The following is a 243,793-nucleotide window of genomic DNA, read 5'->3' as shown; positions in this document are numbered from 1 at the left end:
TAGATGTAGATGTAGATGGCATGTTGTATCCGAGTTCACCATTTCCTACGAATGAGTCGAAGTACTTGCTGCATGAGATGCCTGTTAATAACATTTTCCTGTTACCAGGTTTTTTCTGGCGTCTACTTTTGCGATAATATAACATGGCATACACGTACTGTCATAATACACACAGAATTTGTTGCATATCGAACACTTTTCCTCGTTATTTTTTGACTTTTGTACGGGACTAACATACTCCCGATCTACACTGGGCGCCATCTTTTCTCTGAACCTGATTTCGAAAACATCGGTCTCCCAAAACACAACTCGTGCTTTTCTCAATTGACATACCGAAAGCCATGGATGAAAGCATTCAGTTAGGTGCATTACTTGTTGACTTCTGAAAAGTATTTTTCACTCGGTACTGCAGCTACGCTCACTATCCAAAATACCAATGTATGTGGCATCAAATTACTGGATTGTGAATTTCTTTGTAGAAAGAACATACAATGATATCTTAGATGGAAGTAATGGACACATTTAGAAGTAACTTCAGGTATGCACCAAGGATAGATACGTTTCCACTGAGGCAACAAGCAACATGTAGCATGCTACGTGTGTTATTTCGTTGCTAGTTGTTAGCATGATTTTGCATATTGTATCACAAGAAAATGTCACCCAAGAGTCTGCTGGCAATTCTCAGTATGGCTTCTTGTTGCTGCTCCTTATAGCATGAGGCAAAAGCATTTCACGTTCTTCAGTACAGTTTGCCAATAATGAGCGTCATGTCATTGGAAGCAGTGGCAGTTTCTGCTTATTTGATCCTCGCAAATGGCATTAAAAGAAGAAATCGGAAGAAGCCCTATTAGTGGATCAGAGATTTATTTGTTAAAAGTACTGAAACTCATAAGGAATTTTTCGAAAAACTGATTTCAAATGATGGTTGTTCAAAAATTTGAATCGTATGATTAGGCAGGATTTTGACTACTTAGTCGAAAAGCTCATTCCTTTGGTGGCAAAAGCTGACACCAACTGTCGTAATCTGTGCTCATGATGCGATATTAGTTCAAGTGTGAATATCATTGACTTTGAGATACCTGGCTACTGGAGACAGTTAAGTATCGTTTATGCATCTCTTCAGAATTTTAATCCCAAACATTTTCACATAAAAGTAGTTGTTATTTATGTATTCAAGAAAAGTACATGTTAAACATACATTGAGCAATACATAGTGACATGGTAAACTTTTGATTTGTTTATTAAAGTGTCAAATATTTTGTTAAGTTTTGTAAACTCATAACCACTTGGTTGTTCTTCGTCATCACTTATAGCTCGTAGTCCCATGATGTGAAGTGTATGGCTCATGATCGTCGTACCTTCCTACACCTGCTTCGAACAGTATGTTGTTGACAAGATGTTTCACAGCGGTCCTTGCTCTAGGCTGAGGATCACGCAGTTCGTTACCGACAAGTTGGGCATTCATCTCTTTCCATTGCTCATAATAATACAGCATATGATTGTTCTTCACGTTTATAATCTGGACATTATATCTCTTAGCTCTATTCTTGGGAGAAAGAAACTGTTTTACACTTCCTTCATTACTTAAAATCGTCAGATCGTATCTGCTGGCTGCGATTTGGTAAGGTAATAAGCTGACTCTCAGGTGTATCAGCCACCAAATTGTCTTTTCCTAAAAAGGGAAGAAATACTAACTAGAGCTAATTCGTTTCCATAAAATAAGAATGTGCTGTCTTTATTTATGTAGCAGATTCCACTAGGCTAATAATTTTGAGAAAACCTGGTACTACCCACAGTATTGGAGGCGTGGATGGAAAGCAGAAGCCCAAAGAACAGTGGCAGCTTGTTCTATTATTCCAAACAATCCTGCAGCATTGTTTTTAGGGGGATTGCATATACTGCTATTGTTCCTTTTATGGGAATATTGGTTGTCAAGGGAGAATATCCGACAAAGGAGTGTTTTGCCAAACTTCATTTTACCAAAAAGAACTGATATTACCAACTCCTCAATCTCTCCCTGGGAGTGAAGTTACATTTTAGCGGCTGATGGCACATTTCTCTTACAGGTACACATTGTGAAGCCTCGTCCAGAATATAAAAAAGAGGTTGTAAGGATAGAATATGGAGGACAGTAGTCAAAGATGACACAGGTTGCCAAATTTATGGCGCATACCACGAAAATGATGCAGAAGGTGCCTGATATGAATTCGTTAGGTATTCTGTGTAAAGAGAAGCAAAAGTATTTTGAGAAGATAAATACTAACAGACATAGCTCTACGAATGTAAAATAAATGTGTTTTTCTGTGTTACTATTTTATGACTTAATTTCTTTCAATCACACACAAGTATCGAAAGTGGAAGGTCAATTCAAGCAAAGTTTTTTTAAATTTTTGTTTACTAGAATGTATGTTGGGAAATTAAGTTTTATTTCCTAGCATACTTTTGTATGCAAGCTGTAAATAAAGCCTATATTAATTTCACATAGGCTAAGCTGTAAATGTGGCTTGTACATTTATTTTATCATACTGCTGCAAAAACATATAAAGAAAGTTCTACTGTTTGTATGTGTGTGTGTGTGTGTGTGTGTGTGAGAGAGAGAGAGAGAGAGAGAGAGAGAGAGAGAGAGAGAGAATGACCTATCTCTGGATCCATCACTATTTAAATTATTCTGTTAAAAATAATAAGTTAAAACTGCTGATTCACCTACCTCATATTTTTCTGCAAATGTAAAAGTTTTTCTTGGAATGTCAACTGTAACAAAAATGTGGGGAGATTATAAGCAAATCATTTGTCTTTTTTTAGATGAACCACTCTTCAGTTTAGTAAACCTTTTCTGTTTCCAATGAAAATCTTAGTTTTGTTTTTATTTCGTCTACTGAACATTCACACTTATTAGCAAGTACTGTTAATTTGTTATTTTTCACATTTGTGTATTCATATGAAGCACTTTTATTGTTCCTGAACTCCAGTGAAATATGGTAGACTTCAATAAGTGAGGTTGCTTTCTGTATATTCCACTCCATGATAACCATTTTCTGCCACACTCATTCACTACCATTTGGATAATGGCGACATCATATGACACGCTGTATCTTTGTTGTAAAATGGGCCACTGGCGACATGGCTGAATGTGTGGCATGTGTCATTGTTACTTGCACGTGTCACAGAATGTTTCTCCGCTTGAAATACTTCTTGCCAGATGCCACATATTGCCTAGAAGTTGCCTCACTGGAACTCGCCTTAGGCTTTGTATATTAAGTAGCAAACCCTTCACTGTTTCACAGTTGCTAAATATGTATGGGAACTGAACATATGTCCCACACTCCATCTGCTTCCTCTCTCTATCCATCATCTCCTCTGCTCTTTTGTACATCTCCTCCTCCTCTTCCCACCATCTCTTTACTTCTCATCTCCCTATCCATCTCCTCATTCCCCCTCTCTACATCCATCCCCCCCCCCCCTTAATCTCCTCTTCCTCCTCTCTGACCTTGAGTCTTCTTTAAAAATTGTAAATTCAAATTCAGTAGTAGTATTACAGTACAGTCAAATGTCAATAAAGCAGAAAAACAACTTTCTGGTTTTTGTGAAAACCAACTGTGAGGAAGAAAACAAAACAGCAAATTGTTGTGCGCTTGTACTCTTCAAAAACTACTCAAAATTATTAAGAAAGGTTAATAAAAATCAAGAGACCTACACATAATGCCAAAATTCAGTGCTTCTAACAACAGACTTGAGGCTATATGGAATGTAGGGAAAAGAGAGACAGGACAACCGCCACAGACAAGATATCACTTTGGAACTGAATGGAAAAGGCTATAAATGATGAGTCACATGTAGCAAATTCATTTAAAATCTTTTCTTAAATATAGTAGAAAGTATAGGGACAAATAGTTGAAGAGCAAAATCACAGTAGTGTGTTGAAAATGTGACTCTCATAAATTTCAATCATACGAATGTATCACCAACTTAATCATCTGAAATTAAGAAAATTGTTCGTTCTCTTAATAATAAAATCTCATCTGTTCGTGATGGCATTTCCAATAGAGTTCTAAAAATATGTTACCATGTAATAATCCCAGCCTTAGCTGAAATATATAATGCATGACTAATGCAAAGCATTTTTCCTGAGAGACTGAAATATGCCACCGTTAAATGCCTGTAATAAAGGTGATAAGATATTTATCAATAACTACTGACCTGTTACACTGTTGACATCATTCTCCAAAATTTTTTACAAGATGGTGTCTTCTAGAATAGTATCTCACCTTAGCTACAATAATATTCTTAGCAAATCACAGTTTGACTTTCAGAATGGTTACTCTACTGTGAATGTGATTTATATGTTTCGAGCATTAAATAATAAAATAGTGTCAGTTGGTATTTTCTGCAACCTCTTGAGGCATTTCATTTTGTGACTCCCAGTATTCTTGTAGGAAATGTCATACATAACCAAAAGAACACAGTAAGTTGTATTTTGTAATTGCTCTGCTGAGAATGTCATTTACATGATCACACACCAAATTTTAAAAGCATTAAATAATAAAATAGCGCCAACTAGTATTTCCTGACCTCTCTAAGGCATTCGACTGAGTGAATCACAGTATTCTACTAGGTAAATTGAGGTCAATGGCTAATATCATACCTAACCAAAATATTACAGTCAGTTGTTCTTAGTAATTCCATAGGTATAGTCCAGGGACATAATACTGACTGGTGAGAAAGCATGTATAGTGCTCCCTAAGGCTCAGTCTTAGGTCCGCATATGAGTAAACAACCTTCTTTCTAATACACAACAAGCAGAATTAGCTTCTTTTGCATATGACAATAGTATTGTAATCAGTCCAAACGTATGTACAGAAACAGAAGTGATAAACAAAGTTGTTGAAAGTGTCATTGACTGGTTTTATGTGAATGGTCTCACCCTCTATTTAAAAAGACGTAACATATTTAGTTCTGGACATCTGCCATTTGAGAAAAATTATTTATCGACACTGTCCACTGAGATCACCATAAAGCGAATATTCATGCATGAAACCATTAGTGGGGACAACCAACACAAACTAGCATAATACATGGTGTCAGGACATAAATCCTGGACAGCTGATCAATGGAAACATGTCATGTGGTCCGATGAGTCAACATTTTCGTTATTTCCTACATCAGGGTGGCCTTATGTCCAGAGAACACCAAAAGAAGCCTACAAGCCTGATTGCTTTATTCCATCGATTAAGCATGCATGATGATGGATGCTTTTGTATTGTGTTCAGCAATGAACCACAGTTCTGAACTACCACAGATGACCACCATTGATGGGTAGGGGAGTGACCAGGTGAGGCACACTGGTGTTACTCCTAGCACCACGGTGTGGGAGACATTCGAGTGAGACTTCAGGTGACATCTGGTTGTGACTCGGAGAATTCTGATGCACAGTGATATGTCACGGACATCCTGTGGCCTCATATGCTACTTCTCATGTGACAGTACTGTTTAGTCATTTTTTAACACAACAATGTTCAGCCACATGCGGCACGTGCCTCTTTGAACAGTCTGCATGATGTTGAGGTAATGTTGAGGTCTGGAAGATGCACTGACTTGTTCCCAATAGAACATGGGTGGGACTAGCTCAGATGTCAACTCTGTCCCAGTGACAGTATCCAGACTATCAAGAACCAGCTGCAACAGACAATAGTTTTGGGCTAGCTTGCCTCAGGAGAGGATGCAACAGCTATATGACATACTTACCAACCAAATCAGTGCATTCTTCCAGGCCAGAGGGGGGGGGGGGGCACCATCATAATGCTACATGGGCTCATCCTTCCCAAGTTCTTTGTAAATTTGACTGAATTTTGTAATCACTGAAAAAACACACCTTCTCAACTCATTAAGATTTATTTTGTTTTATATTCCCTTCTGAGTGCTTCACTTTGTTTGTCAGGCAGTGTACAAAAGCATGAAAATTATTTATTCATCTTCCATAACTGTTAGTTTCTTCCTTGTAGAGAAAAGAAAAGAGCAAGTTGTCACACAGGCAATAGGATGACAGGGAGCCAGGACAGGGGGAGAGGCCTTTTTTAGTAAATTTTGTAGACTTCTTTGGGTTTAGTTATAGGAACAAGCAGTGTGTCTTGTGAAATACCATGCAAACAGGTAATGGTTTTGTTTTCAAACACTCTGTGGTATTATTTTTTACAAAATATGCACAATTGTCAGAGCAAACAACAAATATTCTGTTAAATGAAACGTTAACCACTGTTGTATCAAAATACTGTGTGCGTTTAGTCTTTCTGTTGAATAATTACATTCTATTTTTTTTAATTTTTTAATTTTTTTTTATTTTCAGGAATATTTCAGGAAACTCTCTGGTGTATGGAGCCGTAGGAAAAGTGACTCAGACTCCGTTCGTAAGTAGACTGTTTTGTTTCATTGACTAAACTAAGTGAGCAGTATATTTATCATTTTTTCTTTTTTACTTCCCTGAAAATGGAAATGTCATGTGGCTAGGGCTGAAAAATGGAAATGCCATGTGACTAGGGCCTCCCTTAGGGTAGACCATTCGCCTGGTGCAAGTCTTTCGAGTTGACGCCACTTCGGCGACTTCTGTGTCGATGGGGATGAAAAGATGATGATAAGGACAACACAACACCTAGTCCCCGAGTGGAGAAAACTCCTACCCAGCCAGGAATCGAACCTGGGCTGTTAGGTATGACATTCCATTGTGCTGACCAGTCAGCTACCAGGGGTGGACACTTCCCTGAGAAAGACTACTTACAAAGTTTCAACAGCCATGTTGAAATGATTATTCTAGGAATATACCACAACCCCCTACTTATTGCTCATATATGCATCACAAGGACAAGATTAGATTAATTACAACTCACACAGAGGCATTTAAATAATTTTTCTTACCAATCTCAGTATGTGAATGGAACAGGAAGTGTACAAATCTTCCATAATGACTGTTGTGTAGTTCTGGTTTTCAGTCCAAAAACTGGTTTGATGCAGCTCTGAGTTGACCTGTGGAGCAGAAGGCGAATCAGTGTATAAATCTCTGTCATCATCAAGAGCCTGAAAACTATTTTTGTGGTCAGTCAGAATGCGATGAAGAACATACTGATTATAATCTCCAGTCTAAAAGTCCACATTATTCTTGTGCTCACTGAAAGAAAATGTTCATACTTACTATTTACCCAGTGGGTTGAGGAACTATGAGTATAATTCAGCAACAGTTCACACGCACAATATAAAATAATATTTTGTCATAATGATAATGTTGCTATCTGAAACTGCACTACTAAGAATCCAGAGCTGATCTCTATGGGAAGTTTCCAATAAAATGATCTATCACCCTGACTTCTGATCATCAAAGTTAATTACTCTCTCGCCTCTGTATGTCTCACAGAGATACAACACTTGTTTCACCACAAACTAACTCCTTCTTTTAGTCCAGTTGTGCCATAAATTTCTTTTTTGTCCAATTTTTTTGAGTATTGCATCACTAGTTATTCAATCTATCCATGTAATCTTCAACATTCTTCTGTAGCACAATATTTCAAAAGATTCTGTTCTCTTCTTCTCTGAACTGCTTATTGTCCATGTTTTACTTCCATTTGTGTCACACAAATACGTTCAGTTAAGACTTCCTACCATATAAACAGATATTAAATGGTAACAAATTCCTTCTTTTCAGAAATGCTTTTTTCTTATTATTTCTAATCTGCATTCTATATCCTCTCTACTTTGGCTCACAACAGTTTTTTGCTGCCCAAATTCATGTGTTACATTTAGTGTTGCATTTGCTGATCAGTTCCCTCTTTGTCATCTGATTTAACTTAGCTACATTCCATTAACCTTGTTTATTTCATTAGAAATTCACCTTAAAATATCTTTTCAGGATTCTATCCATTCTGTTCATTCACTTTTACAAATTCTTGAACTACATATTCATTGGAAAACCTTGAAGATTTTATTTTTTCTTCTTGAACTTTAATTCTCTTACAAAATTTCTCCATGGTCAGTGCACAGACTGAATAAGATTGGAGAGACATGATTCACTCCCTTCTCGACCATAGCTTCCCTTTCATGCTCTTCAACTCTTAGCCCTGTCTTTTATCCCTGATACCTTCAAAATTTCAAAGAGTATAGTGCAGTCAACTTTGTCAAAAACTTTCTCAGAGTCTACAAATTCTACAAATGTAGGTTTTTCCTCCTTAAGTCCATCCTCCAGGTTAAGAAACAGGGTTAGGACTGCCTTGTGTATTTTTGCATTTCCCTAGAACCCAAGGTTATCTTCTGTGAGGTCAGCTTCCATCAGTTTCCCCATCTTTCTGTAAATAATTCATGTCCATGTTTTGCAACCATGACATATTAAACTGATGGTTCAACAGCATTCACATCTACTTTCCTTAGCATTGGAATTATTAGTCTTCCTGGAGTCGGATGATATTTCACCAGTCTTATATATCTTGCACACCAGACTGAAAAAATTTGTCATTGCTCCAAAGGATCACATTAATTCTGAGGGAAAGTCATCTATTGAAGGGTCCTTGTATCCACTTAGATCTTCAAGTGTTCTGTCAGATTACTATTGGCCTGCCATCTGAGCTCTCAATATTCATAGAGCTACTTCTCTTTTCTCCAAAAGTTTCTTTAATTGTTCTACATGCAGCACCTATCTTTCCTCTAGTTATACATGCTTGTACAATCTCATATTTGTGTTCTAGCCATTTTTGCCCAGTCTTTTGTATTTGCTGTCAGTCTCATTGTTTAAATATCTGTAGTCTGTTTCAGTTGCTTTATTTTTATATGTTCTCATTTTGTTAGTTAAATTCAGCACCTTCTGTGTTATATGAGAGTTTTTCAAGGGCTTTTGTTCTTACTTATACAATCCTTTGCTGTCTTACCTGTCTTCTCAATCTCTTCCTCTTCTGAGGAGCTTGTCAGCATATAAACTTGTATTACTGTGGTGGGTGTGTGGCTTCATGTTTATTTTGGCTGCTTTCATGTCTATGTGGGTTATAATAATAATCATATTATTAAAAGGATGGATTTCTAATCACCATATAGTGGAGATGTTGAGTCACTGACAGGCACAACAAAAAGACCACTAAACAAGTAAACTTTTAGCCACTGTGGCCTCATCAGCCAGAGACAGTGAGTTGTGTGTGAGTTGTGTTTGCTTGAATATGTGTATGTGTGTGTGGGGGGGGGGGGGGGGGGTCGGGGTTGAGGAGGGGGGGAGGGGGGGGGTCTACTTCAGAAGAAGGCGTTTGGCTGAAAGTGTACTAATTTGAGAGTCTTTCTGTTGGGCCTGTCTGTGACTCTACATCTCCACTATATGGTGAGTAGCAGTTTATCCTTTTCACAATATTGTCATTATTCCATCCTGGATTTTCCATTCTTTGGCTATGTTCATTATTTTCTTCATAGTAGCTTACCCACATTCCTATTTTCTTATTAATTATTGGGCATACTCCTGTGTTATTCTATCTGATTTTATGTTTATGATGTTGTACTGACTTGACCAGAAGTCCTGTTCATCCTGCTACTGTACTCTACTGTTCTCTTTTTCTCTTTTAAATCCTCTAACCTGCCTACCTGATTAAGGGAGCTAACATTCCATGGTTTGATATGTAGAATGCCAGGTTTGTTTTTTTCTGCTGACAACATTTCCTGAGTAATCACCATCCAGAGATCCAAACTCAGGACTACATTACCTAATGAATATCTTACCCAAATGTATGTCATCTGTACAGTAGACCTACATGCACTTTGGAAAAAATAAAATAGCTAACACACCCTTCCCATAAGTATTCTTCGTGAGATTAATCAGTTCTTGATTGATACAACTTCAAGTCAACAATGTTACGGTACCTGACAACTTGCCATAATCTTGAAAATTTAAATAGTAATCTTTAGTGTGAGGTGTATTCACAATCTTAAATGGTCCATTATAAATGAATTTAAATTTTGAAATCTCATTATCAGTCTCTCTCGATTTCTCTTTCGCTTGAACTAGCTTTTTTTTTTATTCAACAAGTCATATTTTCAAAGACATGCAGTCCTCTTGCATGCTTAATGAAATGACATCACCTCGAGTAAAATATTCTGGAAGAAAAATGGTCGTTCATTCAGGGCTCTGGGTGAGATTACTCAAGAGGACATTGTTATAAGAAAACAACAGATTTGACATTCTATAGGTTGTAGCGTTGAATGTTAGATCCCTTTCTTGGTTATGTGAATTAGGAAATTTGTCAAGTGAAACTGACTGATTGAAGTTAGACGTAATAGATATTAGGGATATGACACAGGTGAACTATTATGAGCAGTAGAATGAATGCACTGTTATAGCCAAGAGAAACATAAAGCCAAGACCCATCACAAGAGGACAAGTATATATGCCTAGTATTCTGCATATGATGGATAAATTAAAAATGTAAATGAGGTAAAAGAAAAATATATAACTTGTGATGGTGTACTGGAATTCAATATTACGTAAAGAAAGGGTAGGAAAAATAAGAGGATAACATGGGCTGGGGTAATGGAATGAAAGGGGAAGTCCTCTAGTATTATTTTGCGCTGATCACAATTTAATCAATACTTGTTTTTTAGTGTCATGAAAGTAGTTTGTAGACATGGGAAGATGTGGAGACAGTGAAGGTGTCTGGTGAGAATCACAGAAGGTTGGCTACATGAAAGAGAGGTGAAAACACAAAAAGGATTACAATAGTGTGGATGATTCACTGGTATGGCCTTATAAATAGCTAACATGGCCATCTCATGTTGGTACTGTTGAACAGCCAAATGCAAGAGGAAACTCCAGCCATTATATTTTACAGAGATGTAATGTTGTGACAGTTATTTCAAAACTGTATTTTAAGGTGCAAAATATTTATGGGGCAGTATGGACTCTTGAGTATAATTTATTGATTATGAACTGCAGAATAAAACTATGTAAATTGCAGAAAGGTAGAAGATGAGGATAAATTGAAAACATAATAGGTTGCTGAGAGTTTCAAAGGGAGCATCAGGCATCTTTGAGAGATGGAATATTGAAGGTAGCTGTAGACTGAACTGATAGAAAGACAAATGTCTAGAAATCCTTGGCTAATGCATGTGACACTGAAATTAATTGATGAAATGGTAGAATATAAAAATGCAGCATAGGAAGCAGACAAAAGGAAATAAATATGTTAAAAAATTAAATTTACAGGAAGTGTAAAATGGCAAAGTAAGAAAGGTTAGAGGAAAAATGCAACACTGAAGAAGTATTCATGACTATGGGAAAGGTAGGAGTACCATATAGGAATGATAGAAAAACTTTTGGAGAAATAAAGGAAAAACTGTGTGAGTAGCAAGAGCTCTGGACACAAGCCAATACTAAGCAAAGAAGGAAAATCTGAAAGATGGAAAGAATGTACAGAAAGGCCATGCAAAGGAAAGTAACCTGAGGATAGTATTATGGAAAGAGAAGTGGTAGTAGATGGAGAGGTGATGGGAGAGGTGATATTACAAAAAGCATTTCACAGAGCATCTAATTCAAAACTAGGTGAATGGAGCAGATTATGTTCCCTTAGAATTAGAATGACTGCTGGGAAAACCAAGTGTGAAAAAATTATTTTATCTGATGTATCATACAGACTAAATACCCAGAGTCTTCATGAAGAATGTAATAATCCCATACTCATATAAGATAGGCATGAACAGATGTTAATATTAGGGGTCCATCATTTTTAATAAGTTATGACTGCAAAATATTAACGTGAGTTATTTAAAGAATTATGGAAAGACTGGAAGAAGCTAAGCAAATGGAAAATCACTCTGGCTTCTGGAGAAATATAGGAGGACCCGAGGCAGTGCTGACCTTTGGACTTACCTTGGCAGGTGTATTGTAAAAAGGCCATCACTAAACTTATGGTCTTTGTAGATCTAATGAATGTAGAGCAAAATAATTGGTGTTGGCAGAAGTAAGGAGGATGTAAAATGCATACTTAGAATAGTAAGAATTCTAGAACAGGAAAAATATTGCAATGTTCAATACTATAAATTTAAATGTTAGAACATCTTCCCAAAAAAGGAATTACGTGAAGTGTAGAAATGTAACATGGACATTATGGGTGTACATCACTATGGTGATGTCCTCTTGTGGAGCTAGGTCTTTTGCATTCACAGTCCCAACTGTTTATTAATGCTTCCCTGAACTGGATTATTAATATGTGTTTCCAATCCTATCATCACTGCCTGTGGTAATAGGTTTTCCCCTAACTTGCCAGTCATTTCATTTTCATGGATTTTTACCTTATATTATCTTGAACAAAAGGGAGGGGGCGCTTTTCAAAGATTGTTTGTAGTGGTATTTAGTCACTGGTAGTGCTGTTTGAGTGTGTGACAGTACAATAGCCTTCAAATCTTTTTTTTAAGTATATGTAAGTGGTGTTAAAATTACTGTTAGTTCTGTTATAACTGAGGTCTCTAGATACAATTCATATTATCCTGAAGCTCCTGAAGTGAAATTTTGTGTGTCCACACCCATTATATAAAATAGGACTTTTTGTATGAAACACAGAGTGGATGAGCTAATGCTGAAACTGTGTTTGACACGTTCTTCGGCAAATATATTGAAGTTTGGTGTACTTGTTCACCCCTTAGAAAAACTAAGTTTAAATGCAAGCCTGAAACAAAGTTAACAAATCGGTATACTAAAGAGCTTGAAAAAATTAGGGAACAAATGTTGTTATTGCGAAATGCATATAAAAACTAAGTGAGTAAGACTAAACAAGCTGATATAGATTATAGGAAGTATCTGAAGAATATATTTTTTCATAAAACTAAGCTGCTTAATGAGAAAAAATTAGCGTAGGAAAGGTTTACAGGAACTGCACCAAACAAGTGCAAAGCTGCATGGCAGATTATCACACAACAACACTGTCTGCCCCTGGCAGATGAGTCGTCAGCGTGACAGAATGTCAATCCTAAGGGCCCGGGTTTGATTCCTGGATGGGTCAGAGATTTTCTCTGCTCAGGGACTGGGTGTTGTGTTGTCCTAATCATCATAATTTCATCCCCATCGCTGCACAAGTTGCCGAAGTGGCGTCAAATCAGAAGACTTGCACCCTAGTCACACGACATTTACATTTTACCCAAGAACACTCCCCCCAATCACACATGGAAGTATTACTTGAACCTGAGCAACTGAATGAGTTCTTTGTGATTTCAGTGAAAGAAATTGGAAACAGAATAAACTTGACCAACACATCTGAAAGAGAACGACTTGGTAAGCAGCTGCCAGTGAAACTGTCTTTTCAGTAGAAATTATCACAGCCACAGATATAATAAAAGGTGTACAAAAATTCATCATCTATAAAACTATGGATAATTACTGGCTGTCCAACTACATGATGAAGAAAACTACTCATTTTATCTGTGAACCTTTAACCTTCATTTTTAGCAAATGCCTTCAGTTCAGAATTTTCCCAACATCATTAAAAATTTCAAAAGTTATACCAATTTTTTAAAAAAGGAGACAAAAATGTACCCCAAAATTATCATGTAGTTTCAATAGCTCCAGCAAATTCCAAAATATTTGAAAAACTTGTATATAATCAACTAAGTGATTATTTTGAAGAAAATAATCTCCTTTCAAACAAACAGTTTGGTTACAGACAAGAAAATAATAGAACCTCAGCAGTTCCTGACATTGTAAATCAGATAATCACTGCTTTTAAAGTAGGGATAAAGCCTCACTGGTGTTATGTGACCTAAGTAAGGCTTTGACTGTATCCCTTACAAAATATTGATTGAGGAACTTGAATATTATGGAGTACAAACTATAGCACTAAAAATAATTCTTTCATACTTAAGGCACAGAAAACAATGTGTTTAAGTGAGAAACAGACATTATCTTATGAAAATTTTAGAGACATGGGTATCACAGGGCTCAGTGCTTGAACCATTCTGTTTCATAATTGCCATCAATGGTTTGCCACATCATGTCTCTCAATCTGTGGTTTGCTATGCAAATGACACAAGAATAATTGCAACTCACCAGGACACATCAGGATTACAACAAATGTCACTGGAATCAGTAAATGCTGCTGTAAAATGGTTCTCCTCTAACATTCTAGAGTGTAATCCTGAAAATACCTAGAATTTACTGTCAGGACTATCTAATGATATGGAAACTAGAACAATTAAACTTTTAGGATTCCATATTGACTACAAATTGAGTTGCAGAGAATACATCAGTCGGATTATCAAAAGAATATCAAGGGTAAAATACCTAATGTGGAAACGAGATATTTAGTTACTCATGACTATTTAAGACTGACGTATTTTGGCCTGCTCCAGTCCTTCATTTCTTATGAACTGCTAGTATGGGGCTACTCCCCAGATATAGCTGATATACTGAAGATACAAAAGAAAGTTGTAAGAGAAATGTGTAGGACTGGACCGAGAGTTCACCACTGACTTCTGTTTAGAAAACTCAATATACTTTCAATTGTAAATTAAATCAAACAATGGAAAATCCAGGATGGAATGTAACAATATGAGAGTAGGAAATTTGCGATTGTGTCTATCACGACTCAGCATCTCCGCTGTACGGTGAGTAGTAACTTTCATTTTCTCGTATTGTTGCAATTGTAAATTTGTATACATATATGTCTTATCACCATATATTAGAGCAATTATGAAAGAATTTCAGATAAGAGAAGATTTACACTAACACAACACCAGAGGAAAAATGAAAATGGATACTCCGGGACACAGACTAGTAAAAACAGCCCATTCACCCACAGTCATCTCCCTTCAGCACCCTCAGCATTGCCCATGCTTTCTAAACCACTTCAAAGAAAACTGTATAGATGGCTGGCTGAAAATCCATTTTATAACGTATCAGAATTTTTTGATGAAAAAAATGTGAACATATGTTAAAATTTAAAATATGTGGCTACATGTCTTTAGTTGTGTAGGTAATTCAGTATAAACGCTTGTAATTGTGTATATAATTCAGTATAAATACCTGTGATTGAGCATGTAATAAAATATAAGGAATGTGTTAAAACTTAGAGTGTATAGAACTAAACATATCAGTATTATGTAGGTATAAGACCTAAAGTCTATTCCGTTATAATAATGGTGAATGGAAAATAGAGATGACTACCTCTAGTTGCTTTTGCTACTACTTCATTGCTCATTGAGTTATGTGCTGCTGCTGCCCAGTACTGTAATAGGCGATTAAGATGGTTCCATTTGTTAGATGTGCATCTACATCTGTACTCTGAAAAGTACTGTAAAGTGCATAGCAATAGTGTGTTTCCCTTTGTACCAGCTTATCATGTACCAGTTTAACATCCACATATAGCTCACTTTTGGTACAGAGATCCATTCACTCTAAAGCCCCTTATCATCTACAAAAGTTACCCTTTGGAAACTGCCACTTATTCCACACCACAAACAGTTTGCTCAGTTTGAGGTGGTCTTGAAAGTCTTCTAAAGGCATATGTATATTGATGAATTATCTCTCTCTTATATGCCTTTCATATTGGCAAGGCAGTCACAAAGCTGCATCAAATCCATCACTATAACTAACTTAAAAATACATTTGTATGCCTAAGTTCTTAACTCAATTTGAAGTTATGAGAGGAGAAGTATTTATTGTAATAATTATGATAAGTGAAAAAACGCAGAAGGTATTCTCTGTGAACAGTTGCATAGTATGTGTATAGTAGAGGAAAATCTACCTTAATACTCATGTATCTGATAATAACATACAAAACACTAACACAATATTTTCTTTTCTAACTGTTTTAGGTGAAAATAAAGAGGATGAATCTAAAAGGAAGAACAGTAGTGGTGATCTGACTCAGCAAGAATGCCAAATATCACTTGAGAAGTAAGTAGTAACATTACTTTTAACAGTGTTAAATTTATAGTGAATTCAATGAAGAATCTTAATTCCATAACTGTGTTCTGTGTTTAAGTCTGCTGCTTCATGTCACTTACATTTTTACTTTGGTTTTTCTCTCTCTCTCTCACTTTTTGTCCAGTGCTAGACACATTGAAGATTAGTCCAGACTATATGAACTATAGGAAACTTACTTCATGATTAAAATTACTTCTTTGGTTGGATGTGAGTGAGGGAAAGGTTACACAATGGCATGTCACCTGCTTCTAGGTTGTGATCTTCCATGCTCTCTTTAAGGAAAGCAAGAATTCTTTTTCCTATTTTGCTTTCCTATCATCATTCTCATTTATTGTGGTGAGGAGAGGGGAGGAATGGACGTACCCCATGCTATCATAAACACATGCCTACTCTAAATGCACTGCTGGACATTAAAACTGCAAAAACAGGAAGAATTGCAAATAACAAAATTTTACTTATTGTGTATATACAGTGTAGTGGGGAGAACACAATTAAATTGTTGGATGATGTAGAGGCATACAGGTTCCAAAATTTAATACACAGAGCTGCCAGCTGTGGCAGCAATAGTGGCCCTAATCTGACTGAGCATCAAGTTGAATAGTAGATAGGGGCATGTAATTCCATGTTGTTCCAACTTTGTGTTCATCAAACATAATGGCTGGGAGTGGTGGCTTAACAGCCTCTCAGCAACCCACAACTAGATGTTTTCAGTGGGTGAGAGATCTGGAGGACCAGGCAATAGTCGAATACAATTTGTAATGATGGTGGTCACAACAGCACATTCTTACATTATCTTGTTCAAAGGTAACATCTCAGAGACCTCGCAGATAAGGTACAGCTGCTGGCCTTAAAATGGTAGAAATATGATGACTGGTGCCCAAATTACCAGCTTTGTGAACCGGATGTGATCATGTTGTTAACTCAATGGCATCCCATACCATTGCACTAGGTGGTGGACCTGTATGAGCATAACAATATAAATCACACATGGATATGTCCATTATGATGCTGCACGCAGGCTCTGGGACTTCTCTAAAAAGACAACATGGTGGTGCTCAGATGTCTGGTGATGTCACTGAGCTCACCATTGCATACATACCTACCTCTGCTGCAAATATCTCTGCCCCCTAATAGCCTGTAGTGATCCACACCCCACTGCACTGCCTATGTGGATACTTGTCTTGATGTAAATAAGCCTATTCCCTGACTCATACATGATAATGCTGTATGATGCTGCACAATCAAGCACACAATATATATGTCTTCTCAGACATTAATCAAACAATGGAAAATCCAGGATGGAATGTAACAATATTAGAGAAGGAAAGTTGTTACCATATAGCAGAGATGCTGAGTCGCAGATAGGCACAACAAAAAGATACTCACAATTATAGTTTTTGGCCATTAAGGCCTTTGCCAACAATAGACACACACACACACACACACACACACACACACACACACACACACACACACACACAAATGCAACTCGCAAACACGACTGCAGTCTCAGGCAACTAAAACTACACTGCGAGCAGCAGCACCAGTGCAAGATGGGAGTGGCGACTGGGTGAGGTAAGGAGGAGGCTGGGGTGGGGAGGAGAAGTGATAGCGGGGATGGCAGACACAGTGAAGTGCAGCAGTTTAGACGGTGGGCTGGGAAGAGGTGTGGAGGGGGTGGGGGGAGTGGTAGAAGAGGAGACAAATAAAAAGAAACAAAAAGACTGGGTGTGGTGGTGAAATGATAACTGTGTAGTCCTGCAATGGGAATAGGGAGGGGGCTGGATGGGTGAGGACAGTGACCAAAGAAGGTTGAGGTCAGGAGAGTTATGAGAACATAGGACGTATTGCAGGGCAAGTTCACACCTGTGCAATTCAGAAAGGCTGGTGTTGGTGGAAGTATCCATATAGCACAGGCTGTGAAGCAGTCATTGAAATCAAGTGTATCATGTTTGGCAGCATGTTCGGCAACAGGGTGATCCACTTATTTCTTGGCCACAGTTTGTCAGTAGCTATACATGTGGACAGACAGCTTGTTTGTGTCATGCCTACACAGACTGCAGGACAGTGGTTGCAGTGTAGCTTGTAAATCAGACGACTGGTTTCACTGCCTGATTGTATTACATGACTGTCTTTAATGGGATAGGTGATGTTAGTGACCGAATTGGAGTAGGTGGTGGTAGGAGGATGTATGGGACAGGTCTAGCATCTAGGTCTATTACAGGAGTTTGAGCCATGAGGTAAGGGGTTGGGAGCAGGAATTGTATATGGACGGACAAGTATATTGTGTAGGTTTGGTGGATGGTGGAATACAATTGTGGGGAGGATAGTGGGCAGGACATTTCTCATTTCAGGCCATGTCAAGAGGTAATCAAAACCCTGGTAGAGTATGTAATTCAGTTGTTCAAGTGAAAATATCAGCGACAAACTGTGGCCAAGAAAGAAGCAGACCAGCCAGTTGCTGAACACGTTGCCAAACATGATATTCTTCATTTCAATGACTGCTTCACAGCCTGTGCCATATGGATCCTTCCCACCATCACCAGCTTTTCTAAACTGTGGAGGTGGGAACTTTCTCAGGCATTAGCCACATGGTGTTGTTGAAATCCTGCATAGCATGGATGGATTATGTCCCTTTTGAACCTGTTAATTATATTCATTTGACAGTTGTGAAATCCTGATCAATAGAATGATAAACTGCAGTCTTGATAGATCATGACATGGCCTGGTAGATGTTTCTTCCTCTTACACAAGGCATTACACACTGCTGTTGAACCAGCCGATGTTCGAATGTGATTTTTGGACTAAAAACTCACTGCATAATTTTTCTTTATATACAGAATGTAGACAGTGTTACTCCTATCTACTTTGTGTGGTTGTGCTGAAATGCTAATGTATTCCATCTCCAAGCATGCAGTATATTTCATGCCAATTTGACATCTATTGCATGCTACCTTGATGTTGTTGCAATTTTAATGGACAGCAATCTGTTATATACACTAAGTTGACAAAAGTCATTGGATAGTGATACCCACATAAAAGATAGCCAGATAGTTGTAGTATCATTTACAGAAGGTATAAAAGGGCAGTACATTGGCAGAGCTCTCACTTGTACTCAGGTGATGCATGTGATAAGGTTTCTCATGTGACTATGGCCACAGAGCAGGAATTTACAGACTTTGAACATGGTATGGTAGTTGGAGCTAGACATGTGAGACACTCCATTTTGGAAATCATTAAGGAATTCAATATTCTGAGATCCACTGTGTCAAGAGTGTGCCACAAATACCAAATTTCAGGCATTACCTCTCACTCTGGACAATGCAGTGGCCAAAGGCCTTCACTTGATGACTGAGAGCAGTGGCGTTTACATTAGAGTTGTCAGTGTTAAGAGATAAGCAACAGTATGTGAAATAACCACAGAAATCAATATGGGGCATATCCATTAGACCAGTTGGACTATGGCAGCAGACGATTGACAAGAGTGCCTCTGCTAACAGCATATCACCAGCAGTGCCTCTCCTGGGCCTGTGACCATTTCAGTTGGACCATAGATGGCTGGAAAACTCTGACCTGGTCAGACAAGCCCTGATTTCGGTTGCTAAGAGTGGATGGTAGAGTTTGAGTGTGGTGCAGACTCCAAGAAACTGTGAACCCACAAAACTCTGTGCAATCTAGTGGTGGCCTTGTAATGGTGTGAGTTGTATTTATATGGAATGGACTGAGTCCTCTGATCCAACTGAACGGATCATTTACTGGAAACGATTATGTTCAGCTACTATGAGACTATTTGCATCCATTCATGTATGAAGGTCATCCACAAAGTAAGTTCTGTTTGGTTGTATAAAACAAACATGTAAAGATATAGAAAAAATATTTATTGTTCAGAAATCTGCAACTGTTAAACTACTTTTCTACACAGTTTTCAAGATATTTTGTAGGCACTTGTCATAGCGTAGCACAAGCTTTGTATGCCTTCTTCATAGAAGGTTGCCGCCTCTGTATTCAACTATGTGGTAACATGTTCTTTCAGCTCATCATCATCATCATCATTGAAGTGTTGACCACCAAGAACAGATTTTAGGAGTAAGAAGAGATGACAGTTGCTAGGAGCGAGGTCTGGGTTGTAAGGAGGATGATCAAATGCATCCCAGTGAAATTCTCATAAGAGCTGTTTGGTCACATTCGCCGTGTGAGGTCAGGCATTATCGTGGAAAAAAACAACACCTTTTGACGGTAAACCTCGGTGCTTGTTCTGTATTGTGCAGTGCAATTTCTTAATGGTCTCGCAGTAACCATGTGCATTGATTGTTTGGCCTCACGATAAGAAATCAATCAGCAAAACACCCTTTCTGTCCCAAAAAATGGTGCCCACGGCTTTTTGAGGAGCCAAGATTTGCTTAGGTTTAACCTTCATTGGGGATGAAGTGTGCCTCCATTCCGTTGATTGCCGTTTTGTTTCAGGGGTGTTGTACGATACTCAAGTTTCATCCCCTATGACTATCTGAGAAAGAAAACCATAGATTCTTCATTGTAACATGTCAAAAACTGAAGTGCACTGCCCATCCATTGTTTTTTGTGTTGCTCAGTAAGAATTATGGGTACCCAATGTGAGCAAAGTTTTCGAAATTTCAGTTTTTCAGTAACTATTTCGTGAATCAGTCATCATGAGATTTGCAGAACTTCCATAGCAAGTGCACTAAGTGTTAACTTATGGTTGTGCTTAATCTTCTCTTCAATTGTGTGAACCAGTTAATCAATAACGACAGACGGGTGTCCACTTCATTCTTCATCATGCACTTGATCATGTCCTTCATTGAACAGTCTTGATGCATCTTCTAACCATTGAATCTCTCATAGCACTTTGTCTGTAAACCTTGCAGGTTTGCCAATGAATTTCCTTTGGTTTAACTTTCTTTCCATTTAGAAAACGAATCGCAGATCTGATTTTACACATTGCGGCAATTTCAATTACTGCTGACATTCTAAAGAAGCACTGCAGAGCACATGTCGGCAGCAGCAATCTGAAAATGGCGTACAGGTCTCCTTCTTGACTCAGAGTAACTGTTTGTGCATGCTTGGAACTGTGATCATAGTGCTACCATCAATATAAATAGAAATGGAACTAACTATCTGGATAACCCTCGTATTTCATGTTCCCAAATGATGGAATTTTTAGGATTACAATGCACCATGTCACCAGGTCATATCACACTAGTGTAACATTATCATTGCTCATATGTTGACAATTATTCGTGATTGGTTTGAAGAACATTATGGAACAATTTGAGCAAATGATGTTGTTTGTTGTTGTGGTCTTCAGTCCTGAGACTGGTTTGATGCAGCTCTCCATGCTACTCTATCCTGTGCAAGCTTCTTCATCTCCCAGTACCTACTGCAACCTACATCCTTCTGAATCTGCTTAGTGTATTCATCTCTTGGTCTCCCTCTATGATTTTTACTCTCCACACTGCCCTCCAATGCTAAATTGGTGATCCCTTGACACCTCAGAACATGTCCTACCAACCAATCCCTTCTTCTGGTCAAGTTGTGTCACAAACTTCTCTTCTCCCCAATCCTATTCTATACTTCCTCATTAGTTACGTGACATACCCATCTAATTTTCAACACTCTTCTGTAGCACCACATTTGCAAAACTTTTTTTCTCTTCTTGTCCAAACTATTTATCGTCCATGTTTCACTTCCATACATGGCTACATTCCATACAAATACTTTCAGAAATGACTTCCTGACACTTAAATCTATACTCGATGTTAACAAATTTCTCTTCTTCAGAAACACTTTCCTTGCCATTGCCAGTTTACATTTTATATCTTCTCTACTTCGACCATCATCACTTATTTTGCTCCCCAAATAGCAAAACTCCTTTACTATTTTAAGTGTCTCATTTCCTAATCTAATTCCCTCACAATCACCTGAATTAATTCGACTACATTCCATTATCCTTGTTTTGCTTTTGTTGATGTTCATCTTATATCCTCCTTTCAAGACACTGTCCATTCCATTCAACTGCTCTTCCAAGTCCTTTGCTGTCTCTGACAGAATTACAATGTCATCGGTGAACCTCAAAGTTTTTATTTCTTCTCCATGGATTTTAATACCTACTCCAAATTTTTCTTTTGTTTCCTTTGCTGCTTGCTCAATATACAGATTGAATAACATCGGGGAGAGGCTACAACCCTGTCTTACTCCCTTCCCAACCACTGCTTCCCTTTAATGCCCCTCGACTCTTATAACTGCCATCTGGTTTCTGTACAAATTGTAAATAGCCTTTCGCTCCCTGTATTTTACCCATGCCACCTTTAGAATTTGAAAGAGAGTATTCCAGTCAACATTGTCAAAAGCTTTCTCTAAGTCTACAAATGCTAGAAATGTGGGTTTGCCTTCCCTTAATCTTTCTTCTAAGATAAGTCGTAAGGTCAGTATCGCCTCACATGTTCCAGTGTTTCTACAGAATCAAAACTGATCTTCCCCGAGGTCGGCTTCTACTGGTTTTTCCATTCATCTGTAAAGAATTCGTGTTAGTATTTTGCAGCTGTGGCTTATTAAACTGATTGTTCGGTAATTTTCACATCTGTCAACACCTGCTTTCTTTGGGATTGTAATTATTATATTCTTCTTGAAGTCTGGGGGTATTTCACCTGTTTCATACATCTTGCTCACCAGATGGTAGGGTTTTGTCAGGACTGGCTCTCCCAAGGCCGTCAGTAGTTCCAATGGAATGTTGTCTACTCCAGGGGCCTTGTTTCAACTCAGGTCTTTCAGTGCTCTGTCAAACTCTTCATGCAATATCATATCTTCCATTTCATCTTCATCTACATCCTCTTCCATTTTCATAATATTGTCCTCAAGTACATCGCCCTTGTATAGACCCTCTATATACTCCTTCCACCTTTCTGCTTTTCCTTCTTTGCTTAGAACTGGGTTTCCATCTGAGCTCTTGATGTTCATACAAGTGGTTCTCTTTTCTCCAAAGGTCTCTTTAATTTTCCTGTAGGCAGTATCTATCGTACCCCTAGTGAGATAGGCCTCTACATCCTTACCTTTGTCCTCTAGCCATCCCTGATTAGCCATTTTGCACTTCCTGTCGATCTCATTTTTGAGACGTTTGTATTAGTTTTTGCCTGCTTTATTTACTGCATTTTTATATTTTCTCCTTTTGTCAATTAAATTCAATATTTCTTCTGGTACCCAAGGATTTCTACTAACCCTCGTCTTTTTACCTACTTGATCCTCTGCTGCCTTCACTACTTCATCCCTCAAAGCTACCCATTCTTCTTCTACTGTATTTCTTTCCCCCATTCCTGTCAATTGTTCCCTTATGCTCTCCCTGAAACTCTGTACAACCTCTGGTTCTTTCAGTTTATCCAGGTCCCATCTCCTTAATTTCCCACCTTTTTGCAGTTTCTTCAGTTTTAATCTACAGTTCATAACCAACAGATTGTGGTCAGAGTCCACATCTTCCCCTGGAAATGTCTTACAATTTAAAACCTGGTTCCTAAATCTCTCTCTTACCATTATATAATCTATCTGATACCTTTTAGTATCTCCAGGGTTCTTCCATGTATACAATCTTCTTTCATGATTCGTGAACCAGGTGTTAGCTATGATTAAGTTACGCTCTGTGCAAAATTCTACCAGATGGCTTCCTCTTTCATTTCTTAGCCCCAATCCATATTCACCTACTATGTTTCCTTCTCACCCTTTTCCTACACTCGAATTCCAGTCACCCATGACTATTAAATTTTCATCTCCCTTCACTATCTGAATAATTTCTTTTATCTCATCATGCCTTTCTTCAATTACTTCGTCATCATCAAATGATGTGGCCACCCTTATTGTCCATCATCAATCCAAGTGAACATTTATGGGACATAATCAAGCGGCCAACTCATGCACAAAGTCCAGCATCAGCAACACTTTTGCATTTATGGATGGCTATAGAGGCAGCTTGACTCAGTATGTCTGTAGGGTGCTCTACTGACTTGTTGAGTCCTTGCCATACTGAGTTGCTGCAACTACACCAGGCAAAAAGGAAGTCTGGCATGATATTTGTTGGTATACTATGACTTCTGTCACCTCAGTGTACAAGGGGTTCACAGTGACTCTATGCCACAAGGAATGCAAAGTGGGGAACTTAAGCAGATTACAGCAATAGAAAATAAATGAGGGTCACTGACATATTAAACACAATGCTGACAATGAAACTGACAAGTCTGTTATCTAAAAACAGTTAGATATCGAAGTAATATTACAGTTACATCAACAGATGTCATAAACCACAATGTCAGTTCACACTATGTGTGACATCATCATTGTACATATGGTGACAGAGAGGCTTAATTGATCTTCTTAAAGTTTTATTGTATGCAGATTAGAATTCCATTTAAATATCTACTGGCCTGTACCTCTATGTAAGTTACTTGTAGATACCTACAGAGGATATCATTAAAACGTCAGACTAGGTTGCACTCTGTTAGTGGAGAACATACTTTATTTTATCATTCTGTTGATCAGTCATTCACTTTCAGATATTGTGTGTATGACAGAAACATTAAGTGGGAACAGGGGCCTTCTTTACTTCATACTGATTTTTCTGCACAACACTACACAACTCTTACAAATTGGACAAATCAGTCAGTTCATGGAGCTTCTGAAAGAAGGTTCTCTCATTCAGTTGTCTCATTGATGGTAATTTCATTGTTATTTTAATCTTTGTATACCTGTTACACTTTTGTATGTGCTCTGCAATAATGTGTCAAAATCTTTATTGACACAGACTTGATTATCAGCAGGTCACAAGAGTACAAGAAGGAAGCTATCTGTTCACTAGCTTCTTATGTAAAGAGTGCAGCACTTAAATTACAGCAAGAAAAGTCTCAGCTTAGGAGGGTACATTATGAACTTCAAAATATCGAGGAAATTTGTAAACAGGTGTGTACAATATTCATAGTCTCTTTGTCAGTAAGTTAATTCCATGGTCGAATGAATTGTATAAATTTTATGTAATTTAATAAGCTCATGGCGACAGCAGGAATGCTGTTTTCCAATTTTTTCAGATAGCTCCTCAAGATTCCTCATTGTTGTCACTCATATCACTTGAACAATGCAAGCATCTTTATTACTGAAGTAGTTTGAAACATGAGTACACTGTCTGTGTATTATTATTTTCTTTCCATACTGAAACCATAACATTTTAGGCAGATAATAACTTTATCAGCTCTCATGATGAAACGGTATTGTAGTGCTGTAGCAATCCTTTGTTTTGTGTGTTTAATGAAAAAAATAGTGTAAGATATTCAGATCCTTAATGGGAATGAATGTCAACATCTCTTCAGAGAAAGAATAAATTTTTATTGCCCATCATTATCAATTTTAACTCAGTAGATATACAAAGTTGAAAATTCAGGACTAATTACCTATTTACTATCACTACAGGATGGAACTGAATGAATTCATTCTGCTTTCCATTGTCCTGTAATTTCAGACAGTGATTGATTTCTGCACTTCTTGCATCAATCCAGAGTGAATGGATAATACTAATATAAAAAACAAAATATACATGCATCAAAAAATGTTTTACATCACCCCAGTTCCCAGGACTCCTGAAGAGAGATATTGACTGTGGATATTTTATCACAGGCACAGTCCCTTTGACTGTTCACAGATGTCACTAAACCTGCCCAAAGATGTAAACAAGCATACATGAGCAGCACCAATTAGACAGAGGGGTCCGACAGCCTATCAGTTCCAGTCGTTTCACCAGGAAGTAGGTACACAGCTCATGTTGTCTATAGTTCAGCCATGTCTAGACAGTCAATACCATGGTTTGGTCACGTATACATTGTTACTTTGTGCCAGGAAGCTCTCAACAAGGGAAGTGTCCAGTGTCTCGAAGTGAGCCAAAGCGATTTTGTGCAGACATGGAGGAGATACAGTGATAAAGGAACTGTCGATGATAGGCCTCACTCAGGCCACCCAAGGGGTACTACCGCAGTGGATGACCGCTATCTACTGGTTATGGCTCAGATTAACCATGACAGCAACACCACCTTGTAGAAAAATGCTTTTTGTGTAGCCACAGGATGTTGTGTTATGACTCAATCTGTGCTACCTCGGTCCTGATGTCCATGGCAAGGTCCATCTTTGCAACCATCACACCATGCAGCATGGTACAGATGGGCCCAACAACATGCTGAATGGACCACTCAGGATTGGCATCACATTGTCTTCATCGAAGAGTGTCACATATGACTTCAACTAGACAATCATTGGAGATGTTTTCGGAGGCAACCCGGTCAGGCTGAATGCCTTAGACACACTGTCCAGGGAGTGCAGCAAGGTGGAGGTTCCCTGCTGTTTTGGGGTGGCATTATGTGGGGCTGACATATGCCGCTGGTGATTATGAAAGGCACTGTAACTGAAGTATGATACATGAATGCCATCCTCCAGCAAATAGGGTAACCATATTGGCAGCATATTGGCGAGGTATTCATCTTCAGGGATGACAATTCGCACCCCCATTGTGCACATCTTGTGAATGACTTCCTTCAGGATAATGACATCACTCAATTAAAGCAGTCAGCATGTTCTCCAGACATGAACCCTTTCAAACATGCATGGGATAGATTGGAAAGGGCTATTTATGAACAACATGACCCACCAACCACTCTGACGGATCTACGTCGAATCGCCTTTGAGGAGTGGGACAATCTGGACCAACAGTGCCTTGATGAACTTGTGGATAGTATGCCACAACGAATACAGGCATGCATCAATGCAAGAGGAAGTGCTACAGGATATTAGAGGCACAAGTGTGTACAGCAATATGGACCAGCACCTCTGAAGGTCTCAGTGTATGGTGGTACAACATGCAATGTGTGGTTTTCATGAACAATAAAAGGGTGCAGAAATGATGTTTATGTTGATCTCTATTCCAATTTTCTGTACAGGTTCAAACTCTTGGAACTGAGATGATGCAAAACTTTTTTTGATGTATGTATATTGTGCATATCCTTAAATTTGAGATTGTTAAAAAACTTTAAAATTTACATTTGTGCTTAACTGTCATTAACCTGCTCACCTGTACACCTCATTTTATTATTCATTCTATGATTGTGTTCTCTAGATGGTGAAAAAAAATGGTGGTTTCTCTAAGATATTTTCTGAGTATTTTGGTAGAAGGGGCACATGGCAACCAATGAGTCATTATAGACTAATAACGTAATTGTTGAATGGCAATTCTGAGCAGCATAGTCAAAACTAAAAAGATGAGTATTCATTCTCAATAAGTCACTTCTCCTTTCTGAATTTATAAAAGCAACAATAAAGTAATATCCATCAAAGTCTTCACACAACATTATTTAGCACATCACACTGGAATTGGTGCACCCCTTGGTAGGTTGCAAAGGGTCAGCAGATAAGAACACATTTATATCTTTCCAGCTTTCCTGCTCTTCACACTGCAATTACAACACATTTTTCTTCTCTAACAATGCACCATAGTTAATAGATAGAACAAATGGGATTATTTGTGAAATTTTTGTGAAAATATCATCTCAAATGATTACATTGTAAAACATTTATTCCCATCAAGTGTCCAATCAGGGTTTGAAGATTATGAGGATACTTCAGTGCCCAAAATTTTGAGACTGTTTCTCTAGTCTTTATACTTTTGTCTATCTGAATCTGAATCTACTGATCCAAAAACAACTGTATATCATATGCTAAACAAAAAATGGTTCAGTTGGCTCTAAGCACTATTTGACTTAGCATCTGAGGTCATCAGTCACTTAGACTTAGAACTACTTAAACCTAACTAACCTAAGGACATCGCACACATCCATGCCCAAGGCAGGATTCGAACCTGTGACCAGAGTATGCTAAACATTCCCTTGCTATTTCCAGTAGTGAGACTGGCTAGCACCATTGCCTTCAGGTGTGGCTTTCTGGTAACTGCAAAATGTCCTTCATATATTGGATGGAATATTTCTATTACTTTCTCATTTTCGATACTATTCCTGTGACTTTAAACAAGAACTAAGTCTCCCACTTTGCACTACACAGAGGTCCCATGTTTCCATGTTTCTTTCTGTTTCTCTCCCTCCCCAACTAAATAATCTTTAATATTTGTTGTCTTATTTCTGTTCCAAGTTCCTCTAGATGTCAGTCTATGTATTTTGGTAGTGGGTGTCCTTCATTCTATCATCCTACTACCTGCATAGGGGCCAATTTTGTAACTGATTGGTGCAATTCACTTAGCAGCCTCTCACAGTCTTCAGTCATTTCTACCCACCTACTACCTGCATAGGGGCCAATTTCGTAACTGAATGGCGCAATTCACTTGGTAACCTCTCACAGTCTTCAGTCATTTGTATCCACCTAGAATGCTTATTTGGGCAACAGGTTTTACAGAGGTTACTTAGTTCACACCTGATTCCAACAACTGGGTTTGCTTGTGGGTGGTACCTGGAAAACAATACTGATATTATGAGATATAAACTAGAATGAATACTTGAAGTAATTACTTTCACTTTCTAATATGTGTCCCACTTCTTACTATTTTCCTTACTGTTTGAAATATTTCTTAAAGTAATAATATTTTTGCATATGCTGTACACACTTCTCTGCAGCAAAATGAGCACTTCAGTACTATTTGTAAGTATGTAAAATAAACATCTGTTTGTCCTTGATTTATTGATCCATTTCATCTACAGTTGCACAATGTCTAAGAGGTATTTGGATTTGTATATTAATATTATGTTATTCTTTTGGAAAAGAACTCATTGTATAATTTCTGATGTTCATTTTTCCTAGCATGATTTGTTGTTGTTGTTATGTATAGACTTTGAATGAATCATCTTCACATTGGAGACAAGATAAATGGTTGGTTGGTTGGTTGGGGAAGGAGACCAGACAGCGTGGTCATCGGTCCAAGATAAATGATTCAAAACATTTGATGTATTTCCTGAATTTATTAATTTTTGGGAAAAAAACCCAGCAAAGGGTCCTCTTAACTTTACATCCTGTTCAGCTGGTAACCCTAATAAGAAATGAGATAATATATCTGGTACCACATTGTCTTAAACTTTCACATAAACAACAGAAAAATTCTTGTAATAAGAGCCAACTGAGTAAGTCTGCTGTGTGATTATATACTAAACAATAGAAATAATTATCCACTGTGATTGATCTATACTAACATTTTACATATTTACAGCTAATATGTATTTAAATTTCTCAAAAGTGGCTGGGGACTGCTAAAGGCTTATGGAGTGAATGCTGTTAGAAGCAATGAGGAGGTGAGGAAGACAGCTGGAATGAAACACACCTTTTACACAAAATCAGCAAATGCATAATACATAATAATAATGAGGTTTGAGAGCGCAAAAACAGCCCTAATAAATTTGAAAGTGAAATGGAAGGAAAATGCCCCATAGGAAGACCCATAAGCCTGTTGGCTGGGCATTATCAAGGAAGATTCACTACCAAATCAAGTACAATGGATTATGTTCTCTGTAACAGGTTATACATGGACAGAAAAAAGTGAAAGGTGCTTGTAAACAGTATCCAGGATATTGCAATGATAATGAATATGGTGATAAAATGACTATACTATTCTATATCAGTTATTTCACAGTTTTTTATGATGAGGTAACAGGCAGCTTCCATTGCTAATGGGGCAATGTCCTGTGGTATTGTTGTTATCTATGGCTTGAAAAATCTGACAACACAGACCACAGTGAGAAGCATTTGGTGATAAATTAAATGAGTAGCAGAAGTCTGTATGGAAGAGTAAGGGAGTATTCGCAAAACTTTTTCATCTTCAAATGTTGTTCTCCATTACAAAGTCCACTTACACTCTGTCCCTGCCGCATCCCCCCTACTCCCCTTAAGTGTTAGCTGGTGGGAGTATGCTTAACACTGATTTCACTAAGTACTTCCTGGAAACGCTTATCATACCTAAGTAATGTTTTAATTATTTTTACATGTTGTTTCTGGTCATAAGTTGATCACATCTAATCAATATGGAGTATTAACAATCTGCCCTAAACATTTTAGTTCTTCCAGACTCTGATTTATAATAGTTTTGTAATGATTGCTTGAGAATGCAAAATGAGTTAATAACTGATCTAGTGTGTCACAATGCTTTCTTCCTGTATTTTAGGCATTACTACTATACCATCTAAATAGATTAATCCTAGCATTATCAAGGTAATTTTTGTTACATGTGATACTAATTTTGGGGGTGGGGGCACAGAGGCCCAGAAAGAAAGTGCCAATTTAATTTGTATAGTGCAAGTTTATCTACCTCTGATGCCACTGGGAACAATTAGAACTCCATAGACATTACTTTTGTGTACCGGATAGCAAAAAATAAAATTATAATAGGAACAAAATCAGCAAATCATTAAATTCACTTTGTATAATTTTTTCCAGTAACATTCATAATCGTGTTCTCTTACAAATAACTAATTAATTTCAGTCCACTACATGAATTAAATAGATTTTACTGTCTCATTGTGAAACACATTTTTCACACAACGCTTTCTTCTTGCTGTGTTTTCCACAGCCATGTTAGCAGCACTGAGAACAGGTAACAGTTGATTTTCCAATCATGTTGTACTTGATCTTTTTAGATGTGGCTTTTTGGCAGGACAGGTGGCACCATCCATGTGTTTCTGGCTCTGCTGTTGATGGTGAAGGTTCCAGAGTGTAGCTAGGCTTCTGTTGAGTGATGCTTTCCATTATCATTATTACTGGCTTTTGAAGCCCATACAAATTTTTGGTCCATTTATCTACATGAGACCTTGTTAGTTCAAGACCTAAAATAATGAGATAATCTCTTCCATGATTTAGCAAATTCTTTGTACAATTTGGAAAATTGAGATGGGAAATGAAATATTCATTTATTGCTACTATATCAATGAGTATGTAGAAGAGGGATATAAGCCATCTTCTTGTTCCCCTCTTCACACTGTAATGTCTTGCCATCTGGTCTATGATGTCCATCCACACCTCCCTTTGTAGAATTATATGAAAGATTTATGCTAGTCTTTTTATGAATCTTTATTAATCAACCTTCTGTACGATAACTTGAAAACATCAACAACAGTCAGTTTAGTTTCTCAAGGACTATAGTTGACGCAAGAGTAACTGGTGGCCTCTTTGTCTGAGGGTCAGTATATATGCAAAGATTGATGAGCATACATTATAGCCAGTTGTAGTCTTCAGCTCTTCAACTGTTCATCCACAGATTGTGTACAAGTGTGAGGAGATAATCATTCCATAGAGTGTCAAGCTCCACTGAAATGTAGTACTGATCTGTGGCAACATTGCAGCCTGATTTCTCAATGGGTTTTATTACTCTTTACACTATCCATTGGTCCATTTAGATGCTGTGCATTTCCAGACTTTCCTCTACAGACACTCATGCTGATGACATATCTAGTCTCAGAATCAGACAGAATTCTAATTAGAATTCTGTATTTTCCAGATTTTTCTTTTAGAAATGCCTTGAATGGGCAGTGATCATGGAACAAAGACAACAGCTCATCCACTGAGGTGTGTAGTCTGGGAATGAAATGCAATGAAAATGGAAGAATTTGAGCTTCCAAAAATTTCCCTCATGGGATCAAACTCTTTAGACTGGCAATGAATTTCTCTTGTGTTCTTATCATCAAATCTCAGTATTTTAGTCAGTTCGAAAAATTAGGTCTGACTCATTGGTCCATAGTACACCTGTCAGCCTTGTCAGTATTTGAACCCATGATTAGTAAGAGTGTTACATAACAAAATAACTCATATTTGAGTATAGTTTTATTAGATTCATAACATGGGGTGTAAAAAAGAGCAATATAGTCTCTTCTGAAGACTCAGTTTTTCCTTGTTGTCTTAGCTCCATTCTTTCCCACACTATGTTTCGAACAGAATGCAGATATTCTCGGAATGGCTTCATAACATACTCATGTCCATTTCTGGCAATTAATTTATCATTGCTTGTATTATCAGCAGCTGGTGGGTTGGACTGTCCTCATTCTCAGACAGGAATCAGTTCCAGTTCTTCCTTATTATCATCCATGTCACGTTTATCTAAATCTGGTTCATTCAGAATTTCTTCAACTACTCTTTCAATAGAAGTACACATTGTCTATTCATGTTACTTATTAATTAACAGCAGAAACAATGAAAATAAAAAGGGTCTACTTCAAAAAAATATGTTGGAGGACAACAATGCAAAAGTTTGTTTCGTTTTAAATATTTAAAATCAAAGTCCTTCAGTAACTTCTATAATAACTCAATTGTTAATGCATTAATGAACAATTAGCTTTGATTTCAGGTTCATATATCAAAGGACATCGATAAAACAGATCAATATTGTGTCATTTTGGGCCTACAAAGACACCCCTTCCCCCCACCCCTTCCCCCCGCACCATTGCAACCACTCGTACCCCAAGCACTGAGCATGTCACGGGGCCAACAAGGCCTGAACTCTGGACCAGAAGATATAGATACCACTAGCATGCACCTGACACTTCATTCCATGAGCATCGCGTGATAACAGGGGATGTTCACGAAAATATTGTGGATCTTCAACAGTTGGATCCAGCAATGCACCTGAGAACCTTGGAAGCATAATTCGTATTACTTGAATATACAGTGTTAATCAATTTATAAATTTGACACATAGATTACATAATTTTTGTTGAGCTATAATAAATAATTTTATTGTTATAGCTTGTTATTGTACCTTACCATATACCTCTTCAACATTTTTTTATTTCTATGAACATAACATGACCTGTCTTTTGCATAGTGTATAATGTAAGATTCTGGGACCAAAATAAACAAATACATTGTTTCCTCAGTAGAGAAGCCTTTCTAAAAACATAAACTGACTGTTGTTAAGAGGTTATTCCCAGGAAGATGTTTCAATACTCTGCTGTAAAATATTTTCTAAAAGATTTTTGACTACACACAAAAAGGAATGAGATGTGTCTATAATTAGATATAAGTTGCTTATCTTCACTTTTATAAATGGTTATCAGTATCCCATATTTCTGTCTTCCAGGAAATACAGATTGACTGTTTATAAAGGTAACTCAAAGGGGCACTACCAAGTCAGAAAAAGATTTTAATACACTAATTGAAATACCATCACAATTAGAAGAATTGCTGGTTTTCAATGACTTAATTGTTTTTGTGACCTCTCATACTGTTGATTTTGTAAAACCAAAGTCGTGTGTGTGTGTGTGTGTGTGTGTGTGTGTGTGCGTGCGTGTGCGTGTACACGTGCGCGCGTGCATTAATGTGTGCACATGTGCATTTGGAACACGCCACTGAATTTAGTGGCTTATGATTTGAATTGAATATTATCTGCCTCAGTGCTACTGTCATCAGGGACTTGAATATAATTCTTCTTACTGATATATTTGTTTCATGCCTATTAATATTCCAGATTGACCTTCCCTTGGATTTTGAGTTTGTGAATTTATTGTGCACAGTACATGGTTTTTGTCTTTTTGATGAGATGCTGAAGAATTTTGCAATATCAACTGTAGTCAGTTTTTAACCCCTGATTATAGTTATTTCTCTACATTAAATAGGAAATTCTATCTTACGTACTTTCATCTCAGATGTTAGCCATACATTGTCACAGCTGCCTCTTAATTGTTCCTGACTCATTGTAAAGAAAAACTTTTTAAACACGCTCTTCATAAATGCACATTGTAACATATACCATATTACAGAGCAAAAATATGTTGTTTAATTAAAGCTTCAGTTTCATACTGTTTCTCTACTGTTGCATTCTTGAATAGAACATAGGAAAAATGAATGCTTCTGAGTTCCTTATTTTATTATGATGATCATTTCTCACTGCGTAGGTGAGTATCAAGAAAATATTTTGGCATTTGGATGAGAAAGTATGCAATTGTAATTTCACGAAAGGATCTCACCACAGTGAAAAACACCTTTGTTTTAATGATTGGCTCCCCAACTACTTTATCATATCTGTGACACTCTTCCCCTATTCTGTGATAGTACAAAATGAGCTGCCTTTCTTTGAACTATTTTGGTGTCCTCCTTGAATCTTATCTAATAAGGAGCCCACACCATACAGCTGTACTCCAGAAAAGAACAAACAAGCATAGTGTAGGCATTCAAGTAGATTTGTTACATCTCCTAAGTGTACTGCCATAAAATGCAGCCTTTGATTTTCCTAGCCCACAACATTTTCTATGTGATGATTCCAATTTAAGTTGCTTGTAATTGCAATCTCTTGGTATTTATTTGAATCAACAACCTTTAAATTTAGTGTGGTTTATTATGCAGCCAAAATGTAACAGATTTTTTGGTACTCATGTGGAAGACAACAGACTTTATTGTAGGGGGTCAATTGACACTTTCTGCACTATGTAGCTATCTTGTCCAACTCATTTTGTAATTTTTTTATCTTCTGGTGCTTTATTAGACAGTAGATGGCAAACTACATAAGAGGGTTACTTAAATTGTCTCCAAAATCATATTTATTAAGAGCAGCAGAGGGTTATTAAGAACAGCAGAGGGCCTATAGTGTTTCCTTGGGTAACCCCAGATATTACTTCATTTTCATTAGATGACTTCTTGTCAATTACTATAAACTGTGACCTTTTCACACTCACTTCCCTGTAGTGTGGAGCATCCATAATGTCTTCATCTACCTGGCAACTGGCTCGTGCGTGGGTTGGATGTTATGACAGCATCAAATCTGCCAGCTGTGGTATAGAGGCAGCCACAGGCTGTGACTTGGTACTGATCAGCATCATGGAATTGTGATCTGGTGCAGCTCTGCATGCGTTTAGTGAAACAAGTTATGTGAATGAGGTGAGAATGTCTTTCTCAGAGGCATACGCATTGGCGATTCTGTGTAATGCACCACAAACAAGGTAATCTGTGGTCCCTTGTATTGCACACTTGTTGACTGTGTTTAGTAATCATGTGTTGTGCAGGTCAACTGCTAGCACAAAGTGTGCAAGGAAGTGAGCACCCAAAATAAGTTCATTGACATCAGCAACTATAAATGACCAATTGAAAGATGAACACTTTATGGCTGTAAGTGTTGATCGTGGAGTTGTTACCCACTTTCAACCATGACTGAACATTCTATTCATTTTGTGGTGTATAGCTGGCAGGCAATGTGCTCATGTTAAAGCCAGTGTCTGTCAAGAATGTTGTGCCTGTCTGCTTTGTAAAGGTTTTCTGATGCAGTGGAATATGTGTTTAGAAATGTCTGTTGAGGATACTGTGTAGATACTGCACTGCTGCCATGGATGCACTGGCTGTTTGAGTAACCATTGTGAAGTACACTGTGCGGGAGGTTGGATGAAATGTTTGTGATACAAGCATACTCCATTGGTGTTGTTCCACTGACATTGTCATTTCCATGATGATGACTCCTGCTTGAACTGGTCCTGAGTTCCACTATAGGTACTCTGTAGCTGCTGCTTCATGCACATCTATGCTACCAGGGCCTCACTGTACTTCACAAGGTTCAGATTTCCAAAGAAATTCTCAGCAGACATCAAATCACAATGGTTGTACAGTCAAACAGCTGTTTTTGCATTTCACACAGTGAGGAATCAACCTGTTTTTCAGATTTTTGTAAGCTATGTCTGGTGTGAGTGCACAAACTGCTTGTCACCAAAGTAAATTTCTTGTGGTCATTAATTACTTTTCTTGTCAAAATATGTCCCCTCTCCCTCCTCCCATTACTATGAACGAGGTTTGCAGTTGGGTGGGTATAAATTGCAAAAGCCGAATTACAGGCACAGTGTGGATGAACTGCTGGATCTAGCGGATAAATAGCGTATCGCTTTGAACTGTGGAAATGGCTTTACTAAAGAACTTGTTGTTATATATAGTTTCAGACCAATCTGAAGTGGTAGATTGTTTAAGTCTGGCTTAACTTCCTCTTCTGTGTCAAACAAAAATCTTTACTGTGCTGTGAAGTGTGTGTGTTGCAGAATTAATGATGTGTTAACTGTACTGCATATAGTTCATGTCCAGAATTGCCAAGGGAGCAAGCTCCAAAATCTGTATATCATCACATAGTTCATTAATCTTGTGAATGATGGTTTGGAATAACCTGTTGCATTTGTTTGCTGAATCTGTGTGTATTTCTGCAATTTGTTGAAAATGGCATTTTTGCAAGGGCTCAAATTTCTTAGGTTCACCAATTACATGGCCTCTTGGTTTGTCCACATAAATTATGGCACATAGCTTATGAGCAAACAGAATTAACTTTTATTTTAGAACATCAAATTACAAGAGCATTCAGTAAAGGCAGATAACTGAAAGCATAGACCTAACAAATTATGGAAAGGATAAAAACGTATATCAGGGTGGTCACTGTAAGGACCGCTAACTCATGTCACATGAGCACAAAAATATATCACTGCCACACTTCATAAGCCTGCAGATTGATTAGAGGCATGTGTGAGAAGTGGCGTCAAAAGCCTTTTGCAAGTCTAATAATATGGAATCATCTGTTGAAGGTGTAATGGAAAAGTTAATGTGAATGTGTCTCTTGCATAATATTTTGGAACTGTAATATCAACACTGGCAGAATAACAGTAATTCCATTAATGGATATGGATGGAAGAATTGTGTATAAAATACAGTTTAATTATTTCAGACATAAATTCTTTATAAAGATATTACTTGTGTTCGATTGTGTTAGTAATACATTTGTACTTCCTCAGCTGGTCCAGTTCATTGTCGAAGACAGAGGGGCTCATTGGAGAGATTATGAGGCATTATTCTTGCTATTCATGGTAATGGTTAAACCACTGTTCCACCGAGTTTTGCAATATGAAGAATGCTCAGTTATGATCAAAGCAATTAAAAAATTGAAAGAATATATCGATGAAATAATGCTGCATGCCAAGCGCATTATAGGATTTTTTTCAAAGGGAGAACATGAAACATTGGAATTTTTTATGAAGACTAGCAAGGTAAATGGTACAATTTTTATCTGTGTCATAATTATTTTATTACAATCATTTTTAATATTTTATTCTGCAATGTCTTTTCAGCATGAGGTTCCTACCTACCTTGTGACTGCAACTGGTACTGTTACCATCCTTATTTATCATCATGTAAATAACTTACATTTCTGTTTTTATTTATTTTTCCCACTTTCATTAAATTATGAAAATGAACATTTAATTTACGATTCTTAGTTACATAAAAGTATATCTTAAAGCTTCCTGGCATATTAAATTAAGTACTAGACTAGTATTCAAACCAGGGTTCTTTACTCTTTGTGAGCAATGGTTCAACTGACTAAGCTACCCAAGCACGGTTCATGACTCACCACCAGTACCTCACTTCTACTTTCCAAATTTCATGGACATTCTACTACATACCTTCTGGGACTAGCACTCCTAGAAGAAAGGATATAGCAGAGAACTGGATTAGCTGCAGCCTGGAGGGTCGTTTATAGAATGAATTTTCACTCTGCAGTGTAGTGTGCACTGATATGAAGAAAATTTCAGGTAGATTAAAACTCTTTTAATCTGTTAGGAAAATCCACATCAGCATAAATTCTGCTGTAGAGTGAAAACTCATTCTGAAAACTATATCCTGATTAAAGTATGAAAACTGTTGGTGTGGTGGAAATAAAAATATTAGGCTGTGAAACAATTTTTTGTCATGGAAAATACACACATTAACTGATATTGAACTATAAGGAATCAAATAGTGCTTCCAATATATTGAGGAATCTGAGATGCAGTTTACATGTGCCAAGTTAAGTGTTTCCCTGTGGGGTGTGCTAGGTTACACTTGCTACAGACATGCATGCATATGTTTTGTTTTATGCAGGCCAATCACCTATCTACAAATATTTTTATACTTTACCTATATGTGTTTAAATATCATTCTTGTAACCAATTGAAACATAAGGAATTTGTGCTTGAGTTTCAAGCAGCTAGTTTTTGTGACATTTTCTGTTTTCAAAATGTATTAGGTGACTACAAATGATAGCTACACACATAATTCTTGAAGTTTTCCCAATACACAGAATACTCTGCCATCTTTTGGGCATACATCCTGCTGTATTTTATAAGTTTGAAATCAATAAAAAATTAATTTATGAGCCCCTATTAAGTGACACATCAAATGCTACTTTGGGATTTCATTAATAACAAATGATGAATGAAACTGGCTGCAGTCATTCCAGGAGCCTGGCCCCAGAGTTCACTTATGCTATATAAATATTACTATTACAAACCATTCTTACATACCACAATATTTATTTTGTAAACAACATGATCAAAAGTGTCTCAGTAACAACAGGCATTGGCCATGTTTTCTAACTATTAGCAACCTACTTTTGGATGGGATTCATTTACCTTAACATCAACCCACTCTGAACTGCCTTTTGTAATCTCTCTAAAATCTGTTTACAGTCATGTCTCTCCCCACCAGTTTAAGGAATGTGAGGTCACAAGAACAAAGTACTTTGTAGTAGTATTAAACTACCTAAAGGCTATTACTATTTTAATTTATGTCAGTTTTAACTCTAAAGTGTTTTTACATTGTGTATTAAATTAGTTGGAATGTATGTTAATCCAGTAGCAACTATATTTGATTGCATTACTCTTCCACAGCTTGGTCTGACATATTAGAAAAACAAAATAAGTGGAATTTTTACAAATTTTAAAACAACTGTGAATTTATGTGTGAATATCTCATCTTAAGGGAATTTTTGTGCTTATTTAAAACTGATATTTGATTTTGCATGTCTACAACATTTCTGAAGTTATGGAGAATGTAATATTATGATTAATTTTTAACAATAATGGAAATTCCTTTGTGGAGCAGTATGTAAAATAAGGGAAAGGCAACCACTCACATATAGTGGATCAATGCATGGAGCACAACCAAGACACATAACTGGAGACAGCATTCACAGTAGCTTTTGAGAACTAATCTTTTCTAACAAAATATACACATTCACAAATACAGCCACACAGACATCCAAATGCACGCCCCCAAGACCTCAGCAAGGCTGCTTATTGATATTTGATTATTGAAAGCAGCTGCCTGAGGCCTGAACTGATGAAGGTGGGGAGTGGTAGCGAAGGATGGAAGGAGGAGGTAGCGTTAAAGAGGCAAGTCGTTGGACAGATGACTCCACGATCATGCAACAAGATGAAAAGGAGAATGAAGTAGGGAAGAGAGGGGATGAGGGGCTAGAGAGGAAGAGAGAAAGAGAGAGAACACCTGCATGAGGCATGGGGGGGGGGGGGGGGGGGGGGAGGAAGAGTGGCAGGGGAGAAGGCAGTCTATGATCAGTACAGAAAAGGAGTAGTGTAGGTAGAAGAGAGAAGGTGGAAGGTTAGGTGAAGCAGTGGGCACAGGTTATCAGAGTTTCAGGCCAGGGGTAATTGCAATAGGAGAGGCAATTCCCACCTTTGTAGCTCAGAGAAACTTGTGCTGGAAAGGAGTATCCAAATGGCTCACATAGTGAAGTAGTTGTTAAAAGTCATTTGTGTTGTGGTGCACACATGTTCAGCAACTGTTTGTATTTTGCAGTTTCCCACAGGTTGTCAATGGCCATTCATGTGAGCAGACAGTTGGTTACTTGTCATACCCACAGAGAATAATGCGCTGTAATTGTACCATCACTGATATAAAACATGACTATCACATGTGGCCATGACTTTTACTGCATAGGACGCGCCTGTGAGTGGACTTTGGTAGCAGATGGTGTATGGAAAAGATTTTGCACCTCGAACAACCACAAGGGAATGACCCATGGGGTGCAGGATTGGGAATAAAATTGGAATAGAGTTTGACAATGATATTCTGTAGGTTTTGTGGGTGTCTGAACACTACTTTGTGGAATGTGGGTAGGATTTTGGGTAAGTTATGCTTCAGCTCAGGGCTCAGTGACAGGTAATCGAAGCACTGGTGGAGGATGTGGTTGAGCTTTTCAAGGCCAGGGTGATACTGGGTGAACAGAGGAGTGCTGGATGGTGACTGATTAATAGGTTTACTGGTGTTGGATCAGCAGATGGCACAGGAGATTTGTTTATGGGCGAGCTGGATGGAGAATTGTCCGTCACTAAAGGCTCTGGTAAGGTTATCAGTATAGTTCAACAACTCCTGCTTTCCACTATGGATGTGGCATTCATGGATGGTGAGGCTGTAAGGAAGAGACTTGCTGCCATGGAACAGGTGACAGCAGTCAAAGTTGAGGTACTGTACATAGTTGGTGCACTTGATATTGACAGACAAATTTATGGAACTATCAGTGAGGTCAAGGTCAACATCTAGTGGATTTAGGAGTAGGTGTTGAGGTTAGGGAGGGAAGAGCAAAAGTTGTCTTTGTCATGAGCCCAGATCATGAAAATGAAATCAATGAACCTGAACCAGACAAGGGATTATAAGTGTTGACTAGATAGGAAGGATTCCTCCAGATAAGTCGCAAAGGATGGTGCCATGTGACTACCTATGGCAGTACCATGGATTTGTTTGCAGATTTGGTCTTAAAAAACAAAATAATTGTGGGTCAGGATGTGGTTGGCTAGGAGGATTTGGAAGGAGGTGGTGGGTTTGGCATTAGGAGAATGTTGGGAAAGGTAGTGTTCAATGGCCACAAGGCCATGGACATGAAGGCTGTTGATTTACAAGAATGTCACATCCACAGTGACCAGCAAGACATCCGGTGGTAATGGGACAGGAACTGTGGTGAGGTGGTTAAGGAAGAGAGCAGTCTCTTGAATGCAGTATAGAATACTGCTGACAATAATTTGGCAGTGTTGGTCATCAAAGCCAGAGGTTCATTCCGTGTGTGGCAGGATTGTATCCAGCCACAATGGAACAAACATTAGGGTGACTTGGCGGGTGGGTCTGTGGAGTTTGGAGAGTAGGTAAAAGGTAGGAGTGTGAGGGGTTGTGGGTGTGAGGAGGGATATGGAATCACATGTCAGATTTTGGGGTGGACATAAGGCCTTGAGGAGCTGCTTGAGGTCATTTTGGGAATCATGGTTGTAAGGTGAGTATGCAGAAGTATTAGAAAGTTGGTGGAGACCCTCCACCACATAGTCAGTATGATTCACAACCACTGTAGTGAAGCCTTTGCCTCCAGGAATGATGTTGGGATCTGGACTGTTTTTCAGGTTGTTGATAGCAGTGTGTTCCATAGCAGTGATGTTGCACTCATTGGGAAGTGGTTTATGAAATGAAAGTGAGGCCAAGTTAGAAGAGAGGAATTTCTGAAAAGTTGCCAAGGGATGTCTGGGTGTAAGGTTACGAGAATTAGATTTGGAGGGAAGTCAAAACTGTTTTAAACAAGGTTCTGTGTGGGGTTTTGGTTGGCTGTTGCTAGTAGCATGCATGGTGAAGAAATGTTTCACTGGAAAGAATAAGTAAAGGAAAGACAGTGCTTTACAAGTACAGAATGGTTGAAATGAGGTTTGGTGCTAAGGGGGGAGGGGGGAATTAAGATAGTAGTGAAAATTTTGCGGAGGTTAGAGCTTTGGTTGAAAGATTGACAGCAGTTTTATAGGATGGGTGTTCAAGAGTATTGTGTTTTATGGAGGGTGGGGAAAGTTTTTGAAGATTTGGAAGGCAGAGTAAGTCAGCAAGTCATTGTATGAGAGCTATGAGGGGTAGACATGAGTGTTCGATCAGAGGGGTAAGCTTTTCTTTGGCTGTAGATAGTCCTATGTGGGCATATGACAGGAGTATCTGGGATAGCTTCCTCAGGTGGTGCTGGGAATGCTGTTCCAACTGTTGAAGTGCAAGAGTTTCTATTGCAGTGATGGTATTAAGGAAGATGGAGTTACAGCATAAATAATTCATCACAAGGAGTAAAAGCTGTCAAGCATAGTAGGAGTTTGTATTGTATGGTTATGAAGTGCCATACTCATGAGCGTAAGAGACTGATGGAAATAAAAAAAGGTGAAGATTCTTGCAGCAGGATGTGTGACAGCTTGAGATGCCAATTTTTATGGTAAACCCATTAGGTGGCATACAATGTGCCAGATGGAATTTTAGAAAGAGGCTGTGTGTGTTATTTGAGTTTTGCAAGAGCAAATGAGAGTTTTTGGAGTTGGCAAAGGTAGACTGAGCAGAGATTCTTGGCTTGATGGTCCAGGGACGAAATGACCACAGATTTTTTTTTTTTTTTTTTTTTTTTTTTTTTTTTTTTTTTTTTTTTTTTTTTTAGGGATCCGAAATAAGAAAGTGTTAATCTATGGTCAAAGTGTACAGTGGTATCTAGGAATTTCAGAAAATGTTTTAAAGAAGCAGGAAATAGTGGACACACCCATAAATAAATAAATTCAATCTCAAATTGATGTGCACAACAGTAAGAAACACACATGACCATAAATAAACATATGCAGTTGTATAATGAGATCATAAATACACATTCATCTTCAGTTAAGAGTGTACTCAGGCAGTATGAGTTGGTAGAGGAGAATACATTAAAAATTGCACTGGAATTAAATGTTCAAAAAGGGATTGCTGACATGAAAATTGGGAGTTGTAATATGGCACTGTTTAGCGTGATGGGCCATTAAAACAGAAGGTGTTCTAACTGTGCAACATATGGTGGCTGTTATTTGTTTTGAAATTAGGTACTGCAGAGGAGAATGAGTATGAAAAATATTAATGAATAAAAAATAGACAGTGAGTTGTAAGTAAGTAGAGAGTGACAGTAACATAGGTAAAAGAGGATGGGAATGCTGCAATTACTGTAGTGAATGGCTACTGCCAAACTGTGGCAACCATCCAGCTGCCAAATATGGTGCACATCACAATACAGATGACTTCATCAGCTAATACTCTTCCCAGGTATGCAGCCAGATAATGTAGTCATCTTGACACACTATATCAGTGGATCAACTGGCGATCATCTTCAGGTAAGTATGCTGATGCACAATATACCTGAACTGGGTTTCCAACAGAATTGGTAGCTCCTTTATTCACTGTGATTGGCCCATCACACATGCAGTAATAGCAGCACTGCTACCTTCAAGTGCAAGTGAACTAGTAGCGCACAAGTGGAAGAAATAAGCAAAAGTATTTATTGCTAGCAGAACACTAACTAAAAGAATCTTCCTGTCACACTGAAGACCATAGTTCTTTATCAAATTTCAATAGATTATTTTAAAACATATTTCCAGTAGTGGGTAGCAGGAGTGATCATTTGCATCTCATTATACCATATCTTATGTCCCGCATTAAGACAGTGTTCTGCCACCTCAGATTTCTCTGGCTGGAAAAATGGTTGTGATAATGGTGTTCTACACATCAGGCATGACTAGTAAGTATATTTTGGAAAATATAAACCATCCCACAGTGACAAGGAATTTTGTATAATCCATGTTTCCTTAGTCCTAAAACATCCTTTACTGATACAAGAAGGGATCTAATCTTAGCTGGTGGCATAAATACATTTTTGATGTCACATCTTCTTAAAATTCTAGAATTTTTTGAGAATATACTCCCAACAAAAGGTAAAAATACAACAGATTTACAAGTATTGTCTGATAGTTTCCCTGGTGGTCAAAACTGCAGAGCATGAGATATTTGCTGGTCGGTATAACCAAAATGGTTCAAATGGCTCTGAGCACTATGGGACTTAACATCTGAGGTCATCAGTCCCCTATAACTTAGAACTACTTAATCCTAACTAACCTAAGGACATCACACACATCCATGCCCGAGGCAGGATTCGAACCTGCGACTGTAACGGTCGCACGATTCCAGACTGAAGCACCTAGAACCGCTCGGCCACTCCGGCCGACTCAGTATAACCCTTCTGCTAAAAAACAACTTTAAAATGGTCCAGTTCCTGTATCAAATTTTCTGTGTCAGAAATGGCATAGGTTCTCTTCACCAACATCTGCAAGGTCCCCTGGCATTGATGTCATGGATGACAGCTGGTTGCATAAAGATAATGATCGGTATGCATATGTTTATCATATACAGTACACCACAAAGCCTCATCATCATTTCTGTGAACCAAAACATCAATAAAAGGAAGTTTCCCGTCTTTTTCAACTTCTATTGCATACTGGTCATTTCTTCATAATGTTGTGGTATGAAAAGGAATATAATTTTTGTTTTGCTGAACTACATGGACATAAATATAATGAGTATACATTGCAATTAAGTAGTAATAATAAGCCATAACATAAAAGAATTTTCAAAGAAAACAAAAATGATGATGTTTACATAGAACTTCTATGTTGCAGGAAGTATTATGACATCCCCATAATTTAAATATCACTTGTGCATTTGTTTAATAGAAATTAATTTGACATTTTGTAAATTTGTGGCATGACAACAAACATCATTAATAATAAGGAAACTGTACCATAAAATAATTTGTAATCAAAAAGCTGAATATATTTGCATCAGAGATCCAAGAACATATCTCATCTGTGTTGATGTACAGTAGAAATTAGTGTTGCATTTTGTGACTTAGTGACACAACAAAAATATGTTTAATATACAAACAAACAAGGCAACCCACAAATTTAGCAAATTTTCTTTTTTACATAATTATTTTTTAATTTGGTATCAAGGTAGGATGTAGTTGTATGACATTTCACTTCTTGTGTGCAATACTTGCTGAAATCCTTCCATGTGTTAGTACTGTCCCATCTTGTCCCAAGGCTCAGTGTGCAGCACATCAATTCCTTACTTCAAATACTTTTCCTACAGAACAAAATCAGGTATAACTACCACGTCAGATGATAGTACCAACAGAGAGATTTGGTTTTAATCCCATGACTTTTAAAAGCATCACAGAATGAATGATACATGATATTGGCTTTAAGAATATACTGCCAGCTTAAGACCTTAATGGAATGCAGTGACTGTGCTGCAGAGTAGTTCTAACATTTTTTTGTGAGCAACATAAATATCATGAACATATAAAATAAAACATATAACCCCGTATAACTTTGAAGTGTACTTACGGATGTAACAGAAGTTAATGAATGAACACATTCAGCTTATACTTCTTCATTATTCTGGCAATTTGTGAAGAAACACTTACCACATATGGGAGAAAAGCCGAATACTCTTTCTTCTTGCTCTTTCATAGGCTTTTCTGTCACCACAATGTTCATACCAAAAAGTAGATAAAATTGTAAAAGATATGTTAGGGGCAATTTGAGGAATCATTTGTTACCTAACATAATCACAAATAATATGTGAGTAGTACTGAATGGTTAAAATTTCAGTGTTCAAACTATATTCTCTCTTGTGTCAGTTATCACTGATTAACTGAAACTATGCCCTACCCCTTATTATATAACCAAACAGACAAAAAAATCTTTAATGTTGAGTGTTCTGTAGGTAGCATATACTTAATAAAAGTCTTATTGTTGGTATGTTTTAAGCTGTATTAATGATCACTTACTTCATTTACCATGTGACTGTTGGGCATGTCCAATAATCACCTGTGAAGATATTCCATACCAAATTTCAGTTTGATAAATAAAATATAATCTTTAATGCACTTTAAGAAGTATAAACTACATGCATTTTAAGCAAAATATACTCCTGGAAATTGAAATAAGAACACCGTGAATTCATTGTCCCACGAAGGGGAAACTTTTTTGACACATTCCTGGGGTCAGATACATCACATGATCACACTGACAGAACCACAGGCACATAGACACAGGCAACAGAGCATGCACAATGTCGGCACTAGTACAGTGTATATCCACCTTTCGCAGCAATGCAGGCTGCTATTCTCCCATGGAGACGATCATAGAGATGCTGGATGTAGTCCTGTGGAACGGCTTGCCATGCCATTTCCACCTGGCGCCTCAGTTGGACCAGCGTTCGTGCTGGATGTGCAGACCGCGTGAGACGACGCTTCATCCAGTCCCAAACATGCTCAATGGGGGACAGATCCGGAGATCTTGCTGGCCAGGGTAGTTGACTTACACCTTCTAGAGCACGTTGGGTGGCACGGGATACATGCGGACGTGCATTGTCCTGTTGGAACAGCAAGTTCCCTTGCTGGTCTAGGAATGGTAGAACGATGGGTTCGATGATGGTTTGGATGTACCGTGCACTATTCAGTGTCCCCTCGACGATCACCAGAGGTGTACGGCCAGTGTAGGAGATCGCTCCCCACACCATGATGCCAGGTGTTGGCCCTGTGTGCCTCGGTCGTATGCAGTCCTGATTGTGGCGCTCACCTGCACGGTGCCAAACATGCATACGACCATCATTGGCACCAAGGCAGAAGCGACTCTCATCACTGAAGACGACACGTCTCCATTCGTCCCTCCATTCATGCCTGTCGCGACACTACTGGAGGCGGGCTGCACAATGTTGGGGCGTGAGCAGAAGACGGCCTAACGGTGTATGGGACCGTACGGCACTGCGTAGGATCCTACGGTCTTGGCGTGCATCTGTGCGTCGCTGCGGTCCGGTCCCAGGTCAACGGGCACGTGCACCTTCCGCCGACCACTGGCGACAACATCGATGTACTGTGGAGACCTCACGCCCCACGTGTTGAGCAATTCGGCAGTACGTCCACCCGGCCTCCCGCATGCCCACTATACGCCCTCGCTCAAAGTCCGTCAACTGCACATACGGTTCACGTCCACGCTGTCGCGGCATGCTACCAGTGTTAAAGACTGCAATGGAGCTCCGTATGCCACGGCAAACTGGCTGACACTGACGGCGGCGGTGCACAAATGCTGCGCAGCTAGCGCCATTCGACGGCCAACACCGCGGTTCCTGGTGTGTCCGCTGTGCCGTGCGTGTGATCATTGCTTGTACAGCCCTCTCGCAGTGTCCAGAGCAAGTATGGTGGGTCTGACACACCGGTTCAATGTGTTCTTTTTTCCATTTCCAGGAGTGTAGATACATGCCAACCAGTGTGCTACAGAGAAAACATGCTAAATCTGTCACTGCTCCTGTTCTAAATTTTGGCAAGTTCTTCTGTAGGGTTTGATAAGCAATCAAGCAAATAAGATTTTAATTTGCTTCTAAGATAATTTTTAGTATTAATGTCACTAATGTAAACAAAGAAATGCACAAATAAATGAAAAATGGACTTGGCAGTTTGATTCACAATTTCCTTTTAGTTTGTGCAGTAATTTTTGTAAGTGTCTTTGGCGTTAGCTGTAGTAATAAGCAAGAAACATATCTGGTGTGCCAAGAATACATTCATGCTCCCAATTTGAAATTTGTTGTGTTCTGGTGTGTACAATGATTGTTTGATCGCAGGAATGGCTGTGCTACTTTGATGGTGAAGATAAGTCATCAAAAACATGTGACCAGTACCTCCCAGATGATGAGGTTGGTGCAAACATGTTTCTGAAGTAAGAAGTCAGCCACTTGTATATTGTAACACTACAAGAGCTTAGTATTCCTCTGGAGTAATTCTGTGGTAATATTTCATTTTCAGGATATACATTTGAAATATAGTTACTTAAATCGAAGACGCGGAAAAGATCAAACAGATGATACTAAAGAAAAATGTAAGTAGTCTCTGGTGTTTGTTTGGTACAGCTAATACCTCATGGGCTGTGTTTCTATATTTAAGTAGATTAAGATTAACATTTATGTGAGGAGGTATATTGATGTAATGATCACTAGCCCATTAATTCATGAATGTCAAGTTATGATATTGGGAATGGTTAAGATCTGGATGATCAGCAAAATATGAATAAATCATCAGACCACTGCAAGCTTTCCATCAAGTGGATTAACACAGTAAAGTCTCAATTAAAAGGAGCTGGATTCAAAATTGCATCCCCCATTGTAATTTAGATTTACTGCAAATTATCTAAATCACTTCATGTGAATATGAGGATCACTCCTAGCATGGATCATGACACTTTTGTTCACCACCCTCTTCAAATTACCATAAGATGAATTCCTTCCCTAACCATTTTAGTGTTTGTGTGTGTTGAAATAAATTTATTCGTCTTATGTATCTGTTTTCAGAATGTGATTTTAGCAGATATGGATTCATGATGACAAAACTGTTTGTAAGTTGAACCCTAAATAATGGTTTTATTTGGGAAGTATACTCTGGAAACAAAGCCTTTCAGAAATTTTGAGCACCATGTGAAGGAATATGAATTAAACTGTCTCATTAAATGAGGCAAATTTTTTAAGGAAATTAATGTTATTAGTGCTTCACTTCTTTTGTATAGAACTACATTTATAGTCACAGACTGTAACTGACAAATCCTCTTTTCATATGGATATAGAGTGGTTATTAATTTCATTGTAAATGAACAGTTATCATCTCTACTGGCTTGGGAAATATCCAAGAAAGATCTTTTTAGGAGCTACATATTACAGTCAAAATGAAATTATAGGAAGGAATATTCCTCCAGAAGTGAATGATAAAATATATCTCTACCACACAAGTTCCTGTCTCTTTAATATATTTCACTGAGATTGAAAGGGCTTTCATTGCTCATGACACATCTAAGTGATTATCATGGCCAAGCTGATATCTGAAGGCTGAAGCACCAACTGAAGACTGAAGCAAGCACCAGCTTACCAGAAAAAGTGTTATTTGAAAGTGGAATAAAAGGTGCTGGCTGCCAAAAATGTGTTATCATATACTAGCAGAGCACCCTACAAAAGTCAGAATATTTTCAGCAAGTGCTGTTTTGTTATTGAGCATTGCCTTCTTATTGGTGATTAAACTCTTCCCTATGAGTCTCTTACAATTATTTATCATTTCAAATTAAAGATCATCTCTTTATTAGATATTAAAATGGAAGTAGTTAATCACTACAAATAACTTCCTTACAGTTGCAGCACATTTTGTTTTGGGGGCTGGTGGCATTGACTCACAGTACTGTCTACAGTGTTGTGTATTTATTAGCAGTCTATTTTATTTGCCCCCATAAAAAATCCAACAACATAATTAGATTATCATCATCTTCTTCTTCTGGCAGGTTTTCACATAGTAGTTCTCCAGGCTGTCTGGTCTTCTGCCATCCTCTTCAGGTCTGTGTAATTTCTTCTTCCCTTTATGTCATTTATCATCTTGTATTTCCTTCTTCCTCTCAGTCTTCTCCCACAAACCATCCTTCAAAACCATCTGCTAGCAAGCACTCCCTTCTAAATGAATGTCACAAACAGTTCTTTTTCCTTTGTCTTACAACCTTCAGCAGACATCTCTCACCAACCCTTTCCAATACTCTTTCATTAGCCGCTCTTTCCATCCAGCTTATTCTCTCCATTCTCCTCCACATCCACATCTCAAATGCTTCTAACCTGATTTCATCCTCGACTCAGCATCCATGTTTCTGCCCCATATAGTGCGACACACCAGACAAAACATTTTCCAAGCCTTTTCCTTTGACCTTTACCTAATTTTACACACAAGAGTCTCCTCTTTCTGTTGACTGCCTCCTTCGCTATGGCAATTCGAGTTTTCACCTCCTGGTGACATCTCAAGTCTTCAGTTTTTGTGCTTCCCAGATTTTTAAATGCACCTACGTGGCTAATGGTAGATTGTCATATTTTAATACTGGACAGTCTTTGTCTTGTACTGATGACCAAACTCTTTGTTTTTGGTGTGTATTTGCATCCCATATTCCACACAAGCTTCATTCAGATCTTTCAGCATGTTATTCACTGTCTGATCACTTTCTGCCACTAATACCATGTCATCAGCAAATCTTATACTTATGTTCTCTTTCCACCAATACATATTCCTCTTTTCCCATCTAAGCCTTTTGCAATAACGTCTTCAAGGTAAGCGTTAAGCAACAGTGAGGAAAGGCAACAACCTTGCCTAACACCTTGTCCAATGCTGCTTCCTTCTGACATTTCATTTCCATTCCTTATCCTTACTTTCTGTTGTAAATATAGATTCATCTATCTTTCCAGTCTACTGTTTTCCTCTTCATCAAAATATCCATCAGCTTGGTCCACTGAACTCTGTCAAAAGCCTTTTCTAAATCTATAAAAACAGCAAAGATTTCTCAAACTTTTTCCATATATCTTTCCCTTACAGTTCTTAACATGCCAATAGCATCTCTTATTCCTTTTCCTCTTCTAAATCTGAACTACTCCTCTCCAATCCCTCTATGCATCTTGCTATCTAGCTTCTATTCAACTCTCTCAGCAAGACTTAAGCTCCATGAGAAATTAGACTGATGGTACTACACTCGTCACATTTTTTAGCGTTTCTCTTTTTCTCTACTCGTATAACTGCTGAAAGGAAGTTTTCAGGCCATTCCTCTTTATCACACATCTCATTACGGAGGTAGACTATTTCTTTTCTTGCCTTGTTTCCCACACTCTTCAACAGTTCTGCTGGCAAATCATCAATTCCACGTGCATTCCTATTCTTCTTCTGCTTCCAAGATGGTGAATCCCTTTCCATCTTCCGGCACATATTGCTCCTCTCCAGTGTTAATTTCGCTTTGTATTTCATCCCCCTTATACAGACATTCAATGTATTCTTGGCATCTGCTCAAAACCTCCTGTGGCTCTTCTGCTAGAGTACCATATGCTCTTTCTATTTCCATGTTATTCCTCTTTCTTTTACCTTCAGAAACTATCTCACTAGCCAATCTATCCATCATTTCATACTTTCCCTCTTTCTCCATTTTCTCTATTTCATCACGTTTCTGTTTCATCCATTTTTCCATTGCTTCTTCAGTTTCCCTTCTTAATTCGTTATTCAGTTTCCTGTACCTCTTTCTGCCTTCTTCAGTTTCTACATTTTTCCACTTTATTTTCTATTCCATTTTTTTCTGTTATCCATTCTTTCCAGGTGCTTTTTGATTAATTCCTAGTACTTGTTTGGCAGAGTCCATGAGTCCCTCCCTCATTTTTATCCATTTGTCATTAACACTTTCATCAACACTACCTCTTTTCCATTTTTCCATAAATCTGTTTTCCAAATCTGATGCCTTTTCTACCTCTTTGAGTCTTTCTATGTTTAGTCTTTCTTTTGCTTTACCTCTCCAGACTTTTTCAACCTCACTTGTATTTCTCTCACTTCTAGGTTGTGGTCTGCATTTATATCCGCTCCTGGGTAAGATTTGGCATTCTTCAAACAGTTCCTAAACCTCTTTTGTATCATGATGTTGTCCAGTATTCAAATTTGATATCCATGTGTACAAATAATGTGTTACCAACTGCTAATGAATTTCCTTTACAAAACCTAATTAGTCATTCACCTCTCTCATTTCTTATTCCTAATCCAAATTTTCTTACTGTATCTTCAGCTCTTCCTTCCCCCACCACTGCATTCCAGTCCCCCATGATAATAATGTAGGCAGTTCTGTTTTCTTTCTCGATGAGTTCTTGTATTTTCTCATAATATTCTTCCACTTCCTCATCTCTATGCTGGCTGGTTGACATATATACGTGTATTAACACCAAATCTTTTGTACTACCCTTAAGTCTCATGCATTGACAACATTATAACTAACATGTCCCACTTTACATGCAGTGCATCAGTTCTGAAGCTTGCCATTTCTGACCACCATGCAGTACAGGTATTGACAGAAGCTGAAAATCTTCATGTCAATAGAAAAGAGAAACAATATGTGACAAAAAGAATGACCAATGATGACAATGTTAAAGATTTCAACAGTTTGCTAAAAAGCTTACAATGGGGTGAAAAAAAACAGCATTACTTTCAGTGAATTTTCATCAGATTTTTATTATTGCTTCAATGTCTCATGTCCAGAAATGACCTTTACAGTAAATGACTGCAAAAAGATACAAAAAATAACTGGAAAAATCATGAAGTTAAAACAGCAAGAGAGAAACTTAGACTTTTCCAATATGCAGTGATAAGTAATAAGAATAATAATAGATTAAAGGTAGAATTTAAGAACTATCAGGATTACTATAAAGATCTTCTGCTAGAAACTAAAAGTAAATATGTAGCCACAATGTTAAGAAACTCTACTAACACAGGTTTAGCTGATGGAAAGTAATAAATAGCTTTAGGGATTGTAAGGACAGATCAACAAGTGATTTTACTATAAACCATAAAGAGAATATCATGAAATGTCAATGCCAGATTGCAAAAGTTTTTAATGAGTACTTTTCTTCTGTTGGAAAATCTGCCAATGACGATTTTAAGAATCTTCAGCATAGATATAGGGGCATTCCAATCAAACAAAGCATATACTTGGCCCCAACCAATAACAAGGAAGTCAAAAACATAGTAATGTCATTAAAAAATACAAAATCAGCAGGCTATGATGGATTGTCTATCTGTACACTGAAAAGATGCATAGACAACATATCTGATGCCATGACCACAACAGTAAATGATGTAATTGCATCAAGTTGTTTCCCAGATAGTCTAAAGATAGCACAAGTAACCCTGATTCACAAGAAAGGCGATAAATCTAAAATTGAAAACTACCGCCCCATCTCAATCTTACCTGCATTTTCGAAGGTAGTTGAGAAAGTTATTTATACTAGACTAATGACATTCCTGAGTCAACACAATTTAATATTTGAAAATCAGAATGGCTTTATGAAAAACAAGTCAACATCAGTAGCAGCAGCACAATTAATAGACAAAATAAAAATGGCCATAGAGAACAAGGAGTATGTAACTGGAGTGTTCCTTGATCTAGAAAAAGCTTTTGATTGTGTCAACATCAACTTGACAAGCTGTGGAACCTGGGTATCAGAGGAACTGGCTATGAGCTAATAAAATTGTATATGAGCAATAGAAAACAATTTGTATTGCTTAAAACAAACAGTGGGTCTTACAAATCTAAAATTACAGACATCAAATATGGATTGCCTCAAGGTTCTGTCTTGGGACTCCTTCTTTTCTTGATATATGTTAATGATATACAGTATTGTTCTCCTAACTGTACAAAAACATTGTATGCAGATGACACATAAATAGTGTGTAAACACAAAGACTATGAGAGTCTGGAGGTACAGTGCAACAGTGTAACTAATGAAATAGTAAAGTATTTTAATGAAAGCCATCTAAATGTAAGTGCTTCAAAGACTGTAATGATGGAATTTAAGACAAGGAAACAAATAGAATTTGACATGAAATTATCCATAGGAAATGCCATTGTAAAAAAAAGGAAAAATGGACCAAGTTCTTGGGAATTACAGTCCAGGACAGCCTCAAATGGGACATGCATATTGATTCCTTAGCATGTAAGCTCTCGAAGAATGTGTTTGCTATAAATATGATTAGCAAATATTGTAAGGACATGGGTGTATTAAAAACTGCTTATCATGCCCTACTCTCATCAAACTTAAACTATGCTGTAGAAATATGGGGTGCAACAACTCAAGCCAACCTAAGTATATTACTAATACTACAGAAAAAAGTTATCACCATCATTTGTGGTGCCAAACCTCGAGAATCATGTCGGAATCTGTTCCCAAAATTAGGTGTGCTTACCATTGTAGGGGCGTACATATTGAAACTTATATTGCTTGTGAAAACAATAAATCCAAATTTCAACTGTGACCTGCACCAATATGATACAAGGCAAAAGTTCAGATACCATGTAAATAGCCACAGAACAGCTTTATGTGAAAAAAATGCACTTCATGCTGGGCTGAAGCTAGCTAATGCCCTACCAAAAAGTCTCACAACCCTTCCTACTAACAAATTAAAAGATCAGCTAAAAAGAATTCTAATTGAAAACCCTTTTTATTCCCTAGATGAGTATTATATCTGTATGAAAAATGTTTCATAAGTATGTCAAGCTCATAGTTTTAAGTAAGCTACAACTAATATAATGTTGATAAAAAAATATTTGTAATATCATGATTGTATACTACCAGACGCAAAATCCATCAAAATGTAAAATTTATTAATACAAACAAATCTTTAGTTTGTAATTTATAAACTGATGTATTCAGAAGAATAATCTGTATGATGTCCTGAAACTGTATTATTTCTATGGACTGTATTTGATTATTCGATGTTGAATAAATATCATTAATATTATTATTATTAAGTCGTATCATCATCAGTCTTCCATCAATATATTGTACCTTCATTACTTTAATCTTCAACTTTTACCCTATCAATATGCCTACCCCGTTTCCACCACTCTTGGTTTCCCTGAGTAAAAGAGCTTATAATCTCCATTTTCTATCTTGCTATCCTCTCCTCATCTCATTTCATACAAACTGAGGGCATCTAACCTGTTCCTTCCCATCTCCTGTTTTTCATCCTCTAGCTTCCTGCTTGCAGTAGTGTTCTCACATTCCATGTTACAATCCTTAACTTTCCTTCCTTCACTGTCCCTTTCTTCCTTTTAAATATGTCTACTCTCAGTGTGTTCCCCTCCTGGAGATCCAAATGAGTGGAAGTTTTAACTCCAGAATCTTTCACATGGAGAGACATACCGTGTACTACTTGGGAATGTAATGTGGTAGTTCCACATTACTTTCCACATAGGTAGTAGGATGACCAGCCTAAAATCAGCCACTCACTATGAGTCAGACACTGCCTGTAGTTGCCCCTCTGGTGTACAGTCACTACTTGTACTCTTTTTGTGCCCAAAGAAAAAAAGTGCCTGTTCCACCAGCTTCACCATTCTGAAAGACTCTTTCTCTGCTGTCGCTGCCATTGAGGTCTTATACATACAACAGGAAATGACAGGAAAAGGACATGGTGAGGACAGGTTTGGGATAGGAAAGGGGGAGCAATAGGCCATTGTGGGACACACTTTGTCTGGCTCCTCCCCTTTGGCCTGTCCAGCTTGGGTGACCCTTCTGGTAGCTAAGCTACTTCCGGCACAGCACTCCGGATACAGAGAATGCAAACCTCCTCGCCCACTCGCCCACACGCACACAGTGCTATGTTAAGGCGGTGTCCCCTGAGGAAGAGTTACATTATGGGTACCAACAAATGTGAAGATCCAGATTGAAAATTCGAATCTACGTAGTTGATTCCTCTAACCCACCCCTAGACAGAATTTAAGGGTCTCACCTCCCTTATCAGCAGGTTTGAAGTACTCTCAAATGATTTTTCACAAAACCCAAAGAAATTCTGGTCATTTATAAAGGCTGTTAATGGCACAAATGTTAGTGTCCAGTTCTTAGTGAACATGGCAGGAATGAAGGTGAGGATAACAAAGAAAAACCTGAAATGCTCAACTATGGTTTCAAATGGTCCTTAATAAAGGAAAACTCAGGAGAATTGCCCTAATTTAATCCTCATATCATTGAAAAGATGAGAGGAATTAGTATTAGTATCAGTGATGCTGAGACACAGATGAAGTTGTTAAACTGAACAAAGTTCCAGGGCTTGATGGAATCAGTATCAGATTATGTATTAAATTTGCAGCTGAGATAGCCTCTTTTCTAACTATAGACTATCATAGATCCCTCAAACAAAAAAACTGTGGCCAGTAGTTGGAAAAAAGCACAGTGAACACCCATCTACAAGAAGAGTAGTAGAAATGATCCACAAAACCGCTGTCCGAGATCTTTGACATCAATTTGTTGCAGAATGTTAGAACATATTTTGAGTTCAAACATAATGAGATATCTTGAACAGAATGACCTTCTACATGCCGTCCAGCATGGAGTCTGAAAACATCGATCGTGTGAAACCAAACTCACATTTTTCTCACATGTCAGACTTAAAAGTTTTGGATCAATGTAGCTAGGTAGATGCAGTATTCCTTGGTTTCCAAAAAGCATTTGACTCAATAACACACCTATGATTATTGTCAAAAGTTCAGTCACATGGTATGCAAAGTGAAATTTGTGACTGGATTGAGGACTTTTTGGTAGGGAAGACACAGTATGTTATCTCAAATGGAAAATCACCATAAGATGCAGAAGTAACTTCAGGTATTCCCTAAGGGAAGTGCATCGGGGCTCTCACTTTTCATGTAGTATATTAATGATCTTGCAGACAATATTAAAAATAACCTCCAACATTTTACAGATGATGTAGTTATCTATTTTGAAGTACTGTCTGCAAGAAGCTGCATAAATATTTATTCAGATCTTGATAATATATCAGAGTTATCCAGTGACTGGCAACTTATTTTAAATGTTCAGAAATGTAAAATTGAGTATGCCATAAAACAAAAAAAACGTACTGTCCTATGACTATAATATCAATGAGTCACAGTTGTGATTGGCCAGCTGATAGAAATACCTTCTCGTGACACTTTGCAGGGATATGAAATTGAATGATTATATTGGCTCTGTTATGGGCAATGCAGGTAGTAGATTTCACGTTATGGGTAGAATGCTGTGGAAGTGCAATCAGTCTGCAAAGGAGATTGCTTACAATCACTTATGCGACCCATTCTAGAATATTGCTCAAGTGTGTGGGACCCTTACCAAGTAGGACTAACAGGGGATACAAACATATACAGAGAAGGGCAGCACGAATGTTCACAGGTTTCTTTGACCCATGGGAGAGTGTTACAATGCCACTGAAGAAACTGAACTGGCAGTCTCTTGAAAATGGACATAAACTACCCTAAAAAAGCCAACTAACAAAATTTCAAGAACCAGCTTTAAATGGCAAATGTAGGAATACACAGCAACTCACTACATATCACTGACTTAGAGATCATGAGGACAAGATTACAATAATTAAGCACACACTGAGGCATTCAAACAGTCACTCTTCCCCCCACACCATACATGAACGGAACAGAAAGAAACCCCAATAACTGGTACAATGCAACGTACCCTCTCATATGGCTTCACAGTAATTTGCAGACTATGGACGTAGATGTAGATGTAGACAAGGGAGAACTCTAAGTATCCTTATCAATAGGTTTGAAGTGCTGTCTCCAGCTGAAATTGAAACTGCCAGCTTGACTAACTTCACCTGTAAGAAAGCTTGCGATAACCTGTGTTAGGGGCAAGAAGATTCAAAAAGGGTAGGGTTCTATTAATCATTAGCAGTTCAAATATACAGTGCATAATTTTGCTTCTTAGGCAAATGGTAGGAAGTGAGACAAAAAGTCACCTTGTGGTCTCAGTGTGTATTTTTCGGGCCATTATTAAACATACTGGAGACGCTCTTCTGAGAGTCATTAGAGGACGGGGTACAAATATCTGCTGATTGTGGTGCAGGGCCTCAAAGCAATGGCTCTGAATGGCCAGAGTGGCCTAGTGGTTCTAGGCGCTACAAGTTTGAATCCTGCCTTGGGCATGGGTGTGTGTGATGTCCTTTGGTTAGTTAGGTTTAAGTAGTTCTAAGTTCTAGGGGACTGATGACCTCAGCAGTTAAGTCCCATAGTGCTCAGAGCCATTTGAACCATTTTGTGGTGCAGGTTGGAATGCCTATTGTCTGAGCTCTGATTTCAAAGGAAGAAAGGACGATTAGGGTTTAATGTCTCATTGACAGTGATGGCTCTGATGTTACATTTAGATCACTTCAGCAACTGGCAGAGAATATTGAATCTACCAGCCTTGGTCACAGAATTTCAGTGAATTTCACAATCTGCAGCATTGTCTCCAGAACTGATTATCCACCCCTGACTCTGGGTCATGCGAAAGGCTTCAACCAGGGACTTCAGAAGTTTTTACAAGCTAGGCTTTGATTCTCGTGACTTGTGACACAGGTTGGAGAACTATGGGTTTCTTTAAATGTGTCAGGGATGCATTACACATCAAAGGCTACTACCTAGATAGCTGATGGAGTGTGGGTTGCACATAAAGGCTGCTTAGATTAAATGATACTCTATCCAGTCCAGATAATGATAGCTGTAGATGAATTTGGAGTATCAGTGTAAGATGCACCTCATGGATTAGAGTATTAAAATACTTGTGATCAACTGCTGAAGAATTTACAACAAAGTCCAAGAGTTTAAATAACTCCTAAAAAGCAGTGGAGTTCATATAATATTAAGTACTGTAAGCGAGTGGAAATCTGGAAGTGACAACAGTGAGATTTTTCAATGTAAGTCTAAGTGTATGCTGAAAGGATAGACAAATGAGTATTTGTTACAGTAGGCAAAACACACAAATGCACAAAGAGAGAAATTGAGGCTGCAAATGAGATTGTTTGTGCAAGACTCCGCATAAAGTTTGGGAATGAAAGTTTAGTTGAGTCCTTTTACTGATCACAAGATTCAACTGCAGATGATATAAAACTTTGAAGAAAACTTCATCTTGACAGTATGTGCATTCCCCAATCATACTGTTGACTCTGGAGGAGCCTTTATTCATTCAAAATTTGATATGTTAATTACAGATTTGCAAGTATTGCATGTGACACAGCAGCCTGATATACAATCCTAAATTCTGTCTATGAAAATTACTTAGAAAAGATGGTCCAGAAGTCCACTCATCACAGAAATAAATGTAATAGCATCTAATAGGCCTGGCCTCTTTGATGATGTCCACTTTGGATCTGGAGTTGGTGACCAAGATGCAGGTGTAGTAACAATGATTATCAAACTACAAAAGGCAACTAACTCATGTAGAAAGAATTACATATTAAGTAACCCAGAGAAAGATGCAAAGGGTCATATGTTATTGAGGAGCTTTGAAACATTGCCACTGGTCAGGGGCCTGTAGAGAAATTGTTTCTAAAGTTTATAAGAATAGTTGACAAAGTAGCAGATAGAGTATGTAATGCACTGTATTATGCACCCTTCAAAGAATACCATATTGCATGGCAAGCACATGGGTGGCCCGGTGTAGCTGAAATTGAAGGCAAGTTGAGGAGATGAATATTAAATCAGGTGATGAATTTGGGACCTTTTGATGAGAAATAGACCAATACTATATCCATAATTTGCATATCTGTTTTATTTCAAAATACATAAAAATTCAACTCCTTATTAAAGCATCACAATAATTACAAAAAACCTTATAATAATGATTCCCTACATACAGAGAAACTGAAATCTGTAATTAGATTTTGGCTTCTATCATTTCAAGAGGAATTAATAATTTATTCATTATGGCCGTGGCTGTTAAAAAGATTCAATTTTAAACAGAATGTCCTGTCAGTCTTGAGGTGCATTGTGTTGTTGTGGTCTTCAGTCCTGAGACTGGTTTGATACAGCTCTCCATGCTACCCTATCCTGTGCAAGTTTCTTCATCTTCCAGTACCTACTGCAACCTACATCCTTCTGAATCTGCTTAGTGTATTCATCTCTTGGTCTCCCTCTATAATTTTTATCTTCCACACTGCCCTCCAATGCTAAATTTGTGATCCCTTGATGCCTCAGAACATGTCCTACCAACCGGCCCCTTCTTCTCGTCAAGTTGTGCCACAAACTCCTCTTCTCCCCAATTCTGTTCAATACCTCCTCATTAGTTATGTGATCTACTGATCTAATCTTCAGCATTCTTCTGTAGCACCACATTTCGAAAGCTTCTATTCTCTTCTTGTCCAAACTATTTATTGTCCATGTTTCACTCCCATACATGGCTACACTCCATACAAATACTTTCAGAAACGACTTCCTGACACTTAAATCTATACTCGATGTTAACAAATTTCTCTTCTTCAGAAACGCTTTCCTTGCCATTGCCAGTCTACATTTTATATCTTCTCTACTTCGACCATAATCAGTAATTTTGCTCCCCAAATAGCAAAACTCCTTTACTACTATAAGTGTCTCATTTCCTAATCTAATTCCCTCAGCATCACCTGACTTAATTGTACTACATTCCATTATCCTCGTTTTGCTTTTGTTGATGTTCATCGTATATCCTCCTTTCAAGACACTGTCCATTCCATTCAATTGCTCTTCCAAGTCCTTTGCTGTCTCTGACAGAATTACAATGTCATTGGTGAACCTCAAAGTTTTTATTTCTTGTCCCTGGATTTTAATACCTACTCCAAATTTTCTTTTGTTTCCTTTACTGCTTGCTCAATTTACAGATTGAATAACATCGGGGACAGGCTACAACCCTGTCTCACTCCCATCCCAACAACTGCTTCCCTTTAGTGCCCCTTGACTCTTATAACTGCCGTCTGGTTTCTGTACAAATTGTAAATAGCCTTTCGCTCCCTGTATTCTACCCCTGCCACCTTTAGAATTTGGAAGAGAGTATTCCAGTCAACATTGTCAGAAGCTTGCTCTAAGTCTACAAATGCTAGAAACCTAGGTTTGCCTTTCCTTAATCTTTCTTCTAAGATAAGTCGTAAGGTCAGTATCGCCTCATGTGTTCCAGTGTTTCTACAGAATCAAAACTGATCTTCCCCGAGGTCGGCCTCTACTAGTTTTTCCATTTGTCTGTAAAGAATTCGTGTTAGTATTTTGCAGCTGTGACTTATTAAATTGATAGCTTGGTAATTTTCACATCTGTCAACACCTGCTTTCTTTGGGATTGTAATTATTATATTCTTCTTGAAGTCTGAGGGTACTTCGCCTGTCTCATACATCTTGCTCACCAGGTGGTAGAGTTTTGTCAGGATTGGCTCTCCCAAGGCTGTCAGTAGTTCTAATGGAATGTTTTCTACTCCAGGGGCCTTGTTTCAACTCAGGTCTTTCAGTGCTCTGTCAAACTCTTCACGTAGTATCGTGTCTCCCATTTCATCTTCATCTATATTCTCTTCCATTTCTATAATATTGTCGTCAAGTACATCGCCCTTGTATAGACCCTCTATATACTCCTTCCATCTTTCTGCTTTCCCTCCTTTGCTTAGAACTGGGTTTCCATCTGAGCTCTTGATATTCATACAAGTGGTTCTCTATCTTACTCCTAGTGAGATAAGCCTCTACATCCTTACATTTGTCCTCTAGCCATCCCTGCTTAGCAGTTTTGCACTTCCTGTCTATCTCATTTTTGAGACGTTTGTATTCCTTTTTGCCTACTTCATTTACTGCATTTTTATATTTTCTCCTTTCATCAATTAAATTCAATATTTCTTCTGTTACCCAACAATTTCTACTAGCCCTCATCTTTTACCTAATTGATCCTTTGCTGCCTTCACTACTTCATCCCTCAGAGCTACCCATTCTTCTTCTACTGTACTTCTTTCCCCCAGTGCTGTCAATTGTTTCCTTATGCGCTCCCTGAAACTCTGTACAACCTCTGGTTTAGTCAGTTTATCCAGATCCCATCTCCTTAAATTCCCACCTTTTTGCAGTTTCTTCAATTTTAATCTGTAGTTCATAACCAATAGATTGTGGTCAGAGTCCACATCTGCCCCTGGAAATGTCTTACGATTTAAAACCTGGTTCCTAAATTTCTGTCTTATCATTATATAATCTATCTGATACCTTTTTGTATCTCCAGTATTCTTTCATGTACACAACCTTTCTTTATGATTCGTGAACCAGGTGTTAGCTATGATTAAGTTACGCTCTGTGCAAAATTCTACCAGATGGCTTCCTCTTTCATTTCTTAGCCCCAATCCATATTCACCTACTATGTTTCCTTCTCTCCCTTTTCCTACACTCGAATTCCAGTCACCCATGACTATTAAATTTTCGTCTCTCTTCACTATCTGAATAATTTCTTTTATCTTATCATACATTTCATCAGATTCTACATCATCTGCAGAGCTAGTTGGCATATAATCTTGTACTACTGTACTAGGCATGGGATTCGTGTCTATCTTGGCCACAATAATGCGTTCACTATGCTGTTTGTAGTAGCTTACTCGAACGCCTATTTTTTTATTCATTATTAAACCTACTCCTGCATTACCTCTATTTGATTTTGTATTTATAACCCTGTATTCACCTGACCAAAAGTCTTGTTCCTCCTGCCACCAAGCTTCACTAATTCCCACTATATCTAACTTCAACCTATCCATTTCCCTTTTTAAATTTTCTAACCTACCTGCTCGATTAAGGGATTTGACATTCCATGCTCCGATCCGTAGAACGCCAGTTTTCTTTCTCCTGATAATGATGTCCTCCTGAGTAGTCCCCGTCTGGAGATCCAAATGGGGGACTATTTTACCTCCAGAATGTTTTACCCAAGAGGACACCATCATCATTTAACCATACAGTAAAGCTGCATGCCCTCGTGAAAAATTACGGCTGTAGTTTCCCCTTGCTTTCAGCCATTCGCAGTACCAGCACAGCAAGACCGTTTTAGTTATTGTTACAAGGCCAGATCAGTCAATCATCCAGACTGTTGCCCCTGCAACTACTGAAAAGGCTGCTGCCCCTCTTCAGTAACCACATGTTTGTCTGGCCTCTCAACAGATATCCCTCCGTTGTGGTTGCACCTACGGTACGGCCATCTGTATTGCTAAGGCACGCAAGCCTCCCCACCAACGGCAAGATCCATGGTTCATGGGGAAGGGGGGTGGGGGGTGTAGGGTGGTGCATATGGATTCAGAAAAAGCCTATGTTCCAATGACTGAGGCTGTACCAGGTTACGAAACATATGAGGAAAAAAGGAAGCATCCATTTCTGTGGTGCAGTGGGTGAGAGCTAGCTGCTTGACCACCCAGTGCATTGGCACTAGAACTACCTTTTACAGCCATAATCACAATATTGTGATGTGATGGCCAGCTAAAAAGCCTCTGGCCACTATTGCACCAGACCATTCTGCAACATCTTGGGAGGAGCAGCATCAGCTTTTGTCTCACCCACAACAGCATCTTGGCTACAGGCATGCACAGCCATACTGCAGTAAAATTTAACTACTCGTTACTATGGGCACAGTTTAGTAATGTTGATCTTATTCAATCATCAGTTTGGTCATTTGGCAATCATGAGTATTTCAGAATGCAGTGGGAGAGCAGCGACCCCAGCCATGCGGGAAGTTTAATCAAAGCCTGTCACCACCCTTAGTGGCTTAAATCCAGTTAGCGTGGTTCAGCATTCTCTCCCCAATGTGTTCTCATTCAAACTTGTGTAGTTCTGGTTCAATGCTCATTCTACCCAGTCCAATCACATTAATTTGTCTATCACCTATATTCAACATCAATGCGCCATAACCACTCACAGATGGCAGGTTCCATTGTGGTTAAAGTTTCTCATTCATAGCAAAATTGTGCTATCCAGAACCAGTGCTGAGGTTTACCATGGGCCATAGATGATAGGGGTGAACAATAGCTGCAGAGATGTGTACAGGCAAATAGACCTGCAACTCTTGAGCAACTGACTGACCAGATCAATGAAGGTGCTACCAACAATGTGTCTCCTCAACAAATATTCAGCAAATGTTGCTGCATAAGGACTTCAGGAGCAGGTGCCTGGTTTATACACCTACACCCATGATGACTATGATTCATTGGAGATGGAGGCTGGAATTTGCACACACACTGGAAGTCCACTGAGTGATGACAGGTGGCCTTCTTGGATGAATTGCATTCTAAACACCAGTGCACAGATGGCAATTGGTGTGTATGGCATGAAACATCTGAAAGTAAACAGATGATGGAGCATTAAGGTCTGAAAATGTTTTTATGGTACTCCCTGGGTGATCATGTCATTTTGGAAGCACACTGGATCAACCCAAGTAAGCATCTGTCCTTGGGAACATGCCCACCCCTAAATGCAGTTTTTGACAATATAATGTAATTGGATAGATAAAAAATCTACTCACCTAACTGCAGCAAGAGAACACACATATAAAAAATGTTTTACTTATACAAGCTTTCAGAGCCAGAGGCTTCTTCTTCTGTCAGAAGGATTGAAGGGGAATGGAGAGGTATGAAGGTAAAGGAACTGAAGGGCTTCAAAAAGGGGTAACATTCAGAAAAGGCACCCAGAACCCCAGGTCAGGGGAGACTTACCAGACAGGATGAGAAGGAAAGACTGTCTTGATTACATGCAGTTTGTTTTTCCTCAGCACAGTGACATCTGACAGCAGGACAGTGCAATGTGTCACACAACTTGCAATGTGCTTGTGTGGTTCAAAGAGCACCACAGTGATTTTACTGTAATTCCTTAGCCATTAAACTCCTCATATTTAAACTGAATCAAGAATCTGTGGGACCACCTGTATTGGGCTGTATGTGCCATAGATCTGCAGTCATGAAATCTAGTGCAGCTGGCCATAGCACTGGAGTTATCAAGGCTTCTTTACCTGTTGATACCTTCCACAACCTTATTGACACTCTTCCTGTAAGTGTCACAGTGGTCCATGCTGCAAAAGGTGACTATTGAGGCTTTTAAAATATGGTCACATTAATGTGACTGGATATTGTTGCCATACCCTAGACATCAGGTACCGATGGCACTATGTACAACTTATTTGTTGCACAGGTTTCAGTGGGCTGAGCCCCTACGTTGCAAATGACATGGATCTTCAGAACTCTGTAACTCTGCAGCCAAATCAGCAGAGGCCTCCAACAGCATTCTGGTGTGGATATCATGCACCTTACATGGCAACAGTAGAGATCCCTGGCAAACCAACCACACTTTTACATGCATCTGCCATGTCACATGGAAAAAAATAGGCTCATATATATCCATCTGTGAAGTGGCTACTTAGACCAATGCATGAGCTCCGGAGAGCTGTTCTGTCACAGCCAGCACTGTGAAGATCTCCACTATGCCACGTCAAGAACTGTGCCATTAACTTTGGGAAAGTATGCTGATTCCTCAGTTGGTACTCTTAAGTGATCAGCAGTGTGCTCATTGAGACTTGATATAACTATACTGTTGTTCTTCTACCTGACAAGGTAGTGTTGGACTGGAAATTTCTGTCCTTGTTGGACTCAGATATTTGCTTATGTTGGCTCTCAAAACGTATTCAATGAAGTACACCATAAGAGTTGTTAAGTGCTTACTCTTCTTGACTGTAGCTTGGATTCAGATTCTGATTTTAAACTTGAAGAGAGAAACTTATTTTTTCCATTTTAACCTAAATTTATTAGTACTTCAAGACTCTAGTCATTAAAGAGCATGTAACTACAGAAACTTAATTCACTATCTTTAATGTAAAACTCTTAAGATTTTAATATCATGTTCACTGAGGCGTTTATATTTCGAAACTGATGTCGAGGGGAAGAATCAACGTGGTGCGAGTGGTGAAACAGGCACCAAGGTCATGATTGTCATGTTGTAGAGCATACTCTGAAACAGGATATTGCGTGTTGCAAGTATACACCATCTGCCCATGGCCATTCATCATAACTGATAGTCTGGTGGCAGCCACACTGATATAATAGACCCAACAGTGTTTACATAACACATATACCAGGTATTACATAAAAATGTTTATGTAACAGTTGGTATATGTGTTAGGTAAACACTGTTGGGCCTTTTACATCGGTGTGACTACCACCAAATTATCAGTTAGGATAAATTGTCATAGGCAACACACAATATCCTGTTGCTGAGCATGGTCTACAACATGACAGTCATGACCTTGGTGCCTGTTTCACCACATGTGCCAGGTGGATTCTTCCCCTCAACATCGGTTTCTCAGAACTCCGAAGGTGCAATATGTCCTTATTTCTTGCTACCCACCTGGCCTTATTTTACATTAATTTCTCCCACCTTAGCATTTCTTGACAGCAACTACTCCTTTTTCACTCTGTTCTAGCTCTCTACATCTTTCATTTTCTTACTTGTCTATTTTTTGCTGTCCCCCTCCCACTTCTGTTATTTACAACGCACTTAGCTTTTCACTCTTATTAACTCATACATGATGTTTTGGCAGTAACCCCTGTCCTGTATATTAGCCTGCCTCCTAGCTTTAAGCTCTCAGGTTTTCAAATCTTATCTGGTGCAGTCTCCAACAATCAGTCTTTCCTTCTCATCCCATCCAGTAAGCCTCCCCTGACCCACTTTTCTGGGTGACTTTTCTGAAATCCGCCCATTTTCCAAGACACCTCCAGTCCGTTTTCTTCATCCCTCTTCCTTTCCCTTCAATCTTTCTGCCTGAAGAAGGAGCCCCTCGCTGTGAAAGCTTGCCTAATTATAGTCTTCTTTTATGTGTGTGTTCTGCCACTGCACGATGAGTAGATTTTTTACCCATCCAGTTACGTTATATTGCTAAAAATTCATTGTTGTAATACTTTAGGATATTCATTAGAACTCATTCCCATTTCAAAATATTCGAGGGAAAGAAAAAAATTATGTTGTGCCTGGTTACATGAGAAGAATATATGCCCTAACAAGTGGTCGTACTGTTTCAGTTCATCAGTGTATGTGGGTAGCTGCCCACTTCACAATAAAGAATGGATCATCCACAGTACTGCACCTAAGATCTTTGGCTTGAGTTTGGATGATTCACAAAATTTTAAAAGTTTTGAAATATTTGTTTCGCTGAAATGTATGACAGAGGTCAGGTCCTCACTTATGAGAGCTGCTGCCCTCTGTTCCACATAAAAAATGTATTCTGATGAAACATGTTGTTTGGTATGCCACGAAACATGGTGTTTGGTATGCCTCAGACAACACTGCAGGGTTCTCCCAGCAGAGCAGGAAGCCATACAGTAGCAGTCAGTTTCCTATTCAGAGGCATGGCATGATGACCTCATCCCATCAGAGTGAATGGTATGAAGTACACTGCAGCCAGATAGTTGGCATCACTGACTACAGCATCTTATCTCTCATACACTTTCACTCCTCCCCCAGAGTTGCATATGTTTTTTACTCAACAATAAGATGTCAGCCAGCATAGGAGTCCAACTCCTGGAACTACTAATAAATTATGATTTTGGTAGTGAGTCCTGAAAGCTGCAGAGTAGTTGGAGGTTATCACAGTAGAAAATTTCTCATCTGATCTGAGTGTCAGTGCCTTTGGTTTGTACAACAAATGTTTGCAGTACAAAAAAATAATTCAGACTCTTCAATATACGTTACAACCACCTGAAACAAGGTAAATTGGTTTCTTTCAGCTGTGTACTGGGACACACTGGGAATGGGCATATAACACAGTCAAATAAGCATGTAGAGCAGGAATTGTCATTCAGCATCCTCTCCCTCTGCATAGGTCATCTTATTGTTATACACAAGGATCCGGCACCAATGGGAAGATGATTTACTGGAGGTGGTAAACAACAAACTACAGCCAATCACATCAACTATGCAGGCATGTTGAACCCATGTCAATCACGCCAATGGTAGGGCTGGTAGGATTGGAATGTTCCTTTTACCTGCATTCATTAAATTATGTAATATTTAAGAAAGACCTCTAACTTTGTTGCTTGGTGCTTATGTTCCACTGCAGTTGTGAAAATTTAATTATACCACATGCATAGATGGGAATGGACATCTCACTATCACATAGACTATTGCAAAAAGAGTTTTACTTATCTTTCAAAATAGTAACACACCAAATGGTCTATGGGTGTGATATATGAATCAGACACTTTTCGTGTTTGTAATTTATCTGATCACATCCAACCATCCATTACATTACCAAAGATTTGACTTGTGTGTGAGCCAAAGTATGACTGATACAATACTCAGCCCCCCACTAAGACAAACTGGTACTGAGACTTAACCTGAACCTTGCAGTCAAATTCACAATAAAATTTATTATTTTTAACAATGACTATATTTTCTGCTTTGTTATAAATTCTTTTACAAGCAAAGCCTTATTTAATGTAATATTATTCTTTACAGTCATTAATTTTATGACCCTTTTTTTTTTATTCCTGATGCATGTATGTGATCTTTTTCATATGTGTTATATATGTTATATCTCTTTTATAAAATTTCCTGTTTATATTGTGCTCTGTGAAATATCCAGATATATGCATTAGTCATACATTAAATACAATTGTATGCAGTTTAAGCTTTTACTATTAACATTATTTTTTCAGTAAAAATCATGATTTTATATTGGTTAGCCCAACGAAGTACCTAGCACTTGCTTAATATCTCTCAATATTAAATTTTGTGATTATGAAAAATAATTTCGAAGAAAAGTAAAAAAAAAAAAAAAAAATCTTATTAGCCTCAAAAAATGTTAACTAGTTACTCAGAATGAAGTGATAATGCCAAAATCTTAAAAAGACACACAATAAATGGAAAAAGGACCTGTTTCAGGTGCTACAATAACTCAGGATATCAGACACTGTTTCTTTCTGAGGTAGTCACATTTCAAGTCTAAGAATATAGCATTGATCATTGACACACAGTTTCTTTCTTGAACAGCATGCTCCACCAATATTTGAAGACCATGGAGTGCCACTTTTGATACAGTATTTTTAAGTACTTGAATATCACGTACTGTCATAAGGCTAATCCTCTACTTGATTGGAGACCTGCCCACCATTCTAGCTGATAATGGGAACTGTAACCACATATTTTAAAATTTTATGAAGTGTCAGGTTTCCTGTCTAAAGTTTTGGGCAGATAAAGTCAGGTAGCTCTTAGTGGATGACTTATGTGGCCCATGCCCTTTTCTTTCTTTCTTTCAAACGACTGAAGTATCAGCCTAGCCAGACATTCAAAGAATACTGAAATATGCCATTGTAAAACCATTGCATAAAAAGGGGGATATGTCGGATGCCAACAACTACCGCCCAATCTCTCTTCTGACAGCTCTATCAAAAATTTTTGTGAAAGTAATGTATTCAAGAGTAGCCTCCCATATTTGTAAAAATAAAGTACTAACAAAATGTCAGTTTGGTTTTCAGAAAGGCTTTTCAACAGAAAATGCTATATACGCTTTTACTGATCAAATATTAAATGCTCTGAATAACCGAACATCACCGATTGGTATTTTTTGTGATCTCTCAAAGGCCTTTCATTTTGTAAATCATGGAATTCTTTTAGATAAGCTATGGTTAACTGGAAGAATGAAGAAAGTTGAAATAAGTGGTTCATGTAATGTTAAAACAACAGCTGATTCCTCAAATTAGGGGGCTATCAAGTACGGGGCCCCACAGGGTTGGGTCTTAGGTCCTTTACTGTTCTTGATATACATTAATGACTTACCATTCCACATTGATGAAGATGCAAAGTTAGTTTCTTTTTGCTGATGATACAAGTATAGTAATAACATCCAAAAACCAAGAACTAAGTGATGTAATTGTAAATGATGTTTTTCACAAAATTATTAAGTGGTTCTCAGCAAATGGACTCTCTTTAAATTTTGATAAAACACAGTGTATACAGTTCAGTACAGTAAATGGCCCAACTTCAGTAATAAATATAGACTTTGAACAGAAGTCTGTAGCTAAGGTAGAATTTTCAAAATTTTTAGGTGTGTCCATTGATGAGGGGTTAAACTGGAAGCAACACATTGAGGGTCTGCTGAAATGTCTGAGTTCAGCTACGTATGCTTCTACGGTTATTGAAAATTTTGGTGATAAGAATCTCAGTAAATTAGCTTACTATGCCTACTTTCATTCAATGCTTTCTAATGGCATCATATTCTGGGGTAATTCATTGTTGAGTAGAAAAGTATTCATTGCCCAAAAACGTGTAATCAGAATAATTGCTGGAGCCCACCCACAGTCATCCTGCAGACATCTATTTAAGGACCTAGGGATCCTCACAGTATATATATTCACTTATGAAATTTGTTGTTAATAATCCAACCCAGTTCAAAAGTAATAGCAGTGTGCAGAGCTTTAACACCAGGAGAAAGGATGATCTTCACTATGCAGGGTTAAATCTGACTTTGAGACAGAGAGGGGTAAATTATGCTGCCACAAAAGTCTTTGGTCACCTACCAAACAGCATCAAAAGCCTGACAGATAGCCAACTAACATTTAAAAATAAATTAAAAGAATTTGTAGATGACAACTCCTTCTACTCATAGGCTGCATTTTTAGATATAAATTAAGAGGGAAAAATACAACAACAACTTAAACATTAGTGTCATGCAATATTTTGTGTAATGTAATATCTTGTACAGACATCTTTTATTAACCTGAGATGTTCCACATCATTATGAAGTGTTGTATTCATGATCTGTGGAACAAGTATTAATCAAATCTAATCAAATCAAATCAAACTGCAAATGTTCATTCTTGGTTGGGTTTCACTTGCAAGAACAGATGTCATTCAGAGCATGAGATGTCTGTGTTGATATTCACTAATGGCACTAATGACCTTTCTGTTGAGTGCCATATATCCATCATCATCATCTTCTTCATCTTCATCTTCACCACTGCAATAAAATGCCAGTAACTGTTGGGTAGTGAGTAGGTTGTCCACGAGTGTATCATCAGGATCTGCCATCTGAAGGCACACGAATCTTGCCAGTGTCATCAAAGAAACTGGTTATAGGGCTGACTTTAGATGTGATTATCTGCATCCTATCCCCACATGTTGAACATAAGTGGATCTGCATATGACGTCCTTTGCTTTCCATACATCATGCACCCAACTCTAAAAAATCTGTGTAAAACTTGGGCAGACAAGCTGCTTTCATTCCCACTGAACTGTTGGTGAGGTACTTTAAAGTATTAACTCCCCTTTGTGTATAGGTTCCTTATTTGTGGATATCATTAATCTAAGCTCTATTGTAAGGGTCAGATACATTGATCAAATTTTGAAAATTTCCAAATAGTATCTCTCACTTTATGAGGGCCAAAAGTGACCTTCAGAAGTCATTGATCTTTTTATTAATTTTCAACATACCGGAGATCTCAGCCAGCCGCTATTGCCATGTGGCTCTAGGTTCTTCAGTCCAGAACTGCGCTGGTGCTATGGTCACAGGTTCAAATCCTGCCTCAGGCATGGATGTGTGTAATGTCCTTTGGTTAGTCAGGTTTAAGTAGTTCTAAGTCTAGGGTACTGATGACCTCTGATGTTAAGTCCCATAGTGCTCAGAACCACTTGAAGTTTTGAACCTGAGATCTCAGAGTTTATTCAAGAAGAGTTCTTGAGTGTCTGGTTTGGGTCCATCATAGTGGTACATAATGGACAAGCAGATGTATCAAAGTAGACCATGAACAAAGAAAATCATGTGTGTCATTTCTGGGGTATATTAATCATAGTAAAAAGTCTTGTTGTCTGGTATTGAGATTTCCATGTATACTTGAAGGAAGTAAAAGTAGGGGATGAAGATTACGAAACATACATCAAATGCCAAATTCAAAAGTTATACAAAACACAGCAGTTACCTATATTTGCAACACTATATGCTGATGTGACAAAGATGCAATTAGTGAGAGTAAACACAGAGATACGAAAGTTACCTACTGACCAAAATGTCAGTAGATCTAGCTGGAAAAGTGCTAGTAAAATCAAACCTGTGATAAAGCTGATAAACCCCTTAAGACACACAACTAAGACTCAAGTACCTAGTGGCAGACAGATCATCACTTCTTCTGGAGAGATCTATAAAATTATCTCTCCCAGTGCCCCATCTTTGTATACAACACTATCACTATCATAAGAGGAACATGGACTAACAAACAAACAGGTTCCACTATCATCTGATCATAATAAGCCTGGCACATTGAAGGAATCAGGTCGATGACACACTGTTCAAAGGTGTAGAAATTGAAGTCTGTTTCACAGAACTTAAAACAGTCTCTGTCTTTCTGCAAAATTTTATTAAATCCACAACTCAGTGAGGATAAATGGTGAAAGATGGAAGAAAGTTCACCAATAAACTGGCTCCTATGTTGTAGGGGAATCAAGTGGGTTCAGAACACGTGAAGAAGATAGCACTAGCACAATGCTAGATATCATGCTTCTTTTCAAGACAACTGTTTTGATGACTTTTGTATCTCTGCTAAGAGGTTTTAGGCTATCCCAGAAGGATGCTCTTAGTGTGGAAAGGGCTAAAAATGATGTAGCCATCTTAACCTTCAACTACTATCAACCGTCTCTCAGACTGCTGCAAATTTTTGTATCGAGATATTTCTCACACCCTTGCAAAGCCAAATGGATTCTTCCAGATACCTTCCTACTGGCTGTCAAGCTACAAGTGCCAGCATTCTTGCAAGAAGAATTTGAAAATCGAAAAACGTGTGCCTTTTGCCCTCCTCGTCTGAAGAGGAAAACAAGGTATCCTTGTCAACAGTGTGGTCTTACGAATTGTTTGGAGTGTTCCAGGAAGGTCTGCATGAAGTGTTTGCAGGTGGAAACTGACTAAAGTATGACTCAGTGGTACATGAGAAAAAGTATTTAGTTTTTACTTGAAATTTTAGAAGTAAAATGTGACAAAGTTTTTCCATTCATAGACTTATGGACTGAAATATTGGCTCTGCATTGCAAAGATGAGTCATAAACTGAAAGCAGAGTTCGCACGCAATTTATTGTTTGTCAAGTTGGATTTTTCCACCTAGTTATATCGCCAATTTGTAATATAATCCCTCTGATGGAAATCTGTCTGTGAGTAGAGAGCTAACTACTTGCTTTTATTTTCGTAACTCATAAAATAAAAATATACTCCATATTTCACTTTGTTTTAGTTGTTGAAGTGTTAAAAATATTGCATTGTTTTAAAAAAATCTATTTTCTACAAAGGCCACCTCTAAGAAGTGTAATGAATGACAGGAAGTCAAGAAACTATATATATTCTGCAAAATTCTCGTTTGATATATAAAATATAAAAATGAGGTCTGTGAGACCTCTCCATAGTAATTTTGTTTCTGTGAATGACCATAGTAGTTAAGGGTTAACGAAACCTGTTATAACTTCAATCTTATCATTAACGCAACCTTCAAAACTGCCATATTGCAATGTGCCATATACGGTAGCTGTAGTTTCCATGCATCTGCTCCCTAACGCCAGTAGATAAAGCAGCTATCACTGGCATCATAGCATAACTCTCTCAGCTCTCTTATGAATGGCCTCCAATGCACACAATGTACTGTGGTTGCCTATAACCATGTGTGCCTATAAACAAGCTGTTATGAGCTTCACACATTCTAATCACTGGTATGGGATCATTCTCCTTCACAGATCTCTCAATATGCTCTGCTGTCCTAGCCACTGTTCAATGGGGTGAGACCATAAATTTGGACAAATTTCCAGTCTGTGGCCACACAACAAATCAAAGGGTACCCATAAGGAGCAAGCAAATATGGATGACCAGGAAGGCTGACTGTTTTCTGTACAGTTAAATGACTGTATCTGAACGTCTCTACAGCACTGAGAAATAAATGGGTCACATTACAAAATTGATCCTTCATGTGACTAAGCAACCTTTTGTAATGGGACACCCTCCTCTAACATTACCTTTCTTTAATAGAAATAGCCGATACCAGGAATATTTTCAAATCTTGTACAGATGAACATTATCTCAGCTGTTTCACTAATACAATTTCAGTGATTTTGTATACAACACATTATATTTTGTATACAACATATTATATTTCAGGCTAAAATGTATGAGAATGAATAATTTTTTAGAATTGATATGTACTAACTCTGTATGTACAACTAAAATTCTTCTTCTTTTAGTAATATTTGAAATTATGAAATATCTGGCACACTTAAAATTCCTATTATTAATTATGCAATTTGACTCTAATTTTAAATTTATTTGTAGATTCATTTACAAAATAATGACATAACTTAGAGAAGATTCTTCTTTTGTTAAGTAGAGGTTGTAAACTCCTTTGTTTTCTAAACTCTTTGGAATATTGTTAGTACTGCAGAATGAGTAAGAGTGGTGGGCATGCCTCTGATGGAATCGGACACATTTGTACGTTTGGCAATAACATTGTAAATTTCTGTTTTACGGAAGTGGAAAGTGTGAAGTCAGTGTGATATAGAAGCCGTGTGTGTGTGTGTGTGTGTGTGTGTGTGTGTGTGTGTGTGTGTGGTTAATTTTTGATGTGTCTTTGTTGGTCAAAAGCTCATCTTCTGATAGTCTTTTTGTTGCACCTATCTCTGACTCAGCATCTACACTATATGGTGAGTAGCAATTATCTTTTACGTAAAATTGTTACATTCCACCTGAATTTTCCATTGTTTATCCAGTTATATATATGACACATTAATATTCTGTTGTCTGTAAAGCTGCTGATCTTCTCGATGTAAACAGAAATCATGCAACAGGCTTACTTAAAATGTATCTAGTCATCTGGAATCCACACAGTTAAAACATTTCAGTCTGAAGAATCTAACCCTAGACCTGACGAACTGCAGCCAATAACGAGAAAATGAAGATAAGAAAAAAAGTTATTTGCACATATACACCTCTCGATGGTTTTGAAACACATCAATTCTCGTGAAGAGGTTAAAAATTTACTGGTGATATGTGGAAGCATAAGATTACAATTGTGGGCTTCACATGGGATCAGTGGACTGATAACAAACAATAACTCCCGCACATGCTGAAAGTCTTCCCAAGAGCTTTTGATATTAATACTCTGCTTCCAAGCTGTTCCAAATGCAAATCATCTGTGTCATATCTCTACATGAATACAGTACCCTTGCAGACTAGCTGATCTGCCAGAAAACTGTACCACCCAGGACTGGAACAGTTGAGCCATATTATCTGTCAATATTATGACTACTCTGGGCTATCATCCCCCTCACTATTTTTAATAGAACACCTGAAGTGATAGTCCACCAGCCACTCAGTCTATATAACATGCTTCTATTTTCAAAACTTTATGCTCTGCAGTTTATACATCCCTGTCTAAAATCCATACACTGGACCCACAGACGTATGGATGCCATCTCCTACTGCAGGGTTGTCACTATTGCTGACTACCTTATGAGAAAAAGAGCACCTGTGTAAACAGTCACATTTTGTACCAACTTTTATACACCTACTGCACAGCATAATGTGTGGTGAATCATTTATTTTTAGCAACTCATCATTTTGCATAAACGACCACCACTAATTGTGGACAAGGACACTGTTCATTAGGAGTACACTGGTCCACATAACATTGCTGTACCCCAACATGACTTTTCTCCAGTTGTGTAAATGAAAACTATCACTCTAATATTCTTCATGGCTGCTTCCCTGCTGACCTCCATAGTTCATGTCCTCCCTACTTCTTTCTGCATCCTGTTTTCTGAGATTTGTGCCAACTGCTCCATAAGCAAGCATGCATAGTTTACAGCTATATAATCTTTCCTGTGTCCTCCCCTGCTGTTACCCCATCTCTTCATCCCATGGCTCTTTAGTTTCATGATTGCTCACTCAAGCTGATCTCAACCATCCCCTCAATCAAGCCACATCACAAGGAAACAGAGAGGCTGCATGTATGCTATAATCTTTAGGTGTTGTTAGACCTCTTCAGAAAGTGATTCTCCAAATGATCAGTTGCTCATCAGTCTTTCTTACATGACTTTCCACTGATAAGCAATTCCTTTATTGATAAATATTGAGCCATGCACAATATATATATATATATATATATATATATATATATATATATATATATATATATATATATATATATATATATATATACTCTCTTAACTTCCTAACTGATAATTAACTCACAGAGGAAAGATATTTAGCAATGTAATTATAAGTGGCACATGAAGGGAATGAGCTACTCTCACTTCACAATTGTGCTGTATAAATAGTGATAAATAACCATCTAAAATGACACTGTTGAAAATGTATAATTCATAAACTACCTCCCTTTCTCGCAGTTTTGGTGAGAAATAAAGATGAAAGAAAACACAACAATATTGAAGATGGTCATACAAGTAACCACAGTCACGTAAAACTTGAAGAGTACCCTTTTAAGCATATTATTCCATATTTTATGAAGACAGAACACCCTCCAGACCCAAAAGGCCAATTCATGAAGTAAGTATTAAGACCACATACAATAAAATTACATTTATAGTGACTTACCAAATGAAAAAAAACTACAGTGCATAAACCTGTTTTGTGTTATTGCTTATTTACTCTCTTCTTCTTAACATTTTATATTTGCTTCTTTTATTTCTCTCCATTTTCTGCTCCAGAGTTGAGCAGACCGGAGAGAAACACAGAATTTTTAAGTGATTTCGTATGCTCTAGAGCCTATCTTATGATTAAAATTACTGTTTTGGACAGATGTGAGTATGGAGAAGCAGGCACATGGCAAAATATGTGCTTCTACATTTGCAAGTACAGCAGCAGTCATGGCAAAATATGTGCTTCTACATTTGCAAGTACAGAGCAGTCTCAGCAGGACTTTATGTGAGTATGTGAGGGGTGGAGGGGAGGGGAGAGCAGGGAATTGCTTGCAACTTCACACTTTTGATACCAGTGGTTCATGGCACAGCAATCAAATTTTGTACTGTATTCAGAAGTGTAATGAGCATTTTGTACATTACGTAAAAGAAGTTATCAAAATGGAAGTAGAATAGAAAAATTACTTAATATCTTTTTTAGTCATCTACCACAATACCATCTGAGTACATTCACTGTTCAGTGACTATTCTCCAGATTACATCAACTCTCTCTCACCTCTGGCATACAGTTTCCTCTCATCATGATTTCTGACACACAACTGCTTTACAAAGTATGTTTCTGCCAAAGTGGTCAGGAAATCAAGTACAGTAATACAATTCAGATTTGATCTACAAAATATTGTGTGAATATAACAGATAATAATTATAAACATATCAATTAAATATTTGATGTTATACAACAAATTACTTCATTCAATTTAAAAAATTTTGAATACATATTGTTGAAAAATCATAATATGACAAGGATTGTTATCTGAAACCTTACAATATGACACACAAGACCCAATATCCTTTTACTGAAAACTTACTGTATTATTACAAAACTGCCTTAAACTGTTAGGCCACAGTCATACATGAACTTTAGATACTGCACCTCTGAAAACATATTTCAATTAACTGATAACCAGGATGTCAGAAATGATAAACTGAACTTCATGATACACCTTGGCACAGAAACACATACTGAATTGGCCAGTGCCCTAATATCATGACAAGATGGGAGCAAGTGGTAGCATTCTTTTCCACCATAATTACACAGCTACTAAAATATTCGGCATCTAAGGGTCACAATGAATCTGGATCACAGGAAACATTTGTAGGATCACTGAAATGAACTACAGACTAAAAAATTGAACTGACAGGTGTACTGTCTTACAGTATATTCATACTGATGTAATGTTAAACTGACATCACCGAATGTCAAACACCAAAGAAATTTACATGATGTGTTAAATTGCCAATGCACGGACAGCAATACAGAGGATGCATGAGGTCTGTGTTATTTTATTTTCTCACATTTACATTTTCTGCAACTTAGATTTTCATTAAAATATTTGCTCCCCTGAAACCAGGCCATGTTGCTTGTGGCTGCAAGGTGCTACATTTAAAGTGCCATCTTAAGTATCCAGCTGTTACTGTAAAATTGCTTATATATTACATTTTACCTTCATGAACCAGCATTAATCTACTGCTCAATGTTGCAGAATTTAGTGGTAACAGGGGAATCTTTCTCCTCCCTAAAATCTTTGCACCACAGAACTACAAAGTTCCTATCAATTGGGCAAGACTTGTAGTTGAGAAAAGTTGGGTTGTTGGCTTTTCATCTTCATTATGCTTACTGGTAGAAATCTCACAGTTCCTGTAAAGAAAGTACAGTAAAATCTTCTAAGATCATCTCCAATGTACCATACGCAAGATGTACTTTTTGTCATAGAACTTCTTAAATAGCAAATGATTTTCAACTCAACAGCTGTTGTTTTTGTATGAAGTAATGTAAATATGTAACTGCATAAAGGGGTTCCAGAATATACACAAAGAAATAAGTGCAGTGCTGTAACTGAAAGTTAAATAATTAGTAGAATAAAATATAAAGTGTTTTTGTAGTGCACAGAAAGTACATGTCTTTAAAAAACATGTGAACGCTGTTTCATGTATCAGTCTGCACTGGTGGTTAAGCACAGAGTTTTCTGTGTAATTAAGCCTACAGCTATCATCATCAGATGATTCAATGTGTTAATTTATTGATCAGATGATTTGTTTAACAAACACAATCCTGGTCATCTATAAGTTGTTTCTTTTCATTTGTGGATTTATTAGAGAGATCATCATCAGATCTGCATTCCTACTATCACCAAGTAGTATAGATCTGATGATGCTCTCTGTAACAGATTGAAATTGATCTTCCACAAATAAAAAGCAACAATGTATATGTGACCATGACTGTGTTTATTAAATAAATTATAATATTATTAGATCATTGTTTCCTGGAGTAATGTTCCAAAAAATTTTAGATTCAATGTTTTCTGCAGCAGCATGTCTAAAATTCACATTAGTTGCATGCAGAACCTGATGTTCAGAAGCAACAGGTTTTGATTCGCATTTCATCACTTAAATAAGCTTAAGTTAAGAAATAATATTCATTTGCACAATACAAGAAATAGCCACATGATACAGTTACTGTACTCAAGACTTTCTCTCACCCACAACAGCCATAAACACATGAGCCTCAAATTCTTCAACAAATTGCGAAAAACAGCTCACTTGGCGCCCTTACACAAATACAAGAAATTTTTAGAAGTTTGGTAAAGCGGTAAGAATTTTACACAGTTAAATAATTCATGGAGAGCGATTTGCAAGAATTGTGCTTAGGGTACTTCCTTGTGTCATTAAAATTGCCTGTAATAATCATGCAGTTAGAATCCTGTGTTTACTTACATGTAAATAAATGTACGGATATAGTGCTTCAGCTAGCCATAAGCAATAATAAACTGTAAATGTACATAATTAATATGCATAAGTATGTACCTGATATAAAATTGTAATTTAGCTTTTGTATATGTGTGTAAACAAGAATTCCATTAACAGTATACTGATGTTAATAAATGTATTACGAATTGATATTGTAGTCTTACTAAGACATACTTTTATTTACTCATGCAGCTGATATATTAATTGTATTAACTGAGCTTTGCATGTTGACAAGGCTAATTGTTTCAGAATATACTGAATGGACAATAATAAACTCTCCAAACATCTTCAACACAGTTGTTCCTGATCATGTTCATTATCTCATGCATGTCAAAAATCTGAGGTATCATTATCATCTGTAAAAATATTGAATGTGGACACCACCAAGTTTTTTACAGACCGTCCCCCAGCTTTCATTTTCAGAATCATTAACATTGTTCTTTGCCCCTTCACAGGTGTGTGATTGATTATCCAGTAATGTGATGTATACTTAAAAAAACATTTCCTCTAGATGAAATGATGCAATTTCAGAGACTTAACTGGTCTCACACAGATATGATATTATGTATACAGAGTGAATTGGCAAATAAAACTTTGTACCAAGCCTGGGAATTGAACCCAGGTCTCCTGCTTACTAGACAGGTGTGTTAGCCACAACTGCACAGATTACTCTGTCACACTTACTCCTCGAACCAAATTCTCACTGCCACCCCACTCTATTTTAAATCTCCCCCCCCCCCCCCTTACAAATTAATGAAATTTCTGAGGTTCTCCATGTTCTGGAATAGCACCTCAGCACTGAACAGAAATGGGGGATGCAGCCTGAAATCCAGTGCAGATACTTACACAATTAAGTGACATTTATTTGTATAAGTACCTGTACCTATGTTTCAGGCTGGATTTCCTATTTATGCTTAATGCTGAGGTGCTACTCCAGAACATGGAGAGCCTCAGAAAGGGGGGGAGTTTAAAATAGACTGGGTTGGCAGTGAAGATTTGGATCAAGGGAGGAGGTGTGCCACAGTAATCTGTGTTGTTGTGTGGTTTAGTGGCTAATACACCTGTCTAGTATATAGGACATCAGGGTGTGATTCCCAGCAGCCTTGACACAAATTTTCACTAGCCACTTCAGTCTATGTACATAAAATTTCCCCCTAAATTCCAGAATACTAATAAACTCATCCCAAATCTCCTAAATTCTGGAAACAGTATGTAGTGACTTGAATCCCCACATCACATGACATAGCCAATATAAAATTCAGCGCATCGAGAAGATCAGCAGCTTTACAGACAACAGAATATTAACGTGTCATATATATCACTGAACAAACATTGGAAAATTCAGGTGGAATGTAAGAATATTACATAAAAGATAATTGCTACTCACCATATAGTGTAGATGCTGAGTCAGAGATAGGTGCAACAAAAAGACTATCAGAAGATGAGCTTTTGACCAACAAAGACACATCAAAAATTGACCACACACACACACACACACAGCTAGATTTTATTTAACACTGTTATTTCATGTCATTAACATATAGAATCAGTTAGTTCTGCAAAAAATTCATCAGTAGGAGGAATTGGCCTCTTACAAATCTCTTAGGTTCCTCTTAATCTGAAGTTTATTAATACTTAAGCTTTTTATTGCTACTGGCAAATGATTGAAAATGTGTGTTCCTGAATAGTGAACACCTTTCTGCACTGAAGTGTGTGGCTTTAAATCTTTATTTGTATTGCTAGTGCTGATTCCATCAACAGAGTTGCTTGTTTGGAGAAGAAATATATTACATGCAACAAATTTCATTTAGGAATAAACCATGAACTGAAGTCTCCTGGTCTTATTGTAAGGAAAAGAAGCAAGTTTAATGTTTCCCAGTGAAACATCTTTTGAATGAACAGTATAGTTGTCTACAAGAAATAGAATATTACAGGTTTCTTTAATCATTTTGTGATCAAATGCTTTTAGCCATATGAAATATTGTACTCCATACATCCAGATTTGTTACTGATTTATGTACCCACTTTGCAGTTTACAAACATTTTGGGAGCAATGGGGGTTTGCTGCTTTACCAGAAATGAACAAATATAGTTTCTCCATCCCACCAGCCCTGGCACAAGAAGGTACTACCAGACTGTCTTATTTTGTAGAGTGTAACACTTGTCAGGCAATGGCATAAAAAGCAGTCAGAGTTCATCTACATTAAATATATCACACTTTTCATGTCATGTTGTCATACCTACTAAGACACTATAGTCCACAGAAGTAATAAGAAGAAATACTTTTTCTATCTCCACATATCTCCCAAATTTCACTTTTTGAGATTTTTTTGACACTTCACAATCATTTCTTAAGATCCTTTCATTTGCATAATGATTTGCAAGGTTGAAGAAGGTGACATCCAAGAGACTTGAAATTCTTTCTTTTTTCAACTGTGTCCTTTTTGTATATATGTACATATATAAACTCGTGGTCACAGAAAATCCTTGTTTTGTACAGCTGTTGCATGCAACTCTAATCACTTCACTGCATGTAAATAAATATGTTGTTCCCTGCCATGAATTTTGTCATAAATGTGCAGTTGGTAGCAAATCACACTTGGCTCTGGTTGCAAGACATACAAGGTCAGCAGCTCGAAGTCAGTAATACAGCTAAAAGGAAGGTATCTGATGTCAAGTAGTTAACAACAACACACATTTTCCTTTGTACTATCTGGTAAGTCTCCTGCACTTGCTGGCAAGCTTTTGCAGGCCTCTTGATAATCACAAAAACACACTGTTAATGGGATTGCAGTGTGCCTTCTGTGGGAAAGGACCACTTTAAACAGAAAATACTTTACATAGGCTCATATGGGGGATTTTCATGTGACTGGAGTCAAGGATCATTTTATGTGTATGTATGGGTATATTTCCTGATTGGGGTATATGTTAACGAGGTTTGATTGTCAGTTGCTGCATTTCTACATGTACAACTTTTTCAGTGCTGTAAAAAAATCTCTATTGTCACTCAGTTATTTTATCATACAGGTTTTATCATGAGACAAAAGCCTACAGTGAGACCTCGCAAAAGCTATATATGCTTCAGACATTGATGATTTATATAGTTGACACACAGAAGAAAGTAATGAAAGATGAAGCTCGAATATTCCAATTACGTGATGACTTTGAAAATATTGAAGAAGCCCTGATTCAGGTATGTAGAACTAGTATTCAAAATTTTGTGTTACTCTGTTATTGAAAGCCAGTGTTTTGTGGTTATATTAATAATGCCATTTAATTCAATAAAATTCTTTTGCCAGCTCTATACACAAAATTATGTTCAATAATCTCCTCCCCCCACCTCCCAGCCTCTCCTCACACATCTCCACATAAAGGCCTGACAACAGTCTTTGCCACAAGCACATTCATTACTGATATTGTTTACAACAAGTGAGTATACTGCCTATACGGTTTTACTTTCCTTTTCAGCTGAAATTCCTTCTTAACTGATTATAGGCAGGCAGTATTTTCACCAGGTCCTGTTGTCAAAAGGTCAGATACTGTTGTTGTGGAGTGACATTTACAACATTATTATTAAATGCTGTGTCTGATTCCTGTATTTCATTATGAGTGAAGCAGTTTTTTTATTCCTCACAGGTATAAAATTAAACAAGTCTGAAAAGAAATTGTTTTTATGTTGAGTGAATGATACATTGGAACTTTTTTAATCTATAATTATCAGTTTTATGTTAGCAGATGCATAGTATAATACTAGAACACAAATAACATTATTCTAGCTGGCAGCACTACAAGATGGAGCTGAATTTATTGATTCAGATGTTTTTGGGAAGGTCATTTCATGTGCATGATTTATCCTTTTTACTGCGTCAAGCCACGTCATTTATGCTGGAGCTAGTGTATCTGATGGTGATTCATATTCCCCTCCAGATTTGAGTATCATATTGATAAGCAATCTAATTTACTCAGATGGCCCCGTCAGAAAGCTGTTCAGAGGTTACCATAGAATTCACAACAAACATGTGAAGTGCACATAGCCAGTTTCGCCGCACCAATGGCAGCTTGTGCTCATTCTCACATTCTATGAAGCTTTAATTATTGCACCATTGGGATCTTCAGATTTTGACTTTATTTGTTCATTGTCCTTGATTTGAATTAATTTCTGGATGGCGTTATCACATTTTGCAACAACCTTTTCTGTGTTGTGAACTCCATTTATGTCAGGCTGTACACCTCATTAACTCTGTCATTACTAACCACCTTAAACTGTCTGTTTCATTGCTTTCCATGCAGTGATCATGAGCCTTGTTTCTTGATAGAATAGGGAAAGCTTGATTTCTCCACTTCCTGCATCAATCATCTGAAAATGAAAAACAAAGTGAATGGACAGTTCTCACCTGTTATTAGGCTTTTCTTTTATTTGTTTATTTTCCTATTGTGCTTACACATTTCAAATGTATCCTTTATTGCAGGCCAAGAGTACTTGTAAACTTGAGAACACTCCATTGTACAACTATTTTTAAATCTATTTACCCACCATTAGTCTTTCATTCTGTAATGTTCTGTACATGATAGGGGAAATAATGTCCAAACTTAAACTAATGCACTTTGCTAGGTAAAGAACGGACAGCAGAATTTGTGAAAGAAATTAATTTTGTTTAATTATTTTTGACTTCTAACAAAATTCATTCAATGACAACTGCATAGCCTTTTTCATCTGAAAACCAAAAGGAATGATTGGAACAATTAATTGGTCAGCACAATGATTGTTTTAAAAATGTAGAAGGCAAATTACTGCGCTCTTCTGGCAGTGTACACTGCAAAATGAGGAGCTACACATATTTTTCACATGCCCATTGAGCCCCCAATGAACCATGGACCTTGCCATGGCTGAGTGCCTTGCATGCCTTATTACACAATTTGCCGTACACAGGTACAATTGAAATGCAGGTGTATCTGTGAAGAGACCAGATTCATCCATGGTTCCTGAAGGGAGGCAGCAGTCTTTTCAGTAGTTCAGGAGGCAACAGTCTGGATGATTGACTAATCTGAACTTGTTACATCAGCTAACAAGACCAAGGTGTTCTGGTACTATGAATGAGTGAAAGCCAAGGCAAAGTATAAGCATCATTTTTTCTGGTGGCGTGCAGCTAAGCTTCATGGTTAAATGATGATGGCATCCTCTTGGTTAAAACGTTATGAAGATAATATAGTCTTCTATTTGGATCTCTGGGTGGGGTCTATTCATGAGGATGTTGTCATCAAGAAAAATAGAACTGGCATTCTATGGATTAGAGTAAGGAATGTTAATCTGTTAATAGGTAGTTTGGTCAGACAATTAAGACAGGGAAATGGATAGGTTGACCATAGATACTGTGGGAATCAGTGAAGTTCAGTGGCAGAAGGAACAGGACATCTGGTCAGATGAATACAGGATCATAAATATAAAATTAAACAAGAGTAATGCAGAAGTAGGTCTAATAATTAATAAGAAAATAAAAATGTGGGCAAGCTACTTTGAACAGCGTAGTGATGGAATTATCATGGTGGAAGACACAAAGACAATTCTCACCACAATAAAACAATATTGTACACCAACTATCTCTGCAATTGACGATGCATTTCAAACTGGATTTTGATCATAGGAAAAAGGAAAAATTGTTAGAGAACATGTACAGGGGAAAGGAATGAAAGAGGAGAATTTTGTATGGAGCATAATTTATTCATCACCAACACTTGGTTTAAGAGTCATGTAATGTGGTTGTATATATGACCTGGAGACACTGTAAGGTTCCAGACTGGCTATATAATGCTAAAGCAGTGATTTTGAAACCAGGGTTTAAACTGTAAGACATTTCCAGGAATAGATGTAGCCTCTGTCCATAAGCTTTTGGTTAAAACTGAAGAAATTGCAAAAATTCAAGGGATGGGACCTTGATAAACTAAAAGAACTGAAGATTATTGGACGTTTCAGAGAGAAAATTAGGCAAAAAGTCAATGAAATAGGGGAAAGGGAATGAATGGCTACAACAAATGAAATAGTGAAGGCAGCAGAAGATGAAATAGGTAAAAAGATGAGGCATAGCAGATGTCGTCAGATGAAACAGGAGGTACTGAATATAATTGACAAAGGAGAAAATATAAAAATGCAGCAGGTGAGAGGGAATGCTGAAGTCAAAAAATTATATGAACAAAAAGTGTGAAATGACGAACTAGGAGTGGCCAGATGACTACTGCAATGGTTCAGGATTATGCATAAGTTAAGAAAAGATAAATTCCACCTATAGGAGAACCTTAGGAGAAAAGTTGACAGTGAAAGAAATATACAGAAAGCCTATAACAGGGAAATGAATATAAAGGCATTATAGAAAGAGAGTCTGCAGCTTTAAAAGTGAATCATTCCACTGGAATAGATGGCATCCCAGACAGCCTTATTAAAAAATGTGGAGATCTCATTAGAGAATCATTAGCTCACCTTTATAATAGTTCCTTTCAAACCGGAATATTCCCATCATGCCTAAAAACAGCTAAGCTCAAACAACCATTCAAAAAAGGTAAAAAGGATGAAGTGGCTAACTACAGGCCCATTGCTATACTATTTGTATTCTCAAAAATCATAGAAAAGTTTTTTCGAAGAAGAGTAGTAGATTTTCTGGAAGAGCTCAAAATACTATCCACAGTACAACATGGCTTCAGGAAATGCAATTTTTGAACTATTAAGTGAAGTACTTCAGAGACTAGATAATGGCAAAAATGTCATTGGAGTATGTCCAGGTCTCTCTAAAGCTTTTGATATCATAGATCACACAAAACTATTGCCTAAGTTTGACACCATGGGGATTAGAGGAACATCTAACAACTGGATAGAGTCATACCTAAGCGGTCGTAGACAAGTGGTTGAAGTGCAACATCAAAATTTCATCAAACTCACTCGACACTGTTCAAACTACACTCCTGGAAATTGAAATAAGAACACCGTGAATTCATTGTCCCAGGAAGGGGAAACTTTATTGACACGTTCCTGGGGTCAGATACATCACATGATCACACTGACAGAACCACAGGCACATAGACACAGGCAACAGAGCATGCACAATGTCGGCACTACTACAGTGTATATCCACCTTTCGCAGCAATGCAGACTGCTATTCTCCCATGGAGATGATCGTAGAGATGCTGGATGTAGTCCTGTGGAACGGCTTGCCATGCCATTTCCACCTAGCGCCTCAGTTGGACCAGCGTTCGTGCTGGATGTGCAGACCGCGTGAGACGACGCTTAATCCAGTCCCAAACATGCTCAATTGGGGACAGATCCGGAGATCTTGCTGGCCAGGGTAGTTGACTTACACCTTCTAGAGCACGTTGGGTGGCACGGGATACATGCGGACGTGCATTGTCCTGTTGGAACAGCAAGTTCCCTTGCCGGTCTAGGAATGGTAGAACGATGGGTTCGATGACGGTTTGGATGTACCGTGCACTATTCAGTGTCCCCTCGACGATCACCAGAGGTGTACGGCCAGTGTAGGAGATCGCTCCCCACACCATGATGCCGGGTGTTGGCCCTGTGTGCCTCGGTCATATGCAGTCCTGATTGTGGCGCTCACCTGCACGGCGCCAAACATGCATACGACCATCATTGGCACCAAGGCAGAAGCGACTCTCATCACTGAAGATGACACGTCTCCATTCGTCCCTCCATTCACGCCTGTCGCGACACCACTGGAGGCGGGCTGCATGATGTTGGGGCGTGAGCGGACGGTGTGGGGGACCGTAGCCCAGCTTCATGGAGACGGTTGCGAATGGTCCTTGCCAATACCCCAGGAGCAACAGTGTCCCTGATTTGCTGGGAAGTGGCGGTGCGGTCCCCTACGGCATTGCGTAGGATCCTACGGTCTTGGCGTGCATCCATGCGTCGCTGCGATCCGGTCCCAGGTCGACGGGCACGTGCACCTTTCGCCGACCACTGGCGACAACATTGATGTACTGTGGAGACCTCACGCGCCACGTGTTGAGCAATTCGGCGGTACGTCCACCTGGCCTCCCGCATGCCCACTATACGCCCTCTCTCAAAGTCCGTCAACTGCACATACGGTTCGCTTCCACACTGTCGAAGCATGCTACCAGTGTTAAAGACTGCGATGGAGCTCCGTATGCCACGGCAAACTGGCTGACACTAATGGCGACGGTGCACAAATGCTGCGCAGCTAGCGCCATTCGACGGCCAACACCGCGGTTACTGGTGTGGCCGCTGTGCCGTGCGTGTGATCATTGCTTGTACAGCCCTCTCGCAGTGTCCGGAGCAAGTATGGTGGGTCTGACACACCGGTGTCAATGTGTTCTTTTTTCCATTTCCAGGAGTGTATGAAACCATTAAATATGGAGTGCCACAAGGACCTCTTCTGTTTCTGTTATATGTGAATGACCTAAACAAATTCTGTGGAAACATCATGCAGTTTGCTGACAGTACAAGTGTGCTAGTGAGTGGGAAAGAAATCGAAATGCTTCAGAAGTCTACAACAGAGACACTGAACAATATTGAAAACTGGTTCAGTCACAACAAATTGGTAATAAATGCAAGTAAGACAGTGGCACTAAATTTTTATAATGTGAAAAAAAGTGAGCAAACTGTTCAGATTCACATATGACAAAGACCATGAGAATGCAGACAATATTAAGTACATAGGAGTTTGGCTCCAAGATAATCTTAAATGTGGGACTCTTATTGAAAAAGTTTATAAAAAATTAAGCACTACATGCTACTTTACGAGAATATTAGAGGGATGCTGCAACAAATATTCTCTGAAAACTGTGTATTAAGCCTATATATACTCACAACTGAAATATGGAATTATTTTCTGGGTAACTCTTCTCTTAGCCAAAAGCTCTTTACGCTACAAAAAAGAGTTATAAGAATAATGGAACATGTAAAATGGAACAAAACCTGTAGATCACTCTTTAAAATGCTAGAAATCCTCCCACTTCCATGTACACTCCTGGAAATTGAAATAAGAACACCGTGAATTCATTGTCCCAGGAAGGGGAAACTTTATTGACACATTCCTGGGGTCAGATACATCACATGATCACACTGACAGAACCACAGGCACATAGACACAGGCAACAGAGCATGCACAATGTCGGCAATAGTACAGTGTATATCCACCTGTCGCAGCAATGCAAGCTGCTATTCTCCCATGGAGACGATCGTAGAGGTGCTGGATGTAGTCCTGTGGAACGGCTTGCCATGCCATTTCCACCTGGCGCCTCAGTTGGACCAGGGTTCGTGCTGGACGTGCAGACCGCGTGAGACGACGCTTCATCCAGTCCCAAACATGCTCAATGGGGGACAGATCCGGAGATCTTGCTGGCCAGGGTAGTTGACTTACACCTTCTAGAGCACGTTGGGTGGCACGGTATACATGCGGACGTACATTTTCCTGTTGGAACAGCAAGTTCCCTTGCCGGTCTAGGAATGGTAGAACGATGGGTTCGATGACGGTTTGGATGTACCGTGCACTATTTATTGTCCCCTCGACGATCACCAGAGGTGTACGGCCAGTGTAGGAGATCGCTACCCACACCATGATGCCCGGTGTTGGCCCTGTGTGCCTCGGTCGTATGCAGTCCTGATTGTGGCGCTCACCTGCACGGCGCCAAACACGCATACGACCATTATTGGCACCAAGGCAGAAGCGACTCTCATCGCAGAAGACGACACGTCTCCATTCATCCCTCCATTCATGCCTGTCGCGACACCACTGGAGGCGGGCTGCACGATGTTGGGGCATGAGCGGAAGACGGCCTAACGGTGTGCGGGACCGTAGCCCAGCTTCATGGAGATGGTTGCGAATGGTCCTCGCCGATACCCCAGGAGCAACAGTGTCCCTAATTTGCTGGGAAGTGGCGGTGCGGTCCCCTACGGCACTGCGTAGGATCCTACGGTTTTGGCGTGCATCCGTGCGTTGCTGCGGTCCGGTCCCAGGTCGACGGGCACGTGCACCTTCCGCCGACCACTGGCGACAACATCGATATACTGTGGAGACCTCACGCCCCACGTGTTGAGAAATTCGGCGGTATGTCCACCCGGCCTCCCGCATGCCCACTATACGCCCTCGCTCAAAGTCCGTCAACTGCACATACGGTTCACGTCCACGCTGTCGCGGCATGCTACCAGTGTTAAAGACTGCGATGGAGCTCCGTATGCCACGGCAAACTGGCTGACACTGACGGCGGCGGTGCACAAATACTGCTCAGCCAGCGCCATTCGACGCCCAACACCATGGTTCCTGGTGTGTCCGCTGTGCCGTGCGTGTGATCATTGCTTGTACAGCCCTCTCGCAGTGTCCGGAGCAAGTATGGTGGGTCTGACACACCGGTGTCAATGTGTTCTTTTTTCCATTTCCAGGAGTGTATATATGTGTATGAGATAACAGTGTTTGTGAAAAAATCTTCACTGGAAAATCCTACTCTCTTCCAGAAAAATGAAAATATCCACACCTGTAATACCAGGAAAAAAGGAGACTTTCATCTAGAGCCCACCAACACCACCCTGAACAAAAAAAGGAACCTTGTATTATGGGAAAGTTATTTATAACAAACTTCCCCCTCAAATTACACCAATAAATGAAAATTTCAAGTCGACTGCTAAGGGATATTTGACTCATCACTGCTTCTATAGCCTTCACAAGTTCCTTCAGAAAGTTCACTAATGATTTCTGTCTTTGCCTTAGTGATGTATCATATAAATGTTATTAGAAATTTAATAATTTACCATGTAAATGTTGCTGTAATACAAATATTAACCTGCCAGTACAGCACATGCTCTTTCTTCTTTAAAATATCTGCTCTTTATTTTTGTACAATATTTGCTCTGTATATTGTAACTCAGTGATCATTCAATGTAGAAATGTTGACATTAATGCAAATTTAATATTATATTTTGTTATACATTGACTTGTCCTACTTCAGAATGTACTATTTGTGTACTACATGATTATCAAGACCAATAAAACTCTAGTCTACTCTACTCTATTTTCAGAAGAATGGAAAAACTGGTAGAAGCCTACACTGGGGAAGATACAGAGAAATGTAGGAATGTGTGAGGCATTACTGACCTTATGACTGATCTTCGAAGGCAGGTTAAGGAAACGCAAGCCTACATTTATAGTATCTGTAGATTTAGAGAAAGCTTTCGACAGTATTGGCATACACTCTTTCAAATTTGTGAGCAGTAGGGATATAATGAAGTGAGTGAAAGGCTATTTACAACTTTTACAGAAACAAGACTGCAATTATAAGTGTCAAAAGGCAAGAATGAGAAGGGGAGTGAGATAGGCTTGTAACCTATCCTCAGTTTTATTCAATACATTCAGTAAGAAAACAAAAGAGGGGCTTAGAAAAAAAAGGCAAGGAATGCTAGCCCAGTTTAATCCTTGGACCACTGAAACAATGAGCAAAATAAGTGTTTGTGTCAGTGGTGTTGAGAAACAGCTGAAATCATTAAAACTGAACAATGATTCAGGTTCTGATGGAATCCCTATCATTTTCTATACTTTTTTGTAGCAGATTTACCACTTATTATCTATCATAGAACCCATGAACAAAAAAACTGTACTCAGTAGTTGGAAGAAAGCACAGGACACACCTGTTTATGAGAAGAGCCATAGAAGTGATCCCCAAAAATACAGACTGATAGCCCTGACACTGATTTGTTGTAGAATATTGTTACATATTCTGAGCTCAAACATGATGATATTTCCCAAACAGGACAGGACTTTTATTTTACTTATCTTCCTGTTTTGTCTATAATACTACATAGTTTAAAATGCTGTTTGTTCTGTTGTGAATGTTTTAGATTTGAAGGTGTAATCCATTCTGTAAGATGCAATTTGTTATAGAATTAATTCTGAAGTGCAAGAATGTGTATCACTGGTTATTAATCATGTAAATTATGACTGCAAAAGATCATAGACACATTCCATTTTGTAAAATGTATCTCATACGTATTAGGTACTCTTAATGAATTTATCATGAAATCATTCACAGCACATGATAAAACAGACTATAGTGAGACATGCTAAACTTCTGCTATAGCAGCTATTCATGACATAGCTACTGTCTGTGAAGTTTCAGCTGTGTTGACAATGTAGCATGCACAATGAGAGGTCATTAACACTGTTGACGACTATAGTTCCACTTAGTATGGGTCCCACACACTTGACCAATATTGAAGGATAGATCACACAAGTGATCAGTAAGCAATCTGCTTTGTAGACTGTGAGCAGTTCCCCAGTATTCCACCAATAAATTGCAGTCTACCACCTGTTTTGCCCACAACTGAGCCTATGTGACCATTCCATTTCAAATTCCTACTAAGTATTCAGGTATTTGTAAGAGTTGACAATTCCAGCTGCAGCTCACTAACATTATAATCAGAGGATGCTACATGTTGTGAAGTGTACAATTTAACATTTCTGAACATCTGGCAAATTGCCAGTCTTTGCACTACTTTGAAATGTTATTAATCTGACTGCATTTTTATGCAGTTTCTTTCAGATAGTACCTCACCATACATAACTGCATCATCCGCAGAATGTCTGAGTTTACTCTTACTGTTGTCTGCATGGCCATTAATGTACAGCAGGAACAGCAAGGATCCAACAAACTACCCTGGGACACACCTGGAGTCTTCATCAAAGACAACTTGCCACATCCTCCTTATCAAAAAAAATCTTCAATCCAGTCACAAATTTCAATTGATACCCTGTAGGATCATACTTTTCATAATGATCTGAGCCAAATGCTGTATGGAAATCAGGAAATATGACATCTCTCTGGCTGTCTTGTTCCATAGTTTTCAGTAGGTGATGAGGGAAAGTGTAAGCCACGATTTACATGATCAGTGTTTTCAGACTCCATGCTAGTTGCATGTTTAACAAGACAGTAAAGGTTCCATGGAAATAACAAATATATGTACTCTCCATTCACATACCTTTTTACTTGGATGCTTCATTGTATCTGTCTTCAGAAGTGAAGTCACTGAATGTAGATGCCACATTGACAATTTTAAAAAATCCGTTATTTCATCTCTGGCAGTTTCTTTCCATAATCTTCTTACAGTTTGTTAGTGTGATGTAAGCTAACTTCCCAATCAATAATGGTGATTTTGTCTACTGCTTCATGGACCAGCCTTTCAGTGTCTGCTAATTGAAACATAGTATTTTATCGGTCATCTACCTCTTCACTGTGCCACCCAACAGTTCTGTGGGCTTATAACAACAATGATAAGAAGGTACTTGTATCACCCTGTGACCACATTGCAGAGTTATGGAATCAGTTTTGTATTTTCTCTCACTGCCTTTTGAAATCTTAATGAGGCCCAAGAGCCTGCTCTTGTTTATGTTTCATTATGTGGAATATTATTACTTCACATCTATGAAATAGTATCATTTTTTCTTGTGTGGAACGTCTGTTGAAAATAACAGAGTGATAGCTTGCATTGTCCATAACAATGATAGAGCTTGGATGCAAATAAGACAACAGTTGATTCTGAAACCATTCTTGGAAAGTTTTTCCATTTATTTCAGCATGAGGATCAGAGTTTGGTCAATTTTGCTCAGAATACAGATTTATTTCTGGGCACAAATATGGTATAAGTGGAACCAGCATGACATACTATAAGATGCCCTCCGTTTGCCACTAGAACTTTCAAGGCTCCTGTCTCACTGTTGTTTGAGAAGTAAAGTTTCCAATGTGGTTTTTGTTTACCCACGTCTCATCCAAATAATATGCACTTGATGTTCCTTTTCATCTGACTTGATGTATTATTCTTAGAAATGTCATCCTAGTAGCAGCAGCGGCACGAAGCTCCATTAAAAATTTCCATCCGTCATTGGATCTTACATATTTAAATCCGATTTCCTTCAATATTATTTGTATTTCTTCATACTCAGTAGATTCATGCATAACAGCAAACAGTTTCACTACAATGGAGAACTCAACTCTTTCATTAAATTCTATTTTGGCATAAAACACCTCAATCAAAGTTGTCTGCTCCTGTTACCCACTTTGGCATGCTGTGTTTCTTCACTGGAGACTGAAATTCCACAAGTTCAGCTGCCTGCTGGGACAGCTTGACCTCCTACACAATTCTCGTGACATTTTGTACACCAATATTACCATAGGCCACTGCAGAGCGTTCCTTCATTCTGGTGACCTCCCAGAAAGCTCAGCGGCATCTGCCTCCCATATGAAGAAGGAGTATACTTTAAAAATGAGGTCTGTTGCCTGTTTTGAAACACTTGTCAGTGTTGAGGTGTTTCAGCCAGTATGACAAAAGTCAGAATACCACAGAAATTATTCAATTATAGTACTGCATATGTAAAATGTCATAGAATGCTCAAATATTATGGACGACAGAGAGTTGCGTATTACGGAACACAGAAACTGATAGGGCGCTGATTAGTTGGCGGTGAAGCTCTCTCCTGAATTTCCCTGGCCCAGAGACCATCAACACTGTCACAGACTATAACAGGGTATATAGAACGTATATGGGGATGGGCAGCATGAATGGTCACAGGGTTGCTTTATCCATGGGAGAGTATCACAGTGGAGCTGATGCTGAAGAAACTGTAGTGGCAGATTCTTGAACATAAATGTAAATTATACTGAGAAAGCCTTCTTACAAAATTACTAGAGCCAGCCTTAGATGATGACTAAAAATGTATTACAAATGTCTGTGTATCACTTCCACAGGGAACATAAGGACAATACGAGTTTAATTAAAGTGCTCTTAGAAGCATATAACAACTCTTCCCACACTCCGTATGTGAATGGAATGGGAGAGTAAACCCTATTACCTGGTACAGTGGCATGAACCTTCTGCCATGCACTACACAGTAGGTTGCAGAGTATTGATGTAGATGTAATTCTGGATGAGATGCTAGAAAGAATGCAATCACAAGATCTTCACCTGAGTCAGAGCAAATATATGAATATCATTTCACCAATGCAGTTTCTGGGTCACAAAACAGCTCTAACAGCAAATAAAAATCAGATCAGCAAATTGTAGCAATTTGGGACATACCAAAGTCATATACAAAAGATAATTACAGATATCTCACGATAAAGCCACATATTATAATTCTGGTATTCTGGATTTAGCAACAAGAAGCAGCTCACTGAGAGTTGCAGTTCTTACAGATCCTTTTACATGAACAATAAGTGCAGAAAAGACTGTAGTGACATGAAGAATACACTGACTCTTCCACAAGTTTTGATGCTTAATCATACTGCACTGCTATCAGTGATAGCAACAGACACAAGTAAGGTAGGACTGTGTGCTGTTTTGTCACATTGACTTAGTGATGTCCAATAATGCCTGAAAGCTTTTGACAGCTATACATTAGCCATTACTAAACAGTAATATTCTGATATTGACAAGGAGGCGTTGCAATTATACAGGTAGTACAAAAATTCTTCTGTTACATACCTGCGTTTCATTGTACGCTGAGAGTTAAACATAGGTCTCCTTCACAAGTCCTACATCTAGAAAATCATGCATCAGATGCATGGCAAAGTACTATGATTGACTTTCTCACTACTATTTTAACATCAAGTTCAAACTGAAAGAGTACAACAGAAATTCAGACTACTGCTCTAGTGTGCCATTATCTAAATCAACAGAAACTGTTCAGAGAATCATAGCAAAAGAAGAAACAGCTCAAGAACAATTTGATCAATTTGTATTGCTCCATATCAGGCAACTGCCAGTACGAGCAGAATATTTGCCTCAGGAGACATGGAAAGACCCCGATTTAGGGATGTTATACCTTCAAGTTGAACAAATATATTTCAAGAAAGACGCAATAAATGAAAGTCACAGATCACGTAAACAGAGTAAGACGTGTGTACACTTTAACAGTCGAATCATAACTGAGTCTGCGTCTAGTGGCTGCTGGTGGGCTGGCCGCTTAGGTGGCGCTGCTGCTGCATGGCTGGCAGACAGTGCCGCATGTAGAGGATGCGCGTAACTGCACAGCTGCACTTTGAAAGATTGGCGAGTCAGTACACTTTTCCCCCCTTTGATTTTTTTGCACAGGTCTTGATGGAGGTGGCCTGTAGATTGCTAACAACCATAGGTGTTGTTTGACTGGCCGTAAAGCCTCGAGGAGGAGGCTTCCCGTATGGACAGAAGTGTCCCTGATGATAACGGGTTGGGCTGACAGGAGATGTGGGGGTTGAATATGCTGGGGTCCCATGCACCTATCTGCCCATTGTGGCAAGTGCGGTTGTTATAACAGGAGACATGGGCAATGTGTCTGCATCCATAGGAGAAGGAGGCGAGTAGAGTTGCTCCAACAGATGAGGGTCATCTGGTTACTGCATGGGCACATGTCCTGGTGGTGTCAGTTTTTGTGCTGGCACCGATATGATGGTCAGAGGACTGCAATGTGAGTTATGAGAGATTCCAGTATCCTGAGCATCAGGTAGAGCCGAAGGTGGTGTAGCGCCATCTGGAACAGGCGTTGTCGGCACAGGAGGCCAAAGCTGGTCCGAATGACACACTGCAACACCCGTGTCCATCTGGATTTCATAGAGGTGTTGGCCACGGTATCGTCAGATGCACCCAGGACTCCATTTTGGCTGCCTGCCATATCCTCTTACCCATACAAGGTCATCGGTGGTGAACCGGTCAAGCGAAGGCACCCTCATGTAAGAGCTCAGCTGGGCTGTGGTCGCCCATGGCGGTGAAATGGTAAGAAGCCAGAAATTGGAGAAGCACATCATCAGCAGCAGAAGAAGTCAGGAAATTCCTTAACTGAGCCTTAAATGTGTGGACCAGTCGTTCAGCCTCACCGTTTGACTGTGGACGGAATGGAGGGGCTGTGACATGCACGACGCCATGACAGGCACAAAAATCCGCAAAATCGGAAGAGGCAAATTGCGGACCATTATCAGTAACAAGAGTAGAGGGAAGGCCTTCCAAAGAGAAAATGCAAGCTAGAGCATTGGCGGTTGCCACGGTGGTAGGCGACGTGCAATGGACAATGAAAGGAAAGTTAGAGTAGGTGTCAATAACAAGAAGACAATAAGTACCTAAAAAAGATCCCATGAAGTCAGCATGAATACGCTCCCAGGGCTTCTCAGACGGAGGCCACAGTGACAAAGATGACCTTGGGGCAGCAGCCTGTGATGCACAAGGGCCGCAGGCAGTAATCATGTGTGCGATTTCAGAGTTGATGCCGGGCCAGTACACATGACGGTGCGAGAGACACCCCAGTGCCCTTGGTGAAGGAGGCGCATGACTGAAGCACACAAAGATGCAGGTACCACAATTCGCAGCGAAGCATTTTTGGTGGAAAGGAGGATAACACCATTTCTAGCCTCGAGGCGGTAACGCAAAGAGTAGTAGTTCCACAACGGATCAGAAGTCTTCGTGGATGGACGATCTGGCCAACCCTTCTGAATACAGCATAAAACCCAGGAGAGGGTAGAGTCAGAACCTGTAGCAGCCGCCAGCTGGTCCCTGGTGATGGGGAACCCGGCCACAACCCACTGCTCAGTAACATCCAGGTGGAAACACAAAAGTTCGTCCCTGTTGAATGCCAGATCAGGACCCATGGGAAGGTGAGACATTGCCTCAGCATTCATATGTTGAGCCATCAGCTGTAAATGAATCTCATAATTTCCTTGTCGGGAAGTGATGTTGATGGATGAAACAAGGAAACAATTGGTTTGTGATACGTAAAATATGAAATTTGGATCCATAGAGAAAAACAACAAACTTATTAAGAGCATAAATAATGGCCAAAGCTTCTTTTTCAATTTTAGAATACTTTTGTTGGGCATCTGTGAGCGTTTTGGAGGCATAAGCAATAAGTTGTTCAGAACTGTCAGAAAAACGGTGCGCAAGGACTGCACCGACCCCATATTGAGAGGTGTCCGTGGCAAGAACAAGATGTTGGCCAGGTTGATAAGTAGCCAGGCACAGGGCCTGTTTCAGCATAGTCTTCAATTTCTGGAAAGCCGCATTGCATGATGTGGACAGTGAAAAGGCACGTTTTTATGCAACAGGCAATGCAACGGCTGAGCCACTGAAGCAGCAGACAGTAAAAACTTGTGATAGTATGTTATTTTCCCCAAGAAGGCCTGCAGTTCCTTAACAGATGTAGGGTGAGGAAGGGCATTGATCGCAGTGACAGTTTGCTGAAGCAGACGGATACTATCCCAAGAGAGTTGAAACCCCAAGTACGTGATAGATGCCTGAAAAAATGTTGATTTCTGAAGGTGCCACTAAAGACTGGCAGTCTGTAAGACATGAAAAAGTGTGTGGAAATTTTGAAGATGTTCGTCAGTGGTGGAGCCAGTGACAACAATGTCATCCTGGTAATTTATACACTCAGGGACAGTGAGCAATAATTGTTCCAAGAATCGCTGAAAGAGATCAGGGGTGCTGGCAACCCCGAATGGCAACCGTTGGTACTGATAGAGACCAAAAGGCATGGTAAGGACCAGAAACTGCCGGGAAGCAGCATCGGGAGGAAGTCAATGATAAGCTTCTGACAGGTCAAGTTTAGAAAAATACTGGGCTCCAGCAAGTTTAGTGAACAATTCTTCAGGTCGAGGCATAGGGTAAGTGTCGATAAGGCATTGAGCATTTACAGTGGCTTTGAAATTGCCACAGAGACGAATATCACCATTTGGCTTGGCAATGACAATGACAGAAGAGGACCACTCATTGGAAGTGACAGGAAGCAAGACCCCTGAAGCAATGAGATGATCCAGCGGATTTGCCAACTGAAGGGCATGTTGCCTAACTTCTTTGTCGGGTGCCTATCGGATGAAAGCAACCTGTACCATGGAATCATTGTAGGATTCTTTGTGAACTTCAGTAACAAATTGACACTTTCTACTAAAGCCGTGAAGTTCAGCAGCCCAAGTGTGATGGGATTGATTCAGTTGTTTTTGACAATGATAAAAGGCAATAAGAGAGCTACTACATGCATTTGCTTTTGAAAATAGATGGACGGAAGTGAGCACATTTCAGCAAAGGACATAAACACAGGATCTTTCAAAGGAGCCAATTGTGACAACAACTGATACATTTGAGATGAAATCCATGAAAGGAACAGAGACTTACATGTTTGTTCGTCAGCGACATGAAGTGCCAAGAAGTGCTGTAGAAGACGTTTTTCATAATCAGACCAGTCTTCTGCCGTCTTGTCATAAGGAGGAAAAGTAGGTGGAGGCAATGACAAGAGATGCCTCACATTTGAAGCTGCAACGAAATCACGAATTGCATTTGTGAGAAGCATTTGCTGTTCTATGAGACCTTTGCAATAGTTGCTCTAAAGTAGCCATGGAAACATGTGGGTCAATGATGGAAAAGAAAAATCACTACCTTGTCGCCAATTGTAATAACTTCAAATTGAACAAATATATTTCAAGGAAGATGCAATACATGAAAGTCACAGATCAAGTAAACATAGTAAGACGTGTGTACACTCAGATCAAGTAAACAGAGTAAGATGTTTGTACACTTTAACAGTCAAATCATAACTGAGTCAGAGTCTAGCATCCTCTGGCTGGCTGGTCGCTTAGGTGGCACTGCTGCTGCATGACTGGCAGACAGCGCTGCATGTAGAGGAAGTGCATAACAGCACGGCGGCAATTTGAAAGAATGGCAAGTCGCAACAAGGGAGGAATTTATAACTGCGGGAGGCAAGAAAAGACTTCTTAAGGTGGCTCATATGCAGTGTTTGCAAAGCAGGCCTTAGTAGCTGTATGCTTCTTGTAAGAGCAGCATGCCATCATTACTATAGGGACGAATTCTGACTGATCTATTTGCAGCTCCTTAAGGATCTGTTAAAAAGAATGTCATTGTTCATTCCTTTTTTTTACTGATCTGGTATTGACACAGCTATTAAAGATGTTGCCAAATCATGTAATGATGATTCTTCTCTAAAGTTTTGAGACTATCTTTAGGATTGCCCTAAAAGAACTTGGAAGGGGCACACATAGATTACACAGATCAATTACAAATACAATGGTACTCATCATTGTTGATGCCTATAGCAAATGCTTGGAGTTGAGAGCAATATACTCCACCATAATATCTTATGGTCATTGTAACACTGGACAGTCTCTTTACTTCTTATGAGGCTCTTGTCATAGTTAGGGATATAGAGCTGAAAATTTTCAAACATTTCTGCTATCAAACATAAAGTCTCACAGGAGAGCTTCTGTGAAGTTTGGAAGGCAAGTGACGAGGTACTGGTAGAAGTAAAGCTGTGAGGACGGGGCATCAGTTGTGTTTGGGTAGCTCAGGCAGTAGAGCATTTGCTCGCAAAAGGCAAAGGTCCTGAGTTCATGTCTCGGTCTGGCACACAGTTTTAATCTGCCAGGAAGTCTCAGAGCACATACGTAATGGTAAGCACATCTACAGCACTAGTGGGAATGGTAGCTAATGCATGTTAACACATCCACACTACCAGAGGAAAACTATGATACTGTGTGTTAGTTAAGACACAGTGCTCAGAGAGTAAATCTACTCTTGATAGTTTCAATTCAGTCTGTTATCTAGCTGAGGTAATTAATAATCATAAACTTGCATCTTTTTCACATGCAAGTATCTGTCTTTCCTTTGACATGAAGACAAGAGTGTTAGCTTATTTTGCACACTATAACTTCAGGTTGTCCTATACCTTCTGTATTACCGGTATTCTAGTTAAAGGAAACATCACATTTCATGAACAAAAGCAAGTAACAGGAGTTCTCTTGAAAGTAGAAAACCATATATCTTGCATACGTATAATAGATTTTGAAATGCTTACATTCAGTTTAATTTTCTGCATAGTAGTATTTGACAGTAATAATAGAAATAAATTTCAAACAAATCATATTTTAAACAATCATAAGCTTTTAAGGTATGGAGGGTAAGTAGTGGTAAGTTGGAGATTTGAGTCAGTAGTCTGTATGGCCTTCGGAAGACATGATTAGAACAAATGGCAAAGTATTTTGGCAGTACATGCTATTTGTGTGCCCTGTACTATCGATAGCCCACTGCCCAATAATTTAAGACGTGATTTCGAATACCAGTCCAATTTTTACATTAACATCATATAAGTACCTATTTCAATTTATATTGTGCTAAAAAGAAAAAAATGTCATTTCATTAATCAATGTATGTGATCTTGATTTGTCATCAGTTCTAACAACACAATCTAGCAGCACACTTAATGCTGCTGAAAATATTACTAGATACTTCTGTCTCTGCAGTGATTGATCATTTCCCATTTAAGAGAATTTATATTTATTGAATTGATCTAATCTTTCAATGGTACTTGGAGTTTCTTTTCTTAACATTGGCATTGTTTATTCACTACATTAAAGTGAAAGTGTCTCTAGAGATTCATCCAGTTGTTTTTAGTAATAAACAACAGATATGTTTGCATTTACAGCTTTATCAAATCTGTAATATTAACAACGTTAAAATATCAAGAACCTCAATGATTAATATGCTTGCCTAGGTGATAGATTTCATCTGCAAAGATAAAGGATCCAGTACCACGCACATTTATGAGAACAAGTTGTTGGAAATTAAGAAGGTGACACAACCTATGTACTGCCATGTTGTTCAACAAGAGGAATGGCCTAAGATGATGAGACTGATGAGAATAATGAAATCACTGTGTTATAGATTGGTGTTTCGTATTCAACAATGGCACTTTCTCAACATATTTTCACAAGAGATGATTGCAAGAATGAAAATACATCTGGATGATGTATCGGTAATCTATGCAGTTCTTATGTAATATTGAATGATATCACTGTATCTGATGTTTAATACTTTGTGTGCAGTGTTAAAAGTCTCACTTTTAGAAACATATTATTGCTTGCTGTGTAGAGTAACTTATGGTTAAGATATTTTAGTAAATGATTAATTCTTTTACTCATAATTGCTAAACTGAACATAGACAGTCACTCAAGAGGACTTCATTTCTGTGAAAAGACTGAACAAAATAGTAGCCATATTCCACAAAATGTCCAGTGAATATAAATGTTTTGGATCTTGGTGGCACAGATGAAATGTTTTAGAATTGGTAGCAGTGGTTGTAGAAGGACTGGAATGCTTGCCCAAAATAACAGATGTTTTAATACCACTCAGGATTTTTTCTGTCAGTAAAAGATGTAGAGGGTGTAGAGAAGGCAGCTGCAATAATAGTACACTCAGTATTTATTTAAACTTTTGGTTGGCTATTAGGAGTGGAAAGTGTTGAATGAGGGTAAAGGGAGTTCTTTGAAAATCGTGTGTGTACTCACAGCCAGTGTATAACTGTCTTACTGGGACTTAAGACAGGCAATGGGTGATGAGTTCAGCATATACATATATATAAGTTAAAAATTTGATTAGCAGATGAGAATAGATTATTAGAAGCTTGAGACAACATGGTATAAGTAATCAACATGTAGGTCAGCACAACGAAGTCCAGATCTTGTACCTGTATATTCCACTCCATACCTGTGGCAGCAACCAAGGATTGTATTAGCTCTGATGCAACCACTGATCCTTATACAATGAATTTAGATATTTGTATTCTTTCTAATGTTTAAATGCCCTTTTAAACCACCTTCCCCAGGTATTATTGTGAGTAGTGTCTTTTGTCTCCCACGAATCATGGATCTCACTGCAGTAGGGTGGATCTGGTGCTTAAATGATACAGGTGTCCTTATTGTAGTTGCTACTAGTAGAGTGTTATCTGTGAAGAGACCAGAATGACATACATTTCCTGAAGAGTACCACCAGTATTTACTGTAGTTCCAGGGGTAACATTCTGAATGATTCACTTATATGGCCTTGTACTATCAGCCAACATGGCCATGCTATTTTGCTACTGAGAACAGTTGGATGCAAGGTGAAACTACAGCCATTATATTTCCCAAGGCCATGCACCTATATTGTAAGGTTTAATAATGATGGCATTCTCGCCAGTAAAGTATTCCAGAGATAAAATAGACCTTGATGAAGACCTCCAGGTGAACACTATTCAGGAAGGTATTGTCATCAGAAGCAACTAATATAATGTTCTACAGTTTGGAGCATGCAGTGTTAGATCCCTTAATTGCATAGTAGGTTAGAAAATTGGATACAAGAGATGGATAGTTTTATATGAACTATTCTAGGCAAGCTGCAGATACATCAAGCTGGAATAGATGCCCAGATTGCATCAGTGAATAAACTGTCAGCTATTTATTGCTAGACTGTTGAAAGTCACATAATTTCTATTTGTGTTGAATTTTTTCATGAAATGCTTTTCACATCTAGACTTAACTGTCCATCTAGCTGTCAAAAGTATTTCACAAAAAAATTCTACACAAATAGAAATTATCAAACAATGGAAAATTCAGTATGGAATGTGACAATACATGAGAAGGAAAATTGCTACTCAACATATAATGGAGATGCTGAGTCGCAGACAGGCACAAGGAAAAGACTCTCACAATTAAAGCTTGCGGCCATTAAGGCCTTTGTCAACAGTAGACAAACATACGCAAGCACGCGCCCCCCCACTCACTCACCCCCCCCCCCCCACACCTCCGCCCCCCCCCCCACACACAGTCTCTCTCTCTCTCTCTCTCTCTCTCTCTCTCTCTCTCTCTCACACACACACACACACACACACACACACACACACACAAATGCAACTCACATATATGACTGCAGTCTCAGGAAAGTGAAACCACACTCATGTGTGTGAATTGTGTTTGCATGAGTGAGTGAGTGAGTGAGTGAGTGAGTGAGTGTGTGTGTGTGTGTGTGTGTGTGTGTGTGTGTGTGTGTATTGTTGATGAAGGCCTTAATGGCCAAAGGCTTTAATTGTGAGAGTCATTTTGTTGTGCCTATCTGCAACTCAGCATCTGGTGTGTCTGGAGTTGTCTACAACTTTGTTCCCAATACTGGCAAGATAATAACTGATCTTGCAATGATGAGGAAGTATTTGGACTCAGAGTACAAGTTATGATTGAACTTAGTGAAAGTACTCCAAGTGATATTTCTCTCAGAATATACACTGATACTTCTTTTGCAGCATTGAACTGATAATTTAAAAAATTTAAACATTGATTCCATAACTATTCTCTAGAAGATGAGAAAGAGTTACTGAAAAGAGGACAAGGCAGTTGTGACTACAGGAAAGACACTCACTCAGACCTCATGTTAGAAAGGTGGGCAGACAATAAAGTTGTGACACTTGCAAACTCTATAAAAGACATCATATTTGTGCCAGTGACTATAACACTTTATTTATTTCATGATTGCAATTTTGGCCTTAGGTCATTATTAAGTGAATCTGAAAAATACAGAATGTTTTTAAATTATTTAACAAAATTGTTGTGTATCTTGATTATCTGCTGATTACACAGGATGGAAATGCAATTTTGTAAGCATATTACTTACATGTTATGGCTATTAGGTCATGTCAACCTATTTTAGGTTGAAATGGCCTAATAGCCATAATACGTAAGTAACATGCTTATTCAATTGCATTTTTATCATGTGTAATTGACAGAATACCACAATACACAATGATTTTGTTAAATAATTTAAAAACATTCTGTATTTTTCAGCATCACTTGATAATGGCCTAAGGCGGATATTGCAATTGTGAAACAAAGGAAGTCTTTCAGCCACTGCCATAAATATGATGTCTTTTATAAAGTTCTACATGACTGTGGAATCCAGACATAAAAAGTTAATTACTTGGCAAACTCATTTTGTGGTGTCCAACCATTCTAACAGTAAAGCATTTTAACAGCATGAAAAGCAGAAGAATTGATGTGCTCTGTCCCATACTGTTTGCCAGTACAACAGGGATATGGGAGGCACTGAGCTTGATGGTATGCGGATGTAGCTATATAGTGTACCAATGAAAACTTGATGTTGGTGCATGAAATTGTTTGGATTTATGATAGACATGAATGTTCTAACTGCCTGAGACTCTAACTGCCTTTCTATCCTTTCCCTAAACTGCTCAAGTCAAATGCCAGGATGATTTCTTTGAAAGGGTACAGCAAATTTCCTTCCACATTCTTCCTTAATCTGAAATTATGCTCCATCTCTAATGATCTCATTGCCGATGTGAAAGTAGCAATGCTGTTACGAGCACATCTCAGTACTTAATTTAAAATCTTCAGTTCAGCTTATGGGTGTTGCACCTCTTTACGGTAATAGTTTTTCCATTTAAACATTCTGGCATTCAGTTTTAGCAATATCATGACATTTTAGCAACATTCTTGTCACTAAATAATGTAGTCAACACACCAAAGTTTTAATTCAACTATTTATTAACTGTGACAAACACACCCATAGAATTTAGATTAGCTGGACGGTGTGGCCGAGTAGTTCTAGGCGCTACACTCTGAAACTGTGCAATCACTACAGTCACAGATTTTAATCCTACCTTGGGCATGGATATGTGTGGTGCCCTTAGGTTAGTTAGGTTTACGTAGTTCTAAGGTCTAGGGGACTGATGACCTCAGATGTTAAGTCCCATAGTGCTGAGAGCCATTTTAGAATTTACATTACAAATGTTCATCCAATGCTTCCATTAACGTGGCTTCTGTCACCCACACTAAATAACATCCTAATGACACAATAGATGTACTTCATTATTGGAATTTTATGACTTTACAAGTAATGATTTTTTAAGCTTGTGAAAATCAAGCAAGTATTGTTAATTAGTTAATTTTTACTAATAATCCCATCAGTTGTATATAGATTTTTGTAAAATTGCATGAAATTGTATTTTTAGTAATGAACTGTAGTAATTTTAAAAATGTAGCTAATTTACTATGTCTGAAAGAATGCTGACAATATTTTGTAATATTTATACAAGATACCTTTCACTGAACATTTGTTTTTTACAGGATTAAATACTAGCTAACTGTATGTCTTTGTAATGGTCATATGTCTTGAATATTTTTTAATTTCATAATGACACTAATAGTACAAACCAAAATTTCTTTTATGTGGTTACTTGGAAACATGGTTGTCAACACTGTAATAGATAGTTATGTTAATAGCATTGAATGCTGTACTCTAGTAATGTTTATAATGTGTGCCATTGGTACTGTGTTCTTGAGTTGGTGTGGTAATGATGTATTTAGAATATGTCATCTCACACTGTTACATTTTAGATGGGTTCAAATGGCTCTATGAACTGTGTGACTTAACATCTGAGGTTATCAGTCCCATAGACTTAGAACTACTTAAACCTAACTAACCTAAGGACATCACACACATCCATGCCCAAGGAAGGATTCAAACCTGCGACCATAGCAGCAGTGTGGTTCTGGACTGAAGTGCGTAGAACCACTCGGCCATAGTGGCCGGCTGTAGACAGATAGTGAAACACTAATATTCCTTCCTTTTCTTTTTCTTTTATGTTTTACTTTAATATGAAAAATGTTGCCCATTTTTGCCCCTCTTTGAATCCCTGTTACATGAATTAGCCTTAAACAGTGAATTTTGTGTGTACTGAGCGAGAGGAATAGAGTAGTATGGGCACAAATAAAATTCAAATCATATGTTTGTGGCCTTTTTGAGCCACCTACCCATTACAAAATATTTGTTACTTGCTGTTTTCATTATTGAGTGTCTGATAGACCAATTCCACTGTGCAGCAAGCCAGTGAAGGGGAAGTATGTGTCTAACAATAGGGTGATGTAGGTACACTTCATTTCTAAACATTATTGGCATTTAATTAATTGCTTGCATGTAGGACCTACATGACAGCCTTGTCAGTCATTTGAACAAAATATTACCAGTCTTAGCACTCTACATGGTCCTAAACTACCAGCTAATGTTAATCAGGTCTTAAATTATAATTATGATGTGCCTTAAGAAGCCCAGACATCTAACAACAAACACAGACTATACCCACTAACCTCAGCACATGGCTCACAAACTCAGGAACTAACACCAATGTTTTCTACTATTGCCACTCAATCCAGTTACTTTACACTTATAATTTAAGCACTGTTATTAATCTTTCCACCATGAATTACACAAAAAAGCAGTAACATAAAGGCAAAATACTTGCAGATGAATGCTTAGTTAGTAATATAAATGTTTATCCAGTAGTGAATGGCCCCTATGACAACTAGCCATACTGACTTATCTGATTTCAATGAAATGGCATTCTGAAAACAATTAGAAGAAAATTAATGAATAGACAACAGTAATTTTTACAGCAGCCTTACAGGAAGATGACTGGAAGGATGTGTGATATGTGACAGGAAAAGGAAATTATATGAAGATTGTGGGACAAAAAATGAGGAGCAAACCAATTTCATGTTATAAGAAGTACTGTAGTGTGTTAGGGAAAGTGATTAAAAATTTAAAAAAACCTCTGTACAATATCAGAAGTTAATAATTTGGACAGTGAAGATAAATGTTAATGGGAAACTGCATGCATTGTCATTTGGAGTCAGATACCTTGTAAAAATTCTTTGTCCACTTTGGTACACGAAACTGAATGTGTTGTGTGGGATAAGCAACACAAAAACAGGACAGTAGCTCATTGGAGCTGTGCAGTGTGGTCCACACAGTTTTGCCTTCCTTCAAGATGATGCAAACCACTGAATGCTCCAGTACTCTAATAAGACATTTAACCCAAAATTTGTGAATGGTGTAGCTGAGGCTGAAAGTTTTCATACCATGACTTAGTCCCAGTCATTAATGTTTCTGTGAACATGAATCATAATGTTTATTTGAACATTTTTGGTGATTTATTGTTGCCCCAGCTTCTACATCTTAATTGTGAGTACACTGGAAGGCTGCTTTTCAGGACTACAATAGTCATGTTCATAGAGTTGCACACATATATTCCTGGTTTGATGAACATTCAGACACCCTGTCATACCTTGACTGCCCCCTGAACCACCCAATCTTAATCTTATAGAAAATGTCTATGTCTTTTTGGAACAGCAAGTGAAACACAACAATAACCATCCAACAGTGAATTTATACCATCCCTTCAATCATTTAAATCATATAGCTACATTTAAGACTTACCAAGTGGGAAAGCGCTTGGTAAGTCTTGGAATCTTTGTTTTTAATATATTTTTCCCATGTGGAAGTTTCTTTCTATACAAAATATTTAGTACATGAATAAAACATCATCACTTATATTTACAATATACACATAAAATGAAATATATATAACACTGAAGATCTGAGTCCGTCCCTGTAATGTCTATCAATCATAGATAACTGAATAATAGCTTTGAATATGGTCTGAAGATTAATAGTGTTGTTCACTGTTTATTATGTCTCACTGTTGGTCTTCTGAGATCCAACGGCAAAACTCAGTGAGCAGCATCTTAAGAAGACATGTGGACGGATACTTTGGGACTCAGTGAGTGGAACCAAAGGCGGAGTTCTCTGGTGGCATCCATATTACCACCTACAGGAATACAATAGTGCCTATAATTAGCATCATTCATGGTGGCTTTAGCTGGCACCCTTTCTATGAGACCAATCTTCTGCTGGGGTGTGAACAGCATGCTGTTTGCGGTCAATATATTGTCAATACCATGTTCCTTTCTCACCCTTGTACCCACAAAATTATGCAGCATTGTTGCGTAGTGTGGGTATAGGTGATAATCTGAAGGAAGCCTGTACTGTAGTGCAGCTGACAGAATTAGATCCAGTGCAATGGCAAATAGTGCCAACCATCAGCAAAATCTGCCATAAAACCAGAGGTAGGATGTCCACCTAGCAGCACAGGTGGGTCCTGCAGTGGTGCTGCTGGAGTGTGTAGCATTGGTGCTGCTCAGGGAAGTGAAGACTGTAAGTCTGATGCAGGTTCAGTGACCATTACTCTCATTATGTGAACAGTGATGGATGCAGCAGCTGCTGCAGCCCTCATCATGGGAGGGCAGGGGTCAACATCCCTGGAAGAGTCACCTATTGATCCATGCAGCCAAATGTCAGGCACCGGTAAAGCCTGCTCAGAGGCAGCAGTCTGGGATGCAGGCAACATGTCTAAAAAATGAAAATATACAGCAGCTATAAACTCAAAAATTAAGTCCATCATTGGGTTCCTGTTTTACTGTAAATGGTATAGTCAGCTCCACCAGTCATATTAGTGACAATTCAGGATTTCTAGTTGTGGCATTTGTTATACGCACAATATAAATCTTTCCCATTCATGACTTTATTATAAAGATTGTGTCTGAAGCATAGTCCTGAGGATGAAATAAATACAGTAAAGTCTACTAGCAAAGTGTTGTAAAAAGCGTAGTGCAAAAGGTGCTGAGAAACAGCAACAAAGTATTTCTCCCTGAATTTGAATCACTAAGGTTGGACATCTGAGCCGTGAAAGGGCAAACAAAATGCTTGGCTTCAGTATTGAACTAAGGAAAGAATGGAGCTATCTGGATATGGTGAATTCTATTTTGTTGGCAGAAGTGGTTAAATTTCAATAGCGATAAATGAGGTCCAAAATGATTGCTTGAAGCCAAACATCTAAACAAAAGACAGGAGTGAGCACTTTGATAGTGCTAACACTGGTTGGGTTGCCAGATTTATAGGAGTGACAAATGGATATTTACTGTATACATCAAAGGTAATTAGCCACCATGTGTTCCAGAAAGGACCAGCAAAATCTGTATGGATGCAATGCCAAGAACCATCAGTTTGGGGTCATCTGAAAAGTTCTTGGAATAAGGTTGAATGGTTCTCCACACCTGTGTGACAGTGGGAAGTCAGCTGTTCAGTCTATGTAAGTCTGAAGGCTTTCGTGGCCATTGTCACTGAAGTTAAAATCTTCTGGGTTATTAGGCCGCGTCATGTTTCTTCTAAAATGATCGACGTTTCGACCCCTCTGCTGGGATCTTCCTCGGGATCTTCTGGCATCCTCTACTGTTAGAACACTGCTAGAACACAGAAGATCCTGAGGAAGATCCCAGCAGAGGGGTCAAAATGTCGATCGTTTTAGAAGAAACATGACACGGCCTAATCACCCAGAAGATTTTAACTTCAACTGTTTATCTGCCTGCCAAGACCAAGCCATGTGCAATGCTGGCATGCTAACCATTCTCCAGTGTCCTCTACGTAAAAGTGACAAAACATTTTGCTGCAAGAGTGTGGGAATCAGGACCCTTGTTTGCCCATTAGGAGTATGCAGTAAAATCATACCATTCTGGAGAGAAAGGCTGATGTGCTGTGCATGATACTTTCATACTAGCACATATGAAATTGAATTTTGGTTATGAGGTCAAACCATCTGAATGCAATACTTGAGCAGTTGTAGCAAGTAATTCCATTCAGTTCCTTCTATGATCCATCAATAATCAATGCGAAAAGCTTGTAGGGATTGTGAACCACTGATCAATTTGTAGACAAAAACTTCTGATGCATCAAATTCTGGATCGTAGTCCATTGGTAAGTGAAACAGAGTGTCTGCATTTGCATACTGTGTTGTAGGACAATAAATAATTTCATATTTGTGATTCATAAGAATTAATAACCTCTGCTGTACCTTCTGCTCTGAACAATCAGATAAATATGTCACTGAATAAAAGAGCACAGTTAATGGCTTATGATAAATCATGATATACTGATGGAGTTTTGTAATGTTATGTATTATGGTTAAAGATTCTATTCTGAACTTACCGTAGTTGACATGTGTCTTATTCAACATTTTATATGCAAATGCTATGGGGAGTTCAGTGTTCTCAACCTTGTGACATAAAACTGCCCCAATTCCATGTGATGATGCATCAACTGCAAGAGCTATCACTGTGTGCAGATCATAATTAATAAGACATAGTTGACTGAACAATGTATTTTTCAGCCATTGAAATGATCTTTGCATTCTCCAGTCCATTGCAAAGGGCTGTTTTTACACCAGAAGTGATGCAAAAGTGCAACAATTTATGCTGGGTGTGGAATGAATTTAATGCAATAGTTAACTTTTCTAAGAATTGCCCATAACTCCAATAAATTTTCAGGACATGGTAATTCCTGGATGGCCTCTATATGCTTAGTCAAGGCTCTCAATGAGATGTCATAACTATTCAATTTCTGTGTTGTAGAATGAACATTTCTGCAGATTGCACTTGAGTCTTGTGTCATTTAAAATCTGAAAAAAGAGACTCCAAATTTTTGTGATGCTCTTCTGGTGTTAAACTTGGGGGGGGGGGGGGGGGGGGAGGGGGGGGGGGAGCAGAATAGAACTTTCAATTTCACTTTTTTGAGAAAACGTTACAACAGCACAGAAGCAGATGTTATTCCAAAGGGTAGGTGCTAGTACTGATACAAGTTGAACAGTATGTTGACCATCATAAATTTCTTCCTTTTATCATCCAAGGAAATTGAGGGTAAGCATCTGCTAAATCTGTTTTGGAAATGAATCTATTTAAGCATTAGCTTTCACTTCTAAGTCTGACAGAGTCAAATTTCCTTATTTGATTTTCTTGCAATTACCTGAGGACATACCCCTTGGTTTAGGGTTTAAAGACACCAATTTGTTACAATCTGTTGAGTTCAGAAGCGACTCAAACAATAATAATTTTGAGGTACTGGATGTTCTATTTTGTATAGCATTATCTTTGAGTGTTATGTGTGCTTGGAAATGTAAAATGGCCCTACTGTTATTTTCCAAAGCCTCTTTTTGTACACTGACATTGTAATACCACTTGACTTTTATCTTGCTGCTCATTTAATGAGTGTAACTCAGGTTGTCAAATTACATACTAAATGATTTCATTTAAACCTTGTTGCACTTAGTCAAGCAGTTATAATGTGTGCTAACATTTAACTAATATATATGATACCACTTTCCATTTTTTAACAAACTTATTTACACACTGACATACACATTCTAAACATCAGAAAATTTGACACAGGAATGACCTCCCATAGTTACCACCACTTCTGCGTATGTAACATACAACAGTTACAAATGTTTTCTCCATATTCTTAAAATGGTACATAATTAAACAAACAATAGAAATTCATGAATTTTCATGAGACATTATGATGTTTGTTTTGATGAATTGTAGCAACAAGTCCCAGATGATCAGTAATTTGATATAAACACATTTTTACATCAAAAATTTATGAAATATCTTCTGTAAACAGCTACATTGGATTATTTGTTAGTTGCATTCTAATTACTTTACAGTACTTTTGCATGAACTGGATGGGATTTTCTCAGTAAGTTGACTCATTAATTCTAAACATTCATCTGATATTAATATTATAAGTTAAAACATTGACAAGCCAGACTGAAATGGTACTGCAGTCTTTACTTAACCTGATATTGATCTCTATTTAATGTATTCTTCCATTCTGTTACATTACATGTCTCCCAATTTGCCAATGAACATATGTACATGTTTTTCACACAATTCTCTGGCATTAGAAACTTGAGTGTCAATAGCATGCACATTATCTTGAATATCTAAACCAAACAAATCAAATCATCCATACCAGAAATATTGGATTAGCACTAGACCGGACTACCATAAAAGTTACTCATGTAGCCATACTTTTATACTTTGCATGTAAAGGGCATGTCCCAGGAACAGAGACTCTTTTGCCATTGTAAGCCTTGAGGCATAGTGTGGCTTCTGTAGCTTAGGGTGTCCCAGTTGCTCATATGTACTCCTATTAATTAATGGGGCAGAAGTGTGATATAGCTTGATTGCAAATCTGTAAAGACATGAGCAGTTTGTTATTAGTCCTCTGGTTATGAATGCCAGTTCTGAGTTTCAGGAGACTGCTTTTGTCTGAGTTTTGATCCTCTGCTGTGCTGAGCTAAATAAATAGTTTTGCACTTTTCATGTAGCTTTGCAGTTCTTGTGCTTGTGTTTAGGTGTACTGTTGGTATTGCTATGAGGAATGCATGAGGATTCAGAACATGAAATCATATTGTTTTACATTTTCTCAAATGTAGATTTACAGCACACAGAAATTATTTTATGGCTGTGTTTCAGGCACACTTTCTGTCTGTGTCCTGACTTACGGCAGCATTGGCATTCTGCTTGGCAGAAAAAGCAGTGTTTGCAGTTATGTGTTACACAGCTGTTAACACAAGACTTTGAAGTGCATGCACTTGCAGGCAACCTTGTTGTATGACATGTACACTGCCTACATTGATGCGTGTGGTTGTGGTCAACATGTGCCATGCAAGGCTGGATCCACTTAGAAATTTCAGTGGTCAGTGTCGAAAGAACAAGCACTTGGAACTCTCATTCCATGAAGTCCTGTACTTCCTGAGCTTTGATCACTTTCAGTAATCATTGATATTAGGATTGCAATGCTTTAACACTTTTGTCAGATTACATTGTCAGGAATGTTCTGAATAACTGCACCATGAAGCATTTCAACTTAAAATAAGGGTCCAAAAGTGTAATTAAATTTACAACACCTAGCCTTGCCCTTGAGTTCAGCCTTGTAAAATTATTGTTGTGATGATGCATATGAAAGAATTAAAAACAAGCAAGTGGATTCTTTCTATTTGTTATGTTTTTCTTCTCCCAAAAATACCCAAATTTTTTACTTAGTTTCATCTTATTTCCAGTATATTTGCTGTGTGACATATAGCATTTACCTGGAAATCTCAAGTTCTTGTTTAGACCAAATTTTACTTAAATTTGTTATTCACATGTAAAGGGTTCTGTTTTCATTTGTGTGATTAGTTTCCATTAGTACACTGATAGTTAAAAGTTACAGTTAATTGAACTTAGCATTACTGTTTGCTGCATGGGAGAAACCATGAGATAATACATGTATTTGAGAAAGTAACCTACATCATCTGAAAGTTAAGCGTTCCAATTTTTCTGTAAAGTATTTTAAATTAGCTGCAACAAATCATCTTATATAACAAGCTATTGGTTATTGCCTATTCATGTTGCAGATTTCTCCAAAACCACTGTTAAATTCTTTAATTTGACTACATACTTTTGTTACTTTAATTTTTCTGTACAAAATGGTAAAATATATTAATTGATTAATTCACAAATTAATAATTTTGTGTAATTCTCTTTGATTTGGCGTGTGTCACCTGTTCTTGTAAATGTGGTGACTTACAATGTAGAAGGAAAATAGTGTCAATATATTTTTATAGCTTTTAACTTGCTACATATTGCGTATTCCAAAATTCTATCAATTTTTATAGGTAATCAAAAACAGTAAATTACAGCTTAGACATATTTCAGAGCATTAGGCCTGTGCACTTTTCACGATATCAGTTTGTTCTTATGCCAGTCTGTAAGTAGTCAGACATCACTCAAAATAGCCAGTCCACTCTGATGGTAAATGCTCATTGTTGACTCATACCAGTGTTATGTGCATTACATAAGTGAAACTGTACATACCAGCAACCATGAAATTCAAGAACTTTAGTGTTGGATTACTTATGGGTGATATCTTTGATATAAATTAATGGGCTTCTTTTTATTGAACTGTGATATGATCAGAAAGTACTGTGAACTATCACTGACATCAGAGTGAATTATTGTCAAATTTAGGGATTCATATTCTCAACTATGTCAAATGAACCACTGAACTATAATCATCTTTAAAAAGTTTCTAGATGACTGTGCTAAATTTGAACTGTGATGTGATAAATGGGAACTTAATATTTTTGTATAATTATAGTGCCACAGTGGAACAAGTTACTACCCACTGCTGCCCTGCAGACTTTCACTAATGGTCCCTGGAATTAATAACTGAACTTCACATGATGTAAGGAGTACAGCTATCTTTGATGTTGTAATGTATCAGTACTGTGCTACTTATTTATCACTGGCTTGTGGAACTTTCGAAGCCATGTGCAACTTTTCTCTGAGGGAGCATTGTCTTGCTATATAATGGCAACAATGACCCAGCAGTAGTGGTCATTCATCATGGTGTGCTGTAGAGTCATTGCTGGGCTTCAATGTTCAGCAGTTGTGTGCAGCCAGGTCTCAGGCAAACAGTATGAAGAATTTGCTAGAAAGATAGAGTGGAAAGTATTACATTGCATTATAGAAGAAAAGTGTTTCAGTAATTTTGGGGAAAGGCATTTGGGATTAATTATCTATGAATCATTAATTGCTCTGGAGGAACATATTTCCTGTCGAACATGAAAATGCTTGTGTGATCAGTAATTACATGTTTAATTGATGTGGAAATGCAGCTTAGTAAAGTTACTCCATCAACATGAATGTGAAACACAAGAACTTAAGCATTGTTATGGAAGTGTGTTATGTGCTAAAGAGATATTAAAACAAAGTAATTTGACTTGTGCTGTTATTATTTCAATGTGACATTTCCCATTTTCCACTGAATAACATTTTAAAAAGTATAAGATGAACGAATTTGTATTAGGCACTTGGTCAGGTTAATTTCACAATGAAGCATTTTCTCTATATGCTGTTCCCATACTTGAATCTGATCATCTGACAGCCACAAAAAGTAATCTAAAAAAATAAACCATAGAGACATTAGTGGAGCTTTACACAAATCAATAGAAAATTGTGGAGGAATCTAGAAAGGCAATAAATAATCTAGGGAAATTAAAGAGAAAACTGTAAAAGAAAAACAATGAAAGTAAAGAGGAATTACTAAAGAATTTAAAAGAATGGAAAGATAGAATAGAGTCAATGGTTAAGGAGAGTGAAGAGAAAATAGTGAATATATTTGAAGAGGGACGAGGAAAGAAACACAGATATATGCGAAGATATGCAGAATATGCCTATTCTGTCAGAATGTTTGTTACCTGTGAAGTCACTATTAGAACCCAAGCTAGACGCCCACTTGTTAACTGAATCACCTGTGAAGCATGCTAAAAAGTAGTGTGTTCAAATTTTTTATATGAAAACTCTTAAAGCTTTTAAAATAAAACAAATATTATTAACATTCTATATCTTTATTCTTTATGACTACATATTTATTTCTTAGCATACTCACTATCACAATGAACACATTTCTCCCAACAAAGGACCAGTTTGTTGATGCTATCACTGTAGAATGTTTGATTTTGTTGATGTAGTCACAACCTCACCTATGCTTGCACTGCTTCATTACTATCAAAGTGAAGTCTTTAAAGTTGTCCTTTAAGTTTTCGAAACAGAAGGAAACTGGATGGGAACATGTAGAGGATGAACAACAATAATGAAACCAAGGTGAGGATTGTTCAAATGTCTCAGAACTTGTGTGTGGTCTAGCATAGTCATGCTAAAGAAGAGGGTGCTCTATGTGCAGAAAGACTCTTCAAATTCAAAATTCAATTACAGCATTTTGTTTTTCATGCACTGACATTTTTACATTACATACCACCATGTTATATGGTGCAATTCGTAACCCCCTAGCAGAAGAGGGCTATAGATATGCAGACATGAAGGATAAAGATGTAGAATGTTAATAAAGTTTGTTTTACTTAAAAAGCTTTAAGCATTTCAAATTAAAAATTCAGTGGCATTACTTTTCAGCATGCCCTTGTAGTTCTGAACTTAACATGTCGAGTAGAATGTAAGCATATGTGATTTCCGATGACAAAACAATTAGTACATGTGCAGATGGTGTTAGCCCCTTATTGAATGCACACATTCTCACTATGTATTCAGATGAATTCTGAGTGGATGGATAATGTAATTGAGAAGATGTTCCTAGAAAAATACTGGTCTAGAAACATGAAAGATGAGAGTTTAAATCTCATTTGCAACAATCCATGCTGCCAGAGATATGATGAAGTGTATTCTGTATTTTTGCAAAAGCAATTAGGAAGGAATCAGAATTTTGAAGTACAGTGTACAGAAGAAAACATTGTACACAGTATGATGCAATGGCTTACAAGTGAAGTTTGTGGTCTTGTGCTTAGCACAGTAATGAAAACTGTAAAGTTGGCATGATAAAAGATCACACAAAACAGAATGAAGAAGAAGAATCAGGGGTCAAGAGGAAGCACAAGCAAAGACACTATTGCCACTGCAAATACATGCAAGTTGCTCATGGTTCACTGACTCATGGACAGAAACACAGGAATAAATGGAACAAGAAATGAGCAAACAAGCAAAGTCAAATATGTGTGCAGCAACTGGTGTAGAGCAGGATCTACATCTACATCTATGCTATGCAAACCACTGTCAGGTGCATGGTAGAGGGTACATCTCATTGTAGCAGATATTAAGGTTTCTCCCTGTTCCATTCATGTATGGAGCATTGGAAGAGTGATTGTTTGAATGCCTCTGTGTGTGCATATTATTCTAATCTTATCCTCATCATTCCTATGTGAGCAACATGTAGGGGTTGTAGTATATTCCTAGAGTAATCATTTAAAGCCAGTTCTGTAGTGATCCATGCCATTCATGGAAGGCCATGTATCACATAAGTCAAATATAGAGCTCAGAGTAAAGATGTGCGTGATTGTAGTTAGTTTATAAACATTGGGTCACATACTGTGAAAAAGTAATACTCAACAGGTGTGGCGTCTACAGTCTACCTGCTAGAGTCTACCTACCTCTGTGGAACAAAGAGGAATGAAGGAACTGTGGTACCATGGAAGATTTCTAGCAGCAAGGAAGATGAATATGATGTATATGAGTGATTGTTGTTTTATAACATTCACATGAAATGTCGTGTTGTGAGGGCCTCCCAGCAGGCAGACCTGGTCACTTGGTGCAAATCTTTTGAATTGACACCACTTTAGCAAATTGCACATTGATGAGGATGAGATGATGATGATGGTGATAAAGATGACATAAACACCCAGTCCCTGAGTGGAGAAAATCTCCAACCCAACCAGGAACAGAACCCAGGCCCTGTGGCATGACAAGTTGGCATGCTGTCCACTTAGCTATGGTGGAATATTCACATACTTGTTAGTGAGATGTCTTTGAGACAGCAGTGTTAGTTGGTTCTGGGAGTAGCAACTTCCCATGTAATGTATAACTGTTTATGAAAGTTTGTGACAATATAAAGATTGATTGGCACTTCATTTGTAGAAATCTGCACAGAAGAAAGAAGTTCATTGCTGAAGAAGAACAGGGCACAGCATAGCTGGAGTCCGAGATAAATCAAAAGAGCTGCAAGGTTGAATCTCCACACCAATCCACTAAGGGAGTGTTAACATGGTGGTGTTAGGCGCAGTACCCTAAACTTTGTTAATAGACTCTCGAGATTGTTGATGTCTATCTTCAAGAGTCTTCCAGCTCAGTTTCTTCAGTATCCCTGTGACGGTCTCCAATGAATTAAAAAGAACTGTGACCATTTGTAATGCCCTTCTCAATATACATTCAATATTCCCTGTTAGTCATATCTAGTATGGGTCCCACACACCTGAGCACTATTCTAGGATGGATCATCTGAGTGATTTTTATGCAATCTGTTTCATAGACTGATTGCATTTTCCCAGTATTCTATCAATAAACCAAAGTCTACCACCTGCTTTACCCATGACTGGGGATATGTGGTCATTCCATTTCATATCCCTACAAAGTGTTACACTCATGTATTTGTATGAGTTGGCCAATTCCAGCAGCGACTCATTGAGATTATAATCATAGGATACTACATATTTCTTGTTTCGTGAAGTGGAAAACTTTACATTTCTGAACATTTAGAGCAAGTTGTCAGTCTTATCAAGATATGATTGAATATTTATGCAATTCTTTCAGACAGTACTTCATTATAGATAACTGAATTCTCTAAAAACAGCCTGATTTTACTGTTGATATTGTCTGCAAGGTCATTAATATACATGAACAGCAAGTGTCTCAGCACACTTCCCTGGGCACATCTGAAGTTACTTCTACATCTGACAATGACTCTCCATCAAAGTTAACATGCTGTGTCCTCCCTACCAAAAAGTCCTGAATCCAGTCACGAATTCACTTGATACCCCCTACGATTTTGCTTTTGACGATAAGTGTGCTTTTTGGAAAGGTAGAGCTGAACTGACATGTTGTTGTTTGAACATTATGAGGATGTAAATATTATACAGTGGAAGAGGAGACACAGGGGTATGGAAAATTGCTGATTTTATGAAAATATGGTTGAAGAAGGTGAAAAGTCTTGCATGGTTACTGCCAAAAATTATTTTCAGTGAAGCTGAGCAAGGAAAAATTATACAAGGTTCGAATTCTTTGAGAACTGACAATATTGTATCACACTTGTTTTTCACATAATGTTTACAGATCTTTATAAATAAGCTCTTTTTGTAGCAAATGTGGTGCTGTTTAATGACAAAAATTAATGATTCAGGTAAGTTGTGTGCCGTAGAAACTTAACTGATGTAGAAAGTTTTTTTTTTTTTTCCCACCCACTTTTCTATGTGTTTTGATTGCCCACTTGTTATATGTATTAACCAGAATATAAACAATTAACAATTGTGAAATTTCAGTCTGGGGACAAGAGGATGTTAAGTGTGACTGACATTTTTATGGTATTATAATATAATGACTCAGAAGGGAACCACTGCTGGGTTGTTAATTGATTGTTTGTTTTTGGGATCTCACTGCAACATCACAATTTCTGTGGAGTCTATGTTTTCTTTCTTTTGGTTTTCAAAAGACTTTTTTCTTGCATTGTTGACAAAATTCTACTGATGGGCATCACTAGCTTCCGGAACCTCCAAGTTCGAGCATGCCTGTTTTCTAAAGCAGTATTGTGTTGCTGTATTATGCAGCTGTGGTGGTCATATGCCATCTTGGTGTGTGAAGTAGCCCTCATTATCTTCAGTGTGGGGCAGTCACTCATAGATGTGCTGCAGATAAATAAGGTGAAGAATTTGGTTGAAAGATAATTAAGAGTGGAAAGTGTTATGTTTCATCATAAAAGAAAAATGTTTCAGTAATTCAATTATTTTGTGGAAGGCATGCAGGATTAATTGTGAGATTTGTAGCTGAAACAGTATTGTGTTTGTGAATCAGCAATTCCCATGGAGGAGCATTTTGACAGTAGAAAGTAAGTGGAAAGACTTCTGTCATCAGTGACTATGTATTTTATTTGTGTGGAAACATAATTTAGCAGTGATAAATGATTGAAAGAAGCTCCATTGTTAATATAATACTGGATGAGTTTATGCATTGCTCGGGGCAATAAAACAAAGTACTTTGACTTGTACTATTATTCTTTCAAAGTGAAATTTTCTATTTTCAGCTGAATAACTTTTTGAAAAGTATAAGAGACACATATTCTTATTGGGCACATGTTCAGGTTTATTTCATAACAAAGTGTGTTCTCTACTGAAAGGTCCCATACTCAGCTCAGGTAGTCTGACAGCAGCCAAAATAAATCTAAAAAATTAACTGAAAAGACATTTTCAGAGCTTTACAATGAGTAAAATATATGTTATTGTCATATGAAGTCTGGTTTTGTATACATCAATGAACAAACACCATCCAACATAACATTAGTTTTTCTGAGTTATAGGGATCGAGAACAGTGTTACAAAGGAGAGGATACAAATTTCAGGTCAGTTCCATTGCAAGTTTTGCTCAGGATTAACCTTGTACATCATCACTCCTTGTGGTTTGCATTGATGGAACAGACGGGAGAAGGCAACATCCATAATTCTATCTGCCAGCTGTAGTTCACCTCTGGGCTACTGTAACTTATAAATTTGTTGGCTCTGAACATGAATAAATAGTCAGTAGTTGCTCTGCTGTGGTTGCCATTGGCTCTGAACCTGAATAAATAGTTAGTAGTTGCTCTGCTGTGGTTGTCATTTGGTCCAAAAATTAAGAATCCTTCAAGACAGTGAAAATAAATAAAAGAAAAAAACTTTTCACACTTTCTGTTCCTGCTTGCAATAGAAAGAGAAATTTACATGATTATTTTCATTTTTCCTTCTCAAAAGCTACCTGGAAAAAACTTATGGTTAATTTGACTTAGATTTATTTTATGTTTATGGCTCTTCCTAACATCCCAAGAAATGACAACTAATGTATGAGAGAAGAAAGGGCGTGGGTGGGGGGAGGGGGGGGGGGTGCCAATGTTTTTTGTTTTTGAAATTGGTCCTGATAAGGGAACAAATCCATTGAAATTGTAAAACCTGTTTGGGATAAAGAAACTGGATACCCAAAGCAAAAAAATTCAAATGGCTCCAAGCACTATGGGACTTAACATCTGAGGTCATCAGTCCCCTAGACTTAGAACTTCTTAAACCTAACTAACCTAAGGACATCACATACATCTATGCCTGAGGCAGGATTCGAACCTGCAACTGTAGTAGCAGCGCAGTTCCAGAATGAAGCACCGAGAACCACTCGGCCACAGCAGTTTTGAGTATCTCAGAATACTTGTTACTAAGTAAAAAGTGTCTATAATTCACAACAGCCCTAATGAGTGGCGTAATTTGTTTTCAGTTTCTACTGTGAGTCCTGAGTGAATATGAAACTACACTGAAGTAGAAGATTTCAACTGTTTAGAATCCAATTCATATTAAGTTAATGACAAAAAATATTGTAACTGTGGCATGAATTTTCTTTGTTGAATTATCTGAGAGTGAAAATTGACCATTTTCTGTATACAACTAGGTATGTACCTATGTATTAAACTGGGGACCTAGCCCTCAGTGGTTCACAACCCCACAAAGAGGCCAGAGCAGTTCACCCATCCCACCATTGCCCCACACCAAACGCAGGGTTATTGTGCAATTTGACACCCAGTGGACCCCTGCTGGGAACATCTCATACCAGATGGGTGTAATCCCAAATGCTTGTGTGGTAGAATAATGATGGTGTATGCAAACGTGGAAATGGTGTTTGCGCAGCAATTGCTGACACAGTGTAACTGAGACGGAATAAGGGGAACCAGCCTGCATTTGCTGAGGTAGATGCAAAGCCACCTTCAAAACCATCCACAGACTGGATGGCACACTGGACCACGACACTAATCCAGTGGGTGGATTCGTGCCGGGGACTGGCACACATTCCCACTCGGGAAGCAGTGTGGTAGACTGCGCTGCTAGTGGTCTTTAAAGCTGGGTAGTCAATTTGGAACCATTTAGTTCTACATTTATTTGAACACTGATATTCCATATAGTGAGCACTGCTGTTACATATAAAGATAATTACTATTTGTTGTAGTAGGATTCGGGTTTTTTTTTTTTTTTTTTTTTTTTTTTTTTTTTTTTTTTTTTTTTTTTTCTGGAGATCCTTGATTCTAATCATGAGGATTTGTGGTATAATTGTCAAGGGAAAAGTAACTCATTCTGGGCTGCTCCTATTAAGAAATTCTTCTGTGAAGTAAATTGTGTTGTCATGCAAATAACTTTTTAATTTGGTTTTGTCAAATTATACTTAATATTAAAATTGCTAACCCAAACAATCAAACAGAAAGATAATATATCAGCACCTAAATGAAAAAGTGGAAAGAAAGACATGATGGATATGAAAGATATGATCACTTGTAGCTAAAAACATAATTTATAGTTGCTTACTGCTGTGTACGATAAATCTGCAAATACATTTTGTGTTTCCTATAGGATCAAACAATGGAAGTACTAAGTCTAAATCTAAGGCTCACCTTTTGAAATTGATTGTGCTCTTATATTTACAAAATATTATTTTCAGGATTGGATGGTAGATGTAAGCAACAAGATCAGTGCATTTGAGACATGTGAACGCATTGAAGAATCACAAAGATTGAACAATTTACTCCCGAACCATGAGGTTAGTGTGAACAGGTTTGCCAGATGAAAATTAAGACAAGATGTAGCAAATGATCTTAATGTTTCTGTAGCATAATGCTGTTGCAATATTTTATTCTCAGGCCCTATATTCAAGAATTATCAGAAGAATACAGAAACTCAAGGATAACGAAAATGATGACCTAGATGGTAAGTAAACTGTTGTTTATTTAACTGATATAGCATCATATGAAGTGTTTTTAAAGAGATTACTGTTAATACTTCTGTAGAGAACTGAATTTGTCTAACTAGCGTTACAGAAGACAATGGTAGCAGCCATTGCTGCTGGGGTTACTCCCTCTTTGCCTGGAAATTTATTGTAACTAATCCATCTGAAATCAAACACGTAACTGACATAAATGCTTCTCAGCAGAACACTTTTTTTTCAATCTAGGAATGGATAAAAATGGCCATTATTGTGTTCTCTGTTGTCATTATTTTAAGAACTTCTACACATTTCCAATGCCATTTCCGTTCAATATTTTATGGTAAAAATTAAAAAAGTGCCCTGTAATTAACAATATTATTCCATCACGTGCTGCAGATATTAAAAAATTAACACATGACTGCAGATGAACATCATTAACAATTTGAGAGACTAACAGCTTCAAAAAATGTATCATTTATTTTTTTCATTTTCCATGGGTCATTGATGTTAGTGGAATGCTAGGACATATAACATGTCAGATTAAAATGCGTAAATGAATAATTCACCTAATTTATCAAAAAACTCTTTACAAAAGTACAATATTAATGAAAGTGGTACCTTCTAGATTGCAGTATCACTGCATCACAGATTTAATGATAGATGCAGTCCCCCAATCTCGAAACCACAAACCATGACTTACCAATAATTGGTGCTCACGAACTGTGTGTGTGTGTGTGTGTGTGTGTGTGTGTGTGTGTGTGTGTGTGACAGAGAGAGAGAGAGAGAGAGAGAGAGAGAGAGAGAGAGAGAGAGAGAGAGAGAGAGAGAGAGTGTAAATTTTTATTGTATCTGTTGCCACTTTTAGAAACTATTTTTTAATCACTCAATTTGGCATTATAAATTAATCAGTCCTGTTCCTGGTTCTCATATTTCATGACCTGCTCATATGGATACCAAATTTGCAGCGCTTACAAATAAATGGACTCCGAGCCTTAGACATCTTGACACTAGAAGGACCATTCTGGTCAATCTGACCAGTGAACATTGTTTAACATTTAATAAATAGTCTATATTTAAATTATGACTTCTCATCTGTTACAAAAACTGAATGAATTATAAACATTATTATCTTAAAGGACCACAGCTTGTCATTCATACTGGTGAGCTATTTTTTATCTTTCATGTCTGAAAAGGTGCAACAATGGATTTTTTCATCCACTTCACTTATTATATATCATTGTTGTGACCACATTTCTGTCATTTATACCAGTGAGATATTTTTTATGTTTCATGTCTGAAAAGGAGCAATGATGAATTTTTTCATCCACTTATTTTATTTATTTGTTGAGACCCCATTCCCTCTCCCTCTTTAGTGGAAGAGTGGATATATTTTAGTTGCTGTTCTCTGTCGATACACTGTTGCGGTCTGCAGAAGTTTAGCACTCCTCCTCATTATTATGGTGTACCAGGATTTTTGTTTGGATGAAGAATTACTTAATTACATGAACAGTTTACTGGTGGAAGATTCTGAAGGAGAAGATACTTTTGAATATGATGAATTGGATGATAAAGATGACAAAGATTATATATATGACAAAGAATATCAGCCCCACAAAACAGAACAAGGCAAATCATCAGAGTTGGAAGATAAACATTCATAACCTGTACAATAGCATATGAATAACCCAGTGCTTACACATTCAGTTCCAGTGCCACCACAAATTCCTACTCGCAGACAAGGGGGGAAAAATAGAATAAGTTGCATCCATCTCAGCATCTGGAAGTCAGAAGTGGAGACACTGCAGCTGACACAACATTGTGGACTTAAATTGCAACAGGGCATGCACCTGGAAGTTTAGGACACTAAGAAACTTACAGTCACAGGCAATTACTTGAGTGCATAGCAAGTGTTGATAGACAATAATATTCTACAGACCATAAAGAACTTTACAAAAATTGTAGCCCAAGAACTTCTCCAGTGTGGCACATGGGTATTTGATATTGCCCAATTAGAAGCTGTCATAGTTATAACATATGCACATGGAGTGTATGGAGGAAAGAATTGTCCCCTGAAACTTCTGCGTGGAGGCTGGCATTTTTTTCTCACACTGTGGTAAGACATAAGTTCATAGAAGTCATGCAATTTTTAAGATTTGATGACAAACACACTCGTGCCAAAAGACTCAAGACCACAGGCTTTTCATCAGCTACCTCAGTCTGGAATTCATTTGTAGCTAACTATATCCAGAACTATAAACTAGGTGCATTTATAACTGTAGATGAGCAGCTCTGTCCATGCAAAGCTTGGTGCTGCTGTTTAAAATACGTGAGTAATAAACCAGATGAATTAGGTTTGAAGTTTTGGCTTGCAGCGGATGCCAGTAGTAAATATATCATGAATGCATTTGCTTAGCTGGGTAAACAAAGTGAAAGACCCACTAACATACCTTGTACAGAGCATGGTGATACATGTCTTTTGCAACCTTACACTTTGAAAGGAAGAAATATAACATGTGAAATTTCTTCACAGCCAGGCATCTTGCAAAGCAACTGAAGTGGGAGAACACAACCATGGTCGGTACACTAAAGAAAACTCGAAGGTAAGATCCTCCATCATGAAAGTCTACTGTCAGATCTTTGTATGATGTTATTTTATAGAAATGTGATGACACAACAGTTATATACTGTCAGGGGAATACCAAGAAAAATGTTCTTCTCTTGAGCCCAATGCACCAGTCAGTTGCTGTGGATGAACAAACACAGCAGAAACTCCCTGAAACTGTGAACTTCTACAATTCCACTAAGTTTGGAATTGATATTTTTGACCTGTTGTCTTATCTGTACACTTTCAGCTTTGGCTGCTGCAGATGGCATATGCATGTGATTTTCAGCGTCCTAGATCCTGTTGGAATCAATGACTGGACCTTTTACATAGTGACAAAAGGAGAAAAAGTTATCCACAGTATGTTTCTTTTCAACTCTTCTCTGTATATCTACAATCAAGGTTTTTTTAAGCCTAACACATTTATACAATAAGCATAATGCACTACTAACCTATGATGACATCTTACTGAAGTAACTTAAGAAGGAAAACTGAAAACAAAGAAGAAAAACTTTGCCGGTAAAAATCATTGATACTGGTCCTTGAAGGTAGTTCATTAATGCAGATCCCCCTAGTGTTAGAATACCATAGTAGGATGCTCTGAAAAGCAGACAGTTCCCATCAACTACAATTTTTCAAAGTTTTCTTTCAGTCCTTACTAGACTATATGTGTCTGATCTGTGGCTCAGCTCGAACCATCTCCTGCAAAATGATGGGTTCAGTATACTATGTGGACAACAGACACTTATGAGATAAGGTCTAGGTCCAGCAGCTGCACCAAAGTGGATAGCTGCCTCTGAGAATGACTTTTCAACATTTTACATACTTTTAAGATCATCTAAACTCATAACTACTCTCATAAACCCACATTAGTTCAGTGTGTAAGAATACAAAAATATGAATTATCCTGAATTTAAAGTATTCCAGTCTGGCCATAGTTTGAGCGAATGACACTAGTCACTCCTCACTGCCTCCCCCTCCCCTCTCTCTCACTCTGTTTGCATGTGTGTGTGGTGTATGTTTCTGTCCATTTGAATCTGTTTACTGTATTCATACTTGGTCTCCTTTACCCCCACATTTTGATTTATTGACAATTTATGTATTCCTTTGTAACCCTTAATGTATACTTTCAGCCTTCTCCTTCTTTTAATTAAGTCATGCTATCAAGATTGTTTTGCCCTGAATGTATTCGGTACCAGTACCTCATCAGTGGCTATGTGATCAATCTTCAGCTTTCTTCTGTATCACCACATTTCAAAGGTGCTGTTCTCCCCATGTGTGTATTGTTTATTATCCTTGTTCCACTTCCATACAATACTACACTCTAAGACAAATACTTTTAGGAAAGGGTTGCTAAGAATTAAATTTATATTTAATGTTAACACAAATTTCTTTCCTTAAGACATTACCAAAATCCTATGTTGAGAAGGGCCAGTTACATTCCTCTCGATTTATTTGAACTAAAACTGAATCCTCTCTCTGCAGTGTGTTTCTCTACTACAAATGTGGACTCATTATTGTTCTCGTATGTTATCTTGCAGAAATAATTAACCATAACCCTTCCTGTCAGATGGAGAAATTGAAAGATTCCCATAATTTATTAAATGAGGAAAAGTGTTGAATGCCCTATATAGCATCTGTCTGATTGATTTCCAAACTTTTGTGGCTAATGGGGATAATAAATAGTGTCCTAAAACTCTTTCCTTAACCTTTTCTGGTTCTCTTTAGTTTTTCATCATGCATCTACGCTCACAATGTGAAAGGTTATTAGGTTATTTCCTAGTAGGCAGGATTTAATCTTTACATTGTCACCCATCTTTATCTTGATCACATGAGTGTTGGTATCTTTCTATTAATACTTCAGTGTTAGAGTATATTTGTAGATACATAGGTATGTGTGCATATATGTACTCATATATGATCCATCCGCTCCAGGACACTGCCTCTATGTTTAAACTTAACTAGGTGGCCATACATCAGCCCATTCATTCTACAGTGAGATCCTTTTGAGACCACTCCTTTCATGTTTGAGATCACTACTGTCTGGGAATTGAATCCAGACAAGGATGTGATCGACTAGGACTAGGAAGAAGATCTCTTTCGCTCAGTGATGTCTGATACAGTTGGCAGGAAAGGATAATGGTGACAGATAGTTGAGTTAAAATATGCTCCATTACCCTTGTACCAATGGCAGCTATTTTCTGGTACAATAAGACTCTTTAGAAATGGGACCATTACATTTATTTATTTATTTATTTTAGGCGAGGGTGGGGGGGGGCATCAAAATTGATGGTGTGAATTAAAATCTGTGACAAGTAGAAGTAGGCTGGGGAGTATCCAGTTGAGACCTACAAGGAACTTTATCGAGTGGGTCACAAGGGATGATATACACTTTGCAAACAACTACTTCATGTGACGCATTCACAAAGACGGCTGCTATGTGCAAGATGACAGTAAGAGAGGTAACGAGATGTGGTATGTGTTAACTCTGTCACTGGTAATTACATCTTTCCTTTGGAGGATATGGCCTCGTAGCTTATGGGAATCAGGCATTTTCAAAAGAGTTCCTTATAGACACAGAGTGGTCATAGAGCTTGAGATTCCCATATGGATTCTGCATCCATTCACATTCCATTCTTATGTGGGAGACATTTATTAACGTGAGTTGCATTCCCTTGTCTGGTTCTTCTTTGGTGACATCCTTTTGAAATGCAGAGAAGGTGTAGATTGATTTGAAGGTCCTTTTGTGCAGTCACCACAATGCATCATGCAATCATCATTATCATGAAAATTAAAGGAACTGACAGATCTGATGATCTTTTGACTTCCATTTTTGAATAATACTTCCTGGATGTTATGTTTGTTGTGGTGACAGAGGTTTAGAGATACACACTTTAGTAGATGATACAGCCTGCAAAACAATCATTGGCCTTTCCTTATTATTTGTAGTGGTAGCCATTGCAAGGGGAATGTCACATTTAACCACAAGTGCAGCTGCACTTGTAATGCCCAATTTGCAGTAACAGGTGCTGTTAGGCACATTAATCACTTGTGTTACCATATTTTTCCAGTGTTGCTGCAAATAATGAAGGAAATAGGGTAGTTGGGCAGCATCAACTATGTTATATAATAAACATTTAGTCACTTTGATTTTCCGTATTTTCTTCTTTGTAACATAACTGCAACAGTCCTTCTTCCAGGCAGGATGTGATCTCAAACTGTTGTTTAATGTCGGTGAGGAGCAACACATTCCACATGTGCCTCATGTGCTGCTTTGTTACATTTCACAAAAATAACACATTTACTGCATGTATTCATATTATGATTCATCTTTTGGTGCACAAAGCTCTGCAGAGAATTTGGAAGATGCAGGTGTACTTGTAGGCAATTGCAGCCACATTTTGTGTTTGGGCAATAAAAAAGAGCCAAAAGACAAAATGAAGGCTCCTTTCTTTTGTGTATTTCCATCAGCTCTCTTTATCATACAGATAATGTGAGTAATGAGATTATTCACTCATTCTCTCTGTAGCTCTACTGTATCCTTATGCATAATGCCTATAGACAGTAATACTTGATGATTTGGATTGTCGAACTTCTGCAACTTGGGCACTATTCAATTTTTAACAAGTTTATTGGCAGATTATATATACCAGTGTTAGTGTTTGGAGCTCAGGAAACATCTTTGTTTTTTGGCGGTAGTTTCAGCTTGTGGTCCAACCAAGACTGCAGGTTTTTTGTTGTGAGAAATAGTCCTGTTCTTAGCACGAACAGCTAGCGAAATATATGTTGACACAAACAGGACTACACATTGCTTGACAAGAACCTTAAACTACTGAGGTGTGTTGGGTATCCTATGGGTTGCTCACTAGTGACCATTTTGCATCAACAGCTGTGTCCTCAGTGGTACTTACCACATTACTAGGTTGAACTTTTTTATTGTTATTATTTCATTGGCCCTTTTAAAGAGCCTGTAGAGTCAATTGTTAGCATTAGTCTTCTTGTTCATCTTATCTTCCCAAAAGTTCTTCACCTTCTCTCCATTTCTACTGTATTGTTCATGCAGATTACTTTCTATTAGTTGTTTGGAAATGAACCTGTGAGAGTCAGTCTTTTGTCTGTGTATAGTCATTGTAAATGACAATGAGTTAACAGTAACTTCTGTGAAATCCTTCTGTGTGCAGCTATTCATCATAGTTTGCTGTTTTGGGATAAATTTATGATGTAGCAGATTTTCTTGGTTATTTGTGAGTTACTCATACATTGTGCATTCCCTTAGAGGACACAGTTATTTAGAACTTTTGCAGATCCAATGCTACCAAATACTATGGGTCCAAATATTTTCTGCAGTATGTGATGTTCCTTTTTCTTGATAAAATTGATATTGACAGTTAAGAGTGACCTCTCAACTGCAAGTGTCGCTTCTGGAAGAATTCTTCTCTGGCAGTAGTGATCTTTGGCTTTGGTGTTAAGGGAATATTTGTTATAAATATGTCATGTGATTATGTAGAATTTATGTCATTACTAATGTTCCTAACAACTTCTCCTAAGTACTTGTAGTGTTCCACAATGAACTTTGGACCTTGCAGAGTCGAGGTGGCTTGCATGTCTTAACAGTACATATAGCCATACCATAGGTGTAACAACAACGGAAGAGTATCTGTAGAAAAGAGCAGCCAACCCTGTGGATCCTCAAGAGAGTGGCAGCATTTTCAGTAGTTGCAGGGGCAACAGTCTGGATGTTTGGCTCATCTGCGTCTGTAACATAAGTCAACATGGCCTTACTATGTTGTTACTGTGAACAACTGAAAGAAAGGGGAGACTACAGCCCTTACTTTCCCTGAGGATATGCAGCTCTACTGAATATTATAGTGTTGACAGCATCCTCTTGAGTAAAATATTCCAATCGTCCCCCCCCCCCCCCTCCCCCTCCAAACCACCACCCCTCCAAACCCCCACCACTTTTCATTCAACGAGAAGAATAAAAGCAGCACTTTACAGATAGAAGCATGTTATGTTAGACCCATTAATCAGATAGCTATGCTCGAGAATTTAAAAAGGGAAAGGGATAGTTAGATACCATGGGAATGACTGAAGTGCAGTGACGTGAAGAACAAGGCTTTTGGTATAGTAAGTAGGGTTATAAATACAAACCCAGACAGTTGTAATGCAGAAGTAGGGGTAATAATGAAGAGGAAAATAGTAATGCCAGTAAGCTGCTATGAGCGGCATAGGGAACCCATTATCATAGCCAATATAGACATTGTGTAGGTACATCGTGAAAGAGCCCCAGGATAACATAACATTAAAATTTACTAAAAACAAAAACTGAAACACCAATCGACCATTAGCATCAGCAAAGAAATTAATTATGAATGTGCAGTAAGGTGCAGACAAATGAAGAAAAAAAACAATCATTCATTTTTCTGTATACATGATTTTGTTTCTCACTCTCTTGGATGTAGAAGAATGGTGAAGACATATAGATTAAAGTATGAAGTATTACAAGTGTTATGTATTATGTGTGTTTATAAATAATAGAAGACTTAACAACAGTATTAAATATTTATTATTGAAGTGAAGTGGAACCAAGTAAGGAGGATTTTCTTCATTTATTTGACATGCACTGGTGTCCTTGAAGTCAATTGCCTGCATCTACAATTGTAATGTATGAGAGGAAGTCCGAAGAGCCTCAATTCGTACAAGCAGAACATTTCTAATAATGCAGTTGTAAGATACTTTAAAATTAATTGCTTTCCATTGACATGTATTATTATTATTATTATTATTTATTATTATAACACAACTGGCAACCTGAGTGCCACAACTTCAGGGCACCAGTTGTGGGTAGGGTTAGTAAACTATTTTATAGTAAGAAATTTTTATGGCATTGTTATGTGTCATAAAAATTAACTGTCAGTATTTTCTGTTTGCATGAATCACAATGAGGAGCAAGTAAATCAAAACAGCAAGAACTGAGTAGAAAATTTTGGAAAGGAATAAGAATTGGACACACATCACGTAAAATTTTCCATAATAAGCTGTTTTGTGTGGTGCAGTAAAGGTAGAACAGCTGCACAAATTGCTTGCATGGTTATGCTTGGTAGCATCTGTTTTGCTGTAGATAGAAACCATTTTCTCATTATTCCCTTCCTTGAATTTTATTGTGATAAATTTACAGGAATTTTTCAGTGTGATACACATTGTCTGTAAAACATAAAGAAATTGCAATACAATAATTTGCACATCATAACAGATTTTAAACAGGCTTTGACATCACAATAGAGGTTCAGGCACCATGTGTGCCTACTGCAGAAAGTGTAAGTGGGTCAGAGATGAGTGTCACAGGTGTGACAAATGATAGCGATGCTCCACAGCAGAATAACCTTGACAACACAATGTTTATAATTGACAAGACAATGTCACACATATCCCAAAGTGACATAACACTCATGAATGAAACACTGGAGAGCGATTCCAGTATGAATCTTGACAACACATTACAAACACCAATTGGTCACAACACAATCATTAACTTGGAAAGTACAGTTGAAAGCAACCACAGTAGTGCACCTAAAGCACAGCTATGGCAGTTATTATCTAACATAAACATGAAATTTGATGATATGAAACACAATATGAACACCAATTTCAGTGATATGAAACAAGATATGAATACCAAAATTGATTGACACACAATCCGAGCTCCATCACACAAGATCTAAATACAATGAAACAAGAACAAAAACAAGTATTCAAGGATCTGCAAGACATGGTCTCACAGAAATTTGATGACTTAGCCAAAAATTTTTGCACTGAAATGAACAAAAAATTGAAAGATATGGAGAAACAAGTAAAGCATGAAGTACTTTCTGTAGTTAACAGTAACATTACAAAATTAAAACAGAAGGTAGATTCTTTTAATGACCATAATGATCAAGTAGAGCAACAGATAAAGAAAATCACAGATGCAAACAAAACCAATTGGTTTTGACAGTAAAAAAGGTAGCCACTGTCATCAACAAACTAAATAAAGACTATGAAGGTGTACCTCTAGCTGTAGAAGAGCATACTTTAAGGGTAGCAACATTAAAAGTTGACTCAGCATGTGCTAAGAAGGAGAGAGAAAAGGTCAGTGAAAATCTAAGTGATATCATTAGTCAAACTGAATCAGGTATGTTAGGTAAGGGCAGTACCATTGCAGAGAAGTTGGTAACAGATTTAAGTTATACACAGATGTATTAGAAAAGGCTATTCAGAAAAAAAGAAAATGAAATAATGAACAAAGTAAACATGAACTTACAAGCAGCAAAATATAGGATCTGCAATCTATTAGAAGAAAATTTACCGTATCTCAAAATATGCAGCTAAATAATACACAGGCTTCAGTGAACAAACCATAACCTGTTGGTATTTATCCACAAATTGTCATGAGTCCCACAGCAGGTACAGTTGTTGAATACAAAATATAAACATACCCACAACTCCAATACCTGAGCAATTGCCAACCAGAATTACAGGTAGCTACAAAAACCACATAACTATGACCAAAAATGCCACATGCTTATCAACTATTTTTGCAGACAAAGGTTTGTTGAGACATTGACAGTTTCCTATATTCACTACTGAAGGTAAAAGAATGAATGCAGCAGTATTTATCAGTGCTGTTTGTCATGTATTTCCACGCAACTGGACAGAAGCACAGAAAATCAGATTTGTTGTGGGATGAACACAAGATGACATTCTTTTATAGGCAGCTGAAGTGACTGGATGTTGCACCACTTATATCCAATTTGAACGAGCTTTCCTTGACAAATACTGGTCTGAGGCAGTGCAAGAAAGACTCAGATGCTTGGTTTTCAATCCTATGAAAAATATCTGAACAAGACGCACAACTGGATGAACCCAATATCATAAGCAGACATGTTAAAAATTTTGAAAAGTCATTTACTATTGCACATTAGAGAAAAATTAGTCACAATGCCAGAGCACAACACTGAATATTTTTTGTCACTGCTTGATTCTATCAACTTAATCTATGAGGAAAGACCTGTACTCAATAGAGCAACAGAGAATCAGGTACAACAACAATATAGTTATGTAAATCAGTCAGTAAAATGTGATCTAAACACACACCAAGGATGGTACACACAACAGCAAAATTACACATCCAGGGGTAATGAGAACAGTAACGGGAACAGCAAAAACAAATGATTTAAAAGAAATTTTTAAAACAACAGGGGAAATTTCAATACACAAGTGAATTACAATCCACCATCACAAGGCCCCATGCTGAACTTGAACAGAAACAGTCAGCTGCAGCAGTGGCCATCGCGCAGCAACAATGCCATACCTTACCCTGTACTGAAAATGACCTATGGCCAGCAAAACAATGGCACAGCAGCCAAATTGGCAAAGTACCTACACTGTGCACTTAACTGATATTACTCCAGGTAATAAATTAAATCACACTATGCTGTTGGAAAACATCAACTGGTCATAGTTAAGCCCCAGGCTAATGACCTGTCAGGGGCTGGGGTCATGCATGTTTCAGATGTGAGAAGAAGGTAAAGAAGTACCCAAGGTCATCAATTTTGCTAGTCGCACATGATCAGAAGCAGAAAGATGTTACTCAGTGCCAGAATTGGAAGGTTTAAGTTTGAATATTTTTTGTGGTGCAAGAATACCTGAGTTTACTGTGACCATCAGTCACTGTCACTTCTTTTGACATGTAAACTATTGCACCATAAATTAGCTAGGTGATGTGTATATTTACAAGAATTCAATTTCGAGATCATTTATATTAAAGGAAGTAAGAATGTTGTTTCAGATGCCTTGTCCAGGTTACCACAAGGTTTTAAGGAATTTGGTAAGTTAACAGAGCGGGATGCAGAAATCAAAATGTTATTAATGCAAGGAACAATGCAACAGTCTGATTACCATAAGTTTTATAAGCAAATGAAAATTATACAACAGCAAGATCGCAGATTGAGTAAAGTCAAGCAAAACCTTAAGCAGGATGAAGGTGGAAAGGTAAGTAAATGGTATTAGATGTACAAGGGTATTTTGTTTAATTGGAAACATGAAAAATCTGGTCAATGCTGTGTGTGTATTCCTGAAGATTATATCAACAAATTTATAAGACACACATATGAAATATAGGGACATTACAGAGTAGACAGATGTACTGAAAAAACTGCAACACTTTGTTATTTTCCAAATTTGAGAAGACGCGTCTTACAGGTATTAAGAAAGTGTACAATATGTCAAAAATCAAATCAGTCCAATGTGTCAAAATATATCAAGCTACACCTAATACTCACAAAAAAAACTGTCTACATGTAGTATCCCTGGACATTGCTGGTCCATATCAAAGAAGCAAATGTGGAGTTAGGTTCATAGTAGCACTATATGACATTTCCTTGAAACATATCAAAATGTATTCAATTAAAAATGCAACAGCCACAAATATCATAAAAAGAATCGAGGGAGACTATTTGAGAAGGGTAGGTAAACCAAAGGTACTACTAACTGATATACCTCATTGTGCGAAAGTGGAAACAACTTATGACCTCGCAAGGCATATTAGTAATCTTTTTTCACCCAGAAGCAAGCCTAGTAGAACTAGTCTAAAGAATTTAACTGGTTTATTAGGACATACACCCCTCACAAACACACCTGATGAGTACAATACATAACTCACTTCATGTAAGTTGTCAATAACCTTCCACATTCATCAACAGGTTTCACACCTAATGAATTGATGTTCCAGACAAAACAGTCAAATGAGTGGGAGTCGCCCATACCAAAGGTACCCACTACAGAAAAGGCACTACAGGACAACATCAAACAAGCCATGATTACACTAGAAAACAGGGCCGAGTATATAATGAAGATTTATAATAAGAAACTGAAACGTGTTTACAATTTTTTGAAGGGCAATGAGTCTTCGTACAGATGCATCCTAAATCAACAAAATTTGGCAAACTGAATAAGAAGTGACAATTACTCTATTCAGGGCCATGTATAATTTCCAAAATACCGTACCCTGGGACGTACAGATTATCCCATGAGAAAACCAGGAGAGGCTAGGGTCTCCATCCTCACAAAGATATAAAAGCTTTTATCAAATAATGAGGCTAGGTAGCAATTTTTCTTTCTATCGTAAGATAATTGTACATAGCATGCATAATTCTAAGTCTAATTTTACTTCTGGAGAATATTTTAAGATAAAGTCATGAGTACAGGCATAAGTAATTCCTTTTTTTCGTGTAGGCATAAAAATAGCAGCAATGAGAAGTAACACACCGCTTCATGTGAAGCAAAAGTATAAACAAAATTAGCTTATTGCTCAGCTGTCCACACTCAAGGAGAGGAGGCATTGGCCTGTGTGCATGCATGACAGTCTGCCAGAAGGCGCAACGAAATAGGAATTCAATATGTACAAGTACTTAACTTAAACACAGAGTAAATGGAAATACTAAGAAATTGCATCTACTATCTAAGAACTAAGGAACCTATTGATATATGTACACAGAGATTTAATTGGATACTAAGCTACATACAACATATTTACAAGCAAAATGAAGCATTATGAAAAATTATACAAGATGTGTAAGCTAAGGAGAAATGACAAAATACTGTAAGAAATGTCAAATAATTTTCTTTGCAGGATAAATAATCAGAAAGGGTAACAGAATAAACGAATGTCTTTGAATTTAAACAAAGTATGGAAATATCTGTGGATGGATGTAATGACCAAATCCATCAGTGGCCCCCGAGTTACATAATGCAATTAGTTTTAAGTTAGTTTAGAGTCTTTTTCTTTCAGTGACCAGTGCATCGTCACAGTGCAGAAGAAGACAATTACGTCGAGAGTAACAGGTACCAAATAAAGAAATGGGTACCACCTCAAGTAAACAATTTTGTTGTAAGGATATTTATACAAAGGTCATAAGTCAATGAAAAATAAAAATATGCATCATCACAGTATATGTCTGTTACATTTATCAGTACCTATTTGCTGCAGAGTACACAGAAAAATTTAAGCATGTGATTTTGCAAAAATCAATTAATTTTTTATCATGTCACATGAAAGCATAAATAATAGCATTTCCAGGTACTCGAGAAAGATAAGTCTATGATGGTTAAAACTTAATATTTCATACCAAGCTACATGTGAATTGAAGTAAACAGCACTAGTACATGAAGAAACAGCATGATACTATGTGAATGATTAGTCAGTACACATTATTTCCACAAAATAAAAGTCCATAACTGTACGAGTAACATTTCCTCATAAATCCTTGAACCAGTAGATGAGTAATTCCTTTCTTCCCTCCCAAACGAAGGAGACTGCACCAAGTGTGGTTAGGCCAGCAATGTGTAATGTTTTAGTCCTATTTGAAATGGTTTTCTCCCTCTTCTACCTTAGGAAGAAATGAGCTCCCATATGTGATAAAAGGCTATGTATAAAATGAAGCATAAATGTATCATATGCTTGTATTATAATATGTGTGTGTAATTAATTTGTACATGTGATGTGAATGAAGGTAAGTTCAAACTAAAAAAAGAACTGTGGTAACAGAATCCAGTTTACCTAAGGAAGAAATGAGCTCCCATAAGTGAGAAAAGCCTATCTATAAAATGAAGTATAAATGTCTCATATGCTTGTATTGCATCATAATAATGTGTTATGTAATCAATTTGTATATGTGATGTGAATGAAGGTAAGTTGAAACTAAAAAATGAACTGTAGTAACAGAACCCAGTTAACAAAAATTTTATGACATTTTAAAGCTTAAGAAATTTATGTTATGTGATGGATGTAATGTCAGCCATAGGTATAAGCTATCATGTTGTGTATATTTTTGTAACTCAATACTTCTATGAATTTTCATTGGAAACCAAACTCTATGTGAAAGAATGAACTTTAAAGACAAGCAATTTGTACACTGTTTTGGATGTCTATATGTGTGTTTCAGCAAGTGGATGGACAAGTGTGGAGACATTAACATATGTGTGCAACGAAATAATTTCTGAGTATCATGGGTCAAATGCCTGATACATTAATAAGTGAACTATAGTTGCTCGAGCCAGTACTTTCCTCGTCAATGGATGCTGTTGGCCAGGGTTCTTTCTGCTGAAAATGCGAGTATGACAGGTAATAATGACACCTGGGCCATAAAAATGGAGATCTTATGCCACAGCATCGGATTTTTGAATAATAAACACACACAAACACACACACACACACACACACACACACACACACACACACACACACACACACACACACACACACACACAGAGACAGACACATTGAACCCATAATGAAGACAAATGCCACGGTAATCCTTCAGCATGTGATATTCAGGTGCAAAAGTGACACTCAATCTGAAATCAACACTAATAAAATGAGTGCACACAGGTGCGATGGTAACAGCTAACATGTTGACTGTTAGTGACTAGGGTTTAGCCACCAAACCTGCCCGTGTGCAAGCACAAAACCTGGCAGTGAGGCCGAAGCAAACTCAAAATTACTGTCAGTACGCTAGATTCAAATTTGTAATAGACTATCATATTATGTACATGTTCTTGTAGAACTTTAACAGACATAGGATAAGCTGGCATATCCATCTCATTAAATAAAGGAGAAGCTGATAAATAAAGGGCATTGACCCCTATCAGTAAATGTAAACATGTACAAGAAAAAAAAAAAACACTGCATATCTCCATGCCATGTTAGTGTATAGTGTGGTGGCAGTTGAGTAGGTACATGGTGAAAGACCCTGAGGATATTGTAAAGTTAAAATTTACTAAAAACAAAAAATGAAACACTGATCGAGCATAGGCAAAGACATTAATTATGAATGCACAGTAAGGTGCAGAAAAAAAATCAATCATTTTTCTTTATACATGATTTTGTTTCTCACTCTCTTGTATGTATAAGGATGTTGATAAAATAGAAAGAAACTTCCACATGGGAAAAATATATTAAAAACAAAGATTCCAAGACTTACCAAGCGGGTCCTGGGATTGGAATGACTCCTTACCCTCTCCCTTAAAACCCACATCCTTTCGTCTTTCCCTCTCCTTCCTGAAGAAGCAACCATCGGTTGCGAAAGCTAGTAATTCTGTGTGTGTGTTTGTGTGTTTTGTTAATGTGCCTGTCTGACGGCGCTTTCCCGCTTGGTAAGTCTTGGAATCTTTGTTTTTAATATATAAGGATGTTGAATACATATGGATTAAAGTATGAAGTATTACAAGTGTTATGTATTATACATGTGTATAAATAATAGAATACTTAACAACAGTATTAAGTATTTTTTATTGAACTGAAGTGGAACCAAGTAAGAAGGATTTTCTTCATTTATTTGACATGCGCTGGTGTCCTTGAAGTCAGCTGCCAGCATCTACAATTGAAATGTAAGAGAGGTAAGTCTGAAGAGCCCAAATTTTTACAAGCAGAACATTCATAATAATGCAATTGTAATATACTTTAAATCAATTTTTTTAATTTTTTTATTAATATAACACAACAGGAAGCCAATACCCATCACACTAGTGCATGTATCTATGCTTGCTAACTCTACAGATGAAGAAGAGATTGAAAGAATGTATGATGAGATGAAAGAAGTTAAACAGATGTTAAAGAAGACAAAAATTTAATTCTGGTGAGAGACTAGAATTCAGCAGTAGTAAAACGAAAACAAAGAATAATAGTTGGAGAGTACTGATTGAGGGAAAGAGGAGAAAGGGGAAACCACCTGGTAGAATTAATGGTGTGATTCTAAGTTTATTGTGCATAGAATGGAAACAACAACTTGACAAAACACCTGGAAGCACACCATTAATCAACAGTGTCCAGAAAACCTGAGACATATCACCTGGTAGAATTTTGTACAGAACGTAATGTAATCTTTCCTAATACTTGTCTTAATCGCAGTGAAAGAGGATTGTATATGTGGAAAATACTTGATGAAACAATGCTTCCTGATAGAATATATAACAATTAAACTGAGATTTTAACATCATATTTAAGACTGAAAAATATTTATGTGGACAGATGTGGACTTTGACCACCATTTATTTGTTATGAACTCCAGATTAAATCTGAGGAAATTGCAGAAAGGAGGGAAATTAATGAGACAGTGCCTGTATAGCTTGAATGCAGCAGAATCTGCTGAAAGTTTTAAAGGGATAATTATGCAAAACTGACTGAAATGGGAAAGGACTACAGTAGAAGACAAATGAAATGCCTTAAGAGATGAAATAGTAACATCAGCATGGGATCAAATATGCAAAAAGACAAAACACAGCAACAATCCTTAGATAACACATGAGATATTGAATTTAATAAACAAAAATATAAAACAGAAAAATGCAACAAATGAAGCAGGCAAAGGTTGATACAGATGTATAACAAATGAGATTGACAAAAAGTCTGAAATGACTAGGAGAAAGATCGACCTATAAGAAAATTAAAGAGACCTCTAGAGAAATGAGTATCAGCTGTGTGAATATCAAGAACTCTGGTGGTAAATGGCATCTATGCAAAAAAAAAAAAAAAAAGGGAAAACTGAAACGTAGAAAGAGAATACAAAGGACAACACAAGAGAAATTGACTTGAAGGTTACATTACAGAAAGGGAACAGGAAGTAGATGAAGAGAGGATATGAGATATGATACTATGAGAAGAATTTGCCAGGGCATTGAAAGACTTAAGTTAAAATGAGGCTCCTAGAGTAGATAGCATTCCCTCAGAATTATCGACATCTTCAGAAGAGCCAGAAATGACAAAACTATTCCACCAGACATGGAAGATATATCAGACAGACAATATGCCTTCAGTCTTCAAGAAGAGTGTAATCAATCCTATTCAAAAGAAGGCAAGTGTTGACAGATATGGATGTTACTGAGTCATCAGTTTAATAAGTCATGATTACATCACTTATTTATGAAAGAATGAAAAGAAATTAGTGGAGGCCAACCTTGGGGAAGATCAGTTTGTGTTCCAGAGAAATGTAGGAACTCACAAGGTAATGCTGACCCTGCACTTTATCTTAGAAGACAGGTTAAGGATAGCCAAACCTACATTTATAGTATTTATAGATTCACAAAAACTTTTGAAAATTTTGACTGTGATACACTTTTAGAAGGAGTAAAAGATTATTTACAGCTTGTAAAGAAACCAGACTGCAGTTATAAAAGATGAGTGCTGTGCAACAGAAATAGAAGTTCAGAAGGAAGTGAGACAGTACTGTAGTGGCTATAGTGTAGGCTGCCCCTGGAGTTATTTGATCTGTACATTACACAAACAGTGAAGAGGATAAATAAAAACTTTGAGATTTTTTGAGGACATTGTAATTCTGTAATAGACAGCAAAGTACTTGTGAGAGCAGTTCACTGGAATGGATAGTGTCTTGAAAATAAGCATAAGATTAATATCAATAAAAGTACGACAGCAGTAATGGAATGCATGCATATTAAATGAAGTATGTAGAGGGAATTAGGTTAGGAAATAAGATGAGCCACTAAAATTAGTCTACATGTTTTGGCATCTGGGTCGTAAAATTGCTAATGATGACCAAAGTAGAGAGGTTGTAAAATGCAGACTGGCAATAACAAGAACAGCATTTCTGAAACAGAGAAATTTATTAAAATAGATGTTATGCATAGATCTGTACAGAAGTGAAACATGAACAATATACAGCTGAGGCAAGAAGAGAATAGAAGCTTTTGAAATATGGTGCTGTGGAAGACTGCTGAAGATTAGATGGGCAGACTGTATAACTAATGAGGAGGGATTGAACTGAACTAGCAAGAAAAGAAATTAATGGCACAGGTTGAGTAGAAGAAGAGATCTGTTGATAGAACACATTCTAAGACATCAAGGAATAATCAAGTTGATAATGGAAAGAAGTAAGAGGAGGTAACAGTTCAAGAGGAAGACTAAAACTTAAATAGAGTTAGCACTTTCAAATCAGTAGTTATGAAAAGATGAAAAATCTTTCACTGGATGGGCTAGCATGGGGAGCTGCATCAAAATAGTCTTCTGGCTGGATATTATAACAACAACATTATGGAACTATTTTTCCTTGTATTTAGCGCTCATTTGTTTTTAGTCAAACCTTGATACTTGTTTCTCCACACATGAATATTATTAAAGATCTCTAGTTGTTCCAAGTAATTTAAAAATTATCTTTTTCTTGAGCACGACCATTATTTTTCCCCATACAAATCTGATAATCACTTATCAGCTCATGCAAAAACTTTACTCCGGCTAGTTGCCAGCTAAAATAATTCTGACACTCACTCCAGTTAGGAATGCATGTTGTTAGGCCAAATTATTGTAGGTTAATTGTCATAGTCTATTTTGGACCAATATTTGTCTTCAAATACCTGGCAGTTTTTAACCTGAGTGGTGATGCTGTATCGTGTCATGAGTGATCCATCATGGAGCCCATGTACTATATTTTTTTGTAGGATATTCAGAAGCCAATGTTGACAGTGATCTCATGAAACTTATATGAGGTATGGTCTGGTTTCACTGACAGACGTATCTCTAGATCATCAGCAATGGTAGGACATTTCATGGTGATTCATGTAATTTTTGTTCCCACATCTGTTTAAGATATTTCTTTTAGTCCAGTTTTGACTGTCTTATCTAGCACCAGATTCACTTATAAATGTATACTCTAAGAAACCATTATGATGTGCTTGGCAGAGGGTACTTTCTATTTTACCATTTGTTATAACTTCTTCTTATTCCATTCACGTGTGGGGTGTAGGAAGATTGATGGCTTAAACCATTGTGATGTGGATCGCAGAGGGTACTTTCCATTGCCTATTTTTTATAGATTCTTCTCATTCCATTCAAATATGGGGTATAGGAACAGTGATGGCTTAATTATGTGCACAGAGCACTGTAATTAGTTTTACCTTGTTTTCACAGTTCCTGCGGGAGTGATCCCTACGCAACTGTAGTATATTCCTTGCTTCCTCACCTAATGTGGTACTTGAAGCTTTTTAAGTAAGCATTAGTGGATTAGCTGGTTTACATGTTCAAGCATTAACCACTTCAAGGTTTTCAGCATCTCCAATGAGTCAGATAAACCTTGAGCAAACATGCTGCATTTCTTTGTATACTTTCAATATCCCATGATAGTCCTATGTGGTACAGGCCCCCCACATACTTGAGACATATTCTAGGATGGGTTATATAAGTGTTTTGTAGACTGTTTGCATTCTCTCAGTGTTTCACCAATGAATGAAGTATGCCACGTGACTATGTGATCATTCCATTTAAGCTAAACAAAAAGACTGTCAGACAATATACAATGCACACACTCACACAAATGCCACTCAAACACACATGACCACAGTCTCTGCCTACTGAGGTGAGACTGGTCTCAGCAGTCAGAGACAGTGGTCATGTCTTTGTGAGTAGCATTTGTGTGAGTGTGTGTGTATATGTTGTCTAACACTGATGAAGGCATTTTTGGCCAAAAACTTACTTGTTTGATAGTTTTTTTTGTGCTTGTCTGTGACTCAGCATCTACACTATATGATGAGTGGCAACTATCCTTTTCATAATACTGTCAGTATCCTGTCCTGCATCTTCCACTATTTGATTATTCCATTTCACATCCCTACCAAGTGTTACTACCAGATATTTGTATGAGATGATTGATTGTGATTTTCATTCATTAATATTGAAAAGCAATTGAGGTAACCCAACACACCTAGTCTTATGTAAAAAGATTTAAAATTTTGCCCATTAATTTTACTTACAAGTTGTGTCTAACAAGGTGTTTTGGATTAAATTAATGTTTTATTGCTGATATTGTATTCATATAGTTGTTGTTGTTGTGGTCTTCAGTCCTGAGATTGGTTTGATGCAGCTCTCCATGCTACTCTATCCTGTGCAAGCATCTTCATCTCTCAGTACCTACTGTAGCCTACATCCTTCCAAATCTGCTCAGTGTATTCATCTCTTGGTCTCTCTCTACGATTTTTACCCTCCACGCTGCCCTCCAGTACTAAATTGATGATCCCTTGATGCCTCAGAACATGTCCTACCAACCGATCCCTTCTTCTAGTCAAGTTGTGCCATAAGCTCCTCTTCTCCCCAATTCTATTCGATACCTCCTCATTAGTTATGTGATCTACCCATCTAATCTTCAGCATTCTTCTGTAGCACCACATTTTGAAAGCTTCTATTCTCTTCTTGTCTAAAATATTTATCGTCTACGTTTCACTACCATACATTGCTACACTCCATACAAATACTTTCAGAAACAACTTCCTGACATTTAAATCTATACTCGAAGTTAACAAATTTTTCTTCTTCAGAAACGCTTTCACCATTGCCATTCTCTACTTCAACCATCATGAGTTATTTTGCTCCCCAAATAACAAAACTCTTTTACTACTTCATGTGTCTCATTTCCTAATGTAATTCACTCAGCATCATCCGACTTAATTCGACTACATTCCATTATCCTCGTTTTGCTTTTGTTGATGTTCATCTTATACCCTCCTTTCAAGACACTGTCCATTACATTCAGCTGCTCTTCCAAGTCCTTTGCTGTCTCTGAGAGAATTAGAAAGATTTTATTTCTTCTCCATGGATTTTAATACCTACTCCGAACTTTTCTTTATTGCTTGCTCAATATACAGATTGAATAACATCGGGGATAGTAGGCTACAACCCTGTCTCACTCCCTTTCCAACCACTGCTTCCCTTTCATACCCCTCGACTCTTATAACTGTCATCTGCTTTCTGTACAAATTGTAAATAGCCTTTCGCTCCCTGTATTTTACCCTTGCCACCTTCAGAATTTGAAAGAGAGTATTCCGATCACCATCGTGAAAAGCTTTCTCTAAGTCTACAAATGCTAGAAACATAGGTTTGCCTTTCTTTAATCTTTCGAAGGGTCAGTATTGCCTCACATGTTCCAACATTTCGACGGAATCCAAACCGATCTTCCCCAAGGTCAACTTCTATCAGTTTCATATAGTATATTATACAAAGTGTTGAAGACAACTGAGTCAGAGTCTTCTCTAAAAATGGAAACTGGGTGAATTGAATGATGGTGCAACAGTATCATCTTGAGATTACAGATATGTTCTACATCTACACCTACATCTATACTCTGCAAACCACTGTGAGTTGCATGGCAGACAGTACGTCCCATTGTAGCAGTTATTAGGGTTTCTTCCTGTTCCATTCACATACAGAGCATGGGAAGAATGATTGCCTGAATGCCTCTGTGCATGCAGTAATTATTCCAATCTTATCCTCATGATCCCTGTGTGAGTGATATGTAAGCAGCTGTAGTACATTCCTAGAGTAATTATTTAAAGCTGGTTCTTGAAATTTTCTTAATAGACTTTCTCAGGACAGTTTACATCTGTCTTCAAGAGTCTTGCATTTCAGTTCCTTCAGTATCTCTGTGACACTCTCCCAAGGATTAAACAAACCCATGATCATTTTTGCTGCCCTTATCTGTACACGCTCAATATCCCCTGTAAGTCCTATCTGCTGCGAGTCCCACACTTGAGCAATATTCTAGGATGGGTTGCACGAGTGATTTGTAAGCAATTTGATTTGTAGACTGCTTGCACTTCTGTAGTATTCTAACAATAAACTGAAGTCTGTCACCTGTTTTACCCACAACTGAACCTATGTGATCATTCCATGTCATATCCCTATGAAGTGTTACACCGAGCTATTTGTATAAGTTGGCCGATTCCAACACTGACTCATTGATAATATAGTCATACAATACTTGGTTTTTTTTCTTTTTGTGAAGTGCACAAATTTACATTTCAGAATATTTAGAGCAAATTGCGAACTCTGCATCATGTTGAAGTCTTATCAACATCTGTCTGATTATTTATGCAGCTTCTCTCAGATAGTACTTCATTATAGATAACTGTATATCTACAAAATTCCTGATTTTACTATTAATATTGTCTGCAAGGTCACTAATATACAACATGAACACCAAGGATCCCAATACACTTCCCTGATCCAAACACAAAGTTACTTCTACATCTGACATTGACTCTCTATGCAAGATAACATGCTGCATCCTCCCTGCCAAATGTCCTCAGTCCAGTCACAAATTTCACTAGATACCAATGTGATTGCAATTGTGACAATAAATGTACATGTGGTATTGAGTCAAATGATCTTCTGAAATAATGAAATACTGTATCTACCTGATTGTCTTGTTCTGAAGTGTAAAGCTTTCAGTATGTCATTTGAGAAAAGTGTGAGGTGGGTTTCACATGATTGATGTTTTTTGGATCCATGCTTATTGGCTTTGAGGAGGTCATTCTGTTCAAGTTGCCTCATTATGTTTGAGCTCAGAATATGTTCTAAAATTCTACAATAAATTGATTGGATGGTATTTTTGTGAATCACTTGTACCACCCCTCTTGCAGAGAGGTATGTCTTGTGCCTTTTTTGAAGAATTGCACACACTTTTTTGTTGAAGAGATCTATGATACATGATAGTGAGAAGTGGAGCTAACTCAGCAACAAATTTGTTATAAAATCTGACTGAGATTCCATTGGGGCCTGGAACTTTGTTCAATTGTAACGATTTCAGCTGTTTCTCAACAAAACTGACACTAGTACCTATTTCATTCATATTTTCAGTTGTATGAGGATCAAATTGGGGTAATTCTCCAGGGTTTTTCTTTGTAAAGGAACATTTGAAAATGGAGTTAAGAATTCCAACTTCTGCTTTGCTACCCACAATTTCAGTTCCTGTCTTGTTTGCTAGTGACTGGACACACACTTTGGTGCCACTAACAGCCCTTACATACACCAGAATTTCTTTGGATTTTGTGACGTGTCATTTGACAATATTCTGCTATGGTAGTCATTGAAGGCATCACTCACTGCTCTCTTGAGAGCTGAACATGTTTCATTCAGCATCTCTCTAACTATAGCCCTACACTTTGTTTTACATCTATTGTGTAGTTAACATGTTTCTTTAGAAGGTTCTCTACAGTGACTGTATATTATGTAGGTTACCTCCCATTATGAACTGTTCTACAGGTTATGTACTTATCCAGTGTGTTGTTGACTATTCTTTTAAACTTGAGCCAGAGTTCTTCTACATGCTCCTGACCTTTGTTGAAAGTTTCAAGTTACTCATTCAGATATGAAATTACTGATTTTTGATCTAGTTTACTGAACATATATATTCTTCTGCTTTTTTCAGTTGTCCTTTGTACTTTGGTAATCATTGTTGCCACAATTGCCTCATGGTCACTGAAACCAGTTTCAATGCAAACCTTCTCAAAGAGGTCAGGTGTACTTTTTGCCATTAGGTCCAATATATTTCCATCATGAGTGGGGTTCCTAAGTATCTGTTCTAGGTAGTTTTCAGAGAAGGCATTTAGTAAAGTTTCACAGAATGTCTTATTGCACCCACCACTAACAAAACTGTAATTTTACCAATTTATTGTTGGATGTTTAAGGTCGACACCAATGATTACAGTATGACTTAGGAACTTACATAAGAGAGAACTGAGTTTTTCTCAGTTTTTTGGTTGCATCAGGAGATGAGTCTGGTGGGCGATAAAAGGATCCAGTTATCATTTTATACCCACCCCTGATACTGAGACTTGCCCAGACCATCTAACATGGGGCTTCAATTTCCATCTCAGTGGATTTGAGTTTTTTGTCTACTGTTACAAATAAGCCACCACCATTTCCCATTTGTCAATACTTTAGATATACACTGAAATTTTCCCAAAAATCTGCCCATGATCAGCCTTGTAGAGAGCCCATCTTGAATTTACTTATCTTCTGTTTTGGCTGTTGCTCTAATATGGCAAAGAAGGCACAAGGGAATACTTTTCTTCAGTAATTGTTTGGATTCTTTATGTCACCTTTTTTGTGCGATGGGTAAATGAAAGCAGTTTTCTCATCTATAGGTACAGTTTGTCTCTTACAGATATTCTCAATGATGGATTTCAGACAATTAATCATTAGTTCCCCCCGTGTTCAATATTTTAAGCCATCTCTGTCTCTCTCTCTCTCTCTCTCTCTCTCTCTCTCTCTCTCTCTCTCTCTCTCTCTCTCCCTTTTTTTTTTTTTTTTTTTTTTTTTTTTTTTTTTTTTTTTTTTTTTTTTTTTTTTTTTTTTTGTGTATCGGTGGGATTGTGTATTGGTTCAGGCTGTATCTGTCTAGTTATCTTTGTATCAGTGGGATTGTGTATTGGTACAGGCTGTATCTGTCAACATGCAGCTTTTCTGTTGAAAGGCTGAGTGTTTATTTTGTCAAAGTAATGCTTCAGGGTGCTACAGTTAGTTTTGCCAGCTGGTCAGATACCACAATATTCAGATTTGTAGACTATTATAATGTGACAGTGGCCTGATGTTGGACTGCATGGAAATGCAGGAGCAGGTATATTCATTGTCAAGATTCAGGTCAAATAAATCAGACCACCACAAGGAAGGCTCAACATACTGCACATCAAACACATCATAACACATTCAAATCTCTACCTCCTATTTGAGAACAAATAATGGATTTCCTGCAATGTTCTCCATTATCCCACACCTTGCTCGAAGATTAGCAGCAGCCAGATTAAGAAATTATTGTTGCGTGTGAGGCTGCTGTTAACACCACAACACAAACAGCTATATTTTGAGTGGTACCATGACTGGGAAGCATGGATTGTTGATGAATGGCATCACATTGTGTTCAGCAATGAATTGTGGTTCTGAACTACCTTGGATGACTTTGTTGGAGAGTATGGTGGTAACATGGGGGAGGTGCCACTCTTGCAATGTTTTGGAAAGGCACTGCAATGTTGGTGTCATGGTGTGAGGAGCCATCAGGTATGACTTCAGGTCACCACTGATAGTGAGTGAAGTAACTTGGATGACACAGTGGTACATCATAGACATCCTGTATCCTCATGTGTTACCTTTCATGCAACAGTATTATAGTGCCATTTTTCAACAGGACAATGTCCATCTACCCATGGTACATGTCTCAGTGAATTGTATGCATGATATTGAGGTCATTCTATGTCCAAAAAGATCTAGTGGCGACCATTACACCACTGCAGCACTATGGTCAACAATGCTGCACTTCAATTCATATCTTCAGCTTATTTTCCTCCTAAACTGTCACTATTGCTGGGGCTCTGCAGCATTGGAATAGCACCCCAGCATTGGACATAATGGGGAAGTCCTGTAGCTCAGGTGATCTTATAGATCTTATAATTAAATTTTACCCAAGACATTTAAGTCTGATCTGTTTCTATGATAATGATGGCAGCTGCAGAAATGAATTAAAATTTGTATTATGTATTTATTGCCAGATAGGGTAAATGAACCCTTAATCCCACAAAATCTCACATTATCCAATTATAAACAAATCAAAAATACTAGGAGCAGAGAATGATAGGTACACACTGTACAAGACTCGGATGTTGAATCAACCAGATGGATAATAAACTAATAAGGTACCATAGCATTGATAAGTTAACAAAAAAAGCTTATTTCTGTTTGCATTATTCTTATAAATCTTTCTTATTCTGTTGACTTTCAGAGTTGTTAGTATGAATACTTTCACTCAGTACAACCCTATGCATTATCTTCTGCAGCAAAAGAGCTAAGATTAAAACATTATTTGATTACTGAAGTGTGCAGTAAGGTTGTTGTGCAAAGGTGATGTTGCAAATGTTGTAGCTGAATGTTACCAGCATTATTAACTCAGCCCAGACATTCCTAGTAGCAGAAAATTTCATTAAAGAAGGCAGTTTTATCAGATAATTATGTAGTAAACATTGATCGGACAGTGCTAGAACAGATATGTGGCAACATATTATGAAATAACCGATGGCATTTAATAAGACTATGTTAACTTTGATAGTGTTTGATGGACTGTACTTTGTGTCACATACATAATACAATGAAATCCAAACATATTTTCTGCCTCTTGGCAGTCTAGGATACTCTCACTGTAATTGATAGTAATATTGCAGACACTCTTGGTTGTCGTATTACTCCATAAATAGTGACTACTGAATTGGATGATCAAGGGCACAGTACTGAGTTGGCTATAGGTACTGAACAGGCTAAGTGCTGGGTTTTTAACTATTTGAGTGTCCACAATGCACAATGTCTTGTACCTGTAAGTGGGAGAATTCCAATTGCTGCCAGTACAAGGTATAAGCTGTGTAGTCCATGGTTGACAGCACTTTCTTGGGCAGCTGTCCACACTATTGGGTGACAAGTATGACATGATTTGACATGGAATCCAAAAGCGGTCAACAACTGTGACTGCCATCTGGACCCTGCTACTAAGAACTGAGATGTGCCTGGCGAGTGCCTGCGTTGTCATAGCCTATTGTTGTTTTGTTGTGTACCCTTGAGGCTGGCACACAACATTTGATATCCAAACATCTTGTAGTAGCCTCTTCAGGGCTGTTGGTATTCTTACTGTCTGGGCCGATACATCTACCACATACCTGTATTTGTGTTTAATAACAATGGTGAATTGAGAATGAATTGTGTAACTGATCAGCACCAAAGTAGTAGTAAAAACAATTTCCATATAGTCTATGTATTTTTATCTGGGGTTAAAAATGGAATATTATATTTGGTGCAAAAGTCTATTACAGCTTACTAACAACAATATGAAAGGGCAGATTACTGCTCTCCACCTCACAGACAGAGACAATGAAGAGACTGCTAATCTTTCAGCTTTCAAGCAAGAAAGCCCTCTTTCAGAAACAGAAAACACACATTAACAGGACACACACACATTGCTAATATCTATGAGTCCTCAGGCTTACAGTTTGCTGGTAGACATAAAGCATAAATTTAAATTTTGTAGATGTTCAAAAGTGAAGTACAAGAATGTCATTAACTGCTCTTTCTTTTTTATGGCCGTCATGTCATCCTCCACCAGTGGTGTTATCAGATGCAGTGTGGATAGCCATGTTGTCAGCACACCAATCTCCCACATATTGCAAGGTTTTTTGGCCTTGGAACTGCTACTAATCAGTCAATTATCTGCACAATTGAGCTCTTGAGACAGTTCTGGAAATTTAACTCAGATCCTGTGCATGGCTATCAGCAACAGTGCGAAAAGAGTAGACTGCTACTATCCTCACAGAGGATTAGATGCAGATGTGCTGTCAGTGGGAGCAGGCATGGAGAGGTGCAGGTACGGAAGTGGACTACTCGGTGTAGCATCAAGAGACTGTGCTCTAGGGAAAGGGGGGGCACAGGGGAGAAGTCAGGAAGAGGGAAATACTATGCAGTACAGTGCTGTGACAAAAAGCTTGTGGATAGCTGGAGTGGGAACAGGGAAACAAGTAGGCTGGTGGAGGGTGGTTTAGTGAAGGTTGAGAACAGGTCAGTTACGGGGATTAACTATTTATGTATCTTGCAGGGGGAGACTACACCTGCATAATTCAGAAAATCTGGTGTTGGTAGGAAGAATGCAGATAGCACAGGCTGTGAAATATTTCTTGAAACTGAACATGTCTGGTTGGGTGGTGAGCTCAGCAACAGGATGGTTCTGCTGTCTCTTGGCTACAGTTTGAAGTAGCATTCATGTTGACAGAGAGTTTGCTTGTGTTCGTGCCCACATAGAAATGGCACAGTTGTTGAAGTGAGGCTGGTAAATCCCATGACTGATTGTATGGGTGGCACTGTCTTTGATGGATTAAGAAATGCCTGTGACCGGACTGGAGTACGTAATAGCAGTGGAATGTGAGGGACAGGTCTTGCATTTAGGACTACTGCAGAAATATACGAGTCATGGGGCAAGGGGTTGGGAGCAGGGGTGGAACGGGGATGAATGAAGATATTATGTAAGTTGCATGGGTGGCGAATTACCACTGTGGGGCGAGTGAGTAAGATAGTAAGGAGAATATTTCTCATTTCAGAGCACAACAAGAGGTAGTTGAAACCTTAACAGACATCATCATTCAGTGACTCCATTTGTGGGTTGTACTGAGTCACATGGGGGGAGGTGGCAGGGAGCTCCATTTGGTCATGCAGTGGATATGTAAGTGATGGTAAGCGACTGAGGAGACAATGCATGGCAGATTTGTTTCTGGATAACATAGGAAGGATATTTTAGTCTGTGACGGCCTCAGTGAGACCCTCAATATATTTGGACAGCAACTGCTTGTCACTTCAGAAACAATGACTACTAGTGTCTAGACTGTGTGGAAGGTACTTCTTTGTAGCTCTTGAAATGGAGATATGGTCATTGATTAGTTGGTTTGATGTGGACAGATGTACAAACATAGCCATCCTCCAGTTGGAAGTCAACTTTGAGGAAGGTGGGTCATTGTGCTTAGAAGGATCAAGTGAAGTGGATGGGAGAGAAAGTGTTGAGGTTCTGGAAATCATTACTTCTCAGTTAGTGTTACTTATTTTTTCACAGTATCAGCTACCAATATTTACATTCAAGCTGTTCGAAAGTCGTCTCTCAGAAGCAATTGAGTCTTTATTCCTACAAAATGCAAGTGAAAGCTCAGGCACGCTTTACCTTTGTTTTATTAAAAACCACCTGTAAAGACAGTCATCAAGTTCACTGCATTTCCAATGGTTCTTCCTTTTTCTGTCATTTCCCACACCACTGTCAACTGAGGGTACAAAACTTCTTAATCCATTCCCTGATTGATCCTTAACCAACAATAACATGCTAAACTTGTTATTGTAACACTAGTCTCCAAACAATCAATAACTTCCTTATTTATGTCTCATACATAATAATCTTCATTTCCACAACATCATAACAAACACACAGATATCTAGACTCTGCACAAATAATGCACAGTGCTCATTATGCTTGTTCTCATTTCAATTATTGTGAAGCATTTTTATGTAGTCACTTTGTTGGCAGCATTGTGGAGCTAACTGTTAGATATTTATTTAGGTTCCTGAGCAACAACTGTCCTGATATAATGATAATTAGACAAATCTGAGGTTAAGTTACCCCTATCTCTTTCAAGTCTTGTTCTCAGAGCTTGATGGTTTCATAGGTCAATGATACTACAGAAACACAACATGTAGACTGTAACAGGATTTTTGCAGTGCATTATATCTCAATCCATGCTATATTGATTGCAGTATATCACGCTTTTGACACATCTTCAGTACTAGTGGACTCAAAGCTGTGAGGGTACTTTCTGAAAAGCATCTGAATGGCTCAGTCAGTAAGACCATTGTACAGAAAAGGCAAGGTTCTGTGTTGGAGTCCCAGTCCAGCTCACAGTTTTAACACTTGTGGAATTTTCAAAAGCATCACACATTCTACTGCAGGAAGAATTTTCCATTATTTTCTCACTGATAACTCCTTTCCTAGTAAATCCAATTTGTGTTCTGTCTCTAATGGCAGCAGTGTCAAAAATACATTAAAATCTTCCTTGCTTTCCTTCTTCCTTCCTTGGTCTTCATTTCATTTTTGGAGCATACTAGCACCTGTAGTTGCTTTACTCTGTTCATTCTGTCGATGATTCATTTGCATAACATTAATAGCACCGAGCAACGTCAGCAACTCTGATACAAAACGACTGCATGATGAGCTGCCTGTAGCTAACTCAGGCATTTGGTGATAAATAATGGATATTAGCTTCTTTGAATACATAGGAGGATCCAAATTTCTAGTGGCCAGCATAGTCATGAAAAAGAGTGACCCTTGAATGCCAACACATATGCATACTACGTACTAGTAATATTTTGCCTTTTCTGACCCAGTACTGTGTTAAGATCACCTCTCTGAGTTTGCAGAACATTTGACAGAAATGACCATCTATGTACCCTAGATTGCCACATGCCATTACAAGAGGGAGCTCACAACACATACAGCTCCCACCATATTTCTTTTAATAATATTTGACTTATTGTTGATCAGCAGGAAGCTCATGAATGTTCCCCAAACTCACTATAGGCCATACACATCACTTGCATATGGGGGCAGATTTGCTATTAGTTCAGGGGAATAAAAAATCTCAGCTGAAACAATGATATTTTTTTATATGTAGAACATAATCAGTTATCATTGATCTATATAACATTACTGAAAGATTTTTTAAAAATTTTTCTTAGTCTGGATGAGCTGCCTCTATCATCGTGACCTCGGCTTTACCAGGCCAGTCATTGATGTGGTCCCAAATGCTAATGAATTGAGCAGTGATGATGATTCAAGCTGTGAGGGTATGACTGGTTGGTGGAGGTCAGCGGAAGTTGGTGTCACCTCAGAGATGACATCAGCTAGTGTGGACAGTCACACCATCAATGCTTCACACTGCTGTTCTCATCCAGTTTCAATTGGTGACCTGCGAGCATTGGATCCTTCAGTAACAGGTGAGTCATGGGCTCTTGCTGCTTCCTCCCCTACAATTTCTCTCAGTTCAGTTGGTTGTGTTCAGTTGCCCATATTTTTTGTTCTGAATTTAATTTTGTAGTATGTGTTGCAGTAAGTAAAGTTTCTGAGACTGCAGTTTGTTAGAAGGATAGTTTACAGTACAGCTGCTACCATATTTCTACTAATAATAGGTGGCTTCATGAATCAGTCATACCTATGCATGGCTAAAATATATTTGTGAAGGTACTGATCTGGAGACATTCTCTGAACAGTGCAGGTCAGCACTATCACTAAAATGAGAGTCTTTTTTATTTATTTATTTAGCCATCTGTGGACATTTTAAAAATGAATGGATGTTGTCAGTTGCATACATTCATATATTTATACAGCTTGTTGTTACATGTAGTTAAACATTGTGACATATAAGTTATTTACAATCGCTTTTGCTCCTTATTAAAATATTGTGAAATAAGAGCTATTTACAGTCATTTTGTCTAAGGAATTCACTTATAGTGTACAAGCAGTGTTCCTGCAAAAACAATTTAAGGTTTTTCCTAAAGCGGTACATGTTATCTGCTTCTTTCATTTTCTGCAGCAGTTTATTATACAGTTTTACACCTTCATATAAGAAGCTATTTTGAGTCTTATGTTTATTCTTCCTGTCTAGGTGAAGACAGTGACTTGTTCTTTAGTTTTGAAAACTGCTATTTGTGCTATAATTTTCTATATTTTTCTTGATGTATACTATGGTTTGGAATATAAATTCACAAGGAACAGTTAGAATTTCTAACATTTTGAAAAGTTCTCTGCAGTGGCTCGCTTACTGCTTTTTGTTAGAATTCTTACTGCCCTCTTTTGCTTTTTAAATACTGGTTGTAAATTCTGAGCATTGTTTCCCCAGAAAATAATACCATAACTGATTACTGAATGAACATAACTAAAGTATACAGTTCTCAAACATTCACTGCTGCATGCAGGTACAAGGACTCTAAGTGCATAGCATGTTGTGGATATCTTTTTCGAGAGTTTCATAGCATGTTCATTCTACTTCATTTGGCTGTCAATGTGCAAGCCTAAGAATTTTGTTGTAGGTACATCATCCATGGAGATGTTACCTAGTTTTAAATTTAAGGGACTCTGTTTTCTGTTCATTCTAAAGCATATTTTATTTGTTTCCTTTACGTTGAGAGTTACTTTGTTTTCCTGAGACCATTTGTGAACATCCCTCAGCACTTCAGTAGAATTTTTCAACATTTGTGCTGGTGTCTTACTGGTGATTACTAAGTTGCCGCCATTCACAAACAATATCTTCTCTCCATGGCTGATATGTTGCGGGAAATCATTTATATACACCAGAAATAATACAGAGTCCCTTGAGGGACCACAATACTGATATATTGTGGATCAGTTTCTCAATGTACTTTGATCCACTCGAGATGTGTGATCTCTACTGACTGTACTTTGTCGTCTAGATATGAATGAAACCATCTGAGAACCACTCCCTTTATTCCTAGTGCCTCTAATTTATGTGACAGCTTCTGGTGGTCAACTGTATCAAATGCCTTAGACAGGTCTAGGAAAAGGCCAGTTACATAGCTGTTCTCATCTAGTGCTTCTAAAACTGTTTTTATAGGTTGTGCTATTGCAGATTCTGTACCTCTACCAGCCCTGATACCATGCTGGTCATTGCAGAGGAGGCTGATTTTACTTAGATAGGTCAAAATCCTGTTTTTCATTATTGTTTCTATCACTTTGGAAAGGAAGACAATAAGGCTATTGGTCTGTAGTTCTCAATGTTTTCTACATCACCATTCTTGTGAACTGGTAAAATTTGGGCATGCTTCAGATAGTCAGTGAAGCAACGAGTTTTGAAGGATTCATTTTGTGATTTCTGTTAGTGGAGCTTTGATACTGTTGATGCATTTTTTCAGCACACACATTGGTATTTCATCTAAACCTGCCGAGTTTTTGTTCTTTAATTACCTTACAATATTGTATACCTCCTCCTCAGTAGGTAGAAGCAATACCACTGAGTTTGCTATATGCTTCTGTATTGGTTGATTAGGACCTTTTGAAAAAAATTTCTGTAAGTTCATTGCAATGATGCTAAAGTAGGTATTCACATAATTTGCTAATTCTTTTGAGTTACTTTCTAAGTTTTCCTTGTTCCTGATTTGTGTATTTGTACCACTCTGCTTCACAGTTCCTGTTTCTTGTTTCACTACAGTCCATGTAGCTTTACTTTTATTATTGGCTAAATTTATGAACTTATCAGAGGCTGATTTTTTGTGGTGTTGAGTACTTTCCTGTAGACCCTTTTGTAGTTTTTGTAGTAGTGCAAAAAATGGATCACTACTGTCCTTTTTAATGGAGTTTAGGTATTTACAAGTTTGAGCACTTTTTTCTAATTCCTGTAGTAACCCATGTATTGTTGGCAGGTGTTCCAATGGGAATTAATGCTTTGAGGAATGTTTCTTCAAATTTTAATTTAAACTCAGACATAAAATTGGAGAACTTGCTATTCACTTTAGTTTCTATGTATACTCCTTCCCAACTTTCATGTGCTAACTTTAAGGAAAACTCTTGCAAAGCTGATGGAGATGGTTCAAATGGCTCCAAGGACTATGGGGCTTAACATCTGAGGTCATCAGACCCCTAGAACTTAGAACTACTTGCACCTAACTAACCTAAGGACATCACACACATCCATGCCTGAGGCAGGATTCGAACGTGTGACCGTAGCAGTCGCGCCGTTCCAGACTGTAGCGCTTAGAACCACTCAGCCACTCCGGTCGGCACTGATGGAGAGTAGACTCTTATATATATATATATATATATATATATATATATATATATATATATATATATATATATATATATATATATATATATGCAGTCTTGATTCTTTTTTTACACAAGCTTTTATTTTTATAATCTGACATAGATGGTCAGACAGTTCCAGATTTTTGACAAGTATATCCTATCAGGATAAGTTTGTTACTGAGTTTCAGGACCAGTTTAAAGCCCAAGAGATGCAAGGAAACATTTGAGGTGCCAGGCTGATGGAGGTCCTAGAGGCACAATAACTATATGAGTTCGATATGGGATGTAACAAAAATAGTTGCGGCTGCTCGGAGACACCAAGTTGAAGTGAAAGATTCCTGTTTCCTGTACAGTGCAAATCGCAAATAGCAGCAAAAGCAGACATTGTTTAAAGTGTGCAAGAGAAAAAAGGAGGAGCGGGGGGGGGGGGGGGGGGGGGGGTGATAAGTCATTTGTGAGGGAAAATATTCTCAAATCAGTCCTCCTGGTTTTCTGAACAGAGCAACTACTGTGGCACAAAATGGTGGATGGAACTGGATTGCTTCAGGACTTCTGCAGTCACGGTCTTAGTACACTGTTGCTGCCATTAATATGCACATTACAGACATGGTAATAGGGTCAATTAAAGAAAGAATATAGTGTAGCTGCTAACTTCTGTAATGGACAAGATCAATTACGTTCAGAGGTTTGGAGTCAGAATTTGGCTGTGATCTTGGATGTTGAAGCTGTAACAGGTATCAGTGTAGCAAGTTTATGGCACAAGTAAACTGATTTCACAATTAGATATACACTGGTGTCCAAAACTTAAGGATGAAAGTAACTTTTGCTTGAAGTGTCACTGACAATTAACATAACTCAATGAAACTTCAACCGTACGTAAGAAGAATTGTTACAGTATAATATAGATGGTGAGTGAAACAAAATACATAATAAGACAAATAAAAATGACATTTTTTTCTAAGACAATAATTATTCTGAAGTCACCATGATTTATGATGACCCCCTGGACATTACAAAAGGCTTGGTTCTACATAGAGTGTCGGCCGTAGTGGCCTAGCGGTTCTAGGCGCTTCAGTCCGGAACCACACGACTGCTATGGTCGCAGGTTCGAATCCTGCCTCGGGTATGGATGTGTGTGATCTCCTTAGGTTATTTAGGTTTAAGCAGTTCTAAGTTCTAGGGGACTGATGACCTCAGATGTTAAGTCCGATAGTGCTCAGAGCCATCTAGATAGAGTGTTTGACCACCACAGACAGCAATGCACAAACTGCCTCATGTTGTCATGCTGGTCACAAGGTTTTTTAAGGAGTTCTTGTGGTAGGTTATTGCATTCCTCCATCAGTACAGTTGACAATTTATGGATAGTTGTTTGTGCATGAGGTTGTCCTGTAATACATTTCCCCAACACATCTCACACATGTTCGATGCAATTTAAGTCAGAGGAATAAGCAGGCCAGTCCATTTGTTGTTTCATTCCAAGAGCTCCTGTACTCATACTGTGTGATTCAGTCATACATTGTCACCCTAGAAATGAAGTCAGATCTGCACTGCTGCAAGACATACATGAGGAAGGGGGACAGTTTCATAATTATGTTGGTTAGTGTTCATAGATTTGGATGCTAGTGTGCCCTTGCAACATTATGCCTCTCCACACCAAAACAGCTGGACCACAAAAACAGTCATATTCAACAGTGTTCCTGAGTGTATCATGTGTACCTATCTCTCACCATATGAGGATATGTCCAGCTCAGTCGAACATTATCATTTTGGTGGTCCGGGTATTGTGGTTTGGGCAGGCACACTGTTTTATGCATGCACTGATCTCCAATTCTTTGAACACAATACACTTACCCATCCGTGTTATTGTAACATTGTACTCCATCCCCATGTACATCTTTTCAGAGGTGGACTCAGTCTTGACTTCAGTTTTATGGATGTCAATATGCAACAGCATCAAACAGTGCAGGTGAAGGAGCTGTTGTAAGAGAGACTATTCAGTGAATGGACTGGCCCCCCATTCCCCTGGCTTTTAAGTTCATCAAGCATGTGTGGGATGCATTGGGGAGACACACTGGAGCATTTCCACATGTGTTAATGACCATTCAACAGTTGTCAACCATGTTGGTGGAGGGAAAGGACATCCTACCACAAGAACTCCTTACCAGCTTGTGGCCAGCATGGAAGTATGTTGTGGAGCATACATTGCCATCTGTGGTGATCAAATACCGTATTAAGAACCATTTCCCATATTTTATTATGTCCATGGCCCATCATGAATTGTGGTGACTTAAGTGTAATATTGTCTTTGAATAAAAGTGTCATTTCTCATTGCATATTTCTTTCATTTGCCTTCTGTACTATATTGTAGCAATACTTTATATTGTACAAGTTTCATCAAGCTACGTTCTTGGCGGTGACTCATCATTCAAAAGTTACTTTTGTTCTTAAGTTTTGCACACCAATGTATTAATGTGCTCAGCATGGTTCATTAGTACATTGGTAATGCATATAAAGAATTTACACTCTTAGCATGGAAAGTAAGTAAGGTACCTTTAAGAAAATAATAATAATAATAATAATAATAATAATAATGGAAACATCATGATATTGCTTCACATGTTAGAATATCTAGAGCAGTTAGTTCCAGCTCAAGTGCTCTTTTGTGGACAGCTGTGGGCAAGGGTGGGCATACAGCTGGTGAGAAGGCAGGCAGGCAATCAACAAGGTGTTCCCTACACAACTGTACTACCTTGGCCAAGCTCCCACAGTTAGGGGTAGTTAAGTAGCTAACACAGGAGCAGAACATATGCAATAGGGCCACATTATAGTTAGTCTATACTACCTGTGCTGGCCAGCAGATAAGTTGACAGATGCTTGTGGTTAACTAGCCCTATGGGAGATGTGGAACAGCCTGATATAGACATAAATTGGCTATGAGACTTATGCAAATTGATTTACCATCTTATTCAATATAAGGAAATAATAAAAAGCTCACAAAAATCACATCAAAGTGTGAATGAGCAGAGAAAATATCAGACAGCATTAGTCTGTGTTGTTAACCCTGTAATATGCTGAATTTTTTTGAGAGAATATTCCTTTTGATACATCTACATGTGTAATTATTTTACTACACAAGTACTGCGCAGATAATTACTTTTCCACTATAATGAAAATAGACACAGAAATTTTAAGCTCAAATGGGACCATTCAGTACTAGTAACATTTAGCATTAAAAGGAATCTACTCGCTCTGTCTAGAACAACCTGCCAATATCCACTAATTAGGTTCATCTTTCACGTACTTTACTCCCAAGAACTTATGCATTATTTCTTTTATATTTTCAGGACAAACTGTCTCTCATTCAGTTACATAATTCAAAGTATGGGCATCAAAAACAAAACATGTTCCTCCTTCTTTCTCACAATAATTAACAAATTATTTTATGGACTAACTGTATTTTCTATTTTACCCCAACACACTATCTTCTAAAATTCCTTCTCCATAGTATCAATTTTTGTTTAGGTATTGGGATACAGCTTCATCAGAAAAGGTTTATGTGGTTAAACTTTCAACTAACACTCAGAGCTTTCACTATGACTATGTCTGATAACAGCTTCTTGAGCTCTTACTAATGATTTTCTGCAGTATTCTCTGTCTAAGATGCTCTTTCTATAATCTCATCCAGTTAGATATTCCATCATTTCTTAGTCCATCCTGAAATGCATCTCTATTGCTTTCAAATATTAGATCCCCATATTCTTTTGTAAAACACACATTTTGTGACACTAAATCATCACTACAGGTTTTCCACAAAATTCTATCCTTGTCCTTTAGTGGTCAGCATATTGTTCTTCCCCAAATTCCTTTTCTGCCAAAATGCTTTCACTAAATATTCATTTAAAAAATCAATTTCCAACACAGTCCAAATGTTAAGAGCCACTAAAAGTTCATGTTCCAATGAACAAAAGGTAGGTAAATTTTTGCTTCTTCTTAATTTTCTCAGTGTGCCACTAACACGTTCCAACCCAATTCCAGTACTAACATTGTAACCATTTAAAATAATATGTCGAACAAATGTTTCCAAAACAGCAGAATTTCACTTTCAACTTCAGCCAATGCATGTGCTCTGCCTCCATCTGTTTATATAATAATTGAAGTTTTTAATACAGTACCCTAGCTTAGTCTTTGGTGACTTCTTCTTTCTCCAGTGAAGCATCTTCAGTAAACAGATGTACAATAGTAGCATTCACATCACTTCTGTTCTCACTGACTTTTCTGTCTGGTGGTTCCTCATCTTCTAACTTACTCAATGCATAAATTTCTTTCTCACAGTTTTTATCTTATTTGTTCAATTTTGCAGTAAAATTTGCTTTCTCAGGTGATTTTACTCAACCCTGATCTGTATTCTCTAAATTTGCATTCTTTCTTACAGTAAACATTCTGATCTCGTGTTCTTATTCATATCATTCCTGAATGCTCATTACTCCTTTTTCATTATAGCTAATGCTGGTTACTAACCATTGAGTTACTTGAATTTTTTGTCCCTTTGTATATTATTCTCTCTTACTTTATGTATCCATAATCTATTTCCAGATCCTCTTCACTACTATTAATAGCACAATTATCCTCAATACTATCTTCATTGCATGATTCTTCTACCACTACAGGTGCATCAACATCAGTTTCAGCTTTCACAAAATTACCCTTTTCAGTATTATTTCTTCCTTCAGCAACTCAACCGAAAACTGTTGGATTAGGTCCCTATCATTTTGAACAGAGTCATTTTCTACCTTTTCCTTTCCTCTTATACTACAATCTTATTAATCATACCAAATCTAAGATAAATTAAGTCATCCTGTGATGGTTCATTTAGGCAGAACTTAGTTGTAAGGTTTAAGTCAGTACATATAATTCTTGACCGAGCGAGGTGGCGCAGTGGTTAGCACACTGGACTCGCATTCGGGAGGACAACAGTTCAATCCCGTCTCCAGCCATCCTGATTTAGGTTTTCCGTGATTTCCCTAAATCGTTTCAGGCAAATGCCGGGATGGTTCCTTTGAAAGGGCACGGCCGATTTCGCCGATTTCCTTCCCAATCCTTCCCTAACCCAAGCTTGCGCTCTGTCTCTAATGACCTCGTTGTCGATGGGACGCTAAACACTAACCACCACCACCACTATAATTCTTGGGTTAAATGCCAATGGTAGAAACCTGCTGTGGCCAGCGACCACACCTTGGCGACAAAAAGAATAAAGTCTCCCTAACTATTGTTTAGTGACATGGTGAAGCCAGAAGGAAGGCTTACCTCAGGTGCAAGAGTCTTAGGGTCACCAGAAATAGCAAAGTAAACCTATCCACTGTAGTGTGGCTATCTGTGAATGCTAGACAGATGTAGGTTCTTAGCTACAAACTGCTGTTTTCCTTTTGTAAAGTCATGTCTGTGGTTTTTGGATGATGGCACTACTGAAAATTCACCTGTGAATAGCTGTCTCTTCATTGGGTGGCAACATTGGAGACAAGTTTCCAATGGGAGGCTAGTTTCATGGATTTTTGATGAGACAATCAATCGAAAGAGCAAAAAGGAGAAAGGGTGTCTGGGTGTACGAACATGGGATGAAAGTTGACAATTGGTGTTAGCCTGGTGTGCATGGCTGCAAGTGTGTGTGGAAAGTGCAGACTGCAGCAAGAGGTGATAGAGAATGAATGAGAAAATGGCAAGAATAAGTTTGGAGCTCTCCTTGGAGTTGTGGAAAGCAGACAGTCGCAATTTTTGCAGTTTATGGTTGACAGCTAAAGGGAACAATAGTTAACTTAAGTCTGGGAAAAAGGAATTCTTTCTGGTAGAAGATTGGATGAAATTTAATTTTTGATGATGTTGTAACTAACTTTCAGAAAAGGCTCAGAGTTGTTAAGCATCTACTGAGGTTAGCTAAGCATCATGTTTCAAACATGTAGGTATGAAGAAAGGAATTATCAGAGATAAATAAAGGAGCTTCACTTTTAATTTATATTGGCATGTCCTTCTTAATAGTTAGTCTTTTACTTTTTCTCTCTGTATTTCCAGCATGTGTGGTAATCTTTGTGTGTGGTAGATATAAGTGAACAGAAATGGTTTTTATCTAATTTTATTTACTGTTGCCAATCTTCTGGTGTTGGTAGCTCTGCTCTATTTTCCAGTCCTATCAACAAATGGAGGGTCTTCAAAACAGTCAAAGGGTCCCAATAACTTAGATTTAGAAAATTATATTTGTCTCACTTTATACTGAAGCTGGTGACCCAATTAATTTCAATTAGATTTGTTGATGGGTGGTGTTGGAGGCAGCTGGATATCTTTCTGTAAGTGTCTCAATAAAGGGGTGATATGTCACAATCCCACTTTCATTGCTCTCCTCATTTCTGTCACATTTTGGATTCTTATCACATCTGGTCCCATGAGATTTATGTTATTCTTAGTGTCATAATTGCCCACCATTTCTATCCAGCTCACAAAGCTCTTAACATATCCAGCTTTTGGTATTAGATGCTTTTCTTCAATAGTCAAGAGTACTTTTCTGTTCAAAATTTCCATTATTCATGACTTAAGGGGCTATCTAGGTATTACAACCTATTTAATACTTCTTCAAATTATTGTTTGAATGATCTATCACCCCTCCTATAAGCAGGTTTCCTCTTAAACTTATCAACATTTCTATGTCTTTCTCTTGATCAGTATTCCCAAAAAAATAAATTTTGAATGTGCTCAAAATAGTGACACTTCTCATTAGTTTCATAACCTCATGATACAGCATCTACCTCCAGTAGACCCCTAATAAAATCAATGTTGCATTTTTCTCATCATCTACTAAATAAAACCCTCATAATAGTCCTAACAAATGTTACAGGATGTTAATTTTCTTTTAGTTTAAATGTCTGTGTAATAGGGCAATGACCCATTGCATTACTTGAAACCATTCTTGTTGCATTTACTGCTTCAACAACGGTATTCTCTCCACTTTATTATCTATAGCAAAAGTTGATGTTGCATCCCTTCTGTCTTCTCAGTTTCTTCTAATCTGTTGTATTTCTGCCCCTCTTTTCTGCGTAGCTTCCTTTAACTCCTTTTCATGATGATGTTTCCTTTCTAAACAGTCATTAGCTATTTCAGTAAAAGTTTATTTTCCCCTCATTCACCCCTCATTCACCTGACTCTTTAAGTTGTCTTTCAAGTCACTATCTCTTATCATAATTTCCTTCTCTAAGTGGCTAACTTCCTCTTTGGTTTCAGTATCCAGTTTGTTCAACAGTGTACCTAAGCCTCAAGAAAACCTTAGTATCAAATCCTTAAGCTTACTTTATGTATATTCCCTCAAACTTTTAATCTCATTCTACATCTACATATGCATAGATACTTCACAAGCCATTGTGCAGTGTGTGGTGGAGGGTAACCTGTACCACTATTAATCCTTTCCTGTTCTCCCTAGTGCTCCGTGTTGAATTTATCTTCAAATTTTTTTCCGTATCATCTATAATTTTTCTCTGCATATCCTTAGTACTGTCCCCTCATAATTTTAAAATCTATTGTGACATTTATTCCAACAAAATCTTCAAATAGCTGAATGCACCTACTGGTGTAGAAGAACCTGCATCCCTTTCTTATACTACACTGTTGTAACTGCATATTCTCATTTATTACCTGTCCCAATCCTTTTCATTTTTCCCACATTTCTCCATCAATCAGTTGTCAAACAAGCTGTCAAGCTTAACAGCATACTTGGAGCTATAAATTATAATTATACAATGCCTTTTAAAGACATATACCATACAGTGGGTCCAGAAGAATATGAATTTCGAATTCCTGGCATTAATATTTTCATTATCTTTTTTTGACCAACTGATCCTTTCAATTCTTAGATTCTAATGGCACACTGTCCTATCTCCCCTGTACCACTGGCATTTCTTCTGCATCATCTTCTGCCTCCTATCTTGTACCTCCCTGTCTATCTTTGGTGCTTCATCAGTCTTCATTTCTAACAATCATTTCAATGAAATTAGATAATAAAATTTTCTGTACAAAGATTTGTTTCACATAAAGGACATTTGAACAACTATACATTCAAGTCCTGTGACAGTGTGGTCACCATTTGTGACTTACTGTCACCTGCCCAAGAGTGGGGTTCAATATATCTGCTAGCTGTGACTAGAGAAACAAATTGTGTCCATCTTGTGACAACATGCAATTTTTTAAATAAGGGCAGATGAAAAAGTCTTTAGGATTTGAAAATAATGTCAGAGCATTTCATTGTTGCTAGTGTCCATTTTAACTCTGCTATAGGTCTCTCACTATAATGTCAGCTAATCACCTTCAGTCCTGGAAAATCAATAATAGATGAAACAGATTTTATCCTGAGTCCCTAGTGGATGTACAGATACTTTCTTCCTGTCCTCTGGGTTTGATTTCAGTTTTCAGAATGTTGAAAGATGATGGAATAATGAGTAATAAAGGAAAAGGAAATTTGTCACAGTCAGTCAAGTCCTTAGAATTAGAAACTAGAAATTATTTACCTAACCAAATGTTTTGAAATAGTGAACAATTTTCAAATTCTTTTTCTTTTTTTTAATTTCAAAAGTTTCTGACTTGGTGTAGATTAGTCTTCCAAATAAATAGTTTCAAGTAACACCATAATTGCTAGTTGTTGGCCCATAGCTGTTATTGTTAATAAAATGCAGGTATTTTAAATGAGATGAATATGGTAACTTACATTGCTTTTACATGTGGATCTGTATATTGGAATATGGTGCAGGTGACATTTATCACAGTATGGTATGGATTAATATTGCTCAATTGCTCAAATGGTACCCAACAAGAAAGCACGTCTGCTTGATGTGAAACTATAGAGCACTAACTGTACAAAGCCAACACCAAAGAAACCATTCTGGAGCAACATTGATTGTCAGCAGGGTTTCACAATGTGGTGTCCCCATAGATCCACTATCCACTAGCCCCCTCCCTCCGACCACCATAATGTGAAGCACTTGAAGCACTGAAGGAAGATGGTAACCATGGACTGATGATGGTGTGATAAGGAAGTGTCCATGTGATGGTGGGCAATGTGTCATTGGTGTCGAGCAGGTTGGTTTCTGAGCTAGTTGTGTCAGAGGTGCAGTGGTCTGGCTCCCATTACACAGCGTCAAGGTGGTAATCTTGCAGGCATTTGGGTGGGCACTAAGCCCAGCTGTACCTGGACTGTTGTGGAATTTCAGATGTCGGAGTGAACTGACAGCATCAACTTTGGAGAGTTGTCTTTCTTGTGCTTGATTGTGGGGCAGATTGGTGTGATGTTCTGAGGGCAGTGATTGTGAGGAAACTGTTGGGCGACTGCTGCAATGTGATGGCTGCTGTGTCCACATCATTCGGCAGTTCTTAGGGACATGTGAAATACTGAGTAATGGAACCATTTCCAACATAATATTAAGGATGTTGACCTTCGCTGTTTGACACTGATGTCCTTGGGTCAGAAGTCTTTGAAGTCAAGTTATACTACAAAGTTGACAACGGTCATGGTATATCTAGACAAGTCACTGTGTTGGATGGTGGAGGTTGATGTTTCATCAGTGAGTGGGTCATCCTGAAGCATCCATGCAGGTTTCAGTTGGTTGACAGACATTGTACTGAGTCTTTCATTCAGTTGTATTTCAAATGTATGTGCACCACATTTTAGAACCTTGTCATGCCCTGTATGAGGATGCTGTAAAGTGGACAAGTCATACCAATGTGAAGAATGACCCTACAGCACAAGTCCAGGGAGTCACAACCTAGAGGACCAGCCTTGTGCACAGAGTTTCAAGGATGCTCACAATTTGCAGCATTGTCCCCAGAGCTGATTGTGGCCCTTTGGAAGGACTGCATCAGAGACTTTGAAGCTTCTGTGACAAGCTAGGTTGTGACTCCCTGGACTTGTGCTATAGGGTTGAGAACTGTAGGGTACCTCTAAGTAGGTCAAGTATGCACTACATGTCAGAGGCTGCTACCCAAGTAGCTGACTGTGTGTCATGCATACAAGCATTTTTAGATTAGGTAATTCTCCATCAAATCCTGATAATGACAGCTGTAGGAAACATAGCAGTATCAGTGTAAGATTGAAAGAAATGCTTACCACAGGTGAGATTATTAAAATCCTAATGGTTAACTTCCAAGGCATTCACAACGAAGTGCCAGAGTTTGAAGCACCTCTGGAAAGCAGTGAAGCTCACATAACACTAGTTACAGAAAGTTGGTTGAAACCTGAAATTGATAGCAGTGAGATTTCGGGGGGAAATGTAAGACTCTGTCAAAAAGATAGGCAAACAGGAAATGGAGATCATGTATTTGTCACAGTACACAAGACACTCATATCCACAGAAATAGAAATTCAAGTTGCATATGAAATTGTCCGGGCAAGATTCAGTATCATGGTTGTGCATAAAATGATAATTGGATCCTTCTATCATCCACCAGACTCATCTCCTTGTGCAACTGAAAACCTTAGAGAAAATCTCAGTTCACTTGTATGTAAGTTCCTCAACCATACTGCAATCAATGATAAATACTTAAATCATCCAACAATCAATTGGGAAAATTACAGTTTTGTTAGTGGTGGGCATGATAAGACATTCTGTGGAACATTAATAAATGCCTTCTCTAAAAAACTACCTAGAACAGATAGTTAGGAATCCCCCTCATGATGAAAAATATGTTGGATCTAATGGCAACAAATAGACCTGACCTCTTTGATGATGTCCACATTGAAACTGGTATCACTGACCTTGACACAGTTGTGGCAACAATGATTAACAAAGTGAAAAGGGCTATGAAAACAAGCACAAAGATATATATGTTTAGTAAATTAGATAAAAAGTCAGCAGTGTCATACCTCATAGAGGAACTTGAAACTTTCAGCACAGGGCATGAGCATGTAGAGAAACTATGGCTCAAATTTAAAAGGGTAGTTGACCATGCACTGGGCAGGTATGTAACCAGTAGAACAGTTCATAATGGGAGGGAACCTCCATGGAATACAGTAACTGTAAAGCAACAGAGATTACTGCATAATGGTGTAAAACAAAGCACAGGGCTATAGCTGAGAGATGCTAAATGAAACACATTTGGCTGTCAAGAGAGCAATGTGTGAAGCCTTCTGTGATTATCATAGCAGAAAATTGTCAAATGATATTTCACAACACCCAAAGACATTCTGGCTATAAATAAAGGCTGTTAGTGTCAGTCCCTAATGAATGACACAGGAACTGAAATTAAGGGAAGCAAAACAAAATCTGAAATGCTTAACTCCATTCCCAAATAGTCCTTTACAAAGGAGAACCCAGGAGAATTTCCCCAATTTAATCTTTGTGCCACTGAAAATATGAATGAAATAAGTATTAGTGTCAGTGGTGCTGAGAAACAACTGATATCATTAAAACTGAATAAAGCTCTAGGCTCTGGTGGAGTCCCTGCCAGATTCCATACTGAATTTATGGCTGAGTTAACCCCTCTTTTAACTATAATCTATCATAGGTCTTTTGAACAAAAAACCATGCAAAGTTCTTGGAAAAAAGCTCAGGCCACACCCATTTACAAGAAAAGTAGAAGTAATCTACAAAACTACCATCCAATATCCTCGTCATTGATTTGTTGTAGATTCTTAAAACATATTCTGAGCTCAAACATAATTATGTACATCAGACAGAATAGCGCCCTCAATGCCAAGTAACATTGATTCTGTAAACATTGATCATGTGAAACACAACTCACACTTTTCTCACATGAGATACTGAAAGATTTAGATTTAGGCATTCAGGTAGGTACAGCATTTCTTGAGTTCATAGTGTGATATATCATTTGACAACAGATGAGAAAAGAGCAGTGTTTTGAGTTGAGGATAAGAATGAGGACCCACACAAAGAGAAGGGTGTGAAACATATTAGTTAGAGCCAAAATACCTGTAGCCAATCCTGAACATTTACAAATCTCCATCACCAAAATGTGGCAACACTGATCAAGATAATTTTATTAACTTAATGGGTATGGTAAAACCCGTGCAATACAGATCATCCTCTCAACATCAGCTTTCCGTAATTGCACAAGTGACAATTGTACCTGCTACATTCTTCATTCTAGCATGCATACTGATCTCAATCTTTGCTAGTCCCTGATGTATCCTTGCCTGTGTCAGGTTCTTCCACATTCCCAGTATTATCCAAAGCAAACAAGCAAGCAAACAAGCTCGAGAGAGAGAGACTGTATTATATGAGCTTTGTTTTTATTAACACTCTAAAAACCTTTTGTCCAGAAGTTTTCTTGCCAATTGACATTTCCTTTGTGAGTTCCTGCTTCTCAAAGCTCTTTTACTAGTGAGTAATGACTTACTTTAAAAAAATATATTTATTTTATTTTCTACTCAAGATGAACTCAGGAGCAAAAAATATTAGATGTCATAATTTTGTTTGTTGTATTAATGGCACAATGTATCCTAAAAGAACAGTAGTTTTGTGTTTGGTGTTAAACAAAAGTGTTATGTAACTACTGCAAATGTGTAATTCTTAAGTCATTTACAAAAACTCTTGTTTCCACACAGGCAATAAAGAAACTGGAGCTGATAAAAAGAACACAGGGCAGGGAGATACATTTGTCACCGAGAAGATGGAAGCAAAACCTTCAGAGAACTCTGTCAGCAATATTGTTCTGGAGATTGTTAAGTCAGAAAAATGTCATATGCCATTAGACATGTAAGTAGTCCTGTCCTTGCTAACAAAACTGCATATTTAATATATTATTAACATGAAACATTTATACTGCCCAACCTGTCTTGAGTTATTGCTCGCTCACCGATAGATCTGTACCTACAGATTGGAAAATTGCGCAGGTCGCACCAGTGTTTAAGAAGGGTAGTAGGAGTAATCCATTTAACTACAGACCTATATCATTGACGTCAGTTTGCAGTAGGGTTTTGGAGCATATACTGTATTCAAACATTATGAATCACCTCGAAGGGAACGATCTATTGACACGTAATCAGCATGGCTTCAGAAAACATCGCTCTTGTGCAACACAGCTAGCTCTTTATTCGCACGAAGTAATAGCCGCTATCGACAGGGTATCTCAAGTTGATTCCGTATTTCTAGATTTCCGGAAAGCTTTTGACACCGTTCCTCACAAGCGACTTCTAATCAAGCTGCGGACCTATGGGGTATCGTCTCAGTTGTGCGACTGGATTCGTGATTTCCTGTCAGGAAGATCGCAGTTCGTAGTAATAGACGGCAAATCATCGAGTAAAACTGAAGTGATATCAGGTGTTCCCCAGGGAAGCATCCTGGGACCTCTGCTGTTCCTGATCTATATAAATGACCTGGGTGGCAATCTGAGCAGTTCTCTTAGATTGTTCGCAGATGATGCTGTAATTTACCGTCTAGTAAGGTCATCCGAAGACCAGTATCAGTTGCAAAGCGATTTAGAAAAGATTGCTGTATGGTGTGTCAGGTGGCAGTTGACGCTAAATAACGAAAAGTGTGAGATGATCCACATGAGTTCCAAAAGAAATCCGTTGGAATACGATTACTCGATAAATAGTACAATTCTCAAGGCTGTCAATTCAACTAAGTACCTGGGTGTTAAAATTACGAACAACTTCAGTTGGAAGGACCACATAGATAATGTTGTGGGGAAGGCGAGTCAAAGGTTGCGTTTCATTGGCAGGACACTTAGAAGATGCAACAAGTCCACTAAAGAGACAGCTTACACTACACTCGTTCGTCCTCTGTTAGAATATTGCCGCGCGGTGTGGGATCCTTACCAGGTGGGATTGACGGAGGACATCGAAAGGGTGCAAAAAAGGGCAGCTCGTTTTGTATTATCACGTAATAGGGGAGAGAGTGTGGCAGATATGATACACGAGTTGGGATGGAAGTCATTACAGCAAAGATGTTTTTCGTCGCGGCGAGACCTTTTTACGAAATTTCAGTCACCAACTTTCTCTTCCGGATGCGAAAATATTTTGTTGAGCCCAACCTACATAGGTAGGAATGATCATCAAAATAAAATAAGAGAAATCAGAGCTCGAACAGAAAGGTTTAGGTGTTCGTTTTTCCCGTGCGCTGTTCGGGAGTGGAATAGTAGAGAGATAGTATGATTGTGGTTCGATGAACCCTCTGCCAAGCATTTAAATGTGAATTGCAGAGTAGTCATGTAGATGTAGATGTAGATTGTCTACTACTGCACCTCTGATATATTTCTATTGTTATTCTTTTTATGTCTACCTTTTGCTGCCTGCTAATTATACAGAGGTGAATCACAGAATATATAAGTCTTTTTCTTAGATTGAAATTTATTTTATGATTAAAATTACTGTTTTCAATTGATGTAAGTGAGATAAATTTTGCTTGTGGAATGCCACATGCTCTCTATTAGCAAAGCAAGAAGTTTCTTTAATCTTGCTGTCCTCCTTTTATTCTCAGTGGTTTGCAGTGGGATGGAAAAAAGAGAAGAGTGTTTCCTCCTTTGCAATCATGATTATGTGATGCACGGAAAACAGTCACCACACAATTAATACCAAGTCAAGCATGATGTCAGACTTGAGCAGACAGTTGACTGAGCCTCTTTGACAAATCCATCAGATGCCTGCAGATGACTTTTATAATCAGTCATGAAAATACAGTGTGATGTTCCTCCATTTGCCATCTTGCTTTATGGTCAGAAATAAATGTTGCTGTACTGCATAACTGGACACAGAATTTTCTTGTTCTGTCCCATATGCATTGCTATCCTCTTCCTGTGCATGTGTTTATATATGTAACACACAAATGCAACATACAAGCTTATGACAAAATACTATCACTTTTCTTTTCAGGACAGTAATAATGTGGCTCTGTGCCCTGTTTTACTTTTGGAAACATTTATCAGGACTTGATTAAGATACAATTTTGCAGCGAGAAGGAATTCAAAACATCATTCTAGATGTAAGTTGTAATTTATTGTCTAACAAAGTACCTTTTTAGTTAATTCCCAGATGAAAAGCCTATGTTACATATTTCTGTTTTTTATCATTGCTTAAATCCTATCTTAGTCATATTTCTCCTTTTAATCCTCTTTTTATCTTGTTTTCCTCCTGCATTGCTAGGAATAGTGAAGGGGAGCATATATAGTATATATGCCTTTTCTTAAAAAGGCTGCATAGAAAAACTTTTGGTCAGCTGTTGCTTGAGCTGGACCTTGTAGATCAGGAAGGTCTTTAGCAGTAGCTATTGACCCACAATTGATACACTAATGTTCCTCTAGCAGACTATGCCATATGCTGACAGCATGTAATAAACGTAATTTTTTTATTGAAAAAGTGGAGAATATTTACCGAAATGATACTTTCACAATCTGATGTGGAATGCTATATCACTTAGAGGTACAACATTCTCAGAGAGTGTCTTCTGAGATTGTGTATTTATATTCATATGATCCTCCCTGTTTCAACATGTCATAGATCATAAGTTTCAGATGCTCTACATAATAGATTTATGCAAGAGAATGGTTTCCCTCAAGGGAGAGTCTTAAGTTTAACTCCCTTTGCCAGTGTCGTCTATAGATTAATGTCAACTATAAGGAATTCAATACAACTGACATTTTTGTAAATTTTTTGTACCACCATCAAGACTACAGTAGCAATTTACTCAGTATATTTAATTCATGATCAGGAAACAGGCAGAGACTGAAGATACCTGTTCTCATTGTCTTCTTAATTCATCTGTTTCATTAGTGAGAAACATCATATTCTGTAAAACAAATAGTCATACCTACACTTGAATGTTACATGAATAGGAGTCTGTAAGTAGGTTAGTGGGCTTCAAATTTGTGGGTGTGTATATTGATGTAAACTTGAACTAGAAGATGCATGTTACTGAGCTCCTCACACAATGAAGTTCAGCTATTTTTGCTCTATGTACAATTGCTAGTTTTGGACACAAACAAACTAAAATATATTTAGAATATATCCATTTATGGATGTCATGGAATAATTTTCTGGGATAACTCATCTTACAGAAAGAGAGTACTCATAGCACAAAAGTGAGCAGTAAGAATAGTATGTGGTATTCGCTGTAGTCCTCATGTAGCTACATTTCCTAATGAAATTCATCAGAAATAATACATCACAGTTGGAGAAAAATAGAAATTCCCATACTTACAACACTAGAGGAAACAATGACCTTACTTACCCATTATTAAAGTTCAGTCACTTGGAAAGAGTTCAATGTACAGCAACCAAAAGACGGTAATTATTTACCCAGCAACATAAAATGTGTGATAGGTAGAAAGCAAATTTTAAATTTAACCTACAATCATTTCTCCTAGACAACTCCTTCTTTTATTCCATGGATGTATTTCTATTTAAAAGCTAGTAGGCTGTCAAAAAAACTAGTTTTCAAGTGTAGTTGCATCAGTAGGATTAAATAATAGTATGTTTGTTAATGTTAACACTAATCACGTATATATAGACAGTAAACTGAGTTCTTCTGCACAATTTCAATAGAAGAATCAGTCTAATGATCTGTGCAACATGCAACTGACTAACTAACTAACTAACTGACTGACTGACTAACTGTTGTCAAAAAACAGAAGTGTTGAGGTATTAACAAGCTTACACAAAAAAGAAAGAGAATTTGTTAGTTTTCAAAGTAAATCCTTTCTCAAGCCAGAATAAACATAGAACCCCCCCCCCCCCCCCCCCCCCACACACACACACACACACACTCCTGTGCCTCTGCATAGTGCTGACTGCGTCTACAATGGGTGGGGAGGGTAGAGGGAGAGAAAGGCAGGAAGCAGAAAGACAGATTGCTGCTTGGAGGGAGGGAGGCAGCCAGTTTGCTGGCTAGGAATGCAGTAGGGAGGAGAGGCAGGTACATGGACTAGGCATATGATGCATGATGAACATGGCAGGATGGAGGTTGTGCAGAGGATGCGAGGGCAGTGGGTAACTGGAAATTCAAGCAAGGAGAGTTACAGGAGCAAAGGAAAATGTCCATCTTCATAGTTCAGAAAAACTGGGGGCATGGGGAAGATTCGAGATGGGCCAGGCTGTGAAGTAGCCATTGAAATCTAACATGTTAAGCTCAGCTGCATGTTGTGTCATCAGGACATCAACTTTATTCTTGGCAACATTTTGATGGTGGCCATTCAGACTGATGGACAGCTTGTTAGTTATGTCAATGTAAAAATTGGTTGACAAGGAGGCCAGTTCCTTTGTGGCAGATTCTTGGGGGGGGGGGGGGGGGGGGGGGGTGACTGTGGGGCTGTGAGAGTATGGCATGGGAAATCTGTTCTACCTAGTCCTCCTCGACCCCATGTGCTTCCTTCCTGGATGTTGTCCTCCACCTCTCTGACATCTCCATCCATGCCTCTCGCCATATTAAAATCATTAACCGCCAACAGCACATGCATTTTGACAGCTGCCATATCTTTCACATCATAAGATCCCTCCCATACAGTGAGGCCACCCATGAATTGCATATCTGCAGTGTTGAGAAATCTCTGAAACCTAGTCTGAAAACAGATTCCATGCCATACCCGTGCTCACCCCCAATCACCCCACCACCCACCGAGAACCAGCTACAGAGAAGGTACCCCCTCGTCAGCCAACATCACCCTGGAATGGAAAAACAGAACCATATTATCAGTCATGGCTTTGATTACCTATGCACTGAAATGAGGGACATCCTACCCAAGATTCTTCCCACACTTTCTAAATCATTATGTCGCCCATCCAACCTATACAATATCCTAGTCTACCTCTGTGGCACATGCAGTCCCAACCCCTCTCTACAGGAGTCACATCCCTGAGGAAGACCCAGGCTCATGACCCACCCAATCCTCCCACCCAGCAATTCCTACTCCAGTTGTGTCCCAGGCTTATCCTACCACATCAGAAGCAGGGCCCCCGCAAAAGAAGCCATGTCATATGCCAAATCTGCTGCATTTGCTGCACAGCTTTCTATGTCGGCATGACAACCAACCAGTTGTTTACCAGAATAAATGGACACAGCCAAACTGTGACCAAAAACAAAGTTGACAGTCCAGTGGCACAACATGCAGCTAAGCATAAAATGCCAGATTTCAGTGTTACTTTGCAACCCTGTGAGATTATAGCATGGGAAATCTGTTCTACCATCCACTTCACCTAGTCCTCCTCTACCCCATGTGCTACCTTCCTGAATCTTCCCTGTGCCACCAGTTTTTATAAACTACACACATGGGCATTATGCTCGCAACCCATATTGCTCCCATAACCTTCCTGGCCTCATCTCTAGTAACAAAACAGTCCCCACATCCACAACATAGCAGTTTTTGCTTGCGACATCCTATTACCTTCTCCCAATTCATGTCCCCATTTCATCATGCACTGCTCCCCACCAACTCTCATATGCCTAGCCCTTGTACTGCCACCCTTCCTGCCCACATTCCTAGCCAATAAAAAATTTGGACCCACTAGCTACCCACTCTCAATCCTTCTTCCTGCCTCCCACCTCTCACACCCTCCACCCACCATGCTGGATGCAACCTCTACTTCACCGTAATCCAGAACTGGAATCCTAGCATTGTGGGTATAGGCAGCACTTTGTGTCTCTACTCCTAAAAGTATGTCAATGACTCAACACTTCCACTTTTTGGTGAGTGGTCTCCTTAACTCCTAAAGTACCTACATTCTACCAGAACTTTCATACTATAAGTAACTACAGTATTGTGTTTCACAAACTCTGTGATGTTACTGGGCCATCTGTTTGATTTGAAGCCCTGGTCATTCCAACATTTAAAGGATCTGAAGACAAGGTTTGGACTTTGTCCATAGCCATTTATATAAACGTCGCTGACTAGAGATCAATTTTAATCTTAGTTCAGAACATGAACCCATTTTATTCATTCATTCATTCATTCATTCATTCATCATGTTCTCCTAGATCCCATCAAAAAGGAGGACCTTCAGGGATGTGGAATAGGTCAAGATATACATTAACATAACACAAGGACACCATAGAAACTTAATCTGCATACTGTACTAACACTGAACTGTTTCTATACTATGTAGTGCTATTCACACTTATGCCATCTAAATTTAATTGAGTAAATTAATAGGAAAGCTGCAAATTTCAAGAAAACTTCTGTTACCTCTCTTTTACTACAGTATATACACTATGTGATCAAAAGTGTCTGGACACCCCCAGAAACATATGTTTTTCATATTAGATGCATTTTACTGCCACCTATTTCCTACTCCATATCAGTGACCTCAGTAGTCATTAGACATTGTGAGAGAGCAGAATGGGGCACTCCGCAGAACTCATGGACTTCAAATGTGGTCAGGTGATTGGATGTCATACATCTGTACACGAGATTTTCACACTCCTAAACATCCCAAGGTCCACTGTTTCCAATGTGATAGTGAAGTGGAAATGTGAAGGGACATGTACAGCACAAAAGCATATAGGCTGACCTCATCTGTTGACTGTATTGAGTGACGAGTCACGGTACACAATGTGGTGATCCGATGGCAGGGTGTGAGTATGGCGAATGCCTGGTGATCGTCATCTGCCCGCGTTTGTGCCAACAGTAAAATTTGGAGGCGGTGGTGTTATGATGTTGTTGTGCTTTTCATGGAAGGGGTTTGCACCCCTTGTTGTTTTGCATGGCACTATCAAAGCACAGGCCTACATTGATGTACTGGGCCTCACCGACCAACATCGATACCTCTCTTCAATGAAACACTCCATGAAGAGACCTCCAAGAGACCTTCTAGTTCGTGACTGAATGTAGGCCTTGGGAGAGTGGAAGCTTTCATCAAGGCTAAGGGTGGGCCAACACCATATTGAATTCCAGCATTACCGATGGAGGGCATCACGAACTTATAGATTATTTTCAACCAGGTGCCCAAATACTTTTGATCCCATAGTGTAGCTGATATCTATCTGCTATTATTAGCTTAATATTTGATTAAAACACAATTTTTCAAAGAAAACACTCTTTAGATACATAAATCTTGTAGGTATATTATAAGTACATTATTACTTGTTATATAGCTTTATATCAAATTTTGCTATTTGCCATGGGGCTAATTTTCTGATTACAAGAACACACAGATAATAATGACCAAAACACTCTATTATTTCAAGTACACTCCTGGAAATGGAAAAAAGAACACATTGACACCGGTGTGTCAGACCCGCCATACTTGCTCCGGACACTGCGAGAGGGCTGTACAAGCAATGATCACACGCACGGCACAGCGGACACACCAGGAACCGCGGTGTTGGCCGTCGAATGGCGCTAGCTGCGTAGCATTTGTGCACCGCCGCCGTCAGTGTCAGCCAGTTTGCTGTGGCATACGGAGCTCCATCGCAGTCTTTAACACTGGAAGCATGCCGCGACAGCGTGGACGTGAACCATATGTGCAGTTGATGGACTTTGAGCGAGGGCATATAGTGGGCATGCGGAAGGCCGGGTGGACGTACCGCCGAATTGCTCAACACGTGGGGCGTGAGGTCTCCACAGTACATCGATGTTGTCGCTAGTGGTCGGCGGAAGGTGCACGTGCCCGTCGACCTGGGACCGGACCGCAGCGACGCACGGATGCACGCCAAGACCGTAGGATCCTACACAGTGCCGTAGGGGACCGCACCGCCACTTCCCAGCAAATTAGGGACACTGTTGCTCCTGGGTTATCGGCGAGGACCATTCGCAACCGTCTCCATGAAGCTGGGCTACGGTCCCGCAAACCGTTAGGCCGTCTTCTGCTCATGCCCCAACATCATGCAGCCTGCCTCCAGTGGTGTCGCGACAGGCGTGAATGGAGGGACGAATGGAGATGTGTCGTCTTCAGCGATGAGAGTCGCTTCTGCCTTGGTGCCAATGATGGTCGTATGCGTGTTTGGCGCCGTGCAGGTGAGCGCCACAATCAGGACTGCATACGACCGAGGCACACAGGGCCAACACCCGGCATCATGGTGTGGGGAGCGATCTCCTACACTGGCCGTACACCTCTGGTGATCGTCGAGGGGACACTGAATAGTGCATGGTACATCCAAACCGTCATCGAACCCATCGTTCTACCATTCCTAGTCCGGCAAGGGAACTTGCTGTTCCAACAGGACAATGCACGTCTGCATGTATCCCGTGCCACCTAACGTGCTCTAGAAGGTGTAAGTCAACTACCCTGGCCAGCAAGATCTCCGGATCTGTCCCCCATTGAGCATGTTTGGGACTGGATGAAGCGTCGTCTCACACGGTCTGCACGTCCAGCACGAACGCTGGTCCAACTGAGGCACCAGGTGGAAATGGCATGGCAAGCCGTTCCACAGGACTACATCCAGCATCTCTACGATCGTCTCCATGGGAGAATAGCAGCCTGCATTGCTGCGAAAGGTGGATATACACTGTACTAGTGCCGACATTGTGCATGCTCTGTTGCCTGTGTCTATGTGCCTGTGGTTCTGTCAGTGTGATCATGTGATGTATCTGACCCCAGGAATGTGTCAATAAAGTTTCCCCTTCCTGGGACAATGAATTCACGGTGTTCTTATTTCAATTTCCAGGAGTGTATTTTATACATATAAAACACTGCCTATTCCCGGGCCGCTGAAACATTGCACTTGACGTTTGCGTATGAAGTTGGCAGCGTAACAGAGTAACAAGTGAAGAACGATATGCGCTAGGCGTCCAGCGTGGGGCGCCAGCCAATCACAGCGCAGTGAGCACTGCTGTTACTCACGTGCTGTGACGTCAAAGTTCCAGCGTTGCTGGCTTTGTTTAGTGAATGTGTATACAACATGAGTTGTGTGTTGTTTACCGCGTGTTTTCGTTGTACTGTGTGCTATATCGTTGTGACTTTTGTTACGTTGTGAGTTTACGTACTTGGAAAATGCCACCGAAAAGACTTCGTTCACCTAGTGACAATCCTTTGCGTCGAGGGGTGCCGCTAAACAGCCAGGCACTGGAGTTGCTACGCATAACTCGTGAGTTTTACGAGCAGGAGAAAAACTACGTAAGCATTCATGGACAGCCATCAATTCCTGCCGACAAAGTGGTGGAACGTACGTCGAAAACTCTTGGTATTAGTGCAAGAACGGTAGTAAGTAATGGAGTATTACTACAAAACTTGGAAGATACTGAAGTGAGCCGTAATGATTCCGAGCTGTCTGGATCAAATAATACATTTTTACCAACCCCGGGAAAGAAGAAAAAGCGGCATAGTCCTATCACAGATTTAGATTCTTTCCAGACTGATGCAGTTCGTAGGCATGTTTATGCTCACTACAGCAGAAAAGAGTATCCGACTGTAGCTAAGTTATTAATCTCTTTAAAAGAAAGTGAACTCTTCAGGGATGGTAAAACATCACTAAAAATTTTGCTAAAAAATATGGGTTTCCGTTACAAAACGCTAGACGGACGCAAAGTACTGTTAGAGAGGGCTCATATTGTTACCGCTCGTAGCATTTTCTTGCACAAAATTGTGGGCAGAGACATTCATTCCATAATTTGGCTAGACGAAACGTGGGTTAATGCCGGGGAAGCTGTCAGTAAATGTTGGACGGATAACACACCCAGCAGTAGCGGCCATCAGCCGAGGGGAAGAGGAGCTAGATTAATTGTGGTCCATGCAGGCTCCTTCAGTGGTTTTGTCCCTGACGCACTTTCAGTTTTTAGATCAAAAAAGACTGGTGATTACCATGAAGATATGGATCACGCACGATTTGTTGAGTGGTTCAGGAACCTTTTAAAACAATTTCCTGTCCCTACAACAATTGTAATGGACAATGCTCCATATCATTCGGTGATACAGAACAAAGCCCCAACTACAAATGATCGGAAAGAAATTATGGTGCAGTGGTTACAGGCTCGAAATATTGCAGCGGATATGGGTAGGACAAAGGTTCTGTTATATTCTCTTGTTAAAGAAAATAAGCCTACGACACCTACATACGTAGTAGATGAAATTGCCAAGGAGCAGGGTCATACTGTAATAAGGCTGCCACCATATCACTGCCATTTCAACCCTATTGAGTTAGTATGGAGTGACGTAAAATGTATGTAAGGAACAACAACAAGTCCTTTACAATAACAGAGGTGGAAAAGCTGTTGCGTGAAGCTCTTGTGACTGTGGATGCAGCCTCACGGAGAAAAAAAGTAGAGCACGTCGAGAAGCTTATACGAGCAGCACAGACAATAGAAGGCATTATCAGTGTCCATGAACAATTAATGATTTGTCTTGCCGATGAGGACGATGAAGACGGTTTTAGTGATGAATCGGACAACAGTGACGATGGCGAGCTGGATGGAATTGCGCCATTATCGCTGTAAATTGGTGAGTGAAAAAATTCTAATATTGGTTATTTATTGCAATCTCGGTTATTATTTATTTTGAAAACTATGTACATTATTGATTTTAAAGTACCAGTCGTCAGATGCTTGTTTTTTGTATTTCTTTGCTCTGTTATCGAAAGGGTGCGCATTGTTATGCTTTTACATGCATTATTATACGGTTGTTTACTTCCTGTCATTGTAGTACAACTAAAAACGAGTTTTTATATACATTGTAATTGCTCAATCGCTTGCATTTACGAGACGGGACGGAAAACTGCTGCTGTGTGTATAGAGGCTACTGTTGCAACATCGCTATTACAGTATAGCCAACCTAACTAGACAAAAAGCGAACTGTCAAGTGCAATGTTTCGCCGGCGGGGGTATAGTCCTGGTCACATCAGGTGAAGTAAACATTAGACTGCGTGCGAGTCTGGCCAGATCTGACTGTATAAGCCACTGGCCAGCCAACAGCCACCGGCCAACCAATAGAGTGAACTATGGAGAGGCTTCAAATGCATGTGAGAGTGGTGGTCTTCTGCTGGTGCTGACATGTTGTGACTTCTGTGGTTTGCTGTACAACTGCATGCCTGGATCACAGTTGTGAAATCTCATGTGGGTCACAATGCCCCTCCCCCTTTGGGGGCGCATCACTCCTGAATCTCCATGTCTGGAGTGAGTGGCTGCTATGTGGAGATGGTGCCTATATCCAATGAGGCTTCGGAGTTATGAGGGGAGAGCAGCTATGGTCATTGGATACCTTGGAATATGAACAAAAGTGGCCAGCATGAAGAATGCCCTGACTGCCCACCCTCCCTCTACCCCCACCTGTGGGAGCATGAGATGGCAGGACTGGCAAAAGGCAATCCAAGTCAGGATCTATGGCAATATCCAGTGGTGGTGGGAAAAGTGGAGGCAGCTCTGCCGCAGGTTGAAGCCATACAGGAGACATCGAACTGGCGAGGGGTGTGTCAACTGGCTGGAGGAGCACCAAAGCTGCTTCTGAATGCTGTGACATTGAAGGCTCATTGCACAGCACTGATATTGGTAGAAAGTGAGTCAGGAACTCTGGTGTATAAAAGACTGTGCCACCGGAGAAGGTGAGTGAACACCCAGACTCGGAGTTGATTTTGATGGTGTTAGACCTCCCAGTCTTCCATCCAGAGAGTCTAAACACAGCAGCCATTCTAACGAGCAATGGTCTGCAGTAACCAGAGGGAGATGCCAGCCAAATCCATGCACCCAGACTGCTGTTCCTCGCAGAAAGTGTGGTAAAGTGGAGCATGATAGCGAGTGAGAACCCTGGATGGTGGAGGTGGAGCAGTGTCCGTGGCTGCTGTCTGTGCAGAGGCTTGGCAGGGCTATGGGAACCAATGGAAGTCATCTGGTAGGCCATCGGGAAGAAAAAAAACAATAATGCCTCCTTGGTGGGAAAGTGCTGCAGATATTTTTTTTTTTCTTCTGGGCCTTAAAGGTGCGAACCATATGCTCAGCTTCCCCATTAGATTGAGGGTGAAAGAGGGATGCTTGGTATGGGAAATGAGGTCCATTGTTAGAAATGAGAATAACTGGGAGACCTTCACAGAAAAAAATTTGAAAGAGCCTGAATAGTAACCTCAGTAGTGTCTGAGGAGCACCAGGCCACATGTGTAAAATGCAAAAACACGTCAATGACAATCAGTCAAAACACATTGAGAAATGGACTTGCAAAATCCTTGTGGGGGCATTTCCAGGCCTGGGTGACTGAAGCCATGGGGAAAATAGGATCTGCCCACTGATGAGTGAATTGGGAACATGCAACCACCAAATGCTCCTGCCCCCTGCCAATGCTGTGCCAGTACACATGTCTGAGAGACAAGGCTTTGGTGTGGGAAACACCACACCAACCATCATGTAACAGCTGTAACACCTCCCGCCACAAACTTCCAGGAATGACCACCCTGGGAGCTGCAACATCTGTGGAGAGGGTGAGGATCCTGTCTAAGACCAAGAGATGATGGTGCAAGACAAAATAGTTAAAAGTAGATCAGAAATGTGGCCTGGAGGACAAGACGACTAAACCTGCTGGATGAGGCAGATGACTTGAAGATGGGGTCAGATGCTGTGCTCTGTCAACTTGGGTAGTAGGGATCAGAAAGTCATCTACTGCCTGGTGGGAGGTAATGTCAAAATGGAAACACACAAGCTCCTCTCTATCAAATTCAGAGTCTGGGCCAACAGGCAGCTGGGATAAGGCATCCACATTGGCATGGTACCCAGTGGGGTGAAAATGGATGCCATAGTGATATTTGGAGAGGAACAATGCCCACTGCTGCAAACTGTTGGCCACCTTATCAGGGATCTGGGCAGATGGACTGAATAGCAAACCAACAGCTTGTGGGGTCTGTAATAAAGTGGAATTCTACGCCATACAAGAATATAAGAAATTTGGACTGCATACACAATGGCCAGAGCTTCCTTCTTGATCTGAGAGTAATGACCCTGTGCGGGACTGAGAATTTTGGATGTGAACGGCAGTCTGCTCCATGTCATCTGCATTCTGATGGGCACTGACAGCCTGCAACTTTACTATAAGGCGACTGGAACCAAAACCAGTGGTCTGTTAGGATCAATGTAACTAGACATGACACTGACCTGAGGCAGGCCTTCAGTGTGGAAGAGGCTTGATTGCATGCCGGAGATTATGCAAAGCAAGCAACATTGCAGAGAAGAAAGTAAAGAGAGTGCACATTGTTGGTTGCCTTGGGAATGAACCAGGGGTAATAGGCAAGTTTACCCAAGAAAGCCTGAAACTCATGTAACAATGAGGGACATGCCACATCTGTGATGGCCACAAACGGACACACTAGGGGTTGGACACCCTCTCATCATATGGTGTGACCCAGGTACTAAAGAGAGGGTTTGAAAAATTAGACTTTTGCAGATTGCAACACAGACCTGCAGGCCACTGTTTTTCAAGAAGGACTCAGAGATTATGCAGGTGGTCACTCATAGTATGTTCAGTAACAACAGGTAGTTGAAACATTGCGGAACAGTGGTCATGACCTGTTCCAGATAATGGGGGCACTTGCCACGCCAAACATTGAAACTGGTATGTATACAGGCCAAAAGGCATATTCAGAACCATGATACACTTGGACTCCTCGTCCTAGGGTAACTGGTGATATGCTTCAGAAAGATCAAGTTAGGAGGAGATTGACACCCTTCTAAGCATGTGAACAGCTTTTGTGGACTTGGCACTGAGTATGTGTCAATCACAGACTGAATTCATGGTGAACTTAAAATCACTGCAAAGTCACAGTTCAGCAGAGTGTTTCATTACGATAACAAGGGTTGTGGCCCATTCACTAGAAGAAATGGGAACCACAACCCTGAGAGTTGCAAACCAGTCCACATCCAACCTGACTTCTGACGAAGGGGTATGTAAATCTGTCAAACAAGAAAAAATCTACTGTGAGCCAACATATTCGAGGTTATGTGGACTTTAAAATCTGTAGTGCACCCTAGGCCCTGAAACAGGGATCACAGAGGAAATTTGAACCATAGTTATTGTAAGAGGACATCGGCAGATACCAACTGTATGGAGTCCATGACTGAAAAGCCAGAGGCCTGAAAGGCTTCAAATCTGAAAAGGTTTGCTTAACTAGTATCAAGAGCAACAATAAAAGGCAATAGGCTAAGTTACTGATCTGTAGGTAACATTAGCCCTGAACTGACCAAGCAATGGAATTTGCTGTTTACCATATTCCCGTAGGCACCTGTTTACTGGTGATAGCAGAGGAGAGCTGAGATCTAAATATGTTTGGTCATTAAGCAGGGAAACCGTGGTGTCCACCTGCAGGTGCAGCTATTCTGAGAGAATGAAGACCTCAATAGAATGCTTGTTGGATGATTGATTGTGAACTGCTTCTGATGTTCTCTAATACTGCTTCCTGTACCATTGATTGGCAGACTACCGAATATGGCCTTTTAACCAACACTTATGACAGATGGTCTGATCAGTCATGATAGGAGTAACAAGATGCACATGATGGCAAAAGAAAGCAGCAGCTGGAATGCCATTTATGTGCTGTGTCGAAGCTGCCAAATCAGTTGGCTTGTACCACTATTATGTCATCCTCCCTGGATGCAGTGGATGCAGCTAGGACAGCCTGCACTCCTGTGACATCGCACCATGCTTTCAGCTGGTGATCAGCTGTATGTGACTGCTCACATGACTGGGCAAAGGACACCACCTCATTGAGGGAAGGGTTTTATAATTGGAGGGCCCCATGCTGGACTTCCTTATGTGGGGCAGTGTCGATAATCTCTCAAGTCATATCATCCATTTACCATTCTTTTGACTCAAACATGACAAAACAGCACTTATGACTAAGGCTGTGGAGAGTTGCAGCCCAGTCACAATAAGGCTGATGCAGCTGTTTCTTGCATTGGTAGAATTCAACCTTAGCAGCCACAATGTTTGTGTGGCAGTGATAGTAGGAAGAAAACAGTGAGCATGAATTGTTAAAAGACAACAAAGAATGTTTCTGTAATGGGGTCAACCGCCACAATACTTGAGATGAGGCAGGAGAAATCCAAGAGATGTTGCTGTAGGTGGTGTTCATGTGTTTCCAAATCTTCTGCTGCCTCATCAAATGGCAGAATTGGAGGAAGAAATGTAGCTGGAGGATAAGGGGGAGGAATAAAAGTGACACAGCCTGTCGCAGGACCATAAGAAGTTCTCTCTGTTGTTGCACCATTTACAGTGGAGCTTCCATGACACAACAAGAAAAATGCCATAGCTTAATGCAGAAAGCTGCTGCGCAACTTATCACATGAAAAACAACTTTTCTCATTGCAAGTGTGTTCTGACTGCAAGATCACACAGATAATAATGAACACAACAGTTTATTTCTTCAAGTCTTTGATACATGGAATCGCTGCACTACTAGTCCTAGTCAGATCGGCTGAAGTAAAGAGACTGCACATGAGGGGTGGCTGGGTCTGACGCTGTAAGCCATCGGCCATCGGCCAGCAAGTAGAGTGCCCCATAGAGAGGCTACTTGCAACCGAGAGTGGGGGCATCTGCTAGTGCTGATGTCTTGTGACTTCTATGGCACACCATACAACTATGTGCCTGGATCATGATTATGGAATCTTGTGGGGATCACTACAGCTAACAGGAACATCTGGTCCCTAAATCTAGACATTCATCTTAACTGTAGAAAGAGTGACTACTGACGTACATTTTTTTTATTTCCTTTTGAACTGGTAACCCTTGCTTTATGTTAGACTAGAGGTTATTGCATATCTTACCACCAGAGTACATATCTCCATTCTGGACCATGGACAAAGAGACATAGCCTAAATAATTTTTGTGTCTTATATTGTGGCTACATACGCTACAGCTCAGTTGAAACTGATTTTTATTATCAGCAACAAAAACTGTTAAATAGTAATTGTGCTGAGTAGTAGGTGCAAGACTTCCAAGGTCCTTAAACAGGCTCTGTGAGGTGTATGCAAAAATAACAATTCAGACTGACTTCACATGCATAGCATTAAGTATTATGGCCAGATGACATTGTAAAGAAAGTAATGTCTTTACAACCAGTGTAAATATTGTATGCAAATTGTGTGTGTGTGTGTGTGTGTGTGTGTGTGTGTGTGTGTGTGTGTCTGTGTGTGTGCATGTGAGCAGAAAGCTAAAAGTTAGGTTATCTACTATACTGCTGCTAGAATGTACTGTATGCGAATGAAGCAAAGTTGCTGAAGTAGTCTTTCAGAAGATGTTTCACTTGTAGCATAAAAAACAAAGCACCACATGTTTTGGATTTACGTTTTTCATTATGCAGTTGTTCTCAAATTATTGCAGGGAAAATATTGGTTAAATATATTTGGTTACTTCAGATTGTATCATATCTCAGCCTAATGATGAAACGGTTGTTATTCCATCATTGGTCACATTACATTTATTATGAAATTGCAAAGTTGAGTAACTCAATGCATGAGGGAATCAGAAATTGGCAGTCTGAAATTGTCATCCTATTTCAAAGTGGGTATCTTCATATCATTGGATGGTGAATGTGCGGCCCACCACGAATTCCTCTCTTGTGCAACCTCTTCATCTCGGAATAGCACTTATGGCCAATGTCCTCAATTATTTGTTGAATGTATTCCAAACTCTGTTGTCCTCTACAGTTTTTGCCCTCTGCAGCTCACTCTAGTATCATCGAAGTTATTTTGTAATGCCTTAACAAATGTTCTACCATCCTACCTCTTCTTCTTGTCAGTGTTTTTCATATATCCTTTCCTCGCCAATTCTCCTGAGAATCTGATCATTCCTTACCTTATCAGTCCACTTAATTTTCAACATTCTGCTGTAGCACCACATCTCAAATATTGTAACTCTTTTCTTTTGTGGTTTTTCCAAGTCCATGTTTCACTACCTGACAATGTTTTGCTCCAAAAGTACATTCTAAGAAATTTCTTCCTCATATTAAGGCCTATATTTGATACTAGCAGACTTCTCTTGGCAAGAAATGCTCTTTTTGCCAGAGCTAGCCTCCTTTTTATGTTCTTACTCTGTCTGTCAAGGGTTATTTTGCTGCCTAGGTGGCAAAATTCCTTAACTACATCTACTTCATTATCACCAATCCAGATATTAAATTTCTCACTTTTTCTTTTATGCTACTTCTCATTACTTTTATCCTTCTTCAATTTACTCTCTATTCATATTCTGTAATCATTAGACAGTTCATTCCATTCAGCAGATTCTGTAATTGTTCTACACTTTCACTAAGAGTACCAGTGTCACCAGTGAATCTTATTATTGATATCCTCTCACCTTCAATTTTAATTTCACTCTTGAATCTTTCTTTTATTTCCATCATTTTTCTTTGATACATAGACTGAACAGTAGGTGTGAAAAACTACTTCTCTGTCTTACACCCTTTTTAATCTGAGCACTTTGTTTGTGGTCTTCTACTCACATTGTTCTCTCTTGGTACTTGTACATACTCTTTATTACCCATCGTTGCCTATAGCTTACCACTATTTTTCTCAAAATTTCAAACATCTTGTCCTATTTGACACTGTCAAATGTTTCTTCCTGGCCGACAAATCTTATGAAGGTCTTTTGATTTTTCTTTCTTTTGCTTCTGTTATCGACCACAATGTCAGAATTTTGTCTCTGGTGTCTTTAACTTTCCTAAAGCCAACCCGATCATAGTGTGACAAATCCTTGATTTTCCTTTTTTTCTCTATTCTTCTCAGCAACCTGGATCATGAGATGTTAAGCTGATTGTGTGATAATTCTCACACTTATCAGCACTTGCAGTCTTCAGAATTGTATGGTTGATGTTTTTCTGAAAGTCAGATGCTACATGTCCAAACTCATACATACTGCAACCAACATGAATAGTCATTTGTTGCCATTTCCCCCAGTGGTTTTAAAAATTCTGATGAAATGTTATATGTTGCCTCTGCCTTATTCATCCTTAAATCTTCCAAAGTTCTTTCAAATTCTGATTCTAATACTGGATCCCTTGTCTCTTCTATATGTACAATTGTTTCTTCTTCTGTCACATCATCAGACAAGTCTTCCCCCTCATAGAGACCTTCAGTTTACTCTTTCCACTATTGATTCTCTTCTCTGCATTTAACAGTGGAATTCCAATTGCACTCATAGTGTTACTACGCTTGCTTTTATTTTTCCAAATGTTGTTTAACTTTCCTATATACTGAGTTGTCCGCAGCTCATGGTCTCATGGTAGCATTCTCCTTCCCAAGCACAGGGTCTTAGGGTTCGATTCCCAGTGAGGTCAGTGATCTTCACCTGCCTTCAACATCATCACTCATCCCCATTATGGTCAGAGGAAGGCAACAGCAAACCACCTCCATTAGGATCTTGCCTAGTGCAGTGATGCGGGTCTCCCGCATCATTCCCCTATGCTTTATCAAGAAGCATGGGACTTCATTTCCGTTCCATATACTGAGTCAGTCCTTTCAACAATAATTTCCTTTTTGTTTTCTTCACATTTTTATGCAACCGTCTCATCTTAACTTTCCTGCACTTCCTATGTATTTCATTCCTAAGTGAATATATTAAAAACAAAGATTCCAAGACTTACCAAGCGGGAAAGCGCCGGCAGACAGGCACATGAACAAAACACACAAACACACACACAGAATTACGAGCTTTCGCAACTGGCAGTTGCTTCGTCAGGAAAGAGGGAAGGAGAGGGAAAAATGAAAGGATGTGGGTTTTAAGGGAGAGGGTAAGGAGTCATTCCAATCCCGGGAGTGGAAAGACTTCCCTTAGGGGAAAAAAAGGACAGGTGTACACTCGCACACACACACACATATCCATCCGCACATACACAGACACAAGCAGACATATTTAAAGGCAAAGAGTTAAGGGCAGAGATGTCAGTCGAGGCGGAAGTACAGAGGCAAAGAAGTTGTTGAAAGACAGGTGAGGTATGAGCGGCGGCAACTTGAAATTAGCGGAGGTTGAGGCCTGGCGGATATCGAGAAGAGAGGATATACTGAAGGGCGAGTTCCCATCTCTGGAGTTCGGATAGGTTGGTGTTGGTGGGAAGTATCCAGATAACTCGGACGGTGTAACACTGTGCCAAGATGTGCTGGCCGTGCATCAAGGCATGTTTAGCCACAGGGTGATCCTCATTACCAACAAACACTGTCTGCCTGTGTCCATTCATGCAAATGGACAGTTTGTTGCTGGTCATTCCCACATAGAAAGCATCACAGTGCAGGCAGGTCAGTTGGTAAATCACGTGGGTGCTTTCACATGTGGCTCTCCCTTTGATCGTGTACACCTTCCGGGTTGCAGGACTGGAGTAGGTGGTGGTGGGAGGGTGCATAGGACAGGTTTTACACCGGGGGCGGTTGCAAGGGTAGGAGCCAGAGGGTAGGGGAGGTGGTTTGGGGATTTCATAGGGATGAACCAAGAGGTTACGAAGGTTAGGTGGACGGCGGAAAGACACTCTTGGTGGAGTGGGGAGGATTTAATGAAGGATGGATCTCATTTCGGGGCAGGATTTTAGGAAGTCGTATCCCTACTGGAGAGCCACATTCAAGGTCTGATCCAGTCCCGGGAAGTATTCTGTTACAAGTGGGGCACTTTTGGGGTTCTTCTGTGAGAGGTTCTGGGTTTGAGGGGATGAGGAAGTGGCTCTGGTTATCTGCTTCTGTACCAGGTTGGGAGGGTAGTTGCGGGATGCGAAAGCTGTTTTCAGGTTGTTGGTGTAATGGTCGAGGGATTCAGGACTGGAGCAGATTCGTTTGCCACGAAGGCCTAGGCTGTAGGGAAGGGACCGTTTGATATGGAATGGGTGGCAGCTGTCATAATGGAGGTACTGTTGCTACCCTCCCAACCTGGTACAGAAGCAGATAACCAGAGCCCATAATGGAGGTACTGTTGCTTGTCCTCCCAACCTGGTACAGAAGCAGATAACCAGAGCCACTTCCTCATCCCCTCAAACCCAGAACCTCTCACAGAAGAACCCCAAAAGTGCCCCACTTGTAACAGAATACTTCCCGGGACTGGATCAGACCTTGAATGTGGCTCTCCAGCAGGGATACGACTTCCTAAAATCCTGCCCCGAAATGAGATCCATCCTTCATTAAATCCTCCCCACTCCACCAAGAGTGTCTTTCTGCCGTCCATCTAACCTTCGTAACCTCTTGGTTCATCCCTATGAAATCCCCAAACCACCTCCCCTACCCTCTGGCTCCTACCCTTGCAACCGCCCCCGGTGTAAAACCTGTCCTATGCACCCTCCCACCACCACCTACTCCAGTCCTGCAACCCGGAAGGTGTACACGATCAAAGGGAGAGCCACATGTGAAAGCACCCACGTGATTTACCAACTGACCTGCCTGCACTGTGATGCTTTCTATGTGGGAATGACTAGCAACAAACTGTCCATTCGCATGAATGGACACAGGCAGACAGTGTTTGTTGGTAATGAGGATCACCCTGTGGCTAAACATGCCTTGATGCACGGCCAGCACATCTTGGCACAGTGTTACACCGTCCGAGTTATCTGGATACTTCCCACCAACACCAACCTATCCGAACTCCGGAGATGGGAACTCGCCCTTCAGTATATCCTCTCTTCTCGATATCCGCCAGGCCTCAACCTCCGCTAATTTCAAGTTGCCGCCGCTCATACCTCACCTGTCTTTCAACAACTTCTTTGCCTCTGTACTTCCGCCTCGACTGACATCTCTGCCCTTAACTCTTTGCCTTTAAATGTGTCTGCTTGTGTCTGTGTATGTGCGGATGGATATGTGTGTGTGTGTGTGCGAGTGTACACCTGTCCTTTTTTTCCCCTAAGGGAAGTCTTTCCGCTCCCGGGATTGGAATGACTCCTTACCCTCTCCCTTAAAACCCACATCCTTTCATTTTTCCCTCTCCTTCCCTCTTTCCTGACGAAGCAACTGCCAGTTGCGAAAGCTCGTAATTCTGTGTGTGTGTTTGTGTGTTTTGTTCATGTGCCTGTCTGCCGGCGCTTTCCCGCTTGGTAAGTCTTGGAATCTTTGTTTTTAATATATTTTTCCCATGTGGAAGTTTCTTTCTGTTTTATTTACATTCCTAAGTGAGTTGTATTTCTGTATTCCTGAATTTCCATGAAAATTTTTCTGCTTCCTTATTTCCTCAATCAACTGAAGTAATTCTTCTGTTACCAATGGTTTCTTCACAGTTGCCTTCTTTGTACCTATTTTTTTCTTTCAAATTCTGTGATTGTCTTTTTAGAGATATCCATTCTTCTTCAAATGCACTGCTTTGAGCTGTTCCTTATTGTAGTGTTTACAGCCTCAGAGAACTTCAAGCATATCTCTTCTTTGCCTAGTACTTCTGTATCCTATTTCTTTGCACATTGATTCTTCATGACCAGTCTCTTAAACTTCAGTCTTCTCTTCATCTCTACTAAATTGTAATGTGAACTCATATCTGCTCCTGGGTGTGCCTTACAATCCAAGTATCTGATTTCAGAATCTCTGGCTGGCCTTGTAATTTAACTGTAATCTTCCTCTATTTCCCAGTCTTTTTCAATTATATCTCTTCCTCTTGTAATTCTTGAGCAGAGTATTCATTATTACATACCACATTTGATCCTTTCTAAGCCTCTCCATTATGGTATGCATAAAAGATTGATTTACTACTTCTTAAGCCATGGATATTGAACATATTTACCCATAACTGTCATAAATAAAATATTTCCTGCACTGGTATGTGTGGCAGTGGGAGATTCTGCATATAATCCCTGCTACACCATTGTCCTTTACAGACATCACTTTTACCTCTTTTATATGTCTGTGGAATTTCTTTACTTGTCTAAGGTGTGCTAATCTCTACCACCATAACCCTCTTCACAACTTCATTTAAGATAGGGTTTTTAATTTTCATTGACAGCTCTTCACACATGCAACATGTATCTGTTTGAGGACGTCCAAAAGTAAGCAAAAAATTGGTCTGAAATTGTTTGCATCATATTTGTATGATACTTTTGAATTCTGGGTATTTTACTTTCACAAGTATCTATGTCTTGGCCACATTTAATCTGACATCTCTTTGCCAGAATAATGAGATTCATCCACAAGAAATGAATCTATATGATCATTTACCTTTAGAAGTTCATCTGCAAGCATTTGTTGAGTTGCTGTGTTTCCCATGAGCATCCTTCAGCAATTTCCCTTGCAATAGTAATGCACAAGTGCATCGGAGAGTTTTACAGTAGTTCCATGTAAGTTTACAAATAATTCATGACGAGACTTTATTTTTATGCCACTACTAAGTACATTACAAATGAAAGAATTGGCTTTCATTGATTCTTCACCATTTCGAGGACATCTACATTTTACAGGTATTGTTTCAGTTAACCCTTGCCAGTATATATCTTGTTCTTTTTCTGTACCAGAGTTGTTTACATGGATTATTACTATTTGCTGATGTTCAGTAAAATAGTTGAAGCAATGTTTCTTGCACCTTAAAATGAAAATATATTGTCATAATAAAAGAATATCATAACCTCTTCAGCTACCTGCATGGAGATCCAGTTGCACTTGCAAGAACTTCCTGCCCTTTGTGATTCTTATGAGCCAAACATTTAATTTCATCTTTCTTAATGACGTTTCTCTTATACAGGCCTTTGTTTATCAGCCCTTTTCTCTTTTTTGATACACTTTCTCCCATTAATTTGTGTTTATGTCTTCAAGCAACAATGCAATCATCAGTACCTAAAAGAAACCAAGCACCCAGTGGTACTAACTGTGAAAATGTTTTACTCTACCATTTTGACAGTATTGTTTCTTTAGCAAAATGTGCAAAGTTCAGGACTGCAAGTTCAAGGGGAACTGTCATGTTATTATAACATACAGAATATATGAAATTTAGATCCATTTGTTGCTAAATCCAACAAATGACATCTAAAGAATTAGAAACTGTTGAAAATTCATTTTTGTCAAAAGACAGGCTTGGTCCCTGTTGCACATTTCTGATTGAATTGTACATCACAGACACATAGTGTTTGTTGTTGAAGGTATTGTTTTGTAAATATGGAGGAAAATTCTCAAACTTCTTCAAGAAACTTCTTTACTGCAGAAAAATATCAAAGTTGTGAATCATCCAGAAAGCAAACAAAAAGAAACATTATAATTCTGAGTGCTTGAAGGATCTTGAACACAGAATTCTGCACACCATAGTTGTCCAGAAAGCTAAGAAATAGCAAGGGACATATTCAGATGTTAAACTTTCAAAACATAGTATTGTCATAATTACCTTGATAACTAACACTGTAGAGAATACGTCATGCAGCAGCTGATAATTCACAATCACCTGGTAATGGCAGTTAGGCGGTACAGCAAATTTGACTATGTGCATGAACTGTCGGATCAGGCTTTGCTTAGTATGACGCAAACATACATATTACAGATCATTGAGCATGGATTTGAACAGTTTTCTGTGTGGATGACAGTTTCATTAGTGCACAGGCTTTAAATTCACTTTTATTCAATGCTAAAGAAACTAACAACACAGATAGTGTATGCAGTCATAAACAAAATACATTAACTCAAAAGTTAGACTTACCACCGTTTACTTGACACTGTCCTTTGTGGATGTGGTATACTGTTACCTTCATCAGACTTTTGCACAGTCTTATCCATCCACATATTTTGGGATGTACACTTTGAGGTGGAGTCAGACCATGATGCAACTCAGCATTGTGCATGTTAACAAACATTGCCAAAGATGATGGAAGAGATAACTGAAAAAGAATTTGAAAAAGTCACTGGACTAACTTGGGACTGAACTCCAGTCCTTTCATACAACAGTCCAGCATGTTGCCATTGAGACCCAACATTTTGTTATTGGCTGATAAATGCTTTCTCTAATTGACTTACATGTGCTTACTATTTCTGTTCACTGATGAGCTGCAGCTGTCCTAACAGTTTAATCACGTACTTGGTTTTAATACAGATTGTGTAGTTATTGTTAATTAAGTCTATAGAACACTTTTGTTGGATATTTTCAGTCATTATTGACTCCTGTCAAACTCCCTACACTTAACTGTTCACTGTAAAAAGTGCAGATTTTGTTTTCACACTCTGCTGCTAAGTGTCTAAGAGAAAGTTTTAAACTTTCTCATGTTAATTAGGACTCATCTCCAAGAGTTCATATGGGAGAACTTTTGTTGATACTCTCTTTAATTTAACCTTAATGACTCAAAAAAAAAAAAAATGAAATGTCATCCATTTGTGTCAGTGAAATGTCGGAAAACTTGTCAAACAAATGCTAGCCAAAGAACCTGAGATGGAAGTAAACAGGCAATTTGTCAACTGCAATTGTACTTGCCTTTATATGATGAAATCCTGGTAGTTTTAGCTAATCCTAGTTTGAAACTTCGTGGCAGATTAAAACTGTGTGCCAGACCCAGACTCAAACTCAAGTTTGAGTCTCGGTGCAGCACACAGGTTTAATGTGCCAGGAAGTTTCATATCAGTAAACAGTCCACATCAGAGTGAAAATCTTATTCAGGTAATACTAGTTCATTGTGAAATAATCTGAGATTAACATGTATACAATGGAGATATGTGACTTCCTCTTGATCCAAGTTCATTTTTGTCTAATATAAACTGCTTTATGCAGATGACTGAACTTTCAGTATCTCAACTACAGATATTGGGGAAGAGAAGAGGCACATCTACCTGAATTTTAAAACACTTTTGTGCCATCCCACTTAGTTTATGGGTGTACAGTGTGTGTGGATCAATGAGACCTGGATATGTCAAAGAGATGGACAGTGTTTACCACGGGAGTACTAATATAGCCAGCCAGTCATGCTGCGTTATCATACCATTCATAGACACTGGGCTGAGGCTACCAAGCAAAAATTTAAACATAATGCATCAGACTTATAATTTTTTGCTTACTTTGATTTATCATTCTCCATTTAGGACAAATTTTTACATCTTTGAACTACTTTTGACTTAGCATTAATAAGCTCACACTATTGTGTTCTAAACCCAAAAATGCATACGCATCCAACATGCAACATGCTCATAATGCCAACAGGCGAATAGTGACTTTTGAGCCCACATTAATATTGGCTAAGAGAGTACTTGGTTTCTAGGACTCAGATTATTCACTGTTTTAACACAGATTCCAAAGTCTTCATTACATAACTAGTTTGCTTGGCACTGTGGTAACTACTTGTGTATGTTAAGTCCTATCCTAGATTTTGGCGTAGGAAGGTGATTAACTGTCTTAAGATTGTGGAATGTGGCCAGTATGCCAATACTGTTAAAAGAAAATCTATAAGGCCTGGCTGGGGAGTTACCATGTGTAGAAATGTTGAAGGTGTGCAAGTCCCAGAAAATCAGTATACCAGGCCATATGAAATAATATTGGGAATAGTGGGCTGAGGGAACTCAGGCAGCGACACATCCAGCTAGTTCTCTTCCCACACCTTGATACACTAAATTGGCTAGATAGACAATGATGCTGACCTTGTAAACATAACTGCTTCTAAAAAATAACAAATAAAAATAAAAATAAAACATATGAATTGTCAGATGTGTTAGCAGAGTTGAAAGAAAAAAAAAGTTATAAGTTTAGGTGTGTTATATCAGGGTCATCAGAAGCACTGAGGAAAAATACAGACTAAATAGATTTAAAATCAGATCATCTGTTTTGCTACACAGCTAGAACAGCTCTATAGAGAGTTATTCATGGCAAATCCCACAACAAGGTCATAAAGGGGAATTCTGAGGTGAAGGTAGTACAAAACTAAAATATTATTCTTAATTATGACACTTTGGACAAGATTCTGGTGCTAGAAAACTACAGATGTCATATGTCAGTATAATTTGATGAGAAGGAAAACATGTTTTCCTGAACACTTTCTTGTAGAAAATAACAAATAGGAAATGGTTTGGTTAGCACAAAATCGAATTAAAAATGAAACTGCCGATGTTTTATCAAATACAGCAAGCTTCCAAATTATCCTTGTTAATGGGGACCAAGACTGCATAAATAACAAAAGAAAAAAACATAGACTATCCAAAATACACGTTTTTACCAGAAACCGGTATTTACTGTACCTACAAAACATTCTGCATTTGAAAGCTCACTGCATTACTTATGTATTATGAAAAGGATAGATTGCTATCCACCATATAGAGGAGATTTTGAGTAGCAGACAGGCACAACAAAAAGAATACTACACATTTAATCTTTCAGCCAAAAAGACTTCTTGTGGAAACACACACACATTCTCAAAACTCATACGTACATGACCACTTTTTCTGGCCACTGTATCTGGACTGAGCCATAACTGTGGTTGATGGGAGTAGCAGTCTGGCATAGGTGGTGAGGGTAAGGAAGAGACATGGGAAGGGAAGGGGGAGGGGTGTCAGGGTAAGGGGAGGGGGAAAGTGTACTGCTGCTTGTGGGAGCATGCAGGGCCATGGTGGAGACAGGGTAGGGTTGTTTGGTCCAGTTGAGAAGTTTGGAGGGGGCGGGGCAGGGGTTGAAGAGAACTAGGGTCGGGGGCAAAAGACTAGTGGATGTGCTGGCAGAGTGGAAAGCTGTGTAGTGCTTGAGTGGATGCAGATGCAAGGAAAAGGGTAGCAAGGAAAGGGGTAGGTAGGGAGATTTCCTACCTGCACCGTTCAGAAAGCTGGTGTTGCTAGGAAGAATCTAGATGGCACAGCTCTCTTTTGGTGACAGTCTGTCAGTGGCCATTCAATTAGACAGACAGCTTATTGGTTGTTATGCCCACGTAGAGAGCAGCGCAACATTAGCAACTTATGTGTAGACCACATGGCTGCTTTCATAGGTAGCCCTGCCCCTTGATGGGTAAGAGATGCCTGTGACCAGATTGGATTAGGTAGTGATGGGAGGATGTATGGACAGGTCTTACATCTAAGTCTGTTGTAGGGATCTGAGTGCTGAGGCAAGGTATTGGGAAGCGGATGGAATAAGGGTCGACAAGGATATTGTGTAGGTTTGGTGGGTGGCGAAATACCACTGTGGTAGGGGTGGGAAGGATTGTGGGAAGAATGTTCCTCTTTTTAGGGCATGACAGGGGGTAGCTGATAACCTGGTGGAGAATTTGATTCAGTTCCACTAGTCCTGGGGGGAGTGCTCCTTTATGGCTGGACTGTGAATATGTAGCAGATGGTAGATGACTGCCTAGACAAGGCATGGGAGATCTGTTTCTGTACAAGATTGGGAGGGTAGTTTCATTCTCTGAAAGCCTCACTGAGGCTCTTGGTATATTTGAAGAGGGGCTGCTATCACTATAGATGCAACAATCATGGGTGGCGAGATTGTACGGAAGGGATTTCTTGTTTTGGAATGGGTGGCAGCCGTTGAAGAAGAGGTTTGTTGGTGATTAGTGGGTTTTATACAGGTAAAGGCACTGATATAGTCATATGTAAGGTGGAAGTCAACACAGAGAAAATGTATTGTTAGACTGAGAATGGCTGATGAATATGTTGACATAGGGTCATCTAGAGGGAGCCATCTAGAGGAATCCTTCCTAACTAAACAGAATCCCAAACACCTCATCTGATTCAGTTTAAAAGAGGACATCTTTGTGATCTCCACTTCAACAGCTGCCACACATTCCATACCAAGTAGTCTCTTCCATGAAATGAAATGATCGTATGGCAATGTTGGCCGGGAGGCCCCATGCAGGTAAGTTCGGCCGCCGTATTGCAAGTCCTTTTTAGTTGACGCCACTTCAGCGACTTGCAAGTCAATGATGATGAAATTATCATGAAGAACACACAACACCCAGTCATCACAAGGCAGAGAAAATCTCTGACCCCACCGGGAATCAAATTCGGGACCCCGTGCGCAGGAAGTAAGTCTCTTCCATACAACCTAGTCACCCATGGTTGTCACATCTGTAGTGCTGACTTTGCAAGTTTATTGAAAGGAAGTGCTGGATTCCTTATTTGTCTAGACTGCACCTCCTCCATATCAGATACACCATACTCTACTTCTCAGACAATGACACCAAATGTCAATACTGAAAGCTTTGACATCTACAGCAATAGTTTCTTCCACAATTACTCCACAGATCTCCAAAAACAGAAATCCCTGGGCAGTCTGCTCCTTTCACCCTCTTGCTAATAAGGCTCCCACTTCTAAAATTCTTAGAATCACCCCTCTCCCTCCTCCCTGTCAACCGATAGACCTACGACTTGGATATCTCAATATTTCACCAATGCTACAACTCTCTCATGTAAATTCCCGAATTGAGATCATCGGTTTCTGATAACCAGTCACAACAGACAGAGGCATTGGCTGTGTGTGTGTGTGTGTGTGTGTGTGTGTGTGTGTGTGTGTGTGTGTGTGTGTGTGTGTATATGTGTGTGTTTTTGTTTTCTATTTCTGCAGAATCATTGTTTTGTCCAAAAACTTATATGTTTAGTCTTTTCATTGTAGATGTCTGTAACTCAACACCTTTGATGAATTGCAGCAATCTATCCTTTTCATAATAGTGTTCTTATTCCACCCTGAACTTTCCATTGTTTGTTTTTGTTTATGTATATTTTTATAACTTTCTGGTTTTACTTATTTTCTTTATAGGTTTTGGTATTTCCTTATTTTGTTAAGTTTGTTGTTTGGTATTAACATAATTTTCTAGATAAATTTATTTACTTATTTGTACTGACATCTGGAACTACGACTGTGTCATTATGCTCAGCAATGCAAATAATAACCACCTCATTTGTCTACAGCATTTGCGGAAAGAGGCAACATTCTGCTAAGCACTACACTATGTGAGAATCTGGAGACATGTATCAGCCGATGCAATACTCTACAAAAACATTTACATGGACTATGTTAGCACGCTATTCTATTCCTTCAAGGTCTTGCATAAATTGTTGCTATGACACATATGGCTTGCTCCTTGCATAGGGTTTACAATTAACCCTTTCCATTTTTAACGTCTGTGGAATCCCTCCTTGCCCATACCTTTTTTTAACGGAATTGCACTTCTGGTTAAATTTAATGATCTGATTCTACACTGGGTATCAACAGTTGCCTGTTGACTATTCTAATTGAAATAACAGCATTTCAAGATGCCTTCACAATATCATCCAGTTTATTTTATTCCATTCCTAAAATGCTAAGGAGGTGCCTCCTCACAACAGAGACTGTCCATACATTACAAATTCTGTAAGTTAGGCTCAAAGTTCTAGCATACTTGTCATGCCTGTATATGTGGATGAGATTAGTTTGTCTGCATCAGCAACAGCACCCCTTGGCCAACTTTGGCAACATAAGGATGTGAAGTAGAAAATGACAACAAAGAATTACATCTGACACCTTTATGATGGTCTGTATGCATGATTTGTCAACTGAATTGTAGCTACAGGGTACTGAAATTGTTGCCAAGGACAATCTGTCTGCAGGTACTTGAATCTGTGATTGTGATCTTGCATGCTGTACAATCTGTGAAATGTGTGAAGGTAACTTCATTTGTATGCAATTGCTGCTGATAAAATTTCACAAAATATTAATTGTATGTTTTGGTGTCAGGCTAAGATAACTCACTTTTAAAACCTTGCTATTTGTATATCAGTTTTGTTCTACAGTCCAAATGGCATGATGGACTTGTTTTCAGGAGTGTACGTTTCACATCCCCATCAGAAAATCCAGATTTAGATCTACTAGGATTTTGTTAGTTCATTTCAGTGACTGCAGGGATGTTTCATACTTAAATAAAGCAATTGATTCCTGGTTCAGTCACTCTCTGGATGAGTTGAATGACCCATTTCTCCAACCTAATAACAAATTTTCCTTCACTGCACCTCTGTTCTCTCTCACTTACTTGCTTTCAACAATCCTACTTGTCCACTTCATTATCAAATTTTGCTTCAGAACCTTTCATTGATCATATCAATATGGAACAAAAGAGTTTTAGAAAGAGAGTTATGATTGTACTCGCTTTTTCACAATTATGATATGTTGCGGATCATAAACTAAACATCAGAATAAATTCATGCAAGGTTTGTAATACTGTCACTTTGTGTCTTTGCTGTAAATATCACTGTATTATTATCATCTGTTCACAAATCTGTATAATTTTTCACTATTTGTAATAATGATGAATATTTTTCTATGTGTGGTTTATGTATAAAAGAATGTTTGTCCTATTATTGATTCATAAATACAGATTAATAGATAAAAACGTATTGTTAGGAAGGAAAAGCTGAGAGAAGCCCCTCTGTGTATAGGAGGTACTCAGTGCACCAAAGTAAAAGAGATAATGGTGTGTAATGAGGAAGCCAAGAGAAGAATGGCCATCCAGTAGTCAGGTGCTAGCCTTTAGTCTGCCCACACCTTGGAGTGTCTAATGTCTGCCACTTCTCAAAACGCTAAAAGTCATCAAATGTTCAAAATGTCTTTCCAAACTTGGTTATTCATAATGAATTGGTTTTGGGCAATATTCTTCAAGCTATTAAATACTGAAGAACAGAAGTGACACATTATAAATCTTATCATTTACAATATGAGAATTGAAAATATAAGTAATTATTTTGATTTGTCTTGTTTCTCAATGATGAATACATTTTCATCTCATTGTCAGCACAGCAGTGTTGAGGTACTTAAGATTCCTTAAGAATGCAGAAAGTTATTGGGCTTGTCAACTGTTGAATTTTTAACACTAGCAATATAAGTCACAGGATATGATGTTCACTTATGTCACATTTATTCAATACTTACCATATGTTTATCTTTCAAGTAACAATTACAGACACAACACAAAATGTGTGTGATACAAACTCAACTTACACTTCTCTGTTCCTATCAACTACACACAACAAACACCTCTCATGACTAACTAAAAGAACAAAAATTATTTATGCAAAATGAGCTTCTTTTACATCTGTCCTTTCCGAGGACCATTCTATTTTTGAAAGCAGAAATCATAATCCACTACTGGCTTGCTGGGCCTATCATAGCTTCACCAGAGCCCCATTAGCTGTCACTTTTCAGGGTTCCTGTAGGACCTTCACAGCTATCATAGTGGTCCCGGGGCACACACAGTCCCCACTGGACCTCGGTCCTACAAGCAATCCCCTAATTCACGCCGTTGCCCATCTCCTATGACTTGGATGAAGGGTTGGGCTTGTGGGAGAAAACTGCAGGAACAGCACTATGAATATGGAATAGCTATACTAATGACCTTCCTGGACATAGAAAAAGCATATGATAGTGTACATAGAAGCAAAGTGTAGAAAGCCTTGGAGAACAGAGGAGTAGCAAAACAGATTATTTGAAGGATAAGGTAAATGTACATGGAAGTGTGAACTGTGTGAAACGGGAGGAGAGAAATCATCTTGGACTGAACAGAAGAATGGCTTGAGGCAGGGGAGTGCACTTTCACCATTACTCTTCATTGTAGTGATAGATGATACAATGAGTGCAGTAGCACAAGTAATTGGTGAAAGGAAGATGAAAGCTATGGTGTTTGCAGATGATCTGATGATTTGGGGGAATAAGGAGGAGGAAGTACAAGAGCAGTTGGACATATGGGAATGAACAGTGCAAGAATATTGGATGAAATTTACTATGAGTGGGATGATTATCACAACAAGAAAGAAGGAGAGAGGAACAACTGGAATAACAATTGGTGAGGAATGACTGAGGAGAGTGGAGAGGTTCAAGTACCTAGGAAGCCTGATACAGGAAGATGGAAAAAATGACAGAGAAATAAACAAGCAGGGTAGAAAAGCAGAAGCATTTCAGAAAAGTGTCAGAAGCCTGATATGGAGCAAGGATGTACCCAAATCAGTGAAAGGTTATATACCGGTCATACTATGTCCCAATCCTGACACATGCATGAGAAACTTGTGTTACGGAAGGAAGAGAGAAACAAATAAAAGCTATTGAGATGAAAATCTTGAGAAACAGTATTGGAATGACAAAGATAAACAGGTTAAGAAATGAGAGGATCAGAGAGCTAATGAAGGTGGAACTATTACAGGAGGAGATAGAGAAATCAAGGCTGAGATGGTATTGACACGTTAAAAGAATGGAGGAGAACAAGATACCCAGGAGGATACACAAGATGAAAATGGAAGGAAAGAGACCAAGAGGAAGACTGAGAGACAGATGGCTGAAAGGAGTAGAGGAATGCGTCCAGAATAAAGGAGAAGACTATTTGTTAGTTCCATTAAAAGTGGAAGCAGAGTTGAATTATATGCAATTTTACTGGAAATAAGCCTCAGATGGGCAAACAACCAGTTTACTATGTAGCATTGAATGTTTTCACAGTGCTCTATGATGTTTGGACATGGAAGGAACACTGAATCACACTTATGAAATATTAAGCAACACAACTGCTGCCATGGCTCTACACATTGTTGTGTCCAGGCAATGTACCACTTCATTATATATATATATAGAATTGCATGAATCAATGTCTCCTATGCTGCATCTGATACATTTGTGCAGTTTTATTCTCTTGTGTTCCAAGGCAGTTATTAACCTTAATCATGCAGCCAGTGCTAGGATCCTATTCCTAATTCTTGTAAAAGTTATCTGAGTGTCAGTAATGTTGAATCTAATTATAAACAGGTTGTTTGATTTTCATTGTGGTTATTACTATTATTATTATTATTATTATTATTATTATTATTAGTAGTAGTAGTAGTAGTAGTAGCAGTAATAGTAGTAATAGTAGCATTACTAACAACAACAATAACAAATGAAGTGGTAAAAACATTAATAAAATCACCAGGAAAATTAAGTTAGTTAAATTGCATAATATGATTAAAAATTTGCATGTTGAAGAAAATAATTAGAATCCTATTTGATTTTGTTTTGAAGCTCCTCTGAAATAAGAAATTGATACAAATATTGAGTATAGCGTAACATCCTTCTGCTTGAAGAGTATTTCTAAAAAGTGTTCCCAAGAGTTATTGTATTGAAAGGCACCCCACATTCTAGGAGGTGGTTTGCTCATTGTTTGAATGGATTTCGTAAGAGAAATATTCTTTCAAAGTTAGACAATTCAGTCAGAAAATATTTCTCTGAGGGAGAGGTTTGCTAGTCTGTTACTGTCTCATCATAGATAACTATGTACAAACTGTTTACAGTGACAGATACTGCTTTTGAATCTATACTTTCATGTCTAAAATACTGTTGTGTAATGGAGACAAAACCAATAATCCAACTAGTCATACAATACAGTATTTGAGTCTTTTGTGATATTTGTTTTATGCACATTTAGCTGTGGTCCAAGGCATATTTATCTGCCTTATGTTTCAATTTCCAATGCTCCATGCAACAGTCAATTCATGACATCATCAGATTACTGAACAAGATTATAGAATCGCGTCAATGTGCAATGTGTTATGGAGCTTGTAGGGGAGAAAATTTCATGTTTTTGTTTTATTTAGCACTTACCTAATTCCAATCCTCCTTTTCTGTTCATGGTGCATTTGTGCTTTTGAATTTCTTGGCTTCTCTAAGAGGTACAGAGGAGTCATAGAAATTGGTCTCTAGGAGATACAGAGAGAACATATAAATCACTGAAATAGGGATGTTTACCCTTGGATTTCTGTAACCCTGTTGATGAAAACATTTCTCTCCTTGCAAGATTTCCTTTTATCCATCCTTGTCTTGTAACAAAATCAGTCTAGAGTTTTTTTTATCTGATAGTATCAGAGGAACTAGCCTTGCAAGACTAGCATAGCAGTCTCATCCCTGTCAATATTTCTTAGAGTTCAAGTCATGGGTGTGTTATTCTCTTCATAGGTGCTCATTGGCTCTTACTATACATTAGTTATAGGCAATTGTACATACTATTTATGTGTAAGGGGGTGCCATATGTGCGCTCCAATGTGTCACAAGAATGTGAATATTGGAGCTCACTTTGATCATCATCTGGACTCATCTAGGAACAGTATTCTTAGATAACTTAGGATTGGTTGATAACCATGTTCACCATTTAACAACTACACTGTAGTGAGTGAGGCAGCATCTGATCCTAACTCAGTCTTAGCAACTAAATACCTCAAAGTAGGATTTTTTTACAATAGGAATTTATGTCATTGCAATGAGAGGGTTATGAAGGCCTACAGAGGCTCATAACAAGTTCCTTTTAGTTCCCGCTGCTTCCAAAAATTTTCAGTGATGTGTTACTGACCCACCAAAAAATCTGTCCTCTTTCAAGTTCCATCCAGATTATATTTAAATACCCTGTATTAGTGACTAATTTTGATAATATAATCATTCTTGTTTCATTAGCAAAGATAACTCATAATATAGTAGAACTTGGCTGCCCTTCTTTTCAGTTCCTGCAGTGAAGTAATGTATATGTATTGGTGCAGTAAGGATGCAGCTGTAGGAAACTGGGACAGATAAGTGAGTGCCACATATTGGGGTGTTGCTGAAAGTGTTGCTGAAAGCAGAGAAGGGCTGCCAGCAAGCCTGAGAATAAGTTTGATTCAATAAACTGTCTTTTGTCTTGCTTTAATTTCTTCTTCAATTTTATTGTAATCAATATTTTAGCAGAAGAATTGAGTAAGGTTGCATAATCAGGATGGAGAGTGAACTGCAGAAAGGCTTGAGTAATATCTGCAGTGATGACAGTTGGTTGAAACAGAATCTCATAATCATGTCAGTCAAATCACACAGCAAGCTAGACCTAAGTTCCAAAATGTCATCAATAGAGGGGGCACCCTCTTAGTGCTACTTAGTGCAAAGATCCATGAAGACTGTTCATCATTTACTGCTCCCTCGCCTGTCTCTCTCAAGTAAGTGGTGAAACAAATAGCACAACTCTTTGGATTCATCCGTGAGAGTCCGTTCTACATGATCTTTTTTAAACATATCAAAATCAGATTGCCACAGACTCATCTCAGACCATCAATTCTCAATACTCTTCTCTCCAAAGCATTGAAATGCATCTCAATTTTGTGAAAGTTGTGGGTCTAGTGACAGTAGATTTTCAAGGGAGGCAAACTACTCATCTCTGGTCTTCAAGCATTTAAAGGATGTGGAACCCTTCCAGGATCACTAACTCAATAATTTTTATTGAGCAGTGCTGATCCTATTGCTTCTAAGTACCAGAAGTGATGTATAGTGTCATCATTTGGCTCTTAAAAGGCTAAGTAAATGAGAGTAACAGCTCTGTACATTCTAAACTTCCAGCAGGACTTCCACTGGGAATTTCCCTAAATTTAGAGAGCAACAATGCCAGAGACAGAAATATGTGTTGGAGACATGTTGTCTACTATCTACCAGTAATGACCACTCTTTTTTAATACATATCAAAATCAGATTGTTATAACACATCTTTTGGCATGCTGACACAGTCAGATGTTTCATGAAACAATGTAAACCCTTGAAGGCAGCCAGCTTGGCATGAATGTTCATCTGTCCACTTTTTAGCAAGTCAATCCACTTCTTAGCAAGAGTTGTGGATATTGAAGCATCTACTGACAAAGGCTGAGTGTTGATCACCTGTAAGTTTATCCTATCAATCAGGAGTTGGCTGATGAAGGTGGACTGCCTGCCAGCATTCAGGAATACAGTGTGTGAATCTGCTGTCATTTGTGGGCCCCATCCCATACATATCTCATTTAAAAGTCAATGAAACTTGCATGTCACACTACAACATTTCTCACTGAACTATTGATTGGGCAGTGGAAATATCATATGCTTCAAGACAGCCAAAAAGTGATCAATTATGGTTCCTTTTTCAGTAAGCATAGGCATCTCCTTCTTTTTTTGAACAGCCTGACAGCATGACTGCAATTAATACAAAGATGTCTTAACATAGTATCTTGATACACTGGGGAACATCCTTTACCACCTTGCAGTTTTGTGCCAAGTAGCCGTGTTGTTCGCAAAATACAGAGCAAGGCTTATGGTACACCAAACTTGTGTTTTGTACAATGTTGCTTAGAATTAATATTAAGAACAGTGACAACAAGGAACGCACTCATCAATGACTTGTCTTTGAGTACCTTTTAGGCATTGAGCATTCCATCAATTCCTTCCCCTAAAATTCCCTTCATTGTAGTGCATCTCCTTTGGATAATTTTTTCTCCTGATGGGGATTATCCAATGCTGGAGAACGTACTTGGGGAAGATACACAGTATTTCTGGGGTCAGAAATTTGCAATAGACATTTGTAATTACAGTCAAGGACATCTGAGCTTGAATATCTTTATTGAATTTTGCAGGGTTTCAGGACAATAAATTCGAATAGATCTCACCTCCTGTAAATAACGTGTTTGAGTTTTTTTTCTGTGATAGCAGTCTCCATATCTTGACTGAAGAACTTGCTTGTACTCTTGGGAGTCATGTCAATCACTACAGTGCCAGCAACCAGTTGTTTGGGCTCATCCTCAATATACCCTAGAAGAGGCATATACTTATTAGTAGTAAACTTGGATACATTACTGTTGACAGACCTTTCAAATTGTTTCTAAAACATTGACTAACTCTCAGTATCTCCAGAGTAAAATTCAAGTTTAATAGGTGGCAGTTCACCAGTATGACAGATCAGACTGGCAGGTAAGACTGGTTCACTGAAAAGTATTGGAACTTAAAAACCGCATGTATCTCCTTGTCAATATATTTGTCACAGAGAGCTAGATCCATATTATACCCTCATCCAGCAAAAAATTTGGGAGTGCAATCAAACTGAGATAGAAGCAACAGAATTTCTTACAGGCATCCATTATGATATTCAGTGTCCTTGAGTGCTGTTTCATAGGATATTTCCACAATTGCAAATACAAGTTGTGAGATGTGGCTTCTCTGACCAGGCCATCTTCTTTTCAGTTATGGGAAGGAGAGGTTGCTGCTCACCTTAAAGATGACGCATTGAGTTGTATACAGGCACATCAAAAAGACAGTTACGCCTTAGGCTTTTGGTAATGCTTTCACCAGAAAAGGAAAACACGCATGTGTTCACACAAGCAAGCACAATTCACACACATGTGATCACCATATCAGGCTGCTCAGGCTAGACATAGAGAGCTAAATCCATATTATAATCCTTATCCAGAGAAAATTGTGGGAAGTGTCATCAAACTGAGTTAGAAAGGACAGCACTTCATACAAGCATCCATTATGATATTCAATGTCTTTGTATGGTGTTTCATAGCCTTTTTGTTGTGCCTGTCTGCAACTCAACATGTCATCTTTATGGAGAATAGCAATATATCCTTCCCATAATCAGTGATATTGCAGCATGGACTTTCCAGTGTTTGATTTCAAACCATGTAACTCTTCATGAGAGATTGTTGCTATCAGTATTCAAATAATATGCTGTGTACTGTCAAATGTTCTTCAGCTACTTCAAGTGAAAAAAGCATGACTATGTGGTGCAGCAGGTGGTAACAAAAACTGACTCATTGATGGCCAGAGGTGTTAGTGTCCACAGTGTGTAACTATGACAAACAAAAGGGGATGTCCATAGCAATATGGTCACATCTCAGTTCAGGCAAAGTGCTTCCTAAAATTTCTTTAAGGCAACGATGAATTTAGTGGGCCATAGTAATTCTCTTCTATGCAAGGTACAATCCACAGCATCCAATCATGTGTCATAGCTTCTGTGATGCTGCAGCTGCTCCGCCTGCCTTTGGTGGCAAGAGCTACCAACAATAGGCAACAAACCTCCTTTTCTCAGATTTTGGCATCAAAAACTATCATTGATCTGTGAGAAGGATGGGAGTGACTGTGTGTTTCATATATAACATATTATTATGAAAATGAGAAGTCAACAAAAGATACTCTATTAACATAATACAAAGAAAAAAATCCTTCATATCAAGACTGTTATGTACAAATCCTTCTCTCTTCTAGAGATAAACTAGGAAATCAGCCAAGTCCTTTTCAAAAGAACCATTGTGGCATTTGCAATTTTTGTCATGTAGGGAAACAATGGAAAATTTTAATCTGAAATGTGGAATCCAAATTGTTGCATGAAGTCACTAGGAATATTACAAAACACAGTTACTATTTTATTTTAACTAAAAAGCAATGATATTGTTTAAATGTAGCCTCAGCCATGTAAACAGGTGCTCTTTCCACAGATGCTGGAGAAAGAGATGAGCAGCACTTACGAGCCCGCAACGAACTTCCCAGACCATTGCCTGTGTGGAGTGGGAGGCAAAAAATCTTCATCAAGTAGCTTTGTGTAATCACATTCCAAATTTGAGTGAACCTTACTGTCAACTTATTCAAGAAGATTTTGTTTTTTTGCATTAAATTTGATTATTGAAATTTCCGAATAAATAAATTCATTTCACCAAAAGCTGTTGGAAGTGCATTTAGTCCTATAGATTATGCAGGGTGAATCAGAAGAATAGTTACATATTTCAAGATGTGGCAAGGTAGATAACTCTGACCTGAAAAAGTCTGCTTGTGTTCTGAAAGATTTCTTTCATTATATAACATAATGTGACAGTTCAAGACACTAACTGAAGTCCAAAGTGCCATAAGAAGTTATTTATTTGTGTTTTATGTGTTTAAAGTCAACAAGAGTCACAAAACTCATTGTTGTCAATGGAAAACAGTTTTAATAAGAGAAAATGAAATCCAGTAGTCAAAATATAACAGAGGCCTACTAATGGTAATTATCATGGTGTGGCCTTATTGACAACACAGTGGAGAAGCAGGATGTATCAGTCCTTAGCTATGTGGCACACACCATTTCTGTCACTGTGCAATAACTAACACACTTGGAAAATGTTCCAAAAGATGTAAGCAGTCTTACTTTACCCAAGTGCAGTGGCAACAACAACATACAGCTGTATGTGCCAGATGTTGGATCTACACTCAGGAGAAAGATATTATGTAGTTAGCTCCCTCTTCTCCTTTTTTAGCTTTCATACCACACCAGTATGACTACAGCTCACAGTAGTGTCCCTTCAGTAGTAGATCATGTTGACTTAGACATCAGCCAGGATTAATGGACAAATACTTTCCACGCATTATCCATTTTTTAACTGATACCAAACTGGACTTTTGGATCAACCGACAGTTACTTGCCAAATGTTATCTTTTCTTATACATCACTCAAGAACTGTTAAAGTACATACAGTCACTTACCAAGAGTATTTCTTCTTATAACTGACCATAGAGTGTCATTGCTTAGCAACTATCAGACTGTAATCTTTATGTTATGCGCAGAAATTTTGTCTGTTTTCAACGTATGCTATTGCCAATAAGGAGTAAAGTTTTTTTTTTTTTTTTTTTTTTTTTTTCCCCTTGAGAGACGGTATTGCTTCATGCACCACACAACCATCACAACCAACGTCACTAATTTTGGGCTTACTGGGCACACAGTTAGTGACAATATGACAAAATACAATACACGTAATATTTGGTCCTTATGTGTCCAGCCTTCTGTGGACTACAACAGAGAATACTGCATAATGGGAGTGAAATGAAAGGTAGGGCTATAGACAGACATATGCTGAATGAAACCCATGTGGCTGTTAAGGGAGAAATGTATGATACTTTCAACAATGGCTGTAGCAGAACGTTGTCACAGATCTCTCACAAAAGCCCCCAAAAGATCTGGTCATATGTAAAATGTTGTGAGTGGCACCATATTAATATATTAATGTCCAGGATTGGGAAATGAAACTAATGGTAGCAAAGCAAAAGCAAAAAAGCTGAACTCAGTTTTCAAATGTTCCTCCTATACAAAGGCAGGTCCAGAAGCATTGTTCCAATCCAAGTTTTGCACAATTGCAAAGATCAGTGATACAGACACCAGCAGAAAAATGCTCCCATTGAAGCACAAAAAGATGAATATGCTCCTGTTTATTTTAAAGACTCTGACTAGAAAGTTGGGTACCAGCCACCTCATTCCACCTTCCTCAACACCTTTACAAATGTAACTCACCTCTGATTCCCACAACCTTCCTTTACTGTAACTCCCTCATATCTACTTGACCATTGCTGCATTGCTTAAGTCAGTCATACCCATACACTCCCACTTGCCCATTTCCGCAAGAGAATACACTGTTAAAATTTGAGCAATCTGCTGCATTTAGTTATTTAAAAATCTTCTGCTGAGACTGAAAACTATTTCTGGATTTCTCGCAAACCTCCCAAGAACTAAATGGTTCCCCTTATGGTGCACCATAGACCACTTCTAATTCAAGAAGAACCAACCGATTTGCTCCATTTGCCTACGCTGGAGGAAGTACATAATATTCCAACTGTAGGATAGTTGCACTAAAATGATCCTTCTGTTGGGAACATAAATGGTCCCTAGCCCCTTGACCCTACCTTTCTGTCACAGGTGCACCCAAGTTATCATAGTTAAACCCAAGGCCCAGAAAAATCCCATTCACCTGCATGGCATTTTGGAACATTGTTGTTGTTATGGTCTTCAGTCCTGAGACTGGTTTGATGCAGCTCTCCATGCTACACTATCCTGTGCAAGCTTCTCCATCTCCCACTAACTACTGCAACCTACATCCTTCTGAATCTGGTTAGTGTATTCATCTCTTGGTCTCCCTCTACGATTTTTACCCTCCATGCTGCCCTCCAATACTAAATTGGTAATCCCTTGATGCCTCAGAACATGTCCTACCAACCGATCCCTAATTCTAGCCAAGTTGTGCCACAAACTCCTCTTCTCCCCCATCCTATTAAATACCTCCTCATTAGTTATGTGATCTACCCATCTAATCTTCAGCATTCTTCTGTAGCACCACATTTCAAAAGCTTCTATTCTCTTCTTGTCCAAACTATTTATCGTCCATGTTTCACTTCCATACATGGCTACACTCCATACAAATACTTTCAGAAAAGACTTCCTGACACTTAAATCTATACTCGATGTTAACAAATTTCTCTTCTTCAGAAAACCTTTCCTTGCCATTGCCAGTCTACATTTTATATCCTCGCTACTTCGAACATCATCAGTTATTTTGCTCCCAAAATAGAAAAACTCCTTTACTATTTTAAGTGTCTCATTTCCTAATCTAATTCCCTCAGCATCTCCTGACTTAATTCAACTACATTCCATTATCCTTGTTTTGCTTTTGTTGATGTTCATCTTATATCCTCCTTTCAAGATACTATCCATTCCGTTCAACTGCTCGTCCAAGTCCTTTACTGTCTCTGACAGAATTACAATGTCATTGGCAAACCTCAAAGTTATTATTTCTTCTCCATGGCTTTTAATACCTACTCCGAATTTTTCTTTTGTTTCCTTCACTGCTTGCTCATTTTGGAACATACTGGCAGCAAATGATTTTGCATGCATACTGGTTAGAGTCAGTGGCATTGAGACACAGCTCAAATCATTAAAACTGAACTAGCAGCAGGGCCTGATGTAATCCTTATACTCCAGATTTGCAACCCCTCTTTTAACCATTATATACCATAGATCCCTCAAACACAAAACTGTGTGTGGTGGTTGGAAGAAAGAACAGAGCACACTCATCTTCAAGAGGGGTGCATAACTCTTCCATAAAACTTCCACAAGATATCCTTGATATCCATTTGTTTTAGAATCTTAGAACATATTCTGAGCTCAAATGTAATGAGTTATCTCAAACAGAATGACTTTCTCTATGTTGCCCAGCATGAATTCTGTAAACAACAGTAACCTGAAACCCAACTTGTCCTTTTTTTCCTGTGATATCCTTAAAGCCATAGCTTAAGGCAGTTGGATAGATGTGGTACTGTCTGACTTCTGAAAAGAATTTGACTCAGAACTGCACCTATGCCTATTATCAAATGGAATATCAGATGAAATGTGTAAATTGTTTTGAGAATTTCTTGCTAGGGAGGGTGCAGCATGTTATCTTGGATGGAGAATGTAGAAGTAACTTAAGGCATGCCCCATGGAAGTGTGTTGAGACACTTGCTGTTTATGTTGTATATTAATGACCTTTCAGACAGTATTAATAGCAACCTCATCCTTTTCGCAGATGATGCATTTATCTAAAATGAAGTACTGTCTGAAGAAAATTGCAGAAATATTCAGTCAGATTGTGATAAGATTTCAAAGTGATACAGACAGTGACAGCTTGCTTTAAATGTTCAGAAGTCTAAAATTTTGCATTTAATAAAGTGGAAAGAAACATGGCATCTTGTGACTGCAATATTAAAGATTCACAATTGGGATCAAACAAATCATACTACTATCTGAGTGTAACAGTTTGCAGGGGTATGAAACAGAGCATTCACACAGACTCAATTATAGGTAAAGCATTGGTAGGCTTCAGTTGATTAGTAGAATAGTAGGAAAATGTAGTCAGTCTGTGAAGAAAATTGCTTACAAAACACTCATGTGACTCATCACTGAATATTTTTCAAGTGGGTGAATCCATACCAGATATAACTAACAGAGGATATACTTATATACAAAGAAGGGCAGCATGAATAATTATGGACTTGATTGACCTGAGGGAGAGCATCGTGGAGATGCTGAAAACATTGAAATGGCAAATACTTGAAGATAAATGTGAACCTTCTTCTGAAAGCTTACTTATAAAGTTTTCTAGAACAAATTTCAAGTAATGGATCTGGAACTCTACTACAACCCCTAAGAATTGCTCCTTTAGGGATCCATACACGAACAGAATGCAGAGAAGCCCAAATAACTGGTACAATGGAACACAGTTTGTTGACCATTTGGCCACAAATACGGACAGGGAGAAATGTGAGGTAGCTGTGAAAGATCTTGGACTATCAGACCATCTCTGTCAAATAACACCAGTAAAATCAGTCATCAAATCATTCCCTAAACTGCAAGCCTACAAACAATAACTATCAGAAATCAAAATAAAAGATTTTTCAAAAGAACTAGCAAAACAAAGTTGGGATGAAGAGTATAAGGAAGCCAACATGAATAAGAAATTCTCTAAATTATACTCATTATTTAAATTGAACTATGAAAAGGCATTTCCAAAAGTATGCATGTCTGTATTAACATCTCACAAAAAGTCCTCCCAAACACTTTCATACCACAGTTCCATGAAAAAGATTTGCAATGATCCAGAATTCTTAAACTTCTGTCATAGATACATAAAGATCTATAGGAGGGTGCTGATTGCTGCAAAAAATCATTTAATGACAAAATAATATATAATACAGAGAATAAAAGCAAAGCAGTCTGGGATGTTATAAAAAAGGAAACAGGGAGAGACAAACAAATGCAAAATAACATACTGTTAAGGGAGGAGGATAACATAATAAATGATCCACAACACTTAGCAAACTCTGTAAATGAGCATTTTTCACGTATTGCAGAGAAGTTACATCAAAAATTCCCCACACAAATATAGCATCTGTAAATAATGTTGCACTACATACAATGATGTTACTTGCAACCATAGATATTGAAGGCAATAAAACTGTTCAAAAACTAAAAAATAAAAAGTCAGTAGGCTTAGCTGAAGTACCAATGTGTGTACTGAAACAATGCATAGAGATTATTCAATGCCCCTTAACAAAAATAATAAATGAATCCTCCACATCAGGGACATTTCCAGAGCAGTTAAAACAGGCAAGAGTTATACCTTTGCTTAAGAAAGGTAATACAGAAGACATTGAAAATCAGCGGCCTATTTCCCTGATGTTACCATTCTTAAAAATAATAGAAGCAATTATGAAAGACAGATTAATAAATTACCTGAATAAATACAATCCTTGGAGTGAATCACAGTTTGGTTTCTTAAGTGGCAAAAATACGGAGTCAGCCATAGTAGAATTCACAAAAGGTGTACTTGATGCTGTTGACAAAGATGGGTATGTCACAGGCATATTTTTGGATCTTTCTAAGGCCTTTGATATAGTCGACACAAAATTCTATTAAATAAATTAGAAGTATTAGGAATAAGAGGGGTAGCTAATGACTGACTTCGATCATACCTAGCAGATAGGGTACAAAGAATAAAGATAACAATGGTGTTTTTTGCTGCAGCAGAATCTTCTCACAAAATTTCAATCACCAACTTTCTCCTCCAAATGCAAAAATATTTTGTTGATGTTGACCTACATAGGGAGAAATGATGATCATAATAAAATAAGGGAAATCAGAGCTCACACAGAAAGATATAGATGTTCATTTTTTCCACGTGCTGTTCGAGATTGGAAAAATAGAGAATTATTGTGAAGGTGGTTCAATTAACCCTCTACCAGACACTTAAGTGTGATTTGCAGAGTATCCATGTAGATGTAGATTTCTATTCCACTAGGAAAAGTTTTTCTCACAGTTGGAGATACGGAGTCTCATGGGTATAGATACTTATAAAGGGTGAATGTAATTGAAGGAGGACATTTCAGGCTTCATTCTTCCATTTTAATATTTTATAGCCTATATAAGCCTATTGCTTTGGTGATTTTTTTAGTTAGGGATACATTACACTATAGCATTTGATAATGTTGTTCAGCTGAAAGTATGAGATAGGTATGATTGAAAGTGGCAAGTCTTTTGTAGATGTACTCTGACACAGACTACATCCTGGCACCATATTTGATGACAATTCAAACAAAAATTTTGTTGGTTTAGTCTCTGGGCTCACTTTACCTAAAAGTCATTTAGAAATTATAATAAGTTTATTCTTTGTCCTTTTTTCTCACTATAAAGTCCCATCACCTCATATCCTTAGATATTTAGCTGACGCAGAGGATTTTATTTCTTCATGCCACATATTAAGCATGATGTGTTTGGTTTTGTGTTGGTCACATCATACTAGGCGATGGTAGTGGGACAATAACAGCTGGCTTTTGGCTAAGTTTGGTTTTACATGCTACTTGGACACCCCCTTCTCTAGCCTGAGTAGGTACATCTAATTGAAACTGACACCCACATGTCTTTCTTCAGGGGCTGTACACATGATGTAGCAGTGTTTCCCAAGCAAATCACTGAAGCATAGCCTTTATCTGTTCCTGACATTGTGCCTCTGTCCACATGGCAGTGTGGGGATGGGCATTATCAGGCAACAAGATGATTCTGTCTGACAGCATTCCTGAGCGTTTTGTCTTTACAGCATGTCAAAATTTTTACTCTGTGTCTCCATGGCACTGTAGATTTATTGTGGTTCTGTGCTTGAAGAACTTGACAAGCAGAGGTCCCTTGCAGTTGAAGAAGGAGGTCATCATGATCTTACCGGAACATGTGTGAACAGCTTTGGATTTCTTTTGCACGGAAGATGTGAGATATTTCTACTGTTGACTTTGCCATTTCCCCTCAGGGTGTCAGAGTGCTGCCAGACATAATCATTCTGGTGCACAATAACGCCCATCCCCACACTGTCAATTAGATGAAGTCTTCAGTGAGTTGTTTGAGAAACATTGTTACATCCTCTGTACAGGCTGGATTTTCATTGCATAATTTTCATTTCTTTTGAGACCTAAAGGAGGACATTGGCTTCATTTGGATAAGGTAGTGGAAGTGGGAGTGCAGTTGTGGATCTGCCAGCAGGTGACCATGTTATTCTAAATGAGTGGATTGTCTCACCTCCCAGTGGGATATATTGCTTAATGTGTGTGGTGATTACTTTTGTGTGGAACCTTTTCATGACCCCATCGTGGCAAGTGTTTGGTTTTCATTTGACTGCCTCTCATAAGTCAGCAGTACAAAGGCTATAGAGTTAAGTTAGAGTACAGAATCTTAGCAACACCAGCTGCAGATCGCTGTAGTAGTCCTGACTGATTGTGTTGATTTGATACTAGTCACAAAGTATGGAGGGAAGCCTAGCAGGCACTTGTCTCATCATTAGATATAATAATGAGAAAATCACCACTTAAAATTACTGCTGTCCTCTCTCTATGATGTAAAACATATTCCCTAAAAGGTGATTTATTCAAATACACACTACACAAGCTCCACAAAATGGTGAGTCTTCTCACTGGAGCAGTAACAAATGGGCCACATGACAATGACCTGTACAGATGCAGGTGAACACCCCTTCATCTGTCTCTGTGATCCTAAGCAGGATCCTGGTATAGCAGTGCAAGGGGTACCACATATGTTGCAAAAGCCAGTAAATTACTCAGCAGACAGTATTTTTCAGTACATGTATTTCGTTCATTCAAAGCAAGTATTGATTCATGACATTATCATCTAGACATGAGTTGACTGTAATCTGAATACGTTTTAGCAAACCAATAGTTTCTTTCAGGTGATAAAATTTTATTGATTATGAATTACAAGTTCTTGAAATTTATTCAGAATGGGAAATGTTAATTAGTAATTTATAAAGGTGTTTTGAATTTCATGTGCATGAAAAAGTGTTAATTTATGTGCGGATTTTACTCTGAGATGAGTTATCACTTACAGTGCAACAAAAAGTGCGTGCGTACAGTTCGCTGACCTGCCTGGTGGATTTTTTTTCTTCCCACCACTCGATACGCACCGGTGGTGGCATCTCTCGGAATTTGCACAGACTTTTCAAACATCCCTCATAATAGTACTCTGGGGCTCCTAAGAAAACAAGCAATGATTTGCTCCAACCTTCCATAAAAACAGTAATATTTGCCATTTTTTCGGACAATTATCAAAAAGTTGCTCCATAGTTGGATGAAAAATGGTGTGGTGTATGAATGATTTCTGTACAGAACAGATCCTATGTGCTTGCTGCAGCAGGAGGCAGCCACCTTGTATTAAATCCCCTGAGCACAAATCTGGGAATGTAGCTGGTACTAAATGCCTCTGTAGCCTGCTTGACTCTCATATGGTGAACTATATGGGTCATGCAGATCCATACACTCTACAGCTCTAATCAAGGTACAATCATACTTGTCTGAAACAAATGTCTTCTGTCGACTCCCTATGTTATGCGGCTTATACATTTTAAAATGTTTTAAAATGCTTTGAGAGATCATGCTACATGTATCTTGATGTTGCAAATAACTCAATTTTAATCAAAACTGAAACCCAAAAACTGCAGTAAATATTTAAATTTTATGTTGGTTTTCCTCATTTTATTTTCCAGAACATGAGAATGACTTCTTAAATGCTTCAAAGGACCATACACAGATTTTTTCAGTAGAAAATTTAAAATCTTTATTGTTTGCCCATTTCTCCAGCCTCTCAACAGGAGTTGCTAGAAAGCTGGAAGAAGAGCACATAATTAAAAAATCATTTTACAATAAGGAACTCTGCGCATTACTCCTTACCATGGATGCAATAGCATTGATCGCCGTTAAAAAGATGGTCACACTTCATCCACTGCCTTGAGTGACACCATTTTACATCTACATCTGTACTCTGTGAAGCACCATGAGGAACATGAAAGAGGGTACATCTCATTGTACCAGATACTAGCATTTCTTCCTGTTCTATTTGTGTTTGGAGCACAGGAAGAAAGATTGTGCCTCTGTGCTTCCAATAATTATTCTAATCTTATCCTCATGATTCCTATGTGAATGATACATAGAGGTTTGTTGTATATCTCTAGAGCGATCATTTAAAGCCGCTGCTTGAAACTTTCTCAGGATAGTTTATATCTGTCTCCAAGATTCTGGCAGTTCAGTTCCTTCACTACCTCTGTGACACTCTCCCATGGATTAAACAAACCTGTGGCCGTTATGCTGCCCTTCTCTGTTTACGTTCAATATCCCATTAGTCCTATCTGCTACTGGTCCCACACAGTTGAGCAATATTCTAGGATGAGTCCCACAAGAGATTTGTAAGCACTCTGTTTTGTAGACTGATTGCATTTCCCCAGTATTCTACCAATAAACCAAAGTCTACCACCTGCTTAAACCACGACTGAACCTATATGATTCTTCTGTGTCATATCCCTACAAAGTGTGCACCCAGGTATTTGTGAGTTGGTCGATTCCAACAGTGACTCATTGAAATTATTGTAATGGGATACTATATTATTTTGTTTTGTGAAGTACACAATTTTACATTTCTGAACATTTAGAGCAAGTTGCCAGTCTCTCCACCATGTTGAGATCTTATCAAGGTCTAACTGTATATTTATGCATCTTCTCTCAGACAGTACTTCATCATAGATAACTGCATCATCTGTGAAAAGCCTTATTTTACTGTTAACATTGTCTGCAAGGTCAATAACACACAACATGAAGAGCAAGGGTCCCAATGCACACCCCAAGTTACTTCTATATCTGACGATGACTCTCCATTCAAGATAACATGCTGTGTCCTCCTACCAAAAAAGGCCTCAGTTTAGTCACAGATTTCACTTGATACCCCATGTGATCATCCTTTTTTTGTACAATTTTGAAAAATAAGATTAATGTTTAACATACAGTTATCAACAATATCATTAGACATGGAACAAAGCTCAAATTGCGGAAGGATGAAAGAAGGAAATTGGCAGCACCACTTCAAAGGAACCATCCCAATATTTGCCTTAAGTGATTTAGGGAAATCACAGAAAACCTAATTCTGGGTGGTGGGATGGGGATTTGAACTGTCAACGTCCTAAATGTGAGTCCAATGTCTAACCAATGTTCCACCTTGCTCAGTAATTTCTTGTATAAAATGCTCTGATAGGTCTAACCAACTCTATATTTAAAATATTACAGGGACAGGAAGGGCTGATAAAAACAGAGATACCCCTGAAAACCACATATTAACTTATTTGAAGATATAATGTCTCAAAATAGTATTGTTCAGTCTCGTTATCAATGGTGGAGTGATATCTGTTGAACTAACATAACACAGTCACTTCTGTTGAAGTTGAGAGTAACATCACTGTTTATTATAATGATGGAGTCTAAAGTATATTTGGTTAGAGCAGAAATTGGAGTGTTCTTTGGGAAGAATTTTGAGCTCTTCTTTGCATCTGTAGATTTTTCTTATCACCTGGAACACGGATATAGGTAGTAACCAGCAGAACTACATACAGGCTTTACATGATTTTGTATCATGATGGTATGAGCTTCTGTCTGCTGGCTTGGCACTTTTCTCATGAATAGGACTGCTCTGAATAGTTTGCACAGGCCTCTGAGAAGGATCATCTGAGATGATGCTTTTCTGTGAGTTTCCATCCTGAGCAGTGGTTATGTTGTGGTTCCCAGCCACTAGGGTTTCTGAGATTCCATTTTCACTCATATGAGCAAGGAGCTGGGGTTGCAGTTCAGTAAGGATAGTAGATTTGCATAGAACAAGGAGAGTGTCTGATTGGATTTAGGATGCGTTAACCTTGCCACAAAATTGTCTAAAGGATGGTGATGAACATTAACTAATGTGTCTTTGAATATTTGCCCCTTTTCTAGCTTTTATGAGTTTTTGTTGTCATTAAGGCAGGACTCTCTGAAGATTTGTGCCAGTTATCTCCTGAGTCATAGTTTTGTTTTGAGTACTGCTGTTACCAGCAATGTGCTTGTTATTGAGCAAGTTCCCACCAAACATACACATTCAAGAAGAGCCTTTCCATTTTTAGGAAGTTGGTATTCCTTGCGTTAATGTCACCTATGATAATGCACTCACCCTGTGCAGCTTTCATGAGATCTTTAGTGCTGGGCTGGTAGAATACCGATAGAGACAGTGTTGATGAGGATAGTTTTGGGTGTTTTAAGCCTCATAGCCGTGCCACCTTGGTGTGAGAATTGCGGTGGTAGTTCTGATCTCACTCGATCATTTTGGGTGGAGTGATAACCAATCAGTTCACCAAAACTTGCTTTAACTTCTACAAGAGCTAGTATATTTGTTTTCTGATTTGTCATGACACACTGTACTAGTAATTATTTCAGCTGAAACCAGCACATAGAAATACAAAGTCAATTCTTTTTCTTGGGAGGTTATTTGCCACTCGGAGCTGTTGGTGGAGTGTGGGGAGTCCATGATATTTGGGGTTGCTGGTGATGGAGGATAGTTGTAATTATTCACTATGGAAAGTTATTGGCAACTTTAGTCCAAAAACTTTCTGGGGTAACTGCACTTATTTCCTTAGAGATGAGGTTCTGAGAGACTTTTAAATAAAATTTACTGAAAGTCATTCACACTAATTTTTAAAAGCTACAAACCATTTTGAAACTGTATCCTCCTTAATGGAGAATGTATGTTAGATTGTTTCTTTATCAGTTTTCATACTTTATGTGTGTCATGGGAGATTTCCTGTGTTGTATGGAAAGTTCAATGTCCTACTGCACAACTTAAATATTGCCAGTTACTGTACGAAAAACAAAATTGGTTTCACTGTTACATATCAAAATTTGTTCTAGCACTACTGTTTTGTTACGAGTAACTCATATACCTCTATAGACATTCTCAAATAAAGAGAGATTGTTGTTGAAAGATTTAATATACCAACACACCCTTGTGTGCCAGAGAAATGGTAATTTTCCCACAATGCCTTTACTATTATGGCTTTGAGATACTTTTTTTTTGTTTCAAGGTGTATTGAAATATTCAACTGCATATGTGGGTTCACGTTAAAAGTCATGCCTCTATTTTTACCGAATTTTTCAGCAGCTGCACATTTCACTTTAGGAAGGCTAAAGAGGTATCTTCCAGCTTCCTTTCATTCTGAAGAGCTGTTTCTCACAGTTCAAGTGACATCAGATCTACTATAAAAATACATTTATAGCAACAGCAGTATATACATACTGTATTAATCTCTGTGTACATAAATGATCTGCCAGACAGGGTAAGCAGCAATGTGGAGTTGTCTGTTGACGACGCTTTGATGTACGGGAATGTGTCATCAGAGGATTTATGGCTGGTTAGATGGCCATACATTCTATAATATGAGCGAATTTATTATCCATACATATTAAAAAAATACATGTGTGTGTGTGTGTGTGTGTGTGTGTGTGTGTGTGTGTGTGTGTGTGTGTGTGTCACCCATATGTTGTCCTAAACTGCTGGACCAGTTTCAACCAAACTCTGTACACATACTCCTCACTATCACACAACAGTTGCTGTTGGGGTAGTAAACACCATCCCACCAAAGGGGTGGGGTTGAAATAGGAGTGTAGTGCACGATGTGTAAATTCCCATACTTTACTCACCTAGCATTTGAAAATGAGAGCATTTAGTGACTTGCAACAAACTTTACACATAATTTCAAAAATTTAAGAATTTTTCTCTCATTGACAGTCCTTACAAAATAATGAAAGGAAAATAGTTCATTGCTTATCACTTTTCCACTGTTCTAGGAGGAAAAGTACTGGATAAGGCATGATATTATGATTTATTACTTCTTTAATGATAACTGGATTGAAGACACATTTTGCAGAAAGTTTGCACACATAGCACTTCATGTAACTGCAAAATTATATCAGTGTACGATACACAATTCAGGAGATATGACAGCATAAATGGCGATACACACTGAAGACAGCTGTATTGTGCATATTGCTTAAATTTATTATTTCATTGCTACTCCATTCAAAACATATTCTGGAGACCGTATCCACATATACTGCTGAATGTACTGACAAAATTATATCATTGTACGATACATAGTTCAGGTGATATGATGGCATAAACGTTAAGCACAAGGCCATATGCTGCGATATATGGGCATGGATGCACTGCTTTAAAACACCTTGACAACACCGCATTTCTCTGCTGAGTATATTATACAACTGTAATTTAAATTGCTAAGCATTGCACTTTTGTATTATCCATTTATTTTATCATGTGTTTGAGACTGTCTATTGCTGTAGTTACGTAATGATGCCTAAAACACATGTTGTGAGCTTTCTGTAGCAACTTCACCTGCCCAGATTGTTCCACATCATACATGCTTGAAGGATGACATCGTTTGTTAATTACTAAAGAATTTCAAGTACATTAATTGTATTGGTGCTAGTTAACCAATCTGTGCAGGTGTAGTATGAAAAATGTAAAAGATAATTTTGAAATATGCATATGCTAACATGTTATTAGAGAGGACTTTGTATTGTTGTGACTAGAATAAAACATTCCAGGTGAAAAGATAAGCACACAAATGATGCTGATAGAAAGGTTAATATCGTTATAAATGAATAAAATCAACAAAAAATAAAGTTTTCAGTGAATATTTGACATGGAAAGAAATGATAAAGTAGGAGTTGTTGAATAGGTTGAAAGTATTACTAAACACTATCTTTTGAATAGTTAATGTTAACGCTAGCTTAACATCTTAGAAGAATGAGCTGCATACTATTGCTAAGAAGGAGCATTCAGATAATTACTAAATACATCTATGTGTAGCACACATGGTGCTTCAGTTCCTTTATTTTAAATATATACAGATCAGTAATATGAACTTATGGAGATTACTGGAAACAGAAGAATATTGTTAGATGGGTCAAGAAATTTATTAACTGTTTATTGTCAGTAGTGTTAAGTGCAAGGACACTACTCAAAAGACGAGCTGTTACAAAAAAATGTGATAAGCATAGAAAACTTTAACATATTAAAATATGAGGGATAAATATAAGCACCTACAGTATTAATGTAAAATCTCTGTCATTATGGTAATGGAAGGTTCTGACCATTTGCAGTAGAAACAAATAGTTCAAATTTGACAACCTATGCTGTGTACTATTGTCAGTCATGGGGAATGAGAGTTAATGCGTTAAAAATAAAGCCCCAACAGAAAAAAAGTTTGTATATTTGAGGCAGAAAAATTGATTTATCTAATTATAGGAGAACTAAGTAAGTTATTGTTATAAGACCAACAGTAGTTTTTGTTAATATATATGAAATGTCAATGTGGCATAGGCAAAAAAGGCTACATAAAGTCCAAAAAAGTACTAAATCTAAAAGTCTCATGTATATTGTGTATAGCATTGGTATAAACATCACAGTATCTGAGCACACAGTAATGAATGGATTCCTAGTGCTGGGAGTAAACCTGTGCTCTAAGCAAAGTGTGAAGTTGAGAGCACTATGGGAACTCTAAGCAAAGTGTGAAGTACCAGTGGGTGTAATGGTACTATGTCGAACTGTGTGGCTGCAAGGTAATTATCATCATGCCAGCTATTTAACACCAGCTGTTTCATTAGGCAGTGAAACCAGCAGTGCAAGGTAATGTAACTGATTACACTGATGAATGAAATAACATGTATTAAAGAATTTTATTATAATATAGAGTAATATGCAGTGAACTAAGTAAATTAGTTAACATTAAGAAAAATTCTATAGTTAAACAATGTGTGTTTCTTACAGGAGGAGATTACTATTATAGTATTGAATACTTGTCAATGATGTTTCACACATTAGTATTTCAATTCCACTCCATCACTGGTGTGGAAATCAAAACTACACAAGCATTCCATTGGCACACACAGTGTCTGGGATAATTCAAACATCAATTGAAACATAAAAATTGAGATTTCCACAATTTATTAGCTCTGTGGGATCTAATAATCAATGAATGGCTTCAGTTGGATATGTCATACCTAAAGAAACCAGTGGAATCTCTTCCTCGCTGAAGTGAGGTCATTATAAATCTGGAGTCAATATTACACATTATTAGTGTTATGGCCACTAAGTGTGACAAATTGTTTGTTTGATGTAATTATCTGTGGCAGAAAAGCGCATCACCAATCAGGATGTAGTGAATTACGAAGTCACAAAATTGTGAACCCAGGCATCATCTTACAGGACTGTCTATGAACACTCATGCTGCAGACTAATACTCTACAATCTTGATTTTCAGTTAACCAGTGTCTGTAAATTTACCTTAAGACAACTGAGGTTCAGAATCAGATGACAGATAAGAAAAGACAACTGCCAATGTGGGAGCAAAGAACAATCTCATAATTGAGAAAGAAATCAGGAAATGTGTGACTATTTTCATAATTTTTTTTCTGCGGGCTTGGAAGATATTTAAATCATTTAACTGGAATTACAAACCCGTGCATATCAATGGATTTTTTTTCTGATAACTTCAACAATAAGAGAATGAACTCAATAGTGCAGATATTAGAGCAGAGCTGAAAACAATGTGCAGTAACACCTTAATGAAATATAATCAGTATATTGCACTGAAGCCACTAGAAATTTGCTATAACGTTATTGGACCAGTTGAATAATGTATATTTACAGCAACTGGCGTCAATGGACAGAAGAAACATTATACAGAATAAAAAGATAAATAAAACCCACACTAAAATTCATGTGGGAAGATGACTGTTGTATTCAAAAATAAATTCTCAACAAACAAACAAGCCAATGACTTATGAAAGACAGATGGACAACCTAGGGGAATAGGTGTGGCTTACTATGATACTTACACTTAAAAACCGTAATGTGTACAAGTGTAATTGCTTTCTCTTCAGCAATGGATGAAAACTGCTGTCAGTGGGGTGAACACAGTTAAAGTATGCAAAATAAGCTGTAACTTCCATTTGAAAGTCAACACAAGAAAATGTACTAGTAAATGCAAGACCTGATGAACTAAACTTTTCCATTAAATGTGTTTATTGATTCCAGTTTAGCTTACACAAGGAAGATTTCCTTCTCATATTTAATTTAACCTAGGGTGACACATTACATATATTCTTTTAGTTCCTGGAAATCCCTTATTTGTTTGTAATAGTAAGAGATTTATGATGGACAAAATGTAGACTAACTATGGTGAAACAATAATAGGCATGTTTAGCTAATGTTAACTTTTTTCTCATAAATTTTTGCACTCTGTGCTTATATCACCATTAATGATTACACTAAAACCCCTTTACAGTATCAAATGGAGAAAATTATTAGGATTACAAGGATATAAAATTTCTAATTGATACTTACCCTCAGGAGATGAAATTTCTAGTTTCAGCAACAAAAACACTTAATCCTAACTTTCACAACTTGTATGTTATTTCCAAGATATTTTTTGGGAAAGGGGCGGAGGGGAATAGGTGAAGGGGGAGGGGAGCTGCTTTGTAGGCTCAGATTGTAGGTTATCTTCCCTTATAAAAACAAGCGAGACAAAGTAGTAGGAGATGCCAATAGAGTTGGAAGGGTGGAAAGTTGTATGTGAGCAAGTGTGGTGCGAACTTCGATTAAGATGGGATAAAGTGAGAAGTGAAGTAAGGATTAAAGAACAGAAAAAAACCTAGTGAATAGTGCAATGATTAAATAATGAATAAGTCCATGAGGACTTGGGATGAGAGGAAATGTTCAAGAATGGGTTTCCATCTCTGAAGTTCAGGAAAACTAGTACTGTGTGGGGGGATTCAGGCCCTTTAGTGCCTTCAATTATGTATAACGTTTTGATTCTGGGACTGGATTAGCCACATGGTTTCAAGGTGAAGTGCATTTTAATCTGGAAAGGAAGTTCCTTGAAAGTTATTCAACAGAGAGCAGAAAAGGTGAGAATCTTAGGACACAACGTTGGATAAATAAGGTGGGTGTGGAATGAATTCCCAACGCAACTCCTGTATAGTTCTGTGCAAGACATCTCAGATTTTGACGATAAATGTCAGCAGTGATAGTTGCACCTCGGGGAAGCAATTCTTAATACACCAAACCATTGCTGTTCCATCAGATGCATGACTTTATCTTTTGTGGATGCATGCAAGTCTTTGTATGGGGAGTTGCTGCTTTGTTTGGACTCAACTATTCTTTTTTTATCCTTTATGTTAACACAAAGACATAGAGGACAGGAATGGTCAGTGTTGTTCACAAGCCAACTGATGACAGGCAAGCTGAGACACCCATATGATCAATGATTTTTGTGATTTTGACTTGAGCTTCTGTTACCCATTTTTGAACCTTTCCCACTGCATGAAAATGTCACACAATGGTGGAATGATCATCGCATTGTTCCAATTCTCGAGTACACCAATGTGGATCACTGTGTTTAAGTGATCTTCATCAAACCCCCGAAAGTCTTCCTGACATGGAAAGTCACTTATGTCAAAACAATCCTCCCTAAAATAAGAAAACCATTTTCTTGCTATGCTCTTTTGAAAGACGTTATTCACATACACAGTACAAATGTGTCTGGTTGCCTTTGGTGCTGTCACACCTCTATAGAACTCAAATAAGAAAATGCCAGAAATGTCCAATTTTTCAACTTGGCATTTCATTTTTTACTGTCCACAGCTCCATTCACTATCTCCAAATGGCAAAATGACACAATATAAACTCAAATAGCAACAGTGAACAACAAATAAAAAATGACCAATGATAAACAAACCCGTACAAATGTGTCTGGTTGCCTTTGGTGCTGTCACACCTCTATAGAACTCAAATAAGAAAATGCCAGAAATGTCCAATTTTTCAACTTGGCATTTCATTTTTTACTGTCCACAGCTCCATTCACTATCTCCAAATGGCAAAATGACACAATATAAACTCAAATAGCAACAGTGAACTACAAATAAAAAATGACCAATGATAAACAAACCCATAACAACCAGAATACCAACATGGAAAACAAAAACGCTACAAACTTATGCACCGACCTAATACTTTCCAAATTGTGTGTGTCAAAGTTGTGCCTAAGACGTGACATTTGCATACAGTATTAATTTTTCAGATAGAATTAAGTTCCTGTGTATACCTATCCTTTCTGCATCAAATAAACTTCAGTCTGAATTCACATCACCTCTGTCTATGAGAGGGCGTGTGGGGTCAATTTAACTATCTATCCCATTATTGCCAAACAATGGAAAATCCAGGATGGAATGTAACAAAACCAGAGAAGGAAAGTTGCTGCTCACCGTATAGCGGAGATGCTGAGTCGCGATAGGCACAATAAAAAGATTCACAGAATTAAAGCTTATGTCCATTAAGGCCTTGTCAGCAGTACACACACACACACACACACACACACACACACACACACACACACACACACACACACACACACACACACACACCTGCAGTCTCAGACAGCTGAGACCACACTGTGAGCAGCAGCACCAGTGCATGATGAGACGGGTGACTGGGTGGGGGTAAGGAGGAGGCTGGGGTGGGGAGGGGGAGGGATAATATGGTGGGAATGGCAGACAGTCAGAAGAGAGATTGGGCGGTAGTTGTTGACATCTGACGTATCCCCCCTTTTATGCAATGGTTTTACAATGGCACATTTCAGTCTATCGGGAAAAACACCCTGCTCCAAAGAGCTATTACATACGTGGCTGAGAATCCTACTTATCTGTGGGGAACAAGCTGTAAGTACCTTGCTGGAAATGCCATCAATTCCATAAGAGCTTTTACTTTTCAGTGAGTTTATTATTTTACTGATTTCAGAGGGAGAGGTTGGTGGAATTACAGTTGTTTCAAATTGCACAGGTATGGCCTCTTCTATTAGTATCCTTGCCTCTTCTAGTGAAGATCTAGATCCTATTTTCTACACAACATTTAAAAAATGATTATTGAAAATATTTTCAATTTCTGATTGATTGCACTTGTCATTCAGTTTTATGGCACTAAAGTCTTCCTGGGCTCTTGGTTGCCTTGTTTCCCTTACAATAATATTCCAAATTGCTTTAATTTTATTATCAGAGTTACTGATCTCAGACATGATACACATGCTTCTGGACTTTTTAATAACTTTTCTTAGTACCGCACAATAGTTTTTATAATATTGAACAATTTCGGGGTCAGTACTCCCTCTTGCTGTTAGATACAGTTCTCTTTTACGGTTGCAAGATACTCTTATTCCTTTAGTTAGCCAAGGTTTTTTTATATGTTTTCTTGGAATTATGTTTAACTATTTTTGTGCGAAAACAATTTTCAAATACCCTTAAAAATGTATCGTGAAGTAAGTTATATTTCAAGTTTGCATCGAGTTCCTAATACACTTCATCCCAGTCTAGCTGCTGTAGGCTTTCCCTAAAGTTTGCAATATTTATATTGTTAATGAAAGCACTGCTTTGAAAGTCTGATTTGACATACTGCATGGAGCTATCTCATGTACTGTAACTAGCTGTGCAGCATGATCTGAAAGACCATTCTCAACAGGATAAGCATTTATGTCCTTAAACTTATCTTGGTCTATAAAAAAGTTATCTATCAATGTACTGCTGTTCTTTGTTATCTGAGTAGGAAAATCAATGATGGAGCTCAAATTGAAAGAACTGAGTAATACTACAAAGTCATTCTTCCTATTACATTCTTTCAGGGAATCAACATTGAAATCCCCACAAATGATAATTTGCTTCCCCCGTAATTTTTTGCACTGTGGAAGCTTTTGACATATATGGCAACTCCTCCTATCATCATATTATTACATTCTCAGTTACTATATCTTCTAAACAAAGCAGAAGCTCATCAATTTTATTCTTCAATCCATCAATATTTTGATGAAATATACTAACATTATTTTTCACTTTACTTTTGTGAGTATCTTGAACTTTTTTGACATCTTTAGTACTTGCCTGCTGAGTTTCCAACTGGACACTGATCTTACACACACACACACACACACACACACACACACACACAAAAAAGTTTACACCATGAGATGTAGTTCCTTCCCCCATTAAATTTCCTGCTATCAGCCCAGCCAGTTTACCCTTCCCTTTCTTGTTGAGGTGTAGGCCATGTCTAGTATAGTCCCACCTACAGAGTGAAGCAACAGGAACCACACCAATGTGTGACCCAGCACCAGATACAAATAGCCGTTCCAACTCCAAATTAACTCTCCTGACAGAAGAGCTCAAATGAGGTCAGTCGTGGCACTCCAGAACCGACACAAACCCAACACTGGTATAACACACACTGAAACTCTTGCCCTGCACGAACATGAGCAACATGCACAACACCAACTCAAAAATCTCTCCGTCCTACTCACTTCCCATTCCCATCTTGGAGTACCACCGTCCACCACTTCTACAACCACCAACAAACCTCCCCCATTTCCTCGACCGGCTCTCCACAGTTCCTGTCCCTTTACCACAAGGTGACCTGCTCGCCACTATCGATGCCACCTCCCTGTACATTAACATTCCTAATGCCCATTACTTACAAACAAATCCAAGGTAGGGCTATGGGCACTCACATGGCACCTTCCTATGCTAACCTATTCATGGGCCATCTAGAGGAATGCTTCCTAAAAGCCCAGACTCCTAAACCCCTCATCTGGTTGAGATTCATTGATGACATCTTTGCTATCTGGATTGAATGTCAGGACACGTTATTCACATTCCTCCAGAACCTCAACAACTTCTCCTCCATATGCTTCGCATAGTCCAATTCAACCCAACAAGCTACCTTCCTAGATGTTGACCTCTTCCTCAAAGATAGCTACATCAGTAACTTCGTCCATATCAAACATCCTAACCACCAGCAGTACCTCCAATTCGACAGCTGCCACACATTCCACACTAAGAAGTCTCTTCCATACAGCCTGGTCACCTGTGGACATCACATCTGCAGTGACGAACATTCCCTCTTGAAATATATCGTGGGGCTCACTGAAGCCTTCACTGACCACAATTATCCTCCCATCCTTGTACAAAAACAAATCTTCTGTGGCCTTATCTTTCCGGTCTCACTCCACCTACCAAAGTCCCACAGTCCGGCAACAGAGGAGCATTTCCCTCGTAACTCAGTACCATTAAGGACTGGAGAAATTGAATTACATTCTCCGCCAGGGTTTCCATTACCTCTCGTCATGTCCTGAAATGAGAAGTGTCCTGCCCACTATCCTTCCCAGCCCTCCTACTGTGGTATTTCGCCGTCCACCGAACCTACACAATATACTCGTCCATCCTTACACAACCCTTGCTCTCAATCCTGTACCTCATGGCTCATATCCCTGTAATAGACCTAGATGCAAGACATGTCTCATACTTCCTCCTACCACCACCTACTCCAGTCCGGTCACTAACATCACCTATCCCATCAACGGCAGGGCTACCTGTAAAACCAATCATGTGATTTTCAAGCTAAGCTGCAACCTCTGTGCTGCATTATACATAGGCATGACACCAACAAACTGCCTGTCCGCATGAATGGCTACCAACAAACTGTTGCCAAGAAACAAGTGGACTACCCTGATGCTGAACACGCTGCCAAACATGATATCCCTCATCTTAATCACTGCTACACAGCCAGTGCCATATGGATCCTTCCCACCATCACCAGCTATTCTGAATTGTGCAAGTTGGAACCTTTCCTGTAATATATCCTTCGTTCCCGTAACCCTCCTGGTCTCAACCTTCGTTAGCCACTGTCCTCACCCACCCAGCCCCTCCCTGTTCCCATTCCAGCACTACACAGCCGTCATTTCACCGCCACACCCAGTCTTTTTAATTTCTTTTATTTCTCTCCTTTCCGCTACTTACCCCCCCCCCCCCCCCCAACCCTCCACCCGCACCTTCTCTCTTGCCCTTCATCTAAACTGCAACACTTCACTGTCCGCCACTCCACCATACTATCCCTCCCCCTCCCCACCCCAGCCTCTTCCTTACCCAGACCCAGTCGCCACTCCCATCATGCATTGGTGCTCTCAGCTCTCTGAGACTGTAGATGTGTGTGCAAGTTGCATTAGCTTTAATTGTGTGAATCTTTTTATTGTGCCTGTTGCGACTCAGCATCTCTGCTATATGGTGAGTAGCAACTTTTCTTCTCTGGTATTGTTATATCCCATTACTGTCCGCCCTGGTAGCTGAGTGGTCAGCGTGACAGACTGTCAATCCTAAGGGCCCGGGTTCGATTCCCAGCTGGGTCGGAGATTTTCTCCGCTCAGGGACTGGCTTTTGTGTTGTCCTAATCATCATCACTTCATCCTCATCAACGTGCAGGTCGCCGAAGTGGCGTCACATCGAAAGACCTGCACCAGGCGAACGGTCTACCCGACGGGAGGCCCTAGCCACACGACATTTCCATTTTTTTATCCCATTACTGTATTTGTTGTATAAGAAGGTTTCATGGGTTGGAACTCTGAAGTAAATCTTTGTAATAATAAGTAGTGATAAGCTGCTACATTAAAAGTGACACAGTAGTTCGTCAGAGTACTATAGAGGCACTGAAGAAGAAAGTAAATCAATAAATAAATGTGTTGCTTCACAAAGTTCTTCACAACTGTGAATTCTAAGATTTACAAATTTATTTATTAAATGCAATTATCATGTCAGCATTTTCTCACAACAAAGGCATATTTTAGACCTTATTTAACAAAAAGTGAAATGCGAAGGATATGGAAGATCAGCACATACTTATAAAAGTCAATAAGTATATTGTTCTATACTACATTGCACTTCTAAATGACTTAATTCTCAATTCCTTACATCAACACACGACACACCATTCAAAGATACATCTATAAAATTCTTTGGCAACAGGATGAGCAGTAACAAAGGAACACATTTTGTCCAGCACTGTCCACATCTTCTTCTGCTTTGTACTGTATGATCACATACAGAAAGTGTTGCTAGAAAGTTAAAATGGGACCCTCTCGATGATCCAAGATGTCTGGAAAAGAAACAAAATGTAAGCTGATTAAAAAAATCACAACTACATTATTAGAAGCAGCAGCGCTAGAAAAGTATCTCAAGTATTATTTATCACTACACATGCACTTTCCTTTACGGAAGAGGCTGATCTGCAACATGCCCTCCCCCTTGGTTGTGAAGTGTGAGTGGCAGAATTTGGTATCCTTTCAGGATAAAAGTAGTGTAAGAGAAGAGATAGGATGCAGCTTCTATCCCCTTACCTGTAAGTATGAAGTACAACCTGAACTGGTGATGTACATGAAGCAGAGTGACACACTTTTACAGGTGAAAATCGTCCACAATGTGTGTCAGGTCAGAGACGTTACAGAAAGGGTAATGTAAATATAATCCTTGCAGTAATAGTAGAACCATCAGTTACGTGCTCCTTGAATTTCTTTCAGTGTGTAATATTTAACTTTAAAATGTGGTGACTAATATCAGTAATGTGTAAAGTTGGATATTTATCCAAACTTTTATTATTGAAATAGACACAAATTTATGCTTGATATGTGTTGTATATTGAGCAAGCAATAAAGGAAACAAAAGAAAAATTCAGAGTAGGTATTAAAATCTATGGAGAAGAAATAAAAACTTTGAGGTTCACCGATGACATTGTAATTCTGCCGGAGACAGCAAAGCACTTGGAAGAGCAGTTTTACAGAATGGACAGTGTATTGAAAGGAGGACATAAGACGAACATCGTTGTTGTTGTTGTGGTCTTCATCTGAATCTGCTTGGTGTATTCCATCTCTTGGTCTCCCTCTACGATTTTTACCCTCCATGCTGCCCTCTAATACTAAACTGGTGATCACTTGATGCCTCAGAACATGTCCTACCAACTGATCCCTTCTTCTAGCCAAGTTGCGCCACAAACTTCTCCCCAATCCTATTCAATACCTCCTCATTAGTTATGTGATCTACCCATCTAATCTTCAGCATTCTCCTGTAGCACTACATTTCAAAAGCTTCTATTCTTTTCTTGTCTAAACTATTTATTGTCCATGTTTCACTTCCATACATGGCTACACTCCATACAAATACTTTCAGAAACAACTTCCTGTTACATAAATCTATACTCAATGTCAACAAGTTTCTCTTCTTCAGAAACGCTTTCCTTGCCATTGCCAGTCTACATTTTATATCCTCTCTACATCAACCATCATCAGTTATTTTGCTCCCCAAATAGCAAAACTCATTTACTACTTCAGGCGTCTCATTTTCTAATCTAATTCCCTCAGCATCACCTGACTTAATTCTACTACATTCCATTATCCTCGTTTTGTTTTTGTTGATGTTCATCTTATATCCTCCTTCAAGACACAATCCATTCCATTCAACTGCTCTCCCAAGTCCTTTGCTGTCTAACAGAATTACAATGTCATCGGCGTACCTCAAAATTTTTATTTCTTCTCCATGGATTATAATACCTACTCCAAATTTTTCTTTTGTTTCCTTCACTGCTTGCTCAATACACAGATTGAATAACATCGGGGAGAGGCTACAACCCTGTCTCACTCCCTTCCCAACCACTGCTTCCCTTTCATGCCCCTCGACTCTAATAACTGCCAACTGGTTTCTGTACAAATTGTAAATAGCCTTTCGCTCCCTGTATTTTACCCCTGCCACCTTCAGAAAGAGAGTATTCCAGTCAACATTGTCAAAAGCTTTCTCTAAGTCTACAAATGCTAGAAACGTAGGTTTGCCTTTCCTTAATCTAGCTTCGAAGATAAGTCGGAGGGTCAGTATTACCTCACGTGTTCCAATATTTATATGGAATCCAAACTGATCTTCCCCAAGGTCGGCTTCTACTAGTTTTTCCATTTGTCTGTAAAGAATTCACGTTAGTATTTTGCAGCCATGACATATTAAACTGATAGTTCGGTAATTTTCACATCTATCAACATCTGTTTTATTTGGGATTGGAATTATTATATTCTTCTTGAAGTCTGAGGGTATTTCACCTGTCCCATACATCTTGCTCACCAGATGGTAGAGTTTGGTCCAGATTGGCTCTCCCAAGGCTGTCAATAGTTCTGATGGAATGTTGTCTACTCCCAGGCCCTTGTTCCGACTCAGGTCTTTCAGTGCTCTGTCAAACTCTTCATGCAGTATCATATCTCTCATTTCATCTTCATACTCTTACATTTCTATAATATTGTCATCAAGTACATTGTCCTTGTATAGACCCTCTATATACTCCTTCCATCTTTCTGCTTTCCCTTCTTAGGTTAGAACTGGGTTTCTATCTGAGCTCTTGATATTCATACAAGTGGTTCTCTTTTCTCCAAAGGTCTCTTTAATTTTCCTGTAGGCAGTATCTATCTTATCCCTAGTGAGACAAGCCTCTATGTCCTTACATTTATCCTCTAGCCATCCCTGCTTAGCCATTTTGCACTTTCTGTCGATCTCATTTTTGAGACGTTTGTATTCCTTTTTGCCTGATTCATTTACTGCGTTTTTATATTTTCTCCGTTCATCAATTAAATTCAATATTTCTTCTGTTTCCCAAGGATTTCTATTAGCCGTCGTCTTTTTACCTACGTGATCCTCTGCTGCCTTCACTACTTCATTCCTCAAAGCTACCCATTCTTCTTCTACTGTATTTCTTTCCCCCATTCCTGTCAATTGTTCCCTTATGCTCTCCCTGAAACTCTGTACAACCTCTGGTTTAGTCAGTTTATCCAGGTCCCATCTCCTTAAATTCCCACCTTTTTGCAGTTTCTTCAGTTTCAATCTACAGTTCCTAACCAATAGGTTTGGTCAGAGTCCACATCTGCCCCTGGAATTGTCTTACAATTTAAAACCTGGTTCCTAAATCTCTGTCTTAGCATTATATAATCTATCTGAAACCTGACAGTATCTCCAGGTTTCTTCCATGTATACAACCTTCTTTTATGATTTTTGAACCAAGTGTTAGCTATGATTAAGTTGTGCTCTGTGCAAAATTCTACCAGGTGGCTTCCTCTTTCATTTCTTACCCCCAATCCATATTCACCTACTACGTTTCCTTCTCTTCCTTTTCCTATTATCGAGTTCCAGTCACTCACGACTATTACATTTTTGTCTCTGTTCACTATCTGAATAATTTCTTTTGTTTCATCATACATTTCTTCAATTTCTTCATCATCTGCAGAGCTAGTTGGCATATAAACTAGTACTACTGTAGTAGGTGTGGGCTTCATGTCTATCTTGGCCACAATAATGCGTTCACTATGCTGTTTGTAGTAGCTTACCCACACTCCTATTTTTTTATTCATTATGAAACCTACTCCTGCATTACCCCTATTTGATTTTGTATTTATAACCCTGTATTCACCTGACCAAAAGTCTTGTTCCTCCTGCCAACTAACTTCACTAATTCCCATTATATCTAACTTTAACCTATCCATTTCCCTTTTAAATTTTCTAATCTACCTGCCCAATTAAGGGATCTGACATTCCACGCTCCGATCTGTAGAATGCCAGTTTTCTTTCTCCTGATAATGACGACCTCTTGAGTAATCCCCACCCTGAGATCTGAACGGGGGACAATTTTACCTCCAGAGTATTTTACCCTGGAGGACACCATCATCATTTAACCATACCATAAAGCTGCATGCCCTCAGAAAAAATTACGGCAGTAATTTCCCCTTGCTTTGTCTGGACTCTGACCTCCGTTGTGGTTGCACCTATGGTACCCCGGCTATCTGTATCACTGAGGCACGCAAGCCTCTCCACCTACGGCAAGGACCATGGTTCCTGAGGGGGGAGGGGGGGGGGGGGGAAGATGAACATCAACAAAAGCAAAAAGAGGATATGGAATGTAGTCAAATCAAATTGGGTGATGCTGAGGGAATTAGATTAGGAAATGAGACACTTAAAGTAGTAAAAGAGTTTTGCTATTTGGGGAGCAAAATAACTGATGATGGTCGAAGTAGAGAGGATATCAAATGTAGACTGGCAATGGCAAGGAAAGTGTTTCTGAATAAGAGAAATTTGTTAACATTGAGGAAAGATTTATGTGACAGGAAGTCGCTTCTGAAAGTATTTGTATGGAGTGTAGCCATGTATGGAAGTGAAACATGGATGATAAATAGTTTGAGCAAGAAGAGAATACAAGCTTCTGAAATGTGGTGCTACAGAAGAATGCTGAAGATGAGATGGGTAGATCACATAACTAATGAGGAGGTATTTAATAGGATGGGGGAGAAGAGGAGTTTGTGGCACAACTTGACGAGAAGAAGGGACCAGTTGGTAGAACATGTTCTGAGGCATCAAGGGATCACAAATTTAGCATTGGAGGGCGGCATGGAGGGTAAAATTCGTATAGGGAGACCAAGAGATGAATACACTAAGCAGATTCAGAAGGATGTAGGTTGCAGTACATACTGGGAGATGAAGAAGCCTGCACAGGATAGAGTAGCATGGAGAGCTGCATCAAACCTGTCTCAGAACTGAGAACAACAACAACAACAACAACAAAAACGTATAGTACTTTCAACAAACATGCTGGTTTCAGTCAAGAGATCAGGAAGTGATTTTCATTGTGAAAGTGGACTGTTGGTTTGGGCAGCTAAAGTAAGTGATATTTAGGACACCATCAGTACAGTCCTCATCCATTGCTGAAACTATGAAGACATTCTACAGCTTGCTGAATAGCAACTGTTGATGGAAAACTAACTTTCACTGAGAAGCTGACAAGTAATGTTGGAATAAGAACAAAGCACAATAAAAATTACATGAGTGTGATTTTGCTCTTTAAACAAAATGAGGGACACAGACTATATCTGCACTAGAAGCTTGTACAAAGTTGTGTAAGCTTGGCCACTTACTCAAGCATCCAGCTATACATCATTATAATGAGTTTTGAAGTGTTGGTTTCAAATTCATCAACTGTTTTCCACTGTGCTACACTGCACTGCACTGAGTAATATCTTGAGTATCTGCTGAAAGACACACTGTATCATTGTGACCAGTGATTCATTGTTTCTGTGTACTAGAAATTAATGTGCATCAATGGGTGTGGGTATGCAATCTGAGAAATTTGTGCTAATGAGAATGTGGAATGAGTATGTTTAAAAATAAACTACACGTGTTTAAATTTTGTGTTGTCTACAAGGTATCTCATTGATATACAGCCATTTTTAACAGTTAACGTCTAGTCTAAGGATTCTATAGTGTTATTCACATAAGTCAAATTTTCAGCAGGTAGGATCTCTAATGGCAGGATGGGTAAGCAAATTAATGTGTGGGAGATACATAGGTTGGTGGTTCCAGTGATGGTTTTAGGTAATCAAAAAGATAGTACGGAATTATTACACTGGGTGCGTGAAATAAAACAACTCCTTGTTTTGCATTCCTTTTTCGATACCCTGATGAAATACTCTCCAAAGAGGCAATTCATTGAAAGTTTTGTAATTCCAGTTGCATCTAATAAGTGATTTTGTATAATACATTAAATTTCATAAAATTTATTATTTCATTTATCTACTTGTATATCATGTTCGTCCAATATATGGCTAGCATTATTTTGCATTCACTAATTAAGCCATAATTAAGAAAAATTATGTTGGCATTGTTGTTTTTCACTATTTTTATAATGTGATTTGTATCTTATGTAAAAATCTTTTATATTGTATACGCCAGTTTACGCAAAAAATACGAAAGGAGTTGTATACAGTTATTCATAATAAACTTGAACTTGTAATTGTTAATTTTATAAATTTGCGCTCTAGTTTTGTTAACTTCATTGTTAAGAACATATAAATCAGGGGATCAGAAGGCTCAGAAAAGCTCAGTAGGAGACAGTTCACAGACATGACCACTGTGTCACATATCAATGTAATAACATACTTGTTTTACTACAGTTTTGTGACTATGTAGCCTGTTATGTGGAGTGGTCTCCCACCAAGAATTTGTGCAGCTTGTCATTAATAAACCACTATAAAATGACTTGGTGCCTGGATCATTTCATGGAATTTACTTAACAAGATCCAGGTTTCCAATGAAATAGACCGGGACGGCAGGAAGCAGATTACTCCGAGTTACACCGAATTAAGATATCTATAAGCAATGAACTAAACTTTATATGTCACTGCAGAACTAATAACTAAAGTGTCATGTTTGGAAACTGTTGTATGAGTAAACATATTATTTGTCTCAAAGTTATCTTTGAGTCGTGGAGGCAAGAGTGTTACAAAGACACCCCCATGATCACACATTCCTGATGTCATTGGAACACAAGTATAAGAACAAACTTTTCAAATTCTCTGTTTAATCAAATAATCTTTCAATGATTATTTTTGTTGTATTTTTGCCGCAATTCCAGGACGACCCCCCCCCCCCCTCCCCCCAATGCCAAAAAAATTGTTTCCATTACATGCCACTGATGTAGATACCTTCTGTGTGCTACTGTAATGTCCTTGAACATAAAAGTAAAAATAATAACCCTTTGGGTTGCCATAGAGTATAACCAATGCACACCTACTTTTCGGGAGAGTTCTCTTTTGCGTGTGAATACCATTTTTGGACATTCCATCACAGATTTATGGAAGCAGACCAAGGTGAACTCACATGACCTGCAGACAGTGTGTAGCCATAGTGAATGACAAATGGTTATCAGCTCAGCTCAGCAGTGCAGTATTTCCCACATGAGGAGCAGTGCATGGGTCTTTTGTGTCTAATGCTATTATCATCTTTCAAGAATAAACTGATAGAGCAAAAAATCTTTATCTGGAAAACTAAAGGCCCACAGCTAACGTGTACACATATAGAGCTCCTTCAACGTTGGCTAATCATGCACTCTTCAGAGTAATTACATATCATACAATGTGACACTGATGTTTCCTTATTAGCATGTCCACAAACATGGTGAATAAATATTTTGCTTAACAGTTCCTTCAGCCTAATATAAACAAAATGTTTCCATTACATTCAATTGTTTGCCTCTTTCATTCAAAGTTCACTGTAACACAGAAGAACCAACATACAAACAGACAAAATAATAGGACATTGCAATGATAACATTGTACCACAACTCTGTCATATCTTAACACATTGATTACATTTTGTAATTAGAGTATCATACATAGCATCATCGTCACTTCCTAACTATAGGAATCTCAACCTCAGCTGCCTACATGATTTTAGCCATAATAGTTATTACTTACTACTACTTCATGCAGAAAATTGCTCTAATTCCATCCCTTCCAACTTTCTGCCTATGGGTCCAAATCAGTAATAATGACAAGAGACAGTCTGAGAAAGGACAGAATCAACTGTGAATGAAAAATCTGCGTGTGAGCTAAGGACTAGTGAAGTCGAAAAGAAGTGTATATAGTGTTAAGGGCAAAGTGGGGACAAAAAATGTAAATACTTGTAAATAAACCAGTACTTATGTTACAGCCAGCTTTCAATGGAAATCCAGAGACTGGATTTTTCTTAGGAGGGTGAAATTGTATTGGGATAAATTATATCAGTACTTGGAGCAGGAGCTGGAGAGTCGGAGCACCGGGCATCGTCAGGTGCTGGCCATCAACTTGTGTGATCAGCTCCTCTCAAGCGGAAGCACCCACATCCATGACACTGTACTGGGTGTCAGTGCCCTGGGGCTAGCCTTCGAGGAGTCACTCCAGTTTGATTGGCTTCGGTGTGACAACTGTCACTCCAGTCATTTCTTCTGTTCCAGAACAGTTTCCTACTGACGCAGAAATGCCAGCCTTCTGTGAACTCAATGCTGATCAGTTGCATTTAACACCCTCCCGAACCAGCTATCATCATCATCATCATCATCATCATCGTCGTCGTCATCATCGTCGTTCAAAGCTGTATTGGAAATCTTGCTGCCACTATTGTTGCCAGGCTACAAAACTCTGCCGGCTGCTTGAGTGCTCTGTAGCCTTCTTTGGACTACGACATGGGGTATCCAGCCATTGCTGCCTCTGCCAAAATATCAACATGAGACTTCCATGTTCTGCACCACTGGATATGGCACAGCTTGCCACCTCACAGCAGCTATGTTGCTTCTGTATGACGCGGACCAGCAGCCACAGCAGAGGAGACAGAAGTGCTGTTATATGCACACTGGGCCGAAGGTTGGTGCACTGGGAGATTCTGAACAATAAGTTCACCTTGCTCACCATCTACACTAATAGCCAGAAGGTCCAACCATTGTAAAAAACCAATAATATAGAACATCTCGTATCTACAATCTCCTTTCTCCTGTTGCACTTGCATCCATCTTTGACAGAGAACCACTGCCCACACTCAGTTACCCATAAGGCATTAGTATAAAATTCACAAACTGTTCTGCACTGCTCTGCACTACACAGAGCAACTTCTTGAATATTTGCTGAAAGTCACACTGCACCACTGTGGTAAGTGAGTCATTGTTTCTGCATATTGGTGATTAACGTGTATGAATGGGTATGTGTATGCAAGCTGAGAATATATGAGGGTAATCCCAAAAGAAAGATCTCCTATTTTTCAAGTACATAGACCTGTTTATTTCTACAATGGTTTACATCAGTTTACAGCTTGAACATTAAGCTATTTTTCAACGTAATCATCGTTTCTGCCGATGCATTTTTGTAGATGCTGTGGAAGTTTTTGTATGCCCATGTCATACCAGCTCGCCGTCATGCTGTTCAGAAAGTTATGAACTTCTTCTTTCAGAGCTGAATCACTTTCCGGCCAAATGTTCTTCTAACCTAGGGAACAGGTGATACGTTACTGGGTGCCAAGTCAGGACTATGGGGTGGGAGGGTGATTATGTTCCACTGAAACTGTTGCAGGAGAGAAACGGTTTGCCGAGCAATGTGTGGGCGAGCTTTATCACAGAGAACGTGTATGCCCTTGCTCAACATTCCTCTTCTCCGGTTCTGAATTGCCCGTTTGAGTTTTTTCAGAGTCTCGCAGTATCTGTCAGTGTTAACTGTGATCCCAGCAATTTAGCTCCAATGATGAGGTGAAAGAAGGGGTTCATAACTTTCCGAAGAGCATGGCAGCGAGCTGGTATGACATGGGCATACAAAAACTTCCACAGCGTCTACAAAATTGTCTCGTCAGAAATGGTGATCATGACAAAAAATAGCTAAATGTTCAAGTTGTAAACTGATATAAACCATTGTAGAAATAAACAGATCTATGTACTTATAAAAAAATAGGAGAGCTTACTTTTGGGATTACCCTAATATGTGCAGACTCCAACTTGTACAAAATATAATCAGTGGGTTAAAAAATGACAGAGTTGTGTTACAGCATCATAATTGAAATGTTCTACAATTTTGTCTGGTCCTACATTGTTTCATCTGTGTTAACAGTGGATTCTGAAGCATTTAGTCAAGAGCAACTTTGAAAGGGAGTAACTTTTATTTTTGTGTGGAACACAATCTCTGCTGCACTGAGTCCAATAGCTAAAGCATATATTAACAGGCTTCTTCACTGATGAGACTATTCAAACAGGCATGTCGTTGCTATGAAAATTAATTACCAAGAGATTCAGGTAGTGACAGTGACTTCCACAGTCCCAACAATTTCCATCAGAGCTTAGTGACAATAAGTGGCACTGTGCTTCTCACAGTATGTGATCTGTTCAGTTTTTTCATCCATGACTACATGCAAAAGAACTAACAAAATAAACCATTTGGGAAAAAGATTGGTCTTCTTTCCCAAAACAACCAGACAGCAAGTTCATCTTTCTCATCGGATTAAGGAAGGACGGGAAAGGAAGTCGCCCGTGCCCTTTCACAGGAACCATCCCGGCATTTGCCTGGAGCGATTTAGGGAAATCATGGAAAACCTAAATCAGGATGGCCGGACACGGGACTGAACCATCGTCCTCCCGAATGCAAGTCCAGTGTGCTAGCCACTGCGCCACCTTGCCCGGTGGGTAAAAAGAAATAATAATAATAATAATAATAATAATAATAATAATAATAATAATAACAATAATAATCTGTAACACAGTTCTGCACTGAGTGGTTTTAAGTTGACTGTATGACCTGCACTAGAGCTATAATAATTCTGTAATAGTCTAAGCTGCAGCTTTCTAAACTTACGCAGGCGTTGCCTGGTCCTCGAAACCAGGCTGTTCCAATGCTTCCCTCTGAAGCACTGGTTACAGCGAACACCCTCAGCTTAGCTGCTAGCTGGTAAGGACAGATATTTGGAACGGCCACCACTGAACTGTGACGAAGTGATAAATTCACCTTGCTTGCCACCTACCCTATCCTTCTATCGCCCACCAGACTCATCTCCTGATGAAACAGAAAGCTCTGTTCACTTGTACGTAAGTTTCCCAATCATACTGTAATCATTGGTGGGGACTTAAATCATCCATCAATTAACTGGGAAAATTACAATTTTGTTAGTGGCGGGCATGATAAGACAGTCTGTGAGACATTACTCAAGACCTACTTTGAAAACGACATAGAACAGATCATTAAGGACACCACTCGTGATGGAAATATATTAGATCTAACAGGAACAAATAGAACTGGTCCATGTGAGGATGTTCACACTGAAACTGATATCAGTGACCACGATATGGTTGTGGCAACAATGTTTACCAAAGTTCAAAAACAAGCAGTAAACTAGATAAAAAAATCAGTAGTGTCTTATCTAAATAAGGAACCTGAAACTTTCAACACGGGGCAGGAGCACTTAGAGGAACAGTGAGTCAAGTTTAAAAGAACAATTGACCATGCACTGGAAGATATGTACTCAGTAGAACAGTTCATAATGGGAGGGAACCTCTACAGTACACAGTCACTGTAAAGACACTTCCAAAGGAAGAGAGATTACTGCATAATAGGTGTAAAACAAGGCATAGGGCAATAGGTAGAGAGATGCTGAATGAAACATATTTGGCTGTCAAGAGAGTAATATGTGATGCCTTCAATGACTACTGCAGCAGAATATGGCCAAATGATCTTTCACAGAAACCAAAGAAATTCTGATTGTATGTAAAGGCAGTTAGTGGCACCAAAGTTTCTTTCCAGTCCCTAATGAATGAGACAGGAACTGAAATTGATGGTAGTAAGATCAAATGCTTAGCACCATTTTCAAACACTCCTTTACAAAGGAAAACCCATGATGCCTGAATTAAATCTTCGTACCATTGAAAATATGAGTGAAGTCAGTGTTAGTGTAAGTGGTGCTGAAAAACAGCTGAAATCATTAAAACTGAACAAAGCTGCAGGGCCCGATGAAATTTCTATCAGATTCTATACTAAATTTGTCGCTGTGTTTGCCCCTCTTATAACTATAGTCTATGCAGATCCCTCAAATAAAAAACTGTCTGAGTTCTTGGAAAAAAGCACAGGACACACTCATGTACACAAAGGGTTGTAGAAGTGATTCACAAAACTATTGTCCAATCAATTTGTTGTAGAATTTTAGAAGACAATACAAGCTCAAACACATTGAGGTATCTTGAACAGAATGACCTCCTCAATACCAACCAGCATGGATTCCAAAAACATCAGTCACGTGACACCCAATTTGCTCTTTTCTCACATGACATACTGAACGCTTTAAGCTTTGCATCATGACAATCAGGTAGACACACTATTTTTTTTATTTCCAAAAAGCACTGACTCACTACCATACCTACATTTATTGTCAAAAGTACGACATATGGGTATCAAATAAAATTTGTGACTGGATTCAGGACTTCCTGAGAGGAAGAATGCAGCACGTTACCTTGCACAGAGAGTCATCATCAGATGAAGTACTTTTGGATGTTCCCCAGGAAATTGTATTGGGACCTTTGCTCTTCATGTTGTATGTTAATGATCTTGCAGACAACATTAATAGTAACTTCAGGCTTTTTGCAGATATGCAATTATCTGCAATGAAGTACTATCTGAAAGAAGCTGCATAAATATTCAGTCATTTCTTGATCGGATTTTAAAGGGGTGCAAAGACTGGCAACTTGCTTTAAATGTTCGGATATATAAAACTGTGCAATTCACAAAACAAAAAAATGTTGTATCCCACGGCTATAATATCAACAGGTCACTACTGCAATTGGCCAGCTCGTGCAAATGAATACCTGTGTGTAACACTTTGTTGGGATATGAAATGGAATGATCCCATGGATAAAGCAGGTAGTATGCGGGTGGTTTGAAAAGTTCTCAGAATGGAATAGAAAAAAATTACTTACATCATTGAAACTTTTTTTATTTTTCAGTGTAGTCTCCTTGTAGATTAATGCACTTGGTCCAATGATATTCCAGTGCCTTGATTCTATCTCGAAAATGAGTTTCCTCCAGGCATGCAAAATAGTTGTCAAGTCCTGCTAACAATTCTTCGTTTCATGTGAATCTTCGTCCACCATGAAAAATTTTCAGTTTTGGGAAGAGATGGAAGTCTGATGGAGCCGTATCAGGTGCATAAGGTGGGTGTGGCAACAATTCATACCTTAGTTGATATAATTCTGCTCTGGTGACTGCACGTGTACGGGCATGCGTTGTCTTAATGGAAGATGACTTTCTTCCTTGCTAAATCTGGCCTTCTTTCATGTATCTTTTGTTGCAATTTGTCCAGGAAGTTAGCATAGTATTCTCCAGTAATTGTTTTCCCAATGGGGAGCTTTGTGTCTTCACTTTCTTTGGTGGCAGAAAATCACCATGTTTCCACTGCTTTGACTGTTATTTCGTCTCTGGGATTAGTAGTACACCCAACTTTCATCTTCAGTCACAAATCGACACAAAAAATCTTGTTTGTTTCTCCTAAACCAGGCCAGACATTGTTCCCATATGTACATTCTCATGGGTTTTTGATCCAGCATCAAGAGTCGTGGCATCCATCTTGCAGATAATTTTTTCATTCCTAATTCTTCAGTTAAAAAGTGATATACCCTTTCAGATGATATCTGGTAAGAGTGTGCAATTTCACACACTTTTAATCGGCGATCCTCCATGACCATTTTGTGCACTTTTGAAATGATTTTTGTAGTAGTGACACATCTTGGCCAAACTTCTCAGTTCTCCCAACCAAATTTAAATTCATTTGACCGCTTGGAAACAGTTGAATATGAAGGAGCAGAGTCCCCCACTGTATTCTGGAAATTGGCATGAATGTCCTTTGCTTTCATACCTTTCTTTACAAAGTACTTAATCACTGCTCAGATCTTGATTTTTTGCATCTTAGCACATCATTAAGCGGGAACAACAATAGAGGCACATCACCGCCACAGCTCTCATCTAAAAGCACTGACGTGGCAAATGTTTACAGGCAACAGTCCAATGAATATCACATGAACAGCTCATTGCACTAGTGCTGACCTCTCATGGTAATTCCAAGGACTTTTCAAACCACCCTTGTAAACTTTAGTTTATTGGTGGAATACAGGGGAAGTGCAATCAGTCTACAAAGCAAATTCCTTACAAATCACTCATGTCACTGGTTCTAGAATATTGCTCAAGTGTGTGTTACCTGTTAACAAATATGATTAATTGGGGATAGAACATATACAGATAACTGTAGCACAAATGGTCCCAGATTCATTTCATCCATGGTAGTGTGTCACTGAGGAACTGAAGGAACTGAAATGGAAGACTCTTGAAGATAGGTGTACACAATACCAAGAATGTCAGTTACAAACTTTCACGAACTGGTCTAAATAATGACTCTAGGCATATACTATAGCCCCTCATATTGCTTACACAGGGATTGTAAGGATAAGATTAGAATAATTACGGCACTCACAGAGGCATTCAAAAAATCATTGTCTCCCATGCTCCATAATCAAATGGATCAGAAAGAAACCCTAATAATTGGTACAATGGGACATACCCTCTGCAATGCACCTCATGGTGGTTTGCAGAATACTGATGTAGATGAAGATAATAACTGGACCACACAGTTTCTGGGCAAGCCATGCAATACACTGCCCTTGCCTGCTCCCACTCTAGAGTCGGATATCTTCTATCCTTGCCCCACCCCTCCCTCCCATTCCAGCAGTTTTTCTCCCTTCTCTGTCTCCCTCCTCAATTTTCACAAGTCCACAGTCCTACTCGAGTCTCAGACACATGTCCTGCCCCTTACCTCCCAAGTTTGCCTCCATAGTCCTTTCCCCTACTCTGCTTACTCTTCTCAACCCACCCCCTTCCTAGCACCACTCTCCTCTTCCTCCCGGCTCCCTTGCGGAAGCACAGCCTCTCAATGCTGCATTCAGCACCCTTGTCCCTGGCTCTGGTATGTCCCTCCACATCCCCACAGGCAGCATTACTGCATCTTCCCTCACTCCTATACTGCTTTCCTTCCCCTCCCTACCCCATGCCTGTTTTGTATCTCCACTACCCATCCCAGCCAAGGTCACTACTTGCTGCAGTCGAACCTCAGCAACATGAGACCATTCCACCCCCTACGTTCTGGCTTGTTGATGACAGCCATATTGCATTAGACAGCTCATGTGTACAGTCATAGAGTTTAATAATGGATCACATATCGTAATGACTGATGCCGCAACTGTGTAATTCTTCTTTAAAATTTATTCTAAAGGACTCAGCTGTAATTAGTTGCACTTCATAACTACTTCCAATCACATTTAATGATCATCTTCAGATTTGAAAATAAATGTAATGAACATTAAGAAATAACTATTTCAGTAAACAATAATGACTGAAAATATTTAAAATTATT

General features: G+C 38.5%; 2 protein-coding genes across 5 annotated transcripts in view; one reads left to right on the top strand and one right to left on the bottom strand.

Annotated features, from left to right (window-relative positions):
• The first annotated feature begins 501 nt into the window (after nucleotides 1–501).
• LOC126354452 (uncharacterized) lies at nucleotides 502–206,088 on the top strand. The gene is made up of 16 exons (XM_050004146.1): nucleotides 502–538; nucleotides 6,341–6,401; nucleotides 15,808–15,889; nucleotides 24,733–24,874; nucleotides 36,682–36,933; nucleotides 47,204–47,275; nucleotides 47,385–47,457; nucleotides 75,307–75,466; nucleotides 81,394–81,559; nucleotides 99,894–100,154; nucleotides 120,934–121,032; nucleotides 121,133–121,199; nucleotides 151,911–152,168; nucleotides 167,582–167,732; nucleotides 169,850–169,958; nucleotides 205,924–206,088. Exons 5-15 carry the CDS (start codon nucleotides 36,751–36,753, stop codon nucleotides 169,911–169,913), a joined length of 1,554 nt encoding a protein of 517 aa, XP_049860103.1. The 5' UTR covers nucleotides 502–538; nucleotides 6,341–6,401; nucleotides 15,808–15,889; nucleotides 24,733–24,874; nucleotides 36,682–36,750; the 3' UTR covers nucleotides 169,914–169,958; nucleotides 205,924–206,088.
• Nucleotides 206,089–228,745: 22,657 nt separating this feature from the next.
• Nucleotides 228,746–243,793, bottom strand: part of LOC126354451 (uncharacterized protein KIAA0930 homolog) — a 104,534-nt gene continuing 89,486 nt past the window's right edge. For all 4 annotated transcript variants that reach the window (XM_050004141.1, XM_050004142.1, XM_050004143.1 and 1 more), the window contains one exon: nucleotides 228,746–229,145. In XM_050004141.1, the coding sequence (XP_049860098.1) occupies nucleotides 229,105–229,145 (41 nt within the window). In that variant the 3' untranslated portion in view covers nucleotides 228,746–229,104. The remainder of the gene's footprint in view (nucleotides 229,146–243,793) is intronic.

Source organism: Schistocerca gregaria, chromosome 3 (genome assembly GCF_023897955.1).
Source record: "Schistocerca gregaria isolate iqSchGreg1 chromosome 3, iqSchGreg1.2, whole genome shotgun sequence".
In the NCBI taxonomy this organism is placed as follows: domain Eukaryota; kingdom Metazoa; phylum Arthropoda; class Insecta; order Orthoptera; family Acrididae; genus Schistocerca; species Schistocerca gregaria.
The sequence above is the reverse complement of the archived record's forward strand: the minus strand, read 5'-3'. Positions and strand labels throughout refer to the sequence as shown.

Coding starts and splice junctions, on each gene's coding strand:
- LOC126354452 (XM_050004146.1), top strand. CDS start 36,751: ATGGTAATGGTTAAACCACTGTTCCACCGAGTTTTGCAATATGAAGAA. Junction 81,560..99,893: donor TTGAAGAAGCCCTGATTCAG/GTATGTAGAACT, acceptor ATGCTTGCCTAG/GTGATAGATTTCATCTGCAA. Junction 121,033..121,132: donor ATTTACTCCCGAACCATGAG/GTTAGTGTGAAC, acceptor TTTTATTCTCAG/GCCCTATATTCAAGAATTAT.